This window comes from Balaenoptera musculus, chromosome 6 (genome assembly GCF_009873245.2).
Source record: "Balaenoptera musculus isolate JJ_BM4_2016_0621 chromosome 6, mBalMus1.pri.v3, whole genome shotgun sequence".
NCBI lineage: Eukaryota > Metazoa > Chordata > Mammalia > Artiodactyla > Balaenopteridae > Balaenoptera > Balaenoptera musculus.
Window position 1 is genome coordinate 112176069 of NC_045790.1, and position 287383 is coordinate 112463451.

Sequence of the window (287383 nt, forward strand, 5' to 3'; positions counted from 1 at the left end):
TGCCCAGGATTTCTGCGAGTAGTGGCCGCTCCCCGACGCGCCCACCCCGAGCGACCTGGACGCCTACCCTGCTGTCTTTTCCGTTCAGTCCTTTTTCTTCTCTTTTCGACGCCTCAGGAGTTTCAGCAGGGGGTGTTACGGGTTGCGAAGGAATTTGTTTTCTCTTTAGATTTCCTTTAAAGACCTAAAATATATGTAATCAACACGTACTTTGGGGGAAACAAATATATACTTTGTATTATAGAAAAGGGATACATTAAGTATTGGAAAGAAAAAACAGTACAGAATATAACAGTAAAACCCCCTGGGAAGCCTACCCTTTTTTTTTTTTTTTTTTTAACGCTTACTACTGACTTCGACGACGCGGCGTCACCGCTAGCTTATACTCTAATAGAGGAGACAGAAAAACGAAACAATTACTAGTTCTGATCAAGGCTCTAAAGGAAAGCAGAGGCTGAGATAGGCCCGATCCAGACAGGTCAGCCAGCGACGATCTTACCGAGCAGAATCCTAACCGAAGAATGAGAAGGGGCGAGCCAGGGAGGAAGGGGGGAAGGGTCCTGGTGAGGAACTTTCCAGAAAGAGGGCGTGGCTTATCGGAAAGCCCCGATGCCCGTTATGGAAATTTGCCCGTTATGGAAATTTAACAATCCGAGAGCGAGGCAAAGACCGTTATTCTCGTTTCTAGATTTTTCTCTGCCCAGTGGACTGTGTTGGCCAAATTCAAATCCAGTGTTTAAATACGAAAGTTACAAAACTGTGCGGAACTATATTGCACTATAAATTGTGTAGGTATCCTTTTAAAAATAATATTAATACTTTTGAAAAATAGGGATCTGGCTGGCTATTGAAAAAAAAAAAAACTTTTTTTGAAAGAGAAGATGGAAAAAAAATCACCGGAATCTCTGTTTCCCTGAGATAACCATTTTAATGTGTATCCTTGAAGAATGTATTACATACGTTTTTATTAAAGTAGCTACGAAAGGATATTTATAAAATGCTAAGCTACTCACCACGGTGTAAGAAACGGAATATTACCATGAATCCTGAACAGAGGGGCTCCTCCATTTTACAGGGTAGCTTGGGCTAGGGACACACAGAAATGTTTTAACTTCTTATAAAATCAGAAAACAAGTGGAATATTAGGTTGAAGAAAATCTTTTAATATTTACCATTTATTTGTCTTTATACCAATACAGTCATAAAATATAAATTTTGATATTTTTAAGGAGGAAAGTGCCCCTGAAGGCAAAAAGTGCCTAGGGCCACTAAAGTCATAATTTCATCCTGCTTCTGAGCCCGCTGTGGGTCTTTCCTTATAATATTACCACGTTTGTCTTTAATCTGTAAATGTATGAAGCTTAGTGTGTTTTTAAACTTCATCAAATTAGACTGAATGCGTTTTTCCATGAATTGCTTTTTACACTCAGAGATTCATTGATCCAAGGTATGCTCAGGAGTTGTAGAGCCCAAAGTTTACACAACTTGAGGAGTGTCTTTAATATTTATTTGAAATGAATAGCACAAATTTTTAAAACGGACAAACCCCACAAATATAAAAAATTCAGAAAAAAATATTTAAGCTGCAAACACAACTCTATAAAAGTTATATATTTGGGCTTCATACACTTTTATCTCAGCAATGAGGTTGAAGATCATCTTCTATACAAGAAACACAAACGTAATTCAGTCCTTTTTCTAGTAAGACTGATGAAATTTTATTGCATTTATGAAAGTTTCAAATTAATATTTCATTTGATAATATGCAAATTTTTAGGATTGTCAAGTTTAAAAAAAATTGTATCAAGCCTTTTTTCACAGATAAGCTGTAAGAATTCAGAACACAAAGTTTCTGGTGTAATGATTGAACCTAAATACTTGGAATTGATGACACATTACTACTAGGTTGTCATAGATTTTCTCATTTTTAGATACAGATTGTGAGTTTTATATGTCAGTATTTTATGTCAAAATTTCAGTACTTTTTCCAGTTTGATCATTTGACTCATTACTCATCATTATTTGGATTATCAACAATCCAAGAACATGTTACGCATTATTTCTATTTGAAATGGATCTGTTCTTAATGAATTACTAAAATATTTGTTATAATTTCTATTGATTTCATCATCATTAACCTTCACTGTAGCCTCTTATTCCATGATTTTGTCAACTTTATATAATTTATATACAATTATACACAATAAGTACACATTTTCGGTGTATGGTTGAGGGATTTTAACAACTCTGTAATTTCATGTAACCATCTCTAATCATGATATAAAACATTTTCTTCCTGCCAGAAAAGTGCCCTTGGGACACTTGGCAGTAAATCTTCTCCCCATTCACCCAATGGAAACATTGATTTGACTTCTATCAACATATCTATCATCATAGATTCATTTAGACTATTCTAGAACTCTATCAATGGAATTATACACTATGTATTCTTTTGACCATCTGCTTTCGTTCAACATGAAGTGTATGAGGTTCACAGATGTTATTGTATGTATCAGCAATTCATTTTTATTGCAGAGAAGGGTATCATTCAATGAATACACCACAATTTGGTTTTTTTCTTTTAGTCATCTACTGATGAATATTGGGTGGTTTCAAGTTTTCCACTGTTAATAGATAAAGCTGCGGGGCTTCCCTGGTGGCGCAGTGGTTGAGAGTCTGCCTGCCAATGCAGGGGACACGGGTTCGAGCCCTGGTCTGGGAGGATCCCACATGCCGCGGAGCAACTAAGCCCGTGTGCCACAACTACTGAGCCTGCGCGTCTGGAGCCTGTGCTCCGCAACAAGAGAGGCCGCGATAATGAGAGGCCCGCGCACCGCGATGAAGAGTGGTCCCCGCTCGCCGCAACTGGAGAAAGCCCTCGCACAGAAACGAAGACCCAACACAGCCAAAAATAGATAAATAAATAAATAAATAAGTGAAATTCTTTACCAAAAAAAAAAAAAGAAACAAGCCTATACCTCAATATCACAGTTATTAAAAAAAACAAAAATATAAATAAAAAAATAGATAAAGCTGTTATGAACATTACTGTACAAGTCTTTTAATGGTCATACGTTTTCATTTAACATGGATAAATATTCAGGAGTGGAATTGCTGGATTACAGGGCAGGTGTGTCTTTAACATTACAAGAATTTACAATCCATTTTCCAAAGTGATTTTACCATCTTAAATTACCATAAGCAAAGTATAAGACTTCCATTTGCTCCACAACCTTGAAAATACTATCCCTATTGTAAGTCTTGTAAATTTCAGTCATCCCAATGGGTTAAAACTGTGCCTCATTTGTATTTCCCTAATAACTAATGATGTAGAACATCTTTTCATGTGCAGATTGAGAATTAGTGTATCTTCTTTGTGAATTGACTGAGCTTTCAGGCAGAGTACAGAGGATTTTTAGGGCAGTGAAAGTACTCTGATATTAAAGGACTGATACATGTCATTATACATTTGTCCAAACCCATAGAATGTACATATCAAGAGTGAACCCTAATGAAAACTATGGACTCTGGGTGATAATGACGTGTCACCGCAGGTTCATCACTTGTAACAAATGTACTACACTGGTAGGGGATGTTGATAATGGGGGATGCTATGCATATGGGGGGGGGCAGCAGCGGGTATTTCAGAAATCTCTGTACCTTCCTCTGAATTTTACTGTGAACCTAAGACTGCTCTGAAAAACTAAAGTCCTTTTTAACCTTATGGTCAAACGGCTCAGACGTTTGAATGGAGGTGGCAGGTAGGCAGATTAATATTTTAGCCTGGAGTTTGGGGGAGAATCTGACCTATAACTACACATTTGGGAGCCATCAGCACATAGATGTTATTTCAAGGCATCGGGAGAACGTGAAGAGCCCCAAAAGCCTCGAGGAACATGAGCATTTAGAAGTTGGGGGCAGTGGGGGGAGTGTAGCAGAAAGTGGTAATTGATTCTACATGTATAGAATCAAAGATAGCTAATACCATGGCTTGTTTGTATGGTGGTAACAATGCAGAATAGGTGAGACAGGCAATTTAGAAGGATCAGCAAAGGACCAAAATCTCTGAGATAATGTGAAGGGACAGACTGCAGGGCTCAGGTGTAGGGACTCAGCTTGCAGTAGGAGGAATGAATATAGATGGAGGTAGGATTGACTGGTTGGTGCAGGAAAGAGGGATTTGATGGAGGATGGCTTCAATTTTCTCAGTGAATCATGAAAAGGGCAGAAGAGGGGTGTGGGATGGTTGAATGTAGGACATAGCTGATGTGGGTAAAAGAACAGCAAGCCTATTAGAGGGTTGCTGGCAACACTGTGTGTCCTTTTGAGGCTTACGGTCATTAAACCAGCTCAGCTGTGTGATTTTCTTCTAGGGATAGTCAGCTCTTCAGGTGCAGATAGGAGGCAGATGGAAGGGCTCATCCAGGTCTGGGGTCTTGAGCAGGGAAGTACCAGGGGGAGAGAATGAAGAGTCGAGGGTGTTCAGAAGGGAGGGATTGTAATGATGGACACTTGGGTAGGCTAGGAGTGGGTTGATGGATCGATGGATTATTTGATGAGGTCGAAGAATTATAACTATGGCATGTTATTTCAGGAGATGGACTGGGAAAGGTGTTCAGAAAGTGCTAGATTGTGTAGCCTCCAAGAAAACAGGCACCAAATCTGTATTGTTCCCTCTTGCATCTTTAGCTCCTAACAGTACCCGGCTCACTGCATGTGGTCAGTGATGCTTGTTGAACTAAAAGTAGTGTTCTGAGGAGAACAGATGCCATGGTCTGATTACACACTCATTTTTTACCTCCTGTGCACTGCAGTTCTGGACCTCTTTGTTGGACAATGAAGTCTCCAAATTAAGATAAACAGCTGAAAGGCATGCTTACTGAAGAGTGCTCAATGGCCAAGAACTGGGCCAAGAACTCAAATCATGCAGTCAAGGCTGTTTAAAAACAATTTTATTTGTTCCTCGGTCTTGTTTCTTGTGAGATGGGTCATCTTCTTCTCTTTACCTGTGTTCACTTTGAGTCTACTCCTCCTCTTCCACTCCCTGCCAAGTACACGTTTCCTCTTCTGCCTTTTTCTTGCTGTAAATGGGGTTGTCCATTTCATGGCTCCAACTCTCACCCTCAGGGAGCTAACAAACCAACCCATCTCTCTAGTGTGGTTTTTTCTTGTCTGTTCTCTCCATGCAGTAGACTGGGGTCTCCTCAAATGGGCCCTGTTGATACTTCAAAGTCTACACATTCAAACCAAACTCATGGTTTTCCCTTTTCTCTTCTCTTGGACCTGTATATGACAAATACAGTCTACCCTTCCTTTCTTTTTCTTCCAAATTCCTGGATCCTTGTATGTGAAAAGAGTGTTTGGAAAAAGTAAGATTTTTTGGGGGGGGTGGGGGAAGGGCATGGAGCTAGGGGTGAGAAAAAGTTAAAAAATTAAACTTTTACAAAGTACACAAGTTTATTGGGTAAAATTCACAGCACAGGTAATTACCCACAGTCCTGCACATGTGTGGGTCACTTCCTCAGGGTCCATTCACCTCTTCTGCTAATGGAACCATGATTTTCCACTGGGGTATTTACCCTTTCAGCCATTTAAGGCAGGGTGAGCTAAATCCCAGCTCCAGACATGAGCCCAGATGGGTTGAAGACCATCCTATTTTTGTGGCTACAGTGATGGCTCAGAGTTGGGCACAAGCTCTAATTTGGGCACTGGGAACAAAACCCAGGACTTAAGCAAGAGCTATTGTTCTCTTCTCTCAATGGCATCCTCTATTTAAATAATAATAAGAAGAAGGATGCTATAATATGGGGCTCTGTGAAGGCACCCCTCAGGACCAAGGGGCCCCCTTGTGTGGACTGAAGATGAAGTGGCCTCTGGAGAAGGGAGAGCTGAGCACCAGCAAGAAAACACATTCTGGGGACTCCGAGTAGCTGGATCCATCCTCTCCCTCTGGGTTTTCAGTCTGAGTCCCCAGATTCCTTGCATCCATCTGAGTCTGATTTTCTGGCCCTTGCAAGTCAAGACTTCTAACCTATAGACTCACAATCCCACTCCCCGGAAAGAACCACTGTCAACACTTTGGGTTTAATTCCTCCCTGACACTGTAATGCATCTCTATTTACACAATTTTTTTTTCTTTTTTGGCCGCACCACGCGGCATGTGGGATCTTAGTTCCCCCAGCAGGGATCGAACCTGTGCCCCCTGAATTGGAAGCAAGGAGTCTTAACCACTGGACCACCAGGAAGTCCCTATTTTTTTTTTTTTTTACTGCTACAAAATTAAGAAGATAATATGTACTCTTCTGAATGAAAAACAGTATGTATTTTAGTTGATGATATTGTTTACCTTGTATGTTAACCAAATCTATCATTATCATTTAAAATTTTTAAATTTATTTATCTATCTATTTATTATGGCTGTGTTGGGTCTTCGTTGCCATGCGTGGGCTTTCTCTAGTTGCTGCGAGCAGGGGCTACTCTTCGTTGTGGTGCGCGGGCTTCTCATTGCAGCGGCTTCTCTTGTTGTGGAGCACGGGCTCTAGGCACGCGGGCTTCGGTAGTTGTGGCACGCAGGCTCGGTAGTTGTGGCACGCAGGCTCAGTAGTTGTGGCCCGCGGGCTCTAGAGCGCAGGCTCAGTAGTTGTGGTGCACAGGCTTAGTTGCTCTGTGGCATGTGGGATCTTCCCAGACCGGGGATCGAACCCGTGTCCCCTGCATTGGCAGGCAGATTCTTAACCACTGCATCAACTGGGAAGTCCCTCATTATCATTTTTAATTACTGCCTAATATTCCATTCTAGGAATATACCATCATATATAGTAAATTTCCTATTAAAGAACATTCATATTTTTCTAGTTTTCATATTATAAATGTGCCATTCTTTTACACTAGTTCTATTATTTCTTTAGGTCCTAGAAGTGAAATTGCTGGATCTCAGAATATGTACATTCTCAAGGCTTTGATGTATTCTACCAGATTGTCCTCCAAAAGGAACATGTAACTTATATTCCCATCAGCCTGGAGATTGGTATGTTTGACAGATAGATGGAGGTGACTAAAGGCAAAATGCTTGTTAAAAAGAAAATATTCATTTGTTCTGGGACTTCCCTGGTGGCGCAGTGGTTAAGAATCCGCCTGCCAATGCAGGGGACACGGGTTCAACTCCTGGTCCAGGAAGATCCCACATGCTGCGGAGCAACTAAGCCCGTGCACCAAAACCAATGAGCCCACGGGCCACAACTACTGAAGCCCGCATACCTATAGCCCGTGCTCCACAATAAGAGAAGCAACCGGAGTGAGAAGCCCGCGCACTGCAATGAAGAGTAGCCCCTGCTCTCCGCAACCAGAGAAAGCCTGCGTGCAGCAACAAAGACCCAACACAGCCAAAAATAAATAAATTAATTTTTAAAAAGAAAATACTCATTTGTTCCCTGAATATTTATCGAGTGTCTATTATTTGCACAACACCATGATAGGTGCTGTGGATATACTGGTGAATGAGGACTCCTCAACTTGTTTCTCTGTATTCTTCCTTCTCTGAGGACGGCAAGCTTGGAAGAATGTCTAGCTTTATGGATGAATTAACCAACATCATACATCATGATGCTACACTCAGGAGACAGGGGTGCTGCACCTTGGCACAGAGGGTGGCCTCACTGTATGGGATATTGCTCACCCACACCTTCCTTTCTATGTTCTCCCCTGTACAGATGAGGCTAGAAGCCTGGGCACTTTATTTCCCTTGCCAGCAAGGGAAGTCTAACAGAGGCAGTTTTTCCAGAAGCAATGGAAGAGATTGCTGGTTTCTTTGTTTTTTCCAGTTAAACACCAGATGAATTCTGTGACTGGCTTTGAGAGGGCATCTTGTATGAAAAATACCTATCTTTAAACACTAGAATCACACTCAGGAAGATGAGATAGGCACACCATGACAGGCACATGGGAACCGAAACCAGTTTGCGGGAACACAAACTTCCCTGTACCACTTACCTAATACGCACACACGCTAACATATACATCTAAACAACTGAAAAACAGAAAGCAAAACGGCATGCATTATTAAAATTGTTAACGTTCTCTTTTTTGCTGAATGCACGTATAGTTGAAGCCACATCATGAAAATGTTCACTGGGGGAATTCCCTAGCGGTCCAGGGGTTAGGACTCTGTGCTTTCACTGCTGAGGGCCTGGGTTCAATCCCTGGTGGGGAACTAAGATCCCATAAACCATGTGGCGCAGCCAAAAAAAAAACAAAAAACAGTTCATTGGACATGACTAACCTCTGCTGCCATTAGAGGGACTTGGGATCCTGTTGTTGTATGAAAACCATTAGTTGTAATTATTTTCAATATAATAGCACAGAAAATATTAAATCTACTCATGCACTCGTCTTTCTTTTCACATTCAGACAAACTTGAATATGAAATGTGAGTCAATTTTTAATGTTCCACAATATGTTATTATTTTCATACCCTTCCTTTGGCTGTTGCACCTTCTTCAGTAAAATCAATAGTGAAAATAGCTTTATTGACACGTATATAAACACAACCAGACCTAGAAAAATGGACAAGAGAGAGCATCAGCCGCTTAACATTTTTCATCTCCGTCTTCTCCCTCACTGTCATCGTCACAATAAAAGATGTCTCGAAACAGGAAGACTGGCTTGGGGGTGGCCGGGGTCTGGATCTCAGTCCCTTTTTTCTCCATCTTCTTCTCTAATTTTTCTTTAAGCAACGGTAGACTAGTCTCATAAAGGTAGTCTATAATCTCTAAAGAAAAGAAATTGAATCTTGAGATGATCTGACAAAGCCTCTTCCCAAGGTCAAAGGACGGAGGGCGCGGACGACGACAACGCATTGCTACTGGCATTACTGTGTGCAAGACCTGGCTCTAACTGCTTTATTCATAGTCACTCATTCAATCCTCTCAAAAATCCTATGAGGTAGGCACTATTGTTCACCCGTTTTTCAAATGAGGCATAAAGACATTATAAAACTCATCCAAAGTCATAGAGTCAGGAGGGCGAAGCCAGGATTCAAACCCAGGAAGTGGTGTCTGCTGAACGCAAGGAGCATTTTGTCACACACTGCAGGGCGGGGTGTTACCCGAACCAGCGGTTCCCAAACAATGATGCTGGGCAGGCCACTGGCGACTCACTTGTGAGCTTGTTAGAGAAAAATCTAGCCTCTGCACCCAGACTAGAGACTAGGATCGACTGGGTCTGGGATGAGACCCAGGTATGTATCTTTTTCCCAAGTTCCCCACCCGACTGTGATAGTCCGGGTTTGGGAATTACATATGTAAACCACCTACAAATGGCTGCAGAGAAGAAACTGTATGTCCAGTTTTTTGTGGATCAGTGTGTGTGCAGGCATGTGGTGTGAGCGTGTGCATGTGAGCACGTGTGCTGTGCAATCCAGAAGCACTCGCAGCTACTCACCCAGTGCTTGCTAAACGCCCGGCGGCCTGGTGACCACCCTTTTCAAGCTCATTATCTCATTTAGTACTTTTGAAAGTCCTGTCAGGTAGGGGTTATAATTTGCCAATTTTCACCGTTTTCCATTTGAAGAATCTGAGGTTCCCAGAAGTCACTACCCAAGGTCACACTACCAGCGTGTGTCCCCATATGCTGCGTTTTTAACTATTCAGATATCGAAAATACTGACCTGGAAAAGTCTTCTTCTGCCAAAAGGGAACACAGGTAGCTTTCAGCTTATAAAATTTAGTTTGGACATAAGATGGAGGAACATCCCTTTAGAAAGGAAAAGGTGTCAAAAAGTTAGTGGCAGTTTAAAAATTAATCATTTCAGTCCTGTGTACTAAGTGCATTGATTGAGGGGTGGTCTACAGATCTAAGTAGCTTTCTTAATCCTCATGTCTATACATGTGAAAAATAAGACACATATGAAAAGCTACTGTTCATCTGGCTAAACACACACACACAAAAGGAAGAAAAACAGCAGTCCAACAAGACGGATTCTGTCTAAACTAGAATAATCTAAACTAGCAGTTGGGAAGACAAGGTGTAACACTAGCTCACAGGGGCTGATGCTAACATTGTCTTCAGCCCCACCCTGAGGGCTCTCCGCAGAACAACAAATAACCCTCACCACCACTCTGCGAGGGGGCTCCTACGCTTATCCCTCATTTTGGAGATGGGGAAACCGAGATGGCCAAGATCTTACAGTGAATAAGGGGGGAAGGGCTGGGACTTCAATTGGGTCCACTCCAAATTCTACTTTTTTCTTTTTTCTTTTGATATCAGTTTTTTTTTTTTTTAATTTATTTATTTACTTATTTATTATTTTTAGCTGTGTTGGGTCTTCGTTTCTGTGCGAGGGCTTTCTCTAGTTGCGGCGAGCGGGGGCCACTCTTCATTGCGGTGCGCGGGCCTCTCACTATCGCGGCCTCTCCTGTTGCGGAGCACGGGCTCCAGACGCGCAGGCTCAGTAGTTGTGGCTCACGGGCCCAGCCGCTCAGCGGCATGTGGGATCTTCCCAGACCAGGGCTCGAACCCGTGTGCCCTGCACCGGCAGGCAGATTCCCAACCACTGTGCCACCAGGGAAGCCCGATATCAGTTTTTTTTTTTTTAAATGGAAGTATAGTTAATTTATAACGTGTTAGTTTCAAGGGTACAGCAGAAAGATTCAGTTATACATATATATATATATTATTTTTTCAGATTTTTTTCCATTATAGATTATTACAAGATATTGAGTATAGTTCCCTGTGCTATACAGTAGGTCCATATTGTTTATGTATTTTATATACAGTAGTGTGTATATGTTAATCCAAGACTCCTAATTTATCCCCCTACCTCCCTCCCGCTAACCCTTTGGTAACCATAAGTCTGTTCTCTATGTCTGTGAGTCTATTTGTGTTTTGTAAATAAGTTCATTTGTATCAGTTTTTTAAGATTCCACATATAATTGATATCATATGATATTTGTCTTTCTCCGTGTGGCTTACTTCACTTAGTATGATCATCTCTAGGTCCATCCATGTTGCTGCCAATGGCAACATTTCACAAATCCTACACTCTTAACCACTACATTTAGGATAACTATATATTTGTCACAGTGCAAAGGCAGGGGTCTGGATTTTTTACTTTACAAAGCTAAATAAAGTGGATGCTTACGATATTCTGGAGAGTCAAATCCATTTTCCATTTACAATAAGTAGGACGGAAACAACCACATCTTAAATATTTTTTTAAAGTGAAAATCACTAACTTCACTTCCTGGGCACTCACTTCCTAAGCCATAAAAGCATGGCACATCTGTTTCAGTAATTAATTAATCTAGTTGTTATACGATTAGTGGGAATAATTGGATCTGCTACGTATGCGGAAGTACAAGACGGTCGGGCTCTTTCTACGTCTTCATGGCAGCAGCTGCCTGCTGCATGTGCACCGTGTGCCACGCACTGTCTCCTTACTGTCGTCCTCATCACCGTCCTGTTAAACCACTTCGCAGATGAGGAAACCGCGACGCAGAGGCAAGTGAGGGAATGACCTGCCCAAGGCTGGCTAAATTATGAGCAGAGTCCCAGGACTTGACGCCCGGTCCATCTGACTGCAAAGCCCAAGTTCTAGGGCATCTATGCCTTCCCTCTTCCCACAGCGCCCTGCGCCCAGGTTGTTCTGCAGATCAAAGTTCAGGCTTCAAGAAGTAACAATAACTGATCTGGACATTTTCAAACATGTCCAGATAGTAGGTGTTACATCTCATTAGGTGGAGATGCTTTCTTTAAAATCCTGCCTAAATAATTCACAAGGGAGGCTTAAAGAACCTGAAGAGACCGAACTTTTAATTTAATTATTTTCACTGTTTTAATTCATTATTAAAACTTTGAGGATGTACTATTTCTAATGGTATTTGACTGGATGCCATGATGTCTGTTTTACAGCTTTGAGATTTCTAAACCTTAACCAGAACAATCAATATTTAAGTATATAATTCTACTTAAAATCATTAAAAACCCATTTTAATTTAAGAAATGTGATCTGAGGCAATGTCACAAGATACACATTTATTGGAAAAGTCAGATTTTTCAAAAGCGGTTGGATATTACAAAGGGAGGGACCTGTCGACATGAATACTTCTTAGCATGGGAGCTGGTGGGGTACACAGCAGGATACCCTTCCTTCAAAGCCCCTAACACCCTCCCCTCTCAGGGACCCACAAACCCAAGAGCTGGTGCCCCACCCCTGAGACGAGCTAGAAGAGGAAAGGGTTTGGAACCACGGGCATGTGTCTGTGACTCCCAACAGGGCCTGCCACGAAAAGATTCCAATTCTCCAAGTTAAAAAAAAAAAAAAAAAAGGACAGATTGTTCTCTGTCCATAATCCGGAGGTGTAAATAACCAACCAGCAGAACCAGTTCACACCCTTCCTAATGGATCAGTGACAACCTCACGCCAGCAGCCACGTTTCTGAAAGGCAGCCAGGCCGCGGCAGCCCTGTTCCCCTCAGCACCCTTCCCAAACTAAAGGCCAGACAGTCCCTCAACATCCCCACCTCCCAAAGCCCACCAACCCCTGAGCCCCGCGATGCTCAACAATTCGCTTTGCTTAGAGGGACTGTGCTTTGCCAGCCAGCTCTCCCTCGCTTGGCCAGCAGTGAATTCAGGTCTTCAGAGTGGTGGCCTCTCCTCCAGTGGCAGGAACTGGTTGAAAACGCAAGGACCGTAGCGGTGAAGGCAGACAGCGACAGCTGATGAAATCTCACTCCTCGGATGAGAAATGCAAATGAACAGCACACCAAAACCACTGAGGGAAACCCGAAGAGGAACAGGAGCTTGATGTGGTCTCAAAATATCTCCCCGTGGCCATTTCTTTTCACCAAGAGAAAAACTTACTTTTCTACAGTGGGGCAGTGTGGCAGAGGCCGCCAGAGCCAGGGGATCAGAATCAGAACCACATGCCTCATGATGGGATGTGACCTGGTGACAGAGACACAGCCTCCCCCGTGACTGATTCCCACGTAAAATACAAAACCCGAATCTAATGGTGAGGAAGCATCCGACAAACTCCCCAACTGAGGCAAGTTCTCCAGAATGACTAGCCTGTATTTTCCCACAATTCCAATGTCATAGAAGACAAAGGCATTAACAGATACACACTACTGTATATAGAATAGATAAACAACAAGGACCTAGTGTATAGCACAGGGGACTATATTCAATATCTTGTAATAACCTATAATGGAGGGACTTCCCTGGTGGCGCAGTGGCTAAGAATCCGCCTGCCACTGCAGGGGACACGGGTTCAAGCCCTGGTCTGGAAAGATCCCACGTGCCACAGAGCAACTAAGCCCGTGCACCACAACTACTGAGCCTGTGCTCTAGAGCCCGCGAGCCACAACTACTGAGCCCACGCGCCCAAAGCCCGTGCTCTGCAACAAGAGAAGCCACCACAATGAGAAGCCAGCGCGCCACAACGAAGAGTAGCCCCCGCTCGCCCCAACTAGAGAAAGCCCACACGCAGCCATGAAGACCCAATGCAGCCAAAAATAAATAAATAAGATAATAAATAAATTTTAAAAAATCTATAACAGAAACGAATCTATAATGGAATCATTTTGCTGTACACCTGAAACATTGTAAATCAACTATACTCCAATCATTAAAAAAAAAAAAAAAAAGAAACAAAGACAAAGGCAGAAGAACTCTGTGGATTAGAAGACACTAAGGAGACAGATCCTGGACTGGATCTTAAATCAGGGGGAAAGTGCTATAAAGGACATGACTGGGACGATGGGTGAAATTTGCATGGGGACTGTGTTTTAGACAATAGCAGTTCATCAGTGTCAGGTGCCCTCAGTAGGATCACTGTGCTGATGCAGAATAACAGCCTTGCTGAGGACGTGTCGTCCACCACTAACACTGAAACGGTTAAGGGAAAGAATCCCATTCCCTTGTAGAAGGGAGCGGGAGAGGGAGGGAGGGAGGCATGATAAAGTCAACGTGGCAAACGGTAAAAGGCTAATTAGGGGCAAAGGGACCGTGGGTTCTTCGTCCCAGTCATAGCCGGCGTGCTCCTTGAAGCTTTTAAGAGCCTCTGCACGCATTTCATTCACTCTTCTCAGGTGTCTTGGGGTGGAGGTAGTGGTTGGAGCGGAGGGAGGGTTGGTCTGATTTACCTGGTCCGGTACTTAGACAGGGGGTTCCCAATACATACGTACACAAATACAATTTATAGATGAGTTCCATAGGCAGCAGGAATTTCAGTCCTGTTCTTCAAATCTGAGAGGCAGTCATTTATTAGAACTCCTCTCTGATTTTTTCATTAGCTTGATATTAATATTAAACAAATGGCCTTACCCTATGGTGCTAGCAAGATCTTCCCAGTCTATTTCATTAACATCTTCCACGTTTGTTTCATACAACCTATGAGAAAAAATAGAAATTAAGTTTTCAAGCCAAAAATCAACATGATGGACATCTTCATGGACTCGCAGAATATTAAGAGCTGGGAGGCCTCAGCGTGTTCAGCCCTGTTCCAGCTCCCTTGTTACACAGGCCCAGTGTCACTGGCATGCTAACCCAAGGTCAGCCCAAGGTCATGGGGTGAGCTACAGACCAAAAAATCACCGTTCTTCCTCCTGAGCCCTTTGCATCTCCCACCAAGCCTAGTAAAAAACACAACTTCACAAGGAACTATATTCAATATGCTGTGATAAACCATAATAGAAAAGAATGAAATATGAAAAAGAATATATATATGTATAACTGAGTCACTTTGCTGTACAGCAAAGGTTAAACACAACATTGTAAATCAACTATACTTCAGTTAAAAAAAAAAAACAACACAGGGACTTCCCTGGTGGCACAGTGGTTAAGACTCCACACTCCCAATGCAGGGGGCCTGGGTTCGATCCCTGGTCAGGGAACTAGATCCCACATGTATGCTGCAACTAGGAGTCTGCATGCCACAACTAAGGAGCCCGCCTGCTGCAACTAAGACATGGCGCAACCAAATAAATAAATAAAGTATTAAAAACCAACCAACTGGGCTTCCCTGGTGGCGCAGTGGTTGAATCTGCCTGCCAATGCAGGGGACATGGGTTCGAGCCCTGGTCTGGGAAGATCTCACATGCCGCGGAGCAACTAAGCCCATGAGCCACAACTACTGAGCCTGCGCGTCTGGAGCCTGTGCTCCGCAACAAGAGAGGCCACGATAGTGAGAGGCTCGCGCACCGCGATGAAGAGTGGCCCCCGCTTGCCGCAACTAGAGAGAGCCCTCACACAGAAACGAAGACCCAACACAGCCAAAAATAAAAATAAAAAAATAAAAATAAAATAAAATAAATAAATTAAAACCACACAGTCTTGTTTAAAACAAAAAACAAAAAAAAAACCAACCAACCAAACAAAAACACAACTTCACCATTCAATGTAGACACACAAGAGCAGTACACATGTGTACTCAGCACTTACTATGTGACAGACACTGGGTTAAGACCTTGATACCCACTAATCCATTTACCCTCAACACCACCTGATGAAGCTGGGGGATTATGTCCTCTCCACAGGCCAGGAATCAGGGCTGAGAGCTCGAGTCATTGGTTCAAGGTTTCATGACTCATAGGCGGTACCCACATTGGAACCCAGGCCTGCCTGACGTGAGATGCCCTCCTCGGCCCTGCTGGTCTCTGCTGTCTCTCTGGTAGAGGAGAAAGGGGAAGGCAACCGCAGCCGGGCCAGCGTGGAGAACGAGGAAGCCCGCCAGTGAAGGAGAAGCAGGCTTCCTGATAGAGCGCAAGAACGATGCAGCCGGACAGCGCGGCCAGAAGCCAAAGGTTTCTTGTGCTCTCTGCTGTTCCGCACTGGACACAAGCCCAGGTCCAGTAGACTCGTAGACTTTGTAAAACAGGTCCATGTCTCCCTGTCCATCAGGGGAGGGAGGACCCTGCACGGACCAGGAGCTCAAAGACAAAACGAAAGACCAAGCAGCAGTGACACCAACTAACGCCTGCTAGAGAGCAGCAGGGCTCGGCCTGAAGTATTTACCTCCATTTTCCAATGGACACAAGTAAGCGATGTCTATGTGAAAGCCTTAAAGACTAAAACAGCTATGTTGATTGAGGGCATGCTACGTTTTACAGGCCTTATTTCATTTCTTCTCCCAATAACACTAAGAGGCAGGTACTATTATCATCATCCTCATTTAAGATGAACAAACCAAGACCTAGAAAGGTAGGAAACACGTCCAAGGTCATGCACGTAGAAAGTGCTGGAACAGGAATATGAACCGTGGTAATCTTACTGCAGATTCTGCTGTTTAACAACTACTCTTTGGCTAGAGAGAAAAACATGTAAAATATCGTCACTTTCTATTTCTGTACCTTTCAATGAGGTTGATCTTGGCCTGTAGGGCATTAACTCCCCGGTATACGTCCCGACCATTTGTCATCCTCTTGGTTAGAATTTCCATCCTACATTGAAAGAAAGAAAAACAGTTTATTTTCAGGGGTAAAGTTTCCATTAAAATGTCCTTTGTTTGCCTCATTTAAATTGTCCTTATTCAGAACCACTTCATAACTTTCGCAACTCATCACTGCTAACATTTACCACCATCAAGAATATACCTTTTTTTTTTTTTTAAATGGGAAAGGGTAAATAAAGAGATAGAAAGTTGATGGTTATTGAAAATGAATGATGGATACAAGGAGTTCTAAGTTGGTGTGTGTTACACAATTTCCATAATAAACAGTTAAAAAAAAGGCGGCGGCGGGGGAAGAATAAGCCTGCTTGCAGGTGCTAAAGGGCGCTGTGTAAACTCAATTTATTTTTGCTTGCTTATAAAACAGAGAGACATTGCTCTTATTACCATTACAAGTGCTGAAACACCAAATTACACAGATTTAGTAAAGTGATCAATGATTCAATGATTCCTCGAAGGTCCAAAGTTCATGGCTGAGGGAAAGGGTTCCCTGAAGCTCCTAATGAGAGCAGCAGCCCAATTAAAAATATTTAAAAAGTGCTTCTCTTGAAGAGTGACATTTGTCACAATCTGATGGACAGATCATGAGCTGTGACATTTACTTTCTTGAGAAGGGAGGTGCATGACGCACTCACACAGAAACTGACACTGTTTTTACTAATAGCCGCCCACCTTCACTGGTTTGAAATGTACCCATTGATGCCATTTCAATGTTTCATGAAGTAAATCTATGTTCAGTGGTCAAGTTTCCTACTTTTTTCTTCAAATTAAAAAAGAACCCTTGCATGTTATTTAATTATGCTGATTCTGAAGCACGGCTCCGCTTCATCATTTCCCTGTTAAGACACTGACATATCATCTTCCAACTGAGGCTTTATAACCCACTCCTTTTTAAAAAATTAATTAATTAATTAATTAATTAATTATTTTTGGCTGTGTTGGGTCTTCGTTGCTGCACACGGGCTTTCTTTAGTTGTGGCGAGCGGGGGCTACTCTTCGTTGCGGTGCACGGGCTTCTCATTGCAGTGGCCTCTCTTGTTGCAGAGCACGGGCTCTAGGCACGCGCGCTTCAGTAGCTGTGGCACGCAGGCTCAGTAGTTGTGGCTCACGGGCTCTAGAGCGCAGGCTCAGTAGTTGTGGTGCACGGGCTTAGTTGCTCCGCGGCATGGGGGATTTTCCCAGACCAGGGCTTTGAACCCGTGTCCCCTGCATTGGCAGGTAGATTCTTAACCACTGCGCCACCAGGGAAGGCCCCACTCCTTCTTTTTTTAAGTCTAAGATATAGGGGTAGAAAGGGCTCTGGTTCCTCCATATTACACACTTCCCCCCCGCACCAAACATTATCTGTCCTTTGGAGCTTATTTCCTGAGGGTAGTCTTCTAGTAAAATAAATACTCTAGAGCAGAACTGTAAGGTATATAAACAATACACAGTGTAATCTAGGCGTTTGCTTTTAACGTACAACACGCCCACTCTGGATTTCATTCTTCTTTAATGGTCAAGATGATGGAGCCCCCTTTATGCAGGAGGCCTGGGTCATGGGCTGTAGAACCACTGCTTCAAGCTGTCATGTTGCAGCTGAAAGTTAGCTCGGAAACCCTCCAGGGCTGGGAAAAGCTACATCAGGCAAAGAACGTGCAGCAAGATCTGGACTGAAACTACTTCTTCGTGATGGATGTGCCTAAAGATGATCTAGGATGAAGAGTATGACTGCCCTGCTTTGGATGAAGACAGATGAACCGCTGAATTCGAAAGCTAAAGTAAAAAGGTGGAGCCATTACTGATCACTACGCTTGTGATTTCCCTCCTAAATGTTCAGACGTTAATTTTGTATTTTTTTTCATGCTATAAATAGGTAACAACCTTGTTTTATGAAGAAAGGGACAGAGTGAAGAAACCAGAAGTCAATATTCAATATTAAGAAGATTCAAGTTCTGTTTACAAAACAGAAACAGACTCACAGAGACAGAAAACAAACTTATGGTTACCAAAGGGGAAAGGGGGCAGGAATAAATTTGAAATTGCAGATTAGCAGATACAAACTACTATATATAAAATAGATGAACAACAAGGTCCTACTGCACAGCACAGGAAACTGTATTCAATATCTTGTAATAAATTATATTGGAAAAGAATAAAAACATAATATATATGCATAACTGAATCACTTTAGTACACCAGAAACTAACACAACATTGGAAATCAACTATACTTCAATTAAATAAATAAATAAATAGAATAAAAAGGTTCAAGTTCTTTGTGAAGAAGCCACACAATGAATTAGGGCTGGTTAAATGCTAACTTAAATCACCCATTAATATTGAAGTGGTCGGAGTAGCGGATTAGAGAGGATCATTCTTGACCTACTCTAAGGCTTTCCACGTGGCAGTTACAGATATTCTTAGTAACCTCAGCAGTCCACCCCTCTCCGGAAGTTGCTGAGGGAGGGCCAGGGAATGCATCTTGTTGAAATTTATGTAAGAAGCCTCAAACTTACCACTTACTTTTACACTGCATCCAATTCCTGGTTTCCACTTTAGCCTCCACTTCTACCCAGGATATGCCTTTGTAGAGTTTTTCCCTAACAATTGACAGGCGGCCTTCAGGATTCTCTTGGAGTTTAGAATCCATCTCGTTTAGCTCCTGGGGAGACATTTTCTTTAGAATCACTTCTTCAACAGCTTTGATTAGTTTCTGGGTCTCCGTCTTGCTCCAAGCACCATGATTTCTTTCTGTTGACATAAAAGGATGGTCTTGAAGTTGCTAATCTATTTGCTTTCAAACACAATATTAACAGCAAAATGATAATGATGGATATCTGTCATTGGATATCTCTGCAAACCCACAGAAGGTACAACACCAAGAGTGAACCCTAATGTGGACTGTGGACTCTGGGGGGTTAAGATGTGTCAAGGTAGCTTCATGGATTGTAACAAATGGACCACTCTGCTGGGGGGTGTTGAGAATGGGGGTGTGCTGTGCATGTGTAGTGCAGGGGCTAAGTAGGAAGTCTTTGTACCTTCCTTTCATGTTAACTGTGAACCCAAAACTGCTCTAGAAAAATAGTCTTTTTTTTTTTTAATTTATTTATTTTCTTTATTTTTTTGGCTGCGTTGGGTCTTAGTTGCGGCACATGGGATCTTTGTTGAGGCATGTGGGATCTTTTGTTGCAGCGCGGGCTCTTTGTTGTGGTGCATGGGCTTCTCTCTAGTTGTGGCGTGTGAGTTTTCTCTCTCTAGTTGTGGTGCATGGCCCCTGTAGTTTGCGGCACATGAGCTACAGGGCGCGTGAGCTCAGCAGGTGTGGAGCGCGGGCTTAGCTGCCCCGCGGTATGTGGGATCTTAGTTCCCCGACCAGTGTCCCCTGCATCAGAAGGAGGATTCTTTACCACTGGACCACCAGGGAAGTCCCAAAATAAAGTCTTTAAAAACAAAAAGATAAATCAGACACTTTTCAGAAGACAATGGGCAACATCTCAATTACACAAACATAAAACTATCAGTTATGGACTTCCCTGGTGGTGCAGTGGTTAAGAATCCGCCTGCCAATGCAGGGGACACGGGTTCGAGCCCTGGTCTAGGAAGGTCCCACATGCCGTGGAGCAACTAAGCCCATGCGCCACAACTATTAAGCCTGTGCTCTAGAGCCCGCATGTCAGAACTACTGAGCCCGTATGCCACAACTACTGAAGCCTGCGTGCCTAGAGCCCGTGCTCTGCAACAAGAGAAGCCACTGCAATGAGAAGCCCGTACACCGCAAGAGAGAGTAGCCCCCGCTTGCCACAACTAGAGAAAGCCCGCGCACAGCAATGAAGACCCAACGCAGCCAAACAAAACAAAAAAAACAAAACAAAACAAACTATCAGTTACATGCAAATCAAAATGAAACCACGAAAGTGGCCATAGATTCTTTTTAAGAACCAATCACACACATACACACACACACACACACAAAACCAACTGCAAAAAAAAAAACCTTTCTTAAAGCAATCTTTTTTTTAACTTCGAAAAAGCTGTTCTTCCTGTTTCTAAGAGTAATACCTCCTGCAGGAAATGGTGAGGCTTCCAAACATTTAGGGGGAAGAGAATAACCAAACGACTTTCATGTTATATACATAACTCTCCCCAAGAGTTTCTGGAGTGACATTAACAGCTGCAGTGATGCCACCACAGTACTTGATGAAGAAGGCACCTGTGAATTTCTTTTTTTCTTCTTTTTTTTTTTAATATTTTGCTCTCATGAAACTTTCTATTTTTTTTTTTAATTTTTAAAAATTTATTTGGCTGTGTTTGGCCTTAGCTGCAGCACGTAGGACCTTCGTTGTGGCGCGCAGGTTTCTCTCTAGTTGTGGAGCATGGGCTTAGTTGCTCTGCGGCATGTGGGATCCTAGTTCCCCGACCAGGGATCGAACTCGCGTCCCCTGAAGTGGAAGCGTGGATTCTTAACCACTGAACCACCAGGGAAGTCCTGGCACCCGTGAATTCCTAAAGCTAGTCCTTGGTGCAGGGCGTCAAAAGCTTCTAAGATTCACTCTTCTTGTCTAGATGCTCACAGTCATGCTAAGGAAGGGGCCGCAAACTGGCAGGCTACAAATATCTTTGATTTGACCTACAGAATGTTATTGTTACTATTTCCCCAGTAACAATTTGGATGAATATTTAAAAATCAAAAGAATCCCAAGAGGGGTTTCCCTAGTGGTGCAGTGGTTAAGAATCCGCCTGTCAATGCAGGGGACACGGGTTCGATCCCTGGTCCGGGAAGATCCCACATGCCGCTGAGCAACTAAGCCCATGAGCCACATCTACTGAGCCTGTGCTCTAGAGTCCGTGAGCCACAACTACTGAAGCCTGCACACCTAGAGCCCGTGCTCCGCAACAAGAGAAGCCACCGCATTGAGAAGCCTGTGCACCGCAATGAAGAGTAGCCCTTGCTCACCGCAACTAGAGAAAGCCCGCACGCAGCAACGAAGACCCAACGCAGCCATAAATAAATAAACAAATAGATTTATTTATTTAAAAAATGAGAGTCCCAAGAAAAAAAGATCTTGATTTCACACACACATGCAAATCCAGATGTTTGCTTTACTTCTTGGAAACTGGCAGAATTGGCTGCGCTGAGTCTTCACATGGCACCGGTGGCCGGAGTTGGTGGCACAAAAGGCGTGGTCTCCACCACCTCAGAGTTTACCATGTGCGGACATGCAGACACCTGCCTGGGACCCGCTGCACGGCTCTGCCTGCAGGGCCGGAGCACATGAGCCTCTGGGCTGAAGCTAACACCCACTAAGGACTGTCTTCTGAAAGCAACTGGGGACTTTTTAATGTGAAGAATATAACCAAGGGAGCTTTTTATGAAAGAGGAGAAGAGACAAGAGATGACGGACACTGGTTTTGGGAAACGTCCCTGACTAACAGGCCCTCCCTGTGATGGTTTCCCTGGCCACCTTGGGGAAGGGACCTTGGTGGCCCAGGCTCTCCTGCCCACCGGCTGAGTGGGTTTCAGTTTACCTGGCAGTTAGAGTCACACTGAAAGCTACTGAAATAAGGTGTGGCAGAAATCAGTCTGGTGAATAAAGGTTGCATCAATATGCATGAAGAAATAAATGAATCAGTAAGAGAATGGCTGAAAAAGTGATGACTCTCTCAGAAGATAGGCCTGCAGAGATGCCTGGGCCCTGGGCCGTTCTGGGCTGATTCGTTCACCCAAGTGGGCTCTAGAGACCACGACTTACGACTGCTGATCTGGGAGAACTTCAGGGCCACAGAGAGGCTACTTCGAGACACCATCTCACCAATCTTTTTCCAGTCGTTTCCATGGAGGGACTGGTATATCTTTAGCTTCTCGGTATCTCCTTTGCTATACCTTAGAGGAAGGGAAAACAGATCACAGCTGAGCATTAACCACAAGCTTAAAACCACTATTCTCACTGCAGCATGCTGCGACGCTGGGAGAAGCCGTATAGGGCGGGCTGTCAGGAAACCAGCTCAGCGCAGTCCTACCAAGGACCTGCGCCCAGATACTTCCTGTCTCGGCATCTCAACCATGAGCATCCTGTAAGTCAGTCACCGCAGTCCCTGGCTCACTTACACAGAGCCCAGGGCAAATAATCCGATCATGCTATTCCCCAGCCAAACCCATAAAGGCTTCACACAATAAAACCCAAACTTTTGACTGCCTGCAAAGCTCGGCGCTCCCTAAGTTCAGCCCCATTGGCCTTATCGGCCTTTCTCACCTTGGAGCCTCCGGACCTGTGGTGGGAATGGCCTCCCTCCACCACTGGAAAGCTCCTGCAAGCTCTTCAGAAGCAGCTTAAATGGTGCATCTTCAGAGAGGGCTTTCCTGACCACCTGGGCTGGAGGTGCCCTGCTGTCCTCTCCCACAGGACACTCTGCTGCTCTCTCACTGCCCCCGTCACCACTGGCAACTGTACACTCGTGGCTTCCCTGGTTTATCTGACTCTTCGTCTAGGCCACCACTGGCCAATGGAAATATGAGCCACAGATGTCATTTAGAATTTTCTAGTGGTCATGTGAAAATTAATTTTATTTAGTTTTTTTTAAGATAATTTATTGGCTCACGCAATTGAAAAGTCCAGATACAGGTGGGCCCTAGGGTTAGCTTAATCCAGGAGCTCAATCAAATCACCAAGGACCACTTTCCACCATTCCACTCTGCCTTCCATGTTTTTGGTTTTTCTTTTTTGGCGGCAGCATGCGGCATGTAGGATCTTAGTTCCCAAACCAAGGATTGAACCCACACCCCCTGCAGTGGAAGAACGGAGTCTTAACCACTGGACCACCAAGGAAGTCCCTAATTTTATTTAGTTTTAATGAATTAATAACATATTTTATTTAACTCAATATATTTAAAATGCAGCCATTTCAACATGTAATCAGAACTGAAAAGTATGAATGAGATACTTTACATTCTCTTCTCCACAACAAGCCTTCTAAGTCCACTGTATACTTCACTCTTCAGCACATCTCAGCTTGGACTAACCATAGTTCAAGTGCTCCATGGCCACGTGAGGCTGGTGGTCGCAAGGATGGACAGCACAGCTCTGGAGGGGAAGTCCTCGGAGGGCAGGGACCCTGTCAGTTTTCTACATTTTGGTACCCGTAACGCTTGACAGACAACAGATGCTCAATAAAGATGTGACATGGACTTCCCTGGTGGCGCGGTGGTTAATAATCCGCCTGCCAATGCAGGGGACACGGGTTCGATCCCTAGTCTGGGAAAATCCCACATGCCGCGGAGCAACTAAGCCTGTGTGCCACAACTACTGAGCCTGCGAGCCACAACTACTGAAGCCCGTGCGCCTAAAGCCCGTGCCCCGCAACAAGAGAAGCCACTGCAATGAGAAGCCCACACACTGCAATGAAGAGTAGCCCCTGCTCGCCGCAACTAGAGAGAGCCCGTGCGTAACAACGAAGACCCAACGCAGCCAAAAAAAAAAAGGACAGCTGTCATTAAGAAAAAAAGATGTGACAGATGCCTTAGCACAAATCTGTCACAGTTTAAGGAAGTAAAGATGTAGGAATCCCACATAAAAGCAAATATATTAAAAGAAAAGAACTAAAGTGCACTGTAATATATGTGGATTTTGAGATTAAACGTCTTAAATGTTTAAGGGAAGAAAAAGCCATCTTTATGACATTTTATAATTCCTTTTTGGGGGGAGGAAGAGGGGCCAGAAGTGGTAGTTTATGTTATTACTAATGCAACAGAAAAGCAGCCCTAGTAAAATACTAACCATTTCTAATGAGGGTGATCCACAACTACCGTGGGACAGTAAGATCCTAGCATTCTCAGAAATGTACCTAAAATGCAGAGCATGGTGAATAGAGACGCGAAATCCTTCACCATTAAGAATCAAGCTTTTTAGCAGTTTCCTTTACAAGGCAAGCAGGGTCTTCCTGAGATTTAAAACAAGACTTAAAGGTACCCTTGAAGCAACAAAAAAGAGGACATGAGAGAAAAACAGAGTGTACAAAAATGAGGAATCAGGTGTACTGACCTCCATGGCCCCTTGGAGCCTTACAATTCTTTGATTTTTGACTTTCTATGGTTTTTTCACTTAAGAGTTCCTTAAGTTGGAAAAATACTTTAAGAGTAAGTGGTCATCACAACACAAATAATATGGTAGCAATGAATGAACTTTATTATCAGAATGACAGACTTTCATTATTCAAAAAATGTCATTTCCCACAGTGATGTAACAGGTAGAAAAACATGTTACCTCATTCATTTACCAAAAGCACCTTTTTGGTCCCATTTAAAATGTCACCTTTAGTGAATTTCCTTAAACTACACAGCGGGGGCTTGGGAAAAAGGGAGGGCAGGTTTCAGTCTGTGTGGAGGCACCTTTCCTCTACTTCAGGTTTATTTTCTTTTGGTAAAAAGTTTTAAAAAGAAGCCAAGGTCATATCAATGTTAAGTTCTGATAGTACCTATGTCCTGATTTAAAATCACGGTGCTAAGTAGGACCCAACTGGCCCTGCCAGATTCACTCCATCTGCCTCCTGGAAGTGAGATCAGTAGTTGAGCCCTAGGTGGCTGTCTGGGCCCTCAAGGGTAGGAGCTGATGCTTTCTCCCTCATCCTTTTGTCCTTAAGCAGAGTGCTTACCCACCATTGACGCTCGGTCTACATTTGTTTTATTTGGAATGTTGGAAACAGACCATAATTGGGTATTTTATTTAGGAAAAAAGGGAGGAGAGAATGGCTACTGCCACATGAAGCTCTGCATTGATGCTACCGAATCACACTTAAATGACCTCACACAAGTGCTCACTCCCACCTTCAAATATTTACTGAAAGCCCAAAGCACTGGGCTCAGTGCTGAAGGGCACACATCACACTGAGAAGGAATGTCTGGGTTCACAAGGAGCTTACAACTTGGGAGACTGCTGAGAAAACTGCATGGGTAACGGTAAGAGGCAGTGCCTGGGGAATGCTAAAATGAAAGCATAAAGTAAAAGCCAGGGATTTAGAAATGGGAAGATGACAAAAGATTTATTCAAGAGGTGGAAACCGAAAGGGTCTTTGGAGACATACACCTGACGACACATCTGGTTTCACACACGAAACTCTTCACGATTTTGTTGTGTACGTTTTGATTTACAGTATCAGCAAAGACGAGAGAAATGCTCTGCTCAAGTTTTTTCTTACCTGCCTTTGTAATTGTTGACATCAAACATCTTCTTTGCTCGATAGTATACGAGTTTCCAGGGCCGGGCAATGCCCTTACCTAAAGTCGGAAGAGAGGTGGTCAGAGGGACAACCAGAGCGTGGCATGAAATGCGGTCGCAATTATGAAAGAAACCCAGAAGGGCCCCTTTTTACAACACGTGCTATCCTAGACCCCAGGTGGAGGTCGCGGTTTCCTATGTCCCGCAGAAAGCCGTCTTGGGGAGCAGATATACAAAATCCCCAGTTTCCTTGGCGATCTCTGAAAACTAGATGCTTAGTATGTAGAGGCTCTAGCTTCTGGTCTACTAAGTTCATGGAAAAGACCCTTATTAGGCAAAGGGATTTTAACATAATCTGAATTAGGAGGAAGGGGCGCAGAGGTGGAGGACACATGCCAGCAGTTCTCCATAAGATAAACAAAAAACCTTTCCAAATGAATAAGCTTTTTCCTGCTTTGCCACTCTAAAGATGAAAGGATCCCCCAGCAGGGGCTCATTGTTCTGTTTTCCTGTGTGCATTCCACCTAAGAAATTATCCTCTTTAAATTCAAGAGAGATTTTATTTTCCAGTCCAAACCTACATTGCTTCATGACCTTCTAACTTCCCCAGGCTACCTCCAAGAGGAGGGTTCCAGCTCAAAGCACAAATATGGCTCTACTTAAAAAACCTCAGAGACTCTGGTGTATACCAGAGTACTTTTGTGCAGTATATGCAAAAAATACACAATAGAGGACATGAAGAGAAACCAAAACCGTAATTGTTACCAAGTAGGAAAGCTGGAAGCTGATCATCTAATTTGTTAGAAAATCTGTTAAAGCACTATTCTTGGGAGACATGAACACATTCCAAATCCCTGAACGTATAGGCTGGCAATAAAAATACTATTAACGTAGCAGCAGCTAACATGCACTGCGTGTACTGGACGGGCCAGACGCTGTGCTCAATACTCACCACGGTTATCTGCGTAAGGCTGGAAGGCTATGGGTGGTCAAGGCGGCCACAGTTATAAACTTACCAATGTGCAATCTAAACGAGTATTTTCTTTTTAAGTCGGTGATTAGAGATTTCTCCTCTGGGTATCTGTCTGTATACAGCAGCTTGTCTGCATTCTCGATTCCTGTCAGAGACAGAAATTCTTGCACGTTTTTCTCTAACTGCTTATTTTCCTTCACAGAAAACTTGCCAAATTTAATAGCGACACCTAGGATTTGGGGCAGGAGAAAAAGGTACACAACTGTCAACAATGAATGAGAGCGAACCAACGTTTGGTCTTTAGCAATTACAACAGCACCTGTCAGCTCCTCCCCACCTGTCGGGGAGCAGCCCCTGCTTGTGCCCTTGACATTCGCTCTCCTGCAGAGTTCGGCCTAAGCCACAGTGTCCTCCCAAAGTCTTCCCTGGTCATCCCACTCCAATGTGACCTTTCTTGTGTCATCAATTCCTTTTTACACAGTTATTTAAAAAATAAATTAACAGTAATAGATATTTACTAAAAATTCAAACAGTATTGAAATAAAAGTTTAAAAGAAGGCCCCCCCTTCACTCTCCTCTGCTCCTCCTCCCCCCAAGGCAGTGCTGGGAGCTGGTTGGCACAAACATGAACCTGTATATTCTCTATGTATATATATTGGGGGGGGGGGTGGGGACAATGTCACTGCAACTTACGTTCTATTCCTCGTCGTAACTCAAAGCACTCAAGTCTCATTATTATTGACTGCATTACACAGTACATTTTCCTCATCTTAGACTTATTTTAAAAATCTTTTATAAAATACATACTCATAAAAATTTCAACATAGAATAAAGAAATAAAATGGGGTCCTTCTATAGATATTGCTCTATAAATTGTGTTTTTCTTGATCAATTTGTCTATTTTTTTAAAAAACTAATCTTATCAACATGATTAATTCCATAAGGCTAAGGCCCCTCTTTTTACTTTTTTCAATGACCAGTGGCACTGGGCCTTATACAGCAGATACTCATCAGTAAGTACTGCTCACTTGCAGTACACAGCCTTACATTTGTAGTTCATTCTGAAATCCAGTAAGCTTTCTGGGAGGTTCTTGTAACACAGTGAAATCAAGAAGGAGACCAAGCTGGGTGTTGCCTGAAGCCAGGCCCACTACAACCAGCTCACCCTCAAATTAATATCCTTGAAATTACACCTCATCAAAGCTGATGATGTTGATATGCGTGTTTTAATTTGATTTCACTTGTGCCCCCCTCCCAGTGCCTCAACCACTTAAGCTCCTCCCCCTCTTCTTCCAGGCTTGATCTTCCAGTCTGTGGATCACCTGGATCCGTTAGCCCCGTTTTTCCTCGCCTCCCCTACCAGAAGTTGGGCAAAGAAGAGGAAAACTAGTGCACTTCATTTTGGTAATTTTACAGTGCAGATAACGATTCTGGAAGGAGATAAAGCTGAAAGTAGCCAAGGGATGCTTTTTGTGAATCTATAAATCTGAATCGCTCACAAAAGAAAGTCAGGGTTATTTACGCATATAGAAAAGTTCAACAAATATTCAAGTTCCACAAGCTTACCCTGGGCTTTAAATTCTTTAAAGCGTCCCAAGTCATCCCGATACATTCGCTTAATTGTAGTGGCAGCCCTCTCCTTGATATCAGGGATGAACTCCTGGAGCTGCCTCACAGCGGAACCCAAATCCACGTCTGAATTATCTGAATCTCTCGAATCTTCAGATAAATATTTGGTTTCAGGATCTTTAGCCGACTCCAAATTGCTTTCTTCTTCATTTGTAGGTCCTAATCTAAGGAGAAAAACTGGATTGATTAACATTGACAGGTCACGTGCCCTAATGGCTTTCAGATTCTTTTCTTACAGTGACTCTCCCTTTGACTACAACAGCATTAAAGCTGGGATCTTGGAGTTGATTCAGTCTGTGATGTCTGAACTCTTTAATGTAGCTTTACTAACTTGGATACACCTCAGAGGCTGCCTGGAAGGTAAACATGTTGCCCTAAGCCCTATTTCCACCAGGCATTGCTTCTTATGTTACTATTTCTCAACTTTATTGTTTCAGATATTGACTTCCTAATAAGCTCAGCCCTCTTCTATGCCCATGGATACTCAAGACACCTCCCCCACCTCCATGAGTTATGTTTTATAATAATGGTTACTAATTAGTTAAGTCAATATTCAGGGTTTACATCGTTACAATTGCTTCCTTGCAGTTAACAACAGCCACATATTTTCCCCTCCGCAGTATAAAGAAAACATAGTTTTCTATGTATCTATCACTAATTCATTCCCACAAACTTTCTGCCAGATGTCCAAAGCTGCTCTTAGTCAACTGCATCAGCTAATCACCCAGACAGGAAACTGAAACAAAACAAAAACAAAACTGTATGCATTTGTCTGAGCAAAGGGTCAACAGCTTTCACAGGTCCACAGCCCCATACAAGTTAAGAACCACAGGCCGAGAACATTCCTGCCTCGTTATCAGTGATCTAAAAATGTCCCCAATGAGATGGCACAGAGGATGATGTGAGTTGGGCCCTCTGCCATTTAACTTCTACGTGAAACTACTTTAAGCCAGGACAATCTAGCAAATGTAAGAAAGTCACAGAGTAGAAATGGGGAGAAAACCTGTCCCGACTCCCAGGAACTGAAATAAAGTGCTTTAAAAAAATTCCTGCATCTATTCACCGGCCAGTATACTTAAATGATAATTATATAAGTAACGATATCTAAATTTCTTTTATTAAGGAGAACCCTAATTAATTCAAGTTTTTTTCTTGTTCCGTAACATTCTAAGTTCTCTGATCCTTTCTCCTATCTCTGTACGTACAGACAAGGTAACTGTGGGGTCTTAAAATTCTTTCTAAACTTGTGCATAGAATTTCAGGGCTAGAATAGTTCTTAGTGAAAACAGAATCTAACTGCCTTATTTTACACATGAAGAACGGAAGGTACCTGCCAAGTTACTCAGTTAAATGTGCACGACATCCTATACATTTGATGGTCTATCTCTTTATGATTTCTGCCACTTACTATGGCCGTGCCGAACAAAAAGGTAACGGGCAGACTTCACACCCAAGACGCACATCATCAGAAGGCTCAACACCCGCACGTTACCTCTGCACCTCTTCCGAACAGGCCTGGGGTTTCTCCTCTTGTGGCCTGGGTTTTGCACTTTCTTCAATCAAGGTACCATTACCTTCCGCTGAATCAAAGAGCGTGTCCTCAGAGCTCGTCCTGAGCACTGAAAAATCACCGCCAGGCGCCACGGCAGTATCAACAGATCTTCTCTTCCTTTTCTTAGACTTTTTCTTGAGGCCACTGGACTCCTGATTGCCCCCTGCAGTGTCGACCTCACCAATCACTTGCGATCCCTCTGAGTGTATGTTCTCAGCGCTCTCAGGCACAGGCAAGGCCTCGAACTCCTGGTCATGTGGACGCTTCCTCTTTCTTTTCTTAGACTTGCTTTGATCTGCAGACACTGGCAGTTGTGCAATTTCACCTTCTTGGCCCATGGGAGGCTGGGGTTTCTGCTCTTGGGGTTCTGATCCGGGCAGGGTGATGCTTGCACCCAGACTTTCCTGGACAGCAACACAGGATGCAACTTTCCTCCGATGTTTTTTATGCTTTTTCTCCCGAACTTTATCATGCAGTTCTGACTCATTTTCACGTGACTCAGTAACTAAATGAGGTTCATCTGCTTCAGGCCCTTTTGTTGACTTTTGCTCCTTGCTTACATCAACGTAAATGACATCGACATCCTTTCTAAAATTCTTTGGTGTGTTCTCAATGTTTTCTTTATCCACCAGGACGCACGCAACACCTGTTTCCTCATTGACTCCCAAAGCACCTTTTCTTCTCTTTTTTTTCTTTTTGGGTATAGAAGTGGCCTTTTCAGTCTCATCGCAAATTTCTGATTTTTCCAAAGGAGAAGAAACAAGATGCTGGGCATCCTTTCTCTTTTTTTTACCCTTAGATATGTCAGCCTGTTCATTTGCCAGGGGGGAGTCTCTGAAACTTTCACGGGGATGCCTCCCACGTCTCTCCTTATGTACAGAATGCTTAGTCTTTTTCTTGACGAAAACTGGAGTGTGGGTTTCCAATCTGCTTGATTCTCCTTCCATTTTATTCCTATAGGGAAACTGAACCACATGGTTTATTTTTGCAGAGCATTTTAAACATTAGCCTCAGGAGAAAAAAAAAATCACACAAAAACGAAACTGCAGGACAAATGACAAGCCTAGAGTCATGATTATAAATTTTCTATTATTCTAAACGTGTAGCAAGCTCACTGTAATTCACTTGTCTGGTTCCACTGCCTTTATGATATGGAAAAAAAAAAATAGTTAATTGAGAACGGTGCTCTGCCATGATGGGGCCCGTGTTCCCCCACGGCCTCATCTTCTACCTCTCCTCTCAAACTCTGTGCTCCAGTTACACGTGCCTTTTTTTTATTTGGTTCCCCAAACATGCTTCAATCCTTTCCCTGGCTTGAGGTCTTATAAATCACGACTCCCTCTCTCTGGGCCGCTCTCCGCTGTCTCCTACCCCACCCCTGCCTCCTTTCATCCTTCAGAGCTTGGCTTGAACATCGCTTCTTCCAGAAAACTTTTAAAGAATATAAACATCATGATATCATGCATACTACGTTAAGAGAATATAAATGTTATGAGGCCGTGTATATTATGTTAAGAGAATATATACATTATGATGTCATGTATACTACATTTAAAACACAAAAAAAGTTTCATGTATCTTTCCTGAATGGATACATACGTAGTAAAACTATGAATACAGCATGGGGATTATAACCGGTAAATTCAGGGATTAGGGACAAGTAGAGAGCCAGTTTCTCTTATCTCTGTAATCTTTTATTTCTTAACTGGAGTAATGAGTACAGGGGTGTTTGTTATATTTTTGTCTACTCTTATTTGTCTACTCTTTTAAAGTGAACTGAAATAGTTCACTTTTTAAAAAGCAAGGGGCAGAACAAGAATACAGACTGCTTTCACCTAAAAACAAGCATAAAGGACTTCCCTGGTGGCGCAGTGGTTAAGAATCCACCTGCCAGTGCAGGGGACACGGGTTCGAGCCCTGGTCCAGGAAGATCCCACATGCCACAGAGCAACTAAGCCCGTGCGCTACAACTACTGGGCCTGTGCTTTAGAGCCCGTGCTCCACAACAAAGAGTAGACCCCGCTCGCCACAACTAGAGAAAGCCTGCGTGCAGCAACGAAGACCCAACACAGCCATAAATAAATAAATAAATAAATAAATAAATGTATTTTAAAAAAACACAAGCGTTAAAACAAGCAACTGAAGGATGTAAACGTACTGTTTAAGTATTTACCAAAAAAAAAGAGAGAGAGAGAGAAAAGAAAGAAACCTTTCCTGACCCCTTGAGCTTGGCCCATTCCCCAAATGATATACTTTCATAGCAAACTATTTCTCTTTTGTAGCATTTAGCCCATCTGTGGTTCAGAGCGGGGACATCAAGTATCCACTGACCTCAAACTAGAAGATCGCCTCTTTGAGAAAGAGGCTGAATGGGCCTTGTTAGTGTCCAACAAAAAGTCCAAGTTCTGCAGTAAGTCGGAATGAAGTTTAATAAGGCTCCAATGTCAATTCTTATACAGAGTATGTGCATTCTGGAGTTTAAGTACAGGAATAGAAATGTACTTCGCAAAAAACATGGTTAAAAATATAATTTTACAAACACGTCTTACAACTCTCCTTGCTCCGTATTGCTTCTGGGTTTCAATTTTTAAGATTTTATTTCTCTGCGACTAAAGGTAATACGTTTACAGGGTTCAAACAGCAAAATAATCTGTCCTTATTTCCCCTCCTTTCTCACAGAGGAGGTAGCATCTGTATATTCTGATCTGCATTTTGCTATTTTCACTTAACAACAGATCCTGGAGACCTCTCTGTGTCAGTGGTCTTTCAAGTCTGAATGCTTAGGCACATTTTCTACAGAAGGTACCTACTTTCTTCTAGGTAGTCAAGAAGCTGTAAGAATTGTCTAGCTGGAAGGATGGGGAACAACAAACATATGGACCGATACCTATAAGCCAAATCTACCAGCCCCAGGATCTCACCTCCAACGGAGGCATCAAGAGCTTTGGTTAAGGCCTTCCTCCCTGGTATCACCCAGAGATGCACACAAACCCCTTCTTAACCCACCTCTTCGCAGCTTCCACCTCCAAGACTCCCCCCTGAGACTGCTCCAGTTAGAGTGCTATGACCTTCGAGCCACTAAATTCAAGAGCTACTTTCCTGGTCCATCTTTCAGGATCTCTCTCTCTCTCTCTTTGGCTGCACCGCGTGGCTTGGCGGAATCTTAGTTCCCCGACCAGGGATCGAACCCGTGCCCCCTGCAGTGGAAGCACGGAGTCCTAACCAATGGACCACCAGGGAATTCCCTCAGGATCTCTCAATAACAATGAACAGAGCAGATAATTCCTTTTAATATTTTTACCTTCCATTAGTTTCTTTCTTTCTTTTTTGTAAATACCTTGTATGCTTCTCCTTCTGGTCTCTTGAACTCAGCACAACATTTTAAATATATAGTCACTTCCCACTAAAACCTTTTTATGGCTTCTCCATTATTCTTTATAAATTTATTTATTTTATTTTATTTATTTTTGGCTGCATTGGGTCTTCGTTGCTGCGCGTGGGCTTTCTCTAGTTGCAGCAAGCGGGGGCTACTCTTCGTTGTGGTGCACGGGCTTCTCATTGCCGTGGCTTCTCTTGTTGCAGAGCACGGGCTCTAGGAGCGCAGGCTGCAGTAGTTGTGGTGCACGGGCTTAGCTACTCTGAGGCATGTGGGATCTTCCCGGGTCAGGGCTCGAACTCGTGTCCCCTGCACTGGCAGGTGGATTCTTAACCACTGGGCCACCAGGGAAGTCCCTCCATTATTCTTAAGATAAAGTCCCAAATCCTTACAGACCTACCATGCCCTTCATGATCTAGTCTAGTCCATGCCTACCTCTCCACCTCTCATTTCTCCCTGGGTTTCAGACATCCTGTCTTCTTTCCGTTCCCAGAATACACCATGATCCTTCTCGTTATCAGGGACTTTACAAAAGCATCTCATTTTCCCAGGAATGCCTTTCCTCCGTTACCTTTCTGCGCTATAACTGGTCTAAGTTTGAAACTCACTTTCTCTAATCCCTTCTGGGTCCCGCCTCCTCGTTACAATGTTTCTCAACAATCCAGCGGCTTCCCTACTGCACTTCGCTCCGTTGGGACCTAACCGGCCTCCTAAGGGCTGGGATCTTCTCGTCCGTCTGGTTCCCAAATGGTTCCCCAGCGTTCGATATATATGGATATACATTTATTCACACTTATTCGGAACATACCACTTCCCGCCCTGCAGGGACGTGCCCAAGCCTGGTCCCGATCCCCTCCCCACTTTGGGGTGCCCTGGAGACCCTGCTCTGCCCCGGGGTGGGCGTTCCGGGGCTGAGAGGGAGGAACGAACGAGAGGTTCCCGAGTGGAGGGGCTTGGAGCGGCTGCGGAGAAAACAGGCGCCACCCCCATCCCTGGGGACCTGGGCCAAAGGCGGGCCTCCGGGGAGATGAAGACAGCGGCCACACACCGCTCGCTTAAGACACGCAAACTGGGAAAAAAGCCGGAGCAACTATAAAGCGCTTTCACCTACCTTCCGAGCGCGTCGCCACCTGCCTTCCCATCCGGAAGTGCTGGGGTCGTGGAAGCGGAAGTGGCCTGCGTCACTTCCGGCCCCCCCCCCCCCCCGGCATCGCGCTGCCGTAGCAGCTCCCTGGCTGTGGGGCTGTGACGCGCGTCGTTTTCTGCCCAGTTTGTTCCCGGGCTTGTTGCGAGCCGGGTGGGACAGGGTAGAGCGTGATCCTAAAACTAAGAAAGTGGGACAGAGCCCTTCCGCCGACTTGCTTATTCATGCATGCATGCCATTTATTCAACAGTTTTTTTTTTGCTGAGGTCCGTCTGCAGTCCAGAAGTGAACAAGATGCTGAGGGCTAACCTGAGGAAGACAGAAAACAAACTAATCAACCAAGATAATTTCAGATTATCCTTTAAGGAAAATAGATCAGGGTAATGTGATGGGGAGCGACTAGGGACAGTGAGAGCTAGGTTAGATAGTAAGGAAGGCTCTTTGACGAGTGACAGTTGAGTTCTAAATGAAAAGGGTGAACAAAAATCGATGGAAGAGTGTTCCAGGCTGGGAGCAAATCCAGAGGCTCTGAACTTGGTTGCTGGAGGAACTGAAAGAAGGCCAGGGTAGCGGGAGCACCGTGAGTGACGGGGACAGAGGTAAGGGGTGAAGTCAGGGGTTGGCAGGGGCTCTGTGGTGCGGAGTCTAATGCACATTGAACTTAGGTGGAGGTTAGAGGTAGAAGAAGCCCTGAAGATCTATTCCGATTCTCCCATTTCCACTGAGTCCGAAAGAAACTTAGCTTATGATTAAAAGTAAAGCTTTAAGCAGGCCATCAAGTCGAGGCCAGTATACATGCCACTCAAACTTTTAGTCTTACTGCATAGTGAACACAGTCACACCAGCAAAGAGATTTCTCATGGAATCCTGTAACAACCCCCTGTTGTAGGAAATCTTTATTAGGTAATATCAGCCTTACTTTGTGGATGAGAAAACTAGGGCTTCATGTAACTTGTCACAGGGGAACTTGTGTGGCCCCAGCTAGGATTCAAACCTGTGATCTTTCCACTACTCCAGTATCCTGTGCCTTGCTGCACCACCTGACTTCCTCTGTGTGAGCTGCCAAGCAGCTTTGATTAAAAAGTGCACAACGTGCATTTATGTGAAAGTGAAGCAGACTAGAGAAACCATAAAGCGTACATCATACACCTGTCACCACCCAAGGGCCGCTTCAGGCCTTGGATGGACAGTTGGAGGTCTGTCTGATTTGCTCTGGAAAGGTAGTGCTGGTGTTGTCCACTGTTGCTGTGCAAGGCCTTGAAGTGCACCTTTGTTGTCTGTGCAACTTCTCTGTGGTGAACCCCTTACCCAGAGCCTTGTGGATATTTGCACATTTAATGAAGATGATAATGATGGGTGAATGACCCCACTAAAGGCTGGAACTAGAAGGCAGACTAGGGATCACCCAGGCTAGTGGTTCCCAAAACACTGCACCAATCACTCGGGAAGCTCTTAAAAAGTGCAGATTTCCAACTTAGCATACAGACTGCATATCAGGCACCATTATTGTATCACATTAAAATCCATAGACATAATAGCATTGTAGTTCTGTATGAGAATGTCCTTGTTCTTGGCAGATACATGTATTTAGGGTCAAATATGATAATGTCTGCAGATCTTTTCAAAATGGTTTAGCAATGTGTGTGTGTGTGCATGTTCACACACACACACAGAAAGTAAATGTGGCAAATACTAAGGACCAGTCAGTCTAGGTGAAGTCTATATGGGTTTTCATTGTACTCTTCTTTCACAGTTTCCATAGCTTTGAACTTAAAAAAAATCCAAAGGGGAAGAAGGATTAAAATGCAGATTCTCAGATCCCATTTCCAGAGATTCTGATTCAGTGAATCTGTATTTTTCAACTTCCCTTTATTCTGTTGCACAAAGTAGGGTACCATTGATTTCATTCAACTCTAGACTTTTCCCCCTACCCATTTCACAGAAGAAAACACTGAGGACCCAAAAGGTGACTAATTTGAGATTACCCAGTGGATTAGCAGTAATATCAGGCCTGGAATGCGGATTTCTATTTCATTCTGAAACACGTAGTAACACTCTGCCCCGGGCTGTGTGTGTGTGCCTGTGTGTGTGTCGCTGGGAGAAGTGGGAAGGGGCGGCGAGAGGGGTCGGGGTAAGTGGGGGGGGGGTGTGTGTGTGTGTGTGTCTTTGACTTGGAAGTCAAGTGTAAATGGCCTTCTAGAACCCCGTCGCTTTTAACACAGCCCAGTGGTAATTCTTGGGTTTTTCTCAGGTCTACTTAAGAAAACTCGAAACACGTCCACTTAGGTGGCCGCCAAAAAGTTTCCTGAAAGTAAATCGACCAGCCCTGTTCCAGTGCCGTTGGCGTCCTGTCGCCATGGAAACGGACGGTTCCATTCTTCCTCAAGGGGTGGTCTTGATTTTCTCTCCTTTTCGAATCCGCAGCGCGGCACCCAGAAGACGCTCTCAGGAACCAGAGGGGCTTATGTAGGTCTCAGCGCTCCTTGCAACGAGCGGGCGGCGCGAGGTGGGCGCGCCTCGCTCCGGAGGGAGCCCGGCGTCCGGTGTCCACCCCGGGGTCCGGGTGGTGCGTCCCGGGACTGGCGGAGGGCCCCTCCGAGTTCCGCACCGGCCCCCCACCTGGGAAGCGCGCTGGATCCAGCCGGCTGGCCGACTCCCCGCGACCCCCAGGATGCCAGAGGCCAGGAACTCCTGCCACGACCTCACGCGATGGAAGAAGAAGCCGCCGGTGCGCCGCACGGTCAGCCAGATCTGCCCGCCCCCGCGGCGGCCCCTGACCGTGGCCGACATCCAACCGGGCATGGAGAACGAGAGGCTGGGGGTCGTGCGGGATTCCATGTTTCAGAACCCGCTCATCGTCAAGGTGAGCCCTCCCCACGCCCATCACCCTCTTGCGCTCGTCCCCTCACTGGGCACCCACGCGGCTGGGGGTTTCCACGCGTCCTGCCCCGGCCCCACCGCCCCGCTCCGAGCGCGGCACTGGGAGCTCCAGCTCTGGTCCAGACAGACCTGGACCCCCGGGCGGTCACGGGCAGGCCGCATCGCCTCGCTGAGCCTCAGTTTCCTCATCCTCAAAGTGGGATGATAATGGCACTCATTAAAAGGAATGATTGGGAAGATTGCATAAGGTAATCCCTGCGAGACCCCTGACACGCGGTAAGCCCTCCATGTTGGCGGCTATTTGCATATGTATTCACGCAGGGTGAACCCACAGGGTGACAGACAGGTAGCAGCACCCAGACTGCGTCCTTACCACCTGCCAGCCCTCGCAGGGTGCAGGCCGCCTCTCCCGATTCCCCTGCACGCCTGGGCTGCTGTTATGTAGCAAGTGTTCTGTATGTCTCTTGAAAGCATCACTTCACACGTTAATTTCCACCCAATCATACTCTTAACCAGAATTACGACCCTAAGAGACAAAAAGCGCGAATCTCTGCCCCAGGGGTCCCACAGGCACAAACGAGCGAGGGAGCCGCGGTTTCCAACTAGGTCGCCTCCTCTTTGATCGCACGCTCCCTTACATTAGTCACGTTTCGGGACTGGTGATCACCCAACGCTGGCGTGGCATCAACGCGCCTTTCCGGGGCCCCAGGAAAGGTCAAGTTGAAGTTTGGCGCTTGGGAAGCTGGTCATGGAGCAATTTTACCATGCGCCACTGGAGGGCAGTGTGCCTTTAAAAATGCGCGCAGTTCCCCAGATTCCGGTGGTGGAAGGCGCAGGTAATAACCGTGGATTCAGTAACAATTATTTATCTGAACGCCAGGAGCTGTTTAGAGCCCAGAGGTTTTGGTTGTTGTTAGTTTTTTGTTTGTTTGTTTCGTACAGGGAACCTGGGCTTTCTTAACATCGTGGTAGAATTAGCTGAGTTAACTGGCTGAAAACACGGATTCTCTCTCTCCTCTTGCCCTACCCAAACTGTTTCCTGGGCCAGCAGCTGGGAGAAGCTGGCTTATCACACTAGGCACCCTTCCATCTAACACCTCCCCTTCCTAGGCCTCCCAAAGTGGAGCAAAGTCCTTCACTTATTTCTAGGTGAGAAGAGCCACTCTCAGAGGACAGATGGCACAGACAGATGGGGTTCACCACTCTGGGATCAAGGGGAGAATCAATTTCCCCGCCTCTGATCATTGCTTTTACTCAAGCAGTTACTGGTGGACCAACTCCTTCCTACTTAAATACAAAATGGACAGCGTAATGGAGTTATTCTCCATGGTGAATTAAGAGTGTGTAATGCCCACCCCAAGCTATGATATATCCATAGAGACACATACATACATATAGGTATATGCATAGATATATACACATTGTACATACACATACACTTTACATATATGTATGCACACATACACACATGTGTATGTACAATATACATGTGTTTAACATGTATAACATACATCTATAAGTAAAAATTTCCCCTCCCTTTTTTCCTTTTGCTCGTGCTGCATATCAAGAAGGACAGTATTTGGCCTCTGGATGGCACTAGCTGAACAGCTTCCAGATGAATTCAGTCCTAATTCCTGAACTTGAACTTTGGGTTGGAAAATGTGCAGGAGACACTGACCCACCACCGCGGGTTCTGTCTTCAGAGCATGAGACACAGAGCAGGGTTGCCCCGTCAGCGGTGACTCGGCTCAAGCAGCAGGGGGCGCCCTGGTGATCGTGCCCAGCTTGTCTCCTGTCAGGAAAGCAGGTCTTTCCTTACTTTCCTCCCTCCAGTTCTTGATGGGCCGTAAGGTAGTTTCAGTAGCAGTAAAGATTATGTCCACATTTCAATACTGACCACCGCTACCAGATTTTTCTACTAAAACCTGGCCTAAGTAAAAGCTGCAGAAACATTGAGAGCAAGAGTAACCTTGATTGTTACCTTCTCCAGACCCCTCCTTACACTGGGGACACTGAGGCTGTCTGTGGTGAGTTCTTTGTGCAAGATTCTGGCAGAGCCGGGGGTAGAAGCTACGTTCCACTGGCTCCCAGCCCAGCTTTACTTTTACCACTCCAAAAAGCTTCCTCTATTTTAAAGGAAATCTAAACTATGAAAAAAAACTTTGAGGTTTTCAGCTCTTTCAGAAAAGAAGATTGAAAGTGTCCAAGATGGTGGAGCCTTTAAAAAAATCTTTTTAAAAATAATATATTGCTGAAATTTCTGTTGCGGCATGGCTTGTGGATTTCTTGACTGTGGCATGTCAGTTTCACAATCCCAGATTTTCAGACCCTCCTTTCTGTGCGAGTTCTCATTGTGTGCAGCAGAGGTGAGTGTGCCCTCTGCCTGGGGTGTCTGCAGGAGAATGATCGGAACTGAAGTATATTTTGGTTTTGTCTCAGTCTGAATCTGAAGGTTGCATCTGTATTGGGGGAACATAGCACCTTAGAAAGAGTCATTTACTCCCCCATATTGGGGAGTTGTTGCTCAGATTGTTTTCTCCAGTGAATAGGATCGGGATTTTTTTTTTTTTTCATTTAAAATGCAGACACACTGCCTGAACAAACACGACACTGCTGTTTCACACCCATGGAATTTACCGGGACGTACACACATCAGTTATTCAAGAACATGTCTGCAAGATGCCACCGTAACCAAGTGAAAAGTGAAAACCTCAGACATCCAAGCAGATATTTTATCAGCAAGTGCTCAACAGCTCTTTGCCTCATTTAAAACCAAGCCAACTGGCTATTGAGTGGGGCTGATTGAATCAGCTCCATGTTTTAATGTGGCCACAAGAAGATGTAAATGTTTTCCATTAGAAAGGGCATCTATTCTATTGTATAAAGTGACGTGTGTTTAGCCAGTTTTCCTTCAAATGTGACTCTCTGGGAAGAATAAAATTAAATAGAGGAAGAGCCAAGCTTCTCCCTGCTTGATTCTCATTTCCCCAGAACTCTGTGACTCAACAGAGGATCCTGCTACAATAGCCTTCAAGGCTCCTTCACAGAACCTGTCAGGGTGCACCCTTCCTGCCATCGGAACTCGGCTGATATCCTGTCAATACAATTCTGGGGAGAGACTGTTTGGTTTGCTCCACTGACAGCCTTGAATCTTCTGTCGCCCTGGAGAGGCAGGCTAGGTACAGGGGTGGAATTTATTGAATTGAGCATCCTTAGAGGGTGCAAATGATCACGGCACCCGATGTTTTTCATAATTTCTCGCCGACTTTGTTTTTCTTTGGGGCTTTATGTCACAAACAAGAAGCGTGTGCATTTGTAGGATAGAGCTATAGAATCACATCATTCTGGGGTTGGAAGGAGGCTTACAGCCATCTAGTCCAATTCCTTTTTTGAGGCTATTAAGACCCAGAGAGGGGAAGAGACTCGCCCAAGGCACTACCCTGACCTGGTCACAGAAGTGGGATGAGATTTATGTCACCTGACTTCCAGACGCATGCTCTTTGGCCGCGATACACAATTAGTTAATGAATGACAACCCAGATTGGTTATATCTGTACATCAGGCAGTCGAAAAAATGTTCATTGGTGAATCCGATTCCATTATTGTTTCACTCAACATTCCTTCCAGAGTGAACTCTACTAATTTCTTGGGATTTGTTGACAGCCAAGAAATATTTATTGAATGTTTATTGAGTACTCTGCAGCATCCTAAGCTCTCTTGGGGTCATAGAAACAAGTTCAGAACTTAGCTCTTGCCCATAAGGAGTTAATTATTTAGCTGGGGAGACAGAATATCTATATATATCACTATATATATGTATTTCATATGTATGACATATATTGCTTAGCATAGCCCCTGCATCAAAGAAAGCTCTCAGGAAACATTAGCTCTTACTATTGTGCACGCACGCACACACACACACACACACAGATAATAAGACAAGCAATGTCATGGGTCACCCCCCTGTAAGTTTCAAGTTTCTGCACTCCCCGGAAAGGTTCAGATTTGGGGGGAGGAAACCCGGAGCAGGACTCAGGAGGCTTTATAAAGGAACAGTCCTGAAACTGGACCTTGAAGGGTGAAAAGGTAGATTCTGATCAGGGGTGGAGATTGGGAGAAACTCAGCCGTCCGGGGCCAGATGACTCGACCCTCCTTAGATCCTAAAGGTTCATAGATTTTCACCCCAACCCGACCTCTGTTTCCTAAGACTCAGCACCGCTGCTGGGATCCTTATCATCGTCATCACGGGGAAGCATTTATTTAGAGCCAGCGTGTCCAAACTGGATGCTCTACAAAATTAGGCAACCACACTCAACCGCACTAAGAGCCTAACATCTCTAAGAAATATTGATGCTGGTGAACATCGGCACGTAGGTAGAGACAAATGCAAAGAAGGTGGGCAGACAAACACACAGTCGGGCAAACAACCCAGCGTAGGTCAGTATTTTTATCATGTTTGAGTGAAATGGGAAAATGTTATATTCCGCTATGTATTGCAGAGAATATGCCTTTGATTGCTCAGATCCTTTTACGTTCAATTTACAATGTAACTGGAGAAAATAAAACACAAGGAAGGGGGGCTGAAACTGAGCTGCCCATCTTAAGGACCCAGTCTCGGCAGGCTGGTGGGCAGCTTTCATTTTTCTAGGGAAAGCTACGGGGTTGTTGATCCCTGCAACTCTTTCTCTCTCGGTCCTTTTTTTCTTTTTTCTTCTTTTTAAATCAAAGCTTCCAGCTTCCTGGCACCCAGGCACATCCTTCGGTGAGCAAGGGTGAGCAAGCAGGGGCTGCAGCAGTGCCCAGCCCCGTGGTCGGTTCAGAAAGGAGACCTGCTCCCTCCCAGGCTTTTTACCACTGGCCCCGGGGTGGGTGGGTGGGACAGATCTGCTGGAGGAGGGGCCCGCCTTCCTCTTTGTCCCTCTAAAAAAGGGGGGCTTTGGCTTTGAAACGTTAATGAAGACCTCAGAATGCGGGTTCCTCGGGGATGAGCTCAGCCCCCTTCTGAACACTCCTCTCAGATCAGTGGCGGGAAGGCCGTTCCTCCAGGAAGAATTCTGAGTCCTGGCTGAACAAGTCAGCAGTGGCTTCCAGAACCTTCCAGAGTCTTCCAGGCTCAAGTGCTGCTCATAGTAGAATTTAGGCCACTTTTCCTGTATTTGAAAGACAAAGTTTTCTTGATTTACGACTGGCCCTGTGGACAAAATTTCAACCCCCTATTTCTGTCTTTCTTTTTAAAAAGTTTTATTTATTTATTTATTTTTAGCTGCATTGGGTCTTTGTTGCTGCGCGCAGGCTTTCTCTAGTTGCGGCGAGTGGGGGCTACTCTTCGTTGCGGTGCTCGGGCTTCTCATTGTGGTGGCTTCTCTTGTTGCCGAGCACGGGCTCTAGGTGCGTGGGCTTCAGTAGTTGTGGCACGCGGGCTCAGTAGTTGTGGTGCACGGGCTTAGTTGCTTCGAGGCATGTGGGATCTTCCCGGACCAGGGCTCAAATCTGTGTCCCCTGCGTTGGCAGGCAGATTCTTAACCACTGCACCACCAGGGAAGCCCCAAACCCCTATTTCTAATTGCAGTGGTTTTCAAGTCATTCACCTGTCTCTAGAAGCATCAGAGTTCTCGTAAAGTGTCTGATTCAAACTGCTTGTCAAGAAAATGCATCTTTGACTGTTTAAAAAGTATAATGGGAAGGAAACGCAATTAAAAGTGTTCTATATGAAATGCTAACAGTGGAGACCACCAGCTTGTTAGCAATAATTTGAATTGGTTCATTTTGGGGCATTGGTTCTGTCTTTGTGCTGGTCCTGCAGTGAATATGTCACAGACCGAGAGGATTGGAACCAAGCTCAGACCCTGCTGGACTTGTAGGCTGGGTAAATCCATTTCTGGAGGCCAGTGTGCAGAGTGATTGCTGTGGCCCTGGGAACCGGGCTCTGTTAAACCTCAGACACATCTGCTGGGCCATCGCTCCAGGACCCTCTGGCTGGCTGGGCAACAAGAAACAAAGGCACAGTCACAATCGTACTACATTTTGGTTGGTTTTAGCACATACTGTAAGTATTGGGTGCTTCTTGTCTGACTTTTGTATTTGTTAAAAAAACAAAAACAAAAACAGGACGTGAGCATTTGTTGGTTGTTGATAACAACTCAACTTTAAATGAAATCGCCCCTTGACTCTCCTTTCAAGCTCCTGAATCCGTGTAAACGAAGACTATGAAAACAATTCCAGGCTGCAGCTGGTGTTTTCATACCATCACAAAAGATACAGCAATAAGTTGGATAGCACAGGGAACTCTACTTAATGCACTGTGGTGACCTAAATGGGAAGGAGATCCAAAAAAGAGGGGATATGTATATGTATAGCTGATTTATTTTGCTGTACAGTAGAAACTAACACAACATTGTAAAGCAACTATACTCCAATAAAAATTAATTAGAAAAAATAAGTTGGTAGCCCAGGCAGATATAAAACTGCAGCCACCACACTGGAGACAAAGGCGGTGTAGATGTCAGGCCGTGGAGCCGGGCAGATCCCAGGGCACGTTCTGTCTCAGCCGCTTTCTTGCTGTGCCACGCGTGAGGTTATTTACCTTGGAGCCTCAGTTTCCTCTCTGTAAAATGGGCTGTTACAGTTGGCACCAGCCATGGGGGAGTTGTGAGGGTTCAATGAGATGACACAGGTGTGCCAGGCCCAGGAGGGCACTTAATACGTGGGCACTTTTGTTATTTTCCATTATCCTGCTTCTAACACTTACGTTCCTCAAGACAACCTTATTCTCATGAATCGACTTTAGGTAAATGTCCTAAATCTGAACTTATAAATGTATCATGAGACAAATCCACTCAAGGGCTTACTCTTTTTCCCCTTTGTGCTCTCGTTGAAAATTACTGTTGGCCCACCCCATCTCATGCTTCCTGAAACTGTGTGCCCTGAAGCAGATGGGTTCGCCCTGGCTAAGGGTGAAAACAATTCGGTTTCTAGCTCTCTTGAGGGTTCTTGGGCAAGTGGCTTAATGTCCGAGCCTGTTTCCTCATTCGTGAAGTATGGGTGCTAATAACTACCTTGTTTACTTCTCAAGGATGTAATGAAGACTGATTTAAATGAGACACTATCTTATGGAAGAGATTGTGACATTCTGGAAGTAGACCAGTGGTCCTCAATGGGGGCGGGGGAGCAATTTTGCTCCCCAGGGAACATCTGGCCATGTCCGGAGATGCTTTTGGTTATCACAACCGGAAGGGGGCTGCTACCAGCATCTAATGGGTAGAAGTCAAGGATGCTGTCCAACAATGCACAGGATGCCCGCACCCCCCAAAAAAGGGAATCATCTCCCCAAAGGCCAATAGTGCTGAGGCTGAGAAACTCTGGACCAGAAAAACATCAACATGTGGAGAATCCATTATTAGTTCATCCACGGTCCAGGGTCTCTTGAAAATGTAATACAAAGATTATAGACATGAGATGGTTTAGTTTAATTGCTTCTCTATCCATTGTTTGCCTCTGTCCCCTGACTCCATTCATTTTATGGCCATTTTATTTTTTTAATTAAAAAAAATTTATTTATTTATTGGCGTGCCATGCGTCTTGCGGGATCTTAGTTCTTCGACCAGGGATTGAACCCAGGCCCCCTGCAGTGGAAGCGTGGAGTCCTAACCACTGGACCTTTCATGGCCATTTTAAGTTCCCCCTTTTGAATCCGTTTCCTTTTCCTTAGTTCCAGGTTCCATACATTTGCTGGTTTCTGACAGGGCTTATCTGTCTCCAGCCTCACCCACGTTGGAGTTTAAAAAAATAGAAAGCATTTCCAGCAATCCATCGAGTGAGACTCTGTAATTCATCAGATAAACTGATTAGCGTAGGGGCTGGTTTGTTGAGTAATCACTGACCACCGCGCACAAGCTTTGTTTCCCTGGCGCGTTACCTTCTGAGGGCTTGCTTTGGTTGTGTTTTTCTCAGCATGAACTCATTTAGGATTTAAAACGGAATTGATTTGGTCCAGCAAAAATTAAGCTCACAGTGGACCAGAGTCCCAGCCTAGCCCTTACACTCTCGTTGTGGAACGAAGTACAGCATTTCAGGGAAGCAAGTCAATGTGCTTTATAAAGAAAACAGCTGTATTTTTCCACCCAATAATTTAAAGGCACATCAGGGTTCGGTCAAGAAACTGACTGATGTGGGTCAATGAGCAGAAAGGTCAACATGAAGGACACACAGGGGGGAGAATAGCTCACCAAGAGCATTGTAGAAAACACATAATGAGCCAGAAAGAGGGGTCTTTTGATCTTTTATATGAACCAAACAATACATATTGGGGGGGGACCAATGAACACAGAAGCGAACAAGATAAATTTCTTTGTGTGGATCAAAATCTTTTGTGTTTGTCCAGAGGAATGAAAGTGGAGAATCAGAAGTGCTTTGATTTCAAGGTACAACATTAGTGAAAGGCCACATCACTGCCAGGTGGCTGGCCATTTGGGACCAGTGGCACAGCATCCAAGCTGCCTCACCACATCAGAGAAAAAGCCCCAGCTAGCCGAAGCTCAGAGGCCGCAGCCTCCTGCAAAGATGGGGGCGCCCCAAAAGACATGGAGAGAGGCGATCTTATGGCCATAGCATTGCAGTTGAGGGAACTGGAAAATTTGCTGGCAACTTTTTGGGTCAATTTTGCTGGACACTAGTCAGTCTGGCCATATTGCCACACTAAAATGCCATTTTAATGTTCCCGTTACGAATTCCATTCATATTTTCCCACTGTCTCCCAGAGATCTTTAAGAACAGAGACACTGACTTAAAATTCTTTTTTGATATGCATTTGAAACTATTAATGAACCCCTCAGTCAATGAGCAAATATTTATCACACACCTATAATGCACAAGGCGCTGGTGGAAACACAAGAGGTTTACGAATTTGTTTCCAAGGAGTTTATGGAAGAACCAGACTTTGCACATTAAAACCACTAATAAAAGTTATCAAAGGCAGAAGGAGAGGTGCTGAGAGGCATATTTGGGAGTGAAGGTGGGAGCAGTGTTGGAGCACCCAGGGCAGCTTTTGCACCTGGGCTGGGGCTGCAGGGTGGGTTGGATTCCAGTGGCTGGAAAGGAGAGGAGGGGCTCCAGGGGAGGGGCTGGCCTGAGCAAAGGTCTGAAATGGACAAGAACAGACAACTCTAGGATTCTATGAGGAAAGCAGTGGCAGACGCATTCACTCACTTCTTGAATTAACAGAATTAACCGCTTGTGTACCAGACACAGAGCTTGGCACCAAGGATACGGGGGTAGACCAATCTGGGTGTAGGCTTTGCCCTCAAAGAGCTTACAATCTCGTAGACAGAAACAGGCATCGAAACAAACAGCAAAGTGGTACAGATGTGGTGACGGCCGTCTGGATGGGATTTGTGCTCAGCACTTGAGGGCAGCTGTGCCTGGATGGGAGGAGGCAAGGGGAGGTCTCCTAGACTGGATGGCTAGAGCTGAATCTTGACACCAAGATGAGTCAGGTGAGGTGGGGGCAGAGGTGGAGGCAGGTATTGTGTGGCCTGTAGCTTAGGCAATTCAGGGATCTCTTTTTAAGAAACAGAGTACAGGGCATTCCCTGGTGGACCAGTGGTTAGGACTCTCACTTCTACTGCTGGGGCCCTGGTTCAATCTCTGGTCAGGGAACTAAGATCCTGCAAGCCGCATGGTGCGGCCAAAAACAAACAAACAAACAAACAAATAAAAAAAAAGAAACAGAGTACAAAATTAAAAATGATGTTGGAAATGAAGTCCAAGGCCTTGGAAGGGGCCCAGTACAAAGAGGGGCCCTGAAGCTTAAGCTTCATTAACTTCAGGGTAAATCCACTTTTGACTGGAGGAGAAAAAGCTTTCTAGGAAAAAGGATGTTCAGGGGGAGGTGGGAGGGGGAAAATGCACTGGATCGCCAGACTTGAGAGGCCTCGGTTCCTCTCTAGGCTGTGTGTCATCCATCCACCCATCCTTCCATCACCTATTCATGCATTCATTCATTCATTCATTCATTCAGCACTGCACACTTCCCCTGGACCAGACACTCGAGGCCCCATGACCACAGTCATGAGCTCCCAGTCTCCTGCACACTCTTGTTGGCTCTGAAACCTTGGGCAAGTCCCTGGAATGTCCCAAAGCCTTGGTTTCTGCGCATCTGAATGGCTTTCGTCCTGAGAACTGCTGGGAGCCTACCCTTCATTTGCTTATTCGACCCTTTGCAAAATGTTTATCGAGGGGCTATTAGGTGCCAGGCAGCGTGCTGGGCCTGGGGAGACCTCTGTGGACAAGAGAGCCTGAGTTCCTGCCTGCAGGCAGCTCAAAGCCCTGGTGAAGACAGACAATAGGGCAACTACCTCTTCCATAAGGTTAAGCACTGTGGAGGTGTCTGCGGTGCCGGGAGGCTATGCAAGTTCAAGTCCAAGGACGTGACATCTCAGCCCAACCTCCTGGGATGAGTAGAGTGGTCAGTTATGGCATGCTGGTGGGAGTGTGTGTGTGTCTGTGTTTGGAGGGGCAGTAGATAGAGACTGTTCCAGGCAAAATAAGAGGTTTTGTGCCTCCAAGGCAAGGAGGAACTTGGAATTCAGGAGGCTGCAGTGAAGCATCAGGGGAGGCAAATGCTGAGAGGAGGCTGGGCAGAGAGTGAGGCCAGATCCGGCGGGGCTCCCAGTTGGATCTGAGAGCTGCAGGGGCCAGAGCAAGTAGGATAAACGAGACAGAGAACAGAGGGCTGAGAGACAAGTCCAGGGATCAACAGTAGGTCTAAGTGCCAGCCCCTCCCTCCCAGCGTTGATGGGCACCAGGGTACCCACTCCTGGCTGCAGGATGCTGCGGGTTGACTGGAGGAATCAGCAAGAGCCCTACTGTGCTGGGACGGACACGTTCACTGCATCCTGGTCTCCTACCAGGCTGCATGTTTGGAGCACCACGGGCAGGACGAGCAGCGTGATGGTTTAGGGTTAGCGGCTGCGATTTGTTTACTTTCTGCAAGTTAAACAAGCCCCTGGTCTGTCATGCTCTGAATTTTCCCCAAGTCGTTTGAGGGAGCCTGCTGAAGTGATTCCGAGGGATCCCTTAGGACCGAGTGCCGGGCTTCGCGTCTGCCTTCAAAACCTTTATAAGTTGTCACTCAAGATGTTGCTCTCTCTCTAGGCACCCAGTGGGCATAAATTCGGAGGTTTAAGCAAGTCTTTCAGAAACTTCCCTTCTAAAAGGAAAGCGTCTGCCTGGGGCTTCTGAAAGCTCCATCTTTCCTTAGGCAGCCGTATGCTCCTGGCGGCAGATCCTCCCAGGATCGCCTGGCAGGATGCTCGCGGGCCTGACTTCTCCTGGAGTGGGAGGGTGCCTGGAGGCTGAGGCCTGGAGTCTGGGTTTCCAGGAAGCTCCTGGCTGGTGACCCATTTGGCCAGCTGACACCCCCTCTGTGCCAGCCGACAGCAGCTGCCCTTCGTGGAGCCCGCTGTGTGCCAGGCACTGTGCTGGCCCTTCTTAGGCATCATCTCCCTTAAACCTCTGCCACAATCCTAAGAGGCAGGATTGCTGTCATTCCCATTTTACAGATGGGGAAACTGAGGCTTAGAGAAGCTACACAAGTTGCCCACAGTCGTCCAGCACGTGTGTGGAGGAGCCAGGCTTCAAGCCATGTCTGGGACTCTGCAGCCTGAGGTCCTAACCACTGTGAAAATCAAAAGAACTTGGTGACACCAACAGTTCCCATTGCTGAATACCTGCTAAGTGCCAGACTTTTACATATATGATCTCAACTAGGCACGGTCGGAGCTCAGAAAGACTCATAACATGCCCAAGGTCACACAGAGGGTAAATAGCAGAGTGGGGGCTTAGACTGTGGCTTGTATGAGTCCACAGCTTGTCATGGTCCTTATACGTTATGCCCCACTGTCCATCACCCCAGAGACTCCTTTGTCCTGATGGGAGAGAAGAGTCTGGTCCATCTCCATCTCCATCTGTCTAAAGGGTTAACTTCATCCAGAGGTGTACTTTCTGTCCTCAAGGAGCTTACATAGTTGGGCACATACGCCACACCAGGCATGCACACACACACACACACACACACACACACACATACACACACCCCTAGACATTGCTGTATTTCTAAGGCTGAAACCTATAGGGCCAGTGAGACTCAGACATACAAGACATACAAAACAGTTAGGAAGAGGGTCCGTGGCCTGGAGAGGTCCAAAAAAGCCTGGTGGAGTTGCTGAACGACCAAGCAGGACTCAGCGGGCCTGAGAGGAGGAAGCAGGTCATTTTAGATGTAGAAAATGACCAGACAAGGCGAGAAACTGGATGCTGAGAGCTTGGGTGTGTTTGGAGGGAAAGTCTGAAGGCAAAGAAGCGCGGTAGGGGGGAATGCTGGCAGCGGGTCAGGGTGGCTTAAGGTAAAGCTTGCACTTTTATGTCACCACATACTGTCTCAAGAAGAGACAAGGCATACAGAGAAAAGGAGTGTGGACACTTGGCTTCCCACAGAATCCTGGAGTTTAGGTTATTCTGTACATGTGTGTCTGCCGGCCGGCCAGGAGCCAGGCTGGCTGGCTGGGGGTGAGGGGTGAAACCTCCATCCAGGCTGACCAGAATGGCCTCCCCCTTTCAAAGGGAAGGTGTCCCCTCCTCCTCTCCCACCCATCGCCCATCCCCTCCCCGCCCCACTAATCAGAGAGAGCAAATTGTTATCAGATTAGCGCCAGCAAAGAAAAGCACAGTCCTGTGCACCCCCGCAGTTCGTTAGCATTTAGATAGACTGGGACAGGGGCCCACACAATGGGCATCAAAGCCTGGCTTGGGCAGGCGGCAGGAGGGATTAATTTCTTTAACCAACAGGCCTGATCTGGCCTAACTCATTACCCTGCCTTGTCCGTGTGGATGTTAGATTCGATTGAAGATTATGCCATTTAGGCCTTTCCCTTGTTTTCTGCTGAAACCGGGGCTATTGAATTGCACATTCTCCCGTCCGCCCCCCCCCCCCCATCAATACTCAGTGGCCTGAGGTTCTAATTCTGCTTCATTTAAACTTCATCAACTTTTCCAATCAAGTGGAAGGATCCAAAATAGACTCTGTGAGCAGAAAGGCCCGCTTCCCTTTGTCAGATAATTTATTCTGTTTTCCCTTCTCCTCCCCACCTCGCTCTCTTTCTCTCTCCAGCCTCGCACCCCTCCCCCCCCCCTCCCAGGGCTTCTTTCCCCCCCTCCCCTTATCCCAATGCTGAAAATGAGATTACAGTATTTAAATGACTATGATAATCAATCTAGGGACCCAGAGCTGAGATTGAGGTTAATTTTTCTTAGCAGAACAAAGAAGCGTGATGCCTTTGGGGACATGAAGGTGCAATCTGGGTTTCTTGCTCGTGTTTTTTTTTTTCCCCCTGAAATTGCAGTTTTAGGAGTCTTTTCTTGTTACTAACTAGGAGCTGACTGTGATTTTGAATGGCAGCAGCCCCTAAGAGAGCAGAAATGTAATTTCGAGCTGATAAACAGCTAACGGCCTTCAATCAACAATTTTAATAGGAAAAAAAAGACACTTATATGATATGAGTACAGATCTAATGAAAGGGTGATCATTTACCTTATTTATTTTTAAACACACCAGGAATAATATCCCACTGCGTTAGAACTAGTAATTACAGCCGCGAGGTTCACCCATGAACTTTTGAATGAGGAGCGTTGTCACTCAGTTCGTCTTCTCCCTGGCAGTTTGTGCCACTACAAAAGTTGAGGTTTTTGTCATGTTTTGGCTAATTGGAAACAGGGTCATTATACCATTGAACATCGACATGAAAGTGACTTGTTCAATTGTTACCTGAAGCATTCAAAGCTGGCCAGTCATTCCGCCGCTGGCCGCCTCCCCCGCTACCAGCTTCTAAAACAGAGAGAATCAAAATATGTATATTTCTTTGTCTCCCTTTGCTATCTTGTCAGAGCTGTTTTACATGCTGCCACCCAATGTTATCTTTTATTTGTGTCAGGAGAAAGGATTTGACAAGTTCAGTATACAGTGTTCATTTGGCAAGGCAAATTTTTCATACCAATTTTGAGGAGGAAATGAAACTATCTTTCAACAGGATGAGAACCATCATTTTTGGCCAGACTTATTATGAGAGAGAGCATTGCAGAACTTTATTTCCTCGCACGATCCCGAAAAGTCTAATCCGTTTTTTAAAAAGTAGGATTTGGCCTCCGCGTGCAACCCTAGTTGGGGGAAATGAGCAACACCCATAATGTCTTCACACAGGTATGCCTCGTGTTATGTTTCCCTCCCTGCTCCCCGCAAGTTATTAATAGGCCGGAATAAATTGTTCCTCTTCTACATTATAATGACTTTGTTTCAGACCCTTTAAACTGTGGGTGAGCCTCTGACAGTTATCTGCATTTGCAAAGCAAAATCTTTAATAACCACCCTTGTCTGAAGGAGGAAGCAGAAACCATAAGCAACGCTGTTTGTGAAGACAAACCCCTGCATCCCCAAATCCAGTCTCCTTCACTGTTTATCTCAAGAAGACGTCTCTCTCACCCTCTGTGCTACCAAATTCATTTGGGGCAGTGGTTTATGGTGACATTTTTCTTTCTTAAAACAAATATTGACTCACCATGGGGAAATTAAAACTCCATTAGGCACTGCTGTATGGTACAGTAGGCTGCATTACAGCAGTCGAGCTACTATTAATTGGTTTCTTCCTCAGGAATAATTCAGGGAGGGCAGAGGGAAAGGGGAAAGAGAAGATGGATCTAAGCCATAATTGCTTAAAATGACATCATCTAAATCAGCCAAGGTGATCATTACATGGTTATTAAGCTAAATATAAGGAAGACGCTGCCTAGCAATATAATGAATTTATCAATACAAAAAGCCTGCAGTGGAGTTATTGCCAAGCTGGGGAGAGTTCGTTTTAAGACACACGTGGGCCAGCCTCAGCCAGGTCTGGGCGACTCAGGCCTGACTTCCTCACAGCACAAGAAGCCCTGATTCTTCCATGTGGGTGCAAGACGTTTTTCTTTCCTGAGATGAGATGAGATTCCCCTTCCAGCCTATTCACTGCTTCCTTCCCAAAGTGAAAGCTCTGCTTTTCTGACCCCTTTGCCCTTTCCTGTGGTGCCCAGCCCGGACTCCACCTGCTCCATCACAACCTCTCTGGTCATTCCTGGGTCTAGTGATCTTGCCCTCTGCTTTGCTTGGCCACGGCCGGTAGGGTAAAAAATGACCGCGACCTGGGTGGCTTAAAAGCAGAAGTTTATTGCCTCACAGTTGGGAGGCTGGAAGTCCAAGATCAAGGTGTTGGCAGGGCTGGTTCCTTCTGAGGGCCTGAGAGAAGGATCTGTTGCAGGCCTCTCCCTTTGGCTTGAAGGAGGCCATCTCCATGTCCACATGGCATTCTCCCTGGATATGTGTCTATGTCCAAATTTCCCCCCCTTTTTTTTGGCCACACCCCGTGGCTTGTGGGATCTTAGTTCCCCAACCAGGGATCGAACCCAGGCCCATGGCAGTGAAAGTGCCGAGTCTGAACCACTAGACCACCAGGGAAGTCCCCAAATTTCCCCTTTTTATAAGGGCATCAGTCATTTTGGATTAGGGGCCCACTGTAGGTTCATTATGACCTCATCTTAACAAATTACCTTTACAATGACCCTGTGGTCAAATCCGGTCACATTCTGAGGTCCTGGGGGTAGGGCTTCAATATGTGACTGCTTTGGGCTTGGGTTCTAGTCTCTGGTCCATCAGTTGTGCTAAGGCTAATACGGCCATCAGTAGAGCGGCATCCTTTGTGCTGAACTTGAGGCTGCTATCTTGGTGAGGGCTGTGAGCACGGCAAGCACTTAGAGCTCTGTGGTCTCCTCTCTGGTGTGGTGTGGCCCACTCATAGGGCAGACAATCACATAAAATCTTGTGCCATCTATGGCACTTTTGCCTTGTTATTGGTATTTAACCCTTAGGCACATCTAACGTGGATTTCTAACCATCTGTAAGAAACTCCTTACAAGGCAGACTCTACAACACACTTCTTTTTATCTTCTGCAGAGATATTCATCCATCCATCCGTCCATCCATCCATCTCTCCATTGTTTTAGTCAACAGATACTTTACTGAATTTCCACTCCATGTGCCAGGCACTGGATTAGACATTAGAGAGACATTGATGAGCAAAATTTGACACGGTCATCGCCCTTGTGGAACATTACAGTCTAATCGGGAGATGAGCGTTAATCCAAGAATCACAAATAAATGTTAAGATTGCAACTGCGATAAGAACGAAGACAAAAGTCATGGTGCATCTAACTGGGAGACTTCAAGTGGCTGGAGAGGGTCAGGGAAGACTTCTTGGAGGAAGTGAAAATTGAGCTGAGATTCTAATTAACCGGGGAAAGAATACGTGTGTGTGTGTGTGTGTGTGTGTCTGGTGGGGGGAGATGGAGGGGAAGGACAAAGGCATTCCAGGCACTGAGAAGAGCATGTGCAAAGAGCCTGTGGTGGGAGAGAGTTTGGGGGTTCAAGGCACTGAAAGAAGGCTGGCGCAGCTGGAGCATGGGGATGGGAGAGAAAGGTAAGAGGCCAAGAAGTGGGTCTGTCTGAGACTGGATCACGCAGGGCCTTGTTGGAGGCCAGTTAAAGAGTTGGACTTTTAGCCCAAGTCATGGGGAGCCAGGGAAGGCTGTTAAGCAGGGATCGGGGCTGGAGGTAGAGGGACATGTCAGATTGGCATTGGAAAGACCCTTCTGGCTACAGAGTGGAGAGTGAACTGCAGAGCACCAGGGTGGCCACAGGGAGACCCATTAAGGGGCTTGTGAAGTGATGCAGGTGAGGGAAAACCCTTGAATGAGGATGGAGGAGATGGAGACAAATGAGCAAATTGGAGGGAAATTTGGGAGGCAGATTTGGCAGGACTTGGTGATGCGGGGACGTATGAGGATATGGGGATGAGAGAGAAGGAGGTGTGAGGAGTTTGGGGGAAAGGGCATGGGTTTGCTTCTGGATACTTCTTGTGGGCAAATGTCTGTCTTTTGGTAAGTGTCTGATGGTTTGGTAAGTTTCTGCGTACCATCTGGACTTGTCTTTGATTATCCCTATCCACAGCTCCCCACGTGTCCCCATCTGCATGCTGTCTCATACCACCTTACATTTCTACGCTCTGCCTGTTCACTATACATCTGGCTTGTTCCTACACATTCTTTAAGACTTAGTTTAAGAAGTTTCTCCTGGAAAGTGCTTCTTTATCTGCCAGCACTTTGTGTGTGCCTCTATCACTTTATTGAAATTGTCCCTTTTTATGTCTCTCTATCTGCAGTGACTTGTGAGTGAATCTAGGGCAAGGACGATGTCTTTTTCATTTCTTTACTTCAAGTTCTTAGCCTGTATTTGGCACATCAGGGCACTCTACAATGTCTCTTGAATAAATGAATGAGTGAATATATGAGAGAATGAATGAATGAATATATTGGTGGTTTAGAGGTTTCTTTGGTAACAGGCTATGGGAGGCACTGCAGTAAACAAGAGTTACATGAACTGGTGGCCCCGTTTTTTTTGTTTTTTTTTTTTGCAGCATCATTAACCCAATATGTGTAATGACCCTCCATCACCTGTAGGTGGCAAAATTTTTCATGGTCTGGTCTTTCTTTGCCTAACTCATAAATTATTCTCCACTTTTATGCTCCAAAAATATTTAACTATATGTTGTTTCCCAACTATGCCATATCCTCTCATGGAAAAAAAGGCAGTCTCATCCCCAAAGTCCCAGTCCAAATACTACGTCTTCTGTGCCACTTTCCCTAATTCCCTCTACCATGCGAATACTCGCTTTGTGTTCTTTGTACACAATTTCATGGTGGCAGTCACCTTGATGTATTGAAATCCTTGGGGACGGGGATTGTTTCTTTTTATCTTTCCATTCTAAGAACCTTATACAGGGCCTGGCATATAATAGGTGCTCAATAAGTGGCTGTTAGTTGAAGGGATGAACGAATGACTAGCTGTGTGACCTTGTGTGTATTATTTCTCTTCCCCTCTCATTTCCAAGATTTCAAATTTATTCTTTGGCCATAATAGTGGTGGGTTTTTTTGTTTTTGTTTTTTTTTAGAAAAAATTGTTGTGATGTCCTCTGATATCTCTTAGGGAATGAATTATAATTTTTTAAAAGCCTTCTTCTATTTGCCTTATTAACTCTATTTCCTCAGGTGTGAGTTTTTCCCTTTGTCACTCTTTCTTGGTAATGATTTTGTTCTCAAATGTTTGGCTACTCTTGGTTGTGCAGAATATTTATATTTACCATTCCCTAAATACTTGTATGTGGATGTTTTGTCTCTTTATTGTGGCCTGTCTCTAGTGATTGTTGGGGGGAGAAGTGGGATATACTGGGAGGTGGGATGAACTGGCAGTTTTCCTTCTGGATGAGAACATGCTTTGGGGAAGAACGACCTACATGGGTCTTTTTTTTTTTTTCTCTCCTTCCCATACTCACTGCTTTAGTCTGGAAGCAAATGCCACTGTTGCTCTCTGCCTAGTGAAACCTTGGAAGGAGAGAGGCTGAGCCAACCTGACTGCTCCAAAGGCAGCTCCTCAGATAGTCCCTATTGCTCCAGAGCCACTCCTTTCCTGTATGTTTGATCTGGACTTGGCCTTCTCCTCAACACTCCCCGACTCCATAGTAATCATCTCCTACACGTATTTCTGGGGATAGTTTCCTCTGGTTTTGCTTTTCTGTATTTCTGATCCTGTCTGATTTTGATTATTTGGAAATTTCCCCAAATTTCTGGCCCACTGATAGAGTTCTTTCTTGTTTCCCTACACTATTTTGGATTTTTCCTTTTGAAAAATACTTTCTTTCTCCTTTCACAGTATTTTGGGAGAGTGGGAAGGCAGATATATATGCTCAGTCCACCATCTGGGACCAATCTCCTCATTTCTCCTTCCTAAGATTTTGCAGGCATTACATCTCATATGTTATGAAGGAGTACTCCAAAATCATATCCTAAAGATAGTTGTGTTTATCTTGGAAAAAAGGGCTTTAGAAATTACCTTAGCATCTACCCATAAGTCAAACACAACAAAGAATGTTTCCATTTTTCATCAATGATCAGATCTACCCTTTGAACTTGAAAGCCACTTCCTTGTTGTGATCTGAAGAAAAACCCTTCTGTCACAATCCTTCCTACCAGACTTCCAAGATACTAGAAAATCTCAACAGAATCCCTTCTCTCGTTTGAGGCATCTGAGATCTCAGTGAATGTGTCAGAAGGAGGGGGCAACATATTAAGTCATTTTAATTTAGTAGCAGAAGGCCTGCTCCTCTCCTGGTCATGACCAGGCAAGCTCCTATCAGACCAACCCTCCTAGACATAACATCTATAAACTCCGGATAAAATTATGAAAAAAAAAAAAACTACCTAAGGCTCTGGAAAGGGAATGAACACAGGCAGATACAGCAGGCGGATGAGGGTGTTGATGCATGAAGAAGCGAAGAGCGGAGAATGATTTTCTCATTTGAAAAATGACTCAGTCAAATGCCAGGCTATAGTCAGTGCTGCACAAGGTGTTTAGAATTTGGTTAGAAACCTGTGGTTCTAACCAACCTGTGGCCAAAGAACCAGAAGACAGAGTTTGAGGAAATGCCAGTCAATGGAAAATTAGGGAAGAATTCAGGAAAGAGAGCCAGAGAGGAGAAGTCCAAATTTAGTGTATAACCTCTGCCCAAGTCCCAGGATGATCCCTGAACCACTTGTAAGTGGGGCAGACTCAAAAAAAGTCCAACTAAGGCTAAAATAGGTGAACTTAGATTTGAGCTGCTGCCTGTGGCAGAAGAGACAGTTTAAGATTTGAGTTCAACCAAGTAAACTGCTTGCAGACAAGACAAAATAATGCTTAGCAGGACTATAACAGAATCCAGGGTCTCCACAAGGTATCAGTCACCATGTCCGGGGTACAGGTCAAAATTTCTTGACACACAAAGAAATAGAAAAATGTGACTCATTCTCAAATGAAAAGACATTTGAGACAAACCTCATAGATTGCCCATATTTGGAATTAACAATCAAAAATTTAAAATGGCTATCATTAACTATGTTTAAGATGTAAAAGAAAATATGTTCCTAATGAACGTAAAGATAGGAAAAAGAAGCAAGAAGAACCAAATGGAAATTTTAGAAGTGAAAACACAATATCTGAAATAAAAATTCACTGAATGGGCTCAACACCAGAATCTTGATAGCAGAAGAGCCAGTGAACTTGCAGATATATCAATAGAAATTATCCAATTGGGGAACAGAGAAAACTGATGGAAAAAAGCAGGTAGATCCTCAGGGACCTGCAAGACAATATCAACAGGTCTAAGGTATGTGTAATTGAAGAAAGAATGCCCCCAAATCCTTCATATTTACTTAAAGACGTAGAGATTATATAAGCTCAGTGACCTCCAAGCAAGATTAAGGAAATAATAATAACAAAACCACATCTGTGCACGTCATAGTCAAATTGCTAAGAACCAAAAAGAAAATCTTGAAATCAGATAGAGAAAAACAACACATTGCGTGCAAGAGAATAACAATTCAAATAATCACTGACTTCTTATCAGAAAGGAAGAGTCCACTAACAGAGGCCTTAGCACGGATTTATTTATCAGAGTTTCCAGTTCTTTAAGAGAACATCAGGAAGCAGGACACAATATAAGTGAGTCTGGATCTGGATGTGGGAGGGAGGAAGGGTGATGGAAGGAAGAAAAGTGTGGCTCGAGGGGCAAGGTGGAGTGGGATCCCTAAGCGACAGGTGACTAGAGAGCCTGAGAGATGTGAAGAGGTGAACGGCTCTGAACCCACATTTGAGAAACACCATCAGCTTCACGATCTTACTGGGAGCCAGTCCTATCCATGGACCCCGCCATGGGCTTTGGACTTGAACAAATCTGCTTCCTGACCCTCCTTCTGCATAGACTCAGGCAACTCACTCTACCTCCTCAATCCTCAGTTCCCTGTCTGTATAAGAGGGGTGATCATAGTACCTGCCTCACAGGGTTGTTGCGAAGATTAAATAAGATAAACATAGATAAAGAGCTAAGTGTAGAGCTTGGTAAATGGTAAGGGCCCAGTCAATGGCAAGTGCTATGATTGTTATTATTATTCTCTGGGTCAGCAGCCCCCATTTGCAGACACTTCAAGTGCTCAACAGACCTTCATCAATCATCATCCTCTGTGAGGTGTTATCTTGATGCATGGTACTTGCCTTATTACCTCCATGGGGATGGACACCCCGAGATGCCATGAACTAGTTGGTGTGCCTCGTTGCCTGCCTGTGGGCACGCTGTTCCCCCTGCCTGACATGCCTCCAGTTCTCACCTGGCTCTTCCTCACTCTGCTCTGAGGCCTTTCCCTCTGGAAGCCTTTCATGACCCTATCCCCATTGCGAGATGTTTTGTCTGCTTCCCCCGCCCTTGCCTCCATAATATCCTGTGTGTATTTCTGTCCTTGCTCTTAGCATATATTTATTTATTTGTTTATTTATTTTTTATGAATTTTTAAAAAATTTACTTAGTTTTGGCTGTGTTGGGTCTTCATTGCTGTGCATGTGCTTTCTCTAGTTGCAGCGAGCGGGGGCTGCTCTTCGTTGCGGTGCACGGGCTTCTCACTGCGGTGGCTTCTCTTGTTGCAGAGCATGGGCTCTAGGTGCACGGGCTCTAGGCGCACCGGCTTCAGTAGTTGTGGTGCACGGGCTTAGTTGCTCCACGGCATGTGGGATCTTCCCAGACCAGGGATCGTACCCGTGTCTCCTGCATTGGCAGGCAGATTCTTAACCACTGCGCCACCAGAGAAATCCAGCATATATATTTAAAATGTCTGCTTTTGTGGGTTCGTTCCTTGCGGGCAGGAACCAGGTCTCATTCATCTTTTTATCCCCAGTGCCTGCAGTGCTCAGCATAAAGTAGGTGCTCAATAAATGTTTGTCGCGTGAGTGAATAAATAAACGGTTTAATGAGTACCTGGGAGACTGTCTCCTAGTAAATAGTAACCTTGGCATTTCTATGCACGTCTAGATTTATTTTTCAATTCGATCTTAAGACACTTTCATTTTAAGAGGTAAAGACAGAGTGTTCTCCACGAAGAGACACATAGCTATGTGCACAGGTGGCTGAAAGCTAGGAATCTGCGGCCTCGAGGAGAAGCAAAATAGTGTAGAACTTTGTGTCATCGAAGCACAATTAATATCAACATGTGTGTTATCAAGCCCCCGAGTGCCTAAGAGAAGTGGGAACACATATATGAGCCTGATGGGGGTTTGGGGGGCTGTTTCTGGTCAGCCTTTTGATTTGCACATCTAACAAGTAAATCCAGTCGGGGACTTTGGAACCGTGATCCCATCTAGCATGGCCATTGTGTCAGATGTACCCTCTGTCTGGGCAGCCTGGAGCACAAAAGGGGAAAAGAGGAACACATGGCTGGTCCCCAACCAGAAAGAGCTTTTTTGTGAGAGGATATTGAGCTGTTTGATAAAGCCCAATATTACGCTTGAATTATACTTGAATGGTTTAGTGAAAGAACATTGTTCCAAGGCACTTAACACGGACTGGGGTGGATCCCCTTTCTTATGTCGCCTTCTGAGGTGGTATTGTGGGCTGTAATGATTTGTATTGTATTTATAAGCTGACAGGGTAATCCTGGGAGCAGCAGGAGGGGAGGCAACCTGAGTAAGACTTCTCAACCCTGCTAATTAAAACAATCCTTCCTCTCCCCATGAAGGCTAATGAGACAGAAAGAGAGTGGGCTAATGAAAATGTCACCACAAGATTGCCCACTTATTTTATTTATTAACTTAATGCCATAACTCCCATTTTGGGGTCCTGAGAGAGAGAGAGATTTTTCAAATTATTTGCTAGAAGACCCTTTCTGATGCATCACCGCTCTGCACGACGTGAGCTATCACCAAGCACGTCCTTAGTGGTCTGAAATTTTACCTCCGGTTGTCAAGAAATGGCACTATGCTAGGAAGAGGGGTTTGCCCATGTTCACTTTGAACCGAATAAAAATGAAAGGAATCTGAATCCTTTTTCAGCATATTTCCCCCCAAATCCAAGAGGCCAGTTTGCTTATGAAAGCCTTGACCCCCTGGGGTGGGTGGCCAGTGAAGTTAGAGGAGCCCCAGGGACACTGAGTGGCATTTAGAGAGACAAGTTCACTGTGCTCGAACAGATTTAACGTTGATCCCATCAATCACTTGGTTCCGCCAAGATGGCAGGAATTCAATTAATGTGGTATTTAACGGAGCCCAGCATGACCTGACCCATCAAAACTTTGAGGGCACCCCAGGGCCCTCCTCCTTTGTTTCAACCCCTTGCTTGGTGATTTCGGCTAATGACTTCATCAGCACCCACTGTCCACTAGACTAGTGAAAAAAAGGAAGAAAGCATTCACCTTGATATAGATTCCATCAAGTGGGATTTTTACGCTGGGGAACCTGAGTTTTTTGTTACTGGAGGGTATTTGCACAACAGGCAGACTGTGAGGCTTGGGTTCACCATCCCTCAGCAGCAGACGTTCATTCCCAGAGAGAATCCAGGGAATGAAGAGAGGACAGTCTGGTTATGGATTTGGGAGGTGTGTTCATTTCCTCTGGCCGCCATAATGAGCTATATCACACACTAGATGGCTTTAAACAACAGAAATAGATTCTCTCATAGTTCTGGAGACCAGAAGTTGGAAATTATGGTGTTGCCTTGAGAATCCTTCCTCGAATCTTCCAGCTTCTGGTGGCTGAGGTGTTCCTTGGCTTGTGACCCAATCAATCCAGTCTCTGCCTCCATGGTCACATGACCTTCTCCTCTGTGTCTGTCTTTTCCTGTTCTTTCTCGTAAGGACAGTTTTCATCGGATTTAGGGTCTGCGTCCTAAATCTCATCTCAAGAGCCTTCATGTAATTACATCTGCAAAGACTCATTTTCCAAATAAGGTCACAGTCACAAGTTCTGGGGACATATCTTTCGGGGGTGGGGGGGGCCACCATTCAATGCACTATAGTAGGGTTGGGCCAAATACAGCTGAGTTGGTCAGTTGATCCGAGTCAATTAAACGAGCATTTCCCACTCTTGCTGCAAGAAAGCATTTGTGCCTCCATTTCTTTTTTCATGGCATGAAGATATATGCAGAGTGATTTTTATAGAGAGAACATTCAGAAAAGAATAACAACTTTTTAAAGATATTGGGCCCCATCTCTTTATTTCCATCATTCTATATTTCAAGTTGGAGACTTTAATGCTATCGCAAGTAAAAGTGATAATCATGAAGAGGTCAAGCAGTGGGGAACATGTTCATGATATAATGAAAAGTTGGGGGAGAAGCAGGACACAAAATGATACCTCTGGTTTGGTTACAGTTTTGCAAAAATTATCCTTGTCCGTGAAGAGGGCCTGGAAGGGAACTCTGAAAAATGACAAGTGGTAACAATTATATGTAGGGGATGGATATTCTAGATGGTTCCCCCCACCCCTATTTTAAAATTCATGTTATGAGGATAATCCAAAAATTATACTACAGGCATACCTTGGAGATATTGCAGGTTTGGTTCCAAATTATGGCAATAAAGGGAATATCACAACAAATAGAGTCCCATGAAGTTTTTGGTTTTCCAGTGCATATTAAAGTTATGTTTACACTATACTGTAGTCTATTAAGTGTGCAATAACATTATGTCTAAAAACTGTACATACCTTCTTTTTACTATATATATATTTTTTAATTGAAGTATAGTTGATTAACAATGGTGTGTTAGTTTCAGGGTGTGTAGCAAAGTGATTCAGTTATACATGTATATACATCCTTTTTCAGATTCTTTTCCCTTATAGGTTATTACAAAATATTGAGTATAGTTCTTTGTGCTATATAGTAGGACCTTGTTGGTTATCTATTTTATATACAGTAGTGTATATATGTTAATCCCAAACTCCTAATTTATCCCTCCCCACTCTCCTTTCCCCCTTGGTAACCATAAATTTGTTTTCTATGTCTGTGGGTCTGTTGCTGTTTTGTAAATAAGTTCACTTGTATTTTTTTTTTTAAGATTCCACATATAAGTGATATCATATGATATTTGTCTTTCTCTGTCTGGCTTCCTTTATTAGTATGATAATCTCTAGGTCCGTCCATGTTGCTGCAAAAAATGTACATACCTTAATTTTAAAATACTTTATTGCAAAAAAAAATGCTAAGCGTCATCTGAGCCTTCAGCGGGTCATAATCTTTTTGCAATAGTAACATCAAAGATCACTGATCACAGATCACTGTAACAAATATAATAATAATGGAAAAGTTTGAAATATTGCAGGAATTACCAAAATGTGACACAGAGACACAAAGTAAGCAAACACTGTTGGAAAAATGGCACCGATAGACTTGCTTGATGCAAGTTTGTCACAAACCTTCAATTTATAAAAAGCCCACTATCTGTGCAGTGCAATAAAATGAGGTTTGCCTGTAGAGGTGGCCTCTTGTGGGGGTGGGGCGGGGAGAGGGAGATTCTTGGGAGACAGGAATGGGAGGAAGACTTGCTCTTCATTTTACACCCTTTGTATCTTCTGAATTTTGTGCTATGTGCCTGTAATACTTATTTAAAACACCCAATACATTTAAAAAAAGGATGAAAAATCCTGTTATCATGAAAACGTCTCTGATCAGCGTCTCCCCAGGAGCTGGACTGGCTTTCTGAGCACTCCCTTAGCTGTTTACGTACTACTCTTGTGTTTATCACACCTCTTTGCAAAGAGACGGTATGATATATTCCAGGAACAGAAAGACAGTCAGCATTTGCAGGTTGAAATTCAAGGCAGGATGTGGCAAAAGGTGGGTCTGGAGGGAGGAATCTTGGATGCCATGGTATGAGTCTGGATTTTGTCTGAGGGCAGTGGGAAGCCATTGAAAGGGATACGATCACATTTCCTTTTAGAAGGATCACCCTGAGAGTGGGAAATGAGTATACAGTATTTTCACCATACAGATGTAATAGATGTAAATAAATCTCAAGAGTATAGGTAACAGTAAAATGTAGTAAAATAATTAGGAAGTGATGAGTTTTAAGTATTTATTGCCTTTGTTTTTAATATACCTTATTTAATTGTAAGCCTATATACTTTAATTTTATTAATGGCTGTGTTTAACAAGTGGCTTGCAAAATTCCTGTATGTTTAACAGTCAGCTCTGGTGAGCTGGAACAAACTGGCTCTGAACACCATTTGGTATACAAATGTGTTTATTTTAGGAGAATGTAATTGCCACTGCACAGTAGAACCTCAGGGAAAAGAGGATCTCCAAGTTCCCCTCTGTTTTGCAGGGTCGGGGAGATATGGTCAATAATCTTTTTTTTTTTTTTTTTTTTAAACAATTATTTTTAAGGCCTTTTTAATATATTTTTCTTAACCATATTTGCTTATTTATTTATTTTTGGATGTGTTGGGTCTTCGTTTCTGTGCGAGGGCTTTCCCTAGTTGCAGCAAGTGGGGGCCACTCTTCATCGCGGTGCGCGGGCCTCTCACCATCGTGGCCTCTCCCGTTGCGGAGCACAGGCTCCAGATGCGCAGGCTCAGTAATTGTGGCTCACGGGCCCAGTTGCTCCGCGGCATGTGGGATCTTCCCAGACCAGGGCTCGAACCCGTGTCCCCTGCATTGGCAGGCAGACTCTCAACCACTGCGCCACCAGGGAAGCCCGGTCAATAATCTTAAATAAAGGCTTAGGAAAAAGCTGAATATGATGGATCAATCTGCACTGGGTCCAGCCCTAGGTCCCAAAGACCAGGAGGATGCTAAGGGACTTCCGGTGGGGGCATAAAGGATCAATGTTCCCTGTTCCTTCACCTGCTTAAATCACTGGCTTTGGCTCCCATCCTCCAGGAAGCCCCCTGATTAAGCCAACCCAGGCAGCTGAAGCATCTTCTTTCTCCCTCCACCTCTGAGCTCTGGGCTGAGAGATTCCACTCTTTGTGGTTTGATTCAGTCTCCCCGATTCATCCTCATGTAAATCAGCTTTGGTACAGTTCCAACTCTCACTCTGAGTAATATGCCCTAATCTACATGTCCAGGGCTTGCATCTCTCTTGTTCCTTGATCCTATGATGCAGTGATCTAGATCACCACTCAGGAGGAATGGGGAATATCACTATCATCATCACCATCATCACCATCATCATCATCATCATCAACACCATCAGCAGCAGCAGCAGCAGCATCATCATCAACATCATCAGCATCATCAGCATCATCATCAACATCATCATCATCAACAACACCACCATCATCAACACCATCATCAACACCATCATCAACATCATCATCATCATCATCATCATCATCATCATCAACATCATCAACACCATCATCATCAACACCATCATCAACATCATCATCAACATCATCATCATCAACAGCAACAATATCATCCTCATTGTCATCACCATCATTATCATCAGTGGGAAATATCACTATCAACAGCAGCAGCAGCAATAACAATAATAACAGCTCATTTTTCCTGGGTTCTGTCTATGGGCCAGGTAGTAGTTTTAATGTGCATTCTTGCATCAAATCCTCACAATAACCCCACAAGTGTAGGTACTACTGTTATCTCCACTTTACAGATGAGGAAACCGAGGCTCAGAGAGGTATAGAAACTTGCCTGAAGTCACAATGCTGGTGAGTGGTGGAGCCAAGATTCGAACCTCAGTTGGGCTGACGCTAAAGCCCATGCCTTGATTTCTATCCACTAAGTACTGACAATAATGATTAGCAACTAGATTGCACTTGAGGATTTAAAGTACCTTTGTATTCATCATCTCATTTGCTTCCACCCCATGAGCCATCATTATTATTGTTGTCATTTGAGAGTCTGACATCTGAGGCTTAGGGAGGTGAAGGGACTGTAAAATCCCACAATTGGCAGGTGGTAGAGTGGTTCTTGAACCTAGGTCTTGAAGCCTGCAGACTGTGTGGGCTGCCATTTTCTGGGGTCTGGGTCATTCTTCAGCAAATATCTCCCAAATCTGGCACTTTCTGATGCAACCTGTGTGTGTTCTCAAAATAGCTGTTGAGTGACAGTCCTGCCTCCTTGATTGGAAGCTGGCAAAGACCACCGTTTTCATCAGCATCACCTTTCTCTCCTTGCCCCTAACCCCCCACTCCCTCCTCTGCATCCTAAATACACAACACCAGGGTTGGTGGGACCACCTGCCTTTGTTTTCACAGTGAAGTGTTGACCATCTCACCCCATAAATCTGCTATTTGCATGTTTCTTCGGGAGCAGGGGGGAAAGGAGGCTGGGGGCCAGATATTCTCATGCAATTCTACTCATTATTTACACAGACAAGGAGATATTTCAGTAAAACTGCACTCAACTCTGAGTGACAAGGTATCTTTCTGCAGTGCAAGTTTCAGGGAAATTGTAGTGAAGTTGACAGCTTTTTAATGTACAGTTGCTATTCCACTGAAATACGGCATGTTTTTATTTTGGAAGTACAAGATGACCTGTTTATTAGCTGTGATTCCAACTGAGTTTACATGCTCAGCAACACAAAGGCAGAGGAACAGCATGTTTCTTTGCGGAGGCGGGGGGGTGGACACAGATTCTCCTCCCACCTCCCCCCGCCACACATAAGAAGACACCGAACACCGAGTGTTCCGAATTGAGGTGGAAGTATTTTCCTTGAAATGACAGCCTACCTACCATGGAATCATGGGAAAATGTTGCCAATTGCCTTAATCATCCTCCCCAGGGGTGACCAGGAAGTGCTCAGGTGCCTCTGTGCTGGGAGGCCGAGTGAGCAGTGAGGTCTGGGGAGACAAACCACCTGGGTATCTGACACGGAAACCTGCACTTTTTCTTCAGTGACAAGGCTTGCAGTCTGGCTTGCCTGGACTCTTGTTCCTCCAAGTGTGGCTGGTGGGCCAGCAGCATCCGTATGCCTGCGCACTTGTTGGCAATGCAGAATCCCAGCTCCCACCCCAGGCTGATGAATCAGAATCTGCAGTTTTAACAAGGTCCCAGATGATGGGCGTGGGCATTCCAGGTTGAGAAGAGATGGCCCAGAGTCCCCTCCACCCTTCACCCAGGCTAAGTGAAGCTCAGTTGCTGGTGTCATTCACTTATTCAGCACACATGTATTTGCCATTTACTACATGCCAGGAGCCAACTTAGCTGCTAGGAATACAGGGAATAAGACGGAAAAGGCCTCCGACCTTTCTTGGGGAGCTTGCAAGCCAGCCAAGAAGCCAGATGTGGAGCAAGAAATCACAAATGGGATGGATCATGAAACCATCCTCACCCAGACAGCATGGTATTTGCATCTTGTTGGGACTGCAACTGGCAAAATTTATCCAAACGAGGAAAAAAATCTGTGTTACAGCTTGTGTTGCATCATTTTGCATAATAAACCTTACCTTCGGTTATTTTGTACTTGGATTTTTTTCACTGACGTGAAATCCACATACATATAATTAACCATTTAAACAGGGGTCCCCAACCCCCAGGCCGTGGACAGATACCAGTCGGAGGCCTGTTAGGAACCGGGTCGCCCAGCGGGAGGTGAGCGGCGGGCAAGCGAGCGAAGCTTCATCTGCAGCGGAGAAGCTTCATCTGCAGCTCCGCATCGTTCGCGGTGCTGCCTGAACCATCCCCCCGCCCCCGTCCGTGGAAAAACCGTCTTCCACAAAACCAGTCCCTGGTGCCAAAAGGGTTGGGGACCGCTGATTTAAAGGACACAATTCACATGTTTTTCAACCACCACCTCCCTCTAGTTTCAAAACCCCTTCATCCCCCCAGAAGAACACCCTGTACCCATTAAGCACTCTCCATTGCCCTCTCCCCCCATCTCCTGGTAACCACTCATCTGCTTTCTGTCTCTATGGATTTGCCTATTCTGAGTATTTCATACAAAAGGAATCATATAATATGTGGCCTTTTCTGTCTGGCTTCTTTTTGCTTAGCATAATGTTTACATCATAGCATATATCAGTACTTTGCTTCTTTTTATGGCTGAATACTATTCCATTGTATGTATGTACCACAATTTACTTATTCACTTTTTTTTTTTTTTAATTTATTTGTGGCTGTGTTGGGTCCTCGTTGCTGCGGACGGGCTCTCTCTAGTTGCGGTGAGTGGGGGCTTCTCTTGTTGTGGTGCACGGGCTCTAGGCGCCTGGGCTTCAGTAGTTGTGGCACGTGGGCTCAGTAGTTGTGGCACATGGGCTTAGCTGCTCCACGGCATGTGGGATCTTCCTGGACCAGGGCTCGAACCCGTGTCCCCTGCATTGGCAGGCGGATTCTTAACCACTGCGCCACCAGGGAAGTCCCAACGATACACTCTTGTTCTCTCCATTTTGAAGATGGAAAAAAGGAGGTTATTTGCTCAAGGTCTGACAGCTGGTAAATGGCAAAGCCACTCCAGGAGAGCCAAAGCTTTTGTCTAAAGATTCGACATGTGCTTGATCCCCTCAACTATAATGGTGTCTAGCATACAGTAGGCGCTAATATTTGTGGAGTGATAGAATCCTGCTTTTCAGTGGTCATGACTGAGAGGCCCTTCTCACTCTCAAGGACAACATGGGGGCATTGACTTCCCCACAGCGGGGAGAGGAGGAAGGCACTGAGCCAGCAGTCGAAACTCCCCCCATCGACAGGAGCCTGAGATGAAGGCTGAATTTCTGATGGACATTCATGTTCATTAAAAAGAAGTCTTTCTATTTAAAATAGGCCCATGTCTATCTTATGTGAAACAGATCATCTTGGTGAACTTCATGAGGCAATGATGCTCATTTTGAATTATTATATTATCAAAATGCCAGTTGTTGTCACTTATGTGGGTCTGTAGGGCTCAAATCAGAGCATTATCTCATTACCTTGAGAATAGGACTGCAGGTTACATGCATGGAGCTCCTCAGCATGGTTCAGTGGTAGATACTGACACTTGAAAATCACTCACTTAGGTCTGCAAAGCATGAATTTTGCACCCATAACACTGCATGAAATCAGTGGCAGTTCTGGGCCATTTCCCCATTTTATTCAGTCAACCAGTGAATCAGCAGGCATTTATGGAGTGTCAGCTCTGCGCTGGGCCCTGGGTAGATGACAATGGCCCTCCAGGGTTTACCTGTAAAATGCTTGGACAACCCGGTGATGAGAGCTGGGAAGCCACCTGGGTGAAGGGCTCCACCGGGCCCCTCACTGGGTTCTGGATACACCCTGGCCCCTTCCCCATTCTGTTTCCTACCGAGGGGGGCTTTGCAGCTCTGAGGGAAATCGGCTTGATAATGAAAGCCCTGGGTGTAAGCACAAGCAACGGAAGAAGGTATTTGTGAGGATAAGGCGCTCAGATGAAGCTTTCCGGCCCTGTAAACGTAGAGCCACCTGCAGCATTGCCAGGGAGACAAATGCCACATCTGGAAAGATATCAGCATAATCCACAGCTTGTCATTTGGGCAGGAAGTATTCTCTCTCCTTTGAGAATCTTCCTAATTATGGGTTGGTTACGTGCCAGGAAAGAGGAACGAGAGAGAAATAAAGCGGCAGCACACACACTCAACACACCCACGCCCCAGCCCGTCCTGCTGTCCTCTGGGGTCGGGCTCTGCCCCGACCCCTCACCCCAACCCCTGACCCCAGGAAGGCTGTCCTGCCTGTGGTCTCCTGAAAAGCTGCGGGGTTTGGATCCACTAGGAGGTGTGATGCAAATCATTTGTTGCTACTGGTAAAATACTGACTTTTGCAAGTCATTGCCTTTTTGGTCCTTTAAAAAATTGTGGTGAAATACACATAACATTTACCATCTTAACCGTTTTTAAGTATGTGAAATACATTCACATTGTTGTGTAACCACTGCCATCACCATCACCATCCATTTCCAGAACTTTTTCATCTTCCCAAACTGAAACTCTGTCCCCAGTAACAAGAACTCTCCATCCTCCCCTCCCACCCTGCCTCTGGCAATGACCATTCTACTTTCTGTCTCTCTGGATTTGATTGCTCTAGGCCTCTATATAAATGGAATCATACAGTATTTGTCCTTTTGTGTCGGGCTTATTTCACTGAGCATAATGTTTTCGAGGTTCATCCATGTCGTAGCAGGCGTCAGAAATTCCTTCCTTTTTATGGCTGAATAATATTTCAGTGTACAGATAGGATACATTTTGCTTATCCATTCATTGATCAATGGACACCTGGGTTGCTTCTACCTTTTGGCTCTTGTGAATAATGCTACTAAGAACAAGAGTGCCTAAGTTATTGACTTTTAAACAACAAAATTGGTAAGAGCATTTGCCTAGCATCTCACCCTTGTGTTCTCTGAGTGCTCTTCTGGGGAGGGGGACTTCAGACTGGGCTGGGGGTCTTGGGTACCACTTTCCACCACTAGATTACAGCCTACAGTGAGAGGCAAATACTGTCAGCCCTTACACGATTACACTGATCACGAAGGATCACTTCGCGAAGGATTCTGACTTAATTGTCCTATAAATGATCATACTGGGGACTTTCCTCAAGATCTAGGTTTGTCCCCTGACACCGTGAGCACATGTGAACTTGACCTTACATGCTACGCAGTGGCCACGTGAGCAGCTGATTCGCTCATTTCTTTTGCAATCAGACGTGGAATTGTACAATAAAGATTATTCTGCAGTTGACTGAGGGCTCTGCTGTGTGTCACAAAGCATGCTGAATGACGTATGGGCATCATCTCATTCAAGCTAATCCTCCCAGCAGCCTCGTGAGAGAGGAATTATTTCTCCCATTTTACAGAGGAGAAAACTGAGGCTCGAGCAGTGTAGATGACCGGCCCCCAAAGTCTCAGAGTCGGCAAAGTAGGGGAGCCAGGATTCAAACCTGAGCCTGACTCTCCAGAATCCACACTCTGCCGCTGATTCTGCAATTTGTGTTTCTGCCCCTTAAAATCAACTAACGAGTGAAACGTGATGCGGAATGCGGCTGGAGGTCGCACCTGCCTCTTGGGGGGGATGCAGAGAGTGAACTAGGTCAAATTAGTTGATCCTTTTCTATTTCAGGGGACCCCTCCCAAGGAAAAAAAAAGCCATAGTACTCTCATTCCAGTTTCATTTCAAGCCTAATAAATAATTGAGAGCAGGCCTCAGAGCAGCGTAAAGCAGCTCACCCTGCAAAGCTGCAGAGGACTTTGTCCCCCCTGCCCATCACCCCCACCCCCCGACACAGACGGGATCCTCTCTGCTGCTCCCCAGAGCATGCAGCCTCTCCCCTGCTCCCCCCTCCCCCGAAAGCAGGGTGCAGATGAGGCTCTGGTCTGCTCAGGGCAGCGTGCCCGCTGCACCCAGCGCACCCTCCCTCTGTGTGTTCCGAACTCACACTCCCCTCAGATGCGCACTAAAGCTGCCGACAGCAGCGAACACGAGGACTTCAAACACGCTGTGCAACGTGTATGTCGAAAGAGCGGATTTCTAGAATGCTAAAAGGTAGAACACACCAGAAAATTGGGCTGATGAATCCACCTGCTACTTCCATTCTGTACCCGGCCCTAGAATATTTCTTCATAAAATCACCCAGCGTTCAAAGGATCTCTGCTGAAGGAAAAGAACTACTTAAGAGTGCAGTTTTCGAGGCCGTGGGGTTATTTGTTTTACAGCCAGACGCTGTATTATGCAGTGAGGGGCTGCCAGGGGAGGTATCCATTGTTAATGTGGTGACACTGTTATGTGCTTTGTTTGGGAGTGCGGCTTAATTAGATGACAACTTGGAGGTGCTAGCTGTTTGCAAGGTAATACTGGTCTCCTGGGCGGAGGGCTAATTTAGTTTTTCCGTTTAGTTCAGAAATGAGGAAAGAGGAAAAAGCTCAGATTTTAGTGGATCAAGAGCACACACACACAGTATACGTGCATCACAAAACTTTGTCTGCATGACCCTGGGAAGACAGAGTGGGAGAGGAATGGAAGGGCCCCGCATTCAATTAGATTCAATAAAACGTATTATTCCCGGGACTTCCCTGGTGGAACGGTGGGTAAGACTCCGAGCTCCCAATGCAGGGGGCCCAGGTTCGGTCCCTAGTCAGGGAATTAGAGCCCACATGCATGCCGCAACTAAGAATTCACGTGCCTCAACTAAGGCGCCCACGTGCCGCAACTAAGGAACCGGCGCAACCAAATAAATAAATAAATAAAAATTATAAAAAAACAAAGCAAAAAAACCCACATTATTCCTGAGGACTTTCTCTCTCGCATGCACTGCGTCGGGCAGTATAACGTAGTGTTTAAGGCATAGCCTTGACTCAGACAGACAGACAGACAGAAGTGGTTTTGAAGTCCAGCCCTAGCTCTTCTAGCTGCCCGACTTCAGGCAGGTATTTATTCAACCTCTCCGAGCCTCCGTCTTTTTGTAAAACTGGGACAGGAGTACCTACCAACTGGGGTGGCTGTGAGGCTGCCTTGAGGGCATGTAAGACAGGCAGCAAGTGGCAGAATTCTTGGCGCACCATGGTGTCTCCTGATTACGAGACGCAGCGGGGGACAGAGATGAATGAAGGACCTCAGGCCCCCACCTCTTGGCTGATCAGGAGGTAGACCCGTCTGAATAACATCAAGGTCATGGGAAAAGTCCAACAACTGGGACATGAACAAGGACAGGGCAGGTGGAGGAGGGGAATCAGAGAAGGCTTGTATGGGGGGGGGCAGTCTGGAGCTTGCTTTTAATTTTTTTCTCTCTTTATTGTGTATTAAGGTATTATTTTCATCGATAAAATTCACCCATTTTAAGCATACAGTTTGGTGAATTCTGGTAACTGTGTACAATCCCATAACCTCCGTCACGGTCAAGATGTAGAATAGTTTCCTCACCCTTAAAACTCCCTTGTGCCCCTTCACACCGCACCTCCTTTCCTCTTCCTGGCCCCAGGCAACCTCGGAATGCTTTCTGTCAATGCAGTTTTGTCTTTCCTGGAATCTTGTATAAAAGGAACTGTACAGTTCATAGACTTTTTTTTTTTTTTTTTGACTGCGCCGCGCAGCATGAGGGATCTTAGTTCCCCGACCAGGGATCGAACCCACGCCCCCTGCAGTGGCAGCGTGGAGTCCTAACCACTGGATCGCCAAGGAAGTCCCCCATAATCTTTTACGTTTGACGTCTTTCATTAGCATAATGCATTTGTGATTCATCCAAGTTGTAGCATGCGTCTGTGCTTCATCCTTTTTTTTATTGCTGAGTGGTTTTCCATTGTATGGATGTACCACAGTTTGTTTATCCCTTCACCAGCTGATGGACATTTGTGTTGCTGCCAGTTTGGGGCTACTATGAATAATTCTGTTATAAACATCTACATACATGTTTTTGTGTAGGCGTATATTTTTATTTCCCTTGGGTAAATAGGTAGGAGTGGGATCTGTGTTACATAATAAGTGCAACCTTTATAAATGTCTACCATATTGTTTCACAAAGTAGCCATACCATTTTGCATTCTCACCAGCAGTGTATGAGAGTTCCAGTTGCTCCATATTCTCACTCACACTTGCTATTGTCAGTATTTTTAACTTTGATGCCTGAGTTTTGGAGGATGATGAAGAGTTTGGTAGGCAAATGAGGTGGGGAGGATATTCCAGGTAAAGGAAACAGCACCTGGAGAAGCAGGGAAGCAAGAAGGATGCCATGTGTGAGAACTGTCACAGGTCAGTGTTGCTGGGGCAAAAAGGGTGGGGCCTGGGAGTGTGGAATTCGGGAGAGCAGGAGATGACTTCAAAAGGTGGGCATAGGCTGGATGTGGGCCAAGATTGTTAATAATAAGAGCAATGACAACACTAACTCCCATTAAATCCTAAGCTTCTATGAGTTAGGTCCTCATATTATCCCTTCTACAGATGAGGAAATGGAGGCATGAGTCATTAATATCCTGCATCCACATAGGTAACTCTGGCTGTCCAGGCCTTGTGCTAAACCATTACACCACACTGCCTACCTGGAGATCTTGGTTCTGGTCCTACAGACAGATGCTTTTAAAAGTTTTAAATAGAGAAGTGAAATGAAAGGAACTAATATTTTGCAAGATCACCTGGCTGCAGAATGTTAATGGATTGGAGGCAGGGAGACTCAGGGGAGGCTGCCGCAGTTGTGCGGGTGAGAAGTGAAGGTGGGTCTTAGGTAAGTCAGCAGCAGTGGGGAAGAAACCAAGGGATGGACTGGAGAGTTATTTAGGAGGTACCTGATTGAGGTTGGAGGGCAAGGGAAGGAAGTTGAGGGTGGATATCAGGTTTTGGCTTGGACACCCAAGTCAACGATGGTAGCTCTAACCAAGATAGAAAATTCCAGAATGGGAGCAGGTCTGCAGAAAGATCGTGAATTCGGTTTGGACTTGTGGATGTGGACCATGAGTCTGCTACAAACTATGGTCTTTTGGTGCTGGTGGTTTTAATGCTCACATGAGGGGCGAGGAGTCCTGTGATATTTGGTGATTCATAGTTTTCTGGAGGTATGAATTTGTATACCCTGCACTGTGAGGTGCATGCGTGTGTGTGTGTGTGTGTGTGTGTTTAGGAGTCATTTAAACTATTGAGTGTGCCTAGTCAGCCCCCCAACATCCACACTGCAACCCCACTCTCTAGTTCTCTCTTCCTCATTGCAGGACACTCATGAAGACCCTTTATCCCTCTGTCTTTATCCCTAAGTTAGGGTCATCATTGACTACTCCTCAGGCTACTTGCAGTTGCCTCCTATCTGGCCTCTCCCTACCTGCTTTAGCCCCATCCACCCTGTTCCCCACGTGGAGTCATGGGGATCTTCCAAAAAATATACCAATTCCTATCGCTCCCCTGCTTCAAGCCCCTTAGGGCTCCCCCTGCTATCTGCAGGGCTGGTCACCATGCGTGTGTCCCCTCCTCCAGGTTGGTGTGAGCTTGCAGGGCAGGGGCCACGGCAGAGAGAGTGCTTCTGCAGTTCATGTCTTGACGAGAGCTTGACATTGCTTTCTTGGGGACCTAAGGGGAAAATTAAGCTTGTTCCCCAGAACAGTCCTAGAGCGGCCAAGTGGTGTTGGTTTGGACATTGACATTATGAGTAGGCAATACCTGTTCAGCACCCTCTCCTCTGCTGCGGAGAGGGCCTGGGCTCCGTTCTGGCGGTGGGCATGAAGAAGAGGGGGGAAGGTGGTGAGCCATCCAGAAACTATGGGAGGACCAGTCAAAAGAGAAGAAAGGGCCAAGGTTATATTCGATAATGATTTTCAAGTCTTTGAAGAAGTGTTCCATAGAAACAGAGACAGCTTTTCTGATTTGCTCCAGAGGGAAGAACTATTTAACTGTCACCATCACTGGATCCCCACCAGGTATCAGGTCTGGGCCAGGCAACTAAGACTCAGTGGGATGGGCTGCCTAATGCACCAGGGGTGCCCCATCACGGGAACTAAACACCAGCTTGGAGAGCCATGGACTTCACAAGGAATATTTATTGGGCCTGAGTGGCAGGGTAGACCAGATGCCCTTGTGGCTCTTTCTCTCGAATTCTTTCACTCCAAGAGGCAGTTCTGTTTCTGATGAAACGATGCCTGAAAAGCACTTAGTGGCACCATGTTGGATTCACAGTATGTGCTCAGTTGACACAAACTACTTGGCTTTTTTTTAGCCAAGCATCATGGAAGGGAGGCTGGATGCACCAGGGCCTGGCGTGACACTTAGCTTAGACTCTCTCCTGTGTGTCCTCGGTGAGTCTCAGCTCCTCCTCAGTAAGAGGAAGGGAGTAACTCAGTGATTTCCAAAATCCTTCCCAAATCAAACACTCAGCTTTTTTAAAAAGCCAATATAATTCATATCTCTTAAAGAAAGAGATGTGTCTCATGTTGGTTAAAATTGAACCTGAAAGATTCATTTTTTTAAAAAACAACATAGAAACATTTCATAAAAAGGGCTTCAGTCTGGAGGTTGGGGCCAGAAACACCAGGCAATTGTCCCCAATCCTGTATCTTGCTGCCCACTGTGGTAACAATTCCTGAATTCTGGGCTAAGATCCAGAAAGTCTGGATAATAGTGGATGTTCCCCCCTTCAATTATCTTTTGGTCTCTCACGTTTAAGTACATAAGAACCATTTGCTTTTCTAATTTACAGTACTTCCTTTTGGAATGTTGTCTCTCACTGATTCAGAGAAAGGAGGATGTTTGTTTTAATAGATTTGAATTTTATCAGCCTGTGTATTTGCACCAAAGCATAATAATAATAAATTATGGTCCTAATAAGTAGGCTGCCCAGAAGCATGATGGTGGCACCCCCAATAATTGATGTACAATCTTTGGAATTTAGGGCCATCATAATTTATCGGGGTTCATTTTTCTATCCAATTTGAGGAAAGGCAGCTGTGTTTTGTAAGTAATAAACTCTGCCACTGTATTTCTTGGCTAAGCAGAGAAAAGCATTCTTATTATTTTTTGCCTATTTCCTACTTATTACTGCAGTGTCTAGTAGCTTCTTTATGGGAAAGAGTTTATCAATATTTCAATTATAAACTCCAATTTTCAGGAGGTTTGTAACTCATCTATTTAAAAATCAGATCAGGCAGAAAACACAGTGTCTTGTCATCCCAGGAACCTGAGTGTTTTCTAAAATATTAAACAACTGGTGTGAGACAGTTTGCTTTCTTTCAACTTTGAGGGTGAAAATTTGGTTTTTCTAACCAGCACAAATAAAGTAGAATTAAGCTTCTTTTTCCATCAGAAGTATTCAGATGTTACTGGGTTTTTTTCTGCCTGCAGCGGAAGGGAACAGATGCTAGAATCAGCAGCTCCACATACCCTCCTGGCAAATATGTTCTGGAGAAGCTGACCACAAATCACCTTTTTTTTTAAAACCAACTGGGTGATAATGTGATACAATACCCTTTTGAAAGGAACGGGGTGGTGAATCCTTTTCTAGAAGTGAAGAATCCTTCAGGAAAGCAAATAAGCACTCTTAATTATATGACTGGCACATTGGCTTTTAAGAAAGTGGACATGGGGCTTCCCTGGTGGCGCAGTGGTTGAGAGTCTGCCTGCCAATGCAGGGGACACGGGTTCGAGCCCTGGTCTGGGAGGATCCCACATGCCGCAGAGCAGCTGGGCCCGTGAGCCACAACTACTGAGCCTGCGCGTCTGCAGCCTGTGCTCCGCAACAAGAGAGGCCACGATGGTGAGAGGCCCGCGCACCGCGATGAAGAGTGGCCCCCGCTTGCCACAACTAGAGAAAGCCCTCACACAGAAACGAAGACCCAACACAGCCATAAATAAATAAATAAATAAATAAAATTTAAAAAAAAAACATTCTTTGTAAAAAAAAAAGAATAATATATTAAAAAAAAAAAAAAAAAAAAAAAAAAAAAAAAGAAAGTGGACATGCCCACAGGCGTAGCCAGGGCCCGCGCTACCCTCGCCATTGTGCAGACAAGGCCGGGCGAGCCATCAAGAGGTCCAGGCTGCAGGTAGACTGGCCAGGTACTCCAGGAAACAAGGACCATCTGTTGATCTCAATCAACCCCTGACTGGAGGCAGTTCTCCCCACCCAAGTCACATACCAAGGCCCTTCTTTCAAAGTCCCCTTAAATTAGAAGTGCTGGATCACTTAGAGCATCTGAGGGAGGGCCACCCAGAGTGAGGACACAAAATATCATGACACTCCATGCAAATTATCCTCTGGTTACGGCCCCATATAGATTTTGTTTTATTGGGTTGGCCCTTAAAAGAGAAGTCGATAAATTAGGCTGAAGGAAGAACTCCAGGCTGGGGCAAAGTTTGGCCACACCTCGTGCAGGAGTGGGTGGCCTTCTTAATCCACTTGCAGACCTTATCTGGACCTTTCTTAGGCCTCATTAAGGATGGTTGGAATCTGGTTCCTCGCAATGTCCTATGTCACTGCAGCAGAGCCCATTAGTACTTTGCATGGGGTTCTCACCTTAAAAACAAGAACAAACCCTCCACAATCTTTTTCCACTCAGCTCCCAACAAGACAAGATTGTCAATGTAAGGCATTAAGTCCTAACTTGAGGGTTTGGGGAGGCCACAGAATGTGGCGGCCAGCACGTGGGCTTTGGGTCCACAGAACCCAGCTCTCAACCTGCCTCAGACGCCTACTTAGCTGTGTAACCTTGAGCAAATTACATAACCACTCTTGGTTTTCCCATCTGTAAAATGGGGATAATCACACATGCCTGGGAGCCTTGCTGTGGGGATTGAATGAGAAAGTGTGAGTGCTGTGCCTAGCCTTCATTCATTCATCATACATTCATTCACTCACTGCCTTTTTTAATTTTTTAATTTTTAATTTTTAGTTTTGGCCACACCACAAAGCTTGCAGGATCTTAGTTCCCCGACCAGGGATGGAACCTGGACCCTGGCAGCAAAAGCTCCGAGTCCAAACCACTGGACCACCAGGGGATTCCCCATTCACTGCCTTTTTATGAAGCGCCTACTATGCGTCAGGAACCAGCCTAGGCTCTGGGGAGATGATGGTAGATGAGACAGACAAGGTGCTTCACTCACACTAACATTCTAATGGAGGAAAAATAGACAATAAAAGGCTAACTAAAAAACTGTGTTTCTTGTTAGAAACAGCTGGGCAGGGGCAGGGAAGGCTGCTCTGAGAAGACGACTGATGAGGGGACCCATCTACAGCAGCTGCTGTCCTTCCTTCTAGTCCCATTTCAAAGGGCACCTCCTCCAGGCAGCCTGGCCTCACCCCCGTCCTGACGTCTCCTTCCCTCAGCCCAGCACGTGTGCCTGTTCCCAGCCACGCCCCGTCCTCGGCCAGCTCCGCGTCTCTGTGTGCACGTCGATGGCCTGGAGCACAGGAGCAAAGTCTAACTGAGATTTCCAGAAGGGCGTCCCTCACAGTGGCCCTGTCGGCACACTGGGCCCCGGGTCTGTTTCCACCCGCTCTGGTCTTCATGGGACAGCAGCAGGTCAAAGAAACTGTTCAGTCTGGGCGACAGCCAACTGGGAGACAATGGGAAGAGGCTCCTGATCCAGCTGGAGGTTTTAAAAAGGTCATGCCTGGACCACATCGCACCCCTGGGCACCCCCCACCGTGAAGGTAATGAAGGGCAGTCCTCTTATTTACTCAGGAACCAGCCGAGCCCCTAGCACGGGTCTCCCCCTGGAGGTGAGGAAGGCAAGGATGCCGTCGAGGTCCGAGCACCCCCTGGGCAGAGCCGTCTGCCCTGTGCGATCCTGGGCAGCCTGTTCCCCGCACATGCCCCCCGACGGCTCAGAACCCCGGTAACTGACGGGAGGCCACATCTTACAGAGGGAAAAAAAAAAAGAGGATTAAAATCGAGATTTTGCTCTTATTTTTCTCTGATACGAGTGCAGCGAGGAATAGCTCAATGGTGTCACTGCCTAGTTTTTCATTTGTGTTTTTGTTTCATGCTTCAATATCTTCCTCCAGCTGCTCGTGTCTCCTTTTCTCTCTTCTCGCTTTGATCTATTCGTTTTCCCCAGAAATGGGGTTTATAAATCATTGTAATGCAGCCTTGGGAAAGATGGTGCTTATTGCAGGGAGAAATACATCGCCGCTAACAGCCCCGGCAGGGAGAAAAACTCTCGGCTTGTTGCTGGGTTTCTGGCGACGGGTTACTGATGGTATTTGCTTTTTATGTCTGTGTGCGTGCCATCGGGGCAGGGCCGTGGGGAGCGTTCCACACGCCACCTTAGTAATATTTCAAGCCTCCTCTGGCAGTCGAAAACAAGCTGCGCCTGCTTGCTCCCAGGGAAGCAGAGACAGGAAGGGAAGGGAAATGCAAACACAGGGAAGGAGCATAAAGGAGGGGGCATGTTTCTCTTTGGAATCCACCTCGGGTAAAACCAGCTCCAGAAGCATCCCTCTCTTCCCTCCCTTAAAGCAGTCTTCGCATGCGATGTAATGAACCTGGCATCCCGGGTTACCGGGCCCCGCCCTCCCACGCACACTTCGAAGTCTAACAGCCCCCATCCCTTCCTTCCCAAGGCCTGGGGCCTCCCTTGTCTTGTTTTATGGGTCCATTTTCTCTGCAGCTCAGAGCAGTGGAGAAGCACTGGGCTTGAGGGGTGCGTTTCCCTCCGACTCAGAGGGGCCTCGCTATGCGCGTGAGATCCAGGGCGCAGCAATGAAAGTCCTGCCAGGCCTTAAATCAGAATATCAAGAAGGATCCCATCACCCTGGAGCGAGGCACGTTCGCACCAGCCGGGCCCTCGGCTGGCCTGCATCATGCCAAGTGCGTGTTTATAGCTACAGCTGCATTCTCGAGGACTTTGATATCTTCCTCATCAACAGGCTTCTCCACCTTCTTTTACCTGGTGGGGCGCGTGGATGGCTCAGCTGATCCCGACTCACCCACCCCGCTTCCTCCATATCAGGCATCTGGGTTGAATCTTCCCATCACTGCGCTATCTATCCACTTTGTCTTACCTTTGAAGGCAAAGTATTATCGTATCAGTGATCTTGACTCAGCTAAAGAAAATGTGTATTTCCTTCGAAGGTCAGGTCTGCACAAGTCAGAGTGAAATGGAGACCATTCCCGGGTGATTTGGCACCATGTAGGCCAGCGCTGCCCCATAGAACTTTCTTCGGTGTTGGAAGCAGCCTGTCTCTGCTTCGTCCAAGGTATCACCACCGCCACAGGGACACACTGAGCACTTGAGATCTGGCTCGTGCAGCAGAAGACTAAATTTTCAATTATTTAAAAAGTCTAAATAGCACTTGTGGCTAGTGGCTGCCGTCTTTGGCGGCACAGATGTAGACAGACCCTGTGGAAAATTCAGAGAGGAAGTCTTCTCTGGGTTATGTCTTTCGTGATACCTAGCAGCTGCTTTTCCAAGTAAGGTAGCACGAAAGAAGAATGGAGAGGTGTACAAGGAGATAAAAGTATGGGGGACAATCATGAAATGATTGAACTCTTTTGAAGTCACACTCTTTCCCCTAAGCACAACCAGGGGTGAAGACACTGACGTATTTGATAACCAGACCAGATCGTGGAAGAAAACTTCCCTTGGGGGTAAAAAGGAAAAGATAATCAGGCAAACAGTGACTTGTGTTCTCGCGTAGCGGCTCAATTTACAACCCTGGAATCGTCTAATTTATCTCCGTGCATCTAATATCTAATCCAGCTTGGATGGATGGATGGATGGATGGATGAATGGATGGACGGATGGATGGATGGTGTGTGGGTGTGTGTGTGTATGTGTGTGCTTGTTGGAGACATTAAGAAACTACTCCTGATCATCCAGGTCTTAAAATATCATTCAGTGCAGTGCACAGTGTACACCGTAGGGCTTCATAAGCCATAGGGTTCCTGACCAACCCCTTTAAGTTAACTGAAGAGCTTTTCTGGATGTGCCAGATGGGATGCTGCTGCAGAAGAGTCACCACATCCCATCTCCTCCGTTGCTCTCCCTGCCATTGCCCTTGCCCCAGCTCCTCTCCTAGTTCCTGGGCAGCTCAGTGGTCACACTCCCTGGTCACACCTGGGCTCCTTCACTTTATGAGTTTTGGGACCCTAGGGAAGCGACTTGACCTTTCAAAGCCCCCATTTCCTCCTCTGTAGAATGGAAATGATAAGAGCACCCACTTTAAAAACATACAAACATCCATCAGCGCATGAATGGATACACAAAATGTAGTCTATCCAGACAATGGAATATTATACAGACATACAAATGTTGAAATCCTGACACAGGAGGTGGATGAACCTCGAAAACGTTATGCTAAGTGAGGGAAACCAGATACATAAGGCCACGTACTGTATGAGTCCATTTGTATGAAATCTCTAGAATAGGTAAATCCATAGAGACTAAAAGTAGACTAGTGGTTGCCTGGGGCTGGGAAGATGGGGGGAATGGGGAGTGAATGCTTAATGGTATCAATTTTCTTTCGAGGTGATGAAAAAAGTCTTGGCACGCCACAGAGGTAGTGGTTGTAGACCTCTGTGAATGTACTAAATGCCGCAAACTGTACACTTTAAAATGGTCAATTTTATATTATGTAATTTTCAGTAAAAAAATGTAATTAAAAAATGTATGAGATGGACATATACACACTACTATATATAAAATAGATAACTAATAAGGACCTACTGTATAGTACAGGGAACTCTACTCAGTACTCTGTAAAGAACTATATGGGAAAAGAATCTAAAGAAGAGTGGATATAGGTATATGTATAACTGATTCACTTTGCTGTACACCTGAAACTAACACAACATTGGAAATCAACTACACTCCAATAAAAATTAAAAAAAAAAAAAGGAAAAAAAAAACATATGACAGTTCTTTGACATCAAGCCCTCAGCCCTGTGCCTGGCCCGTAAAAGTGCTGAATGAAGCCTGGGTCTTTAGTAGCAGTGATAACCCAACACACGTGCTTGGATCTCTGTAGAAATCTTCACTTCTGACCATACATGTTCTTTCAGGATGAACAGGCCACACCCACTCGGTTGATGCTTAAAAAGTAACTGTGCGGGGCAGATGCTTACAGATAGCACACGTGAACAGGGACATGGGTGAAGGGCCAGCTGTCTCTGGGTCAGACAATACCCAGACGGTAGGGGAGGTGTGTGGCCCAGGACGCGCCCTGGTTCAGGGCTCATTTTTACCTGCGTCCCTCCTTAACATCGTCCATCCCAGTGGGGCCGCCGCCGTTTGGCTAACATGTTAATTGCGCCTGCCTCGGTGGCCTTCCCTCTGGCTCTCTGGGGGACCACTTCCATTTCCCTGCTCCCCTGTCCCCAGCAGCCAAGGGGGCAGGCCCTAGCAGCGGGAGCAGCTTGATTTCTCAAGCCCAAGGAAGCTATAAATCTAGAGCTTTAATCATGTCTTCATGATCATTCAGCGGAGAGCAATGGAGGATTTATTCTGCCGGGACAGCAAAGGGAAGACTGCAGGGGGCTGTCGCGGGGGATATTGGTTTAGCAAAGGCAGAACTGCTCCCCGGGGCCCTTCCCGGGACCGGCCGATGAACGATGACACCGATGGCCATAACAAGGCAATTACTGGTGGTGTAGGCAATGCTTTGTTAAAGAGGCAGGCTTCCTGCGTGGGCCCAGTGGTACCGCTTCACCCCAGTCACAGAGCGCCCGGGATTTCTGCCCATCTCTGCTCTAGAGCCGACGTCCTTGAGAAAGCAGTAAGCATTTTTTAAAAGCCGTGAGGGTCCTTTCCGGTTTTCTCTGCAAGTGTTAAGGAGAAGGAATCAGGGAAACCCAGAGAGGACTCTGTGGTCCCTGGCCCACGGGAGGCACCTGACATCTATTTATTGAACATCACCGCTCCTTCGTTTTGTGGGAGAGAAGAAAGAGGCCCAGAGAGGTAGCGATTAGTCACTGTCACACAGCCAGCGTTCCCAGTTCCCGGAGGGAGCTGACTGCTTTAGTGTGTGGCCTTGTTTAGAAACCTCAGTCTTGGAGCAGCAGGAAGGGAGTGGGTTCCCCTGGGACGGAGAGAAGAAACCCAACCTGGTTTCCTGGGAGTGATCTCCCTGGGGTATTCCTTGTGAGTTACTCCAGAAAACATTTAAGTGCACGCGAGTGTTCCTACCCTTTCTGTTGGTTTGTTTTGTTTTTCCACACATGGGTTTTTCTTTTCGTCCGTGTCAGGATTGGGACGTCTTTTCGTAGCAGTAGTATACCACTTCCTCCCTTTTCAAAGTTGCATCTCGTTCCACGTGTAACTGAAAGTGGGGTCCAGCCTCTCGCTGCTCAAAAGCCAATAAAGAGGCGCAGTTGGTGGAAAGGAAAGATGCTTTATTGCAGATGCCGGCAACAGGGTGGCAAGGGGAGGGGGGACTCCTGTCCAAAGGCTGACTCCCCCCTACTGACAGTCAGGGGGCAAGAGCTTTCATAGACGGAGGGAGGGTGCTACATGCAGAAACAGCACAGTCAGCTCTGACATTCATCTTGAAACTGGTCCTGCGGTGGTCTGACCAGCGTCGTCATCTTGATTGTTTTAGGTACAGTTAATCCTCAGTTCCAGGGTTGGTTTGTTCCCATTTCCTTGAGGCCAGTTCTCAGAATTGCGGCAGCTTATGTCCCGGCTACAGCCTGGTCATCATGTAGTTCACTTCTTCCACCTGGTGGGGCTTTCAGTATCTACGAGACGGCTCACAGGATACAGCTCAGAATATTATCCATAGCCCTTGAGGAGGAACTAAAGGTCCTTGACTATGCTTAATGACTAAACTATTATTGTTTTTTGTCCTGTTTGACTGCTTTTCTTTGTTTCTGCATTTTCTCACTTCTCTGATTAAACTTATTCTTTGGCTAAAGTTTTTCCACAGACAAAAGGCAGGCGGAGGACATGGGGGGAGGTGGGGAAGGACCACAGGGCCCTGCTCTGTTTCACATGGATGGACCATCAAATCTGCAGGTCCCACTCCCCGACACCCCGGCTGTCCTGTTGAGGTTTTCAACACTATAAAATTACACCGCAAAAACATATTTGTAAATATGTGCAAGTATTTCTGTAGGTTAAATCTTAGCTGGGCAGTTGCTGGACCAAAGGGTACTCACATTTAGAAAGGTCACAGGTGCTGAAAATTGCCCTTTTCAAGGACTGGCCAACTTGCACTTGGACACACAGCATCTGAGTGTCACCTTCCATCCCCTCCCCCACGCAGCTGCCTTTTCCGTGCATGGGCTCCTTATATGCTTCTTTTGTATTTCCCTACTTCACCACCCTTCCCTCAACCTACTAGCCGGCCCTCTGTCAGACCGGTAGACACAGGACAGGTGCTCAAAAATACGGAACACACTGTGAGTTTCTGAGCACCCATTAGGTGCCAGGCGTTGTTTCTGGTGCTGCAACAAAGACCCAAGGGCCATCTTCATGGCCGGAAGCTGGAATGGGCTGCTGGATGAGGTTGGAGGCTCAGTGTCCCCTGGGGCCACCCATCTGGATAACCTAAAGAAGGCGGGCTTTCCCAGGCACCTGCCACACGCCAGAGGTTACTCACAGGAGAAGAGCGGGCCTCGCCTCAATAGAAGAACCCTAGTGACACAGGAGAAAAGGGGGCACCAGCCTAATGACACAAAGAGAGAGGGAGGGAGGGCTTGCCGTGGCAGACAAACTGAAGTGATGCCTTCTTCTACTCAGCACACCCAGCCCGGGCCTTCCGGAAGAGTCTCATCCCACAGGCCTGGGGGGAAATGTGTGATCTCTGGAGGGAACCTTGAAATCAGGCCTGAGGATGGATGTGGGTCCCTACCATCTGCCAATGGGGCTGCCAATGGGAAGAGGCAAAAACTCACCTGGTTTGGCCTCGAAGGGCCATGAACTCAGCCTTGGATGCACAGGCATGAGTAAATGCTACTCCAAGGGGACCCTGAGCTAGGAATCCCTAATGGTGGGACTTCCTAATCTTGGAGGGGCGGGGAGGGGGGTGGAGCAGGCAGAGGGGTGGGATGGGAATCATGGAAAGAGGTAGGTTGACCTAATTCCAAATAACAGCCTGCTTACAGGGAATGTCTCCATATGGAAGACGGCTTTCTTATTCACTAACAAGAGAAACTTTCAGGTGTTTGTCAGGAAACGGTACCTAAAACCTTCACAAGCATTTAAAAATTTCACGTTTAAAGGAAATGTGCTACTTTTCCAATCATCAGATAGCACATTGATCAGGCTGCCACTAATTGAATGTGTGCCCTGGGCCAGACCCCAGCCTCAGCCTCTGCAGATATTTTCCCATGAGCCCCCTCGATGTCCCCCATTTTACAGATGAGGAAACTGAGGCTTGGAAAGGTTAAATGGCTTACACGGGCTAAGTACACAGGAAGAGGCAGAGCTGGGGTTTCAGCTGAGATGCTCCTGTCTACAAAGACCGTTTTCAGGACGCCATGTGGCTGCAGAGCGTAGGGTCTGGAGCAGCGCTGACCGACCCATAGAAAAATTACACGAGCCACCTATGCTGTTTAAAACGTTCTAGTACCTGCACTGAATAAGTAAAAAGAAACAAGTGAAGTTAATTTTAGTACTGTGTAATTTAACCCAACATATTCCAAGTGGCATCGCTTCAGTGTGTAATCAATATAAAAATTATTGACGAGCTATTTTACATTCCTTTTTTTTGGTACTATGTCTTTGAAATCTAGTCTGTGTTTTACGCTTACTGCACATCTTGGTTTGGGTCTACCACATTTCAAGTGCTTCATGGCCGCACGTGGGCTAGTGGCTGCAGTAGTGAACATCACAGCTCAAGAGAAAGAAGAGTGACCATTTAACTGATGTGAAAATGCTGGTCAGATAATTCCCTTGACTTAGGGTGGAAGCTGGGCTTTTGTGGAAAGTTGTCTCAAGGGGTCTATTAAATATCAAATTGCTAAGGGGAAGCTGGGACAAAGTGAGAGAGTAGCATTGGCATATACACACTACCAAATGTAAAACGGATGGCTAGTGGGAAGCTGCTACATAGCACAGGGAGATCAGCTCGGTGCTTTGTGACGACCTAGAGGGGTGGGATAGGGAGGGTGGGAGGGAGGGGATATGGGGATATATGTATAGTTATGGCTGATTCACTTTGTTGTACAACAGAAATGAACACAACATTGTAAAGCAATTATACTCCAATAAAGATATAAAAAAAATCAAATTGCTTAGTTCTCCAACTTTGGGGAATCTCTTTTACAGAAATCTATTAGGCATGGATATATGTACAAGGATGTTTGCTACAGCTTTATTTGCAACAGCAAAAACCAAAACCGGAAGCACCCTGACTAGTCATGGGAGTGATGTGAGGGGGAATGGCATAGCCACCGTGTGAAATATTATACAGCCATGAAAAAGCACCGGTTAGGCCTAGATACTGTGCTTGAGGGAGAGAGGATCCCACTGATGTAGGGCAAAATCCCTCTATTTGTATAAATGTTGATATGTGTGCATATGTTTAAGTGAGAAAGGCTTAGAAGGACACACCCAGCTGTTAACCCTGGAGTCTTGAGTGGGTGGAATAGGAAAAAGGAGATTGTTTACTTTGTCTTTATACACATCTGGTTGTTTGATTCCTACAACAAGCAAGAATTACTTTATAGACTACCCATAATGTTTTCTAAAAAATCCCCCAATTTTGTCAAACCCTGCCCCCGGGTCCTAGGGCAGAACAGGCAACTTCTCTACCACTATTCCCGGTGCTTCGTGGGAGCTGTTAGTTTTTTTTTTTTTTTAATTTTATTTATTTATTTATTTATTTTTGGCTGTGTTGGGTCTTCGTTTCTGTGCGAGGGCTTTCTCTAGTTGCGGCAAGTGGGGGCCACTCTTCATCGCGGTGCGCGGGCCTCTCACTATCGTGACCTCTCTTGTTGCGGAGCACAGGCTCCAGACGCGCAGGCTCAGTAGTTGTGGCTCACGGGCCTAGTTGCTCCGCGGCATGTGGGATCTTCCCAGACCAGGGCTCGAACCCGTGTCCCATGCATTGGCAGGCAGATTCTCAACCACTGCGCCACCAGGGAAGCCCGAGCTGTTAGTTTTTAGAAACATGGTGAACTGGGTGAGGACACGAGGCGACAAAACAAAAGATAAAAAACATCGGTTCAAAATGAGTCATCAAATGGACTGGGCAGGAGGAAGAGCCCTTACCAGAAACTTCAGAACATTCCTGTCTGACAAATGAACCTATCTATGAAACAGAAACAGAATCACGGACACAGAGGACAGACTGGCGGTTGCCAAGGGAGAGGGGGTTGAGGGAGGGAGGGAGTGAGAGGTGGGGATCAGCAGATGTAAGCTATCTATTATGTATAGAATGGATAAACAACAAGGTCCTACTGTACAGCGCAGAGAACTATATTCAATATCCTATGATAAACCATAATGGAAGAGAATATATATAAAAAAGAATGTTATATATATGTATAACTGAATCACTTTGCTGTACAGCAATAATTAACACACCATTGTAAATCAACTATACTTCAATAAAAAAAAATTCCGTAGAATCGGCTTTTACGTTAAAAAAAAAAGAACATTCCCATCTGGCTCGATCTGTGGATATCTGATGTGAACGCCATTTGAATTTGCAAAACCCACAAGTAAGGGGGTTGTAACTTAGTTTACAAAGGGTTCTTGATTGCAGAATATCTAGGGGTGGGACCCAAATGTTAGCATTTTTTAATTGAAGTATAGTTGATTTACAGTTGCTTTACAGTGTTTCAGGTGTACAGCAAAGTGATTCAGCTATACATACATACATATACATATTATTTTTCAGATTCTTTTCCATTATAGGTTACTATAAGATACTGAATATAGTTCCCTATGCTATACGTAGGTCCTTGATTATCTATTTTATATATAGTAGTGTGTATCTGTTAAGCCCCAATTCCCAATTTATCCCTCCCCACCACTTTCCCCTTTGGTAACCATAAGTTTGTTTTCTACGTCTGCGAGACTATAACTGTTTTGTAAATAAGTTCATTTGTATCATTTTAAAGATTCCCCATGTAAGTGACATAATATGGTGTTTGTCTTTCTCTGGCTGACTTACTCCACTTAGTATGATCATCTCTACATATTCCAGGTCACACCTCCCTGGGACTGGGAACGCTGGGGACACTGGGACTCCACATCCCCTTCCCTGCCATCCGTGCCCTTGCTCAGCTCATTCTCGCCCGGCTATTCCTCGCCCTTCAGGTCCCAACTCCAATGTCTTTCCCTCAGGAAGCCTTCCCTGACCACCCCAGACCTGGGCACCACCCCCCAACACCACACTTTTTAAACTCTCACCACAGGGGTAACCAAACGCTTCATCCTGACATACCTGCCTTTCTGGTTAGAATGTAAACATCACGCGACCAGGGACTCTGATGTCTCTCTTGCTCATTGCTCTACCCCCAGTGCCTTTCACATAGTAGGTGCTCACTAAAATCTTTGGAAAGAATTAAGTGAAGGAAGACACCTGCACACACAGTGCCCCTCTGTTCCAGTTGAACTCTCAGCCAATGTGCACAAACCCAGGCAGCCCTTTTCAAAATGGAAGAACTGAAATAATTATGAAAAGCATCCTATTTTATTTTAATTTTCCCCTTCCCCAAATTTCCTCTCTTTCTCCAATCAGGTATAATGCCTAATAAGTACCAGTCCGTGCCACTTGCATCTCTGTAATGGAGCTGAGAAGCTTTCGAAGGAAAAAAAACACTCCCTTGTTAGAAAAAGGGCGGTGGGGAAAATCCACCACTTGCCTGGGTAGAAGGAGGTCTCTGTAAGCAGCCTGAGCGCGGGCCAGGGCAGGGACACCAGCCACAAGAGGGGCTGGGGGACCAGCATGTGCAATCACGGAGGTATTTTTCCTCCAAGTGCCTCCCAAAAGAAGACAAAAACAAGATAAAAATATCTTCCATTTCTCCCCTAATTTGTAGTTTTCTGGTGTTAGCAAGGCTTATAAGACACATGCTCCCAATTAGCTGCTCTTCTTAATTTAAATGCTTCATAAATTATCTCCTGCGCGTGTGGATTATCACTTCATAATGCGAGTTAGCATTTAAATAAATAGCTGTGGTGTAGAAAATTAGAGAGGTTTACTTCTGAGGCGCTGGCATAATGAAGGAAAATACCATGGTGACTGAACGGGGGCAGGGAGAGGACGTGAGAGGACATATAGGCGTATTCGTGTTTCCCAGAAAATGAGAGTTATTTGCAAAGTCCGTTCACCCGTTGTTGGCGTCGACATTCTCTTTTATGATGGTATTTCATTGGCTCCATCCATTTTTTTAAACTTTTGATTTTGAAATAATTATAGACTCATACAAAGTTGCAAAAACAGTACAGAGATGTCCCTAGTGCCCTTCACCCAGCTTCCCCCAATGGTGACATCTTAAATAACTAATGAAATATCACCACTGGGAAATTGACGCTGGTTCCATCCGCAGGCCTTATTCAAATTCCACCAGTTGCTCCGTCTTTTTTTTTTTTTCTTTTTTTTTGTCCGTGCTGTGCAGCATGTGGGATCTTAGTTCCCCAACCAGGGATTGAACTTGTGCCCCCTGCAGTTGGAAGCGCAGAATCTTAACCACTGGACCGCCGAGTCCCAGCCATCATTTTTTTAAAAGCGGGCATTTCAAAGACAGCTCAATGTGCAGTGATTACGGTGATAACCTCTATCCTTTGGCGAGCACTTGCTAAGTGCTAAGCCTAATTCTGAGGCTTTGCAGTCAGTATCTTACCCAGTCATTACAGCAGCCCTAGGAGGTAAGGTCTTTTGTTATCCCCATTTTACAGATGAGGGAGCTGAGGTTCAGTGAGGATGCCCCTTATTCCAGGCCCCAAGCCGGTTAGCAATGGAGGTGGGATTAGAACCCAGGTCAAAATGATTTCAGAGCCCAAATGCCGACCCTCCCTTGGCACCAGGGTGGTGGCCGCGGTGATGGGAGCGGGTGGATTCCAGTTCCTTCCACCTCCGTGTTCTCTCTGCTTGATGTGTGCTGCCTCCCAGACAGCAATACCCTGACATCTGGCTGCTTATTCCTTCTTGAGAGAGAAATTTGGGCCATTTCCCAAGCGACTCAAATGCTTTGAGTGTTCGGTGAATGACCGTGGACATACAAGCAGGGTCGTAGGTGGTCTAATGGTCATGGGCTCTGGGCACTTTTGGCTTCATGAGCCCATTTTTTAAAAATCAAAAATTATATTTTACAAACAGATATGTTTACTTTTTTCTTCTGCTTGGAAAAGAAATCAAAGCCCCATGAGCCCTGATCACTGTACCCCAGGACCTGATGGATGAGTCAGCCTTGCATGTAAGACTCAGAGTTTCCAGGAAGCAGTTAGAGCACCTTCATGGGTTAGGAAAGTCATGGGCCTTGAAGGATTTGGCCTTGGTGACTGTCACCCAAAACCCACGAGGAAATAATGCTGGACAACAGGCAGAAGTTGGGAAGGTCCCACGAAATAATCTGGAGGGTATGGCTACAAACCCAGCCCCCTGGAACTCTGGGGCAGGTAACAGAGCCCCAGAGCAGAACCACCAGTGTCATTGGGAGTGTTCTGCCCGCCCAAAGTGTTCTCTGCCCCCTGAAGTGAGGCCCACTCTCTTCTTTCTATAATTTTATGGGCCCCAAGTCAACGGCCATGCCCTCAAGTCCTGCACAGATTTTTAATTTTTTTGGCCATACTGCGAAGCTTGCAGGATCTTAGTTCCCCATCCAGGGATTGAACCCAGGCCCTCGGCAGTGAAAGCACAGAGTCCTAACCGCTGGACCCCCAGGGAATTCCCAAGTCCTGCACAGACTTCTTTTTTATTTTTTTTTTGCTTTGTTTTTTAACTCTTTATTATTTGACCATATCTTATTTTTTTTAACATCTTTGTTGGAGTATAATTGCTTTACAATGGTGTGTTAGTTTCTGCTTTATGACAAAGTGAATCAGCTATACATATACATATATCCCCATATCTCCTCCCTCTTGCGTCTCCCTCCCACCCTCCCTATCCCACCCCTCTAGGTGGTCACAAAGCACCGAGCTGATCTCCCTGCCTGCACAGACTTCTAAAGTCACTTCTTGGAGTCTCATGTTTCTTCCACTTTGGGATATTTTTACATTGTGCTATAAACATAATCAGGAAGGTTGGTGATGGGGGACCCAGCCAGCCCCAGATTAGAGCTAACACAGCTATAAGGGGCTTTTTTTTTTTTTTTTTTTGCAGGGGCATTCTGTTTTAAGGGAGTATAATTTTTACTTGAAAGATATGTTGCAATGGACTGAATGTTTATGCCCCCCTCCCCAACTCATATGTTGAAACCTAATCCCCAAGGTGATGGTATTAGGAGGTGGGGCCTTTGGGAGGTGATTAGGTCGTGAGGGAGGAGCCCTCATGAATGGGATTAGTGCCCTTGTACAAGGGACCCCAGAGAGCTCCCTCGTCCCTCGTCCCTTCTGTCATATGAGGACACAGAAAGAAGTTGGCCTTCTGAAACCAGAAACGGGTTCTCACCAGACATGGAATCTGCCAGTGCCTTGATCTTGGACTTCCCAGCCTCCAAAACTGTGAGAAATAGATGTCTGTTGTTTAAGCCACACAAGCGATGGCATTCTGTCATAGCAGCCCAAACGGACTATGACATATGTGGACCCCAGTCACTTGATAATGTGCCAGGGGGTCATTGCTCAAGTCAGAATGATTTCTGATGAGGATGACAACAGCCTTTGGCCCTCCTCTGAGGATGAACTGGAATTCCTACCTGGCTAGGGCCACCAGATTAGAAAATAAGATGTCCAGTTAAATTTGAATTTCAGGTAACCAACGAATAATAAGAATGCCCTGTGCAATAATAAGTATGCCCCATGAAATATTTGGGATATACGTATACTAAAAAAGTTACTCATTGTTTATCTGAAATTTGAATTTAACTGGGTATCCTGTGTTTTTTATTTGCTAAATCTGGCAGTGGAGCCCAGCACCTGAGCAGACCCCTTTCATGGCGCCTATGACCTGTCGCAGACCACCTGTTCCCTTCTTTCTGTCCCTCAGGAAATTACAAGTTTTCTTTTTGGTGGGGGGAGGGCAAGAATTTTGTGTCTTATTTAGCATCACCGGCACTGAACACAATGCCTGGCACTCACCTGGCACTACATACTGTCTGCAAATATATGTTGAGTGATAACACTCACCCAGGGAGGTTTCTGTGATGAGATGGACCAGTTACTTAGAAAGTTATTTGCAATACTCTTTACTGTAGAATGAAACCACCAAGCTGCAGCGTGGGTACCAAAGTGACCAGCCCTGGGCACCAATGTGACCAGCCCTGGGCGTCCTTATACCTGTTAAGTATGTAACAAAAATGGCCCCTTTTACTGAGTGTTTGGGAATCACAGGCACTGGGCAAAGTATTGGATGGAACCACATCAATATGCCAGTGTTCTTCTGGTTTGGACCCACAAAGCTGGCCATTTTGGGGGGTTCATGCTTGATGGGCATCATCTTCTCTGATTCTCATAACAACCCTTGGAGGCAGTTACTATTTGGCATCTCCTTTTTACAACTGGGGAGACTGAGGCAGACGGGGATGAAGTCACTTGTTCGAGGTCGTTCCGCTGGTAACAGAGCTTGGGTTTCAGCCCAGGCAGCTAATCATGGCTCCCAAACCTGCCCATTGAACCACCAAACTGTACACCCATGGGGATAAGTTCCTGTATCCAGAGAGGGCTGCTCCAGGCTAAACTAGATGTGTGAAAACCAAACAATCCATGGACGTGTCCCAGGAGCCTTCCCTGGCACTGGTGCACGGGCCCTAGTCGTGACGGGAGCTGGCACTGACCCTCTCGGATCTCTGGATCTGGACATCCTATTGATCACATCCACTCCTTCTCTGACAAACCCTAGTCTCTATCTCCTGCTCTGGAGACATGGCCGGGGTGCCCTGCATGTGTCAAAAACTCTGTTATAGAATTGGCATTTGTCTCTTGTAAGGATCTGCATTTATAAAAATCTTGCTTGCTTCAAAACAAAGTTTAACGTGCATTTTAAGATCGGTATCTTTTATTTAAGTAGGGGGTACGTGTGGTCCAGTGGAAGCTTTCCCCTGGACGACTGTGCTTTTCCTGGTCCCTGTTCTGTGTGGCTTTCTGTTGGACAGTCATACACTTGGGAAGGCCTTGTGCATTCATTCATTCATTCATTCACCCATTCTTCCATTCACTTAGACATGAAAATTACTGAACTGTGACCCTGACTCCATTCATCCCAGGATGGAGCTTGACTCCAGTGGCATGGGATAAGTGTGGTGGTTCACAGTGCATGAGGACACTGCTGGTTCCTATCACTCAAGGATGCCAGGGATCAAAGACCACCCTTGGAATGTTCTAAGCCCTTCGAAGCTCTTAACAAAGGGGTTTCTGAGAAGGTTCTGCCATTAGGACCAGAGGGAGGCTCACAGAGGCAACTGCCAGGGATGCGTTGCAGGGGAAACACGAGTAGGGTTGCGGCAGCAGTCTTCTGTGCAGACAACCTGTAGGGAATCACCAAGTTAGTGAAGCATGGGCGTGCAGGGATAAAGGATGGAAGCAGACAAAATGCATCCCCATCCCAGGGCAGGTTGGTAGGGGTATTCGAAATGCCCAGGGAAGTTTTCTCTGAAATAGTCAAAATTACATCTGACTACTTAAGTCTTTCCAACCGATCTGCTAATCATATTTCTTCAAATTTTATATCCCTGACCCTTGTAAAAGGATTGCATTGAAGACATGTTTTAAGCTGCATTTTAATAAGTCAATAAGAAAGCTCAAAATTATTTAAAGCTTCTTAAAGAGGATTATATTTGATTTCTAAGGGGAATTCTGGGGTGTAGAATGGTAAAGATGCTCCATCCTTCTGAGATGGTTTTACGTTAAGAAAGCACATCATTTTAGACAAAAACTTTTAACTATTTTATAGTTGGAAAGGGGGTGATTCAGTACAAGAAGACTTTTGCTACTGGCTGGCAGCATTAAGTGAGCTTGAGGTCTTCGGCAGGGGAAGGAATTGCATTTTGAGCTTTCAAGAAAATATTGGGATTCTCCTTTGCAGTTTATTCCCTGGCCTTTAAAAATCAGAGTTTTCTGGGAATTCTCTGGTGGTCCAGTGGTTAGGACTCCATGCTTCCACTGTGGGGGGCCCAGGTTCAATCCCTGGTCGGGGAACTAAGATCACTAGAAAGTCTCGTGGCGTGGCCACAAAAAAAAAAAAAAAAAAAAAAAAAAAAATCAGACTTTTCTGATGTTCTGAAAAGGAAAGTCAGATTCTCCAGGTATCTGGGAGAGCCCAGCCTGGCCGTCATGTGTCGTGGGGAATAGAAAATTCTAGGCCAGGGCGTATAGTTAATTTTTGTTCTAAGGTTGGTCTACAGTGGGAACATCACGGGACCCCAGGCTGGTTTCAGTCTCCCTGCTGAGGGGATGCTGGCGGGGGTGGGGGAGGCCCACTTGGGGGCTGAGCAGATAATCCTCTTTTAACTTCCTCAGTACTTGCTGGTCACGGGGGAAATTCAGGGGAGTTGGGCAAGGAGAAAAATAGTTTAGGGGCAGGAAAAATACAGAAGCCATGTGAAATTCGGCTGGCAGCTTCCTCTGCATTGACTCACCTTTGGAGATACTTGAGAGGGAAGAGCTCAAATGTCTCACCTTGGCACTGAGTCAGGAGGGTCCTGACAGCTGCCCTCTTGGTTCAGATCTTGTCACTTCCACGTGGAGTGCAGAGCCAGACTCCTGGGGACCCCCACCAGCTGCTCTCCCTTGCGGTCTCTGCTGTACTCACCACCTGTCGGACTTTCCTAAACCGTGGTACTTATCATCCCACCACCCTTGACTCACAACCATCCATTACTCCCTAAGAAGACAGCGTGGCCCCCATACTCATCTTTCCCCTGGGTGGCTGGACCATTTTCTGCTGACCTTGTTTCTTTTTTTTTTTTTCAATTAATTTTTATTGGAGTATAGTTGATTTCCAATGTTGTGTTAGTTTCAGGTGTACAGCAATGTGAATCAGTTATACATATACATATATCCACTCTTTTTTAGATTCTTTTCCCATATAGGTCATTAGAGAGTATTGAGTAGAGTTCCCTGTGCTATACAGTAGGTCCTTATTAGTTATCTATTTTATATATAATAGTGTGTATATGTCAATCCCAAACTCCCAATTTATCCCTCCCCCTCCCCTTCCCCCCTGGTAACCATAAGTTTGTTTTCTACATCTGTGACTCTATTTCTGTTTTGTAAATAAGTTCATTTGTACCATTTTTTTAAGATTCCCCATACAAGTGATTACTGAGTGAAGTAAGTCAGACAAAGGCCAATATCGTATATCACTTATACGTGCTCTTGTTTCTGTTCGTGCTTTTGTGCCGTCTTGGCACACGTTGTGAAAAGCTGCCCCGTATCTCTCTGTCCAACGTTCCAAGTCCTTCTCCAACGCCACCTTTTCCGGGAGGTCTGCCCCGAGCCTGGCGGTCAGAGAAGCCTGCTCCCTCCTGGGAATCCCCATGGCTCTTATACTTCCCTTACGACACTCCTGCCAATCTCCTCTGTGCCCAGGGATTCTGCATGTGTCTTCTCCTCTGCTTGGTCCCAGGGGTCACCAGGAATGCCACTCACGTGTCACTGCCAGAAAAATCCAACTCACCCCTCACTTGCTACGTCACAGACCAAGTGATCTGAGAAATCTTCCCCAAACGACCTCCCCTGGGGGAGAGGGTGGTGAGCATCTTTCAGCTTCTGGGCCCCCAGAACTTGGCTTATCTATCTGGTCAAGCGCTGATCTCTGATCTCCCGTCTCCTCCTGGGCTGTAGTCAGGAACTCATACATGAGGTCAATCCCATGAGATGCGGTCCGGCTCATCTTTTTTTAGTTTTTTAATTGAAGTATAGTTGATTCACAATGTTGTGTTAATTTCTGCTGTACAACAAAGTGATTCATATATATATATATTTTTTTAAAATATTCTTTTCCATTATGGTTTATCATAAGATATTGAATATAGTTCCTTGTGCTCTACAGTAAGACCTTGTTGTTTATCCATTCTATATATAAAAAGCTTACATCTGCTGACCCCAACCTCCCACTTCATCCCTCCCCAAAGCCCCCCAACCCCTCTCTCTTGGCAACCACAAGTCTGTTCTCTATGTCTGTGAGTCTGTTTCTGTTTTGTAGATAGGTTCATTTGTGTCATATTTTAGATTCCACATATAACTGATGTCATATGGCATTTGTCTTTCTCTTTCTGACTTCACTTAGTATGATAATCTCTAGGTCCATTCATGTTGCTGCAAATGGCATTATTTCGTTCTTTTTTATGGCTGAGTAGTATTCCATTGTATATACATACCACATCTTCTTTATCCATTCATCTGTTGATGAACATTTAGGTTGTTTCCACGTCTTGGCTATTGTGAATAGTGCTGCTATGAACACTGGGGTGCATGTATCTTTTCAAATTATAGTTTTGTCTGGATATATGCCCAGGAGTGGGATTGCTGGATCATATGGTAATTTTATTTTTAGTTTTCTGAGGAACCTCCGTACTGTTCTCCATAGTGGCTGCACCAACTTACATTCCCACCAACAGTGTAGGAAGTTTCCCTTTTCTCCACACCCTCTCCAGCATTTGTTATTTGTAGACTTTTTAATGATGGCCATTCTGACCGGTATGAGGTGGTACCTCATTGTATCAATAGTTTTGTTTTGCATTGGGTCTGGCTCATCTTGACACCAAGGTGATTCCCATGACATGCAGTTTGCTCAAGGCTGGGCAATGACAGTGTCCCCACTGTGCTAGTCAGCATGGATGGCTGGATGGCATTGCTGTGTCATGTCATTAACAGGATATGTCCCCAAACGATATGTCCAAGTCCTAACCCCCGGTGCGGGTGAATGTGACCTTATTTAGAAATAGGGTTTTTGCAGATGTAATCAAGTTAAGGATCCCAAGATGATACCCTAGTGGATTTAGGGTGAACCCCAAATCCAATAACTGGTGTCCTTATAAGAAAAAGAAGAGAGAGATTTGAGACACAGACATAGGGGTAAGAGGCCAGGTGAAAATTGATGCAGAGAGTAGAGTGATACACCCACAAGCCAAGGAATGCAAGGATTGCCAACAGCCCCCTGAAGCTGGGAGAAGGCATGGAACACATCCTCCCTGAGAGCCTCCAGAAGGAACCAACCCTGCTGATGTCTTGATTTTGGACTTCTGGCTTCCAGGACTGAGCAAAAGCAAACTTTTGCTGTTTTTAAGTCACCAAGTTTGTGGCTGTTTGTTGCAGCAGCCACAGGAAACTTGGCAACCACAAGGAGATACAGAGGAGATGTTCAGCTCAAGAGAGTGGACTTCCTGACCCGTCTGTGCTGTGACACTGACTTCCTCAGGCCTCGGGCAGCTGGAGCCATGAAGAGGCTCTTCCATTTACCTCGGTGCCTCCTATCAAGCTGATGATTTTCTCTGTGCTCTAGGATAGTAAGAAGGCTGTAGGAGATCATACAGGCACCAGCCGGGGGGCCCAGAGTCAGGTACCCCTGGTCTCCCAGCCCTGCCTCTGGCAATTAGCTGGGTGACCCTGGACATGCAGGTAGCCTTGCTGAGCATTAATCTGTAAAACTGGGATAAGAGGAGCCCTGCTTCATAGGTTACAATGAGAATTCATTCATTCATTCACCATTCAATGAAGATTTATTGAATACCTACTATGTGCTAAGAATTATTCCAGGCACTGGAGACAGAGCAGTGAACAACAATAACAAAAAAACGATCCCTGCCCCACGAAGCTCACATGTTAGGGAGGAGGGAAAGATGATGATCAAAATTCATCAGAAAAACACAGAGTTGGTGATAAGTGCTTTGGAGAAGCACAGAGCAAGCGAAGGGATGAGGAGAGGCTGGGTGCAGTTTAAATTAAAGGTCAGGTCAGGAAGAGTCAAGGGGTCAGCGGGTGTCAAACACCGAGCCCTGACTAAGACAGCAGGCACATAGGAATTGCTCAACACATAGTAGCTGTTTGTACTTGTCCTATAAGCTCGGGCTGCTATAACAAATTGTCGCAGACTGGGAGGCTTAAACAACATTTATTTTTCGCAGTTCTGGGGCCCTGCAGGGTTGGGTTCTTGGTTTACAGACAGCCAACTCTCTGGCTTCTTCTTATAAGGGCACTAATACCATTCGTGAGGGCTCCACCCTCATGACCTCATCACCTTCCAAAGGCCCCACCTCCTAACACCATCACACTGCGGATTAGGTTTCAACTTAACGGATTTGTGGGAGAGAACATAAATATTCAGCCCATAATGATACTCAGGACCGGAAGGAGTTCCTGCTCCCCCTTTGCTATTTCTAGCTGCAGGATGCTCTGTGCACCCTTCTGCCCCTCAGTCAGTTCAGGACCCTCCTCCTGGCCCCGCCTCTTGAGCATTCTGAAGGCCAAGGCAGGCATGGGGTGGGGTGAGGAGAGGACAGCTGAACTCACCAGGCTGCAGACTCAGACGGGCTGCCTGGGAGCGGGCACGCTGGGTCAGAGCCAGTGGGCGTAAAGGAGGGGTCGCTGTGATGGCTGAGCTGGGGGTGGGGGGCGGGGTTGGGGGGGAGCTGCCGCAGCCACCTGCTCCCTCACGCATCCAGTTGTTCCCGCTGGGAATATGAAAAAGCCCCAAAATTTGCAATTTCTTTGAAAACAAAGAGAGCTAAGCGGGGAGGCTGTAGTGTTAGTGTGAGGAAAGGGGATTTGTTTTCTCCCTTCTCATCTACCCAACTTAACCAGTCTCACAGCTTTGCTGCTTCCACTGGGGCAGCTGGGAAGATGGGTATCAGCCAATGTACAGTAAAGGGTTAACTCAGCAGGCCTGGGTTGTCCACACGCTGCACATTCTGAGAAAGGACTGGCCTTGGCCTCTGGGAGGTAAACCTCTGACCTCTAAGCCTTAGGAATGTCCTGTCTGATTAGAGTGTCTAGTTTCCCTGGGGGTCTGGGCCATGCCAGTTGGTCCATCCTAACAATGTGATTGATGGCCGGGGTGTGGGAGAGCAGGTGTGGGTTGGGCCACATAGTATCACCTCAGCCTCTGGAGGGGCTGGAGACTAAGGTCAACCACCTGAGGGATTGGCCACATCTATGCGACCAACTCCCAGTAAAACCGGGGACATCAGGCTCGGGTGAGTTTCCCTGGTTGGCAATATCCTGTGCATATTGTCACACGTCACTGACATCAGAAGTAAACACTCTCCACTGGGAGAGGACAGCTGGTCTCTCCTGGACCCTGCCTCATACACCTCTTCCCTTTACTGATTTTAGTCTAGATCCTTCTGCTGTAATAAACCACAGCCATGAGTATAGTGGCTTTTCTGAATTCTGTGGGTCCTTCTGGTGAATTGTTGAACCTGAAGATGACCTTGTGAACCCATGAACGGCACCCAAGCATTTGGCCTCTGCTTATCCCTGAAGTCTCTGTATGAGACTGAGGGGCTTGTGCCAGCATCTCTGTGTGGGGCAAGATGTGTGTTGCAATCCTCTGTGGGCCAAAGAGAACCCACCCGGTCAGATGATTGAGCCTGTGATTGGTTGAAGAGGTGGGCACTCCAGCCTCAAGCCTTCAAACCAACAGCAGCCAGGGAAACTCAGGCGGATATCTGGTCTACCTCACAGATTGCGATGCAGGGTCAGTTTTCCCCCAGTTGCTCTGTCAGTGCCGCTGGCATTGGGTGTGTGTTCAACCCTCCAGACTTCAGAAGGTGCACCCTCAGAGAACAGCAGTGGATTCCTCTAATAAGCAAAACCCCATTGGCTTTTATTACTTTGGGCAAAATAAAATTTGCTCCTGAATAAGCAAGAGCTCCCTGACAGCTCTGTCGATGCGAGGTGTCCTATTTGAAAAGATATGAGAGGCAAGGGACAAGAAATGTGAGGCTCCTCCAAGGCAGGTGGGGCCTGGCACGGGCTTGAGGTGACAACAAGAGGACTAATAATCTAATGAAGAAGAGGGCTGGGCGTGAAGACGTTCATCTCAGCCTAGCCCTTTAAAACCAAAATGATGGAGTTCATTTGCATTTAGATCTCCTTGGCTCCCTCTTTCCATCTAAAGACAAATCCTCACAAAAGGCTGCTTAATTAGACCAAATTAGATTTCCGGTCAGCAGCTTGTCATTCATTACAAAATGCTGTTCTTTTTCCATTTTGGTAATTATGGGCTAGTCTATACCAGTTTGTAAGCATTCACTCCAGCCGTTGAGTATGGCTAGCATTCCTGATTTTGTGCAGAGAAGAGGAAAATTATTCAGTTGCACCAAATCTGTCTATTTTATAAGTTGGATCAAGACCATCATCACTGGAGTCTTTTACAGTAGTGGGTATTCTCACTGTTAATTCTTCAATGATTAATTGGAGGAGCAGCACAGAGCTTGTTAATTTCCAAGACTAAAAGCTAAGTACAAACAGACTTCACATGTAGCAATTACGCCATATATTTAAAATCTTTACCTAAGTTATGCAGCCCTATTCCATCTGAGAAGCCTCCCATTAAATCATTTATAGCACAGCCCCTCTCCTGAGCGGTTAAAATTGCTCAGCTGTCTTTTGCACTGAACGTCTCTGGGGGAGCTCAGACCTTCTCTCCCATGGTTCGTTCCCCCCTGCCAACCACGGAGCCTTGGTATTTCCCGTTTTCAGTTGTATGTAGACAAGGGTGGGTGGGTGTACGGGAGGGCCTTGGAGGACAGGGCTTGGTTTGGCTGATCCAAGGTCTTCATCATCCCATTCTCCAAATCCTTTCCATCTATTGTACATGGTGCAGCTCAGCATCTAGAGGATTTCCTACAAACCTGGGGAGCGGCCTCAAAGTGGCTGGTGGGTTGTGCCTGAGAAGCCATGGATGGAGTTCCATCCCAGGGCAGCACAGTTGGCTTTGCTTTGGTCATTCTGGTTGAGTGCAGGTGGGCGGGTCACCAGGCTCAGATGCTGCTGATGGAGGTGGCACAGGTAGCATCAACTCTCTCTAATAATAATTGCCACCCAATCCTACCACAGATATTTCGTGAGGCCTATTACACGTGGGACACTGAATGGTCTCTCCTCTCACCAGGCCTGTGAATTGGCTGGTGTTGACGGATGAGCTAACAAATGGGAGAGTTGACACTGACACCCAGACCAGGCCCACCATGACCCTAAAGCTTTCCCACTGTGCTGCTCTGCCTCCTTGAACCAAAGACTCAGATGACATGGATCCAACTGACGTGGATCCAGACATGCTCCAGAAAAAGAATGGCAGAGCCGGAGGGGCCCAGAGATCAACTAGCTCTGCTCCCTCATTTTACAGACGGGAACACCGAGGCCAGAGAAGGGGAGAGGGAGCCTCCTCCAGGCTGCCCTCCCAGATTGGTCCTCCCCTTTAGCCTCCCATCTCCCAACCCTCCTGGTTGCTGCCCACCTGTCATAGTCACAAGGCAGGAAACTGCCGGTTCTGCTGCTCCCACTGAATCCAGAAACTCCTACCTTCCTGTGGGCTCAGAGCAGACCAGGCTGGCCTTTTCCACTTTTTGCCCTCGTAGCTCAACTTCCCGGAGAGTTTAGCCCAAACAAGCAGATTTTTAGCCCATTTTGCATACCCCTTAATATTACACTGGCATCTGGCCATCGATAAGATACAGCCTCGTGGTCGTAAGACCCTCAGGCCACTGCTGACCTTTGAGATCTCAGACGCAGAGACTCTCTGGCTTGCTCTGGGCAACATCACCTGGACGCCTGAGCCCCTCTCTGGTCCCCCCCTCCCCCAGAGTTCCCCTGCCCTCCTCCCCTTCTGGATGGTGGCCCCCTCGCCCATAAGCCCCTGGACAGTCTCACAAGCCCTCTTCCCTCTTACACTCCGTCCAAGTGCCACCAACAAAGCTCGTGGTTAATGCCTCCCACGGTCGTGTCTTTTTCCTCCCTCCGCAGCTAGACTATCATCCATCTCTGAAAGCTCCAAGGTACCAATCACAGCGTACTATGCCCCGTACTTGACTGCCGCCACCTCTGCCATATAAAAGAAGCATGGCTTAAGGCCCGGCCTCACTGTCCTATAAAACGGCAACCCAGAACCCACCAGGACACAACCCCGAGGCTGCAGAGACAGGGGAGAGGTAGGACCTTGCTCTCCAGCTGCCCAGCTTTGTGCTGGAATCCACAGCCGTCCTTATCAACCGGCTTCATTTTAGAGCCCCTTCCTCCCCTCCTGCGATCTGCTGTGCTAACAGGTCAGCTGCCACTTTGTGTTAAACTCCTTCTCACTTATTACAATACCAGTTTTTTATTGACATGGAAATAAAACTTACAATCAATGAGATATTATGAAATATACATCAAAACAAAAGTCACTAGAGCTGGCGTTTTCATCTGTTCTCGGGAAGGAACAAGGGTTTATCGGGGTGAAAAAACACTGAACATTTTTCTTCCCTATTACATGATGCGATTTTCAATGAATCTATAAAGAAAATGAAAACATAAATAGAGTAACCAAACAGAATGAACCCTGCAGCTGTCAAAACTTAAAACAGTTCCATTTTCCTTTGATTTCTGTTTTAAGTTTTGAAAAGTACATAGATCATTCGCTGATTTTTCTTTTTCTTTTTCTTTCTTTCTTTTTTTTTTTTTTTCTTTTTGGTAGGGAGCCTCTTTCTTAAATCTGATTCCTCTATGGCCCACTGGCTTTGAGCCTTGGCAGCTGAACAGACCAAATGACCAAATGAATACGCCATTTATTTCTTATGCCGTCAGCCCTACCTCGGTAGAGGGGACCTCTTATTCTATTCCTTCTCCACGGTCTGGAAACGTACCCCTTCCCTTGTTGGTGCCACATCAAAGTGGACTTAACAGCGTTTCTTCCTTTACTAAACTACTGGCACACGGGAGAAGGAGGGCAAAGGAGGAGCCCTTCCCAGCTGGTGGGCACCTGCTGCGTGCCCGGCACCTCACGTCGGTCATCTCTTCTAAATCTTGTCATTACACCCTGGGGTGGGGGTGGTTATCCCCGATTCATGAATCATGAGGAACTGAGACTCAGAGAGGTGAGGAAGGATCAGAGCCTGGATTCCGTTCCCATCTGTCTACACCAGGTGGAAGCGGCGAGGACCTCTGAGACGGCCTACTTGAGTGATCTCATAGTTTTCTTAAAATCGAAGAACACTTTCTTCCAAAGAAGTCTGACATGGAGACCCCCATAAATAAAGGGTGTCTCCCAGCGGCCGTCTGGCCGACTCAGGATGCGGGCTTTGTGTTCCGGGAGGCTCTCCTTTGCATCCACCTGAGGTTCTCTGAGCTCCACTCTGATCTCCTCCACAGTCCCGGGGACGGGCAAGGCAGGGCCTCGGGGGAAGAGAAGGAGCCAGGCACAAGCATCCAGGTCTCTGGACCCGCAGTCCAGAGCTCCTTCTCCCCCTTCCCCCAACAGCGGCCTTCCAGAAGCGAGGCCACGCCACACAGAGGAGGGGCAGAATGTGAAACGGAGTCCATCCGGCTTCACTGGTCCTCGGGTTTCAAACAAATATTCGTGAAGCTCTAAGACGCCTCTAAAAGACATGCCTGCGCCAGCTTCTGCCGTACGGACCATCAGAGCAACATGATCTGGGTGGGAAATGGTCCCCCAGCCCCCGAATCCACCTCCGCCAGTCTCACCTCCTTGAAGCTGAGCAATGTCTTCCAACCACGTTGTCCCACAGCGAGACAGCAGCCACTTCATTTGCATTTCTTTCCTCTCCCATCCCGAAGAGAGACAGAGAGGAGTTTCCTAAATTGCCCGGATGGGAGGCATGGCATACCTTTCCTGTGGACGTATTAATTTTTCTTTTTATTGAGACAAAATTTACATAAAGTTAACTATTAACCATTTTTTCAATGTATGATTCGGTGGCATTTAGCACCTTTACAATGCTGCACACTCACCCACTCTATTTAATTCCAAGACGTGATCATCACCCCAAAAGGAAATCCCGCAGCCACTAAGCAGTCACTGCCATTCTCCCCTCCCCCCATTCCTTGGCAATCACTTATCTGCTTTCTGTCTCTGTGGATTTACCTATTCTGGACATTTCATGTAAATGGAATCACACATTATGTGGCCTCTGTCATCTGTCTTCTCTCCCTTAGCATATGTTTTCAAGGTTCATGCATGTGTGAGGACTTCATTCCTTTTCACGGCTGACTAATATTCTACTGTATATGGATAGACCACAATTTTTCCATTAACCAGTTGCTGGACATCTGGGTGCTTTCCATCTTTTGGCCCTTGTGAATAATGCTGCTGTAAACATGCATGTACACATGTTAGTTTGAACACCAGTTTTCAGTTCCTTTGGGTCTATATCTAGGAGCAGAATTTCTGGGTCACACGGTAATTTGACGTTTAATTTTTTGAGGAGCCATCAGTTTTATAGCTAGTTCTCTGTTCACACAAATGGAGACAGAGTCGCTGATAATTCCACCCAGTGGACAGGCTAATGACATCCACCGGCTAGTATGACGGTTTCTTATTGAGAACTTTCCAGGCCCTCTGCTGAGAACTCCCCCTGCATCACGAAATCCTCCAACAACCCTCCGAGCTGGGTACCCCCATTATACCTATTTTATAGGTGAGGAAACTGGGGCTCAGAGGTTCAGCAACTTGTTCAAGGCCACACAGAGTTGAGAAGCCAGAATTCCAACCTGGGCATTTGGCCCCAAACTTGTGTTTTTACGCATCAAACTGTAAAGTCCCAGTAAGCTGCCAAATGATTTCTGTTTGGAGCTGGAATGGGATGGGCCGTAGGCAGGCAGCAGCCAATCTGCAACTAGCCAATAACGCTGCTAATTATGCCCGGCTCAGACTGTTAGGAAACTGAGTCTACCTTCTTTAAGCATGCCCCAGCTGTGCGTTCCCAGAGCTGGGGGCTGGGGGCTGGGATTAAACCCCACGCAGTGGATAACCCACAAAACAGGCGAGTGACACTTAGCAAAGCATTACCCCGGTGACTTCTCTCCATCAGGGCGTTTAGCTTTATCCCTTGTGTGTTCAGAAAATGGCCAGTCTTACCCATAACAGCTCCATTTACTGGGCACCCTCTCCGCATCCACTGTGGTGCCGAGATCATCTTGTTTACTCCTCTCAGCCACAGACCTAAGGTGGCGTGCTGTTTCCCCCATTTTACAGATCGGGAACTTGGGGCGCAGATAGGTTGAGTGACTGTTTCAAGACCACGTAGGTGTAATTGACAGAGCCCATGTTGATCCTGACGTTCCAATTCGAGAGCCCTGCGTGTAAGAAGGAGTCCATCCTCACCACCTCCCAACCGTGGAGGTACCGTCTCTTTTAGGGGCTTCTGACGTTACCCAGGAGGAAGTTTCTGGGAGTTCATTTCCCAGGACAATGAGCTACCTCTTGAGAGTGGCTTGGGTCTGTTCATAATCAGGTGATCCCTAGCCACTTTTCATTGCTTTAAAAAAAAAAAAAAATCCAAATCATGGTGTTTGTTCCTTCCAACCTCTCATGTTTGCCTTTTTCGAAAGGCTGTGCGTTTCCCCTCATCCACCTAAACCTGCTGTTGAGTTACTGGCCCCCCGAGGCCGCGGGCTCAGAGCGAGGCATCCGTGCACTTTGCTGCTTGCTGCCTTCTCGGAGTGTAATCAAACATCAAGCTAAGTAGCAAATAAATCTCTCGATCTCATAAGCTGCACAGCGAGATCATGTAAATGCAAATGAAGGAGCTGGTTTCAAGCTGTCGAGGGGGAGGGGAGAGAACGCCGGGGCCCTGTCACCGTGACTGCCTCACGCGGCAAGGGCCATGCATCAGCTGCAGTAACGGTTCTGGCAGCACCCAGGGAGCCAGGGCTGCCCCGGGGAGGACGGAAAAGCCAGGCAGGTGGCAAAACACAGGCAGCCCTGGGTCGTGGGAACCAGGCAGGGGCCGGCCGAGTGGGGTGGCCAGGCAGGCGCAGTGGGGCCTGGAGAGGTGTCCGCACTGCCTGGGGCTCCCCTTGTCCTGAGCTGGTGAACTGCTCTAGTAATAGCAACAATGACAGCAGTAACAGAGGCCACTGGATATTGGGCTCCAATCCTCGGCCTGGGGAGGTTTTACAGGTGAGGAAAGGGGACCAGACAATTCACGTGACTTGCCCAAGGTCACACAGGAAGTGGCAGAGCGAGGTCTCAGCTCTGTGACATTAACCTGCTGGTTTCCGGTATCCTCCTGCTGGACCTGCGGCTCTCCCCTCCCCTCCCTTTCCTCCCCGACCCAGCGGCGGCCAGCTCAGCCCCCATTATAAACTTGATGACATAGGAGAAGAACCTTAACTTTGACCCTTGGCAGGAGTATAGAAAATAGAAACTTTGGCTTTAACTCTGCCTTTTGACTTTTTAATTATAAAAGTAAAATCTCAGTACCCATCACCCCCACCCCCACCCCGCCCCCGCACCCTGCCCCTGCCCAAAGGCTGCACCTCTAAGGACATATCCTCACACAATCACTTACGTTGTTATGTTTCCTTCCAGTATTTTTTCAATGAATTTTTTCTACATGTTGTAACAATTGTGTATGTAAATTTTTGAATCCTGCTGATTTTTTTTCACTTAACGTTATTTTATATGCCTTTGATCATATATGGATGTGGTCTTCTGGTGTGTGGTTTTTCAGTATCATTATGCGATGTTCAACTGCCACTCACACAATGCACATCGTTCAAAGAATCCGGCTTCTGAGACGACGCCGGAGCCCTTTGATGCATAATGCACCTTATTTCACATGATTGTTTATCTGACGTTCTCATTATGGAAATAAATAAATATCCTCTATGCTAATCATGATCACAATTTGCATTTATATTGTGCTTTTCATTCGAGGATCTTAAGTTGTTTTATAATAATGAACTCCCCCTCCATGAGCGAGATGGGACATGTGTGCATGTGCGTGTGTGGGCAGAGCCGTATACAGATATTTATTTAATAACTACCAGGCAATAACTGTGGGATTTCATGGAACTACGCTTTAATAGGATGTGGGAAAGTGAGTGGAGACTTCTCAACTGTCGAGCAAACATACATTTAGTTCAGACTCTGGACGAGAGTGTTAATGAGCTACACTGTTCTGTGGCTGCTGGGAGGTGGGAGTGGTGCCTTTAGGGGGCTTAGTCCTCATACATGAACACCTAAGATTGGTCTAGAACCCAGGCATCAAGCTCCCAGACAGATCTAAAACCCATCTTGGAAATGACCACCAGCTCGTTTGTCCGGAGTGAGGTCCAGTTCAGACCGTCCAAGAAACGAAGCCAGTTAATTTCACCCATTTTCACCTCTTTGGTGGGAAATGGGGGCAAGTTAAGACTTTTTAAAAGTATGTGAGGTGGGAAATCATTAGATTGGAGTTGCAAGTTTGGGTCACTTGTTTTGAAGTTGTCCCAGGAAAATGGGCTCTGGCACAGCTCTGGGGATAGGGGTCCTCCTTCCTGGGTCTCAGGTGACTTTAGTAGCCTGTGGGAAACGCCACTGGTACTTGCCTCTGGAAAGCCCCAGCGGTCCTGATGCTGGTGACGGGTTGCTCCAAGAGGACTTCCGGGCCAGGGGCTGCCTGCCCGGCCCAGTTCCCACTGCAGGTTTCCAAGGCTTGGTCCTCGATGTCGGGGAGCGGAGGGAGCTGCCGTGCAGAAGGAGCCCAGAGAATCCCAGGACCCCCTGGGACAGGGAGCGAGATGGTTTTAATTAGAGCTGAGAGATGGGAAGTAAGGCAACGAGGGATGACATCTTAATGAGGTTTAATGAAGCTGTCTGCTGATGGGGACAGCTGTCACCCAGAGCTGTATTCTAGCCAAGCCACGTTGTGACAGAGGAAGCTCAGAAAAAGGCACAGTCTGAAAGCAGCTGAGAAGGGCTGGGTGGCCAGACTCAGAGCTGGGGTTTTTCTCCTGCATTGGCCTCTTGATTCTAACACCTCAACAACCAGGGATTCCAGCTAGTAGGCCAGATTTGAATAGCTTCCAATATTTCACAATTCCCCTTTGTGCAAAGCTAAGGTATGCCTCCGAAAAGACCTTGAGGATCGTGCGCGAGATGTCTTAGAATTCAGCCATAAGAAACGAGAAATACAGGGAGGGCTTGCATTTGGGGGCTGAAAGGGATCCACCATCCCATCCCTTTCTGAGACTCAATTTCCCCATCTGTCTCGTGGTGACCACGTGGCCTCCGTTATAGAGATGTTGTGAGGGGCCACTGTAGGTGAGCACAGAGTTATGATGTCAGAGGGCTGGGTTTAACGCCAGCTCTTCCATTTACTACCTGGGTGCCTTTGGGCAAGTGTGAACCTCTTTAAGTTTCAGTTTTCCCAACCGTCAAATGGGAAAACAACCTCCCAGTGAGTTTGGCAGAGTTCAGGGTGAAGCACGAAAAGCTCTCAGGACACAGTAAGTGCTCAATAAAAGTGTTTGCTAAATGAGGTCACGGGGCATAACATGAGCCTTGCACGTAGGAGGTGCCCAATCAATGTTCACTCTCTTCCTCATTTCTTTCTTTACTTCTGTAGTAAAGAGAACAAGGTGGTTCCCAGGGATCCCTGGGCAGGGAGGGTGCTCTCAGCCTTCACATGGCCCCGCAACTGTGCCATCTGCCCCAGGACCTTTGGACATTCCAGCTGAGAGCCATCTCTCATCCTATTCTGGGCTGGAGGGGCAGGCTGCCTGGGGGACTCGGGTGGCCAATCAAAGCTGAGATTTGTGGTCACATCTCATCCGTTTCACGACCAGTTTGCCTGCATCTAGAAGTTCAGGGTCAGGAGCTCCTCTGAGCACCTGTTTATCAGTCCTTAGCTGATCCCCTGAGGTGCCCAGAGACCTGTAGTTTCCTCTGTCAGGAAGCTATTCTCTGTAGGCTTCTAGAAAGCCCCTCTGGACAAGTTGGGGAGGGAAGCCCAGGGTCGGTGCCGGGCCCTCCCACCTCTGGCTGGGTCCTCTTTGCTGCTTCCAGGGAGCCCCTCGGAGAACCCTCGGCACTCCTGTTCTCACTGGCTGTCCCACTGGAATCTTCTTCAGGTTGGCTCTCTCCCAAAATGCCAATCCAAGATCTGGATCTTCTCTCCTTTCCAGCCCTGACCCAGGCATGACTCAGCTGTCCCGTGTCCAGGTCACTGAAATGACGGCTCTTCCCATAACGCACAGTCTATACATCAAATGGCAGCCTGTAGCTGGGGCTCTCCTGGACAGAAGGCTACTTATGTCCTCTGTGTGTATGGAGGGCGCCGTGCAAACAAGTCAGATGCACCTGTTCTGCGTGAGCAAAATCCAGTCTGCAGAGCTAAGGTCCGTGCACAGGACAAAACAATGGAGAGTCCCAGGCAGTTGCTGCTAAGTGCCAAGAGGCGGCAAAAATTGCGTGGAGTCAGATGTGGGTTCAAATCCACCCTTGGCCACTCATTAGCTGGGAGGCTTTGGGCAAACAAGCCCCTACAGCTGTCTGGACCTCCCTTTCCCACCCGAAAACCCGTGTAGTTTCCAGGGCTGCTTTACGCGTTAGTGGTACCCTGGGGGGCAGTGAAGCACCCCCGTGGACCCTGCCCCACGGTCGCCATGATTACGGTGTTGCCGTGGTCGGTGGTGGTGGCACCAGGGCAGGGCCAGTCGGCGCATCTCGTTGGGCAGCTGAGCTGGTAATGGGTGAATACACTGCTCCTCCAGGGCATTCACATGTTAACGCAGGGACTCTGAGACACACGGCCGGAACCTAAAGGATCAAACTGCCAAGGGTGGAATTTCAAGCATGACGGTAATATCAGGACCCCACCGCTCTTGCGACATGTGGCCACCTTGCAGACGGATGCGCTCTGAGGGAGGGCGGTGGGGGCAGGACCGCGGGGTGTGAGGTGCACCCACATCAGGTCGGGAAACAGGACCAGTGCCCCTGAAGACTCCTTGTGCTGCTTGCAGCCACCATCCCCACCCCCATGGCACCCACCCTCCCGACTTCTGAAACCAGACGTTAGTCATGCTGTGTTTGAACTTCATTTGCATGGAGCAGTGCCTGCCTTGTGTGTCCAGCTCCTTCTGTCCCACGTTTGTGTGAGACCCGCCCAGGTGGTTGTGTAGAGCTGTTCTCTCGTTCCCGGTGCCATCGAGCAGTTCCTAACCTATTGGCATTTGGGGCCAGATGACTCTTTGTTGTTGGCAGTGGGGCCTGTCTTGCGCACTGTGGGATGTTTCACAGCATCCCTGGCCCCCACCCACTGGAGGGCGGGTAGTACTGCCTCCTAGCTGTGACAACCAAAAACGTCTCCAGACGCGGGCAAATGTCCTCAGGGGGTGGGGGCACAATTGCCCCCAGTTGAGAACCACTGCTATAGAGTGTTCTATTGAATGAATATGTCACCATTTTTTTTTTTTATCCACCTGGGATGGCCATTTGGGTAGTTTCCGGTGCTTGGCTATCACAAACTGAGCTGCTACGAGCATTCTCAGACATCTCTTTGAGTGGACTTGGGCACTCATTTCTGTTGGGTGTCCAGGAGGGAATTGCTGGGTTATCAGTAAGTGTATGTTTAGCTTTCATAGATACTGCCAAACAGTTTTCCGCAGTGGTTGTACCAATTTACATCCCCACCAAGAGCATGAGTGTTCTGGTTCATGTCTTTACCAATATCACCGAGTTTTTTATTTTGCACTTCTCAGAGGTTGAGCACCTTGACATATAGGTCCTGGCCACTTGGACATCCCCTTAATAAAGTGCCTATTCAAGTCTTTTGCTCGTCTTTCTATAGGATCGGCTGCCTTTTTCTTATTGATTTGTAGCAGCTCTTTATATATGATGAATAACAGCCCTTTGTCAGATATATGTATTGCAAATACCTTCTCTCACTCTATAGACTCACACATTTTTAGAGCTAGGGGCAGTCTGTGCTCCCCTATCAAACCCTCTGGTGGCCTTGGTTGTCATTACTTGTTCAGTTTGTCCTTTTAGCAAGATAAGGAATTTCATAAGGGCAGGGGGCAGTATGTGTCTGCTTTGTTCACCTTAGAACTCCTGGCACAGAGCTCGGTGCAGAGGAGATACAAAATAAATATTTGTGCAGCGAACGAATGAGCGACTGTCCCATTGGGATGACCTTTGCAGCCCAAGGCTTCAGTATTTCTGGCCGTCGTTGATTCCTAGGCAACCCTCACTAAAAAGCGTGGAGATTGAGGCACCCGCCTGCTTCCGTGCCTCCTTCACCGCCAGGCCCCGCCCAGTGGCAGCCTCTGAGTCTGTCTGTCGTTCCTCTGCCAGTTGGACTTCTGCCCACCTGCACCTGCCAGAGGGAGGCGGGGCCTCTCCCGGAGAAGTCACATTTTAATTAACTTCCCTTGCCGTCACCTCACCGGAGAGGCCAGATCATTTTCATAAACAAATGAGGAGCCAGGGCTTTGTCTGCAGCTCAGAGTGAATCACACGGAAGGAAATCCAAACAAACCACCCAGCCAGGGCCCCCACCTGAAACTCAGAACTCTCAGCTCTCGAGGGAGGTAAAGGCCTGGGATTTGAGATGAGAAGGAAGAGGGAGAAAAAGGATGAGGCAGTGTGTAGGAAAGAACTGCCAGAGTCTCCAAGGAGGCAGTTGATTCATTCATTCACTCACTCAGCCCCTCTTTACTAGCATCTGTTCTCTGCTGATCTCTTTGAAAAAGAGGGGTGAGAATAAAAACTACGTGGCATGTGGGGAATCTCTGTACTTTCTGCTCAATTTTGCAGTGAACTTTACATTGCTCTAAAAATAAAGTCTATTTTAAAAATAATTAACCTTAAAAGGAAGGAAGGAAGCAAGGAAGGGAAAAAGGAAGGAAGGGAGAAAGAAAGAAAGAAAGAAAGAGAGGAAGGAAAGGAAGGAAGGGAAAAAGGAAGGAAGGAAGAAGAAGAAAGGAAGGAAGAAATGCAGAAGGAAAGAAAGACTTAGCAGACAGTCTACCGAGGGAGACAGACATTAAACTGATCATCACACAATTAATGACTTAATTACACTACTTTGTAATCTTTAATGGCTTTACTGAGATATAACTCACATACTATACAATTCACCCATTTAAAGTATATGATCCAATGGCTTTCAGCATATACACAGGATTGTGCAACCAGCACCACAATCAATTTTAGAACATTTTCATTATCCCCCAAAGAAGCCTTATACCCCTTAACCATCACCCCTCAATCATTCCATTCCCCTCTCCATCTCAGCCATGGGCAACCACTAATCCACTTTCTGTTTCTATGGATTTGCCTGTTCGGGACATTTCTTGTAAATGAAATCATACAACATGTGGTCCTTTGTGACTGGCTTCTTCACTGAGCACCATTTTGTAATGGCCAGTCTATGCTGAAGCAGGTTCTACTGCGTAATTTTGAAGTGCCCTAAAGGTGGAGCTCAGGGCCCTATGGTGCCATAGACAAGGAAGTTTGTCTGCACTGAGGGCAACGCCGGAGGGCTTCCCAAAGGAAGTGGTTTTTAATCTCAGGCATTTATAGAACACCTGTTATGTGCCACCAGGAAAAAGAAGTCAATAGAAGCCAATAGAAGGTTGTGTAGGATATTATATTCCAGGCAGGCTGGCCCGGCATGTGCATTCCTGGAAACTGAGAAGGTCATTTCAGTTCTAAACCCCAAATGAATAGAATGGATAGTAAGTGTTACCAGACCCAGATGAGGGAGAGGCCACAGTGAGCCCGAGGAGTCCAGAGAGCTTGAAGAATAAGAACCAGAAAGGGGAGGGCAGGCCAGGAGCAAAAGAGGCTGGGACTCTGAGAAACCCTTCAGGGGTGGGGAGTGGTCTATTGTGCCTAAATCTCAGGACCACGTGGAGTATCCAGGAAGGCAAAGCTGCAGAGGTGGATGGGGTTGGAGGGTGCAGGGCCCAGACTGCCAGCCCAAGGGAGGGGTTTCTTCCGAGACAGTGATGAGCCATTATGGGTGGTCCCACATCATCCACCTCTATGCGCCCAGGTCTCCGGTAGCCAGAGAAAAGGGGAGAGAGATTGATGGGGAAAGGAGAAAGGGTGAGCCCGGAGCCACCAGACTATCTGGACAGGCTTTGGTGAGGCCAGAGCCAAGGATGTCCTGGGAGAAGTAACACCCTGCAACTGGGAGCCCACTGCCTGGGGCCCGTGGGGGTGGGAAGAGCAGCTGCACCCACCCAGCTCAGTAAGGTCCATGGTCCCCGGGGCCTGATGGCACCGGGAGCGTCACACACCTGGTTGGTATCTCTTTAGCAGGTGGATTTGAATGTGGGCTGGAGACACAGCCTGGGTTCAAATCTCAGCTCTGCCACTTCTTCCCGTGTGGCCTTGTGCAACCTGTCTTGACTTCTCTGTGCCTCAGCTTCCCCATCTGAGACGTGGGGACAGTGGTGGGCTGCCCCACAGGGCAGCTGTGAGGAGTAAGTAAGAGAGGCATGTGAAGAACCCAGTGCTGTCTGGAACACAGACCTCTGCAGGTGTCCATTGATGGAGAGCAACGATCTAAGCACCGTACAGGACAGGACCTCTGAGCTCAGGGAGCTGCTAGTCTAAAGAGAGGCAGTGCAGCATCATGCCTAAGCACTTCACCCCGAAGCCAAACACAAGTGCATCTGACATCCAGCCCCATCCTTTAGGAGCCGTGGGTCGTGACCCCGCCACTCTGGGTCTCAGCTTCCCCACCTGTGCAATGGGGGAAATGATGTGGTTGATAATAGAGCAATTTCATCCCTACAAACCCCTTCTGGGGGGTTAAGGAGTTGACCAGAGACCCAAAGACTGAGAATGGCGGTCCAGCCGCCAGGAGGGTGACAGTGGGCCTTGTCACCGTATCCCCACCCTCAGGTGACATCCAAGGAGGCAGCTCCAGTGACAATGATTTGAGCCGTCCCCAGTAAGAATGAAGGGTTAGGGAGGAAAGATGCCCCCTCCCTCAAGGGTGGCCCCAGGTGAGTCTCCGTGAACCGGGTCTTTTCGTCCATCTGCAAGACACATCACTTCCAGCTCTAGGTTGCCAGATGTGGGCTGGACCCCAAATACGGCTGCTCAGTGCGGGGACTGTGCCGCCCCTCTCTCCCGCCGCACAAATGCACGTCCTCCCTCAAGGCCTCGGTCCCGACCGCCCCCCCCCCCACACGAGGGTCCTCCTGACTCTGCTCGCCTCACATGTCCCTGAGCAGGAATACAGCAGGCAGGCTTCCCCAAGGTGTGTCTCAACGCCCAACAGCAGTCAGCGCTTATCTCAGGGAGGGCTTCCACACCCTAGTAGCCCTGAGGTCGCCCACAGGGCCTGGGGTAAAGCAAGCACCCGATGACTCCCTGCCACTGCATTTAGTATAATACCGTTGGTCTGAGGTTCCACTCCTCACCTTTGCTCTCTGTCCTTCCCCCAACAGGCTGAACTTGGGAAGCCCCGGGAAAGAAGCTGCAGTCTGCCTGGAATTAATTTTAATTATGGACTCTACATCCAGGGGCAGGATGGAGGTGTCCCTGAAGGTGAGCAAGCTTCCTTTGGAGCCCAAAGGGACTTGAACTCTCTACCTAGGCTACTTCCTCCAGGAAAAGAGTCAAGGGGCCTGCCGTGCAGCGCAATTCTGGCGGAAACCACAGTTTGGGCTTAGCCGAGAAGGACAGGACCACGAAGGGTCCAGGTCTAAGGTGTCAGGGAAATAGCAAGGGCCCCAGACAGTGTGGGGCAAGACTGTCCCCAGGCAAGACTGTCCCCAGGCAAAGCTTGTCCCCAGGCAAGACTGTCTGTGCTCTGCACCTTTTGAGCTGCAAGCATAGACAGGCTCATGACCAACCCTCTGATCTCCCAAACGAGGTCAAGGCCAGGCAAACCCAGCTCCATGAAGGATGCTCAGGCACCGTCTAGAATCTCTGGGAATCCTGACTCCACCCTTTCAGGGGGCCAAGCAGGGCTGTCACCCAGCGGGCTGCAGGTTAATGAGAAGGTATTCGTGCCCCAATTTCTTCTCCGTCAGATACCACAGATTGCTTTACTTCCCAGACTGATCTCCATGCCATGGCTCTGTCTCTCCCTGCCCTCAGCCATTGGACACTGGAATGTATTTAAACAGCAGCCTACCTGCCCCCATGAGCTGAGCCGGGATTACATCGCCATGAACCGTGGGGCAGTAAAAGCTGGCCTGGTAACTGCCCGGGAGAATTTCCATTACCGTCAGCTCAATGACATCCGCATCAGTGACCAGGATGACCGGCGCCTCAAGAAGGAACCGCCCTCTCTCCCTCCAAATATGACGTTTGGGATCCGGGCACGGTAAGATGGCTGGCATCCAAGGCTGGCACCTGTGATGGTGAGGGGGGTGCTCAGTGGCGACTGAAATAGGGAACAATGTGGGAGGAGCATGACTCTGGACTCCAGGGAGGGGCGAGTGATCCAGGCCTGGCCAATCAGCATATCTCACAAACCACGGCCAAAGTGATTGGTTCAGAGGCAGACATGTGACCCATGTCCCAACTCTGGAATGCATGACATTCTATAAAAGTAGATTGTGGTTGCATGTAATCAAGTCTCAACTCAAACGACTTTGATTTTTTTTTAAAGGGAATTTATTGGCTCACATGATTGAAAAGGTAGAGCTTCAGGCATAGCTGGATCTAGGCAATCAGGCAATGTCACCAGCATTGGGTATGTCTCTCCATGACTTGGCTGTGCTTCCCGGTTTTGGCTCCATTCTCCAACAGGCTTCTTCCTCATGTGGCAAAATGGCCAGAATCAGTTCCATTCTTACGTCCTATTCTTTTAGTGACCCCAGTGGGAGTGGTGTAGGAACTACAAAAGCCTTGAGATTAAGATTCTTTGGTCCAACTTCAGTATCATGCTTATCCCTGAACCAACCACAGGGGTGAGTAGAAATTGTGACATACACTGATTGGCCAGGCCTGGGTCACACTTTTGCCTCTGCACCAATTACTGAGGCCGGGGGATTCTGGTGCTCTGATTGGCCAGGCCTGATCCCTTGCCCCTCCTTGAAGGGGGCGTGGTTGGAAGCAGTCCCCACGATCTACAGGGGCTGATGGTGGAAAAGATGCAGAAATAGGGGTTCTGATCCAGAAGGAGGAGAACAGAACACAATAGCAGGCAAAAACAGCAAATGTCCAGTACAACAGGGCTTCCCAACCCATATTATGTCACAACACAAGCATTACAAAAGTCACTGATATTTGTACATTGCATTGCACAAATAATAGTGGTGCTCTCAGCCAGCAGTGAATGGCCTGGGGCCTCCAGTTGCCCCAAGTCCCATCTGTGACACCTGAGACTAAGCCTGTATCTTGGTCCATCTATGTGGCACTGCCCTGCTCTGCCCACGTGCAAGGCCACTGACAGTCTATCTCCAGTCCTTTCCCACCACAACCCACTGTTCTGGGACGGGTGCCTTCCTTTGGCTGTGCTACTCAACTTTTTTGGGGGGAGGTGGGGCTTCCTTTATTTCTTATTTTATTTTTTCTAATCACTTTTTACTGTGCTTAAATATGCACAAGATTTACCATTTTTAGGTGTACAGTTCAAGGGCATTAAGTACATTCAGATTGTTGTACAACCATCACCACCATCCATCGCTAGAACTTTTTCTTCATCCTAAACTGAAACCGTGTACCCATTAAACAGTAACCCTCTATTTCGCGCCCCCTCAGCTCTCGGTAACCACCCTCTACTTTCTTTCTGTATTAATTCGACTACTCTGGGGACCTCATATAAGTGGAATTATACAATATTTGTCCTTTTATATCTGGCTTATTTCACTTAGCATAATGTACTCAAGATACATCCATGTCGTACTGATAGTATGCATCAAAATTCCCTTCCTTTTTAAGGCTGAATAATAGTCCATGGTGTGTATATATCACATTTTGTTTATCCATTCATCCCTTGATGGACACTTGGATTATTTCCACTTTTTGGCTACTGTGAATAATGCTGCTATGAACATGGGTGTACACTATCTGCCTGAGTCCCTGCTTTCAATTCTTTTGGGTATAGACCCACAAGGGTGATTGCTGGATTGCATGGGAATCCTATGTTTATTTTTTTGAGGAACTGCCACGGTGTTTCCCACAGTGTATGCCACCATACCTTTGTATGCTTTTCCCTCTGCCTTTCTCACCATCCTACCTGGTAAAATCTACTTGCTCATCAAAGCTCAGCTCAACATCCTCTCTTTGGTAAGCTTTCCCACCTCCCTGGCCTCAAACTCTATGCACGTCTCTCTCACCAGAAATGCTGTTTGTTCATTGCTGTTCATCCGCCCTCAAAACCTGAAAGGTGGCACTAGAGACACATTGGAAAGTCACTTCTGGACCAGATTAACCAATCATCTGTATACTGTCCTTCTCCCACCTTTGAAATAATGCCCAGGTCGATCTTTCAAGGCAAGGCAAGGTTCTCCAGGACTGCCTGGAGTGCAGAGGGACAGAGTCCCTGCTGTGTGATCACTAGACTGGTCCATAGTGGTCACCAGTGTCTTGAAGACAGCATGGTGTCCAGGAGGAGTCGCCCGGGCTTTTAGTCCCACCTTTGTTCCCAACTCTCTTTCCCTCCAGGGCTTCTGTTTCCTCATCTGTAAATAGGATATTACGGCAGTCACTGGCATTCTGGGATTCTCAGGGTATGTTCTGTCTCTACGTCAATTTCACTTCATTGTCACTAAAACCCTGTGCAGCCCAATGTTCACAGCAGCACTGTCTACCATAACCAAGACATGGAATCAACCGAATTGTCCATGGACAGACGAATGGATAAAGAAGATGTGGTACATATATACAATGGAATATTACTCAGCCGTAAAAAGGAACGAAATTGGGTCATTTGTAGAGATGTGGATGGATCTAGAGACTCATACAGAGTGAAGTAAGTCAGAAAGAGAAAAACAAATATCGTATATTAATGCATATATGTGGAATCTAGAAATATGGTACAGATGAACTGGTTTGCAGGGCAGAAATAGAGACATAGATGTAGAGAACAAATGTATGGACACCAAGGGGGGAAAGCGGGGTTTGGGGGGGTGTGATGAATTAGGAGATTGGGATTGACATATATACACTAATATGTATAAAATAGATAACTAATAAGAACGTGATGTATAAATAAATAAAATAAAATTCAAAAAAAAGAAATAAAAATGAGAGAAATTCAGAAAAAAAAAGATGTGGTATATGTATACAAAGGAATACAGTACTACTCAACCATCAAAAAGAATGAAATAATGCAAATGCAGTGACATGGATGAACCTAGAGATGATCATACTAGTGAAGCAAGTCAGACAGAGAAAGACAAATATCATATGATATCACTTATATGTGGAATCTATAATGGGATACAAATGAACTTATTTACAAAACAGAAACAGACTCACACACATAGAAAACAAACTTACGGTTACCAAAGGGGAAAGGGAATAGGGGAGGGATAAATTAGGAGTTTGGGATTAGCAGATACAAACTACTATATATAAAATAGGTAAACAACAAGGTCCTACTGTATACAGGGAACTATATTCAATATCCTGTAATAAACCATAGTGGAAAAGAATATGAAAAATAATATACATATGTATATATGTACAACTGAATCACTTTGCCATGAACCAGAAAGTAACACAACATTGTAAATCAACTATATTTCAATAAAAAAATTAAAAAGATTTTTTTTAATTAAAAAAAAAAACCTGTGCAGGAAGTGGGCAGGGTTACTTATCCAGCTGAGTCATGGAGAGATTAATTGACCTCCACAAGTTCACACAACTTTTTCACAGCACAGCTTGGCCTGGATTCTTAATCTAGTGTACTTAGATTTAAAAATATGAGATATTAGAACACATAGCACATTAACAATCACTTGGTTTGAAGCCCCTCTTTAAAACAGGAAAACAGAAGTTCAGAGAGGCGAAGAGATTTTCACAAGGTCACACAGCAAGTTGTGACCAGACAAAAGCCAGATCTCAAGCTAGGCTGGTGGACTCCCTGTCCCGTGCTCTTTCTTCCATATCTTGCCTCCTTGGGGCTGAGGTACAGCGTGATGCCCCAGAGTTTCTGGTCCTGGGGCTGCATTATTCTACATACAATGGAAAAGCTTAAGTCAGCTGGGCTCAAAAAGGACATCCATTATCATCTAGCTTTCAATATAAAATCTTAAATTGGTATAAAACCGGGTGGCTGCAATTTCAGGGAAAGGACGTGATGAAGTGCCGGCTATATCTTCTGTGATGGTAAATGGGCTTTGCATATGCAAATTGAATGGATTTTAAAATGGTATTTAATGACAATTTTCGTAGCAGACGTTAACATTAATTGCACAAAAATGAAAATGCTGCATTAGGTTGCTGTTAGCAGCAAATATCGTGGCCATAAAGCTTTATCTTTATCAACAGCAGCCCTTTCTGATGTGACAGGGCAGCTCAGCAAATTGCAAGCAAAAGGGCTTTTATGGAACAAAAATATCCCCCAAAGCAGGCCCAAATCAGCATCAATTTCGCTTTATTTCTTCGTAAATGGAGGTTAAATGGCTGCTGGAAAAGCTTTTACTGAAATGCCCAACCTGCCCGCAAAGCCCCTCTACCTTACAACATCAATGCAAGGAACAGTTAAAAAATCATCACCCCCGCCTCTCCATAATGGGGCTATTACTTTAAAGTTATGGGACCGAGGCCCATCCTCTAATGATCACCTTTTACAAGCCTCGATTGTATTTATTTCCTTACTTTAAAAGCATGTTAAAAACCAAATCCGATTACACCTGACTACCCGAGGACTTGTTGGGGTGATTTGGTCCAATAACTAAAGAAGCCAAGAAACAAATGACTACCATTTACTCACAGCTACAGAAGATATGTTAAAAAATAAAGTTCCACTTCAGACTAAATACGCGAGAAGCTTACTCTGAGCTAGGGATGCTGAGTGAGGGTCTGTAACTGCTGTGTGAGAGAACATTCTGGCTACAGCTCTTCCCCCGGCCCCCCACCATCCAATCCCCTTGCCCTTTACATATTTTACGACGGACAAAATAGCTAGATGAGAGGGGCAGCGCACGCCTCCGTCCGCCTGCCCACGCAAGCCCTCAACGCCAGGTAGGGTCAAAACCTGAATCTGGGATTATTCAGTTACTTCCTTTCCAGTTAGCTGATTTGGTTTCCAATCCACACCAATTCGTTACAGATTGTCACTAAATCAGAAAGGTACATTTCGATCCACGAGGCTCTGGCTAAAAGGAAGTGGACACCTATGCAATTACCTGGAAAAGGATGCCCGTGTAGACATGTGATCACAAGTAGGGGCTGAGGCCGAGTCAACCCACAGAGATGTTTGTTTGGCCCAGGCAGTAATTAAAAAAGTCAAAAGTTTGAACGAGGGGGCTTCCCTGGTGGCACAGTGGTTGAGAATCTGCCTGCTAATGCAGGGGACACGGGTTCGAGCCCTGGTCTGGGAAGATCCCACATGCCGCGGAGCAACTAGGCCCGTGAGCCACAGCTACTGAGCCTGCGCGTCTGGAGCCTGTGCTCCGCAACAAGAGAGGCCGCGATAGTGAGAGGCCCACGCACCGCGATGAAGAGTGGCCCCCACTTGCCACAACTAGAGAAGCCCCTCGCACAGAAATGAAGACCCAACACAGCCAAAAATAAATTAAATAAATAAATAAATTAAAAAAAAAAAAGTAAAATCTTTCTCCTTTAAAAAAAAAAAGTTTGAACGAGTTGCCACATTTAAAAAAAAAAAAAATCAGGAGATCTCATATAAAAACCCAGATTTCCTAATTCTCTTAAAAAGTCAGAAGCCCAGGCAACCTGGGTCTGCACTCCTGCCTGGCACCAGGGGATGGGGCTGAGCAGCGTCCGCTTTGGATAGATTCCACGCGTGCCCTTCTGTCTATCCCAGTCTCCACTCTCATTTTCTTGACCCGTCTGGTCCCAGTAGGCACTGAGTTTGCAACTGCTGGTGTAGGCTGGTCATGCTGACCCTTCAGCTACCTGCTGCCTCTTTTTTTGTCCTCTGATGATGGTAGGGCCCACCACTAACAGAAGCTGCTGTGAATTGAACTTACACGTGGCAGGCATTTGCACATATAATTGCTAATGAATCCTATGAGGCAGGTATCATTCTGCTCACTTCACAGGCCAGGAAAGGGAGGGTGTGTACACTCCCCGAGGCTGCACGATGGCAGAGCCTGGATTTGTACCCTGGCTAGCTGGCCGGCTTTGAAGACCGAACCTCTAGGATCAGGTAGCTGGAAAGAGCTGGCACGTTCTCACTCTGCCGTTTCACTGTCAAATCTCAGAATCCAAGTCAGGGAAGAATTTTAAATTCTCATTAGCAACGTGTAAGACCATAACACAGATCTCAAAGCGTGCTGTGACACCCGGTCCATAAACAGATATGTCTGGGGGCCAGAAATGTAACTATTAAAGAAGCGCTTAATTATTGATGCATTTTAATAAGTGTTTGCAAATGTTCACATGCCCTCGGCACATCTTAATTGTTACTGCTCCTAACTGGTCCAACATTGTCGAAGATGATGAGACAGGGATGGTGGGGGACGGGGGAGCTGGGCAGTAGCTGGCGCTCCTGGCAGATTCTGGGTGTCCAGGGCTCTACCTCCACGCTGCCTGGGAACATCATGCCACAAGCAGGGCAAGGATGCTAGTAGGGGGATTCATCATTCAGTCAATGAGCAAACAGCTCCCTGCATGTCAGTATCTGACATGGGCCAGATGGAAGATGGGTAGACCCCGTTTTGAACTAATAACGGCAACTATTATTATTGTTATTATTACGTGTCAGACATTGTGCCAAGTACCTCAGAAGCATCCTCTCCTTAAATAACTGAACAGCTCAGTGAGTACAACGCTTACGTCCCCATCTTACAGAAGAAGAGACAGAGGGTCAGAGAGGCGAAGTCATTTGCCCCTGGCTGCTCTATAGTGGGATGGCGATTAGTCTGGCCGAACCACCTGTGTTGGTGACCTTGGCACTGAGCTGCCTTCCTAACAAACACAAGGATGGAGGTGACACAGGTAGAGATGCTACCCAAATTTTTCCTGCACTAGATGGGGGCTGAGACACAACATATATGGTGAAGGCCATCCTGTCTGGATTTTTCTTAAAGCTTTAAACTTAACCTGAACGCATCAAAAGGGCTCAATGAACTTCCCTTTTGATATGTCGCTTCCCTTCACCTTCACCTACCTCCCGATAAACAAGCTCTTTGATGGGGCAACCGGAACTTTCACTACACTGGATGCTCCAGGCCTGCTTTGGCTCAACCCCAGTATCCCTGGTGCCAACCACAGTGCCTTTGCTCAAAGAGGCCTCAGTAAATATCCGCTGCATGAATGCATGAGCAAATGGCCACGTTGAAGTCTGAATATGAAGCCAGTAGCAACTCGGGTAGAACACGACTCATCCACCAATTAGTCTATTCCAGACCCCCTCCAATCCTGGTACTGAAGGCGTTCAGACCACGGAAAAATAAGAAACACAAGAAAACTAGGGAACACTGCCAGCCCACCCTCCCCGCTGCTGCTCGCCCGGCTATCAGATGCATCATCAGCCTGACGTTGACAAATGTGAAGGATGGAGGAAATTTTACAGGCTGTTAAAAAAATATTTGCTGCCTGACAGGCTTTCTGAATCTCTCTGCCAAGCTGATTTATTTTACAAATTTACAATGGGCCCATCAATCACTCTGGGTTATTTTGTTTCTCCTGGAGCCGACGGCCAAAATCCAAGCCACCCACCCAAACTCCTATAAAATAACAATAAACCCCTTCCCAGACACCTGTCCCAGGTATCCAAGACAGTTTCTGAACGGGGAGACCCATTCCCGGTTTATTGCGGGCCTGAAACTCAGCTGAGTGAAACCGGGCTGACCACAAGGGGGAGCACGTGGGTCTCGCAAAGACCCCTGAGCCTGCGTGCTGGCCTGCAAGGTACATCCTGCCAGGCAACCAGACGCCCAGCCCCACCGATCTGCTCCCCAGCGCTGACTGCAACTGTAGTTAAATAGTTCTCTGCTTCTTCACCGGGTACGCAGGTCCTGGAGGGCACGGACAACGTCAGTTTTGTCCACCGCTATATCATCAGAGCCTGGAACATAGTAGGCACTCAATAAATATTTGTTGGAGAAATGTGGTCCAGGGCCTTTTAAGGCTTTGAGACATTATTGAAAGGGAAGAGAAAGTTGATTTGAGACCCAGAGATGAGATGGGAAAGCCAGAGGTTCCTGTGTCATTTAGCAGACTCTCCTGGGCTCCCCTGTGATTGAGGTTATGACTCAGCATTGCCAGGATGATTCCTCAGAGACTGAATGTGTTCCTCGGCCACATTAACAGAGGGTAGTAGCAGGTCCAGGCGAGGGAGGTGACCTACCTATTCTATTCTGCCACCCAGGTCACACTTGTAGCATCATTAAAAAATGCGGGCCATCATAGATTCAGGGGAAGGCCCATAAACAGGAGAGTGTCCAGAGGGGAGACATCAGGTTGGTGGGTGGGACAAGGGGAGGGAGATCACTGTGTACAAAGAACGTGGCAAGAAATGAGGTTTTCCCTGCTGGAGAGAAGATGCAGATGGTCCTCAACTCTCTGAGGCCCTGCAATGAGGACAGTGGCGGAGCTTTGCTCTCAGAGGCTTCAGAAAACAAAACAAGGACCAGCGTATGTGTGTTTGGGGGTCAGTCCCAGTGGCTAACGTTTGCAGAGCCCTCACTAAGCGGCCGACGGATGTAACGCCGAGCAATTTAGACGCATCATCTCATTAAATCCTCACGATTTTGCCAAGTAGGGACGGTTATCCCCATTTTATAGATGGAGAAACTGAGGCTCAGAGACTCACTTGTCCAAGACCACACGGCCAGTCAGTGGCCGCAGCAGGATTTGAGCCACATTTCCTTCCAGAGCCGGTGTCCCTATCCAGGAGGCAGAGGCAGGATGCCTGGAGTGGACGGGAGTCCTCACGGCAGGATGGCCTCTGTCAACAGCAGCCACTCACTGGGGGCCGGCTTTCCACAGAATAACTCAGTTAATCCTCGCCAAAGCCCGGCACCTCCATTCAGCCACTAGGAGCTGAGGCATGGAGAGAGAGGTCGTGTCCCTTAGTGGGTGGTGAGTGGAGGCGTGTTTACTCCAGGACCAGAAAAGATTCTTGCAGGAGGTGGAAGTGTTGGCTGGCACATCACAGCCTGGCTGGGGCCTGGGACACCCCACACTGGACCCGACAGGGGACAGGGGTCCCTCCTCCTCAGAGCCAGCCTGCTTCCATGGGCCTGACCTGGACGGAGTTCTGTTAAGAGGGGCCCAGGCGGGCAGGTGTAGCTGAGGAAGGTGGAGACCTGAGGGCCCTACCCTCTCCCTCCTACCTTCCCGGAAGTCCAGCCTCTCTGGGACCCGCTGCCCGACTTCTCCTGCTCCGTCCCCTCCCATCTCCCCCAACTCCTGCGCAAGCTCCATCCTGCAAGGCAGCTTTGTTGCCAGAGCCCGGAAGGAGGCATTTTTCATGCTTTGCCTTTTTCCTTCTCTGCTCTCCTGCGGCCCAGACAGAGATTTATTCCCAGCCCGAGGCTGGTGGCATTTGGAGCAGGGAGGAGCTGATGGGCCCATAATGGATAGGGCCGCCGCTACCCCGGGGCCTGTCCCGCCCGGACCCCATCCATCAGGAGCGGCTCAGTGCCAGGGTCAGCGCTAACGAGGCCGGGCCACTCCCCCTCGGGGCCTCCCCAGTTGCATCTCACAGGCTCCGGCTCCCGCTTCTGATTTTTCCAGAGCTGGGCCTCACCCTCCCATGTCTGTGGGCGAAGCATGGGGAGTGGGCGTGGTGCCCGGCCCGGCTGAGGGCCCCTTGTCCTCACCTCCGCAGCCTCCGGCCTCGACACACTTAGAGGGGTTGCTGGGGTGCAGCTGGTCTTCCCCTCCCGTGACACGGTGTCCCCGTGACGCAGGCATGGAGAAGCTGGCACTGCGGGAAGCCAGCAGCACCCCTGGGGCCGCGTGAAGAGCCGGGCCTCAAGCCCAGCACATCATTCCTGTCCTTGCAGGAGCCGCAGGCCAAAGAATTCATAGGATGTGCGTGTCGTGCCGAGGACCAGTTCAGGGCCTGGCTCAGCCCTGTCCCCTTTGGAAGCCACATGGAAAGAGCCAGCTATTTATGCCGAAATCCCTGGTGCCCTGCACTAATTCTGATGAATAATAATACCAGCGTCTGTTTCTCCAGCTCCTATGGGCCCAGGCACAGCCTCTCATGTGACCCTCAGAGCGACACTTTAGGTAGCGACTCTCTTCTTTTCTTGGACGCGCCGCACAGCCTGCAGGATCTTAGTTCCCCGACCAGGGATCGAACCCGGGCCCTGGCAATGAGCGCACCAGGTCCTAACCACTGGACCTCCAGGGAATTCCCAGGTAGTGACTTTCTTATCCCCATTTTACAGCTGGGGAAACCGAGGCCCAGACATGCTTGTCCATGATCACGTGGCCAGAAGGTGGTTATGCTGGGGTTTGATCTCAAAGGCCACATCGTTATCTCCATCCTATGCTGTGTGTTCATTTAGTGCCCACCCGTGCTGGGCATTACGCTGGGTGTTTGGGATACAGAGAGGAAGTAAGACACAAAATAAAGCAGGCAACAAATGGGTAAAATAGCAACTCAGTCGGTGTATGTCATATCCCGGTGGGCAGAGGAGGGTGGGACAGAGGGCCCAGGGAGACTTTGGGTCACGCCTGGTTTTGCTCACTGCTGCCCCCAGTACCTGGAATGTAGGAGGTGCTCGATAAATGCTTGTTGACTGACTGCATAAGAAAGAATAGGCAGCTTGATGGCGATCCATCCCCGATGCTGGGAACGGCCAATATTCCAAGGCTGAAGACCACCAGTCTCCTGGGTGCAGAATTATCGGGCGCTGAGCTTCAGCTATCATTATTCCCGGCCTTCTGTAACAAATTATCACAAACTTGGTGGCTTAAAACAGCAGAAATTTATTCTCTATAATGTGGAGCCCAGAAGTCCAAAATCGAGGTGTCACAGGGCCATACCCCCTCCAATGGCTTTAGAGTAGAATCCTTCCTCACCTCTTCCAGCTTCTGGTGGCCCCCGGGGTTGCTTGGCTTGTGGTCACATCACACCAATCTCTGCCTCTTGGTCATGTGGCCTCCTTCTCTGTGTGTCCGTGTCTTCTTCTCTTTTGTCTCAAATAGAGATACTTGTCATTGAAGTTAGGCTTCACCCAAGGAATGCAGGATGATCTGATCTCAAGGTCCTTAATTTAATGACCTCTGTAAAGACTCCTTTTCCAAGTAAATTCACATTCCTGGGTTCTGGGGCTTAGAACCAGGACCTATCTTTTGGGAGGTCACCCACCACTCACCCCACTACAGTCACCAAAGCATCTTAACACAAAGTCAGAAAGTCCTGCATTTTAGATATTGGCTTTTGAGAAAACCACCTTTAGCATTATTATTTATAATGGCTGCCCCTGGAGTCTTGTTACACATTATGTTTCTATGAAAAATATAAAAGGGCTTTGTAATCAGTCAAGAATTGTAATCAGCCAAAATGTGATGGGTGTAAATGCTTTCCTGAGAAGCAGATGTTTCTGCCAACCCTTTCTTTTGTGTTTATGAGGAACCTCTCCAAAAAAAAAAGACAAAAAAATAGAAAAGTTCAGAAGCTACATAACTAACTGCCATGAACCCGCCACTCGAAGTTAACAAATGTCACCACTTGGCCATTTTTGCTTCTCATCCTTTTTTTACTATTATTAAAGAAATAAAATATAGCAAACACAGGTTGAAGCCCCTTCTCACCTCTCCCTAACCCCACACCCTTCCCTCTGTTCCCTGAGGACCATCCTAAGGTTGGAACGGGCATGCTTTCCACCTACATGTTCACATTTTTGCTCTACCCTTAGATGTCCTTAAATAATGCATATTATTTAGTGTGGTTTCATACCATTTAAGTCGCTTTGTGTGGTGACTTGCTTTTTCACTCTGCATGTTTGCAGAAGTCACTGGGTCCGCTGTCCAAATCACCCACCTCGGGCACGTCCATCTCCCATCACTGAACACCCACCTTGCTTCTCGTTTCCCCCATGATGACGAGGCGCCCGGCGCACCTCACACACGTGTGCGGGATTCCTTGGGGTCATGGTCCACACGCAGAGTTTCCGGGCTGAAGAGGGACCTCCTCAGTTTAGGCTGGCGCCCCGATGGATGTGGATCTTTCTCCCAATGCTCTTGCTACCACCCTCATACGCCCTGGCGGGGATGCCCCATCTGGTACTCACCTGTTTCCCCAGATGCCAGGATCCCCCTGCACACAGATTCCCAAGGGGTCTGGAGGATAGTTCCTCCTGAGTCACATCCATTCAGCTCGGTTGAGCCTTTTCTCTCCAGAGGGGCTCAAGTCACAGCCAGCCGTGCTGGGGGCGGGACATGCATCAGGGGGTGCAGGGAGAGCTCCCAAGTTTCGGGCTCAGGCACTCAAGGTTGGGAGAAGCTCCCTGAAAGCCCGTCCAGCTCCACTTCCCGTCCTGTCGCTCTCCGCTGGGCGCCAGTGCGGGGGGACTGCTAATTGAATTCACCCTTGTGAAAAATGTTAACAAATTGCAAATGACCTCTTAGACAAATTTAGAAGTCAGGAGTGCACTGCTAACTAAGCCTCCCTCCTCTGTCATTAGCTTTTATGTTGGATCCACAAACAATTAAAAAGTAACCACCAGCCCAGAGGTCCTCTCCTCTAATTAGCTCTAAGAGTCCTGCCAGGGAGAGAGGCTGCACCTCAATTACCGCCCCTTCCTCCAGGCTAGTTAGAAAAGACAAGCTCTCAGGCCAAGGGGGGACAATTAAGAAAAAGGCGGTGGGGGTGAGAGAGGACGAAGGGGCTGCAGGGGTCCCTTGGGACCAGAGCTGATGGCCAGCCCACTCTATAAAGAGGTGCTGGTGGCCGCCAGGCTGGAGGGGCCTCTGCAAGGAAGAGGCTCAGAGCTGTAACCCCCAAAGGGTGGCAGGGACCACGTGGCCAGGATCCCCTAGGGGGCGGGCCATGCACCCTCGGAACAAGGCAGATGCCTGGAACCCCAGCCCAGGCCTGGCAAGTCGGACCCTCTGATAGTGGGACCCAGGCAGCTCTACTTTCAATAAGGTTTCTGGGTGATTCTTATTCACCCACAAGATTGAGAATCTCTGGCCTCAACAGGATGAGGGCAGGAGAGACAGTATGAACTGCAACTTCTGATCTGGGCTGAGGCCTGTGACTTCCGGCTCTAGGGCAGGACTTCCGTGGGTCCCGGTCACTCTTGCCTTCATGAGCCCCTTCCTCCATAAGAAAAAATAATAATAATTTAAAATATTTTATGGCTGTGCTGGTATAAAGATGAATATAATCCAGGCTGGATTATTTTTTCTTTTTTTCTTCTGATTTTAAAAGGAATTAGAGCATTTTCATGGGTCCCTAGGAGTGTCCTGGGGCCCAGGCACCAAGCCTCCTGGGCCCAATGGGCAAGTTAGCCCTAGTTTTCCCCTTCAGGCCTTATCGCCCCTTCCCTCCTCCAAGGGATTTTCCTCTCTTCTCCCACCCCTCTCCGCCCCTCCCAACTCCCCCTTTCTGGGGGGAGCATAGACGAAGGCAGAGAGCGGATGAACAACTGGCCTTGAAGCCTGAAGACTCCAGACTCAACATAATGCTCTCCTGCTCCTGTGTTGACCTTGAGCTCATATGTACCGTCTCCATAGGCCTCCACTTCTCCATCTGTAAGTGGGACCAATACTACCTCCTGCTATGTCAGAAACAAATGGTCAGTAAGGAGTTCTTTGAGCTTTTGGGAAGGAAGAGAGATACCAAGCATTTTGTTATTTAAGTGCTGTGGAGCTGGGGTTACAACATCACATGTCTGCAGAGGCCTGGCAGGTCAAAGGGCGAAGCCAGCCTGTGCGAGGCAATAGGGAGCAGTGGGGACTGTGTCAAACTCAAGGTCGAAGGGTGGCAGCTCCAGCCAGTTATTGACGGTTGGGAATGTGGGCCCAGTGTTACCAGGTGATCTAATGCCTCATTAAGGAAAGCCAGCCACTGGGATTTTTATGTGAGTTCTTCTGATTTAAAAATGTATATATTGTGTACAAGAATTTTTAAATGCTACAGACCAAACTAAGCATGTCTTCTATTTGCAACCCCATTAGTGCAGTATTGCCAGATATGGACCCTGAGCAAGTTATTTTGTCTCATTGAACTCTTTATCAGTAGTTTAATAGCAATATCAGTAGTTCTTTATCAATCAGTTTCTTTATCAATAAGATGGGGGACGGCATAATAATAGTTCCTATCCGGTAGAGTTATTTTAAGGATGAAAGCAAAGTATCCCAGGCCCATGGGTGCAGAGTAGGAGGGAGGTAGGTGAGGTTAGGAAGCATCCTTGAGGTGATGGAGCTGTTTTGTATCTTGACTGTGGTGGTGAGTCTTTAGACCTACACATGGGATGAAATTGCATAAAAGCAAATACACCAGTGAGTATGAGTCACTTTGGTGGCATCTAAAAATGGGTGGATTATTCAATATCAATATCCTGGTTTTGGTTTTGTTCTTTAGTTTTACCAGATGTTACCACTGGGGGAAACGGGGTAAGGGGTACACGGGGGTCTCTCTGTATTTCTTCTTTTTTCCCCCTCCCTCTCTCTGTATTATTCCTTACAACTGCATGTGAATCTCCAGTGACCTGAATAAAAATTTCAATTGCAAAAAAAAAAAAAGAAAGAAAGAAAAAAGGCTTTAGCTGTGGCTTTGGTAGCCTGTGGGCAATGTTAGCCAGAATCACCTATTACGAGAAACAGTGGTGCCACTTTAGGCACAAGCAAAGTGCTCGGTCATGGTCACTAAGGTCACCTGCCCACAGATGGGCCTGCTCGGGAAGCCTCAGGTGGAGCGGAGAAAGGAGGATCCTGGGACCCTGGGGCTCACTGCTCGGTGCCGTCCGAGCACGCATCTGACTTGGAGAAACACCTCCAGCAGATGGAAGAGAAGGTGGGTCTCCTTAGATGGTGCCACTGTCGGGTGTCCCTTGTGGGTTGGGTTCTGATTTAGAGCAGCCCAGAGAAGCCCAGCCCTCCAACCTCTCCCCTCCTCCAAAATCAGACCCCCCAAAGGTCCACAGCGTGTTCTGAACTTCACACCCAACCGAGGACGTGCGGCCCGTCCCGGAGGCCACCATCCACCCCTGAGCCCTCGAGGCTGTGCCGGCGTTGGGACCAGGGACTCTTCCAACCCCCTGGGAGCAGCAGACCGCTGGCACATTAGAGATGGATTTTAATTTTATTTTAACAAAATAGCTGTCTCCACTGGAAGAAGCATCAAGCGCCAAATAAGGACCCGTCTTGAGCGGAATCACGTTGAACAGACCTCCGTGCTGTCATTGATTTTCCAGGAAGAAAAAAATTGCCTCTGGCTACTAAACCGAATTAGTAGTCACTGATGACCAATTATTTTAGCCCGCTGTGAACGGAGAGCCGCACTAAAATCCGGTTTGTCAGACCCAAGGCTCCCTTCTCAAACACCTTTCAACAAATGTGTACCTAATGTCCCTCAGAAGCTTCCTCCAGCTCCCTCTCTTCCGCCAAGTTCTCCAGCTCCACAAAGTTTTAATGAGCAGCCAAGATGAAGGTGGGTTTGCCATGAAAGGGGCCCCCTCTAATCCACAGAGCCCTCCTTGGCAGAGAGGAGCCCATTCTGCAAATCAGAGCTGTCAGCCCTCGCCCCCCCGCCGCACGCACAAAGTGTCAGCCTAATGTTTGCAAATGATAATTTCCATTTCCCTTGCTTGTCCCCAGCTACCTTCATCGGAGATCAACCCCTGGTCTGGGGTTATCAATCGCAAAGCAGCAGAAGATAGATTGGATGGAACTAATTTGAAGTTTCTTGCAGGCCAACCCCGAGTAGGAGCTGTTCTCATTTCATTTTACTCCGCATTTTCCGCTCTATCAGACTGAGTTTTGACACGGTTGTCAGTGGGAACGTTAGGGTGGTGAGGAACTTTTCCGACAGGTTCCTGCCAGGGTATCAGCAAAGAATTTGTCGAAGCCCTCGGCGGTGGCCTCGCCGGCCCAGGTCACTCAGAGCTGCCGTGGGGGTCACTGAGTGCACAGCCTGTTGGGACCTGGCATCTTTAGAGCCGGGGAAGCTGGATGGGGACCCTGGCTCTGTTGCCTGGCCAGTTGCTTGATTGCTCTGCGTGTCAGTTTCCACATCTGAAGGCAGGGATGTTCACCCTCACTTTCAAGGTTATGGAAGCATCAGGGAGACGGCAGTTGGAGTGCTGCCAGCAGGCTTGGTGTAGTAAGTGCTCATTTAAAAATTGGGAGGCATTTTTGAATGGCTCTTATTCTCCGATGTCCATCAGGCGGGTCTAGGGCTGCGAAGCGTGGTGCTCAGAGGGGACTTTCCTTGTTCCACGCCCTTGTTCAATTCACTTGCTCTCTCCTCTGAGTTCCAATGGTCGCGTCTACACTGACAATTAGTCCTCTGCTCTGCAGGGGGGCAGGGCTGCAGGATGGATACGCTCAAGGGCTTCCCAGGCAAATGCAATATGTCACCCAATGGCTGTGTGGTCTTGGGCAAGACAGTGAACTTTTCTGGGCCTCAGATTTTTCATCTGTGGAAAGAGGGTATTATTATCTGTCTCTAGGTTAGTGTCCTCAGGATACAGGGAGCAGGCAGAAGTGTGAGCTGTGATGATTATCGGTGTTTCTGCTGCATGCCCTGTGAGCCCAGGGTGCAGAGAGCACGTCCCCGTGAGCATGTCCCCACATCTCATAAAACCTGGCCCATCACGGGGAGCTGGTTATTGCTCCTGGGTGGGCCAGATGGATGGATGGACAAATGAGTAAGTGAGCACAGAGTTGAGATCCCATTCACAAGACGTGTAGCTCCTCTGCTGTGTCTTTCCTCCCCCTGGAGTGGCCTTGGATCCTCAAATCCTGTTCCCTTCCTTTCTGCTAATTTACGCCACCACCGCCAGCAACAGTTCCAAAGTGTGGCTGTCATCACGCCCTCCCCCCTTGCTCAGGAACCATCCATGGCTCCCTAGTACCTTCGTGAAGACCTTCCTCTGTGATGACTCCTGCCTGGGCTATTTTGACCTCAATCTGTCTTCTTAGTTCTTTCTTTTAAAACAACTTTATTGAGGTATAATTTATAGATAATGAAATGGTCCATGTAAAAATTTTTTTTAATAAATATATTTATTTTATTTATTTATTTTTGGCTGCGTTAGGTCTTCGTTGCTGCGCGTGGGCTTTCTCTAGTTGCGGCGAGCGGGGGCTACTCTTCGTTGCGGTGCGCGGGCTTCTCACTGCGGTGGCTTCTCTTGTTGCAGAGCACGGGCTCCAGGTGCGTGGGCTTCAGTAGTTGTGGCGTGTGGGCTCAGTAGTTGTGGCACACGGGCTTAGTTGCTCCGCGGCACGTGGGATGTGCCCACACTAGGGCTCGAACCTGTGTCCCCTGCATTGGCAGGCGGATTCTTAACCACTGTGCCACCAGGGAAGTCCCGGTCCATGTAAAATTTGATGAGTCTTGACAAATTTATACACCTGGGTATCCATTGAAGAACTCTTGTCTAGCCTTCTCTGCTGCACAACTCCCCTAATTCATCTTTGGGAAGGCGCCACTGCCCCTGCATCACCTGTCCTGACTGTGCCCTTTGTTTCCGGGGGGGTGGGTGGGTTGCGGGGTGAGGAATTGCGCCCGGTGCTCCTTTCGGGATCCAGGATCCTCTCTGACACACCTGCTTCAACAACTGAGCCCCCATGATGGAGAGAGGAATCAAGCAGTCCATGGCTTGACCTCAGTGCCTGGACCCTTTCTGCAGGACTCAGGGCCACCCCTGCCCCATCACTGGGCTCCCCAAGGAAAAGCTCGTTTCTGCCAAAGACCCTCTCTTGGGCGTTGCAGTTGAGGAGGTCAGTTTCCTCAGGAAAGGGGTCTTTAAAGGTTTCCGGGGCCACTCAGCATTTTTACAAAGCGCAGACTGTCCAGGCCGGGCTGCACGGTGAACAGTCCAGCCACAATCCCGGTCCCATGGAGCTCAGAGCCTAATGGGAAAGGCAGACACTGAATTGATCAGTTGATCACTGTAAATATTTTAAAAAATACCTTCCCAAGTGCAAAGAGCAGCCGGGAAGGCGAAGTCGACGGAGCTAAGGGAGGTCTCAGGGAGGGACCGCAGGATGGGGAGGGGGCATCTCCTTTAGGCCAACACCCGAAGCATGGGACGGAGTGACCGGGGAAGCTGAGGAGGCTCCTGGGAGGACACGGGTGCAAAGACGGCACCCCAAAGCCAGGGCCTTTGAAAATTGTGCTGGCACCCCAGGGGCAAGGAGAAGCCACCAGTGGGCGTTGAGGAAGACAGCATCGGATTGGCACCGTTGAAAAGGCCTCAGTTCCTATATGGAGGGGAGGGTCCGGTGAGGGAGAACAGTGTCTGGGAAGGTCTGGGGTCCTACATGACAGTAGCCAGACCCCCGGGTTTGGTCTCTGTCTGAGTTGGTTAGCTGGCAGCCCCTTGAGCCCTTTTGGAAATGAATTCACATTCTCTTGGCTGCAGACAGTGTCACCTGAGGGGTGGGGGTGGGGGTCCAGGCTGGGCTACTGAGTGTGCTGTGTGACCCTGGGCCAGCCGTTTGACCTCTCTGGGCTTCAGCCTCCCCACTCCCACTTTTCCCATCTCATTTAGTGAGGATAAATAATTCAGATCTTCTGAGTGAACCCCCTCCAGCTCCTCCAAAGAAAGCTGCAGGTCAGACGGCTGTAATTGTGACCACAGGGGCTTTCAGCCTGTGGCAAAACTCATTCATTTTAGGGTGGAAAAAAATACCTTTTTTTTATTATAAAGAACTACATTTTCTTGAAAAAAAAAAACAAACAATAAAAAAACCCTGGACATGTTTTAAGGTAGCAGCAAAAACTAGTTGCAGAAGAAAACAAGAAAAATGGCTCCTAAGGATGCAAGGGTCTTTAGGACCCCCGAAGGGTTGAGTGTACGGAAAATGCTGAAATTCCCCAGCTTGGGCCAGTGGGGCCCAGAAGGCCTGGCCACCCTCGGCTGCTTGTGGTGAAGAGGACGAAAAACAAAGAGCCCGGCCAGTTCTGCTGTGAGGTCGGCAGAGCTGTGCGAGGGGGGGTGGCGCGGGGGGTGGAGGGGGTGAGCTGGCATCCTGACACTCATTCAGACCCAGATCCACCACCACCACCACTGACGGTGGCCCTGGCCGGGTCATGTGACCTCTCAGGTGTGGGTTTCTTGTTTTGCTCTATTTGCTGCGAAAGAGTCACATAAAACCAGTAAGTAGACTGGAGGGGGCGGGGCCCCTCACCCCACCTACCGTGTCTGCCCCCCTCCCCCCAGCACCATCCTCTGAGGGCTTCACTCCGGTCATTTTTCCATCCTTCACACCTGTGTCCATGCACTTACGCAGGCGTGGCTGTTTCTCCCCACCTTCCTTTTTTTCATACTTGACCTACGTCTTGAAGATGTTTCTGGGTTCTTACACATATGGCCGCTTCATTCTTTCTGGTAGCTATATAATATTTCCTGATAAACGTGAACAAGTGGGAGGGGCGGGGGGATCGGGAACGTGAGTGTCCTTGCCTTGTTCAAACCTGCTCTGAGGCTCTCAGCTGCTTTCCCAGCCCCTTTCCCGGGTGAAGCCTCAGGCATCCACGGCTTCCCTGCTCACTTCCAGTTACAAAAGGCCATCTGTGTGCACTAGTTAATATGTCCAGTCTAGTGTAATCATCAAAAGTTCCAGCTTCACCGGGGGGACAGTTCCTTTCCTTCCTACCTTGGAAGCTCTGTGGGAAGGGGCACGGGGGGAGTTGCTCCCTGGGGTCCTTCCCTCAGCTCCCACACCCCTCGGCTCGAGGGTGGGTGGAGGGCATTACGATAGGCCCTTCCGATATTAGTACGTTGCCCAGTGTGATCTGGTAATATTTCACTTAGTATTTTTTCATTTGCTCTTCTTTTTTTTATAAATTTATTTTTATTTTTGGCTGCGTTGGGTCTCTGTTGCTGCACGCAGGCTTTCTTTCTCTAGTTGCAGTGAGCGGGGGCTACTCTTTGTTGTGGTGCACGGGCTTCTCATTGCGGTGGCTTCTCTTGTTGCAGAGCACGGGCTCTAGGCACGCGGGCTTCAGTAGTTGTGGCACGCAGGCTCGGTAGTTGTGGTGCACGGGCTCGGTAGTTGTGGCACACGGACTTTGTTGCTCCGCGGCATGTGGGATCTTCCCAGACCAGGGCTTGAACCCATGTCTCCTGCATTGGCAGACAGATTCTTAACCACTGCGCCACCAGGGAAGCCCTTCATTTGCTCTTCTAAGTGAGACTGACCGAGACATTCTCCTTATCTCAGTTTGGGATCATAACATGATGTGGGAAGCTTATTTTTCTTTTTTTTTTTTTAACTTTTTATTTTGTATTGGAGTGTAGTTGATTAACAATGTTGTGATAGTTTCAGGTGTACAGCAAAGTGATTCAGTTATACATGTAACTATTCTTTTTCAAATCCTTTTCTCATTTCGGTTGTTACATAATATTGAGCAGAGTTCCCTATGCTATACAGTAGGTCCTTGTTGGTTATCTATTTTAAGTGGGAAGCTTTTTTACAAAAAGTTCTGGAAAGTCCTGGAATACTGTTTTCAGCAAGGTTGGGAGGGTGCATGTGTGAACATACCCGAGCCTGGTACCTGTGGCTCTATTAACATTTTTTTTTTAATTTATTTATTTATTTTATTTATTTTTGGCTGTGTTGGGTCTTTGTTTCTGTGCGAGGGCTTTCTCTAGTTGTGGCAAGCGGGGGCCACTCTTCATCGCGGTGCGTGGGCCTTTCACTGTCGCAGCCTCTCTTGTTGCGGGGCACAGGCTCCAGACGCGCAGGCTCAGTAGTTCTGGCTCATGGGCTTAGTTGCTCCGCGGCATGTGGGATCCTCCCAGACTAGGGCTCGAACCCGCGTCCCCTGCATTGGCAGGCAGATTCTCAACCACTGTGCCACCAGGGAAGCCCTCTATTAACATTTTGCATAAGCACTTCAGTCAACTTTGATCGTTTATATTTTCCTGGACAAATCACCCATTTTGTTTTGGTTTCACATTATTAGCATAAAGTTATACCTAATACTCTCTTATGATTAAAAGAAACATCTTACCTGCTCTCAAGGGCAGCTCCACGTTTCGTGGGACCGGGAGCTTATTCACGTTTGGGGGTTCCCTTTAAGAAAAACAAGTTCAAAATCATGAATACAAATTTAGGCATAAAACGGAATACTTAAGTAGAATGAGAAAAGAAATCAGAACAAATTAAAATTTTAAATTAGCTGACAAATATCATAAACCACAAAATCCAGAAAAATAACACATTTTAAAAAGATTAATTGCCTGTCACACCCCATATTCATTTTTTCCCTACATTTTTTGGCTCCATACTCTTTGATCACCTCTTTGTATGACAGTAATTTTGTAATATTTTTTCTATAAAGTAGAAAGACAGTTTAGGCTTTCCTCTAGCATGCTTGATTGCATTTTGAAAAAATATTTTACTTTGAAATAATTACAGATTCACAGGAAGTTGTAAAAATAGTACAGAGAGATCCTGTTTACTCTTCACCCATTATTCCCAATGATAAAATCTTACATAACTATAGTGCAGTATCAAAACTGAAAGATTGACGTTGGTACAATACACAGACTATATTCAGATTTCACCAGTTGTTTTTTGTTATGTTTTGTTTTGTTTTTGGTAGCGCCACGTGGCTTGAGGGATCTTAGTTCCCTGACCAGGGACTGAACCCGTGCCTTGGGCAGTGAAAGTGCTGAGTCCTAACCACTGGACCGCTAGGAAATTCCCCAGATTTCACCAGTTTTACGTGCACTCCTTTGTGTATTTAGTTCCCACGCATTTTATCACGTGTATATTTGTGTAACAATCATGATACAGAACTGTTCTATCACCTCAAAGACCCCCCCATCCCATACACTCACATAGTGACCCTTCTCCCTATTCCCTGGAACATTCCAAGAATGGTATATACATGGAATCATACAGTATGTGACCTTGTGAAACTGGTCTTTTTCACTCAGCATAATGGTCTTGACATCATCCAAGTCTTGGCTGTATCAATAGTCCATTCCTTTTTACTATTGAATAGTATTCCATAGTACGGATGGACCATAGTTTAACTACTCACCCATTGAAAGACATTTTGGCTGTTCCCACTTTGGAAATATTACAAATATTCCAGCTACGAATATTGGTGTATAGGTGTCTGTGTAGACATAAGTTCCCATGTCTCTGGAATAAATAAATGCCCAGGAGTGCAATTGCTGGGCCCATGTGGTAGGTGTATGTTTGGTTTTCTAGGAAACTGACAAACCATTTTCCAGAGCAGCTACACCATTTTACACTCCCACCAGCAATGTATAAGAGGTTTAGTTTCTCTGCATCCTTACTCTGGCATTGTCACTAGGTATTTCTTATTTTAGCTGTGCTAAGAGGTGTGTAGTGACATGACACTATGCTCTTAATTTTCATTTCTCCAGTGGCGAGGGATGTTGACTATTTTTTCATGTACTTATTTGCCATCCATATACCTTCTTTGATGAAATGTCTCTTCATGTTTTGCCCCTTTTCTAATACAATTGTTTGTTTGTTTGTGTTTATTTCTTTTACTGTTGAGCTTTGAGGGTTCTTTACATAGTCTAGATAGGAGTTCTTTGCCAGATACATGGTTTGCAAATATTTCCTCCTAGTCATGGTTTATCTTTTCATCTTCTCAAGAGACTCTTTCACAGAGCAAGAGTCCTTAATTTCCAGGAAGTTCAATTTATCTTTTTTTTTTTTCTCTCCTTGATCATGCTTTTGGTGTCAAGTCTAGGAACTCATCACCTAGCCTAGCCCTAGGTCCCAGAGATTTTCTCCTATGTTTTCTTCTAAAAGTTTCACAGTTTTACATTTAAATCTATGCTCCATTTTGAGTTAATTCTTTTATAAAGTATGAGACTTGGGTCAAGAGGTTTTTGTTTGTTTTTGGTTTTGTCCATGATGTCCAATTGTTCCAGCACCATTTGTTGAAAAGGCTATCCTTCCTCTCCACTGGATTACAATTTCCATCAATTTACTCTCTTAAATTTCTTACAACTCATATATAGCCTGATTTATAATACCCTGAATTATGAAAAGTGTATTTCCTAAAATTTTGCCTGATCTTTCTTTCTCTGGCTCCTTCCCTCCCTCTCTTCCTCTCTGTTTCAACAAAGCATAATTACTGAGCGCAGCACCATGCCAGTTCACATCACACAGAAACCATGCCTGCTGGCATTGGTATTCAATGACCAAGACCAGTTATAAACCCATGACAAATGAACAAGAGAGCTTCTGCTTATGAGGGCACCTGGCAAGGGCCGTTTGAGGATGGACTGGTCAGGGAAAAGCCCTCTGAGGAGGTGACCAAACAGCTGAGACCTGAAGGCAAAGGAGGTGCTGAGTGTCAGGGAGGAGTTTGTGGGAGGGAAGGGCTTTGCCGGCCGTAGCTCGGCATCTAGGTTAAGTCTAAGAAATGGGAGGCTGTCAAGGGCATTTTAAGCAAGGGATGATGTGATACAATTTACGTCCTGGGTTTTCCCCACGTCAGACAAGCCTCTCCACCTTTTTATCTGATTTAATGAGCCTGAGCAGAAATGGGCAAAACGTGCTGGACCTCCGTCAGCCAGGCAGGGCTAGGCTGTTGTAACTTCCAAGGTTTGTCAGCTCTTCTCCTGCTCTGAGCGCCACCCGCCCCTGACCCCGCCCGCCTCTTCCCAGTAATAAGAACCGCTGGCTGGAGCAGGACACAAAGATGGTCAGCGAGGCTGCAGTAGGGCTGCGAGGGTGGGTTCGCGGTGATGTGGGCAGTGGGGGCTGCTGGGAAAATAGCTTTTCTGTTGTGAATGGCCTCTTGGGGTAGATCTTGCAAGATTACGCATCTCGTGTCATTAGAAAGCATGGCTATAAATTAGGCTGCTCAGAAGCATGGGGCGTGTAATAATTAAGTAATAAAAGTCACCACAGGGGTAAAGGAACAGGAAAACAAAGAGCCACTGTTTGTAGATGCACTGCAGGCTGCCCTGTAAAGAGACCTCTGAGCTCAAGTGGCATTTCAAAGCCACTGAAGCTCCACTCAAACGGAGTCCTGGGTCAGTCTAGTCCCAAAGAGGTCCCCATGGAAGGGAGGTGAACTGTCCTGGGTGCGCAGACAGGGCGGGAGAACGGGAGGGGGCTGGAAGGAGGATGTTTAGGGTCCAGTCCAGCTCTTTGTGGCTGGCTCTGGAGCCACAAAATCCAACCCTTGGACCGGCCCAGCAGGCAGTGGAGGACAATAGGGAAGGGAGAGGACTTGGGCTAAATGACACTTGATACTCAGCTCAAGCCAATTGTTGCCATGTAGGAATGCAGACCCACTTGGCCAGAATGTATACATCTTCAAGACAATCTGGAAAGCTGGGTTTCTTTAACGTAAAATTTCCCAGTTTTTAAGTGTTGACAACAATTTCAAAGACTTTAAAGACCACCGTGCAGACTGTATAAAACACAAAGCCAGAAGCCCCAGGTTTGCAGTCTCGGGTCCTTACTGTATGGGCTTTGGGAGTAACCTCACTGCTCAGTCCCTCGTTCTCTCGTCTGTGAAATAAGGTCACAGGGGAAGAACAGAGGCTCTGAACTTTTCTGGGGGCATTTGCACCTTTGAAAATGTGATGAAAGCTGTGGGCCCTCTCCGCAGACACGGTGTCTGTACACTCCTGTTCAGAGATGGTGGTCTGCGACTCTGTGGGACTTCCGGGGGGTAAGAGCCCCAGGCCTGGATGATTGATGAGGCCTTAAGCCCTGAAGGGTGGGTCCTGGGCACAGCCTCTCCAGACACCCCAGACCCTTCGAACCAGAACATGCCTCGAACAAGATCCCCCCGTGACCCACGCTCACGTGACGGTCTGCAAAACGCTGCTGGAAGGCTCCTTCTGCTGTAAAAGACCCGGTGATGTCTGGTTTCAGGAACTTGTCTGGAGAGCATGCGTCTGCACCGCAGTTTCTCTTGGTGTTTCCCAAAGTGTGGGCTGAGGAACCGCCATGTGTTCATTTCCTGGGGCCGCTGTAACAAATGACCACAAACCTGGCGGCTTCAAACAACAGAAATGTATTTTTCTTGCATCTGGCCGTTCTGGGGACCAGAAGTCTGAAACTGAGGTGCTGGCAGGGCGGTGCTCCCTCCAGAGGCTCTAGTGGAGAATCTTGCCTGGACTCTTCCAACTTGCGGGGGCCCCAGGCGTTCTCTGGCTTTTCTCTGCCTCTGTCTTCGCCTCACCCTCTCCTCTTCCCAGTATCTCCGATTCTGTGTATATTTTATGAGGACACTTGTCATTAGATTGAAGGCCTACCCCCCAAAGCGATTTACATACTGTTAATCCCATCTCGAGATCCTTAACTTGACTACATCTGCAAAAGCCCCTTTTCCAAATAAAGTCATATTCACAGGTTCCGGAAGTTAAGATGGAAACATTTGTGAGGGCACCATTCAACCCACTCAACCTGTATCAGAACTACTTCCTATATTTGCTAAAAATATTCTTTCTTGGGCCTCACCCCCAGGCTTCCTGGATCAGAACTTCTGGGGAGGGGGCCCCGGTGATTTTTATGCATAGTAAAATGTGAGACCCTCTGGTCCAGAAATATGAGGAGGCAGTCACCTTGGACCTGAGCTGAGTGATGGAGGAGGTGATAAAGACCATTTGTGATCACAAGGAAGATGAGAAAGAAGTGAGCAGGGAAAACAATGAGCTTTATTCCCTGGATTTTTCCTCTTTGTCTTTTTACTTCCTATTATGAAAAATTTCAAACATGCACAAAAGTGTAGCAAATAGGATAATACACAGCCATGATCAACCCTCATCACACAGCTTCAACCACTCTCAATTTATTCTGTCACTCTTGTTTCATTTTTTTACTTTGTTATTTTATTTTACTGTGCTTTATTTTTTGCTGGAGGTTTTTTTTAAAGCAAATTCTAAACTACACAGAATTTTACCCCCAAACCCTTCAGTAGGTATTTCTAACATTAAGACATAAAGCAACCACAATATCATTATCACACTCAACACAATTAGCACTATTTCCTCATGGCTTCTGAAACTCAGCTAGTGTTCACTTTTCCCTCAAAAAATACCTTTCCTCTGTTGGTTTGTTTGAACCAGGATCTGAACAAAGTCCACATGTTGCCTTTGGTTGATGTATTTCTTAAGCCACTTTTGATCGATATCACTTCCTCATCCTCCCCTTTCTTCAATGTCCTTTGTTGAAGTGACTGAGTCATTTGTCCTGTAGAATGTCCCACACTCCAGATGTGGCAAACAGCATCCTCATGGTGGTGTTTACCATGCTCCTTTTCCCCCTGCATTTCCTGTAAATCATGGTAGTTGGGCTGAGAGCTGTGTGTCCAAAACGGCACACTAGTCCTCATGGCTATTGAGCACTTGGCATGTGGCTGGTGGCACTAAGGAACTGAATTTTCCATTTTATTTAAACTAATTTAAATTCAAATTTTCAAACAACCTTTTAAATACCCCATTCCTATCTTTAATCACATGTTGACATGATAATATTTTGGATATATTGGGTTAATAAAATACATTAGTAAAATTAATTCCACCTGTTTCTTTTTACTCTTTTTAACATGGCTACTAGAAGAATTTTAGTTACATGGCGGCCCACATAATATCTCTATTTGACAGTTCTGGTCTAGAAGTTTGATTACCTTTGGGCTCACTTTGGGGTTTGTTTCCCCCAAAGTATTTGGTGGGTGGTGCTACATACCTCCTATTAATCACTCCCAGCCCCACATCTGTCACTTTCAGTGATGGTAAGATTGATCACTTGGGTAAATTTTATGTTATGCATATTTATCACAACAATAAAAACAAATTGATCCTTTGGTTCAGCTGCTGTAGCCTGACCCATCCATTGCAAAGTTCCCCATCAGCCTTCCACCTAATCATTGATTATTACCTAAATCCATTATTTCATTAGGCGTTGCAAAGTAATGATTCTCTTCCCCCAATTCTGTCCTTCCTCCTGCATTTTATTAGCTTTGGTTCTTCTATAAAGAACTTTTCCTCATCACCTATTAGGTTCCCTTGAGAGGGTCTCACACACAGTGCTGCCCCACTGCTCTGGGACCTTAGGATGCATATGATAAAAGTACCCACTTTACAGTGCTGTGAGGAGTGGGGCATGCAAAATGCTCTACACAGGGTAAGTTCTCCTTGGCTGGAGACCCTTGTCAAAGAGAACTAGAGCGGAGGCTAAAGGCAGTAAAGACGGATTTTATTCAGTACTATTGCAAAGGGGAAAGTGACCTCACTCAATTCTGAATACAACACAAGTGGGGATTTATAGCCGAGGAGCAGAGTGGATGGAAAATTACTATGAGGAGACTTCAAGGGTAGGGAGATTCTTACTAAACTGACTTAATAGGGCTCTTGGTAAAGGCAGGCCAAGGTGATCAGATATCAAGGGTGGGGGGATTGACTTAGCAGGGTTCTTTGCTAAGGCTGACTTAATCCGGCCAAAGATAGGTCCCAAGAACGAGGCCTAATCAAAAAGAGGGCTCTGAGAAGCCTGCCTAAAATCTGGTCAAGGAGAGAGTCTGTCACCATGCCAGGCCCAGCACTTGGTTGGTGGACAGTAAATGTTTGTTGAACAACTCACACGAGGCAGTGTTTCTTCCACGGCTGCAGAAGGGCCAGAGAGAGACTCTCACAGCCTTGGGGAGAACACTTTGCCCTGTAGCCCTGATGGTCAGGTGGGCAGCCTCTGGGGAGGGGGGGCCTTCCCCGACCTCAAGCCCATCTGACTTCTTCCCCACAGGCCTTCCACCCCCTTCTTTGATCTGCTGCAGCATCGGTACCAGCAGCTATGGGTGCAGGAACAAAAGGCCAACCAGAAAGCCATTAAACTGGAGAAAAAGCATAAGGTAAATGCAGTGCTCACTCCAGAGTGGATGACTGATGGGGTGGGAGGGAAGAGAAGGGAGGGGCTGGGAGAGGCAAAGCCAAAGCTCAAAAGGATGCCGCCTGCGCATGTTTATTGCTGGGGTGTGGGCAGGGCTGGGGAAACAAGTTGCTTGTTGCTTTGCTGAAAGGGTCTCGGTGATGGTCAGGTTCAACCCCGACTTAAGCCCTGCCGGCATCACCAGTAAACTGGCCCTGTGTGCCTCTGGGGCAGGATCGGGACCCCATCTCCCGATTCCCGTCTGGGGATGGTCCCACCAAACTCCGCGTGACCCCACACATCTGGAAACCAGATTGTCCACGGATCTGACCTGGCCCGGACAGAAATGTGCCCCGGTCTATCTATAAAGAAAAGGTTAGGAGGGCAAAGTCCAAAGAGAAAACCCACTTCTGGGAGGGTTCCATAAAGAACACATTTTATGAAACGTTAGGATACATTTTGTTTCAAGTGGGTGACTAAGCCCCATGCTAACCGCTCCACGTACATCACACACATCATCTTATTTGCGCTGGATGCAAGCCTGTGAGCTGGGTGTCGCCCTAGTTCCCAGGCATGGAAATCGGGGCCCAGAGTGGTGGTGCCCACACTGGGAAATTTGAGCTGAGGACAGAATGACACTCAAGCACCAGCAATTGTTAATAGTGTGCGTTGTGAGATTTTTACCTGGAAAAATATCTTTAGCTGTGAATTTGCATTGTCACTTGCATTTGAAGATACTAAACGTGGTACTCCCTTTAAAATAGTCTGAGAGGGCTTCCCTGGTGGCACAGGGGTTAAGAATCCGCCTGCCAATGCAGGGGACATGGGTTCGAGCCCTGGTTCGGGAAGATCCCACATGTCGCGGAGCAACTAAGCCTGTTCGCCACAACTACTGAGCCTGTGCTCTAGAGCCTACGAGCCACAACAACTGAGCCCGCGTGCCACAACTACTGAGCCCACAGGCCTAGAGCCCGTGCTCCGCAACAAGAGAAGCCACCGCAATGAGAAGCCCGCGCACCGCAGCGAAGAGTAGCCCCCGCTCACCGCAACTGGTGAAAGCCCGCGTGCAGCAACGAAGACCCAACGCAGCCAAAAATAAATAAATAAATTTATTTTAAAAAGTTTAAAAAGTAAAAAAGTGTTTAAAAAAAAATAGTCTGAGGTTTGGACTTTTGGAGCACTCAGGTTGGTCTCTTCTCCAGTAGATCCGGATCAATCACGGTAAAATCAGAATTGCTTTATGCTCACAGAGTGCTGTATAGATTTCATTAGAAGCACAGCTTTAGTGTCTTTGGTTGTTGCAACGATCTCACCAATGCCGTCCCTCCTCCAGACTCCGTGCAGAGAACTGGATCCAGCACGCACCCTGTGTTCATGCCTTTTGTCCTCCCGGACACCCCATGAGGTCCGAGTGTCATCAGAGCATTCAGTTTGTTTCATTTTCAGATGGAGGAACTCAGTCTCAGAGAGGTTAAGTGACTGGCCAAAGGTCCCAGCCAAGTCAGGACCCAGGTGTGTCCCGCCCCAAAGTCCAGGCTTTTCCTGATGGTGAGGTCCCACTCTTGCTGATTACGGGAAAGCTTAGGATTCAGCAACGGTGCCTGTGATGTTCTAGGGACAAACTGGGGAGTGGAAAAGTCTTATCAGGGATCCCGGCACCCTTGGGACCGGCCAGGAAAAGCTGCTGGGTGGAGGGGCCCAGGGCTCCCCAGGCGCAGCCAGGAGCCAAGGCCCCTCCTGGCTGTTGTCAGCGGCAGGTGGAGTCCGAGACAACCACTCATTTAGGAGCAGAGCGTTGTAATAATACTTTAAAGCAGCCCATGACTAGCTTATTTGTTAATGGCTCCAGAAGGAGTCAGCTCACTATGGTAACGACCAGTTTCCGAGGGAGCGTTGCCGTTACACGCTGCTGCTTTATAGCTCCAATCCAGAGTCCTGTTTTTAATTAGCAGCTATTTCACGACAGCTCAGAGTGTCACAGGTCCTCGGAATCCCGAGCCTCCGAAGACACGTCTTCTGAGTCTAGAGACAATCTCACAGCCAGTGCCCCTCCGTTTTCAGCAGAGCACCCCTTAAGCAGCCACTGGCTGGGGACTGGTGCCAGCCTGGGGGTGTGTGAATTTGAGTGAGTCACTGCTTTGCTGGGGTCTCAGTGACCTCACTGGGCCAAAAAGGGGGTCAGATTAAATGGGGGCCTGCAGAGCTGGGCCCAGCACATAGTGGGCACTCAGAAAATATTTGTGCAAACCATCCCCCGAGTTCTCTTCCTGTTCCATGATTCTCTGTGACTATCAAACGGCTACAAACACCCAGACCCACCAATGGCTGAGGTTCTGATAAACAATTTACTAGGGTTGATAAGACCTTTGATTTACAAGGTCAAATTGCCCCCATCTTAGGAGAAGCTTGTCTCTTCAGCATCTCAGGATGTCCTGGATTTTGGAAGATGATGACCTCAAATGAAATTTTTGGAAACAGCTTCCATTTAGTGAGCAATCATCTTGGACCAGACACTCTGCTCAAAGCTAACAACTCCGCAAATCCTACAAGCACCTGTTTGTTAGGCATCGGTACCCCCATTGCCTGCAGAGGAAACTGAGGTTTGGAAAGGTGACAAGACTTGCCTTCATCCCTCCAATTCTGAAGGCCAGCTCATTAACCCCTGGCTGGACAGCCTCTTGGCTTTGGTTCGAAGATGAAGTTTCAAAGCTGTTCTAGAAAACGGAGAGGAGAGCTGATCCAAACGGCTTGTAAGTTATCCACAGACGCATTCAACAAAATTAATATAATTGATTAACAAAATAAATCAATAAAAGGGGTTCGATGGGGTGGTGGCATCTTCAGTTAAGCTCAGGTCAGCTTTTATTTGTCGGTTGCACTGTCTGCCCTGCGTCCTCTCTCACACCCCCTTCTGCAGTGGCCCATCCGTCCTCTCTGGGTCACTTGGGTACCAGTGGATCGTCCAGCTCATCCGCTCTGCGTGTGAGGCTCCAACTCGTTACACTGAGGCTGTAGTTATAAACAAGAAGCCCCTGTTTACCTGTTAACTCCCCTAGAGGGGGTTGAATCTTGACAAGGATCACAGCCGTGGGCTAAGGTCTGACTGTGTATGGAATTCCCCAGGGCACACATTGAAAATGCAGACTCCAGGGCCCCTCCCCCTCTGATTCTGTGTTCGTCTGCTGGGGTGACCATAACGAAATACAGTGGACTGGGTGGCTTAAACAACAGAAATCTTGGAGGCTGGAGTCCAAGATCAAGGTGCCGGCAGAGTTGCTTCCTCTGGAGGCTTCTCTCCTTGGCCTGAAGATGGCCGCCTCCTCGCCATGTCCTCACAGGGCCTTTCCTGGGTGGACAAGCCTGGTGTCTCTCCTCTTCTTAGAAGGACACCTGTCCTATTGGATCACAGCCCCACCCGATGACCTCCCTGAACCTTAATCATCTCCTTAAAGGCCCATCTCCAAATACGGTCACAACTGGGGGTTAGGGCTTCAACATATGAATTTGGAGGGGAACGCAGTTCAGTCCACAGCAGACCCCATGAGCTACAGGACCCGAATTAGGGGCTTGCCGACCTCTGTTCGTGGGCACGGGGCGTGCAGTTAAGGAGGCTCGGGACCGCCTCTCTGTGCCTCTGAAATCCCACCCACAGAGACCTCGAAGGCCCTGACCCAAGCCCCCAGATTCCTCCCCCGGAAAGGAGTCCTCCGTCCCCTTCCACGAGCAGACCGTGCTGAGGACCTGCTCCACAGAATGGCAAGAAACCATCGAATCACTCGTCCTCCATTCAGACACTGTGGCGCCCGTGGTGACCCCCAGGGCTGTGTTAGCCACTGAGCGAAGTACAAGGGTGTCTGGGACACACCCCTGCCCTCAAGATGGCTGCATGTCAGGACCCGGAGAGTTCTAGGGCCGAACCTGAAACCAAAATAACACGCTCTCAGCGTCCCATGGTCCCACCCCCAAGTCCACTGTGGTCACAGGCAGGGCCAGGGGTGCAGGTGCACTGAAATCAGACAGGGAGAAGGGCCAGAGCCAGGAGGAAAGTGACGCATGGGTCTGCCACACCAGGAATCCCAACTCTTCGTGGTGGCTCGGGTTTCTCCAGGGAGCCGGTGACCATCTCTCCTTGGCATTTCTCTGGCCTGCAGGTGATCCTCGGGAAACTGTATGAGACCCGGAGCAGTCAGCTGAGGAAGTACAAGCCGCCTGTGAAGCTGGACGCCCTCTGGCACATGCCTCACTTCCAGAAGGTCAGTCTCGCCTCCACCTGCCCCTTCCTGCACCCAGCGGGGGATGCCCCTCACCTTGACTGGTCTTTACCTGTCCTCTAGACCGTAGAGTTCTGTGGGCTTCTACCCATCGACTGGCATAACAACAACAATAATAATAATAGCAACAGCAACAACTAACATTTTGGAGCCCTTCCTAAGTGCCAGGCACTGAGCTCCACTTCATTGACTCTTCCCGCACATGGAAGTGGGGAGCTGCTGCAATCACCCCCATTTCACAGACAGGAAACGTGGAGAACACTGGTGAGGGCAGCCTCGGGCCGAAGCTGGGCCATCTGACCTCGGAGTCTGGGTGTCTGTCCACTGGGGCGGACACTGTCTGGACCAAAACCCCCTCTACTGATGGGGTCATTGCACCACATCCTACACCGGGGACCTGGGGGTGCAAGACAGCCCGATGCCATCAGCACTAAACCTCCCGTAGGGGGGCATCCCTGGGGAGATGGAGCAGATGTCTCCTGTGGGCTGTCATGCACCCAGAAAGATCTCGCACCCACCGTGCTCTGGCCTCAGGACTGACCCAGTGTCCATTCGGCCACGTAGGCCTGTCACACGGTGACGGGGCTTCTTCTTCAGCAGCTTTTAGCAAAAGAAGAAGGAGGAAGAGCTGGGGCCATTGTCAGAGGAGGGGAACCGGGAGACTTGGGGACAGTGCCACGGGATGGTGGGGGCTGTGCGTGCCCAGCTCGGGCACAGGGAGCCTTTCTAGGGACCACCAGGGCCACGCCTGGTCCCGGGAAGACAGCCGCACGAAGCCGCATTCCCAGCCAGCCCAGGCCCGGCCGCTGTGTAGAGTTAAACTGCAGTTTAGACAGTGAAGGGGCCCATGCCTTCCTGAACCTAATGCAATCGAGCAGGCTGCCAGAGAAGGCCGCTAGCCCCCCTTGGTGTTGCTCTCATGTCCTGCCCAAGTGGCCTCCATCAGCCTGTGTCAGTGGCCAACCGCCCCGCCGCTCATCAACCCGCGCCGTCCCTGCGCACGCAGGCGGAACTGGGCACCAAGCGGGCAGAGCCGGGAGCCACTGAGCTGCCGCCCCGTTATCACTCCTCCGCCCCGGCCTGGGCGGCGCCCCTCGCCTTTGGTTCCTCCGCCTCCCCCAATTTCCTGCCTTTTTATCCACACCCCTCCTCCCCTTTCTCTGCCTCTCACACTCGGGGGTTTCGCCTACAGCCTCCTTCCTGGCCCGTCCTTCTGTTGCCTTTCCTCTTCTGCTCTTTTCTCTCTGATTTTCCTGATGTTTGACGTCCACTGGGGACGCAGGCATCCTGGGGACCCTGCCCAGGAAGGGATGGGACCCATGGCTCCCCGGGCACGAGATGCCCTGCCAGCAGTCCGCTCTGCAGCACTGACCCCCAGCCCCTCTCAGCCCCCTTGTCTCCTGTTTAGAATCTACAATTAGCTCCCAACCCAATGGACCCAGGAGGGCTCAGGTGGTCTCCCCCCAGCCCATCGGACTCAAGGAAAGGCCCCCCTCCCACCTCCACCACCCCCACCCCAGGTAACACGGATTCTGCTCTGTCAGGAGCCCTTGTCTCACCCGCAGGTAACCCCGCAGCCTGGCCCGGAGCAGATTGGAAATCCAGATATAAATGAGTTTCTATTTCTAAAAGAGGGGATTTGACTCAGCTGAGCTCAGGTCTCTTCCAGTCTTTAGACTGTTGTTACAAATTACCGTTAGGAACACGGTGGCCCACCTGTGATGCCACCCCTCTGTTTGTGCTAAGTCGTTATTTCACACACGCATCCTAACCCGAGTTGTACTGAGGACAGGCGGAGGTGGTTTTCATTTTCCTCGCCCAGCAAGTGGCTTGGCCTGGAACCCAGGTTCCTCTGACTGCAGGGCCCGAGCTCAAAGGCACTATCCATTGTGTCATAGAAATAACGAGAAACAGAATAAAAATGCAAGCCCTGGGATTTATCGGGTGATTTTTCATCTTTCCTGGGGATGTTCACGGGCTTCTGGAAGTTCAGCTGCAGGAATCTCAGAGCAGGGCTGGTCCCTGGGTGCCACGCAGTACAGCCCAGCAGAGGCGCTTAGAGCCCCAGGGTGCTGCCGCCACCGCCGCGACCCTCGGTGCCCTCCCCGTTGGGAAATACCACCCAGGAACAGTATTTATTGAGCTCTTACTGTGTGCCAAGTGCTGGACATGCATTATCTCCTAGATATAATATTCTCATTCTACTGACTCGGAGACTGAGGCTCAGAGAGGGGAAGGAACTTGCCCTGTGAGAAGGGAGTGCCGGCCTGATCCGGGGTCTCTTCTCTGTCCTCCTGAGGACACCATCCCTCACCTCCTGGGCCCCAGCAAAGGGCTCCTTTACCCCTTTGAGGCACATTGCCACATTGCAATTCATTACTTAACCGGACCATTCATTGTTCAATGTCCATCTTCCCCCGTAAAGTGGGAGCCCACAAGGACATGTCTGTTGTGTCTCCACTGTGTCCCCGGAGCCCAGCCCAGGGCCTGGCACCCAGCAGGTGGCCAGTAAATGTCTGTGGGAAGGATGAATGAAGGAGCGCATGAACGAATGAATCACCAGTGCAGCCCAGGACGACAGACGAATTTAAAAGCCTTTCACAGACCCGATGAAACCCCCTTCCCAACCTAAAGGTCCCAGTGCCCACAAGCCGCAGCAGCCACCAAAGGGGTCTGGACTCGGAAGGGGCGTGGCCAGAGCTGCTCCTCCCGCAGGGGGATTACTGCTGTTGCGGCCCCGGGAGGGTCTTTGTGTCTCGTGTCCGTGCCGATCCGCCCGGCCCCCCTTCCCCACCCGGCCCCATTATGAAAGGAAAAAGCGCTTCCAAAAAAGTGGAATCTGTCACGGTGATGGATAACCTAAATGGACTCTCCCAGCTCGCGAACAGATGTCTACGCTGAACTCTGTCAGAAATAATTAAACACCTTTCACACGGAAAAGCAGCAGGCAGGGCGCGGGTGCTCCCGGGCTGGGTGAGCGCTCAGCGAGCTGGCTTTCCATCCGTCCCCACCCGGCACCGCACGGGGCACCTCCGGATCTGGGCCCAGAGGGACCAAGGAAAGGAGCAGAAACACCCCTCGGTGGGGTTCCCCGTCCGGCCACACGGGGTCCGGCGCTATCTCCCAGTCTGTGCGACCAGCAATTGCCACGCGAGGGCCAGTGCCCAGAGGGAGGGTTAGCCGACAGCTGGCGAGTGGCCTTTCTGCCAGGATGTACATAACAGGCCGCCAGCCAGCCCCCAGGCCTGGGCCAGCGGCTGGACCTCCCTGGGGCTCAGTTTCCCCACCTGAAAATGAGGGGGGAGCACTTGTTCTTGAGGGTCTCTTCCAACCCAAGGTTCCATGACCAAGGAGCCACGTGGCATGAGGCACGGGGTCTCGTGGAGGCCGCAGACCCCCTACCCAGAGTGAACTGGGACAGGTTCTCATTTTGGGGACAGGACATGAACTCATTGCCTCGTTTCTGAGTGGGGGGACCCCTGGGCTTGGGGCCGCACCCTCTGTGCCTGGTGACCGGGCTTTCTCTGTGCCCCCCCTCCGCAAGGCATGCTGGGGGCCAGCCGGGAGGGAGGAGGGGGCGGCGCTGTATGTCTGTGTTCGCGTGACTCCAGGGTCAGCCAGACCTGGGCCATGTGGTGACCCTGCCATTCCTGACCTGTCACGTGGCTTGACCTGTCCAAGGCCCCATTTCCTCTTTGGTCAAGTGGACCAGTGAGGCTCCCCTGGCAGGACTGTTTGATGAGAACACGTGTACAGTGTTTAGCAGAGCGCCGGACCCTTATCAAGCCACCAATAAATGACAGCTGCCATGATGGTGGTCCTGGTGATCACTCATTCATTCACTCACTCATTCATTCATTCACAAATCTTATCTCGGAGCACCTTTGCGTCAGACCCTGTTCTCAGCACTGATCATATACTACTTACTGTAGGGCTGCTGGCGACAGGCAAGGAGTGAGGTGCACAGACGGACGGGCGGACAGATAACTGAGCAGGTGGACCGCTAGACGGGGAAGTCTGGAGAAGCGCCAGCCCTAGGCGTCCAGTTCTCACGCCCGAAATGCTGGGGAGATGTCCACCTGAGCTGGCAGCCCCGAGTTTGGGGGTGGGGATGACCTCCCACAACGATAACCCCATCAGCACAATGCTGACTCGGGTTGGCCCACCCTGTTCTGCCTTTTGTGTCCCCGGGCAGGGTTGGGGGGGGGACCAGGCATCCCAGCTCACCCAGGACAGCCCTCCTTGGGTCTGGTTGGGAGGCAGACTAAGTAACAGCGCCCCCTCTGCTCTCAAAAGTGACCCAATCGGAACCATATAGTCTATGGTCTCCTGGTCTGAAATCAAGAAAAACAGACGGTTTATCCCCCTTTACAAAAAGACTGCCAGTGATAACGGCCCAAAGACAGAGGGGCGGGTGCCCCCAAATATTTATAGCAGCACTGACAGTGGTGAAAGGCTGGACGTCGCCGGCAAGTAATGGCTTAGGTACGTGTTGGGAGATATTACACAGATATCGCAGAGATAATATACGACATCATGAAATATTATACAGCCACTGAGAATATTGACTTCAGCCTGTACTTATTGACACTTCAATCATCTTTTCCCACTTTAATAATAATTTCCCCACATACTACTGGGGGGAAGAACCTGTGCTGCGTGACCCCGTCTGGATGGAAGCACCCACACACCACGCGGGGGTCTGTGCTCCAGGACAGACGTCCGGAAGGAGGGGCCCCGAGTAGCAGCAGCTGGGATCCCTGGGGTGAGCTGGAGGCTGTTTTCCTTTCTCTGATGCTCTTTTCTGCATTGTTTCCATTTTTATAATGAGTACCTGTAACTTTTACGAAACCAGTAAGGTTTATTTATTTTTTCAATGTTTTTCAAGGATGGGGGCTCTACATCCTTCCCCGGGGTCCCTGTCCCTGTGCTCAAGCCCCTTTCAGCCCTGCTCCTCCCTACGGCTCACCGAGCACTCCCCGTGCTGCCGGCCAAGCCTGCTTTCTCCTGTTCAGTTTCCATCAGGCATGAAGGTCAGAGGCTGGCCCTCAGCCCCAGTCGTGAAAGCGGCTGACTTGCGGAGTCTGGATCTCTGTGGCCAGGTCCGTGTTATAATTGGAGATCCAAGATCCATTTTAGAGGGGGGTTTGCCCAAGCATCTCGGGGTCTCCGCTTCAACCCGAACACTCCGCCTCTCCCCGCAAGCCCTCATCCTTCCTCTACAGCCCCGATACCCACCGACATTACATAGTCATTCAGTCACTAAAGTATGAACAAATTGACTATATTTTCATTTGGCTTTTGGGTTCAGCCCCACTGCTTTAGAATAATGGCCCAAGCTATTAAGCTAACAGTTTGATTTACAAGCTCTTGTGCTCTGAACGCTGGGATCAGACTTCTCTCTTTGTGGAAGACTAACCCTGCCTCGGGTCTCCTGGGCCCCTGACTCACTAATAGAACAGGAGACGGTAGGGGAAAAAAAATTAGCAGTCAACCAAGCAGTGACGCCCAGAGATGCAGCTGATTAGTGAAAGCTGCTGAATCTAAGAAAAGGATTTTCTTGCCCACCTTTAAGCTCTCTTACAAATCATAGCTGGCTGGAAAGTTAGCTCTCTGTTAAAGCCCCAGGGCGGGCTCTCAGCCCGTCACCCTGCTGCCGCCACCTTTTCAAAGGGCCCGCACGGTTCAAATAAAAATGGACCGTTCTCTGCACGGGTGTCTCAAGCCCCAAAGTCACTCCTTCCAGACCCAGGAAGGGCAGATTCCAGATGGACTGCCCCTCCCTGAGGTCCCTGCACCAGTGATGTATTTTAAGAATCCTGTCGGTCTGTTGCCGCAGAATAAGAATCATCCCAGGTTGCCGCGTAGGGCACTGAGAGCACGGATGGAATATGTCACACGCAGAACGGGGCAATAGGAAGAATGATTCAGAGGCTCTGATGCTCTTGAAATTTCTTCCCTAAATACAGATTCCCCCCTCCCGTTATAAATCAGATCAGTATGCAGAAGGGCTGACTCACCGAAGGAATAAAAGCAGGGGCTTAATTGGTTTTACATAATCCGGCACCTCGGAGAGACAGAATTTTTAGGCACCTGCTCACGAGGTGACATTGCTGCTCAAATCCCGGTGAGCTGAAGCTCTGGGGGTTGGGGACAAGACGAAAAGGGGCCGGGGCCGGGGGTCGGGGGGAGAGGAGATAGCGGCAAAGTTTCTGGTGCAGCTGGAGAAATCTTGAAGTCTGAGGGAACCTGGGTCATGGAGGGAGGTGGCAGGCATCGTGCGGGATGTGGGAGCTGGCACTTGTAACGAAACAGCCCTGCAACCTGGGGACCCCCAGCCTGGCTGTCCCCTTAATCTGTCGGGCACCCCTGGGAATTTTCAGTTTAATCCAGAAAGCACTTCACCCCCCAACTGGGTGTGAAAATATTTCCAATTTCGTGTTGAAAATCAACCAGAAAATAGACTAAGACGGCTTGTTTTGACATCAGGCATCTATTTCTAATCTCTGGAGATAGCTAGAATCTCATGTTGAGTTTTGGGAGTTGATAGGACTTTCCAGGTCCCCAATTGCTTCTTCCAGCTTATCCCCAAGAGAATAAATCCCCCATGATCTAAAGAGAATCTCCCGGGCTTAAGAAGGAGTTCGGGTTAACGTCTGCCACCTCTGGAATGACTTCCTCCATGTCTCCCTCGTTTCCACATGTCCCCACTTGTCAACCTCTGTCACCAGGCACCAAGGCTGCGGGAGTGATGGGGGTCCAAGCCGCCTGGCACGTGGCCAGCAGGAGGGTCCCGCAGATAAACAACATTCGATGATCTACTTGGATAAAGTCAAGGTTCATTCAAACTGAGGTTTGTCAAAAGTGCAGGCGAGATGAATCCAGAGGCCGGTATCCTCATATCTACAAGCCGCGTGCAACACACAGCCTCCCTGGTTTCCCTCAGAGATGCAAAGTTCATGGGCATCAGAGAACATGACACGTCGGGGAGGAAGGAAGATGACGGGGATGTTTTCTTGGCTTCTTCCCTTCCTCTCCTCGAAGAGAGCCTGGGAAATGATGCCTTAGCAGTGCAAACAATGTGGGTAGTTGGACCAAAGTCCACTGGTTGGAGGTGCAGAGGGAAGGGCGTCCAAGAAGACGGCGCCCCCAGATGACAGCACAAAAACCACACCCGACAGCTCGCACATCCCAAGCGCCTCTTAGAGGCCGGGCTGGGTGCCTCGATGGATGGTCTCGTTTGGTGTCCATGCTCACAGAAACCAAAGCTTGGAGGCTTCAAGTCACGTGCCCCAAGGGTCACAGTTAACAAGTGGCGGGTGGTGTCTGAGCCCTCTGGCTGGCTGCCTCCAGGCCTCAGGCCCTGGAAGAGTCGATAAATACCAAGGACCTGCAACTGAGGTCAGGGGCCAGTGGGGGCTAAATGCAGGACCTGGGAAGGAAAGTGAAGGGCGGTCAGGAACTCGGGTGTTTATAGGTGTCCAGAGGGTCGTGGCCAGCCCTGCTCTGGCTGACTTAAGCCCTCACAATAAATGAAACTTCCCACTGCCCTGATAGCCTTTAGACCTTGACAAAACCCCGTAGCATCTTTTAAATGGCAGCTTGGCCCCAAGGCTAAAGAGGAAAGAGGCCACTGATGGAGGTGGGGGGGGGCGGGAGTCAGGCTTGCTGTATCAAAAGGCCTGAGGCAGAGACGGAGCCCAGCAGGAGGGCCTAGCCTGTGGGCTCGGAAACCACACAGATGCTCCAGGTCCCATCCTGCCTCGGGCCTGCCTCTGCATCTGCATCTGTAAAGTGGGGATCATGATAGCATCAAGTGAACCGTGCATGTAAAACACTTGGCACGGGCCTGGCCAGGGGAAGGTCACGGAGCAGTAACATCTCTGGGTTGGACGGGGCTTTGCCATCTGCTTCTCTAGATGAATGGTTCTCAGACTTGGCTGTGCCTGGGGTCCTCTGAGGAGAGGTTTAAAATGCAGATTCCAGGGCTCCACCCAGGACCCCGATCCAGTGGGTCTGGGGTAGCCACCAAGCCTGCGTTTTCAACAAGCAGCTCCTCAGCTCCCTGGGTCAATGTCAATTCCTCTTACACAGATATGTTTAAAGCACACATTCCCCAAGGCAGGCTGCGCCCTTTCATACATTTGCCATAAGGCAGGTTGGGGCTTCAGAAAGAAACGTCCTGTTGGAGGCAAGCTGTCGTCTGTTAAACAGCCCTAAGGATTATGAACGTCTGTCTCAATCTGCTCAGACTACTCTCACAAAATACCATAGGCTGGGTGGCTTAAACAACGGATATTTATTTCTGGAGGCTGGAAGTTGGAAATCAAGGTGCCAGCATGGTCAGGATCTGATGAGGCTCTCTTCCTGGCTTACAGATGGCCACCTTCTCACTGTGACCTCACCTGTCAGAGAGAGAGAAAGCAAGCTCTCTGGTGTCTCTTCCTAAAACGGCGCTAATCCCATCATGGGGGTCCCACCCTCATGACCTCATCCAAGCCTAACTACTCTCAAAGGCCCCACCTCCAAATACCACCACACTGGGGGGTAGGGCTTCACATATGCATTTTAGAGGGACATGATTTAGTCCACAGCAGCTTCTTTCTCAACTTCAGTCCAAGTCTGCCTCCTCTATCTCCTTCTACCTGCCGCCTCAGGGTTGTGTTTCTCCCTCTGGAGCCCCATGGAACCACATGCTTCCCCTTCTAAGTGACAGCCCTGCAAATACATGAGGTCAGACGCTGTTTTGTCATCGATGTCCAGGTTCTGGATGGTTCCTTGGGGCAGCGTCCTGGATGTCGATAGGTGGGACCCTGTGTTGCAGGGACAGTGGATTGCCCAGATGCTGTGACCTCTGCCACCCAGTATGCATTCTCTACCTTTGTCCACAGTCACAGAAGATTTGTCAACTTGAACTGCCTTTCTGCATATTTTTGAACGAAATTGTGGGTACAAATAGTGCAGAAAATAAAACCCCTCTTCTATTGATACTTAGAGGTTTAGCTGAGCAAAGGAGATGGAGAGGATCCTCAAGGATGCTTGAATCTCAGAGGCGTTTCTAAGGGCTCTGTTGCCTTATCCCAGGTTCCTAAACCATCCATCCATCCATCCACCTGGGATTTGTTGAATGTCCACAGGGCGCCCCCTAACAGTCGAGTAAGGTCCCCTGTCTGTTGGCATTTCCCTGGAACAGTGTCTGGAATATGGCATCAGCATCTTTGCTGTCTAGTTGAGGACACCTAACTCTAATATTCCTATCTGTGACTTGACAGGCTCAGCCTCGTCAACCACAGAAAGAGTCTCCTCCTCCTTAAGAGATACTGGAAAAAAAAAAAATCTTCCCGCTCATTATTCTAATAAGAGAAAAGGGGAAAGACAACACCAAGCCCCACCACAGTGTACCCCACCCCAATGGGCCATGGGCACGGCACAGCCGAGTACGTCCCCGGCTTCCCTGGAAGCAACACAGGAGTTGTTCAACGGCCAAAATGAATAAGCGATAAGGCACTGACGGGCACTGCACGGACGGCTCAGCAAAGGACTTAATTTGCAACCGAGCACAAAATCAAAGACTCTGTCAGCCGAGGCACCGTGCGCATGGACAACCACCTTGTGCTACCTGGGAAAGCATTGTCAGGTAAATTTCCAGAGAAAGTAATTAAGGAATCCCCATTGTCTAAATGCAGCAGCAAAATCTGAAGCTCTGGAATTTGATGCTCGCCAGGGATCTGGTGTCTCCTCCCAGCTTGATCCTTCATCACAATGAACAGTCGAAGCTTATGAAGAGATCGGCTGGTGCGTCTCCCCCTTGCTCTGCCGAAGATACTCTCCAGCACCGCGTGCTCCCGCAGGCATTGCCTTGACGGGGAAGCGGTAAGCAGCAAATGAGATCGCCGCTTGTGGGACGGGGGTGAGATTAATATACAAATATATAGCCCTCTCTGAGATCTGGCAGGCGCCAATGAATATTTATCAAGTACCCACAGCTAGCACGATACTGCGTGTCAACGCGGAGAACATATAGTCCGCGGCGTCGGGGAGTCTACCCTCTGGCTCAAAAGCTACAGGCAGATAGATGCTCCGTGCGCTCGGAGGCCCCGCCCGGCTCGGGAGTTTGGGTTCATATTTTTTTTTTTTCTTTTTTTTTCTTTTTTTTTAATTTTATAGCTACTTTATTTATTTATTTATTTATTTTTGGCTGTGTTGGGTCTTTGGTTCCTGCGAGGGCTTTCTCCAGTTGCGGCAAGCGGGGGCCACTCTTCATCGCGGTGCAGGGACCGCTCTTCATCGCGGTGCGCGGGCCTTTCACTATCGCGGCCCTTCCCGTTGCGGGGCACAGGCTCCAGACGCGCAGGCTCAGTAGTTGTGGCTCACGGGCCCAGCTACTCCGTGGCATGTGGGATCTTCCCAGACCAGGGCTCGAACCCGTGTCCCCTGCATTAGCAGGCAGATTCTCAACCACTGCGCCACCAGGGAAGCCCTGGGTTCATATTTACAGCCAGCGGCCTCCTCTTTCTGAGACGATGCGGAATTCTCAAGCAGGCATCATCATTACCGCGGCCTCCACGGGGCGGGTACCCAAGCCTCTGGGGCCCACCCCATTCACAAAGGTTCTCCATCAACACATCTCCTTCCCTAACCCCCTCCTTAGCGCTTCCTTGAGTTTAAAATAAAAGAAGTCCATTAAAGTAAAAGAAGTCCTGCTGTCCATAGAGGCTTAGAGCCCATCGTGACGTGACCATCCATATCCTGATATTTCTAAGCGGGGTGAGCGGGCGAAGCGTCCCGCTGGAATCGCCCACTGCCCCCCTCGCAGGCTGAGCCCCTCCAGCCGAAAGCCTCTGGGCCACCTCCCGGAAGAATAGTGCCAGCCGGTGCCCATCTTCTGGGCTCTGAAAAGGAAAGGCGAGACCTCCCACCCCCATCCCTGGCAGCTCCGCTTGTCACGGTGCTTGCTGACAACCCCATTGAAAACAGCCCTCGCTGCCGCTGTGAAGCCTCTTCCTGTCTCCCATTCACTCCTTCCTCAGACGGTTTTTGAAAGCCGAAAAGTCTGGAAAAACACACACTCCCCCCAGCCCACCCCCCGGGCCCATCACCGAGGGAGAAGGGGCGGCAGGCTGGGTGAGCGGGCCTGCCTATCGTCCTCACCTGGCCCCATGGTGCACCGCCTCCAATTAAATCAAAATGGTTTGTTTTTAATGGTCTTTTACACTGACAAGTGGGCGATCATTTTGGGCCCACGAGCTGTCAGGGAACTGAGGCAAATCCTCCGTTGATAATGCCCAATGCTTCCAATTAGGAGCTGAGGCCGCTCCTGGCGCACTAACGATTCCCCAGCCGCCCCCCAGGCCCCTTTGGCGCTGGCTGTTTCTTCTTCCTTCTCCACTGCAAATTACTGACACAAAACGGAAGGCCCCGCGTCTCCTCCGCCACGCCAGGCCTGGGCCCTGTTGGGCTTAATGAGCCGATGGAAGTTTCGTGGCTCCGGCGCTAAATTCTTTTCTTGTTTGACAGCTGCTCGGCTAAGGCGAGTGTTGACCTTATAAAAGATTTAGTGTTTCTCATTATTTTCTGTCAAGCTTCACAAGTGATGGCTGTGCGGTTATCATTTGCATCCTGGGGTGCGTGTGCGTGTGTGTGTGGGCGCGTGTGCGCGTGTGTGTGTGTGTGTGTGTGTGTGTGTGTGTGTTGGACGGGGCTCCGAAGTGGAGACGGGGAAGCGGGAAGGGGTCTTTCTCTCCCCTAGTTGCATTTGGGTCCCGCACACCAGCTACTGGCTTGACATCCTTCTCGGGCTGAGGTGTTTCAAAGAGAAGGCAGGATGCAAAGCCGGGAGGACGGATGGTCCGATGGCTTCGGGGCCTCCCAGATGGAGCTTTGGTGGAGGCACCTCGAGGCTGGTGGACTCCCAGAACCTGGGGGCGACAGCCCAGCCAGGGACGGACGTGCTGGGCAAAAGGATGGGCTGAGGTAGACGCGGTCCTGAGGACAGTTTTAGGGCTACACTCAAGACTTCATCACGGGGAACTCACTCTTTTCTTACAGGCCCCGTTGAAAGCCATCACCGGCAAGGTTTTTCTCTCTGCTCTGCATCCTAAATGAGGATTTAATGTTTTTAAAAAAGCAGAACCGATTTTTTTTAAGTGGCACGTATTATTGTCCCCTGTGGGATGACTATGGGAGCATGTGTTAGTCTTTACTTGGCTCCTGCACCCACGCCAAATGGGGGCCGCTCTATAAATAACAAGACTCCAGGGAGTCCACGCTGGCTGCCCCACCTCCCCTCTTTCATTCCCTGCGTTCTCCCCTCACTCTAACCTACCCACTGGTCTTCCCAGGTGAGGGTGCCCCGAGGCTGCCTGAAGAGGGAGAGAGACAGTTAAGGGCAGGTGAACGCATGGATGTCTTCTCCCAGGGGTTCTGAGTCTTTGTTCCTCCTTGTTACCGTGGGAGACTCGGTCTTGATCCTCTTAGAGCAAATACATGGCACCCTCTCCCTTCCACGCCCATGGCAGATCTTGCTAATCAATCACCGCACACTTTTTCATGGGCCTAGATTCAGCCTGAGAATATTTTATGACAGAACATGGGCGTCAGCCGCCATCACGGGAAGTGCAGCCTCCTTGCCATCTCTGCCTTAGAGGGGCCATTTAAATCAACTGCTAAGGATCCTAAAAGTCCTTGCCTTTTTATGCTACATCAAGATGACTTTTATATAAAAGGAAATAAAATATAGCCCACCAAAGGAAAATAGATACATTGGACTTCATCAGAATGAAAACCTTCGGTGCTTCAAGTGATGCTATCAAGAAAGTGAAAAGACAACCCCCAGAAGAGGAGAAAATATTTGCAAATCAAATATCCTATAAGGGACTTGCATCTATGAATATAAATATTACTCTTACAACTCAGTAATGAAAAGATAACCCAAATTTTTAAATGGTCAAAGGACATGAATAGATATTTCTCCAAAGAAGATATACACAAATCACCAATACACACATGGAAGATGCCCAAAGTCATCAGTCATTAGGGGGATGCAAATCAAAACCTCAGTGAGACACTGCTTCGTACCCAAGAACTAGGATGGCTGTAATAAAAAAAGACAATAACAAGTGTTTGCAAGGACACAGAAATCAGAACACTAATACATTGCTGGTGAGAATTAAAAAATTGTGCGGCCACTTTGGAAAACACTGTGACAGTTCCCCAAAAGGCTAAACTCAGAGTTTCCATGTGACCCAGCAATTCTGCTCGCAGGTGTATACTCAAGAGAAATGAAAACACACATCCATGCAAAAACCTGTACATGAATGTCCCTAGCATCATTATTCATAAGAGCCAAAAAGGGGAAATAACCCAAATGTCCATCAACTGATGAATGGATAAACAAAATGCGGTAGATCGTACAATAGACTATCACTCAGCAATAAAAAGGAATTAAGTAGTGAAACATGCTACAGCATGGATGGACCTTGAGGATGTGTTATGTTGAGTGAAAGAAGCCAGTCACCAAAGACCATGCACTGTATGATTTCATCATTAGGAAATGTCCAGAATAGGCAAATCCATAGAGATAAAAAGTAGAATAATTGTTGCCAGGGGCCAGGAGGAGGGAAATGGGGAGTGATTCCAAAGGGTACAAGGTTTCTTTGGGGGATTATGAAAATATTCTAAACTTAGATTATGCGGGTGGTTACACAACCCTATGAATATACTAAAAATCATTGATTTATGCACTTTTCTTTTTGGAAGAAAAATTTTTTCTTTTTCTTTTTTTTAAATTTTAACTTAATTTTTATTTTATATTGGAGTATACTTGATTTACAATGTTCTGTTAGTTTCGGATGTACAGCAAAGATTTATACACTTTAAAAGGGTGAATTTCATCTCAGCAGAGCTGTTTAAAAAAAAAAACTTGAAAAAAACATAGCCCACCTGAGTCAGACAAGTACTCATCGCCCAGATTCTGTCTTTGGAGCCTTGAACAGGGTGATAATTGGGCACCGAGAAATAGCCTCAGATGGTGAGGGAGGGTCTCGTGTGTCCCCAGCCTCCCCAATGAGCTATTATGACTCTCGCTTAACCTGCAGCCTATTAAACTTAGACACTGAAGAAGCAGAGGTGGGCACCAACCTGGAGTTTTTTGGAAAATTCAGACACCCCGCCTTGGTATTACCCTATTATTTATCTACCAGCACCTGGCAAGCAGATTCATTGTTCAATTTTGATCTCAACTGCTGCTGACTAGCCTTAGCTAATCCTTGGGAATGATCTAGAGATATTGTTTGGCTTCTGGAAATAGCAAAACGATTCTTATGTTCAAAGACATGCATGACTCTCTTTTCTTCTGCCGCAGTAAGCCTCAAGAACTCCACAGTCAGTGGAGGAGAAACCTGGTTCCCAGGTCTGGCTTTGCCACTTGGTAGCTGGGTCTCCTTGAGCCAGTGTCTTAATCATCCTGAGAATCAGTTTCCTCTCTTGTCAAGTGAGGGTGGTACCCCCAGCCCTCACCTGGGGGCCGTCGCTCTCCCCCTTCACCTCACACGGTCCCCTGAGGTCCCACGTTAGACCCTGTGGGCCGGCAGGATGTTTGTTTTTCTAAGCCCGGCTTTGGATGTTCTTTGAAAACACAGCATGTGTCAGCAGGGCGGGTCAGGCCCTGTGTCCTTGCTCCATCTATTTTTGGACCACAGAGAAATTAGAGCCGGTAGCAGAATTACAATTTAGGGGACCAGATGTCTCAGGAGAGACTGCCACCCTCGTTAATTACTTACACTACAGACCTGCTACATCAGAGCCTAGGACCCACCGTGCCCGCCGACATCCTGCATGGATTTGTGTTCTGCGGGGCCTCTGACCTCCAGCTGCCCGAGCTTGGCAGAAATTACTGACCTGGGACTGATCCATAATTTTCAAGTACCTCTCATTAGAGGAGACAGCCCCTCAATCTTTTAAAGCAAAATCTCTCCCAGTCACCTGAGCGGTTGTCACTTAAAAAAAACTAAACTAAAATCTCTATAGCTGTCTTTTTTTTTTTTTTTTAGCTCTTTGGGAGATTTTTTTTTTTTTTTAATCTGGCTATTTTTTCCTCAGATCCTACCTTTTTGCCTTCTCGACCAAAAGACTTGGCCCTGGAGGGCTTGGTGCCCATTTGGGGGACCACTGTGAGGCTCATGAGAGGGGCCTGGATAGCAGCTGGCCCGGCTGCCCCTTTTAGGAGGTTGTGTCGGGAGGATCGTGGGAAAGCTGCTCAGTTTGTGAACCTGACTGGTGGGTGGGTTCCTCCCGCTGGGGGGCACAAGCCAAAGTCACACACCACTGGTGGTGACACTCCTTTTGGCAGCAAAACTCTGGATTCAGATGGAATCAAACACAAATCTCCAACAAACAGCTCTCGTAAAACAGAGGAACTGTTCCTAAATTGCAGGTGTGTGGAGGGAGAGACCTCTGGCCCTGTGTCACTTCTCCAAAACGCAGTTTGAAAATCACCTCTTGTGTTTTCATCTTAAAAAGACAGAAAGGCAATACTCCCTTACAGATAAAACCGAAGCACCCTCTGCTTCCCCGTTCTCACCCCCTCCCTCCCAGAGGCAATGCCAGGCATGACTTCCGGGCACGTTCTTTCCTCCCATTTCTTTCCGTTTAACTAGACTCATGCACAGGCTTGAACAACACAGGCGATCGTTTTGTAGGTTTTACGTTTTTCATGTAAATGGCATCATACTTAACGTTCCATCTGTAAATGAAACTTTTTTCCATGCAACGCTGTGTTTTTGGTTCAGCTGGACCTGGAGCAGCCCTGTTCACCAGAACTTTCTGAGATGATGGACGTGCTCTGCAGCTGTCCTGCTCAGTGCAGTAGCCCACGTGGGCACACGGGCTTATGGAGCCCCTGGAATGCGGTTTGCGGGACAGAGCGACTGAATTTTTCATTTTATTTCATTTTCGTCGGACAGGCCCTCTCTGGAGCGGTCATTTTAACTGATGCCGATTATTCCACTGCGTGAATTCACCACCTTCGGTATATCCAGTCCCCACTGATGGGCAGGCGGTTGTTTCCAGGATTTTGTATCATGTTGTAATGAGGATTCTTGTACACATCGCTTGGTGGACCTTTTTGAAGGTCTCTCCAGGGTATGTACCTAAACATGGACTCGTGGGGTCATAGGCTCCAGCCTTTCTAGCTGAAGCCAAATCCCTCTCCAAGTGGTCGTACCGATGAGCACCGTCTCTAGCAGTGTATGAAAGTTCCCATTTCTACTGTCGGACTTGTGACCATTATTACCAATCTGATGGGCGAGAAATGGTATTTCTTGCTTTGTTCCCTGATGACATACTTTAGGTTGAGCCCCTTTCCCCGTGTCTGCTGGCCTTCAGATTTCCCCTCCGTGACCTGCCCTGTTCATCCCTTCTGTCTGTTTTTATTTTTTTGTCGCCGTGGGACTGCAGCACCACTTTCACCCTCACCTCATCCCCACCTTATCCTTCAAGTCTCTGCTTGTATGTTATTTCCTCGGGAAGTCTCCTCTGGCCCCAAAGTCTGAGTTTTTAATTCTCTGTATTATAAGCTCTTACAGAATCTGGTACTTCTTTTAATAGTTTGCACAACTGGACTTCCCTGGTGGTCTAGTGGTTATGACTTAGTGCTTCCACTGCAGGGGGTGCAGGTTCAATCCCTGGTCGGGGAACTAAGATCCCACGCAGCCAAAAAAATAAAAAATAAACAGCACAACTATAAGCGAATAATTAGTTGTGTGATCATATTTTTATTACTAGTTTCCTGGCTCTATGACAGTAGAGGCTTTCTAAATTCTCCCTGAATCATGGTACCTAGTGTAGAGTCTGGCACACAGTGGGTACTCAATAAGTATTCAATAAGTGAAATAATGAGCACATAGATGAAAGGGCAACGGTCACACCTTATCCCCTAACCCAGATCACATGGGCACCTTCCCTATAACGGCACCAGTTTATTCCACGTAGCGATTTTCTGTCAAAAGTGGATCAGACTTTTCAAACGAGCATAAAAACTCAACAAATACCAAAAGGTCTGATTCACGCAGATCACTTTGGCACCAAAGAAATAAAATTAGAAATCGGTCACAAACGTAACTAACAAAATTGCCTGGAAATTTAAAACCATATTTATAAATAACTTCAGGACCAAAGAAGAAATCCAAACAGAAATTTGATAGAGATTAGATGAAAAGAGAACCGAACAGAAATAAAGGTAACTCAAAACTTGTGAGATGAGATAAAAGAACATGTAGAGGGAAACACAGTTGCCAATGCTATGTTGTATAAATGTTAATACTAGAAAAAAAAAGAAAGATTAAAAGGTAATTATAGCTAAGCAGACAACTCTAGATGCTAGAAAAAGAACAACAGAGAAACTTCAAAGAAGGAAACGATGAAGTCAAGAGCAAAATTAATGAAATGTCAAAGGCACAATTAAGGGTATCAATCAGACGAAAAGTTGGCTCGTTTTAAGTAGATCAGAAAAGCACAGATGCTTTCAAATGAATTGGGAAATGGGATCCAGGAATCTAGATCCCCAGGGGCGGAGTGGGGCCCACAGTGGGCAGGGCGTGGACCTCAGGAAAAGGCGATGGAAGTGTCTGCTAGTGTCAGCTCTGCCCAGGACCACGGAGACCCTGGGAGAATCGCTTCCCACTTTTGGGTCTCGGGTTTTCCATCTGTATCATGGGAGAGTTGGATTCAATGATCTCCGAGGTCTCTTCCAACCCCAGATTTCTGGGAATCTTTTATTCCAGTCTGGTTGCAGAGAGGCAAAGGGTGTTATCCAGGGAGGGGATTACGATCCTAGGACCAGTGTTGAATGCAAATCTTTTTGAAGATCTGCCAGTTGCCCACCTCCTCCCTTTCCTCATCTCTGTCCCTCAGTCACACTGATTGGCTTTCACTCCCTCCCATTTGCCCAAATTTGCTCAGGGTTTGGGCTGTTCCCTCCCATCTAGGACATTTTTGCCTTCCTCTTCCCCGGGATAGCTCTCTCATCCTCTCTGGAAAGAACTTCCTGCCCCCCAGATGGAGTTAGAATTCCCCAGTCCACAGTCCTATTAAATTGCCACTAAACAATTACACATCTAGTGTGTCTAGCGGCCACCTCCCAGGCCATCTTGCAGGGTCCATGTGGGTCTGCCTTATTCACCAGCGTATCCCCAGGGTGTACTGTGCCGTGCGGGCACCCGGTCTGCGCTTATTTGGGCGATGTATTGAGATGCTCCCCCTTCAAATAGGACCAGCGCCTTCGCCAGCCCGCCCATCCTGCTCCCAGGGCTGCTGGTGGGCCAGTGGCACTCGCCTCTTATTTACCTGCATTGACCTAAGCGCGACTCGGCTGCATTCAGCAGAGCTGTCTCCTGCCAAAGCCGGTACAATTTCTTAGCTCCAGGCGGAGACAGACTGCAGATGGCTTAATTTAGAAGCATCTCAGAAGGAATTCTTGCTCCACACCTCTTCATCCTTTGACTCCGGGGGTCCACAGGGTCGTGACCACAAGCGCTTGAGGCCTGACTTGTAATTAGGACCCTCATCTCTGGCTGAGCCGCTATTTTAGGAGGAGAGAGCGTGCGTGCGTGCGTGCAGGATGGGAGCCACACCGTTCCCAGCAGTGCCTTTCACTTGTCTCATTTCCTGAGCATTTATTAAGAGAGTGGAGATTATTGATAAAGATCTGGGGCCAGGAATCCCATGGCTCTGGGTCTCTGAGACCTGGGGCAAGTGACTTAACCTTTTGGGACCCCTGTTTCCCCATCTGTAAAATGGAGACAACGTCTGGATACTCTGAGGCTTGTGTGAAATAAGTGCACTGCACCTGACAAACGGCAGGTCTGTTTCTGTAACAGCCTGAGGGTCCCAGTCACCAGTCTCCAGGACAAATGCTGCAGAGGGGCGCCTGCTTCTTGGCACTCTGAAAGCTGGAACGCCCCTCTCCGTGGACTCCCATGTTCTGCTTGGGGCTCTGGGGATTTCATGGGTACAGAATAGGCCCCCTTTCCCTTCTCTTTCTAAAGCACAATCTCATGAGGGCAGGGGGTAAGCTTTTGCTTGAGTTAGCTCTCGGGAGAGTCGACCAGCCCCAGCAATTAAGCATCTCCTTCGGTTTTCACCTCCAGACTCACACACGACCCCTCTTCTCCCTCTGCTGTCACCATTTCCCCTGCCGTACCTCCCTTCCACCTCCCTCGTCCCAATCCTTCCAGGCCCACCTGGCCTGAGAAGCCTTCCTTGACCACCTGAGGCCAGGTGAATTCTGCCCTCTTCCTTCCTTCACTCTCTCGTTCATTCATTCACTCATTTGTTCACTCTTCCAACTTTGTTTCAAGACTCCCTGAATGCCAGGCCCCATGTCAGGCACTGGGCGTCCTCAGGGAACAGGGCAGATGCAGACCCCACCTCTTAGGGCTCTGGGACTGGACACTCACCTAAGCTCCCCTGGATCCACCCCAGGGATGACTTAACTCCAAGAGTCCAGCAGGAATGGGGCTCCAGTGACATCGGGGACCACATACGACACGCCGGCCTCCCCCACGTCAGCCCAGTGCTGCTGAGAACATAGTAGGTGTCAGGATGTGTGTGGTCAGCCCCTGGGGTGAACCTCCTATGCCCAAAGCACCCCTTTGGAAAATCAGGGGAAAATGGAACTGGGAATGCCAAAGTACAAAGGGTGTGGCGCTTCGCCATCCCTGGCACATAGGTGCTTAATAAATACTTTTTCAGATGGATGGTTGCATGAATATTTCTTCCTTGACAAAGTTCCTAAGTAAAAGGAGATTGCAAAAGAGAAAATATTTCCTAGGGTTCTCTTTTATTTTAACTAGTTTTAACCTGATTACCTCTAAGCTGAGCAGGCCCTATGGCCTGGATCCTCCACCTACTCAGGAGATGAGAGTGAGTTCTGAGCCTGCTGCCATCAGCACCACCCACCATCAGCACCAAATCAACACCACCCACCACCCACCATCAGCATCACCCACCATCAGCATCACCCACCATCAGCACCAAATCACACCACCCACATCCACCATCAGCATCACCCACCATCAGCACCAAATCAATACCATCCACCACCCACCATCAGCACCAAATCAATACCATCCACCACCCACCATCAGCATCACCCACCATCAGCATCACCCACCATCAGCACCAAATCAGCACCACCCACCATTAATACCACCCAACATCAACACCACCCAGCACTCCTGCATGCTGAACTACTCAGGGAATGGCTTGAGGGCTGCATTTGTTTCCCGAGGCTGCCATAACAAACTACCAAACACGTAGTGGTTTAAAGAATAGAAATTTATTCTCCAACAGTTCTGGAGGCCGGAACTCCAAAATCAAGGTGTCAGCAGGGTCACGCTGCCACTGAAGGTCCTAGGGGAGAAGGCGTTCTTGCCTTTTGCGGCTACTGGTGGGTCCTGGCGTTCCCAAGCTCTGGCTGTATCACCCCAGTCTACGGCTCTGTCTTCACGTGGGCTTCTCCTCTGTCTGTGTCTTCTGTCTCTTACAAGGATGCTTGTCATTGGATTTAGAGCCCACCTGAATATTCGGGATATTCTCATCACAAGATCCTTAATTACATCTACAGAGACCCTTTTTACAAATAAGGTCCCATTCACAGGTTCTGGGGTTAGAATGTGGATGTATCTTTTGCGGGGAGGTCACCATTCAACCCTTTACAAGAGCCACAGAGGGACGTGTAGAGTTGCAGAGAGGTGGACTTGCAGAGCTCTGCTTCCCTGTTAAGAAAGACTGGTGACCGGGCCCTAGGGACAGAACTATTGCCACTCTGAATGCTACAGATGACCATGGAGGTCTAAGAGGCCCAGGCGGCTGGGCAACCAAATCAGCCGGGGTACCCAGGAGGCCTTACTGAGCATCTCTAGCTGCCTTCTGGGAAGCACGGGTGTCAGGAAAATCATGTCACTGTGTAAAAATTCCCATCCCTTGCTGGAGGGGATACAAGATGTACCTTGGAAAGGCCTTTTGTTTATGACTACTTTCCTCCTGCACAGTGTATTGGAACTTCTCTCTTCTCAATAACTTCTGTGAGGCCACTTGGCAATTTTTCTGAAACTGGAGATTGAGCTGAGAACAAGATCGTGGTGTGATTGATTGAAATGAGCTGACACCAGGCATTGAGCCTGGGTCTGGGTGGGGCTTCGGTGACTGTAGGAAGGGCCTGCCCGGGTGCACTCAGAGCTTTGGGATTGGGCTCAGTCCCTGCCCGGGTGACAAGAGCCCTGGACGATCCTGAGATCCTGACGTATATCCCAGAAACCCGAAACCTGAGGCCAGAGCTGGGATGGCTCCCAGAAATGCCGCCACACTTGCAAAGGGTCCATGAATCTCCTGCACCGTTTGTACGTTAGGACTTGTGGGTACTTATTTTCCCAGAGGAGAGGGTCATGGCTTTCTGCAGGGTCTCCAGAGTCTCCACACCCCCCAGAGAGTGAAGGATGCAGTTTTATGTCCCGGAATGACTAACCCAATCTACTTATCACCATTTGATTTTTTTTATGGGTTTCTAATAAGCATTTGCAGCCCCCAACCCCCTTTTCACCCCATGAGTGAGGTGCAGGGAGTCACCCCACTCCCCTGACACAGCATGAGTGGCAGCCAAGGCAGAATATTCTAGAAGGAATCTAGAACTTAGTGCCCAGGGGTTAGTGAGTGGGGGGTGAGTGCTAAAGCAGATTTTCTCTGCTACTGATTCCCTCTGGGGCCAACCCTGGACCAAACTCTGCTCTGGGCCTCAGTTTCCTCACCTGTAAAATAAACATGGTCAAGTTGGATCCTGTTGTGCCCTCCCGTGACCTGACGTGCCTGCTCTCCCCTGACAGCAAGCATGGTCCCCTGGACCTGAGGTTTGGGTCTCACTGACCCTAAGCCATGGCCCAGACCTTGGACTGGGGGGGTCTGACGGGGCCCGGAGGGAGGCAGCAGATGCAGGACCCAGGGAACCAGGAGGCCACGTCAGCTCTGCACCTGCGTTTTCTGCTGTCAGGAAACTGCTTTGGGCCACGAGCTCTGGCTAAGGGTCATGACTTCCCCCCGGGTCCCTGTGGTCCCCCCATGGGGGCCAGAGTGTGGGACACCGAGCACAGAGACGTTCCCTACAAGTTCCTCCTGGCCTTCCCTCTACTTCCTTTTAATACCTTATCCTCTCCCAGTTTTTCTTTTCTCTCACCTTTCGTCACGGGAAGGCTGCCTGCAGCTCTGTGGTCTCGGCTAACCCCGTACCCCGTGGTGGTGAGGGCACCCCCGGCCTGGTCCTTCGCCAGAGCCTGTGGCCATCCTTATCCTGAAGTCACGGCAGAGCCTTCGGCTGCTCCTGCCGACGCTCATCCGGGCCACCATGTCGCCTTGTGGACTTGAGCTGCGGGGCGCCCCAAGGCCAGCACGCATGTGGCCCCCTTAGCCTGGGAAAGCCCTGCTCATCCTACGAGCCTCCCCTTGTCCCCCAGAGAGGCCCCTGACTCCGGGGAGGCTTAAACCCACATACCTGTGCTCACTGACGCCCCCATCACTGCACCGATTCTCATGAAACAGATGCATAACCATTGCCCACGTCTGCTCCCCCCGCCCCTGGGAAGAGTGAGTCCCTCGCATTCATTGTGGTACCCCAGTGCCTGGCACAGAGCTGTGCTCAGTTAATATGTGTGGCCTGAACGAGTGAGTGAATGAATGAATGAATGAATGAACGGATGCATAAATAAACAAGCAAGCCCGAACTCTTTCTACCCCGTGCCTCCCTTAGTTATCCTAAAAGAGAAATGCCATTTTACGGGAATTCTCTGGCATTTGGAGGTGGTGTAACAGACCCAGGAGACAGGAGCGGTTTCCACTCACCACCATTTCTTGAGAGGCAAGCGCAGGCCAAAATACTGATTGCATAAAATTTTAACGACAGGGGCCCCCCACTCCTTGGATCTGGCTCCGGTTCTGGCGCAACTGAGTGTTGGCCCCTGGAGTGCGGGGTGGCCTCAGATGGTCCTGCGGTGACGGAGCGCCAACCGTGCCAGGAAGCCCCCCTTGGAGAGGGCGGCTTGTTTGGGGTTTTCATGGTGGAGAATCAGCATGTGAAGGATAATGCTGGCTGTGAGGTCCCGCTGCACGGTGACCCCGGTCCTCGGCAGGTGATATTTATCATGTACACGTCGTCCCGGCAATGAGCTGGACAAAAGGAAAAACAAGGGCACCGGGCAGCCCTGCTCTCGCACCCCTGTCCCATGTCACCCCTCACTTTACCCCGCAGCACCAGGACAGCACTTCCCCTTCACTTCTTTCCCTCTGACAGCGATTTTTATTATTACTCTAAGATGGAAGTAGGGGGCGGGCCAGGGAAGGAAGGGGAGCCCCCAGGCCGAGCCCCCGAGCACTCATGCCCACTGACCCGCTCTCCCTCTGTCCACAGGTGGGCCCCCATCTCGATACCTTCCCCACCGAGGCCCATCGCCAGAGAGCCTTCAAAGCCCACCGGGAAGAGTGTGCGGTGCGCCAGGGAACCCTGCGGATGGGCAACTACACCCACCCCTAAAGCCTTCTTGACACAGTAGAAAATTCTCTGAAGGACTCACCTTTCTTGCCCAACTAACATAAGACAGTCCCCCATCGTTCTGCAGGTTCTGCCTTGGCCAGGACCTCAGATTCAGGTCTTAGTTTGATCGTTTTTGGTAAGAGCCCCCTTTTTAGAGTTAGCTACACTCGCTTCCCTTAGCCCCAGTGACCCTCCAGTTAGGGACCGCCCTCCTCCTGCAGGCCCCCCACCCTCTCTTCTCAAGCCCTCACCTGGTAAGAGAAACCCAAAATCCAAGGCAGATTTTAGACTCCAGACTGAGGGGCGATTCTGAGGCTCTGCCCTCAAGTGTTAAGAACAACCCATGTATTTGCTGCAGAAAGTGTGACAGTACCATGCTTTGAAAGCCCTCATTTTATATTCCAAACATGAGTTTTAATTGCTCCTTTTGGGATTCCTGATATCTCTCCATGGCACTACCATCTCTCTGGGACCTGTGAGGGCAGGAAGAGCCCACGTTCCTTACTCAGAGCGGCCCTCACCTCCTCAGTGCTGGGCCCAGATGGGCTCCTCCACCGGCACTGACCTTGGAAGGTCACCCCTCCCTCTCCCGAAAGAGAGAGACTTCCGGGGCTGGAAGCGCCCAGGCTGGGACACTTTGCACCTCAATCTTTCTGCAGGTCCGTTGGCTTCTCCCCACAAATTAGATACTGATCTATTTTAAATTAAAAGTGCTATTTGTCATCCTGCTCCTGTGCCTTTATTTGAAAGCTAGTAAACCTACGAGCAGGGTGAGAACAAACCTCAGACTCTTTAAGGGAGATGACCTCCAAGACCTCTCGACAGCACCCGTGCAAAGTCCATCGCCGACCTTCACCCCGGATCTCTCCCGAGAATGCCACACTCATGTATCCAGCTGCTCCCCGGATGTCTCCACTCAAGCATCCGGCATTCATCTCAAACCAGCACAGCCAAGACAGAACTCTGGATTTTTTTCCGCCAGACTCGCTTCTCCCTCCATTTTTCCCATCTCATACTTGAGATCACCCAGATGCTGAAGACGAAAAGCTTCACGACTCTGTTTCCTTCACGCTCTCATCCAATCCATCAACAAGCCCATCGATGTTACTTCCCAAAACACCCTGATTCATCCCGTCTCTCCGAGCCGCCATCATCTCTCCGGAGAACTGCAGTAGGTTCCTGAACCACCTTCCTGCTTCTACCCACAATCCCTTCTCCACAGCTTGTCACCAGCCCACCCCTTCTTGTCATTTAGATCTTAGCTCAAAAGCCAAATCCCCCACTCAGGGAGTTCCCTGGTGGCCTAGTGGTTTGGATTCCAGGCTTTCACTGCCATGGCCTGGGTTCAATCCCTGGTCGGGGAACTGAGACCTCGCAAGCCGTGCGGTGTGGTCGAAAAAGAAAAAGATATGAACAAGTCCCCCACTCAAAGGGCCTTCCCTGGAGTAACCCTCAGGTAAACCCACACCAGCCTGTTTTATTCTCGGCAAAGCAATGAGCCCTTGTTTATTGCCTGTCTCCTCTTCTAGAAGGGAAGTGGCATGGGACCAGGGGTCTAAGGGCCCAGGGCCCAGACCTAAGGGCCTGTGGAATGACCCGCTGCCTGAACATCTGCTGTGGCTCCTGAGAGCCTGGCGGGGACCATCCATCAGCCTAGGCCGGGAGACACACCGAGTCTGGTGACTACAGATCTGAGTGCGTTTCTTAAGCAGCCTCCCCACTCCCAACACACACACTCACTGCAGCTCCTTAGAAGCTAATTCCATAAGAATGCCACACACACTACCAACTCCCTCAGGAATCTAGTTCAGTGGGGGGCCTTGACAGACCCCACCGCATCCTAAGGGCCTAGAATTCCCCTCCCACCCCACGAGCCAGACAAGCATCCCTACTGGTCTTTGCTAAAGCCACCCTGCAGCCTTCTGACCCCCGGGGGGAGCGACCCCGGTGAGGGAGCAAGGCCAAGCCTGAGGGGCCTGGCCACTGAGCAGGCAGCCATGCAAGGCCATGAAACCCAGCTCCACTAAGTAATTTCTGTGTGACCCCGAGAAAGTGTCCTAACCACTCTTTGCCTCATCTGTGAGACAGGACCCTGACACACCACAGGAGTTTTCATCAAGTGAAATTAGATAATGAATACATTCAAGAATGTATATAATGTGATTAGCACAGGATCTGGCACTTTTAAGCAATAGATGAATGCAAATTATTATTTTCTTCTCATTAATAAATCACACTGCAAAGGGACAACCGGAACTCTGTGAGGGATCAAGGGCAGAGGGCAGGATGCTCAAAGCCTTTGTGTCCAGATGCATCAAGGAGGTCAAGATATTTGGAATTGAACCCACTCTTTTGTTCTGAAATCCCCAGTGGAAAGGGCGGGGGGGGTTACACATCAGGACACAGAATTTCCTGAAGGACCTGAAGTTAGGCTCTATCCACAGAAGAGTGAGTGATTCTGCTATGGCAATGAGCAAGATGCCCCACTGCTCAGTGGTCCCTCCAGGCCTGCTTTTCCAAGGATTGGGCCAAGGGGGAGAATACGGACTTGGCCAGAAAAAGCTCCGGGAAATCTCTTTTGTCTATCCAATTACTTCTTGCCTCAGAAGCAGGCAGACCGCGTGCTGTGGGACTCGAGGGGGCTGTGACAGATGCCCTGGGAACACACCTCCATCCTCTCCTGGAGTCTCCCCGGCCTCTGTGCACTCCCGGGCCACGCTGGGGTGGCTCGCGCAGATTTCCTCAGCTCCTTGTCCTACAGCGCCACCCTCTGGCAAGTCTGAGTATGAGGCCAAGGAGGTGCCTGGCCCTTCCCTCCCTGCCTCCTTCCCTCCCCCAGCTGGGTCCTTCCCTCCTCATTAATTATTTGTGCCTCCACAAAGCCCCAGGTCCGATTCTGGTCTGATTCCGCCTTCTCGGGTATCCTGTCACATCAGCCAAACGCCTGTCCTGGCTCACGCTGACCCTGGCTGGGGGGTCTCTCAGCACAACTGGAGTCCCTGACTATCCTTCCTGACCCAGGGTAGAGTCCCCAAAGGTTCCAGCCTGCAGGGGCCTTAGGGACCATCTGCTAACCTCCCTCCACCACCATCGTCCCCACTTCACAGATGGAAAAGAGATGTCAAAGGAGGCCTGAGTTCACTCAATAAGCGGGCCCCAGGCCAGTGCTGGTCCACTATGCATTCCAGAGCCTGTCCCCCCAAACCACTCCTCAATTAAAGATGGGCGGAAATGGGGGGGGCTTAGCTTTCCATCCCAAGTCGTCCTAATCACGTGCCGACAAATGCCATGTGAGCATGGCTGTCGCCAGAGGTACGGCCTTGAGCCCCTGTTTTTGTTCATCTCCCTGCTGGTTGGCATTTGGGAACATTCTACCTCCTGGTTGGGTTTCTTGGCCAAACCCCACCAGAGATTTAACCAAACAAAGAGGCCCATGTGTACTGTCCTCACGAACCACAAGGAGGCAGCTGGTCTGGCCCCTCAGCCGGTCAGCTTGAAATGCTCAGAAGTTCCCTTGGAGGTGGAGGAAGGCAGTGCCCGTGTTGCCGCGCACTTGGCAGGAGTGGGGAGCGACCGCGGGCCTGGGGTGTTGAGACGGAGCCTTTGGAAACAGGACTCACGAAGCTGGGAGGGGCTTGTGGACACGTCTAGTCCTTCCAGAGAAGACAGAGGGATGCAGTTACTTAGCAGCCAAACTAGGACAAGAGCAGACCTCTTGGCTGGTAGGTCCAGCTTTCTTTTCATGCTGAATGCCCACTGACTTCAGTCTATTTCCAGTCTCTTTTTTCTTTTCTTTCTTTCTTTTGTTTCTTTTGGCCACAAGCCGGGATCTTAGTTCCCCGGCCAGAGATTGAAGCCGGGCCACGGCGGTGAAAGCACCGACTCCTAATCACTAAACAACCAGGGAACTCCCAATTTCCAGATTTTTAAACTAGAGCCCAAACCTCATTGGTTCTCTCATTGCCACACACTCCCACTCTGATATAACCAGATAACTAACCATTTTCTCAGCCCGAAGAAAGGAGAGGGGGTTCTGGAGTCTGACATCATGCAGGGTTTTTATCAGGGATGGTAGCAATGAGCCAATGGCGATTGATGTCTGATCTCTGCCTGGCAGGGGGCTTCTAGAAAACAGAAGAGAAAGCACTGCTCACAGGCCACAAATCCAAATCCAGTCCTGGGAGGTCCCTGGATCCAGTTAGAGATGGCTTGGCTTTTTGGCTCACTCATCCAAGCCCCCCAACTAGCAATGGTTTCGAATCACAGATTTGGGGGTCTAGAGCAAGTACACACGCATGACAGCAAGCAGACCAGAAGCTCAGGCGCCAACGTGAGCCTGCACGACAGTCACACAGGTCTGTGTTCCCAATCAAAAACGTTCTCTTGCATTTATCCTTCTTGACCAAAACAGTCTTTCTGCTGCATTTCTTTTTACTTGGGGAAGGCTTTGATGCTTGAAATCATCATTAAAAGAAAAAAAAAAGGTGTGTTTCATGTTTGGTAATTGCAATCATTGTTGCTTTTGTTGTGGTCATCCATGTACAATGCTTGGTGTCAGTCTATTTATGTCTTGTAAAAATAAAATACAGTGTGTGTGTGTGTGTGAATAAAAAAAAAAAAAAAAAAAAAAAAAAAAGAAAAAAAAAAAAAACTAGGTTGGCTTTTTATACAGGCTCCTAGAACTGAATGAAGGCAAATATAAACTTGAATTCACAAATGGGAAATAATCTCTGAAGGGGAATTGAGGTTGACGGACACTGCTGCACTCTGTGAGAGCCATGCGTGCAGGTCCGTCCTGTCATACCCCCCGTGACATCACCAGCATCTAGCACGGGGCACACTGTGCAGGACAGACTGCGTGTTTACAGGGGAGGAAGGAAGGAAGGGAGGGAGGGAGGGAAGAATAGAGGAAAAGAAAGAATATCTTCTCTCTGGTTTCAGGAGGTCCATGGGGTTTTGAGCTAAACCAACAAAAATGACTGAGAACAGCATGACCTTGAAACCCACAAATTGTCCAAATCCTTGTCTGGCCCATCTGTTTGCATTAGCACCCAAGCTTGGCCCGCATCAGCCAAATCCCTTGTCCCTTCCATGTCACAGACCGGTTTTGCAGGAAGGCCCAGAGCAAAGCCCAGGGCGGGGGGCCTGACTTCTCCAGTGGGGGCCCTAACCTGCCAGAGGAAAAGCTCTGGCTATTGTTCTCCGTAGTCGTGATTTGAAATGCATACTTGGTATTCTCCAGGACCCCAGCCAAGTGCAGAGTCCTCCCAACGACCATGTGAAGCAGGCGACATCACCCCCATCTTACAGCTGAAGAACACATGGCCCAGACAGCGTCTGCTCAAGGTCACAGAGCAGGGCTGGGACTAAGGTGAGGCAGACAAGGCCCTGGCCTAAGGTACACACCTTCTGACTTTCCCCCCAACTCAGTAACCAAGACAAACAATATTTTAATGTAATATTTTAAAATCAAAATTGAAAAATCCCTGATGGACAAAACAGCAACAGGTTCAATACGGACTTGTATGACTCACCTCACTTGCCTCACCTTAGCCCCAGCCCTGGATTCTAGAGCCAGGAGTCGACTTCAAGACTAGCAGATTCTGGAGTCCATATCCTCAGCCACCCCACTCCACCGGCGTTACACTGCCCCTGGCCCCAGCTACTCAGAATCGTGATGACAGCATTCAAGCTACAATCCTTCAGGAGCAGAGAAGAAGACCTCAGGACCATTCTCGAAAAGCTTTGAGCACATCTCCTCATGTGGCTCTGTCTGCTAAGCCAGTGAGCAAAACCGGCCAAAATAAGGCCTTTTCCACGCTCAGGGCAGTGGGGTAAGAAAGTTGCTAAGAACCATGGCTCAGCCACTGGCCCAGGCACTGATCCAAAGTCAAACCCAAGCCAAGAGCCCCAGATGAAGCAGAAGGACGTGGATTCTATAGGGCTATAGGCAGGCCACATCATAGCCGGCATGGGCCTCCCCTATCCTCGCCTCTCACGACAAACCTCTGATGTTAATGTCTTTGGACCAAAGGGAAAGCTGAGGTCCAGGCAAGAGAGATGAGCTGCCCAGCGTGGAAGCAGGTCCAGAGCCCAGGCCTTCTGAGGGCCAGTCCGGGCAGCTGCTTCCCCGCCCTGGAGAAGAGCAAAGGTTCCTCCTTCGTTGCTGTCGCTCTGTGAATGCTTGGTTTGAGCCCTTCTAGGGCTCTGGGTTCATTGAGAGACTGAAGGTTTAAAGGAAAGCAATTTCAAAGGACTGGATGGGCAGGGGCTGGCACTGGAAGCTAGAGAACCCAAGAGAAGTGGGAGGCTGGGGGGGAGGTGTTGGAGCCCAGAACAGGGGTCTGGGTGCTGGTGTCCTGGGAGCCTGGGCCTGGACGGGACCTCATCTCACTCATTCCCTTTCCCTCCCCTGAGTCCTCCAAGCCTCTTCTCTCCCCGGGTGGAGGGGGGTGGGCAAGACCACTAAGGTAGAGGGCTGGGGCTCAGCGGGGACAGAGGGGGAGAGAGGTCTGTCTCCTGCCGTGTCAATGGAGTTCTCAGAGGTTAAGTAACTTGCCGTGGTTCACACCCTGCTTTGTTGAAACTTCTACCCCTCCAGGACCCACCAGACTCCTTTCTCAAAGGGAGGGGTGGATCACCCACCCAGGATCCCTGGACGCTTAGTAAAAGGCCAATTCCTGGGCATCCTCCCAGCTAAACGAGAGCCCAGGTGAGTGCACACAGACCTCTCAGGCTGTGGACACGCTGAGGTGCAAGAACCACCCCTGTGATGGAGAAAAGAGAAAAGGAGGAGGAACAATAGTGGAGTTGGAAACCCCCAGACAGGAATAAAACAATGCTAGCGAGAGAGGGCTGGATCCAAATTCCAAATGGAATAAATGGCACAGCATGTTTTATCTCACAGTAGACTATGATAATTCAATACTAATGATAGTATACTAACAACCTGTTAAATATTCTCCGGCTCTAAGAAGCGCCGAGAAGCCGGCTAGGGCTGCAGGAGGTTGGGGTTCTTGGCTTTTTTTTTTTTTTTCCACCGTAGAAGGTTCCCTCCCCAGCCCTTACTCGTTGCCCACACCGCACCCGCTCCAGCTCTGATACCCGCGCAGTGCCCTGCGCCGCCAGAGGCCTTGTCTTCGCTGGGCCCGGGATCCAAACCCCCGCCTAAGACCCCGAGGCCAGAAAAAGCCCGTGCTTCGACAGATGCAAGTCCGCGCAGGGCAGGGGCGGCTCGGACCGCCGGCGGGCAGAGCAGGACCAGACTTGCTCGAGGCTTAGCCGATTCCGCGGATCCTGACCCCGGGGCGTCAGGATCTCTAACAGGCCCAGGATGACAGGCCCGTTGACCCAAGTTGGGACCTTTTGGGGTCTGGGGGAGCTGAGGTTCTTCCTGAGATGCGGGCGCAGGCCGGGAGCGGGGGGTGGTGGTGAGAGAGTGGAGAGGGGAGCGGAGTCTCCAGAGGCGCCCAGAGCAGAAACGAGGCCCAAGTTGAGGGCCGGCCGGGAAGGGCGAGGGCAGCCCAGGGTCCTCGTGATTTATGCTCTCCTCCCCATCAACCAAACGAAAAGGAACGGACCGGCCGGCTCGGCCCCGCCACGGGAGGCGCCCACTGACGCGGCCGCCGGGCCAGGACGGGGGCCCCTCGGCGCCCGCCCTCCCGCCTCCCCGACAGCTTGCAGCCGAGCCGGGCCCGCCGTCCCCGGGGAGCCGCCCGTCCTCGGCCCCAGCCCGGCGAGGCCGCTTCCAATCTGCCGGGAGGCTCAGGGGGAGCGGGCGGGGAGCCGGGCCGGAGGCCACCGCCGACCTCGCCCGAGGGAGAAGTCTGTGCTCCGCCCGGCTGTGCGGGGCTTCCCGGGCCGGGGCTCGGGCTTGGGGGGTTCTGGCGCCTCACTGTTCCGCTGAGATCTCAGAGCTGAGCCCGACACGGGGCCGGGGTATTTTCCGGGGGCCCCTGGGGAGGGGGCCCGGAGCGCGCGGGCCGCCCGGAAAGGCCTGGGCTCCGGGCGCTGGGCGAGCGAAGGGCGCCTTGGGCCCACGGGGCCCGGCTGCAGGTGCGCGGGCTCGGCTCCCTCCGCCCTTTGACCGCAGACCCGCGTCGCCATCCCTGGGGTAGTGTCGAGAGGATCCAGGCCCCGGACGCGCTTCAGACCTGCCTGCCGCCCTGCGCCCCGGCACCGGAGGCCGAACCCTGAAAGGCACAGAACTAGAGCGTCGTGGAGGAGCCGGGGAGGGTGCGGGGAGAGTTATTCACAGTGAAAAGACCGTGTTTCCAGCGCTGCTTTGAAAATAAATCCTCGGGCGAGCTCCGGCTCCGTGCGAAATGAGAAGCCGTTTGCAGATGTCTACACTCGCGCTCAGAAGCTCTCGCGTGTTGCTGTTCAGAGGTACAAAAACACCCGATCCCGGGACACGCGCCACAGGAGAGGCTATCGGCTGGGCTGGGGTCCGTTGCGCTGCCTCTCTCGGGCCACGGGGATTTCTCAGGGTCCCCCTAACGTCCCAGACACGACATGCCCACGTTTTCCACCCTCGCCCCACAGTGAAGCCCTCGTTCTGGCTCCTTCTAGGTGCAGACACCGAGCTTTCCCCACCCCTACCAGGCCCGCGGGGTCCAAAGAGGTCAGAGAGAGGGCTGCAAATTTTCCTGCACGGAAAACATGTAGACCCCGACGGAAACGCCCTAAAACAACATAACAAATTAAAATATCTTCTCCACACACACAGTTCTTTTTCTGCTGGATTTAGTCCCTTTCTGTTGCTGAAGGAAGAGAAAACGGCGGGGTGGCGGGGTGGGTGGAGGTAGAAAAGGGATCTTTGACAGCCTGGCGGACGAATAATTTGAATAACTGTGGGAAAGTGTAGGGGGAAACTTAAGAAACCTCACATTCCAACCCAACTGGCAGCGGCAGCCGGGCTCTGGATCCCTCCCCGCCAGCCTGTACCCCCCTTGAGCTAATCACCCTCATTAGGAGCCACATCACCGACCTAATGAAAGCAAACCGTGTGGAAATCGCCGGTAAACAGTTGGGTCCGTGCTGTAATTAATTCAGTGTCTCTTTTAATCAAACCGAAAGGAATCGGGCAGCGGCTTGCGGAGCCGTGACATCACCCCCAAAATCGGCCGGAGCCAATCAGCGTCATCACTCCGGGGACACGTGGGCGAGTCCCCTTTTAAAAAAAAAAAAAACAACGAAAAAAAAGAAACCAAAAAAAAAAAAAAAAACCCTAGCCCCAAAGTAAAAGTGACACAAGTTCATTTTTTAAAGGAAGGGGGGGAGGCGAAGGCGCGCGCGGAGGACGGGCTGCGAGCTGCAACAGCTGAGCCGGGAGGTGCTGTCCACGGTGCTGACGGGCCCCAGGAGCTGTGGGAGCGCGGAGAGAGGACCTCCCCGGCCAGGTGGGGAGCGTCATGCGCCGAGGGCCGCCGTCGCCGCTATCCGCGGTGCTGACGCCGCCAGGTGCGCTCCGTTCCCCCGGCTGGTAGCGCGGCTCGGGCCCGCTGCTATCCGCGGTGCTGACCCCGCTGCCCTCGGCCACCGCTCGCCTGGAGGAAGCGTCCAGTTTGGATTTTTCAAAAGCCCTTCTTTATTTAGATTCCAACGTCCTCGCATCTCTTCTGTGCCAAAGGGGAGCTCAGGCCGTCCGTCTCCCCCTTTGCTCTCCCCAACTTGGCGCACCCTCCCTCCCATTTCTCCCTGACACTCCCACCACCCCCCTCGGCTCGGCGGCTCGGCGCGATGCTGCAGAAGACGCGCTGAGCCCTTTTGGATCTAATGCGCAGAGGAGGTTGGCCCAGAGCTCCCGGGCTCCCCTAAGGCTGAACTCCATCCAAGGTGCCCGCAGGCTCCCTGCCCGCCTTCCCCATGCCAGCCCGCAGCTAGGGGCAGGGGCAGCGGCGGCTGGGGTTGGGGGGGGGTGGGGAGCTTTTGGGGAGGACAGGTCGCAGCGTGGCTATGGAAGGCTCCAATGGCTTTGGGATCGACTCCATTCTCTCCCACCGAGCGGGCAGCCCCGCCCTTCCCAAGGGGGACCCCTTGCTCGGGGACTGCCGCTCGCCCCTGGAGCTGAGTCCGCGCTCGGAGAGCGACTGCTCTTCACCAGCCTCGCCAGGAAGGGACTGTCTGCAGACGGGCGCCCCGCGGCCTGGCGGGGCTTCGGGCCCAGGTTTGGACTCCCACCTGCAGCCTGGGCAGCTCTCAGCCCCAGCCCAGTCTCGCACCGTGAGCTCCTCCTTTCTGATCAGGGACATCCTTGCTGACTGCAAACCACTCGCGGCCTGTGCACCCTACTCTAGCAGCGGGCAGCCAGCCGCTCCTGAGCCTGGGGGCCGTCTTGCGGCCAAGGCCGGGGAGGACTTTAGAGAAAAGCTGGACAAAAGTAGCAGCAATGCCTCATCGGACTCTGAGTATAAAGGTAAGAAAATGCGAGCTGAAAACTTGGGGGTGGGGGGGATGCTATATTTCTGAACACTGTTACTAAAACAGGCATGCACACACGTGGGGACGTACACATATTCACTCGGAGCTCCCCCCAGGGCCCAGGCTCAGCAGTCGGTCTTGTCTGAGCCTTTCAGTCGGCCCTGTGGTTATGTTTCCGAGCAACAAAGAGTCCAGCGGAGAGAGTGAGGAGAGGGACGCTGTGTGCCCCAGGAGAGATTCCCCAAAACGCACAAAGCAAACTTTCCAAACTTCGGTGGACTCTCCAACCCACTGGTGGGCAGAAGCAAGTTCTTATCAGGCCAGTGGCTCTCTGGGAAAAGACCTTGCAGAAGCAACGGAAGACCCAAAGGTTTCTGCTTGAACCCCCTTTTATAAGGGTGAAAACCTAGCAGGAAATTTCAGCTGGAGCCCTGAGAACAGTCAGAATTTTCCACCCTTTAATTTGAATTTCCAGGGGGGGAGGAGAACTGAGCTTTCCCTCCCGTTGGCCCCGGTGTGATCTGGGCCTGGGGAATCACGCAAAAGCACGGAGCGGGTTCAGAGGTCTCTTCGAGAGGGGAGGTCTCTGCACCCGCCCAGCTGTTCCCACTGGATTTGATTTTAAGTGCATTGAGCTATCAACTTCAGGTTCTGTGTGTGGGACCCAGAGATTCCCCGGCACCCAGCCTATCCTGGGGTTGCTTCCCCTTGACTTGCGTTTTCACCTCCATGAATCTGTCCATTGTTGTGGTTTCCTTTCCATCCCGTCTTAACCAGGGAGCTGAGATCAGGATTAAGATGAAAGGGGAAAGGAAGAAGGAAGAAAGGAAAAAAGGAAGAGAAGGAGAGAAAGAATTCCCTAATTTTGTTTCTCTCCCCTGCCCACTGCCTTGACTTTAGGTCTTTGGCGAGGCCAGAGGCGCAAAGTTCTTTCTTAGGAAGAAGTCAGGAGGCAGGAAGGGAAGGAGTGTCAGGGCTGCAAGGGAGAGAGCCCTGTGTCCCCATCCAGCAGAAAATGAGGGGCTGGCAGAGGCTGTTCAGAGCTCTTTCAGCCTTATAATTAATTCCCAGAACCCTTTCCATGAGCTAAAACTTCCCTATAAAGGCTACTTCTTTATTGTCTTGGGGGCCCTACACCTCCCGGTCTATACTCGCACTACGTCTTCGCAAAAATTTCGGAATGTTCATTTAACACTCTCTTCCCAACAGAGAATTCGTTTGTGGACACGCCCTGACCTCAGACCAAAACCCATTTTGGGGCCCCACTCCGTATCTCACTCCCTCCACTTCCCCACACAACTGGTGGAGCCTCCGTCAGCCTCACTGGGCAACTCGTGCCTAGAAGACGGGCAGGTTGGGCTAGAGCACCCAGGACGGAGGTCCAGACGCATGTGGCCCAGCGACCCTTCCTCCTCCCCCCACGGCCTGTTTAGAGAGGCAAGGAAAACTTGCCCGGGAGAAAGACAGGTGCGTGGTGGGGAGGAGGGGTAAGCAAGGGAGGCAACGTAAATATACATGTATAACATCATATCTTATTCTTTATAATTCTCAGCCACAACACTCCAGTTTTATGTCTAGGGTAAGAGGCGAGACCCCCCCCACCCCCACCAGCCCTGCATGCTTGTGTCTGGTGCTGGTGCTGTGAAAGGGTTCGGCTCTTGTCTCCTTTTATTTTCTTGCCCGTAGGTGGGATTTTGAGGAGAGGTTTCGTTTAAGATAATTGGAATATCAATTTTCTTCTCTTGTCCCTGATGATATCTGATCAGGGAGGTGATGAGGGCCAGCTGTCCACATACGGCTTAAATAGGTTTGGAGCTGAGGAGGGAGGAAGGTCTCCCCCACCCCTAGGCACCGCTGCCTTTGCACCGCCAAAACCCCGGGGTGAAGAGGCAGCAGAATATCCACCACCGAGACAGTGTCTGGAGCATTTCTCAAAGGTGGAAGCGACTTTTTCAGGACCCACGTTAGGAAATCTTGCCGAGAGACAGACACATGGGGTGGGCATCTAAGCGATTCCCCTGTCCACCTAACAAGCTAACAGTCGTTTCCTCCAAAGAGGGCACAGAGGGAAGCTCAGTCCCATCCCGAGTTTCTGGTACAAAGCTTCCTCGGCATAACGTTTAAAGAAGCTGGGCTTTGAAGTAAGGCGGTCTGCCGCGCGCGCAGTCTTCCTGCCAGAGCTGATATCCGTGGAGAAATGAAACCGGCGCTTTGCTCCCAGCAGGCAGGGTCGGTGGGCCTGGAACTCTGAGGCGTTGAGATCTGGGCTGAGCCTATTTCGGAGGCTGAGGCTGGACAGCGGCGAGTGCATATCTGAAGGCTCCAGCCTGTGCCGGAGAGGGATTCGAGAAAAAGCCCAAACTCAACCCTCACCCCACCCCCGACCTCGGAGCTCAGTCCTGAGAAATGGGGGATTTTCCAAAATAGTCAGTCCAGACAATCAGGTCAAAAAGTAAGTTTTCCACAATACCAAGTTTGAGGTTTGGATAATTGTTTCCTTGAACTTGTTTAAACTTTACCTGCCTGGCATAATAGACAGAACTCAAGTCCCTCTCCCCCCATCCCAACACACCCCCAGCTCCTGAGGCAGCCGTGCCCCAATGCGGCCGGAGCCTAGGAGGGCAGGGAGAGGCCTGCGCACTGGCCTGGACGAGGCAGGAGGCAGGCACGGGCCCCGGTTTCTCACAAGCCCAGCGAGCACTCCACCGGCTCACGCGCCTGGGTGCACCCGGCGCCCGGCACCCTCCCGGCCTCCAAACGCTGCCTTTCCGGTTGAAAAGGCTTGCTCCCTAGTGGCTCAATTAACCGGATTATTGTTTCCTACAGAGAGAAATCAACTCACATTCAGCTGAACCCTGTCACTGCAAACGCCACGCTCAATGAAACTCAGCATAAAGGAAAATATAGAGAGGAAGGGAAGCCCCAAACCCCACTGCCAATTCTGGGGAGGTGGTCTCTGGTCGCATCATCGCTTTAGGGGGAGGAGGAGGGAGGTCAGTGAGCTTGTTTGATCAAGTGTGCATTTGCAGTGCCGTCAACCCCAAAGGAAAGTGTTGGGGAAGAAAGAAACCACATTGTTCGGTCCCATCCTTGCGACTCAGGAGCAGGGACCCTGCTGGGGTGTTCTGACCGACTCGGCGGGGCAGGGGGAAACACAAGACAGCCACAGTAGGCATCGTATTGACAAGGAAACACGGACCTCTGCGATGTGCCCATCCGAGGGGCAAACGTGCCGCTTATTTTTCCAAGCGCTTCATGCTTCCAGATCTGGGCGCCCGGGCGATTCGCCTTCCGTGCTGTGCGCTGTTTGTAGTTTAAGAAACAGGGGGACCATCTCTATAGATTCACACCCGTGCAGGGGCCAGGCGAGATGTGGGTGCAATTATTTGTTCTCCAGGACCACGGTCCGCTCCAGGGTGAACGGGTTTTTGTCCCTCCACGAGGGTTTTTCTCCCCCAGATTCCGGCCCTCAGCGTCCTCCCTTCCTGGCCTGGATGCAGCCAGAGAATTGGGGCACAGTCCTGCACCCCTGAGCACGCATCCGCACAGCCCACCGGGCTGGAACCCCTGGGTCCCCTCCCCTCCTCTCCACTCCCCTGTCAGGTCCACTTGGTGGATCCCGTTAATCCCTCCAGGGAGCGCCGGTGCAACGCGGGAGCGGGGTTGAGTTCTCTCTCGGCTTTGGGTTACTTCTCCCCGGAGGTGTCAGTCTTCCTCGGCCTGGGGGCTGGGAGGTCCCAGCTCTGAGCTGCTCTGCCGCGGCTCCATGGGACTGGGAGCCACATTTACACGACCGACTGTGACGGGCCGCCGGCTGGGGTGGCAAGGTGGCGGCGAGGCCGGGCCCTGACGCGCGGCTGTGTCTCCACAGTGAAGGAGGAGGGCGACCGGGAGATCTCCAGCTCGAGGGACAGTCCCCCGGTGCGCCTGAAAAAGCCACGCAAGGCACGCACGGCCTTCACCGACCATCAGCTGGCGCAGCTGGAGCGCAGCTTTGAGCGGCAGAAGTACCTGAGCGTGCAGGACCGCATGGAGCTCGCAGCCTCGCTCAACCTCACCGACACGCAGGTCAAGACCTGGTACCAGAACCGCAGGTGAGGCCCGGCTGCGGGGGACAGGGTCGAAAGGGTCCCCTCCGCTCTCCTCCCTGCCCCTCCAGGGGACCCACCAGTACATGATCTGATGTGCCGAGGGAGGGCCCCTGAGCTTTCCCCGTTCTGTAAAACTGGGGAAACTGAGGACTCAGAGAGCGAAGGACTTGCCCGAAGTCCACGGTGAGGGAGAGAGACAGGACTAGAGTCGATCAGGTGGACAGACAGACATGTGGGCCACTGGAGGGCCAAGCCTGCCCACCCTAGCCACGTCCTACCACCCCCATCCAGCCCGGGCAGCTGCTGGGGGGCAGGGGGTGGCTCTGAGCTCTCCCGGGGGGATTCTTCTGGCCTCCTCAGCCTTTCTAGCCCTGAAACGCAAGGAGGGAAGGGGCCCAGCCCTAGCTTCCTGGGGACTGGGGATCCGGGAAATCGGTGTTGGGCACTGGTCTTGAACCTGGTATTTCCTAATCTCCCTCCCCAACACATTCACAGGATGAAGAGAAACACAAACAGGTACAAAGCACACACATACAGCCACACACTCAACCCACAGTCACACACTCACATCGACGCAACTCAGTAATACAAACACACATACACCACAGTCACCCACACACGCTTAGCGGAGGCCGGAACGGTGCTTTCCATAAACAAGCCTCAGAACACGCTGCCCCATTAATAATAAATACCTGATTACTGCTCCGGGCATCAATAATTAAGGCCCGTTACAGTAATTACACAATTATGATGATGCTGAATAATTCAGGCAGGGAAACGGGGCCGGTGCGGCTGAGTCCGACTCAGTGGGACCGCCTCGCCGGCCAGGTGCGCACAGGAGTCCGGCCGCAGCCCTGGCAGCCAGTGTGGCCTCGGCTTTCTTGCCTTCCCCTAACCCCAGCCGGCCCTCTGCTGGTAGCCTCCCGGCTTCGGGACCAGACAGACTGCAGGGCTCGCCCGAAGCCTCGGATCTGCGTGCGGACTGCCGCGGACGCGGCCGCGCGGCGGAGAGAGCCGTGCGCACATCCTCTCCCGTCGCTGTCTCCGGCCCGCGAGCTTCCAACTGGGGTACCGCGGCTGTGCTGGCCTCCGCCGGGCCGGCTGTGCCGCTGGGAGGATCAACTGAGTCCCCCCCAACAGCTGGCGACCCGACCCCCGCGCCCCCGCCGTCCTGTCCGGGGCGATCTCGCCTTCCTCCGGCCTCCCCAGGAGACCGATGCCCAGCGGGAGCACCCACACCCCGCCCCAAGCGCCCAGTCTGCGATCCCCTGAGCAAAGGGTGGCGAGGGCAGACCCCGGGCTGTGGGGTAAGACAGCCTAGCTTAGAACCCGGGGTCTCCTCTTCCTAGACCATCTTGAAAACTGGCCCGCGCCTCAGTTCTCTTATCTGTAAGTGGGGTTAACAGCCACGGAAGGCCGGTGGAAGATTAAAGGAGCCGATGCATGTAACCCGCTAGACGGGGCCTGGCAGCCCGCTATTTATTAACGAATTATAGTGTGACCCCTTTGGTGCCCCTGCAGGCGCTCTGGGGCAAGCACTCGTGAGGGGCAGGGGTCTCCGGGCGCCACAGTTCTGACCCCGCCTTACGCGTTTACTTCGGTCCCTAGGACTAAATGGAAGCGACAGACGGCCGTGGGGTTGGAGCTGCTGGCGGAGGCAGGCAATTACTCAGCGCTCCAGCGGATGTTCCCGTCGCCTTATTTCTACCCGCAGAGTCTAGTTTCCAACCTGGATCCCGGCGCCGCGCTGTATCTGTACCGCGGGCCCAGCGCGCCGCCGCCCGCCCTGCAGAGACCTCTGGTGCCCCGCATCCTCATCCACGGACTCCAGGGCGCCAGCGAGCCGCCCCCGCCGCTGCCCCCGCTGGCCGGCGTCCTCCCGAGGGCCGCACAGCCTCGGTGAAGCGCCCGCCCGCCGGCCCGCGGCGCACCCGGCCCCCGCTCCGGGGCTCCGCCGTGGCCCCTTCCGCCTGCCTCTGGGAGGGCGCGGGGCTTCAACGCCCCTTCCCAGGGGCCCCCGGTCCGGCCCTCCCTGGCGTCCAGCCCAGTGTCCCCAGAAGGGCCAAATGCCAAGTCTTCTGAGTCCCGGACCCCCGGACTGAGTCTCCCTAACCATCCTCGGCGTCCTCACTCCCAGCCACTCCATCAGGGAGCCACTTCCACCGCCGGGGGTACATACATCCCCACGCCCCGCCCCCGTCACTCCCCACCCGCGCCCCCTTGCCCCTCCCCGGTGCAGGTGGGCGACCCCCATGCTGCCCTTTCGCACTCCCCCTCCACGCTCCAGCGGTGCACCAAGCCCTCTCCCCGCAGCCCTGACACGCGGAGGCGAAGGGGAGTGTGGAGCCTCGCCCCGCCCCTCCCCCCAGCTCCAGGGCCGACGGCAGAGCTGTACATACCGTGTGCAAAGTGTATATGAAGTTATTTATTCGTGACCCATGAGCCCGTGACTGTGTCCGTGAATCAGTGAGTTTGTGGCCTGTGCCCACCCTCCTCCCAGGCGGGGCAGGAAGGGGTCAGGGGACTTGCCCACCTACCCCGACCCCCAGTCCCCATCTCCAGCCTCCGTCCGGGGGGCAGCCAGGCCCCTCGGATTCCCTCTCTTTTTTAAATGTCGAAATAAACTTCTTACAAATGACCAGGCGCCTGTCCGCGCTCCGTCGGTGGGTCCGCGCTCGGCCCTTCTTCCCCGTCCCTCCTTGAGATTCATTTTCCCCTTCTGGGACTCGGGCTCCTTCCGCCCTCAGTAAGGAAGCATTTTCGTCTCCCTCTCTTCCTTGGTGCTGTGGTCGTGGGCAGGGGTCTCCCCTCCTCCCTGGCCTCAGTCTTCCCATCTCTACGGTGAGGAGAGCACGCTGCCCCCCACCTGCCCCTGCCTCCCCATCTGGTTGCTGGACGCTCAGCCGGTCCCGGGGGCCGGGGTGGGGGTCAGCGCCCGGGCTGGCTGGGCTGCGGGCCGGGCTGCGGTGCCCTCGCTGAGGCGGCTCATCTGGCCACGACAAGGGCGCCGGCAGCTGGTGACCGGCCCGCCGGGCGCGGGGGCGACAGATGGACTCCGAGGCTACTCCCCCCCCCCCCCCCCCCCCCCCCGGCCGCCCCGCGCCCCGGCCGCTCGCACTCGCCGACGGGGCTCTCGGCCCCCCGCACCGGGTAAGACCCGACGAGCCTTCGCTGGGAACCTGACGTCGCCGGGTCACCCCCGACTCCCGCATCTTCTCGCTCCCCCCTTCACGCGGGGACTGTGCGGGGGATGCGACCCAGAGGGAAGCCAGATCCCAGCGTCAGCCGCCGGGCCCCAGCCTGCGACTCCAAGGGTCTCAGGAGAGGGCTTTAAGTTCTGAGCCAGACTCCAGACCTCCGGTTCACGTTCAAAGGGCCAAGGTCACCTCCACAGGCAGTTCCTCTCTGGGGAGGTGGGCTCAGGTGCTCCCCCTCCCACACACCACCTGCAGCTCAGACTCCCAGGATCAGCCCAGGGCTGGCAAGTTTGGGGGCCGGCACGCCGAGTTCTCCCCAGTTTTGCGGCAGGATTGCTCTCGGAGAGGACTGCCTGGCCAGGAGGGGTGGGGTTCTCCTTAAACGCTGACCGCCCCCCCCAACCCCAGCCGGACCCTGCTACTGTTTCCTCCCCACCGCCCAACACCCTCACACCACCGCTCTTCTTTCCCGGGATGGTGAGGGTATTATTCTAATTTTGCAAAATGCACAGCAGCTAATTAAGTCAAGGAGCCCCTTGGCTTTCAAGTTCTTTTGCATGTGAATGGGGGTTGGTAAATCCCCAGCTCTGGCTGGGGTGGGGGGTGACGGGGGACCGTCCCCAACTCAGGGTTAATGAAGTGGGAAAGGAGTCTCTCACAGTCTCCTGCAAACAAAACCCCCCATGCAACAAACCCTGCCCAAATCCTACATGGATTGACTTAAACCCAGGGGATAAGTGCTTTAAATTAATCTCATTGAATAAGAATGAGACCAAACAAAACTCTTTAAAATCATATTAAAAATCTATCAAAGGACAACTTGCACTGGTGTGCTTTTCATTTTGTGTAAGTGAAGGACATAGACTGGAGCAACCACCCTTACATTTACACAGCGGCCGTGTAAATCACAGACACATTCCCAACTATGTAATTGTCCTTGTACCGCCGAGGTGATTTCATATCTTACATTAATGAAGAACAAGTCTTCCCTACAAGTTTATAATTACAATATTTTAAATTGTCCTGCACTTCCCATCTGTGATAATAACTTTACAGCCTCTGCAGTGAGGTGGGCTTCGGCCTTCATCCATTTAGAAGGCTAAATTGGTTTCTCGGTTCCCAACCCTGGGGCTGGGTGAACTCTCATTTAAAATGGGGGGGGGGAAGAATTGTGTGAGACCCCCAGCAGGCAAGACAACAGGAGAGGCACTGAGAGGGTAGTGTCTCTGCTCCTCCACTGACACCTCCCCCCAGCTTATAAACGTAGACTCCACGGGGTCAGGGGCAAAAAAGTGGAGAAGTTGAGATTCCCCAACCAGCCTTGCTGCAAGGCTTCTGGGCATTTTCGAGAAGTCGAGCTGATTTTAGGGGTGCCCAGCCGCCAGCACGCTGAAAGGCTTTGCTACGAACTTTTCTTCTCGTGGAGCAGATTAAGAGGTAAGGCGTCATGGTCATGCAGGCAATTTAACGAGACCAGTGGAGCGCCCTTTGCAAGCAGGGCAACTTCTCCAGTGGAAAGAAAGCCTTAAATTTCTGTCTCTTGGAAGCGATGGTTGGATTTTAACGGCTTCTGCTGACTTTACGTTGAGGGGCTCAAGTGCTAAACACCGAGGGCGCTAGCCGTTTGGATCCACCTGCCTTAAGGGGCTCTCATTTACTCCCCTTTCTTCCCTAAATCTCTCCTCCCCTCACCACAGGGGGGAAAAAATCAAAGGAATCCACTGGGCTTTGTCAAAATGTCCTTTGCCGAGATTTGGTTGGCTCTGCTTCTCTGAGAGTGGAAAATGCCGTTTGCATTGCATCAGCGCTGCCTTAATCACTCACCAAGGGCTCTTTGCCCTTCAGTGCGTGAGAATGGGGGGCCCCCTCTGAAGATGTGCAGCCGCTAAGGGTTGCAAACATGAAGATGTCTAGGATTCAAAAAAAAAAGCATTTTACAAGCCCATGAGGGGAAAAAGCTTTAGGCTGCAACATTCCATGAAATGTCCAGATTCTCTGACTTTTAAATATGGGGATCAGGCTTATGACACAGAGAAAGAGGTAAGTTTGAGAAATTAGAAAAAGAGGCACGATTGGAAATACACACAAAATTAGAATAGGTACAGTGGAATTAGGCTAAAGCTTTGCCTAATTGATGCCTGAAATGTATAATCTGTCAAGAGCCATAATAAGAAAGAGATTTATTTTAAGGTTATTTAAATTTAGATAATATTAACCCTAAATCTGCTAAATCCATGTTTCTTTATTAACTGGGGGTAATACCTTGATTCTACTTAGAAACAGGCCCACATAGCACCTATGGCAAGAAACCCTCACCTAAGTGTCAGCGAAGTAAGAGTGAGTTTCCATCTCAGAATTACAGTCACTTACATGCTTTGCACAGTTCTGGCACTTCTCCCCCACCAGGAGTGCAGAACTCTGCAGACTCACCCTTTAATGGAATGAATACTATGGGGAAAAAAAAAATTAAAGAGTAGGGTTCCTCTTTGATCATCCTAGATCACTGGCATTAATCCTGTTTCTCACACAGCTGGGTTTTGTTTATAAAGTTTGATCCCTCCTTTTCTCATCCAAATCACGTGGACCATTACACACGGAAATAAAAGAAAGGTGGCAGATTTGTCCAAAGTCAGTGTGACTTGTGCTGCAGGTTGACTTATTTATTATCATTGTTACAGATTTCACCAACCGTTCCTTTTAATTCCTATGTGACAGCCAGGTCTGCGAGGTCACATTTTCCTTCCTGCAGAGGACCAGGGCTTACTAGGCTCACAGTCACCCTTACGATGAGTCCCTTCTGGTGTGGTGCCAGCCAAAGTTCACCTTACACCCGAGGGATGGATGCAGGGACGCCGACCCCGATCCCCAAGATCCCCATAGACAGCCCACCTTGTAACTCTCACGGTCCTCCCTTGGCCCTTGAGTTCATGTGATCTGGAGGGTCTACAGAAGTGGGGCCTCGACACCCATGCCAGTAACTTCAGGGTGCGGGGGTGGACTGAGGACAGGAGGCAAAGTGGAGAGGACACTGCCCAGCGCACAGAGAGGTGCCGAGGCTTCCCCCCTTCTCCTTCGGACCCCTCTGGAGTTACCCGTGTCCAAATCTTACATTTATTGGGAAATCAATATGCCCCAGGGGTCCTTTCAAACCTCCCAGGAAACACAATGGGGGAGGGGCAGCTGTGGCCTGGGCCACAATACAGACCCCAGGACCTTTCTGGAAGACAAGAGGGGACTCGATGGGAGGAAAAGCTCAGGACACTGGTGCCCTTTGACTTCAAACGCAAATAATAAAAAGGCAACAGTAAATCAATTAGTCCTGAGAAAGTACAATTTCCCTGGACAAGGAGGAGAGAGCACTGCACGCGACTGCGACGTGGTGCTTAGAGCCCCCTGCGCACGGGAAAGAAGACCCCTGGAGGCGGTCGGGACCCACACCAAATGCTCCTTTGGTCCGTTTTAATAAAGCATCTATACACCAAGAAGATGATTTGATAAATAGTTTTTTTCTCTTCTTTTAGCGGTTCAATCCAGCTTTTAAAATCTCATTTTACAAAATTCAGGCCAATATATGCATTGAGAGGGCAGCTTGAAGTAAACTGTGAAACTTCTTCAGAATGTCATCGCCAGGCGGGATCAAATCCCTTCCCGGCTGCAGCGAAGGACATTAGTCTTTTACACGAAGTCGTGGTGGCACCACGTGGTCTACGGGCACTGATGGAATAAATCCGAGAGAGAGACCTACAAGGCAGGTTAGCGGCTAATCCATCCCGTGCTGACCCCCGCCCCCCTGACCCCTCAGGCTGCGGCGTGTCTCGGCACCGCACCGGGTCACCGGGTCACCAGGTCACCGGGTCTGCAGGGGGGGCGGCACCCTTCGTCCTCACAAGGCTCCTCGGAAGAGAACAGGACGCCCCCTCCGGGATCCACGGAGGCCCAGTCCCGCGGGGGCAGAGCTTAAAACTACTTTCTGGGAAGTCTCGCTGTCCCTCCGTGAGGCTTTCGGTTTTAGTTTGTTCCCACGGCCAAGGCTGGGCGCTGGTTTCGGACGGCGCCGCGAGGCTGGCTGCTGGGCCCTGCGTGTTTGTTTTGCTCTCTGACCTTGGTGACGCTGGCCTCCATCCCGCTGGAGTATTCGGAACGCAAGATTTCAGCAAGGCGCTGTTTACTCTGGGTCTTCCTATGAAGGTCAGGCCTGAAGAACAGTAACAAGCAGAGGGGGAAAGGAAACTTTATTACTTTTTCTTTTCCATTTGGAAAGAGGCTGATGGCAGCTGGTTCCAAGACTGTAGAACTGACATTTTTGTATTAACAGAAGTACAATCCCTTCAATGGCGCTTGTTTTGATATTCTATGCACCAGAAGATTAGATACGGCGCTGACAGATTTTCATAACGGTGGCAAAATATCATGGCATTTTTAAAAGTGAGGCTTTGTTCTGTGTTGTTTTCATGGGGAAAAAAAGAGCGGAAACACACTCCCACTCTGATGGCAAATGAGGTGCCTGATACAGCGGTTTGCCAAAAGAAGGGGAAAAACCCGCCTTGAAACTCGGCAACACTCAGCCGTCAGCGCCGGCTAGCAGCTCCTGGGAACGCCCCCCTCGGCCCCCACCTCCGTGCAGTTCAAAGCAACTGGCCTCCTCCTGGGGACCCGGCTTGGCGGCCAAACAGTGAGGGCTGGGGTGTCCGCCACAGACACCTCTTCACCCACCGAAGAGACTCTTGTAAATTATTTCTGACCCCAAAAACCCCAAACCCAGGTGTGCTTTGGCAGACCGGTCAGTGTCCGCACCAGCAATGGACCGCAGCAGCCCCAGGAATGGGAGGGAGGTCCTCACCTGCCCCAACCGGCAGGGAAAATGCCCAAGGCTGAAAATCAATGTCAGATGGTGAATCCCGCTAACGGTTTTCAAAGGACAGCGGCCTCATCATTTATTTGATTAGAAAAGCAGAGGGGTAAATTTGTAGAAGTTCAGTCGTACACAGAAAAAATGATTATGAAAATTGAAGAGTAAAATAATGTTTCTTAAGACAGGATCTTAACCAAAACAACAGAGCCGTTACCAGAGAATCCATCTTGCTCTGCCTGCAATTCCTTCAACACTGACGTGGCAGTGTCTTGGGTTCTTACAAAAGGCAGATGTTACCCTCTGCTACTTATATTTACAGCACTTCCCTTTGCTGTAAAAATCAGAAGATAAATCAGACTAAAAATAAATATAACAGAACTCCTTTAAAGCCCAGGAATTTACAACAGGACTAATACCGTGGTAGTAAACTGATTAAGAAAGGGACACCATTGTAACTAGGCTAAAGCAACCATATCTCTTTACACTCACGCTGCAGAAGGCAGGGTGCAAGCAACCGTGGGGCTAAATCCGTGTCAGTCATACAACAGTTTCTACCATGACAAACGGGGAGAAATGCAAAGTCAACCTGTGTTGGGAAAAAGGTCTGAGGCAAGGGGATAACAGGACCCCGTATTTAAGGGCTAGGCATCTGTGGTAACAAGAGTACGTGCAAGGGCAGGGATGGGACTTGGTGAAAGGAGGAGAGATACACAGGGAAGGACTCTCTGGGCTCTACGTCACCACATCTGAGCTTCACTCCGAGAGGCAGGTATGGCTACCATCTCACTTTACAGACAAGGAAACCGAGACTGGAGGAGGTAAGTAACCTCCCCAAGACCATCCAGCTCCAGGAGCAGAAGCCCAGATGCAAACACAGCGCCGATGGGCTCAAAGCCTGAGCTCTTCGCACCAGGCAGCCGGTCCCGATGGAACAACTGGGCAGGACAGGAAAGTCCAGTGGGGTCGAGGGGGACAAATGACCGCAATCTGACACAGAGGAGGCCTTCGCGGTCTCACGTGAACGTGTCAGTGGGACCATGCGGGCAGAGGCCAGAGGACAGAGGGAGGAGTGAGGGGAGAGCTGAAGGGTGAAGGAGATGCCTGGGCTGGACCCGGGCTCTGTCGCTCATTAGCTGAATGGCGTGAACGGGTGACGCGGGCTTCTTCATCTGAAAAATGGGGATGATACTTGGAACAAAGTTCATCGGCTGTGTAAAGATTAAAGAGAGCAAGACGTACGGAGTGCTGGCTAGTGGCTGGCATGTGGGTTGCAGACAATCACAGTTAAAAACGGGGCAGCTGAAGCCCAGAGATGCCAAGCGGACCTCTGCCTCCCTGTCCCCCGCCCCAGGCCACACAGGAGCCAGGACTGACCCTGGGGCCTGACGGTGGGGCTGGGGCTCCGGTGACCGCGTCACCCTTCTGTGCACAGCAGCGGTTCTAGCCCCCCGGACCCTGCCCGTGTGGACCATGTGCCCTGGTGTCCGGGGGAGGTCCGTCCACATGTTGGGTCTCACGCGCGGCTGGGAAGCGGCAAGAGACGGGCCTGCAGCGGAACGCGCTAAACTCGTTCCAAACGGAAGGCTGTCGGTTCCCGTGCTTGCAGTTTATTTTTAGCCAGGTGACACGACAGCCAGAGGGAACAGGCTCTGACGGGAAGGAACGCTTTCTCTCCCCCCTTGTTTGAAGGCAGGTACTCACCTCGTGTATAATTTTAAATGTAACAACCTGAGTTTCAAAATATGCAAAATTTCAGTCAAAATATCCGCCCCAGCCTAAGCCCTACCACTTCAACGACAGCTCCTGCCACTGCTAACGCAAGATGAATAACCAGACTCTTATTTGGGGGACTGATACACGAACTGCCGGCGGCGCAAGCAGACCGGGGATGTGCCCCGCTTCCGGCCGAAGGTGCTGGGCCGCGCGCCTGGGCTCAGGCCGCTGGGCCTCCAGACCCGGCAGCAAGGGCCACACCGAGGCATGAGACACACCGGTGTGTGCACACACGCCCACACCACTCTCGTCTGCTTCTGAGTCACGTGAGATCTGTCCCTTCCCAGGCAAACTCAGCCAGCCCTGGGGCTGTGGAAGGTAACCTCTGGTGCATGTGTCATGCCACGGATCAGGAATATTTATCAAGGGGCTTTGAGTCCACATCGACTGAGGCAGAGGATGCCGTTAGAAAGCGGAGCTTGGAGACGGTCCTGCTTGCCTTGAGGTTATGATCTCAAAATTTCCTAGCTACGTTATGATTTTATTCTAGTCAATGGACTTCCAACTTGGAACCCGAACCCGAACTCAGAGTGGTGGTCCAGACAGCAAACAGGGGTTCCTGCCTTCCAGACCCAGACCTCTTCCTCGGGAGGAAGAACCTTGGGGTCAACCCTGCAGGGATTTCCCCTGCTGTCAGCTGCCACCCCAACGGGACCCACCTTTCCCTTGGCCAGCTCGCTGCCTGCGTTTCCTTTGTTCTGAGGCCCAGTGCCGAGAAGGCAAAGTACAGACGGGAAGATGAAACGTTCTAAACCCAAGCCCACGATGGGCTTCTCCTGCCAAGCTGCAGTTCTCCCAGAAACTTGCCAACGTTCTTGCCCTCTTTGCCCTCCAAACACCCAAACCCCTCTCAAATGGGCGTCTTGAGCATCCACCAGAGTAATCCTGTAGTTACCAAGCAACAGATCAGTTTATCTAACCACAGGGAACTCCCTTGTAGTGAAGGCTGGATAACCCCCCCCCCCCTTGGTTACCAGGCTGGATTACCCAGCAGGATAGGCAGATGCCACTTTCACTGCCAATGAGGTGAAATCACAGCCTAATTAGTAAATCAATACGCCTGCTAGGATGGCCACTGGAGAAGAGAGATCTCAGGACCTTCTCCCAACTTTATCAATAAATTCATAGACGATCATCCTAGGTAAAAAGCCATTCTAACGCAGGCTTTTGCTAATGGCATTCTTTTGCAGGACAGAATTTTAAATTTTATCAGAAGATAAAATATGCATTTTTATGTATTGTCAAGTCTCTCAATATTTTCTTTTATGTTTTATGGCTTTAGGATCATGCTTAGAAAAGTCTTCCTCACCCTAGCATTTTAAAATATTCAAAGATATTTTCTTTTAGCCTGCTATTGCTTTAATTCTATCTAGATTTTGTTTTGGCTTATGGTAGGATGTGGCGAATTTAACTATTTCTTCCCAAGAGTCATCCAGTTATCCGAGACAGTCATTGAACAAGAAATCTTTTCCCCAAGGTCTTGAAATGTACCTCTAGTACATTCCTTCAGACTTTTGGAACACTCCCTGCAGGCCATATTTAAAGAGTAGATGTTGATGATGATGATGACGTTAGTGGGGTCCACCACACACATTAACATATAAGCAAATAACAATTACAGGGGTTGTTAACGGATTTAAATATAAAGCACGTCAAATCATAGCCATTGACACCGGCTCTGTGACTTTAATAATAACTGTATTATTAGCACGTGCATGACACCTACTTACGTCAGGTGCTGTTGTAAGCACTTGAGAGGCAACTAATTCGTTTACTTCAACAATCCTGTGAAAGAGGCACCACAGGCACAGCAACCGAGGTGCAGGGAGGTTAAACAGCACGTCCAGGGAGAGATGGGATTGGGGCCCAGGACTTTCCGACTCCGCGACGTACACACTTAACCGCTGTGCCTTAAGTTTTTACCAAAATAAGGAGCAAGTTCCTCACACGAAATATTTCCAGTACAAAAGCAACGTTCACATTATAGCAGATCTCGAAGACTTTTGGAACCCCTGATAAAGTGCATCGTAAGAGTAACAGCTGGGTAACAAGTGAAAAAAGCAGTTTAAAAAATCATGATTTGCTCAATCTCATTATAGATATAAAAAAATCCTACATGTATACCTTCAGAGAAAGTATGAACCAGAAAAAATGTGAATTAAGATTAACTTGGATTGTGGGCTTTTATTGGATGATTTTTAAGCTTTTCTCTATTTCCCGAATTTTTACAATAAACACATTATTATTTTTGTAATCAGGAAAAACAGTACATTCACTTTAGGGGAAAAAAAATCAAGTGGTACAATTTTACCCTGGGCTGAAATATCAAAGTATTTTAATTTTTACTTATCAAAAACCTCTTTGCCTCTGGCTTTCAGTTTGTTTGATTTTGTGAGGGATTTTTCTCTTGTGGTATAATTAAAACAGACAAACAGAAGACCAGTAAAGTGTATTTCTTTCTCTAATCTGAAAAATTCTGCTTGTAAGCAAATGACCCAGGGCCACACTGAGGCCCCAAGGACCCTGCAGCAGAAGCAAGCCCCCAGACTGGAAGAAAAGCCTGGGTTCTGAGAGATCGTGGAAGGAGACAGTGAAGGCTTCAGAGGCTTGAGGCTGACTCCAAGCTTCTACCCTCCTGCCTCGCCCTTACAGATGAAGCAAAGGCACAGAACCTGAGGGGGTTTAGGGGGCTCTCAGATGACAGTGAGAGTGACCAACAACTCCAGGGAGAAGGTGACAAGCAGTCCCCCTGGGGCAACAAAGTAGTTCAGGTGCAGAACCCGCCAGTGTGGGACGATAATTTAGCCTACTGAAGGGAAACAAGCTATCAGACCTTTTACGGCCATCGAAGGAAAAGGAAGTGCATCAGGGCTCTTTAACCTCTGGATTCTGTTTCGGCAGAGATGCACGCTGATGGGCTGCCCATTTTAGGGATGCCTTCTTTGCGACTTCTTAGGACCATACCGACTCTAGCGTTTGTAAAACTCCCAGGGCCCCAGAAGACACTCCATTCCAGGGGAGCCCTGCTGAGGCAGTGGATATTATTCCAGAAAATTCCTGAGTGGCTCTGTGGACGCAGAGATGGAGAAAAAGTGGGTCTCTGCCTCACACCTAACAACCAGACCCAGTGAAGAGCTGGTGGCGGGCGGATGCCAGGCCGTGCAGGTCACAGGCGATCAGTATGTAGATGCCATGACCGACCTGCTGCCCGGAACGGCGCCCACAACGGGAAGGGGGACAGAGACAAGGCTTAGAGATGGCCGAGGTCTGAAAGCGACACCCTCAGTCAGAATCCCAGAAGTGCATGGAGCTTTGGGATTACCTGTCCAAGTGCCAGAGACCTTTACGGAAGTTCTGTCAGGACCCAGGCCTGGACGCCACACCGCACGGGCGGTGTTGGGGAAGAGGCGTAGCAGCAGGACTCTGATGGCGCTGGTTGGAATCCCAGCCCGGCCCTCGCCTAGCTGACGACCCTGCAGAGTCAGAAGCTTCCTCTAAGCTGAGATTCCTCACACGTCAGAAAGGGCCTCCACGTGGGTGCAGGCATAGCGTGAAGGTAAAACGAAGGGTGCTTTATAAAATCTAATTCTCTGTGAAAATGTTAAGATGGAGAAATACAGGGTGCACATGGAAACAATTAAGTGCTTCTGTAACTGGCAGGACTGTGTCCTACAAACACTGAGATTGATAAGCCTGGGCAGACTCCCAGCTCCAAACCCTCTGGGCTTGCCCTGCTTGACACCGTTACCGATGACTCGAATGACATCATGAGGCACATTTATCACATCTGCAGATGAGACGAAGCCCGCAGGGACAGCCAGCGCACTGGACGGCAGAGCACCCCAACGGGCCAGAAGGATGGGCTCGGCCAGAAGGTGACCCTGAACTGGGGCCCATGCTCTTGCGTCAGAGAAGGCGGGTGGTTTGGCTCGTCACATGCGCACACAGGCAGGGGCTCAGCTGCCGAGTTTCCACCTGAGCCACAGGCTGACCCGATGCCAAGGATGGGAGAAGCCGCACAGGGTCGAGCCAGGAGGCCAGGGTGCGAGTCCTGGCCCCGCCCCGGGAGAGGGACAGCACGTGAGGACATGGAGGACCAGGGGAGGAAACCCACGGCTCTGACGGGAGCCCAGCCGGCGCTGAGCCCCACATGGGTGGCAGCCGTGGTCTCTGCTGTCACCACTGGCTGCAGTGACAGATGTGACTGTCCTCCTCTCTGGGCCGGCCGGTCTCTACTGCATGTTTGGGTAGTTGGACAAGCCAGATTCTGACAAGAACCTGGGCGGAGAGAAAAGCCACCCAGACGACGGGCTGGGACGTGGGTCAGCTGGAGGCGCTGGGGCAGGGCGGCGGGGGGCAGTGTGGCTGGTGCCTGGCCCGCCGGGGCGGAGCTGGCCCTCGGAGGGGAGGATCCCGGCACCGTCCTGCAGAGGCTGTGGAACTTACTGTCTGAGTTTGGCCAAGGTGCTACTTCTCTCAGTGCCAGGCTGCTCACTCTCAAAAGGATTAAACGAACTAATGAATCAAAGCCCGTATCAGAGCGCCTGTCGTGAAGGCACCGGGAAAATGTTGACTATAATTATCATTAACAATCCGGAAAGAGGAAAGGCAGAGGAGATGAGCAGCTGTCATCAGATACCGGACGCCTTGTCATGTGGACCAGGGACTGCTTTGATCAATAACAACACCTTGTATCGTTAGGTTTGTAGATCACGCACATTCAGCATTTGAATCCCAGAGACCAAAGGGTGGAAAGTGAAAGTGGTCAATTTGGGCTCATTTCAGGAGCTCTAACTAGTTAGCTCTAACTAACTCCACCCTGGAGGTGGTGAGTCCCCCCTACCCTGCTGCTGGGAGCCCTGAAGCGGAGGTCTTACAACCAAGGAGTAATGTGACCGATGGCACAAGGTTCCCGGTGGGCGAGAGTGTTCAGGGAAGAGTCTATAAAGCTTCCACTTGTTTTTTTCTTTTTGGCCACACCGCGAGGCTTGTGGGATCTTAGTTCCCCGACCAGGGATTGAACCCGGACCCTCGGCAGTGAGAGCGCCAAGTCCTAACCACTGGACCGCCAGGGAATTCCCGTGAAGCTTCCACTTTTTATTCACAGACTCAGAGACAAGCGGGCCGGGGTAGAGGAGTCAGCATTTACTGGACGACGACTCTAAGCCCCGGCCGGTGCCGCGTGCCGCGTGTCCGTCATGCCTCCCCACGCCCCACACGACCTGACAGGCCCCGCGGCAACGCGCAGCTGCTGCTGAGCGCCTGACTCCAAGCCCGGGCCTCTCCCACTGCACCCTCTGCCTCTAGACTCAGAAGGAAGCTAGAGAAAAAGCCGGATCCACATCTTGCCTGCAGCTGTCTGTTCTCAGAGATCCGCCCCATGAGCAGAAAGCTGCTCCCACCCACTCCAGGGTTTGCCATTCTGATGGCTTCAAATCAAATCCTTCCATACATGCACCAAAATATCTCCTGCTTAAAGTCCATTTCTCCCAGTACACAAAGAATTATCTGTTCACGGGCAAAAAACACCCTTAACAGAATTCATCTACTTGTTACTTAGCCTAATACTAATCGTAGAAACCAGAAGCTTCCAAAGGGGTGCATGCAAGGAAGGAGACGAGTGCCAGGAATGGGGGCTCCGGAGTCTCTCAGACTCGGTGCCACATGACCGGGCATGCCCACTTTCTCACCAGTTACTGGGAACTCGGCCGTGGTCAGAGGGACCCGGTGAGGCTCAATGAGACAACGCATGTGGGTTCGGCACAGCCAGGGGCACACGTACTCCCTCAAGAGACGTGCTGGCACACAGCCAGATGCCATCACTCCGGGATGTCGGTTCTCTCAAACCACATCCCTCTTCTGGACTATTTATTGGTTAAGACGTCACTCCACGTCTCAGCCTGCTGCTGGAACGTCAGGACCAGAATGGAGAGAACATCTGGAAAAGACCTGAAGTCATTTCCTACGGGTCCTAACCAGACGGAAAGCCTCTGTGGCATAAGAGCAGAGAGTATGTGGAGGGGCTGGGGATGTGAAGGAGCCCAGGGAACATGGGGACAGGTGAGAGGAGGGGAGTAGTCAGCCTGAACTAAGCTGTATGTAGCAAGGGGAGAGCTGGGGGACCATCGTGCTCCTTCCTGATTTCTCGAATGGTCTGAACTAGAAGAGCCCGGAGCAAGGACAAGGCAATGCAGAGTCGGGTCTTCTCCTGCTGCACGAGGCCTCGTGGGTCTGGCATCTGCCAACACGTGCTGGGCTGGGCACATCTTCAGACTCCAGGGCCGGGAAGGCTCCAACGGGAATGTGCCGTCTCCAGCATCCTCCCGGGAGAGGCTGGCTGGGTTCCTGTTCTTTGTTGTGAGCCCTGACTGCTTGCCTGAAAGCACGCCCCGTGGCTCCCGCTGTCTGCAGGTGACCCAGGTGTGGAGGCAGCGCAGGGTCACTGTGAAATCCCTCTGACTGCCTCATTAGCCGGGGGTGGGCACGGACCGGTGGCGGGGTGTTTCATGAGGAGGCTGGTAATTGCATGGTGTCAGGAGGAACAAACAGTGGTAGAAGCAAGGGCCAGATGTAAAGAGGCGCGTGTGCAGGGTTGGCGCCTGGCGGCGGGCAGGGAGCGACCTGGAGCTGCGCCGGGGGTGCTGAGGTCGGGAGGGCCGGCCCTCCGAGGAGCCCTGCCCACGCAGCTCAACCCAGGGCTGCGTGTGAATGCAACGGGGGGACCTCAATAATCACATCACCCCCAAATGACCCCTCTGTGCCGGTGTTCCTCACCCAGAAGAGACCCAGCCACCACCCACAGCACTCGTCCTGCCCCTTGTCCCAGTCTGGACACTTCTTGTCGGTACAGATGTCCCAGAGAGGCAAGCCAGCGTGGGCTTTGAAGTCACCCATCTCATCACCCTTGACACAGAGGCCAGCAGAATATGGTCTCGGCTACAGTCCATACAACTCACCCAGGTTCTATGTGAAAATCCTCTTCCTTAACCCTAACTCATCTTTAAAGCACAGGCCCTCCTGTATTTTCACACGGCCCCCCAGCAGACTGTGAGAGGAGATTCCGCTGCCCTGCTCCACGGGACACGCACATCTGTCCTGACAGTCACTGCCGGCGGTCCTAGCTATTTCCCTCTGGTCTTCAGGCTGAGGTCGAGTGAACTGACCCTCCGTGGGCATCTGCCCTGGCCCTGCCCAGGCTGGTGGAGACCCCGATCCCGAACCCACTCATCTCCACGTTCTGTGGGTTCCTCCACTGTGACGTCGGGGAAACGGGGCCCGAGGCTCAGTCCTTCTTGGGGACTATTTCATGCCAAGAGGAAAGTGACCCCATGCTTGTTCTCTCAGGACAGACTAAGGAGTGGACGGGGCGCTCCAAAAGGCAGGATTTGCTGTTCGCTGGGCTAATGAAACAATTCAGAGGCATTTACCTGGTTCCCGTCAGAACAATTCCTCTTTTCTCTTTCCCTTCATGCTCTTCCTCTCAGGATTACAGAAGACTTTCAGGTTCCGTTCATCTATTCAAAACTACTTCCCGAGCACCTATCGCGTGCCAGGTAGGTGCTGGGGATGCGATGAGAAAAACCAGACAGGGTTTCTACCCTGAGCTACACGGAGAGGAGGAGAGAGACAGGAGCCACACATCACAGACACGTGCAGGGCTCCTGTGACGGCGGTGAGCAGGTGGGGTGGGGGGTGGAATGGGGGCGTGCGGTGTCCACCCAGGCAGGCGGGCCAGAGAAGACTTCCTCGAAGAAGGGACGGAGGCCCAAAGACGAAGAGGGGTGAGGAGAGGCCCAGGCCCGCAGCACGCTGGACAAAGGCCCCGGGAGAGAATGAGAAAGCAGGGGTGCCAGCTGAGGCCGTGGGGAGAGGGAAGAGGGGGTGTGTCCTAATCATCAGAGTAACGAGACATCATCGAAAGGCTGGAAGAAGCGAGGGCACGACGGGCGAGGGGAGCACCAGTCAGCGGGACCAGAAGGGCCGCAGGAGACTCAGTAGTGGACTGTTGTAAAATGAAGTTGAGGGGATTCATGGGGACGGGGTGGGGAAGCTGAAGGGAGAGACCAGGAGGCCAGAGGGATGAGGGGAGGGGTCAGCGGTGCAGGACGCCGCTCCAAGATCGCGTGCGCAGAGGATCCCCCATGTTTCCAAACGGGGCTTAGTCCAGCCTCTGACCTCACGTTTGGCCACTCTGTCTTCCTACAGAACGACGACTGGCTCAAGGAAATCGAGAGAATTTTCCCAGTGGGCAAGATTCCAGGTTTGCCTTCAGCTAATTAAGTGATATTAGGGAGGCTGTAAATGCCACATAAAAATTGGCAGGCAAGCTGCTCCTAATGATGAGAATATTGCTTTGCAGGGAGATGCAGCTGCAGCATCTTCATGCTCGTCTTGGAGGGGACCAGCTCTGTGTTTTCAAGGTGGCTCCTGATAAGAGAACTGGGAGGTGCTAAAAGGTTAATGACAGGTTCACTCTCTCCGTTCCAGGGACGCTTCTAAGTGTGATGAAGGCCGGCGGGAAGAACCAACGCTCCTGTCTGGGTCACCACCTCCACAAATGCTCCCCCGTGTTCATGTCCCAGACACTGTGTCGATGCTTTGTACTCGTCACCTGCTTGATCCCCAGACAACACTGCGAGGCTCCGTGCCACTATCTGAGAGGTGAGGGGACTGAGGAACAGAAGCGGTAAGTGATCCAACCCAGATGCCTGTGTGGGTAAAACCCAGACTCTTAATCACTGCGTGACACTCCCACAGTCAGCATTTAAGAAACAAGTGGAGGGGCAGGGAGATGGCTGATGGGGGTATGAACTTCTCAAACTAGAGTCTATTCAACACAGTAACTCTCACAAGTCATTTAATAATTACTGAAAAAGTGAGAGTGAGAATCACAGAGAGGGACACAGCAAAGGCCTTCAAAGATGAAAAATGGGAGAAAACTGTAATTTGAAAAGATACATGCCTCCCTATGTTCACAGCAGCACTGTTCACAATAGCCAAGACATGGAAGCAACCTAAGTGCCCATTGACAGAGGAATGGATAAAGAAGACGTGGTACATATGTATACGATGGAATACTACTCAGCCATAAAAAAAATGAAATAATGTCATTTGCAGTAACATGGATGGACCTAGAGATGATCATATTAAGTGAAGTAAGTCAGACAAAGACTAATATCACATAACACCACTTATCACTTATATGTGGAATCTAAAAAAATGATACAAATGAGCTTATTTACAAAACAGAAATAGACTCATAGACATAGAAAACAAACTTGTGGTTACCAAAGGGGATGGGGGGGTGGGAGATAAATTAAGAGTTTGGGATTAACATATATACACTACTATACAACAGGTAAACAACAAGGTCCTACTGTAGAGCACAGGGAACTATACTCAGTATCTTTTAATAACCTATAATGGAAAAGAATCTGAAAAAGAATATATAAATACATATGTATAACTGAGTCAGTTTGCTGTACACCTGAAACTAACACAACATTGTAAATTAACTATACTTCATTGAAAAAAGAGAAACATAAATAAATAAAAAGCAAAAAAAAAAAAAAAGAGGTGAAAAATGACCCTGAAGTGGAGGTCTACAAAATCTCTGATTTGAACTTCAGTGATAAAGCATTTCACAGATGAGAAAAGTCTGGCAAGAATGACCTCCCTAAGGATGTTTCCTTATTTTAACAAGTACACTAAACGTAGAACTTTGAAGTAACAGAGGTGAAGGACATGCTCTGTCGTGCTGGGTATGGTGGCTAGGATGTGAGGCCAGGCCCCAGGGGACCAGCCCCATGTCCCCTTCCACGATGGATCCCAGCCTGCTGAGCCCTGACCAAGCACACCCGGACCCAGTAAGCACTAAGGGATCACACAGCCCTACTTTTTGATCAAATGAGAACTACCAGGTAACACTTAGCTGGGCTGGTTTGAGAAAATTTATACAAAGAAATCTTCTACGCACGAAGAAGAACTTCAGAAAGACCCAGACAGTAGAAGCCAGTGGTGAGACCAGCCTTAGGTAGCTGCAAACTAAACTGTTTGGGGGAAAGTAAACTTACAATTATAGCATATAGTCCAAACGAGATAGGGTGGTTTAAACCCAACAGACTCGCCCTTTCACATTGCCACCGTAACACTAAGACTTTAAGGCTCATTACTTTCTATATCCTTGAACCAGTGACCACAGAGTGTCAAACGGATGAGGAAGTTGTCTGCTCACTGGTCCTGGACAGGTTCTACTCACATGTGTGACTGCCTAGACAGACAGACAGACACCCTGGCGAACAACCCAGCTCTGCCCTCCCAGAGCAGACAGCGCTGGGTCTCAGCGTCTCCTGGGAAGATGGAAATTTTGGAAGGTATGTTACCTTTGCTTCTCAGGGACTGCTGAATCTACCTAGCTTCAAAATAAGAACTGCATTTCACGGGAGGAAAATGCTGTGTTCGTGATGGATGTTGCTAAGGGGCCATTCAAAATTTTACCAACAGCACCGACTCCCTGTGTGCGTGGATATGTAGGTATCTGGGGTGGGGGGCTGTTCTGACAGGCTTGTTTGTCAGTGGCAGAAGAGTGCTCGTGACTCTGTGCTTCTGTGCGCAGGGGGAAGACACTTACTGTTCCCCTTCAGAACTGAGGACTCAAAAAGGAGACAGAGAGAGACCTGCTGATTAAGACCTTATTTGGGGACATTAACTCTTTTCTTCCTTTTTCTGAAAAGTGGTCCAGTAAAGGAATAAAGGCATATAGACGAGATAAAAGTTCCCTCTGTCACTGCATAGAAATGCCCGGTAGTCTCCAAGCCTAACCTGCCCTGGCCTCATCCGCTAATACCCGGGTGAACTCCTTGCTTGGGGATGGCAGGCGAGACAGGATTTTGCTTACGGTCTCATAAATTTGGTTTGCAGATATCAGAGGTTTGCACATAACATAATTATTCTAGGCAGTAAACACCATAAAATGGAATGCAGAATAATTTGGAGAATTTAGCGCTATTATTTTACCCACCCATACAAAACCCAAGGAACCCATTCTCTTCCTTGACAGATGGATTTCAGAGGAGACGCCTCGGCTCAGGACAATCATTGTGGCCACAGCATAACTCTCCACACTTGTGTGGGGTTTAATGGACTTTTTTTTCCTGTTCCTTAAAAAGTGGCGACTGGCATTGGCTCGAGCCCTGACTGAGGTGCGGAGAATCTGTCAAGTTTCTCTGCCGCTTCCCCGACCACAGTGATACGGTCCATGTGCAGATTAGCTGCAAAGCCATTCTTCCTCCAGGAGTGACAAGATCTCCCCCAATAAGAAAGGTACCTACTGTATCCTTGAGTGCCCGTCTGCATTAGCAAGGCAGGGGTGGGGCGGGAGGGTGTACGAAGTGTGGGGAGAAATGCCTTCAAAAGAAGGGCGTGACAACGGAAAAAGTAGCTGTAACAGAGTGGTGACATGGCAAGAACAGAGAGCGGCACTGTCACGGGCGGAGTAATCGCGTGACACGCTGCTGTCACTCACCACCCGGCTCCCTGCCGCGCCAGCCAGACATCAAAGGCTGCCCCATACCATCTTACATGCTCTTTATCGGCTAATCAGCCCATTCTTCCCTAAATAAAGCCCTGTTAAATCCCCTGCTCACAGGGGTATCGTCGTCCTGGTGCCCATCTGCCAGCGCGGGTCAGCTGAAGTGGGAGGCGGCGGCTTGCTCTCTCCCTGGCGGCTTCGCAAGGGAAGGACAATGCTGGCTCCGAGTCCCCCCCCCCACCCCCAGCGCCTCGAGCCTCCGCCTCTGCCTTCCCTGGGTGAGGGCTGGGCATACCCAGTCTGAAGAGCTGCTATTAACGCTTGCAAAGGTAGATCAGCTGCTGACAATAAAATACTGGGGTCACATTTACTTGCAGGAAGAAGAATAAACAAAATACGTGTTTCTTACCAGGGATCATGTGGCAGATGGATCCCCACCTCCTGCAGGTGTCAGCGTTTTAGAGACGATGGGACAGGACGGCCAGGCTTCCAGATCACTAGGAGGTCGTTCCAGACCTGACTGCGAGCCTCACAGTTTTGTCACATACTTAAAACCAGTTACTGTGTACAGATGTCAGCTACCCCAAACCTAAAGGCAGGAACCTAACTCTGGTGCATGGCAGTCCCAAATCTGGAGTGGAGCCGAGGCACCTTCTCCCTCTGGGAGGACCCGGCTCGAGCAGAGGGGTCTCTGGCTGCAGTCCTGCCCAGGACAGGTAGAGTGTGGCAGCAGGCAACGCTCTGCACCTCAAAACCGCCTGGAAGAAACCAGAGCCGGACGTGTCTCAGTCTTGTCCGGGCATCGGAGGACAGCGTGTGGGGAGATGCCTGCCTCACAGAATCACTGGAGTGTTGCCCTATATGAGAGGGATTACTATAAGAAAAAAGACCAAGCATCTTAAAAATTCCAAAATGGGAAGTAGAATTAGGCAACCTTTTATCCATTATAAAGAGCCTTCTAAGTGCCAAGTCCCTGGACAGATCCAGTTGGATGTTCTGGAATCTTAACTCAGCTGGTCTCCAGCTCTCTGTCCTAAGGTGTTTCACCTGGATGGCCCTTCACGGTTCAAAAGGCACAGTCACATGTATCACCTAATTCTGATTCTTCTGAAGTGGCTAAAAACGTGGATTTCCTTTTCCCTTTTGTAGCTGAAGAAAACGAGGCTCTGAGAAATTAAGCAGACACGGCCCAAAGCTCACGTCAGGCTGGAGCTGGAACCGAAGGCCAAGCCCCCTAACTCCAACAGCCGCCTCCCTGCGCTGGGCGGGCGTCTCCCTCTGTCATTTCAACCAGAGAACCTGGGCCCTGATGAGGCCGATGACGTGACCGGCTCTTCTCGGTGAACATGCGAGACAGACACTGTGCTGGGACACCTAGGAGAGTGTGGTACTGCCCACAGGTGCTCAGTGGCAGGGCAAGGATATACTGGCATTTGTAATTAGCAAGCAGAAACAATGATCTGCCCCAAATCCCCCATAAAAGCAGCTCCTGGTATCTAAGAAACTCTAGTTCCCGCGAAGGGCTGGGGCTGGTACTAAAAGGACACCGTGTGTTTTTTTTGGCTGCACCATGTGGTTTGCGGGATCTTAGTTCCCTGACCAGGGACTGAACCCAGGGCCGTGGCAGTGAAAGGGCCGAGTCCTAACCACTGGACTGCCAGGGAATTCCCATGAATACCCTGCCTTTGGGGAGAGGAAGAAGACCTTTTACAACTGCGTTTTGTGGAGGGAAATCATCTCAGGACCTCTTGAAACTGTGAAGATGGACTTGGAGCCCAGTGCCCTACCTGCAGGGCAACACTTCTCACTCTGACTCTGGACGGTTCCTCACGTGTTTTTTTGGGGGGGAGGGTGGGGTGGGGAGCAGGGGGCGGAGGGAGAAGAGGCCACTGCACTTGCCCTACACGTGCTCAACGCTGGAGGTGAGTGTCAGCACCAAGGAGAGCGGCACGCGGCGCTGGGAGCCCCAGGCCTGGCCCCCACGCCCAGCCAGCCTGCGGGAGCCCTGCGGCCGCAGCAGAGTTTCACGGAACACACCACAGTCTTCCTTCAAGTCCCCGAAGCTTTCCAGGGTGGACCACAGCGCATCTGGAGCTCCGAGTGTGAACAGCCCCTGAGTTACTCTATGCGTGGGCACTCTTGCTGTTCCAATAACCCCCACTACTCTGGACCCACCAGGAGACATCACCGAATTTCTGCAAGTGCCTTAAAAGCATTCAGATTAGGTATTTTTCCAGCTGTTCCAAGCACTCACCATACTGAGAGAAGGGCAGATACTGGTGATAATTTACCACAAAAGCCCAAGTTGGCACACAGCAGCCCCCCACGCCATCTCATGGCTGCCAATCTGGACAGAGTTCTCCATACCCACCTGACCCTCAGCCACTTGTCACAGGACAAATTCAGCCCACTTACCTTTTCAGGTTTGCTTTCTTCTTCTTTGTGGCCAAGGCACTGAGATTTTTAGGGGCATCTCTTAGCCCGAAGCTCTTAGCCACATGCCCGAGGTGGAGCGATCGGACGTGGAAGATGTGCTTCAGCTCCCGGGGGTAGGTCGCGTAGGCCCGGATGAAGGACTGCAGGGCTGAAAGACAGCGAGAGGGCGGGAGGCGGTCAGGACGGGTCTCAGCTGCCCCGGCCTAAGGGCTGCCCTGCGCAGTTCACCCTGCCGGGCCACGATGGACACACAACCAGGACAGCACAACAAACGTCAACAACCTAAAGCTATACTTGTGTATTTTTTTTAATCTTCTAAAAATAAGTAAGTCTACCAGCCACAATGAATAAACCCAATAAAATTTCACATTTTACTGTGTAGCTTGTAATAAACCTAGAGGGGAGGGTCCTGTTTCCTTCTTCATTATAGTCTTGGGGTCTAGCACAGTACCTGGCACACAGCAGGTTTTTGTTGTATAAATGAATGAATGAGAGAATGAGTGAAGAAACTAAGACAGGATCAATGTATACCATCTTCTTATGAAAAATGAAATCATTAGACCTTTATATTGGGAAAATTTTTCCCTAATCGAATTATTATTTTTTCGAATAGGTAATACATGCAAATGTCACAAAATTTAAAAGGCTCACAAGGCTTTATTATGATTGCCCTTATGTTTATTATTACCGTACATTACCATTACTGTAAACACTCTCTCCGGCCAGAGTGCCACCTCCAGCTGCCCATCTGGAGGAATCACTGACATCAGCTCTCCATATACTCATGGGATTTTAAAACCGAATTTGTGCTAACGCATCCAGAATTGATCGATACGGGGTTTCTTACCCTTTCAAAGAATGTGTAAAAACGGAAGCAAAAACAGAATTTTAAAGAGAAAGAAAAGTATTAAATTTCTAAAACAGCCCACAAGACAGTTCATCTGTTGAGGACTGCCAGCGGTGTAGAGCTGTCCCTCAGACAGTCCGTCACGAAAGTTTCGGTCCTGTTTTAAAGTTATGAAAGAGGCCCTTGTCCTCAACCCGGCACTGGGCACAGCCAGTTCCCAGGAGGGTGGCGCTCTGGCTACCCCCGGACTGGGCACTCCTTTTTTAAAAAATTTATTTTTATTTTAATTAATTAATTTAATTTTTTGGCCACGCCACGCGGCCTGTGGGATCTTAGTTCCCCGAGCAGGGATCGAACCTGTGCGTCTGCCCTGGAAGCGCGGAGTCGTAACCACTGGGCCGCCAGGGAAGCCCCTGGGCGCTCCTCTGAGGAATCACCTTCCTATAGCTCGTTCCCCTTAAATGTCTCCCGGTAACAGTGACACTCACGTGTCTGCCCTTTTCTCACTCCAACAGGGCAGGCGGGGACCCTTGGGACTGTTCCCCATCTCCATCCCCACTGACTTTACTTCCCCCGGAGCCCCGCCCTACAGTGTTTCTGATGGAAGCAGGCACTAAACACCAGCCTCTCTCGCCCTCGCTTGTTGAGCCACTGGACTGGCAAGTTTGCCCACAGCTTAAACGTAATATCCCAGCAGCACCTGGAGATTGGCGTTTATGAACAGTAATAAAAAGTGTCATTTTAGCAGATCAGCTCCTGGAAGGATCCTGGGAACCTGTCAAAGCTCTATTTACCGAGCAAAGTGAACTCCTTTTCCCAATCGATGAGAAATAATAACCAAGGCAACTCCACTGTACCCCTCTCTTAAATCTGTGCTTACTCCCCTTTTTAATGACTGGGGACGAGGTTTTTCAAGGAAAATCTTTAACACTTCAAATGGTCCGTGCTGTTTGGAGGGTTCTGACACATATTCAAGTCCTCAGAGGGGAAAGCTCTACAACTATCGCGACCCTGGAGACGCCAGCCTCTTCTCCAGCTCCCTCTCTTTCCCAACCCCCAACATTTACTCTAGACAGAAAAAGCAGACTGGAACCACGCCAGGCCAAAGCAAAGAGTCTGCACCTCTAAAATCTCATTTACCCCGATACTGGCCCAGGCCTCCTCACTCATCTCACTCTTGTGCTTGAGCAGATTAGCAGGTCAGAGAAGATTCCTCTTCTCTACACCAATCCTGAGAGCTGAGGCTGGAGAGCCTCTGTCCTGGGAGAGGGAGGTGCTCAACTAACAGCTGTACGGGGATAATGAGTTCGCCAAGAAACGGCAGGAGAGTCCTCTCCCTCGACAACTCGTCAGGCAGCATCTCCCACTGCCTGCTTGCACTAAGCCTCCCCGTCCTCAAGGCTCCTGTCTCGCTGGGGACAGCGACAGCTGGTCGTCCTCACATACACGCACGGACTCCCGGGTTGGGCCAATTCAGAGAAGCAGGAACCTCAGACGGAGCGCAGCTGCCTGTAGGACCTTCCAAGGGGCGGGAAGTGGCCCTGCTGGCCGCACCAGGAACGCGTGGAAGGAAGAGGGCTGTGGGCCCGAGGCGAGCGGAAAGGCGGGAAGTCCTGAAAGGAGGCGTTTACTTGGGAAGACGGGTGATGCTCTAGCCAATCAGAGCAGGCACTGGCACGCCACCAAGTCCCACTTCAGAGCCAGAGGATGACAGAATTAAGGGAAATCTATTTCAAACTACCTTCCAAGGACATTCTGTCCTTTTGAGCAATAAAACCAAATGTACCCTTGGACATCTGACCAGGAAGAGTGGCATCCTGCAGATGAGGCTTAGGGTCAAGGAGGCAGAACAGAGCAAAACTCCAGCCTGGAAGGTGCAGCTCATCCGCGCTCCTCCCGACCCCACCGCTGCCCGAGAAGAGCACGCGTCCGTACAGAGAAGGCGCGCTGCACCTTCCTACGCGGCACATCAACAGCGACGACCACCCAAAGAAAGGGGGAAAGGAGGCTGCTTGCTCTAATTCTCTTAAAGACAAAGCATTTGGCCAAGAAGCCAACCTCCCTCTGATCACACTGAGGGGAGAGGGATGATTTCAGTAGTTTGCATTTTCTTGACTTCGAGAAGCATCCCTTCGGAGCCAGGCACAAGCCCTACATGTGTAGCCCTTGCTCTTCAGGGCAGAGCGGCTCGAACCGCAGGGCAAGTGGCGCTGTGCAGGTAAAGGACTCCGCTTTCTGAAATTTTTGTTCAGGACTCTGGAGTTCAAACTTAGGTTACCACAATTTTTACCACCTGAAGCTCTAGCTACAAGATGCAAGACATGAGGGGAAAAAGGGGTAACTGCTTCTGGAAACTGACCACGATAAAGTTCAGGTCATTAGCAATGACTGGGTCAGAAAATACAAAAGGAAAACAAATGCATACTTGGCCCAGTTTCCAACTAGGTTTCTGCCGTGAAGGCAAAACCCAGCTGCTTTGTTAATTATTCATGAGGTGGGTTCTGAAATGGCATAAAAGGGAAGCAAGTCAGTAGTGGGGAATTTGCATATGCAGATTGAAATGCAAAAGACAGTATCAACTCCTGGGGTGTGGCAATTATGTGTATATTCTTCCCAAACCTCCAGAACTCAATCCTAAGTAAGAGGAGAGAGAAGAATAGGGGAGAACCTAATGTCTGCTGTGGGGTGACCGAGATCTTCTACAGGCAGTTTCCTTAACAGATGATACACTTATTTCCTTCTTGGGACATAAACACTGGGGACTGGCCCCACTCCTACATCCTTTAAAAAGAAGGCAAGTAACTCTGTCTGTTTCTTGGTATAAAGTTCAATGGTAACGATAATGAGAGAAAACACAAAACCGCATTCTCTAAGGACTATTTACTGTAATTTTTACTCTGATGACCCAGTCACGTTGAAACAGTTGTAGGCTCGCTAGAATATCCAAATTACCTCTGACACCGACATCGTAATGATGGTGTTCTTTCTCTTCACTGCAACTCTGCTATTAACCCTGAAATCCTGCTGCAAACACTTGATTATGCATCGTACAGAAAGCTGACGTTGCCTAACTTTCAACAAATGACCAAACTCTAAAGTTCCACTGAGACAAACATTCTATTCCTCTTGACAGAATGTTCCAGTACATCTTTAAGGGCAGGTTCTCAGGAGGAGCCTTAGGAGTTGCTGAATTCACTTTAGGGAAACGCTAGGACAGGATATTATCAGAAACCAGACTGGAATACACGCTAATTATTTATCAGCAGTTATGGGGCAATTACTGGGACTTCATCTCTCATCTTGGGTAGTTCTGATTAAGGACTGCCTAACTAAGGACTGCCTTTATGACGTGCTAAGGTATGTAACAGGCACTTGCAAATACTTGCTGACTAACTTATTTCTGTCATCTATTTCCAGATGACCATAAGTGCCTGGCAGCCAGTCTCCCAGCCTCCACCCTTGCCCCCAGAGTTTGTTCTCACTCAGCAGCAAGTGACCTTTTCAGACCTGTCAGACCACACCTCTGCCCCAAGCCCTCCAATGGTTCCCCTTCCACTTGTGGTAACCGGGTCCCCTGGATGGCCTCCACGCCCTTCCTCTGCCACCCCTCCCCTCCTTCCAGCCACACTGCCGTCCTGGAGTTCCCGTGCACTCTGACCCCCACGCCCCAACCTGCCTGGACGCCCTCTGTCAGAGCCACGGGGTGGCCCCTCTTGACCTTCAGGACAGGGCTCACTCTGCCCTCACCCCTTCGTCTCCCTCACTTGCTCTGTTCTCTCCATCGTTCTCATCACCTTTCCCTAGACTATCTAATTTATGCGTCATTTACTTATTGTGTTTATTACATTCATCTTCTGCTCCCCCACTAGAATGTTCTAAGGGTGACAATTTTTGTCTGTTCTGATCCCTGGTGTATCCCAAGCACCTGGAACGGCGCCCAATTCAATAAATATTTGTTAAAGGAATGTTGTTGTTTTTTTTTTAAAGGTTCAATTCATAAAAAGAAGAAAAGAAAGGATTCTATAGTGTTTATCTATTGGTAAGCCAGCCTGGCATTCTTCTCAAAATAGTAGGTAACTATCAAAAAGAACTCTGGATCCCCCAACATGGGGGTAAGTCACTAGCCAAGACACACACATTCCGGCATGAAAGACACGCAGCTGTTCTAAGCTCCCTTCTCCCGTGCTCTGTTCAGCGCTCACAGTGAACTGTTGAGTCCACCCTTAATGCCTGGTGATCCCAGGGGCCAACTTATCCTATAAAGGCACTGAATATTAAATTAATACCTAACTCTTTTGTGAATTTCCCAGGAATTGGGTTCATGGCCTATGGCCCTTCCTCAGCACTGTTCTTTCTCATTTTTCTTTGTACTTTCAAATAGGAACTGCTTTGCTCTAATAACTCCAGCCCTTGCCTTCATCTCTAACTTCCATCTCTACAACTATTTCTACTGACGTGTCGTATCTCTTCTATCTGGTTTTCAAAGAAAGAGAAAAATGGATCCCTGAGATCCAAGCTGTTGGGTCAAAGCTCTAGTCCTGATGTAAGCCAAGATAAAGCCTCATTTGTGCAAAACACGGGGAAGGATGAAATTAACATTTAATATCACTTTAAAGCCTTCCGTGCCTGGTTCCAAGCCCTGCAGAATTAGGGAGATTGAAGGCTTTTGCTGGTGAACAAAGACGCCTGGTTGGCCTCTCGACCTGTCTGGGGGGCGTGCAGGTGGAGGTGGGGACGATGCCCTGCTGCGTTATCCATCCACAATCACCTAAGAAATCGACCAACCTTTCTTGGCCCCGGAGACCGTCCTCTCACTGGAGTGCACGTAATCTTCAAATACTGTCTGCAAGACCGTGGCTCGCTCTCGGATTTCCTGGGGGCCAACGGAGCGGGGTTTCTAGGAGGGTGACGGAAGGATTAAAGGAGAGACAGTCAGAGTCAGGAATAATGAAGCAGTTTATAACAGATTTAATAACAGTAAAATCACACAGTAACCACAGAGGGGCCAACAAGGGTAATCCTTTCAATATTACTAGGGAAAAAAAGGGAGCGATAAAGATGCTAAAGTCAAGCAAAGATGAAGATGGCTTTGTGAGGGAGCAGATCATGTCTCTTCTTTATTTACTTATTTACTTTTCTTCCTGGCCTCTTATGACTCATGTTCAAAATCAAAGTCTATTGGAGACACTTTGGAATTTTCCAAGTCCAATTCAGGCATTTAAAACATCACTGGACACAAGCAGTTTTTAAAGGAATCTTGTATGGCCCGCTTACGCCTTCAATCTCCTCGCCTGCCTTATACTCATCGGTGGAAGCCTGGCCATTCCTGTCTAAGAGCATCCCACAGTCACCTGACCACAGGTTACTCTGTCCTTGAATCGTAGAGCATGCGTCCTCATTCCTACGAGGTTCAGACTCTGAGTGTTTCGGATTCACTCTTTCAGCCCAGACCTCTGTGCTGAGTTCCCAGGAACCCACTGAGGAGTGGGTTGCTCCAGCAAGCCACATTCAAGAGGATGGCAGGGACCTTCGCAGCCAACAGTCCCTCTGTAAGAACTCACATCTGTCTGCATAGAAGACCTTACAGATGGAAAATATGAGGAAAATAAAAACTTCTTTTCTTTTCAGCCTTTAGCAACCCCAGAGAAAAGATTTCCTTTCTTTATATCCCCCTAAAAACAAGTGGCTTTTGTTTCCTGTATCTTAACACGAATGCTTTCTATTGAACGTGAAACCAAGATCCAAAAGAACCGGATTTGGCTAATGTGCCTCTCTAAAGATGTTGATTCTTTGGATGGTGCTAATTAAGCTCTACCCACACTCACCCCCCAGTGTGGGTCTCACCAGTGTGAGACCCAGCTCATGCTCCTTTTAACTCCTGTAGAGGACAGGGTGCGAGCCCCTGGGTCTGGCTGACCGACCCTAACCCCGTCACCCCGGTCTTTTTCACATTTAAAGCTGCCAGAGAAAGAATAAAGGGAGGAGAAGATAAAAGCCTCCTTCTTCGGAGAGGCATTCGTCTCTGTGTTAATAGAGACTTAACAACCTGAAAATGTTTTTAGTTTAGTCAAATCATTCCTGCTACCTGTTTGGTTGATGACAGTCTAGCTGATTTCATGGTACATGGTCCCCCTAAGGGTTTTATCCACTCAAATGTCAAGAGAAAAGTCACTCAGGAGCTGTGTTACGAAAGTGGACATTTGCTGTTGTCATTAACAAGGATTTTTTTTTTTTTACCCTCTTAACTGATGTGAAATGCAAACTTTTTTTTTTTTTGCTGCCCTCCTTTCGTTAAGCCACCTCAGCAGCGAAACTGTCACCTTCCTTGCGTTTTTTTTTTTTTTTAATATGAATGTGAAATTAGCAAGGATGCCCTTTCCCCTGGCGGACAGAATCCTCTGTTATTAAAAAGTAAAGCGCTTTAATAATGAAAACTTTTTCCTCTTTTTCCTGTGTTTTAACTGTTTAAAATTAATGAGAAGGGCAGAATGGTTGTCAAAGCGATATTGAAAGCCGGGCAGCCAGGACCGAATAAGCACGAAAACCCTCTAGAGTGTTAAATAAACAGAGCTACAGCCCTCTCCAATCCCTCTGTTGGTTACTGTATACACTCTGTAACAGCTCTCAGAATAGATCTGAGAGCCAGGGAGGCAGAGAGGTTTCAGAATTCCAATAAAGGCCTCAAATTAAAGACAGCCTGGTGCGAATTCCAGGAGAAAATTAAAGAGACCTCAAGCTTAAGTGACAGGTGACTTGCTTCTGTGTCACAACTGTCAGGGGATTTAGTGATAATATGGCAATATATTACAAAGGGCTCTTCTTATTTCCCCCTTTAGGTTTCAAAATGAGGTATCTTTTCTTCCCAACCAAAAAAAAAAAAAAAATTACATATATACACACGTATAATGTGAGTGTGTATACTAGTGAAATATGTAGAAAAAAACGCAATAAAACTAGGTTCACATGTTTGAAATGATGAGGTCACTTTAGTAGAATATAAGAAAAAGTTAATGGCAGAAAACATAATATACTTAGGAGAAAGCAGGTCTTACCCCGCCACTTCCAGAAATACTTTATTTTAAAATTGCCCCTCTTGAGAATGAGTATTTTTCAGCTGTCTTCTTGGGAGGACAGTCTGAATTTAAACTGAAGACACAGGGAGCAGAGTCATGCAGTGCTGGCTCAGCCGCAGACAGGTAAAAGCTCCCATAATGAGAGGGGGTCAGACCCCGGAGGGCACATCCCGCAGGACCGGCTCTCCCACCCTCAAAGATGCAGACTTAGTCCTGCTTAATGAAGCAGCTTGCAACTAGCAGACTGTGGGTCGTTTAGAAAAATAACATTTCCAAAGGTCTAGACGCATTCAATACCCTTTTTCTGTAAAGACCCCACTGATCTTGGAGAGAAGAGACAATCCACAAAAACTAGGCTAGGGGCTTGTGATCTTATTTTAATCTCTCACCATGCCAGTGAGCTTTTTGTTAGGATGAGTTTACAGATGTATTTCATAGGACAAAAAACTTTTAGGAAAAACACGTTGGGGTTTGTGTTTATACCGTGAAGATGAAAATTCATGCCTATCAAGAGGCAACAGATGAGCCTTAGACAGCTGGGCTGGATTATTTTTGTTGTACAAAGTTTTAGGTGGTAGCAGCTGGGCGCGGGCGGGGTGGCGGGGGCTGGTTATTTGAAGCATGTGTCTTGAAATCGCCAACTTCTAAGGCATTTTTAAACTAAATGGAAGGATTTTGTTTTAATCATTTTATTGCCAAGCTGAGTTTTACCCCCACGGTCCCTAGAACCTTCTGAGCACTTCCCAGTCAAGTTGAAAGATCACATTTATTCTCTTTGTAGGCGGCTGAACATTCGCGCACCCAGACGTAGCCATATATATTTTATATACCTAAATATGAAATATACATTTTACAGATGCTTCACTCGCTTGCGTTCTGTTCACAGAAGCCCCAAAATGTATATGCCAAAGGACATTTACAATGGCCTTCAACCAAGCTGGGTGAAGACGGGCATTATGATGAGGTGTCTGGCTCGGTGTGTAGAAGGCCCAGCTACTGAGCCCACATTCACCTGCCCGGCCCCGGCCTGTGTGCCAGAGAGAACTGCCCACATTGAGGATACCAGTTAAGACATACTGTATTTAAAACAGAATTAAGGGAGTTCTCTGGTGGCGCAGTGGTTAAGAATCCGCCTGCCGATGCAGGGGACACGGGTTCGAGCCCTGGTCTGGTAAGATCCCACATGCTGCGGAGCAACTAAGTCCATGCGCCACAGCTACTGAGCCTGCGCTCTAGAGCCCACAAGCCACAACTACTGAGCCCACGTGTCACAACTACTGAAGCCCGCACGCCTAGAGCCCGTGCTCCGCAACGAGAAGCCACCACGATGAGAAGCCCGCGCACCGCAACCAAGAGTAGCCCCTGCTCACTGCAACTAGAGAAAGCCCGCGTGCAGCAACAAAGACCCAACACAGACAAAAATAAATAAATTAATTCATTAAAAAAACCAAAAAAACAGAATTAAGGGCTTCCGTGGTGGCACAGTGGTTAAGAATCCGCCTGCCAATGCAGGGGACACAGGTTCGAGCCCTGGTCCAGGAATGTCCCACATGCCACGGGACATGAGCAACTAAGCCCATGAGCCACAGCTACTGGGCCTGCGCTCTGGAGACCGCGAGCCACAACTACTGAAGCCCATGTGCCACAACTACTGAAGCCTGCGCGCCTAGAGCCCGTGCTCCGCAATAAGAGAAGCCACCGCAATGAGAAGCCCACACACTGCAACGAAGAGTAGCCCCACTTGTCGCAACTAGAGAAAGCCCATGTGCAGCAACGAAGACCCAATGCAGCCAAAAATAAATAAATAAATAAATTTTTTTAAAAAGAAAAAAAAAGCTGTAAAAAACCCCCCAGAATTAAAAGTTGTAGCCAGCATTTACTTTATTCTCTTTACTATTCACATGAGTCATGCACATAATATACTCTTTCAGGCTGTATATCCATGAGATAATTAGTAATGAAGTCAATTTAGTTTCGTTTTTCTTTGTCCTCTGACTTAAAGGTAAATTTGGTCAAACAAGTGGTGTTTATGGACGTAACATCTAGAACCTGGCATGATTAGTTGAGTTTTCTAAGTTAACCAGTTATTTTGGTGTCGGTGAAAGCCCAACCTTGATTAGCACTTTTTCTTTTTAAAACCAAAGGCCACCAGACCTTAAAAATATCAAAACATCCTGTCCATCTGAGCAGCAACTCAGGATTGCGGTGACCTCACATGGCCCAGGGTGTGCAGAGCATGCTGGGCCTCGTCTTATTTCAACCTCACAGCAACCCTCCGGGATGGGTACTCGTGCTGTCCTCATTCTACAGGTGGGAAAATTGAGGCTGGGGAGGAGGAGGTAATCTGCTCAAGGTTGCAGAACGGCTGGCTATAAAGCAAGGACTCGAACCCAGGTCTGTCCGACTCTGGGCCCCGGCTCTCACCCACGACCTTATGAAGGCTCCTCAAGCCCCAGCCAGTCTTCAAGGCTGGCCTCAGGCCACAGAAAAGGCTTAAGGAGAGGAACTGGGGCTGCCAGGCCACAGAAGGGCAGATGTTAACAGAATGGCTGTGGCTTGTCCCCCGAAAGAGCAGAGGAACGTTCTCTTGCTCTGGGGAAGCGTCCTGCCGGAGGGGCCCCGAACCCGTCCACAGCTTCCCCAGGGACGCGCAGGGGCACACGACCATTGGCGCCCGGGAGAGAACTGGGCTGTGTTCTGGGGGTAAATACTGACACCAAAGCCGGTCCTGGAAACAGTGTAAGACTAGATTATTCAAACCTTTACCATCTCATTTTGTAATTTTGCGGCTTGCTCTTATTTCTGGAGAGCAGGCAGATGCCAATTTTCCACTTAGTGTGAAACAGCAAAAAAAGGCGCTGGGCTTCATGTCAATGAGTCTGGACTTTAATTCCACATCTGTTACTAACTGATGTAACAAAATAATAATAATAATAGTAATAATAATGAATACCCTTTGGTACCTGTGTTGGGACTTTCAGGTTATTTCCTACTCAACCCTCCAATCTCCTTCTGAGAATACTAATATTATCTCAGTTGTACACATGGAGAAATGTACTCATGAGCCTTAGGAAGGCCCAGGACTGGCCCAAAGCCACACAGCTGGTGAGATGAGGAACTGGGCCCTCAGGCCATGCCCCTGACCTCCCTGCTGCTACATGCCTCCGCAGACAGCTCCGCTCCCCAGGTGCCCCTGCTTCGCCCACGTAGCTGTCCCGGGGCTATAATTAAATAGCCGTGGGAACATTTGAAAAAAAAAACCCCAAAAAAAAAACCAAAAAAAAAAACCCCAGAAAACCACCGCCCCCCCACCCCACCTTTCCACCCCCCCGCCAACTAGAACTTGCAATAGTTTCCAAAGGACAGAGAAGTGTGCCGAGACCAATGAGTGTCTCATTTCTGGTCAGTTCCCTTGACAACAGACTATCGATAATATGGGATGGCCCAAAGTCTCGGGTGCCCCGGTTGTTCTATAATATCACTTAAAATATCACTTAAAATAACGTGTTGATCAACTGAGTCCTTAATCACTTTCTTGCTCACAGGGATCTTTGCTGTGGTACCATTTACTGACCAAATCTCACCTTTATGAAAATGGCTAACGTCACCCAATTTAACAAGCACTTTAGTTCCAATTTCTTGGCTTAACTAATACTAACAGAGGCTTATTGGTACATGGTGAAGCACAGGTGCTTTGAAGTTAGATGGCCTGCTTTCACACCAGGAGAATCAATGATTATTGTGCCCTCGTGCATGTTCCTTCAGCTCTCTAAGCCTCGGTTTCCTCACCTATAAAGTGGGACAGTAACATCTGCCTTATAGGGCTGCTGAGAGGATGAAACGGGACCAAGCGTGTAAAGAGCTTAGCACAGTCCCAGGTCTGGAACACACGCTGCGGTAACAGACACTTGATTATTTCCTCTCCTTTTCTTAGATACATTTCCGGAGGTACTCTCTGGAACAGAACTTAAGTCGGGGTCAGCCAGATGGAGTCCTTGCCTCAGGGAGAATATCGATCCAAATAAAGACACATGCTAATGCATAAAAGAAACTCTTAAACTTGATCTATTTGGCTCTGACTTTCCAGTCTATCCTCAGGCATCAGAAAAGAAATGTAAAATATCCAAATAATTAAAATTTCATGGACAAAATTACACACAGCAACATCATTACACACACACTGACAAGTACATGTGATACACTGAGTAACGCGGTAGAGTGGGGGGCGGAGGCGGGGGAGTGATTCCGAGCAGGGGGGATGCCTCGGAAAAGAAGCAGGAAAGGATGTCCCGGGCTGTCCGCAACTGCTCAGGATCTCCATATGGAACTGCACGGATAATAAAAATTTTTCTTCTCAATGATCTCAACTTCACTCTTCCTCTGTGTATAGCGAATGTTAAAAAATGGATGAACTGAGTGTGTCTGAACGGAGATTCCGAGCTATTTATTTTTTCCACGCTGTCCTGGGTGGACGGGTCTAGCCAGGTGTCCTTGCTGATAATCTGGAGGGGGACCACCAGCGCTCAGTGTGTAACGCTGCCTCCAGACTCATTCTGGCCTGGGATGAGCCCTCCTTTCCGGGGAGCTGGCTGCAGCCAGGCAGACGCCCAGGACGGACTGGAGCCCATTAACTGGATGAGCCCAGCAAACATGTCCAGGAGCAAAGACAGAAAAAACACCATCAAGATGAGGTCTCACCTAATGTTCATGGTCCTTAAAATACACGTTTTACTCGACAGAGGCAGTAACTTCCCCATACTCAGAATCACTGCTTCCCCAAATCAGGAAATGCGTCACGTCTGTTAGTGGCAAACACGATAAATAATAAAACTCACCTGGCTTCCCCATCGTCTCCCTTTAAAACAATCATCCCGTGTCAGAACAGACAAAATATCTTCCATCTTTATCTCAGAAACACTGTAAAAGGAAGGGCATATCGAGGTAAACCTTTTGTTCTTTCAAAAACATTTGGAATCTTGATTCCTAAAACTGGCCTCTCCTCAGGCTAATTTGATATAAAGGAGAAGCAACACTTGGTCAGGGAAAGGGAATGTTTTCCTAAACCTTTAGGAATTTGGAAGGAAGGGGCCCTCTATGATATTAAAGGGACAGACAGGGTAATATTCCCAACAATTTCCTTCCTGCCTGATACATTTACATAAGCTACATTTAGAATTTCCTCTATAGGGATCATGTCGTTATTTCTTAGTAAATCTGGAACACTAAATAAATAGGCCTGCTTATTGATAGATGACCTTGACTTGAATAGAAGACAAACTAAAAAAACATTTCCGACAGTCCCTTTAGTTTCATACTTAAAGAAAGGAGGTGGCTGAAGACCCTTAACTGTGGGGCGTAACCAAACACCTGAGTGAAGGTAAACAGGTGACCAACGCCCATCGCCCATCAGGACACCAGAACTCTCTCCTAATCTACCCTGAGGGATCTTTGCTGCTCTTGTCTCTTAATTATTCAGGGGTGAGGACCAAACGATCTCTGGCGAATCTAGAGCAACATGCGAATGGCTGAAACCAGAACTCAGGCTTCCCTTGTGAACAGAAGCCGTCAGCAGCCAGAATAAGACACTCCAAGCTGCCCAGCAGGGGAGTCAAGACAGCCCACCGTCCCCCACGGCTCTGGAAGGCCCCAGCCTTCGCCCCAGGAAGGGCGCGCGGCGGAGTCCTGTGTCAGAGGCGAGGAGGGAAACAAATTCCCCAGGGAGAGAGGAGGAGGGGAGGAGGAGCTCTGGGGGAGAAAAGCAGATCATAGAAAGAGAAATGATTTCCTTGTATGTTGTTGTTGTTGTTGTTTTTTCCTAAATGTAACAGCAAATTAAAACGTGAATGGCAGCCTCTTCCGTGGGAGAAGACAAAGGTGACTTTCCCCTAAAGGTGACTCTGACAAAGCTATGAATGAACATGTCATGTCTGTGACATGATCTGCCTGAGCTGTGTCACCGCTTCCCCGTACACCCCCAGCCCCCAGCCCTCACCGTTCATTCTTCACTGCCAGCTCACAGCCACGTGGCTTCGGAAAATATTTTTACAGAGTCAACCGGAGAATGCGGAGTACGTACCAAGAGTGTAGGAGTTGGGGGGGAAATGTTCGTGGTTTCCTGGAAAATCTGTTTTTCATACGGGAGAGAAATGTTACGGCTACTGAATTTGCATCTCATTTATGCCTGGAAAGCTGAAGGAAGGTAAAAATCAGAGCCCAGCCCTGCCTTTTCCTTTTTCTAGCTGACCTGCCTCTATTCATCACTTTTTTTCTTGAGGAAAAATAAAAAAGAAGAAATACAAAAGTAAAAGCAACATAAGAGCCTGGGGTCAGATCTTTAAGTGGGGAGAAAGAAAATAAGTATAATGGCATTCGCAGTCAGGGATACAAAGAACTAAATATGCCACAGAAAGGCACAGTTTTCTCAAATGTTCACCTTCAGCCAGGGCATGGCTCGTATGCTGTATGTGTCCATATGACAATGTTGGGGGACCATTTACCCTAAGTGAACAGGAGCTGGGACTGCACTGGAGTGATTTATAGTTTAAAAGGGCCTTTTCCTCCTAGTCTAAGAAATCTTGCTTCTGAGGAACAAAGCACATCTACTCTGCTTATTTATGGTTCTATCAACAAACCTGAATCATCCCACCACACTATGAAGAGAGACAGCTAAATAAATTCAAGGAACTGTCTTATGCCTGATCTAAGAAATAACACATTTCGAGGAAGCATTTACATTTTAATAAACCAATGATGACTTTCATTAGAAACAAATTTAATGGAGAAGTGGGAAAAAGTGAAGAAGTTGGCAAATACCAAGAAGTCAGAAGGCTGCAGAGACAAAGTTCTGAGCATTCAGACAGAGGTGAAGCGGCTTGGGGCACCTGTCTCTTGCCCTGCTAAATTAAACTGTCAGGGCGAGTTCCACGCACTGGGGGTATGGGGGCGGGCGGTGATTTCTTGCGATGGCCCTTGCTGCTGAGAGCCTCCGCCTGCCTTCCTGAATCTTCTCTGTAATTCATCAGCCGTCCCAGCACTGCACCGCCTGGCTCTCAGGTTCTTAGGCACCAAACAGGCACACATGTCTTCCTCCTTTTTTTGATATTTTAGACATGTACCTTTTGTATTCCAAGAATCTTCAAGTCTGCCTCTTTCCATGGCATACTTTGTAATTAGTTCTTATTAGATTTAGTTTTCTGTATTAAGTCAAAGAAACAGTTTATATATAGATCCCCAACATACAGCCCTTCCTCAAACAGAAATCAGCAAGTGTAACGCACGTCAGTATCGTAGCGACAGATCTGATCATCACTCGGGTTGACTACATCTCACCGGTGAAGCAGCCAGTGGTTCAGGACCAGGCACTTCAATAGGTGAATTTTCAGGGCAGAAACCAGTGAGGCTGGACTCCTACAGAACTCTCTGCCCCTTAAATGAATGTTCTTACACCCCCCGTAAGAACATTCTTACAGCACATGAGACCCAAATCTCTTCCTCGCGGTATTTCCCAGTCTTCGTCCTTCTGAACTTCCTTCCGAGTCTCTGGCATCACTGAGTTCTCTCCTGAATGTGAACCTTATGCTGAATTTCCCATGAATGCTGCAGGCTCTTTTTCCAGACAAGATCATCAAAAGGGAGGACTGCCTTTTTAAAAAAATTATTTATTTATTTATATTTATTTTTGGCTGCGTTGGGTCTTCGCTGCTGCGGGCAGGCTTTCTCTAGCTGTGGCGAGCGGGGTCTACTCTTCGTTGCGGTGTGCGGGCTTCTCACTGAGGTGGCTTCTCTTGTTGCGGAGCACGGGCTCTAGGTATGTGGGCTTCAGTAGTTGTGGCACGCGGACTCGGTAGTTGTGGCTCGTGGGCTCTAGAGCGCAGGCTCAGTCGTTGTGGCACATGGGCTTAGTTGCTCCGCAGCATGTGGGATCTTCCCGGACCAGGGCTCGAACCCATGTCCCCTGCACTGGCAGGCGGATTCTTAACCACTGCGCCACTGGGGAAGTCCCAAGGGCTGTCCTTTTTATACCTTTAAAATATACCCAGCTCACCAATGATTCATGTTGGTGCTAATTATTATTTTCCCTCTTTCAATTTCAGGCTTACATTTGAACCTTCCATAGCAATCAACTGGAAGGCATTTATTCGAGAACAAGGACGAGAGGAGAGAGAGGCAGAGGCATCTAAGCTGACAACTCTGTGCTGGACCATCACCCTCTGACTGCGGAACTGTGTGCACCCGTTTCTCCAAGGAGATCATATCACAGTGAACGAGCACAGGAGGCCAAGCAGAGAGAGCGGCTGACGGGGAGGAAGGGGAGAACGTGAACTTGGGTCTAGAACGGAAGGAGGAGGGAACCGTGGAGGCAGAGAGAGGCTGCCAAGGTGCAGCGAGTCCCTCCTCTTGTGGGACAACACACCTCTGAGAACACCTTCCACATGTACACGAATCGCCGGGACAGAGGGAAAAAGCTACGGCGCTGGGACGGGTTTTCATTTCGACCCCCCTGTATTTCTGGAGTGGAACTGCCTGATCAGGTGCCGTCTAGACTCTGAAAGGGCCGCAGAGAGAAGTCCGAAGCGGCCTCCAGCCCCCGGGAACTCAGAATCCAGCTGGAGATGGAGCTCCTGGTGAAACGTGACTGACTGATCTACATGAGATTTTCTCTCACAAGTAAGAGAAGAGATGCACGTCTTCCTGAAACAAACAAAAACCACTCCTTCAGCTGACAAGCTGTATCAAGATGAGAGAATTACGTAAGAGGAAAACCCACACCATCTTCATTTTTGCCCTCTTGAATTCATCGGGTGCGGGTCCTCGCCTCCCCCGACACTGAGGGGTGTGAAGCACATTTTCTGAGAAAGCTTCATTCCACGAACGGTCACACCAGCAACCTCAAAAGAGTGTTGAGAGTGTTGAAGTCTGACTGGGGACGGGGGAAGTCACCGAGTGGCTTCTGAGCAGCTGGGCCACTCCCGTGCCCGGCGTGTACCCTGCCACCACCTTGGGCATCACACGGCTCTTCCTGTGCCTCCAAAAACATTCTATGCATCACTGTACTTTCTCTGAGCAGAAGAAATTCGTGAAAGTAGATCAGTGTGAAAAACCGCATGCCTTTAGAAGCCCAGTTTTAGAGCCTGTTACTTTAGGTTTTATGGAAAACATGACTGAACAAACTCATTTCCGTGGCCCAGGCGGATGCTCTCTGCTTTCATCACAATCACCCCTGGCCAGCTCGAGCCGCTGTCCTCTGTCTTTGCTTTCTTTGTCTCTCCTCGGGGAGATCGGGGTTCGACGGAAGCCCCTGGCGAAGGTTCCATGCTGCTGAGCCCTGTGGAGTCCCCGACCCAGGGCTGGAACTGGGGGCTTGACGCTGGGGGATGTGAGAGGCTGCCATCTGACTGGATGCGTACGAGACAGCAGCTGGACAACCTTGGCCACAGACATGGGGTACATAATTCACCTGCCCCTAATGGTTTCTTCCCTCGTTTTCCTTTCCTGGGGGAGGGGGAGTTGTGTAAAGAATCAAAGGCGTTATTTTTTTCCAACTTTAAAGGTCCTAAGCGTTAATTAATTGCAAGAAACAAAAATGGTGACTAAGAGAGATCTTTGAGAAGCTGGCTGGGCGGGCGGTGCACGCTGATTGCGCAGCAGGAGCAACGCAACGCAGACCTCTACCTGAAAGAAAGAGCGCAGCAGATCGTTCTGCGCCTTGGAATGGCAATGCAATGAAAACTGTCATGTGCTGATGGCGTTAAGGGTTTTAGTCTTTGCCACTGGCTATTCTGGGACTCATTGAGGGATCACAAGGGTTAATGGCTCCTCGGCAGCTTACAAGGCCCATCCACCGTAAGAAGCGACAGAAAGTTAATTAGGTGAGATCAGCCGAAGCCCCGTGTTTCTGACTCACTTGATTTTGTGAGAAGCCAACGAGTTGACATATTCTGCCTCCGAAGGAGCCAAAATGAGCAGGCAGCTCCCATGGCAGCCAATCCGGGCGGTTCTCCCAATCCGGTGGATGTATTCAGCAGGTGAAGACGGAGCGTTGTACTAAAAAGGGTAACAAAAATGAAGGCATTCACAGATCAAGGGACTGCCATTAATTGGAAGTGCAATACCCCTCACCTGCCTCCAGGTATCCCAAGAATTAAATCCTGGTGCTATGGTTACCCTACCACAATCACAAGGAGAAGTCACTCAACCCTGAAACTCCTGGCTTCATTGGAAATAACAAGGCTCCGACACGCCAACGGGAACAGTGGCCAAGTTTCAGATAAACGAGACGTCTTCTCGTCCCAATATCTCCTATTTAATTTCACTTCTCCACAGGTCTCTTCATTTTCCTATTTGCATCTTTTCACTGAGGTGACTGGGCAAGGTGAGAATGCAGGCAGGTGGGCGCAAACTTGCGCAGGATGGCCGCACGACCTTGGCCTACTTCCTCAGTAGACAGAGCAGTGGGGCTGAGGCCACGAAAGACGCTGCACAGGGCACAGAGAATCAGGTCTCCCCCGCCTCGCTGCAGGCCACCCAGTTCCAACGGAGCAGAGCTGCAGGCCAGCTGAGAGGCAGGTTCCCCTTCCTGCAGGGAAACGCCTCCGCTCCCATGGACAGTGTTCCTGACCCGGCAAAAGGGCCAACGCTCTAACTCAGCAGAACGGACGCTCTCTACGGCAGTAACGTCATCGTCGTTAACACCAACTGTCCCTGTACTCATTCTGCCCTTTTCTTCTTTGCTGCTACACGAATCAAAGACCAGAGGGCCAAGAATATGATGGGAGGCCAGGCATGTTAAACTAATCAATACCCACAATTATAAGAAGGTTCTCAATGATCAATTACATGTGTCTGGCCTCCTGCACATTAAAATCATCCTCGCCTTCCTATTTCAAATCTGCTCCATGGACAGCAGGAAAGAAGACACAATGCCTCTAGTCGCAAAGTCATCATGTGCGGTGAGCAGAGATTTCCTAGCTAGTGACAGGCATGCAATTCCACTAAAATGTGAATAAACCATGACTCACGTAAACAGGGCCCATGTCCCCTGGCCCCCGTACAGAAGGGCTTAAAAATACCACTCTGCAGACTAAGGAAAAGAAAAAACAAAACTAAAACCACTAGACTAGTGCTAACACCTGTACCCTCTGGCAAAGCGTCTAAGGCTAGAGGTATGTGTAAGATGCTGTCAGGGCCTTAATTGCCCCCTGCAGGTCAATGTGCATGGACACAGCTCTCAGGACAGCTGAGCCATCGCCTCCTGGACACAATGAGGCCTCCCAGGGGCCCAGGTAATTCCTGTTATTTTCAGATTGCTGAAAACTCTGTGTGTGACACACATTAGTCTGTGAGCAGGGGAGCCTGCCCCTCCCTCCCACGGCAGTACAGTCTGCAGCCTGTGCTGCAGTGGTACAGTCTGCAGCCTGTGCTGCAGTGGTCAGGTGGCTGGGTTAAGGAAAGATGTCAGGAGAATTGTGCAGGTCGGGCTGGTTGCTGCCTGGAGACCAGGGCAACACCCAAGAGGGTGATAATAATTATTCTACTTAAAGCCAATGCACCTACTCATGATCACACATTCCGGCCTCAAGCTCGCACCTTAACAACTTAAATACATTACCTGGACAATCCACGTGACTTGAGGGAGATCTAAGCCCCGAGCCGCAACATCCTTCAAAACAGAAAAGAATATGGCTTAGGACAGAGTTTCTCAACCTTTTGGGGGTCATGGATCCATTTGATGATCCAATGCAAACTCTGAGGGCTCACCCCCCAGCAATGTGCACAACTTCAGGAACCCACTGACGTCCACCTGTGGGTAAAATTCCAATTCAGAGGCTAGTTCTACAGAACCCGCAGGTGAGGCAGCCAGAGCCCACTTCACTAAAAGAACATCATCTGCATGTAGGCCTGAGAACTGAAATAAGTCATGATCAGACAGTCATCAACCAGACAGACAAAAAGTATAAAAGCAATGGAGATTTTTTTTTCTTTTCTTTTCAGCTGGTCGCCATCTCAAGAGCAAAGACTCTGCTCTCTGGTTTCTGGCCATTCTGGCAGAGAGACTAGAAAATGGGAATCTTCCAGGCTTTGGCAATAAAGGTACACCTGGCATTCACCTCCAAGCACAAGTCACACCAAGAGTAGCCCCAGCCAACAGGTACTGAGCGCTCACTACACACCAGACACGGTGGAGAGCATTTTACCTGCGTTATCTTGACTCATTGTCAAAATAACGCCTCAGACAACTATTACTCCCATTTGATAGAGAGGAAACCAAGATTCAGAGAGATTAAGGAACTTGTCCAGGGACACACAGCTAAGAAGCAGAGGTAGCCCTCAAACCCAGGTCGGCTTTACTCTTCCAAGACCATATTACAGTATACGGTTCCACTATCAAAAAGATGCTGTGTCCCTCATATGCTGCCGGTGGGAATGCAAAATAATACAAACCCCTAAGGTGGGGAATTTGGTAATATCCAGCAAAATTACATATGCACTTGCCCTCTGACCCTGAGCGATCTCCCTTCTTGACCCTGAGCAATCTCCCAGCAATCCATCCCTGGCAAAAATTTAAAATGATCTATGCACAAGGCTATTCATTTCAGCACTATTTATTTATTTATTTATTTATTTTTTAAACATCTTTATTGGAGTATAATTGCTTTACAATGGCATGTTAGTTTCTGCTTTATAACAAAGTGAATCAGTTGTACATATACATATGTTCCCATATCTCTTCCCTCTTGCGTCTCCCTCCCTCCCACCCTCCCCAGCCCACCCATCTAGGTGGTCACAAACCACCGAGTTCAGCACTATTTATAATTGCAGGTCTGGTAATAACCCCAATGTCTAGCAGGAGACGGGTTGAATAAAACACGGCAATACCTACTCCATAGAACGGAGTTTTACACAGCTACAAAAGGAATGGAGGTTCCTATGTACTGATGTGGAGAATATCTAGGCTATATTTTGAGTGTGAATAGTATGCGTTTGTGTAAGAAATGGGGGAAATACAAATATATTTGCTCATATTTGAAAAAGAAATAATGGAGGGAAAACCCCCAAAGCTTATAAAAAGTAGTGACCTATACGGGAAGGAAGAGAATGGGGGGAGGGGATGAGGATGGAAGCTGGACTTCCTTTAATGGGCCCTTATAATTCTCACCCTGAGACCACGTTTCAACATAATTAAAAATTAAAAAGATAACCAGCTGTCATGCAATAGGAAGGACAGAGTATCACCTATGACATATTCTTGCCAAAACAAAAACAAAACCCTAGAAATGGAATCTAAACAAGTGCCTAGAGCTACTGCAGGGAGACAGGAACAAGGTAAACAGCACCACAAGGACACAATGTGGAGCATTCTAAAGGACAAATGGTCTTTCTTCCACCAAAAAATCCAGGAAAAAGGGGAGGGTAACAAAAACAGAAGACATTAAGTAGACAGATGGATAAATGGATAAATGGATAAATGGACAGATGGATCGAGAAGAAGAGAACCAACACCTGGAAGGGGGTTCACCAAAACTGTCAACTGTGGTTACCTCGAGGTAGAGGGATTTGGGGCAATTTTTACTTTTCCCTTCACAGTTTCCTGCGTTGTTTGCTCTGTTTTTCTTTTGACGACGAATGCATATTATTCCCCCCCCACCAACCCCGCATTTTTATTTAGAAAAATTTAAACCTACAGAAAAGCTGGAAGAACAGTACAACGAGCACTTGTCAGTCCTTCATCTTGATTCACCAATTGCTAAACATTGGCACAGCTGCTTTTTTCCTCTCTGTACTCACGTGTTTTTCTGAACCATCTGGAAGGAAGTTGCAAGTATCATGACATTTTGCCCCTAAATACTTCAGCACATGTCTCCTAAGTAAAAGGACATTCTTCTACATAAATCACAATACCATTACCACACCTAAGAAACTTCACACTAAATAAGTTTATTTTATAATAATCAGTTCACATTCAAATTTCACCACTTGTACCTAAGACGATTTTTATAGTTGTTTTCCTTTCTTAACCCAGGACTGAAGCCTAGATCATTGCATTCTATTTTTATTATAGCCCTCTAGACTTCCTTAACATAGAACTGTATCCCTACCCTTAACATTTACTTCTTTTTATTTTTTGGATAACAATCATTTTTTGAAGAGTCCAGGTGTCTTGAGGAACATCCCAGAATCTGGACTTTTCTGTCTCCTCATAGTAAGATTCAGGGGGAGTGCTCTGGCAGAACGACATCAGGGTGGGGTGTACCGCCCAGCACGTGACCTCAGGATACAGGCAGGGTGTCTGTCCTGTGCTGGGGACGCCGTGCTCGCTCACTGGAGCAGGTGGCATCCACCATCTCACTCCCTTGTGACGGTACCTTTCTCCTTTGCGATGGGTGAGTAACCTCAGGAGGGAAACTTTGAGACTGTTTCCCAGAACATTTTGTCCAGTGGTTTTAGCATCATTTGATGCTACTTGTCGGTATCAGTTGTTACCCTGATGTCTACAAAATGATGGCTTTCTAAGCCTATCGTTCCTTCCATTTTTATAACTGGCATTCTTCTGTAAAGGACGGCTCTTCCTCCTCTTGCCTCGCTTTTCAGTATCACTAAGAATTTATAGGTATATAAGGTTTTCTAAAAAATAATAATCTTATGCAAAGTTCTGTAAGAAGCACATTAAAACAATCGCACCCTTATCCTCCAGGGTCAGAGGCAGGACCCAAGGAAGACACTGTCCCACCATCATCTAAGTCACCCAGAAGGACCACTGCAGGCAAGTCAGGGCTGGTCTGCCTTCGCTCTGATTAAATCCCACCTGGGATTTGTGGGTCTCCTTTGAACGGTGGCCAGAGGCTGCATTTATAAGTGTTAAGTAGACATTTCATGTATTAGAAGTGTGTCAACCACCCAGGAAGTGTTTTCTGACAGCTCCCAGGTGCCCTGAAAGCTGAAGGCGGATGTTCCAGAGCCGATGCCCTTGAGAACGCAATTTAGAGCGTTCTCTACACTAACCACAGTCAGTGTCTGTAGAAAAACTGACGGGTTCTTAAATCTGCGAAGCTCTTGTTAAGAAATGATTTACTTCATTTAAGTGTTCTGCACTGGGAGAGGTACGTAGACAATGGGCTGTCTGAGCTTTACAGATAAGCTTTGTAAAAAATGTAATGCTCGTCGGTTTAGTAAATCCAACTAAGAAACACAGATGAATCTCTAAACTAGCATATGATGTTAGGAAAGCCACTCCGGGTACAAACACGCTTAGACAGTGAGCTAGGAGGCACGGCAGCCACCGCCATCAGGACTGTTCACGGTTCTTTCCCACTCGGGCTGGGCAATCGGCTCAGGACACCAGGCTGACAACCTTCCCGCCGCCCACTACTTCTGGTGTTGGGGTCGGGGCACCTCACAGCCAGCCACTGCTCGACTTCACCAGCCATTTCCTTAAGCACTTCTTTCCAGTCTCAGCCGAGGCTACTCTGAGGGTGGGAGAGTGGATCAATCTTGCCGGTGCAGGAACAGGGAGAACCGGACTCTAGGACCACTTTAGCAGCCACCAATCGGGGCAAGTCACCTCTGCTCTCCGAGCCTCAGTTTACCCACCTATAAAATGGCTACAATTTACTTATCTCCCGAGGTTGCTGTGAAGATCCAATGAGACAGTGGGTGTGCAAAGTGTCCTGAGAATTGTAAATCTGAGTGTTCCAGTTCGTGATGAAATAAGAGCTGGACGGAGGCAATGAGGTGGGGATTTAAAAGCCTCTCGGCTCTCTTCCCCCCTCACACCCCATCCACCCGACCCGGGCAGAGGACCACGGAGGAAGGGGACACGGCTCCATCTTCCTGGACGCTGTCAGCCAGCAGCACCAGAGCCGCGGGAAACTGACCTGCACAAGACTCAGCAAAGGCTTCGGTTCTCCGCCCACCCTTAGAACTTAGATCCAACCCAACTGTATTCCTTTAACCTAATTAGGGCGAAAGAATCGCTAAAGTCAATTCTGAAAGACACTCACCAGTCAGGCCTTGAAGTCCGTGGGCCTGACAATTGGCCGCCTCCATGAGACCAAGGGGTACAGATGGAAGGCAGCTTGCTCAGGTGCCAGCCTGTCAGTTGGATTAAAATGACTCATTTATTTACCCGAGAACCTCACAAAGTGCTTTTACTAACAGGGAGAGGGGGCCTGCGGCTCTCTGAGCAAGGGACGCAGCAAATTCGCCTCTGCTGCCTTCCCGTCCTGCCAAAGTCATTACTGCGGCGTGTGGAAAGCCATCAGCGGGGCACAGGCCCCCGTCGTCCGGGTGACAGATTGGGCTGCGTAATCAGAGGGGGAAGGAGAGAGCGCAGAAGCTGTCAGAGGCGCGAGATCTTGGCTGGAGCCGCCAAAAAGCTGGCAACATGAGTTAGCGTAACTGAGTCAATAGCCAACCATCTCCAAATGATCTTGCCATTAACACGAATGAAATATGAGCGGAAAAGATAAACTTCGCCTAAAAAGCATACCCCAGAGAAAACCGAGAAAGTCTCCATTTCTTCAGGGGTGCTGAAGGGACATTCTTGGGATGCTTACAGCCCCCCTCCTTTGTCTCCTGGCCGCCTGGCACAGCGAAATTTCCCAGGAGGAGAGGAAATTAAGAACCGCGCAGACCTAATGGTGTGTTTCGAGCAAAAAAAAAAAAAAGAGAGAGAGAGAGAGAGAAGGGGGAGGAGAGCAGCACAGGTGCTTTAGGTATCTTCTGAAAAAGGAGGCATGTGTGGACAAGCACAAAACATTCCAAGGCATACTCAGCCAGCGGATGCAGGTGGAGCCGGAAGTGCCTCTCCTTGCTGGGAAAAGGCCAAGGCACTGGGTACATACATCCAGGGACAACCAGGGAGGGCCACGCATCAGCCCTAAAACTAGAGGGGGCTTGGAAACGCCACATTTTAGTCACTCGGTGGGGTTTCTCCTTCCCAACCCCTCAACTTAACAGTGGTATTAAAAAAACCTCTGGCTTAGGGTGAGTGCTTCACTGTAAGCCGGAGGAAATATTCTGCTTCTTTTGATTTCTTAACTCCATTGAGGAAAGTGGGCTTTGAACTTCCAAATGACTCCTTCCTGCTAATACCTGCTCCCTCCTTAACTTGGGTTCTTCTTAGATCCAGTTTTCTAGAGGACACAAACTTACATTTCAAATATGTAAGGACTTCTCTTTCCCAGACTGGTCTCTCCTCCCTGACCATCTTTTCACCTCTGCCCAGACTCATCGGGGTCACACGTGTACTGAGAACCCACATTATACAGCCATGTACCAGGTCCCGCAAGATTGCGTGAAGTTAAGAAGATCCTTGCTTTTAAAATGTTTAAGATGAAAGGAAACACAGACACACACACACACACAGACACACACACAGACACACCTTTAACTTTCTTCACAATAGAAAAGATATAAGGGAGGAAAATGGGGTCGAGGGAGGGATTTTCTAGAAGTAAAGGAAACAGCAGAATTGTGAGCTTTTGTGTGGTTACACCACAATTCCCAACTTCTCACACAAGACAGTCAGTCTTCTGGCCTCATTAAAACGATCTCGGGTCGATAAATCAAAATGGCAAAAGATACGGTGCAAAGGGGGAAAGTCCCCACGCAACCATTAACAAGTGGTTCCCTTTATCCAGAGAAGCGAGTCCTCCATCTGCCTTGTCCTGCTGTGGCCCCGTTGCTCATTAACACCCAGGAGGCTCCCGAGAGCTTTCAGAGCCCGGCAAGTAACAGGCTGCTGAAAAGGACGCAGTGACAACATCTCCCCAACCCAGGCCCCACCTATCACAGCCAAAGCATCTCAGACACCCCAAGTTTCCGCCTATAGCAAACAAACACGGCAGAAGTAGAAGGAAGACTGGGCAGGAAAGAAGAACTTCTCACCACTGGGGACTCTGGGCTTGTACCCTGGCTTAGAAATGGAGAGGAATGAGCTCCCACCCAGCTCCTTTCCAGTAATTTCCTAAAGCAGAATAAAGAAAAGATGAGACTGGCAGAGGCTCTGCATGCTGGACGTGACCTGGGCCAGAAAGGGAACACGCACCAAGGGACTTACAGAAATCAGATTGTGGCAAGCGAGAGCTTGCTTTTCACGTGGCACCCGGGACTGGCAGGGGGCAGAGGTGCCAAGTCAGTGGTGCTCCTCATCTAGCTGACGTCACCTGCCTGCAGGCAGCAGCCAACAGGACAAGGAAGTCATCATATGCTTTTGACCCCATCGAGAATCACATTTCAGAAAATGATCGTTTCTTCCAGAGAGCTACTAAAAAAAACCCCAAAAACAAAACAAAAAACGGAACTTCAAATACCTGGAGTTTTCTTTGAGACTTAGAGCTCACCCATGTCTGTAAAGAACATGGCAGCATTTGCACACTAGGAGACTCAATAATTTCCCACCAGGGACAAATCCAGCATCTTAAGGGTCAAAGATAAAGCATTTCGTTCTGGTCCTAACCCAAATTCCAACACACAGGTTCCTACTGCCTTCTGTTTTAATATAGATGATCTGTAACATTCACTCTTCAGATAACACCATATATATGAAAAAGTAAACTTATTCCCAGTGAGCACTTTTTTTTTCATGTCACAAACAATTCTTTATTGGAATGTTTGAGAGAATCCCATAGGTAAAACTAAATTCTTTATTTTATTGATTTTTTTAACAAAGAAGTTTATTTTATTTATTCATTTTCTTTAAAGATTTATTTATTATTATTATTTTTTTAAATTTATTTTTGGCTGCATCGGGTCTTAGCTGCGGCACACGGGCTCTTCATTGTGGTGGGCAGGCTTCTCTCTAGTTGTGGCGCGAGGATTTTCTCTTCTCTAGTTGTGCTGCGTGGGCTCCAGGGCACGTAGGCTCTGCATTTTGCAGCACGCGGGCTGTCGTCCAGGCGCACGAGCTCAGTAGTTGTGGCACGTGGGCTTAGCTGCCCCGCGGCATGTGGGATCTTAGTTCCCTGACCAGGGATCGAACCTGCGTCCCCTGCATTGTAAGGCGGATTCTTTACTACTGGACCACCAGGGAATTCCTATTTTATTTATTTTTTATTTTTTTATTTCTTATGGAAGTATAGTTGATTTACAATGTTGTGTTAGTTTCTGGTGTACAGCAAAGTGATTCAGTTTATATATGTATATATATATACATGTGTATCTATACATACACACACATATTCTTTTTTTTTTTGGCTGTGTTGAGTCTTTGTTGCTGCTTGCAGGCTTTCACTAGTTGCGGCGAGCGGGGGCTACTCTTTGTTGCGGTTCGCGGGCTTCTCATTGAGGTGGCTTCTCTTGTTGCGGAGCATGGGCTCTAGGCATGCGGGCTTCAGTAGTTGTGGCACACGGGCTCAGTAGTTGTGGCGCACGGGCTTAGTTGCTCCACGGCATGTGGGATCTTCCAGGACCAGGGCTCGAGCCCATGTCCCCTGCATTGGCAGGCGGATTCTTAACCACTGCACCACCAGGGAAGTCCCATATTCTTTTTCATATTCTTTTCCATTTTGGTTTATTACAGGAAACTGAATATAGTTCCCTGTGCTATACAGTAGGACCTTGTTGTTTACCTATTTTATATATAGTAGTTTGTATCTGCTAATCCCAAACTCCTAATTTATCCCTCCCCCATTCCCTTTCCCCTTTGGTAACCGTAAGTTTGTTTTAAATGTCTGTGAGTCTGTTTCTGTTTTGTAAACAAGTTCATTTGTATCACATTTTAGATTCCACACATAGGTGATATCATATATTTGTCTTTCTCTGTCTGACTTACTTCACTTAGTATGATCACCTCTAGGTCCATCCACGTCACGGCAAATGGCATTATTTCATTCTTTGTTATGGCTGAGTAGTATTCCCCAATGATCAAGTATATTAATCTCAGCCTCAGTCTTTAGAAAAAGACATGTATCAGTGATTCTCAGCACGGAGTTTCCTGAGCCCCAGCTGTCCTCCCACTTAACCCACGAACACCGGGTGCCTGCCGCTCTGTGCCAGGCGCTGGGATGGGAAACACAGCCCCCGTCCTCGTGAGCCTGCGCTCTGGTGGGAAGACACCTAGACCAGTTGTGAGGAGCGTCATAAAGAAATGCAGGGCCCGCTGGGAGTGCCTCGTGGGGAAGAACTGGGGCTTCTGTTTCCTGAAAAACTGCCACTGAAGCTGAGACCTACGAAGGGGTTAGTCTAAGTCAGCATGGTGTGTCCCAGGCCGAGGGAGCTCATGTACCAGGGCCCCAAGGCCAGAAAAAGTAAGAATGACACATTCAAGGAGTTGAAAGAGGGCCCTGTTTGGCTGAAGGACAGGCAGCAAGAGGGAAAGTGGAGACAGAGGAAACAGGAAGGGGTCAGGCTCCAGAAGTGTCAACAGACAAGAGGATTTTTGACAAATTTCTTTATCAAGTAGATTACTTGGACTCATCTTCGCTTTAGACCAGGCATGTGAAGACAGTTTTAGAGCAAACACAAACATCTGACTTGATGGGCTTCATAAAGAGAAGGGCTACTTGTTCAGACTCAGATCTCCTCGAGGCAAGCATTCCAGGAGCAACTGCTCTCAGATCTGAAGGACCAGAGCCGGCGGAACCACTATTTGCCACACACACGAGAATCCGCAGGTCACCGGGCAGGCCGTCTTGTAGATGATCATGCATATATACACACACGAGAAACAAAGCTGCACTCGCTCACAAACTCTCAATTTAGAAAGAAAACAATCTCTATTACCTTTGAAACTAAATAGAGAACAGGAGTTCCTTAAAAAGCAATTGTATTAAACGAGGCCTAGACAGGCATTCAAGTAGCTAAATGTCTTTGCTTCTACCTAGCCCTTGTTCACAGGATTACTAAGTTGACGGTGCAATTTCATTACTGTATATATAGGGATTTCTCAAATAACCAGTTGGGGATTAAGTTACATCTTCCAAGATGGCACAAACAGGGAAGGCATTTTAATCTTGGGAGCCAGCAGCAACTTTGGTGAAGTGAGTCCCCAGAGAAGCAGGGACGTTGAAGGTGTGAGTTTTCAATCTCAAAAGATCACAAGAGGCGTGCACGAAAAAGGTCACTGCGGTGCTGGAGGAGGCGGCTACCCACGACTGCAAAGACGGAGGCCGAGTGAGCTGGCCCTGAAAACTGTGGGGCAAATGACAGCTCTGGACAACAGCACATAAAATCTGTCCAAGCGCATCTATTTTCCGTTAAGAAAAGGTGAGCAGAGGCAAGTAGAGTGATTTTGTTGTGAAAAGACGTTCTCAGCTCTAATTACTCCCGATAGCTGTAATTTACAAGTTCTTGGTGGAGAGAAATCGCCGAGATTCACACGTTTTCAGACAAACAGCTGCCACTATTAGTGAGCAAACTGCCAAGTCTTCCGCGCGGTGGCAGCCCGCTATCTGTGGCAGTAAGGTGACAAACCAGGAGTGCAAAGAGACCGGCCACACCAAGCGACCCCCGGAATTCCTGTTCCCTGTGGGGCCGGTGACCCCAAGGCAAATCGTCAGGGGACGAAAACCTGCCACCGCCATCACAACAATTGTGAACCCTCCGCGGAGCGCAGGATGATACATACCGTGCAGAGAAGAACCCCTGTTTTGGAATGTGAGAACTCTTGGAACACTGCCGTTCTCTCCTACAAAACAAGGAAAAACAGGGCCTTCATAACTCTGAGATCGAGCCCAGCAAGGTAGGCTTAGAGTCTCATAACTCTCCCAATTTTCTACTGCTATAACTATTTTTAGGCACAGAGGGAGAAGTTTTGCCAAGAAAGAGGAAGAAGTGGATTCTTCACATCTTCCAACAAGACCCTATACCTACACGACCAGGCTTCTTGGACTGCGGCAGAGTAACAAGCTTTGAGGGCAGCACGTTTCATTAAGACAATGCCGGGGTGGGGGGGGTTGGGGGGGGGGGTCGGTGGCCAACACCCAGAGCAAGGAGGGCCAAAGGCCACGAGTTCCTGCACTCAGGGTTCCCAACTCAGAATTTACTCTAACACCTTTTCTACAGGTGGTCTAGAGGCTGAACAACAACCAACGTTTCCTATGGGGCAATTTTCTTAAAAACTGATTTTTAAAAAGATTTTCAAATTATAAAAGCCATATATTTTAACTGTAGAAAAATTATACTTCAAGTCAAAGGAAGGAAATTAAATCATCCTACCACTCAAAACAAACCACCACCGCTGGCAACACCTTGAGGTTTCCTGAGCCCCTTTCTAGGCGAAACATAACCAAATATGTGGCTTTTTAAAAACTGGCATCATGGTTCTTACACTCCTAACATGCTCTTATTATATATCAACTGAATGTGGACATCTTTTCATGCCAATAAATAGCCCCAAACCGCCTCGTCTCCCGTGACTATACCACACGCAGCTGAATGGGAGCCCCGCCACCACGTGACCAACGCCCCACTCCTGACAACTGAGGTTGTCTGCACTGCTTACCATCACAGACAACGCTGCGATAAACAGGTCTGTAGGCAAGTCACCGTGCTCGTGCTTAACTATTCCCTTGGGGTAAATTCCTAAAGGCAGACTTGCTGGACCAAAAGGCCTTGGGCGTGAACTTGCAGGGGCCACACTGGGGTGTGTTTAAGTCACAGTGCTGCCAGCAGTTAAGACTTGGCCATGTCCCTCTGTCAGCAGCAACAACAAAAAGGAAATATACCCAAATCACTGAAGATTTGGAAAAAAGAAAGAAGTGAAGTCTCTCTTTCCGCTCTGACACCAAGGTGTACCTCGTTCTGGCCTTTCGCGGGTACACGTCCCATCACGTGACTGGACCCCAGGCTGCACCTCACTGAGCGCAGTGGACAGTGACGACCGGCACGTAGGGAGTGCACCAGGTACCAGAGGCTGGCCTGCACTTTACGTGTCTGAATGTATCCGATCCTCAAAGCAACCCAATGAGCAGCTACTGTCACCACCCTCACTTCCAGAGGAAGAAACCGAGGCACAGAGAGGTTGAGTAACTTGCCCAAGGCACGTGCATACACTGTTAATACAGGACTGAACTGAGATCTGAACCCAGGGAATTTATGGCTGCACTGTAGTCAAAATCAGAAAAAATCAGGAAAGTTCATAAAAGCCCGTGAAACTAATCTTAAAGACCAGACATACTGTACTCAGGTTTGGGGTAAGGAACACAGCCACCAAAGCCCTGAGCATCCATCGCAGCTATCATGCAGCAACTTCTTCAAACAGCAGCTCCTCTCTGACGCTCTAATACTTGGTTAGGGTCACGTCAGTCACTTAGGGAGACCACACTAAGGTCATGTGGAGCAGGGGGCAGGGTGACAAGCCAGGAAGACACGATGGGGGCAGTTTTTAGCTTAGTCCCCTGGGACAAGACACTGCACCAATATTTAGAAAACGAAATACAGAGATCCTCCCTGCCACCTTCTACCCATCTCATAGGGAGGGTGTGAAGGCTAAACACTTAATAAACAAGACAAGTAGAATACTAACAATTATTAAACGATGAAAAAACCGCACTTTTCCTGAAAGAGAAATAACAGCAATAATGGCACGTGACATTACCCAATGCTCACTCTGCACCAGGCCACGTACTAAGGACTTGATCTGCATTCACTCAGTGAGTCGCCACAACAACCCCAGGAAGTACGTACTACTGTTCCCTCCACCTCACAGGCACGGACATTGAGGCACAGAGAGGTTAAATGCTTTCCTGAGGTCACACAGCCAGTGAATGGCAGAGTCAGCACCAGAACACAAGCAGTCTGCCCCCAGAGCACACGGCTGTAAACACCCTACCCAGTTACCACCCTGTTACAATGACAGATGCACAGTCTGAAATAATCTAACTGCAGAATCTTCTGTTGACACATTCAAACCCCTAGATCCTTGAGTCCACATCCAGCTCCTTCATCATCCTCACACCTACCCTGCAGGATGGCTCTGCAGAAAACAGACCTACAGTATTGATAAAATCAGTTAAAAATAAAAGCAAACCCATAAATGGCATTACATTATGAAATCAACAAACTTGATTGAACTGGGGATCCTGAAGGTAAAAATTAAGAGTTTACAAAACTAAAGCTGGAATATTCAGGAAATTCTGTATAGTCTTGTGTTAAATAAGAAGCTGTGGGCTTCCCTGGTGGCGCAGTGGTTAAGAATCCACCTCCCAATGCAGGGGACACAGGTTCGAGCCCTGGTCCGGGAAGATCCCACATGCTGCAGAGCAACTAAGCCCGTGCGCCACAACTACTGAGCCTGCGCTCTAGAGCCCTCGAGCCACAACTACTAAGCCGGCACACCTATAGCCCGCGCTCCGCAACAAGACAAGCCACTGCAATGAGAAGCCCGCGCACCGCAACGAAGAGTAGCCCCCACTCGCCGCAACTAGAGAAAGCCCGCGCGCAGCAACGAAGACCCAACACAGCCAAAACTAAATAAAATAAATTTATATAAAAAAAAAGAAGCTGTGTCCTTGAGTAACCTTGAGCAACTTCACTTTTCTAAACCTCCGTTTCCTTAATTATTAAAACAAAAAGAGGGGCTGGACTTGATGACCTTTAATGTCTCCTTTAGCTCTAAAAATGTTCTGATTTTTAAAAGGTGGTTCTAGTCAAACCTTATTCCAATTTCTGGCTTTCTTTCAAGCTTTCTAATTTTCTAAGCTGCCTGGTAACCTCTGCTCTAGGACAAGATGGCTCCCGTTTCCAAGCCCTGCTTGTCCTTCCTGCCACAATTCCAGAGAGTTCATCTCATTCTACACCCCGCTCGACTCCCTAAATGGATGGCCTGCCTACCAGTAGTGGAATGAGAGTGAACGTAGCTAAGTACCTAAGATGAGGAAAATGTTCCACTCTTCTTCCTGATCAAAAATATTCGCCAGCGCTGAGCCCCCGCAGCCCCTCTGGAACCCAGCGTCCTCTCCCAACCCAAGTGTTCCGAGTGAAAGCGCTGCATCTTGTTGACAATGACAGCAGTCACGCTCAGCAGTACCATATGGGAGCCACAATTTAGCTCCATTAATGCTCTTAATTTGAAGACATCAAGCCCTAATTACACACTGGGTACTAAAAAGGCAAAACCCTTCCCTGGTGCCAGCTACTTAGTGGTACTCTGTTGCCTTAACAGCTGGTTGGGGTACAGTCAGGCCAAGCTGGGCCTGCGAGCTCTCTCGGGTGGAAGAGACCAGCTCCCGGAGCAAAAGCAAACGGGAACAATAGGCTTCCCCTTGCCCCATCGACACAGCCGTGTCACCCGCTTTGGCCTCTGGTGGGTCGCCCACTCTAGCCACGTTCTTTCCTGGCCCAGCGGGGCCCCTAGGGAAGCCAGGGCCAACCCGGGAGGACAGGCTCACCTCCTGCTCCAGGTTGCCGTGCAGCCGCAGAAATTTTAACCGCGTGGAGGCACATGGCAACCCACCTGGGGCCAGGGCCCCTGAGCCGCTCAGCAGGGTCTGGAGGAAGAGGTTGTAGTGGAAGTCCACCAGCTCGCAACTCGAGAAAAAGATGATCATCTTCTGGTCTCTCTCAAACTACATCGATACAAAGGGGGAAAAACCACCACGTGTTTTTAAGATCAGGTGACACTTAAAATGAATCTCTTTCTAAAACACATGGGCAGGCTAGCCCCGATCTGGAAACAGAGGTGACAGATGGCTTTGAATTATTTTTAAAAATAACAGATCCTCCACACTACAAAGAATGTAGGACAGGAAAATGACATAGCTGCAAACTTGAACAGGCCTCCTGCATCTGAGAAAAACAATTATGCTTCAGAGCGAAGTTGCCCTTAGCTGTGTCCCTCTCACTCACTCGGTCCCGCCACACACGGCACTCCCCGGCAGGGACTCTGCACACGCAGTCAGTCTTGAAGCTGCACCCTCAAGCCCTTCCACCTACTATCTACCCATACACCAGAGAAAGTTATCACGTGAATCTAGTAAATATACAAATACAATGATTCTTTAAAAAAACACGAGCACAGGCCCCTGTATTGCCTCACATCCAGCATGTGTGTACCACCTGTGACATTCCCGGTATCAGTCCCAGGAAAGGTATTTGAGGCAGATCTTCAGTTGAACATAATGGCCACCAGTGACCTCTGAGTCTTCACCGCAATCCTAGAACCACTGACTGAAAAGATCTCTGCTAAGGTCTGCGCTTGCACCACAGCTCAGTTTGGAAACTTCTGTGTGTGTCTCAGCTCACTGCCTCAATGCCCGACGTGAACAGAACCGTGGTCTTTCCCCGGATCAGGCTGGACCCAGTCCCCAGACCTACCTTGCATTTCTGCAGGATGAAGCCCGCTAGGGAGACGAGCCTCAGTTTGCTGGGAACCACCGTCACGTACTGCTCGAGGCTCGCTGGTATGGCAAAGCTGTCCAGCTCATCGCTAGCTCGTGGGGGAGAAGCTTCAGGAATGGCTTTGCTCTTTGGGTTCGACTGGTCATGGCTTTCATCCAGGACAGAAATACTGACTGGGTCGTGTAAACTGATATCAGCTAGCCACGTTACACCTTGGAGAAAAGGCGAAAAGGACAAAACAACTGACAGGCACATGCTGTAGAACTGGTCACACCTGCACAGCCCCCAACACCACACATCCAGGCTTATTAAGAAACTCCTGATGGGTATCCCCAAATGCCAGCACTGATCTGCCCCACTGTCAGTCCAGCGGAGACCCATCTATTTCTTCCCAGGGCCCAAAAGCCCATCCACACCACCGGTGTCTCTAAACTCTGACCTGTGGAAGACCACTGAAACAGATGTCTGCCCACCACCCCCCAGAAAGGGTTCTGTGGTCAAGTAAGTTATGAAAACCCTGATGAAAAGCCTTCCTGGGATTCTTTCCCAGGGTTTCCCGGGTTTACAGGTCTTCTCAGGACCTTTATTGTATAAATGTGCACATGAATCTCCAAGAGGAGGAGGTAACGTGTGGCATTTCCCCAACTTTTTGAGCACAGAACCCCCTTTCCATGGATTATCTCTCTCTTTCTTTCTTTAATATTTATTTATTTATTTTATTTTTGGCTGCGTTGGGTCTTAGTTGCAGCACGCGGGCTCTCTAGTTGTGGCGCGCAGACTCCGTAGTTGTGGTGCTTGGGCTCCAGAGCATGTGGGCTCTGTAGCTTGCGGGCAGGTGCAGGCTCTCTAGTTGAGGCACCTGGGCTCAGTAGTTGAGGCATGCGGGCTTAGCTTCCCCGCGGCACGTGGGATCTTGGTTCCCCGACCAGGGATCGAACCCGCATTCCCTGCGTTGGAAGGAGGATTCTTAACCACTGGACCACCAGGGAAGTCCCATGGATTATCTCTTAAAGTCACTGTTAGTTAGGATACACTCTGAGAACTGCTGGTGGGTCACGTGGATGGCATGTGGTACGTGTGCACCAGAGCAGGCTAGTAAACCGAGTAAAGTGACATAAGAACATGAGAGCTGAGTTGTCGCTCAGACAGGGAGTCACGTGCGGGGGGTCCTGGTGGAGAGTGATACAACTTTTCCAAGCCTAGGTGTTCCCATCAACAAAAGAGAGCTAAGAAATTCCATCTTACGATGATGGAAAGACAGAAATGAGCTTACAGAATATATTCTTTAGGACAGATTTCTCTTTAGGAGAAAGGCAGGGTGATTACACCAAAAAATGAGCTGGGATAGAGGTCACCACCTTCAGGACAAGAGCCCTGCTCTCAGCGGGCAGCAATCGCGATCAGAGCCTCACGAGACCACCAGGTGGGCGGCAGGCAGCCTCCTCCCCCCCTCCACACCCTGACGGAGCACAGCAGCCTCTCCCTCCTGTGAGGGCTCTGGGCCTGGGACCTGCCCCCTCTCCCTTTCCCCACGTGCTGGGGACCAGAGAGTCAGGATGATGGGAGAGGGAGGCCGGGAGCACACGACACATGGTTTGAAGAGCAGTCCTCTCGGGACACTGTCCTCCTCGCCCGCTCCCCACCGAGGCTGAGAATCGCTGCTGGGAAACAACGCAGCTCGCATCTAGGCCCTTCCTCTCCATTGAGAACAAACAGCACTTCTTCCCAACTCACCTTCCGTGAGTGTTGCCGACAGCAAGACGTTCTGTCGTTCCTGGCACTCGGCATTTATAGCGTTGAGTATCACCGTGATGTCCTTTTCAAAACCCAAATCCAGGATTCTGTGGTGTCAAGGGAGGAGTTTTAATCTACGTGAATACAGGGAACACTAAGGGGTTCCAGAAGTTTCGGCAAAGACCACAGAAACAGCCCTTTCCCGCTTCCTGGGAGGGCTCACCTGTCTGCTTCATCCAAAATCAGCCACTGGATCCGACGAAAATGAATGTTCTTTGTGGATTTAATATGATCCACGAGGCGTCCGGGAGTTGAGATGAGGATATTTATTCCTTTCCGGAGTCTGTTTAAAATTATATATCATAAAAGAAAGTAAATCAGATGGAGCCATAGCAATAGAAAACACAGGGAAAAGGCTAAGGAGGAGACATTCATGGCCAGCGCCAACATGCCACAGCTTGAAATCATGACAAGCGTAACGACAAGTGGATACAAAGATATATTTAAGTTCTAATTTTTCTCTGAAGTTTCTCTGTCTTACAAAACATAACTGTAAGATCTGAAATCCTATTAAAATTGTCTCAGAGGAATCTTTACTATATAACCCAATGCCCTTTATCTGATCCATAGATGCTTCCTAGAATATTCCAGATAGATGGTCCCCTAATCTGTTCTTGAAGGCATCTGTGCCAGGGAGCCTCCCACCTGAATGCATTATCCCATGCCAACGTGCTTTAATGGTTAGAATGCTTTTTTCTTACATTGGATCCTTGTTGTAACTTCCATGCAATAGGCCTAGCCTTGCCCCATGGACCAGGTGGAATAAATCTAACTTCTTACTCCACAACCATCCTTCATCCCATTAGTCCATAGTAATAAAAGCCTACAACTTTTAGCTGAGTACATTTTCCAGCTGCCCTTGTAATTAAGTGGGCACGTGCCTATGTTATGGCAATAAGATAAATGGATAAAGGGAGCATGCAAATCCCACCAGTACCTTTAAAAAGAGGAGGTATGATTATCTTTGTTCCTACTGGCAGGAAATCAGATACAATGGCTGGAGCTCCAACAACTATCTAACGCTATGAGGAAAGCCTGAAAATGGAAGCTTCACTTAGTGGCACAAAAAGCCAGAATGAGCCAGGGTCCTCACGCTGGCGCATGCACCATGCCAGCCCCGAAGGCTACCGTCACGCTTCTTAAATGTGAAAGAAAAAGAAAAAACTTCCATATTGTTTGCGCCACTGCTGTTGTTAGTTACAGCGGAATCTTACCCTAACCAATACCTGAAGGTTTCAAGTTGAATATTTGCTCCTCAGTTACAGACTACACACATAGTTGAGCATAACTACTAAGCATTAAGCTATAATAAAATAAAAACGTTTTTAAAAGAATGCACACAATTTGGAATTTACTTCTTGCAACAATTTTCTACTGACACCCATTACCAATTCTAACACAGAATTAGGAATCAATGTATTTGGGTGTAGAAAGCAAGATGCAAAGCATTATGTAGGTTTATAATCTTGTTTCTGTAAAATCAAAGAACAAAATTCCCAAACTCCCAATATCCACAAAAGGGAGTCAAGGGGGACGCATCCTTAACAAGGGGGGACCGTGGGTCTCGGGGGCGGGGTGGGGGTTGAGATTTAAGAAGGTAACGATCTGTTACTGACCACATCAAAAGGGAGCCCCTGGTAGGTTCACCAATATTTAAAAAAACAGCACCGTTTAGAGTGACCACTCCCTGGGGACTCAATCTGTCCCCACACACTGGGACTAGGAACCATCATCTGAGACAAGGCTCTCCCAGGCTGAGAAGGGTCAGAGTCTTACTGAAGAGGAAGACAGGACAGCCTTTAAAAGGAATTAACAACAAACAAACCTCCCCCTACCTGGCTTTTTCTGATTTTCTCTTCTCTCCTCCCATTAACACTCCAGGCACAATCCAGGTAAATGGCTACAGAAAGACATCAGACCAAAATCAATGCAAAGCCCCATTTACTGCAGAGGCTGATTCCAAATTCCCTTTCCTTAAGGAGGTCGTGAGGGAGGACTCGGCTTTTCATTGCAGGAGGTATTACTGTGCAGACACAATTCCTAGGCCTTGCCATGCCCATGGATATTAGCAGTAACTTAAATTATACCTATGCGACTAGCTTCCGACACTGTAGAGAGAAATGTGGGCTTTTTAAGTGATTCAAGTAGCTTCTCTGCCTTTCCCTGTAGAGCCTGAATTGAAAACACAATTCAGTAAGTCTATTGCCTTTTTTTTTTTCCTTTTTGGTTAAGATCAAACCCAAGTACAACGGTTCCTTACTCCCACTCGTGATAAAAGAAAGGAAAGATCAATTCTCAGTCTAATTCGGTGGGCTGGCAGCCTTTGGCTTGGAAGCTTTCTCTCCCTTCTTTCTTAAACAAACCCTACTTGCAGCTTGTTAAGTTGCTTTCACTGGATCACCTTAAGGTTGTACCTGTGAGTCTCTGTAGGTGGCTTGCTAGTGACTATGATGAACAGATTACAGGACCCGAAGTACCAGGAAACACTAATAATCTCACTAAGCTAGAAATTGGTGATTCGTAAGGTTCAGATCAATAAAAACCTACAAACTGTATCTGGGGTGAGCAGAGACATCCAGGGAATACAAGGAAAACTGCAGTAATTCCTAGTTCTTTGAAAATAAAGAAAACACTGTGGTATCTTTCTCTTTCCTCAAAAAGTCAAGAAAAAAAGACAAAACTGAACTCATGGCTTGCCTTACCTTAAGCAGTTTCTGGACAGTATCAAAGCTTTGTAGGGCCAGCTGTAAATATTAAAAAGTTAGAGTTAATGAGCAAGGTCCCTTCTTACCATTTTATTTATTTTTAAAAATTTAGACAGTGTAAAGTGATAAGGATCCAACCTTGGACCTCAAGTTAGGATTTTTTTAAAAAAGCCCTATACACAGAATCTACTTGGGAAATACACCTTGTTCTTAGACTGATTCTGAAAACTGTCCGTCTGGAGAATGTGGCTAGAGACATCACATCTATTTCTCGGACATACACAAACACAGTGTTCTGTGCTCCCTCTGCTGGCTCAAATTCCCAGAGTACCACACAGAAAAGTAGTCTATGGTACACAAGGATGGAAGAAAATGAAACAGAGTCAACCTGAGCCTGGCTCCCTTTGGAAAGAGAGAGAATGTAATATGTGTGAAGGGGTAAACCACACAGTAACGCAACAGGCTAGCCTTGGGAACGTTCCTTTACAAGTGACATGACTATATCCTAAGGCTATGCTGGGGCAGAGCAGTAGCTAAAGACAGAGATGGTCATTTCCCAAGTTTATTAAAGGGGGAAAAAAAGAAAAAACCAACAAGCCCAGTGGAAACCAGAGAAAGAGAAAATTAATGTACTGAATAGTTTATAACCATTAACAACCATCAACAAAGCCTCTACATAATCCCTTTATCCAAGGATATATATACAGTTTCCACACGTTTTGTATTCAGGAAGCATCCCAGGGAAGTAGCGAGGAGTTTGCTGCTGTAAAAATTTAAATAGCTCCGTGCCCGCTCCTTCAATGGATGGAGCTGAGACAGGATGCTGCAGGCTGTACAGAAACCTCCATCGCCATGATTGATTCTCTGCAAGGAAGTGATTAGCATTTGATATAGGAAACAGATACCCTAATCTGAAATTGCCTCTGAAGGCAAATAAAATAAATCGGATAGAAGAGATTTCCACCACGAAAGAAGAAAAACATCAAGAAGCTTAACGTTCAGAAACGAGTAAAATTTTTGGTAGCTTCTTAAAAAAATAAAAGTTCATTTGTAGGGTCAACTGCTTTTATTTTTTAATTAAGTTGTAAAAGAAAAAAACAACGTACAAAAATGTGATTATTCCTTTTATGAGGACAGAAATTTATAGTGTCATTAGTTTTTAGATAACAGAGAAACACTTTTCCAAAACCAAAAAACTTCTGGTTTTCAAAGAGTACTTGAACTTTTCTTCTTGTCAGGAGCCAGAAGGATGGTTCCTGGGCAAAGGAAAGGGTGTAGTGATTTGTGCAGCAGGGGAAAAAATGGTAAAAACCACTTTTAAATTCAACAATATCACTGAAAGTACTTGCTTAGCACTCCGAAAGTGGGACTGCTTACCTCTCTTGTTGGCACTAGTATCAGAGCATAGGGGCCGTCACCACGCTGTTGACACAGAAGGAAAGAAATGCCATTAGTTGAATGAACGCAGGTCACAGAGGTCCAGACGGGGAGATTAAGGGTGGCCACTTGTAAACATCAGAAGCAGTTCATTAAAAAGCTAAGCCTGCCCACGACCCTCATGATTATGCAATATTAATCTAGAAGTTCTGGCCCATGCAATCAGAAAAGACAAAGAAATATGTATAAATCTGGAAAGTAGGAAGTAAAGTTGTCATTATTAGCAGATGATATTTTATCCTAAAAAAACCCAAAAACCAACAAAAACAAAAACAACTTAAGAAATCAGGACTTGAGGACTTCCCTGGTGGTGCAGTGGTTAAGAATCCGCCTGCCAATGCAGGGGACACGGGTTTGATCCCTGGTCCAGAAGATCCCACATGCCATGGAGCAACTAAGCTCGTGTGCCACAACTACTGAGCCTGCGTTCTAGAGCCTGTGAGCCACAACTACTGAGCCCACGTGCCACAACTACTGAGCCCGCATCCTACAGCCCGTGCTCCGCAACAAGAGAAGGCACGACAACAAGAAGCCCATGCACAGCGATGAAGAGTAGCCCCTGCTTGCCGCAACTAGAGAAAGCCTGTGCGCAGCAACAAGGACCCAATGCAGACAAAAATAAATTAATTAAATAAATTTTAAAAAAAAAGACATCACTTGAAATTCTACTACAAAAAAGACAAGTCAACTAGCTGAATACAAAATTAATACAGAAAAATCAACAGCCTTCCAACACAGAAAGTTAGATGGAATCACACTTAGAATAACAAAAAAACAAAAAAGGTGAAAAAAAATAAGCTTCACAAAAAATGTACACAATCTATACAATAAAACATTTTAAATACCTCTGAGGCACATAAAATAAAATTTGAATAAATGGAACAATGTATCCTATTCTTGGATAAGAAGACTCAATATTATAAATAAGCTAATTCCCCCTAAATCAATCCATAAATGTTATGTAATTCTAATAAAAATGCCATGAACATGCATATTTATGCATATATAAAATATTTTAAAAATGCCCCAAGTATACATACATATGACTATAAAAAATAATATATATAACCAGACAAGCTGATTTCAAAGTTCATATGGAAAAATAAATGTGCAAGAATAATCAAGACATTTCTGAACAACATCAGATGATAAGACAATTTCAATCTACAATAGTTTTAAAAAACTGATGCTAGCACATAGAGATTACAATAACAAATACAGCCTAGAATAGAATCAAATACATATAGAAAGTCAGGAAATATGATAAGAGGCAATTTATATCAGCAGTGAAAAGATGGAAAATTCAAATGTCCTTTTAGAAAAAAAATTAAGTTAGAAAAATAAAGTTGGAATTAAGTTGGCCTTTTTACAGATGACATAAAACTCAGAAACTATAAAACTCTGATAAATTTTATTACATAACAATTTTAAAATTTCAGAATGGAAAAGTAATACCTAAAGAAAATTGAGTCAAATGACAACGTGGGGAAAAAAATATGCCACATATAAGAGAAAGGGCCAATTTCTTAGTTTATAAAGAAGGTTTGTAATTCAATTAAAAATAAAAATAAAAAAGACCAACAACTCAAATAGAAAAATGGAGAGGGATATAACAGCTAATTTATGGAAATAAGAATTCAAAATATGGCTTTTAAATGTAAGAAAAGATGCTCAACTTTACTCCTAAGAGAAATTCAAATCAAAACTATGATACAATATTTTTCCCCTGTCAAATGAGCAAAAATAAAACAGCCGATAGTGTTGATAAAGGCACAGGCACACAGGAACTCTTATACACTGTTGGTGGGAATCCCAGTTGGTATAACTCCTTTAAAGATCAATTTTGGTATTATCTACCAAATAAAAATGCAAATTCCACTTATAGGAATTTCTCAAAAAGAGAGACTCATACGTGTGTATAAAGAAGTTGTTTGGGCTTCCCTGGTGGTGCAGTGGTTGAGAATCCGCCTGCCAATGCAGGGGACATGGGTTTGAGCCCTGGTCTGGGAAGATCCCACATGCCGCGGAGCAACTGGGCCCGTGAGCCACAGCTATTGAGCCTGCGCGTCTGGAGCCTGTGCTCCGCAACAAGAGAGGCCGCGACAGCGAGAGGCCCACGCAACCCCGATGAAGAGTGGCCCCAGCTTGCCGCAACTAGAGAAAGCCCTCGCACAGAAACGAAGACCCAACACAGCCAAAAATAAATAAATAAATTTATTTAAAAAAAAAAAAAAGAAGTTGTTTAATTGCTTTGTTTGTAGCAAAATGTTGAACACATGTAAATTCCACCAATGAGGGAATGACTCAATAATTTATGGTACATACTTATAGTGGAAGACTAGGCAGCCATTAAAAAAACAAGGCGGGTCAACACGGTATTGATAAGAAACCATCCCCAAAACGTATTAAGTGAACAAAAGCAAGGCACAGACAATCACGCACAGCAAGCAACCATTTGCGTATCAAACAAACAAAAACTTCAACAAAAGGGGGAGGGGAACTATGTATAGTCAGATTTGCTTTATATGCAAAGAATATCCTTGGAAGGATTAAACAAGAGACTGGTGATAAGGACCATCCCATCCTGAGAGAAGAACTGTGCCACTCAGGGCAAGGGGCAGTAGAATGACTTACTTGTCACTGCATATTTTTTGGTGCTCTTCAAATTTTTTTAACATGTACATTATACCTACAAATAACAGTAACAATAATAGAAGAAAACAAAGTAATCTGATAATAAGGGCCAGGAAGTCAGAAGTGCCTTGCACCTCCAAAGTGCTCACAGACACTTAGGGAATGAATCGAATACGTTAGTGTAGAAGCTAAGCACAGATTTAGCAGCAAACTAAGTTACAAATATGGTTTTCATATTTTCCATAGGAAACATTTACCCACAAGGAGAAAAGGATTTGGAATTCAAACTACAGCCATCTGTACTCAACATCGACTTTGCGAGACTGCGCTGAAGCCAGGCGAGGAACAGTAAACATGTTAGTACAACGGTATCAACACAGCAGTGTTAGAGATTCTGACATTTCAAAAGGTGTTACTACACAGAGAAGAAGAAAGACCAATCAATTCCTCGAAGGGCAGAAGTGAGTGAGGAAGGATGGATGGGATGTTAAACAAAATCAGAGCCCAAAGAGCTGAAAGTGTGAAAACACAGAAAAGCAGTCCGTTTTCATTCCGTACTAAAGTAACTGAAGACTCTGCCGGTGCCTTGAATTTGCTGCTCCCTCAAGATAGGTTTTTTTCACAGGTCAAATCTGTTTACAATGAACTCCAAGGGCCTGTACTGAGCATCACTTGAAATAAGTGAATTAAATTTGGGCTTGTTAAATCATCTCTACAGAATATTCCAATCTTTAATAGAACAAGCTGTTATTGATATTAAAAAAATACTTGAGTAAATAAGAACGACATGGCTGGTTAATGCTCTGAATCTAAGCAATTCAGAACACTGCCCTTGGGCTTCCCTGGTGGCGCAGTGGTTGGGAATCTGCCTGCCAATGCAGGGGACACGGGTTCGAGCCCTGGTCTGGGAAGATCCCACATGCCGCGGAGCGACTAGGCCCGTGAGCCACAATTGCTGAGCCTGCGCGTCTGGAGCCTGTGCTCCGCAACAAGAGAGGCCGCGATAGTGAGAGGCCTGCGCACCGCGATGAAGAGTGGCCCCCACTTGCCGCAACTGGAGAGGGCCCTCGCACAGAGACGAAGACCCAACACAGCCATAAATAAATAAAATTAAAAAACAAAACAAAACAAAACAGAACACTGCCCTTCAAACCAGCCACACGTCCCTGTTGCTGACAGTGATAGTGGAGACTCAGTGAGCGGGTACTATCACCACCAGGCGCTTGGAAGCAGGTCTCAACTCTCCCCGTGTGCTGACCCCCTGAATCCTCCTGGCAACCCCAGGACACAGGCACCGCCGTGATCCCCCACGAGGCACACAAGGATGAGGGGATGCGCTCACGTCACACTCAGACCCAGAATCTGAGCAGAGCCCCCAAAATGCTGTCCACCTGGGGAAGGTAATCGCAGGTCTCCCGTCCTCCGTTCACGGATCCAGCAAATGAGACAGCTGGGCCAGAACTGTAGGACCCACGCCAGATCAAATAGACGCCCAAACTCTGCAACTTTCCAGGAAGAAAAAACCCTCTACTAGAAGCTCTCCTGGAGTATCTAAACGGATGAGACTTTACCACACTGGTCTAATAATTCACATTTCTTCTCTAACCTACACCGGGTACGATGCTAAGGCCCTTGTATGAACCACCGCACTGCAAAGTGCCCAATGGAAGAAAACATCACTCACCTGCAGGAAACAGAATTCCGACTCACCCACCTCAGAGAAAACCAGCATTAGACTGAAAAGTTATCTTTCTCATCTTTGTGTGTGTACACATATATATATATATATGTGTGTATATATATATATATATATACATATATATATATATGTATATATATATATAATTATTAGTTATGAAATTGGAGTCATATTATACATACTGCTTTATAACCTGTCTTTTTAACATAGCAAGAATGCCTGTCAAGTGCACAAATAGTAATTGAAGAAAACAGCACTTTTAATAACTGTACAAGGTTCCACCATTTGGATGATTGTGTAGCATTTATTGATTTAAAAATCATTTAAATAAAGTTTAAATAACATTTAAACGTATTTGTTCTGAAATAATTTCAGGCTTACAAAAAATTGCACAAATAGTTCAAAGAACTCCCTTACACCCTTCTCCCAGCTTCCTTATATGATATTGAGTCTCAAAATCACAATACAATGATCAAATAGGAAATTAACATTGATTCACTACTATCAGTTAATCTATAGACCTTATTCAAAGTTCGTTAACTGACCTATTAACATGCTTTTTCCAGACTAAGACCCAATTCAGGACCACGCAGCATTTAGTTGTCATGACTCCTTCGTCTCTTTTACCCTGGGGTAGCTCTTTAGTATTTCTTTGTCTTTTGTGACCTTAATACTTTTGAAGAGTACTGGCCAGTCACTCTGTAGAATGTCCTTTGATTCGGCTTTGTCTGATGTTTATGATTAAATTAGAGTTGTGCATTTTTGGCACGAAAACCAGAGAAGTACTGTTTCATCCTTCGTGCGCCTATCAGGAGACACATTAGGCCAACACATCCCGGCACGGGTGAGGCCCCATCCAACCACCTGGTTAAGGTGGCGTCAGCCAGCCTTCCCCACTGTAAATTACCATTTTTTCCTGTATCTTCTGGATACATACTTTGAGACTGTGTAAATATCCCATTTTCGTCACACTTTAATCCACTCATTTTAGCATCTCTGATGATTCCTGTGTCATTTGCCAAATGATGATGTCCTACAAGTGTTCACTGGAATTCTAGTATAAGGAAGGGCTTCCCCTCGTCCCACCTACTTATTCAATAATTCATTTATATCAGCTTGGACTCAATAGGTATTTGTTTTAGACTGTGGGCTGTAATCCAAGACCATCATTATTTATTTTGTCATTCAAGTAACAGGCAGGCTCAATACACATCTAATTCTGCATGTCCCAACTGAGGAAAAAGTAACCAACTAGCTCGTCATCTGTTTGTGAACCCATCTCTCTTCCTATTTCTGATCTCACTGTCTCCTCTCAACTGAGAACAACCAGGGTGTATCTGTGAGATTCTGGGCTGGGTTTTGAGATGACACCTATGCCTACAGAACATGGCAGTCACACGGCCTCCTAGGGGACCATTCCAAGGAACCCAGTTCTGGCCCCTCTGGCCCAGGCACTAAGTGTGTTTCACAACTAAAGATAAGTTCTAGAAAATACTAAATACAAGGAGGCCCAACTGTCACACCCGCTAATTGGGTACTTATTTTCACTTCTACTATTCATGAGAAACCACGGTTTTCAACACAATGTTCACGTTTCTCAGTCAGAAGAGCTTGGCCTCTGGAGCCAAAGAGAATGGAGGTGGAAACCCAGCTCCACAATCACTCCCCGCACGGCCTTAGGAAGTTATTTAACTTCCTCAAGCCTCCTTTTTTTTAAATCGAGATAATAGTACCTTCCAACTCAGTGGGACTGGGGTAGTTAGAGAGTCAAGAAGACAACACAAGCAAAGCATTCGGCACGATGTCTGACACAGGGGGAGCATCTTACAAACATTCCCTATTAGACCTACTAAGATGATGGTTACATTTGTTTATATTTATTCTATTCCACTCTGGGCACGGTCTTCAGATGCAACATGCTTATGTAATAAATGAACTAAAAAGAGGTGGGAAAACAAAGCTAAGCGAAAAGATTCTCTTGGTCCCAACATTCCTGCTTTGGTTCAGTTTGACGGCTTCTTACGCACTGTGAACGGTAACAGAAGAACACACTTTCTTTTCTTTTTTTTTTTCTTTTTTTTGGCCACGCCGCGTGGCTTGCAGGATATTGGTTCCCCGATCAGGGATTGAGCCCAGGCCCTCGGCAGTGACAGTGCCGTGTCCTAATCACTGGACTGCCAGGGAATTCCCAGAAAAACACACTTTCTACTCACCTGTATTTTGGATTTCATTGCTTGAAGAGACTGGACCACAGGGATGCAATAGGCAAGAGTTTTACCTTTTAAAAAAGTACAAGAGCAATCAAAATCACAGAGCCTGTAGATGTCAGAAAACCAAAGACAGTAAACGAACCGGCGCTGCTACCTCTGGGCCGTCCTAAAGTCTGGGGACAGGAAAAGTGCACTCACATCCAGGTGGAAACGGAAGTCACCTGTCTGCCACAACTCCTAGCGCTGCTTTGTAAATTCAGTACTTCTAATAAACTTGCACCTTCAGCTCCTTTGACGTCTAACAAGGTAGACAATGATACATTTCCGAGGTCACACGGAAGCTCAACTCAATGACTGTCCCTAGAAACTAGAAAACTCCCCCTCTGGGGTCACCTCAACCTCTCAAAGGGGCTTCCGTGGTCAAGTAAGTGTCTTCCGTGGTGCTTTCGTGGTGAGGAGCCAGCCAGTCTGAAACCCCAGAGCTGGCCTCTAAAGACCAAGGAGAAACCAAGGATGGCAAAAACTTTGGGCTTCCACCCACCTGAAAGGTGGCTGAGCTGGGGGAGCAGAGAACAGCTGACCTGCCACTAAGAGCACACGAGGGTCAGAAGAGCAAGTCCAGACTGTTCTGGAATGCGCCAGAACGGTGTTCCGTGTTCTAGCAAAACAACTAGCATCCAATCAGTGTGTGCTCACAGCAGGACTGTTTTAATACCAGAAGGAAAGAGTCATCGCCCACTGGAGTGAAGGCAGGCAGCTCTGGCCACAGGTGGTGGGACCAGGCAAAGCCCTGAGATGGGCTCTGAGAAATGACAGCGGACTTGACTCCTTCCTGATCATTCCTGATCACGGGCCCCATTGATCATCCCCTTCCTTTCAGGGCTCTAATCAGAAGCAAGCGTGGCCGCCCCTCCCCCAAACCAAACAAAGCAGCCACCACCACGACAGACACCTCACTACACAACCCACCACACGAGGAAGGGCAGAGGAAGGGAGGAAGGAAGGGCAGAAGGAAGGGCAGAAATCAAATGACAACTGACCTGAGCCAGTCTGGGATCTCACGAGAGCATCTCTGCCTTCCAGCAACACAGGGATACTTTGCTTCTGAACGCTTGGGCCGCCCAAAAGAAAAAGCACATGATTATCTATAAACTACCACCTGCCCATGTTTACACGCAGAGATGCAAGATACACAAAATGCAATGACCCCAGGTTCTATCACCTGCCGCCTCAGAGGTTACCTAAACAGTCATGGGAAGGGCTGAGAAACCTTTGACGGTTAGAAGAATAAAACCTCAGTTAAATTTTTGGAACTTTTGGGGCTGCAAATGTTGAGGCAAGCCAGAGACTGGCCGTTCTATTACAGTACTTAAAGAGAAAAATGGGACAGGCTTGATGACAAGCTGGAGCCACCACAAAAGCACATCACACACTCTCCTGCCTTCTGAACCAGGGAATAGGAAACAATAAAACATTATGCAAAGATTGCCAAGCAGAAGAATGAAAGGACGCTTGTGAGCCTCGCAGACAGCCAGGAACTGCTGTCTGTTCTCTAGAAAACCAAATGACTGTTGCAGACACAGTAAGATGTGTGTCCACGTGTGTCTTCAAAAACAAACAACTAAAACAACAAAGTCCTACTGTACAGCACAGGGAACTATATTCAATATCCCATGACAACCCACAATGGAAAAGAATATGAAAAAGAATATATATGTATAACTGAATCACTCCGCTGTGCAGCAGAAATTAACACAACATTGTAAATCAACTATAATTCAATAAAATAAAATAAAAAACCAAAAGGGTATGGAAATCACTTAAATTTGGTTGATAAAACTGAACAAAAAAATAATAAAGGGGTTCCTTATTTTATTCTTTGATACTCTTATTAATGTTTACTTCTAAGTGAAAGGTGACTTATTAAAATGTACAGAATCATACATACTCAAAGAGAGGGGTCATCTCTGCCCCACACCTGTCACCACTCTATTTCTGTTTTCCAGGAGTTGTCACTAACATTTAAGAACTTTTTTCAGCATCCCATTATATCCAACTAAGTATTTACTCCTATCTTGTAGCTGACTCTAATTCTTACTACTAAGAAATGACAAGATAAATTCTGTATTCTAGACAAGTGATTTTCAGGAAGCACAGACAACAGTGGGATCTTATGCAGACCATCTTCTGGAGCAGAGATCTCTTACAGTTTAGAGCTGAGGGCAGAAGGGGACGGAGACCCAGTCCCTCCATCTCCCAGGTGGGGAAGCTGAGCGGCTACCAAGCCCTCGAGGGTCAATAATCTGGCCTGTTCTCTAATGCCAAGACACGAGTTTGCTGTCCTTCACAGACAATTCAGATTTCATCTGTTTATACCCACTTAAATCCTGAGAAAATCAAGACTGACCCGGAGCTCTTACCTGGTCATACTAGACATTTTTAAGACCGTATTTATTGTGGAAATCTAAGAGAAAAGACAAAAACAAAAACAAAAAAACTTTTCTTTAACAAATTTTTTGGTACAAATATATTTAATGCAAATAAGGATGCAAAAAAGGGGAAAATACTGGGGTAAAAATGGATGACCACGATCAAATCAAGTTCCTCTAACCCAGTGGTTCTCAGCTGGGGGTGGTTCTGAGCACTGCCTCCCCCGGACCTCCCAATGCCTGGAGAAATCGCTGGTTGTTACAACTGGGGGTGGAGGTGCTACTGGCATTAAGTGAGTAGCAGCACAGGACGCCGCCATACATCCTGCGACGCACGGGGCAGCCCCCGTCACACAGGGTCCCCATCCCCAGACGTGCACGGTACCCAGGCTGGGAAACCCCACTCCAACCTGTAGGTGAGAAAGCAAGTAGAGGTAACCCACCTGAAAGAAGGAGTAGGTAAGCCATGACCATATGAGCCAAGGAAATCCAGACTCCCTAAAAGTGAATGTATGTTTCTCACCTCGTTCATAAATAAGGCTGGAACACTCATTCACAGTTTTTTTTTTGTTTTTTTTTTTTTGAGTGTCCATTTGTTTGTAGCAAATGCATGTTTAAAGAGCCCCTTCTTCCTTCAATTCTTTATAACTCCCTTAACAGCAAGATGCCGGTTCAGTTCCCTCTCCTAAGGTCTCTGTGACATCAGCCACCCAGAATAGCCCTGATGTCGTTATCTACCCAGTAATATGAGGTGGATTTCAAGTTCGATATGTGGAGTCTCAGTCCTAAAATGAATTAGGTGAGGCAAGTCTTCAGAGTTCTTTAAAAAAAAGGGGGAGTGGGGTGGGAACAGTGAACAGACTCGTAAGTTCACGTGAACGGTCCTGGAAGAGCATCTTATCAATCTGAGTTCATCCAGGTAACTTGACGCAAAAATAACCATTCTTTGATTTTTTTTCTTCCTAGAACTGTCATTTCACAGACATTCTGAATGAACAAACAGACCCAAAAAATCGACAGACCAATAAAACACGGAGGGATACTTACTAGATGTGGGTGGAGGTCCAGGGCTTGAAAAGCATCTGAAGTGAACACTTTCTCTTGCACCTGCTTTACTACAGGTCTGCAAATGACGAACAAGACACGGGCATCAGTTCCAAGAAACAAAGAAAAAGGCAGAAGACACTTAATTCCTTTTATTCTCGAAGGGCGTCTACACGTGGACATACCTGTGGAGTTCTGGAATCTCAGGGTTGTTTTTAAAAAGGGATGAAGTCTTAATGCCCGGTTTCCGTTCCTGGTTTCCATCACTCGCACCAGCTGAAGACCTCTTGGGAGAAAACGTCTTCTGTGCCTTCCCCTTAGAAGTCCTTGGAGTTTCTTTAGCAGCGGTTTTCTTGGCCGGGAGAAATGATGTTTCACTCCTCCGTTTCGCTGGGGGAGCCTCACTGGACGCTCGGTATTTTCTTTTGGTCGCTGCTTGCTGCATCGTTCCCAAAAGGAAAGAGTGACAAGAGATGCATTAGTCCATGAAAACAGACCTCAGAGTGAAGCCTGACTGCCCACAGAATTGCATCTCTCCCTGCAGAGACCATCACGCCCCATCTGTCAAGCAACAGTTTAGGGTCTGCAATCAGATTCTTTGACTCAGCCCTTTTTTTTCCCCCAAAAAGGGAAAAAAAAACACCCACAAACCTCAGCTAATCCATCTACTAGACCTCACCAATCACCTTAACCTTCAACTCCACCAAGATAATCAAGAAGGGAGAAACATTTTTCAGGCTGAATTTTAACAAATGGAGTCTGTTTGCGGGGAGGAGAGGACCCACCTTGCGAAGTGTGCAAGCTGAGTCAATCCAAATCTCTAGGAATCCATGCACATGACAAGGACGAGGAAGAGGGGAAATGAATCTTTTCTGTTGCCGCCAACAAAGCCCATCGGTGACGACATGTGGGATGCTGCATCCCAGCTTATGCCCAGGAAGCGGAAACCTTTATTACCGCTCCACCCCAGAGCGCTTGGATCGCCGTCATTCTCTGCCCTCAAGCTGCTCCCCCAGATTCAGATGGCTTGGAGACGATTCCTCCTCCCCGTTTCCATTCCAAATGAGAATTCAGCTCCATCCATCACCTCTACTGCAATTACTTCCAACTCTCCTCGCCTTTCCATTCCCTGTCTGATCGCCGATTACAGGCTACAATACGGGACATTTTCTTGCCTGTTGCTTCTCGTTTCCATAACATGAATGTTGTTAAATGTATGATGTCCAAACTTCCCCTAGGAGAAGTTCATCCAATTCCTCTATTTTCCTTGGCCTTCTCTTCCAATTTACATTACACATGAATATAAAAACATCCTGTGAGTAGCTAGGAATTGTTACTGTGGAGTTCTGGTTTCTCTTGGAATATGTTATTTTCCTCTTGGCTTGAAATCATGACTTCTGTGTACACATCAGCTTGCTTTAGCCATGACTGTCAGCTTTTGACTAACCTAGCAATAACAATAGTTCTTTGTTCCTGGCGACCCTAAGGGCTCCTATAGATAAGTAATTCGATACATACAACTTCAAATATTTAGTATTAATATTTAGTATTAATGAAGTAGGTACTGACCTGCTTCATTTTACAAATTTTACAAATTTATTTTTACGAAGTCCCAAATTTTCAGACTAAAAAGAGATGAAGTCAAGTTTCAGGTCTCTTGAATCATTTGTAAGACGGAATGAAATGTGCAGATCTTACCTGGTTTACAGACCCACAGGCTCTTGGAGCACGAAAAGGCCCAAAGGCCTCTCCCCCCTACGCATGTGTGGACTTCCCATCACCAGACCCCCTGACAGGTGGCCCTGCAGCTCCTGCCTGCACCTCCTCCTACTGTTCTCCATCCCATGAGGCAGCCCATTCTGTCCCCAACCAAGTTCTAGGGGCTGGGAAGCTGTTTCTGACATCCAGGCAAGACCTGTCTCCTGGAAGACCCATCTACTAGTTTGCAGTTTGCTTTCTGCAGCAACTCTTGTATGTAACATTCCTTCATTCATCACAGAACTCCTCTTTTTCCTCCTTCTTTGGACTAAATATCCCAAACAGGACACAAACTTTAGATCCCTTACCATCCCGGTCACTCTTTATTCCCATGTCAACTTCTCTCTAACAGGCAAGTGTTCCGAGTTAAGCACAGTATCAGGCAGGCTTTCCATTGCTCGGCTAAAATTGAAAATGTGTAATGCGAGCTACAAAGCCCTTTAGAATCTAACCTCTGCCCATCTCACCAGTCTCAGCTTTACCCTCTGCCGTCCTGGACTTCCTTAAATTCCTAGAATGTACCAAGCTCCTTCTCTCCTCAGGGCCTTTGCACATGTTACTCCTACACCCATGTCCCCAGCCCTCCCCTCATACTCATCCTTCAGATCTAGGGCTACCTGCTGCGTCCTCAGAAGAGGCTTTCCTGACCTCCTCTCTCCACCTGTCAAACCAGGGTGCCTGTTCTTGGCTCTCCTGGCACCCTTATTCTCCTTTGCAGCACTCAGTAAAATAATAAATACAGCACGTAATTCATTGTGTGATGTCTGTCTTCCCCATTAGATTGGAAGAAATGGACAAGCCTGTCCCAGATAGCACTGAATCCCCTGCACAGGACCACGTCTGGCACAAAGTAAGTGCTCAATAAATAACTGTAAGATTAATGAATAACACGTGATGGAATTATCCTTTTCCGTGATCTGGATCTATTCTACTTGTTAGTTCCCCTGCACCCCACCAGCATCCACAACACATTCATTTAAAAAACTGACCACCGTCAAGTAGCTTGGTTCTGAAGATACAAAGATTAGACAAGCCCTTGAAGAAGTCACAGACTAGTGGAAGAGACAAAAGTGTAAAATCGCAAATCCAAACCTATATTTGTACTACAGAAGAGGTATGGACAAAGGGTTATTTGGGCACAAAACATGAAGTAAGACTACCATGGCCCACAGCGAGGGGAAGGGAGGCAAAGATACAGGAATGCTTCATGAGGTGGCATTTGAGCAGAGAAGAGCAGGGACACATCTGGATCTTCTAAAAATAAGCAAGTCCCTGAGTCTGCTCCCACACCTGCATAATGAGGGGATTATGGCAGGTGACCTCTAGGGTCCATCCTGCCCTAACAGTCTACATGCCATGTCTTTGATATTAATAAACGTATTCAGTAGTTACTATACACCAGAGAGTATGCTAAATACTTACATGAATGATGTCATCTATCCATAGGGTACTGGCATCATCCCATTTTAAGATGAGAACACAGAGGCAGAGAAGTGAGGTAATCTGCCCCAGGATCACTGAAGGATCAAGGCTTTGCCCAGACACTAGTTCTACGCCCTGGGTTCCTAACAATAATGCTACAATACCATCTAGTAAATGTATCCTGTTTGGTTAGAAAATGTATCCTGTTTGGTTAGAAAACATCATGTATAGTTTGATCCCAATTTTGTTCTGCTTGTTTTCCAGAAGGATATATACCACAACGTTACCCAGAGTTATCTCTGAGTATGACAATCATGGGTGGGTTTTGGTTTTTTTTTTCATCTACTTTCTAAATTTCTTACAATAAATTTGTATTTTTTTCTTTTCTTTTTTTTTTTTAGAAAAAACATTCTGCATAGCATTAGATAGAGAATAATTTAAGCTGTCAAGGTCTTTCCAAGTCCAGTATATGAGCTACTCAACCCAAATTCAGGCTACTAGCAAATTTGATCAGCATATACATAATTCTCATTCAAGACATAAACAAAAATGTAGGCGCAGACAAGGCCACTGCAGACAGTGATCATCACCTGATTAATATCTTTTTGACACAGTGGTTCAAGCAATCATAAAACCAGATAGCTTACATTTATTTATTCAACTCACTCCACAAAGTGTTACTAAGTGCTTTCTATGTGTTAGTTACTAGGCATGTACATGGCACAAGCACCCTACTGACCTCCTGATGTAGCAATTCTATTACCCAAAATGGAGCCAATATGACTTTTTTTAAAAATAATTGACATGTATTAAGTGCTCCTATGGGCCAGAAAACATATGGAGTCTTTATGTATATTATCTCATTTAATCTTCATAATAGCCTTATATGAAGTAGAAATTATTGTTCTCATTTTATGGATAGGAAAAGTGAGGATCAGAGAGGTGAAGTAATTTCTTCAAGGTCACAGAGCTAGCATGTTGCAAGGTCAAATCCCAGGTCTACCCCACTCCAAATTCCACGTTCCCAATTGGCTCTTTGGTACTGATACTTCCCCGCCCCCTCGGCATAGACACAGCTACAACATCACCCAGCTGAAAAGTCCTTACAAGCCTTTAAATCCTGAAGTTGATTATCACTAAAAAAATCTAGACAATAATCCAGACAGTGGGTATGAGCTGATGTAAGCTTATATGAACTCAAGGAGTTTCAGCGTCACCACATTGGTTGAAAGGAACTGAACCGACCTTTGGCAATTTTTCAAAGGCATTAAGTGATGCTTGTTCGAGAACCGCCCCCCCGCCACACACACACACACACACACACACACACACACACACACACACACTTTCCATGGCACCAAACTGTAACCTTCCGGGTCATTAAGGCAACATGATTTTCCAACAGATTTCTGCCCTGCACCCCTCCTCTTTCCTAGGAGCTAAGCCAACCATCCTAAACCAATTTTCAGCTCTGGCTTGGGTTAAATTTAAGGCATCATTTTCTCACGTAATGAGGGGATTATATTGATGAGTTGTATTTTCTTTTCCCCCTTCACTACACGTGGATGAAAATACACCCCAGTTTTGAAAACTCTTCAAAGAAATTTCTAGTCTCCAGTCCTCATTCCCGAAACAAACGACCCTTAGAGTCGAGGAAAGGGCGGCTGAAAGTTTAGAGATGCGCTTGGTAAGTGACAAGCTGGGCCTCTCGCGCGAGCGTCAGTTCCTAACTTCTCCGAGTGACAGTCTCAGATCCCTGCCTCCAATTAGCAGCCCGCGCCAGCTCCCGCCCGTCTACGCCCGCTCCGCTCCCTCCAAGAACGTCTCCGCAGAATGGTGTCCCGGTCTCAGACACGTGTTGCTCAGCGACTCCAGGAGCTGCCCGATATCTGACTTTCCCCTCTTAACTCCGCAAGTAATTCGAACCCCGACCGAGAGGCAAGGCGGTAGGTCCCGGCGCGCCGCGGCCCCGGGTGCGAACGAATCCGAAACCGGGTCAGAACTCACCCGCCTCGACTGGGCTGGGCGGGGTCTGGAGGACGTCGTGGGGACGGCGGCCCGGGACTCGGGAACGTGGGGAAGCACTCCGTCGGCTGCTGCCATGCCGGCGGAGAGGCAAGTCGAGACCTCACGAACCGGGACCTCCACTCCGCTCGGACCCACGTGAGACGTGCGCGAGGACCCCGCGTAGCTGCCCCGCCGGGTCCTGCGCCCGCGCGCCTTCCGGGTCCCAAAGAGCCCGCGAACACACGGCCCCGCGCTACTAGAGACCGAAGCCGCGGCCCCGGGGCCCCAGGGCGAGGCGGCCGCCCCGTTTGGCGTCCCTCGTGGCTTGGCCTATGGCAGGGGGGTGTCAAGTCACACTCAACCCCACAGTTCATGCCGTGCAGTTCTTTGAATTCCTTTGAGAAACAAGAAGAGACGTGCCCCATCGAACCAATGTTTCCTTCCTTTGCCGCCGGGTTACTGTTCTCTCAGCACCTTAGTTGCCCCAGGAGGTCCCTAAAAGGGCTTGGGGATTGATCACGCCGCGGCGGGGGTGGAGGGGGGGATGGTCCCTGCCCCTCGCCCACCCGCTGTCCAGCCCGGGCGCTTCTGTCCGGCCAGCAGAGGAGTAGCGTTTTTTACAGGCAGCGCCTTGGCCACCTGGCAGGGCTGGGTCGCCTAGCAACGACGGGGTCCTTCCTGGCTCGGCGGCGCTCCGGGCCTGAGGGGACGCTGGGGGCCGGCGGCCGCGGTGCGGGAGGCGGCAACGGGACGGCGACGCGCGGTTGGCGCGCCCGGGGTTCGGCTTCTGCATCCGAGGAGAGATGAATACGGCCAAGGCCCGGGTGGGGCCCGCGGCCGACCGGCCTGCGCCACCCGAGGAGAAGGAGGGCGAGGCGGGCGGGAAGGAGCCGGGGGCGGACGCGGCCCCCGGGCCCAGCGCCGCGTTCCGCCTCCTGGTGACTCGGCGGGAACCGGCGGTGAAGCTGCAGTATGCGGTGAGCGGCCTGGAGCCGCTGGTGTGGTCCGATGACCACCGCGTGTCGGTGTCCACGGCCCGCAGCATCGCTGTGCTGGAGCTCATCTGCGACGTGCACAACCCGGGCCAGGACCTGGTTATCCACCGCACCTCGGTGCCTGCGCCTCTCAACAGCTGCTTCCTCAAAGTAAGTCATCCCCGGGCCGCAGCCCTGGGGTCTCTTCCTGCTCCCTTCCCGCGGCCGCGTCACGGGTCCCCGGGGAATCCCGGCCCGCGCCTAGTCCGGGGATTCCCCTCCTCGCCTCCAGCGCTTAGGGTCACGGTAGCTTAAAAAACAAACAAAAAACCGTCCAGACGTTTACGCCCGATTTCCCGGGTCACCCATCCACTCCCGACACACGCACACGCACACGCACACATCTCGGGAGGTCCCTCTCGGAGCCAGGCTTCCCCTTTGCCCCAGCGTCTGGCCGGCTGCTGGCGCCGATTTCTTTCCTCGGTGCTGTCTGAGGCTCCACCCCCTGTTGACCCAACCCCACACCTGCCTCTACCGTGGCTCCTATTGTCTGGGGCTTGCTCCCCGAGGCCTTTGGCTGGCTTTGTTTACTGTGTTGTGCCCTCCCCTTGCGCCTCTTTTGCTTTGGAGGAGAAAAACTGGTTCTTTCCATTGTCTTAACTGTTTCAGTGACTTTATTATGAATGGTCCTTGCTTCTCATCGTGCGCAGATGCATAAATACTGGATGTCGGGGTTAGTACTCCAGTTTTTCTTCAATAACTAAGAGGCTTTGGGATGTAGAACGAAAAATAAAGCCTCTGGAAAATAAGTGCAGTTCTTAAACTTAAAGCCCGAGATCTCCGTGTAAATTTAGTGCTTTCGGCTTCATATTAACTAAGTTTGCCTTCAGAACTTTAGGGCTCCTGAAGTTTTATTGTTCTATCATCACCATTTGCAAGTTTTTTGTTTTGTTTTTTTTTTTAAGTAGGAAGTCGTATTGTTGATTTTAGTGGTTTAAAAGTACTAAAACTTTTGCTGTTTCTTTTATAGATCTGTATGCATATATGTGACAAAGTGTATATTCATTCTTTCAACACATTTTTGAATACCACTGTGTATCAGCTGGGCACCAATCTAGGTTCTGGAAGTAAAGCATTGTACAAAACAAAGTCCCTGTCCTCATGGAGCTTACCTTCTTTTCGCAAGTCGTGAACAAATAACAATGTAATAATGGGTAGTGATAAACGTTTTAAGGGTATGTATCTATATAAAGAGAACGTATTTTTGTGAACTTGAAGTTTTTTTAAAAAAACTCTTAGCCTGCACAGCCATTTAAAATAGGAATCACTAACTGGGTAGGGTGCAGGGAACCCACACCACTTTTTAGGATACTTAATCCAAGTTTGAAACTGATAATTTGATGTTGAATTGGATCATTGGTAAACCTGTATGACTAAGCCTTCTAAGATCTGGGACAAGATGTGAACAAATTGATTCAAGTATAACCAATCGGGTGGATAGATGTTCGTAATGCTGCTGAACTGAGAAACACTCAAGGAGGGAGGCAGAACAAAGGGGTTTTAAAAGGTGTATGCTCTGCTGAAAAGAAACTTACTGTTGCTAAGGATGTTCATATGCACATCAGCTAGAGAAAATGTTAAGTGTGTGTCTCAATATGGTAGAGATTTAATACTTTAGCAGAGAGAATTTAAAGAAAGGAAGGAATAGTGAAGCGAGATGCTTTTATCAGGGAAAGTTATTTGGTGGTGAATCTGCAGCAGACCTTAAAAAAGGTAGGGTTTGGGTTGTAAGAAGTCCTCCGGAGGAAAGGGTCATCCAGATGGCAGGAATGAGGTGCCCATCTCACGCACATACATGTAAATCATGAGCATAACTTGCTGCTGTTTGTGTAAATAATGATGGGTCAACAGTTGAGTTCAAGTAACTTTCCTAGAGAGTCAGAGGAAGTAAAGTGAGGCCAATTTGGGAATTTTGAAGGTCAGTCTGAGATGGTTGACTTCAATCTAGGAAGGCCTAAAGTGCTGTTACAGTATCATAGACGTGGACTGACCTGGTGTGGTTCAGGAATATGAATCTGGCTGGCCTAGAGGCAAGTAGATGATTGTTGGGGTCAGTATAAAACAGCGGTTAAGAGATTGCACTTTGGCACCAGATAGCAAGATAGGCCTATCTATAAAAGGAGGGTAATAAAACCTACCTTGTTTAGAATATTTGGAAGATTCAGTTAAATATATATTTATATACGTACATACATGTACATACATACACATGTGTAATTACTTAGCACAGTTCCTGGCACACTGTAAATGCTCAATTTAAAAAATAGTCATACAAGTATGAAGGAAGGAGTCTGGGTTAATGCTATGGCTGTGGATATGAAGTTATTTATAGTACTGTATTCTGATAAAAATTTGACTCTGTCGTTGGTTCCACACCTGAAAAATGAGTAACAGGAAATCTTTATATATCCCTCTGGTAATTGATTGCTTTCCTGAAATTAATTAGTGGCATCTTCCCCTTCTGCACTGTTCTTCGGTATGCACATCACAGAAACCACCAATCAATTAGCAGTCTTACTAGCCTAGCACTGCCTGGTGAATGAATGCTGAGTTGTCCTGCAATTCTAAAAGAGGCTTCTGTGGGATAAAACTGGAGTAATGGTAGGAATGTAAAGAAGTCTCTATCTGTACTTTGATTGCACGACCCGTTGACAGTCCCTGTGGATTTAAATCTACTTGGTTCTGTCCAGCTCGCTCTAACATGAAAGACGGACATTCTGCAACCTAGATTTCAGTATGTAGCACTGCTAGAAGGTAGATACTAAACCTCTTTGAAGCTTTTGTCTGATCGTTATTTAGATTATGAATTTTTTCAGGAAAATATGCAGTTAAATAATAGTTGACATATTATCTGCTATTTGCAAGTTAGTGTCCTGGGCACTGAGGTTACGTGATATAAAGGTGAATGATATAAATCTGAAAAGCAATAAAATAGTGACTTAAGAATAAGTTTGCGGGGGCTTCCCTGGTGGCGCAGTGGTTGAGAATCTGCCTGCCAATGCAGGGGACACGGGTTCGAGCCCTGGTCTGGGAAGATCCCCCATGCCGCAGAGCAACTAGGCCCGTGAGCCACAACTACTGAGCCTGCGCGTCTGGAGCCTGTGCTCCGCAAGAAGAGAGGCCGCGATAGTGAGAGGCCCGCGCACCGCGATGAAGAGTGGCCCCCACTTGCCGCAACTAGAGAAAGCCCTCGCGCAGAAACGAAGACCCAACACAGCCATAAATAAATAAATAAATAAATTTTAAAAAAAGAATAAGTTGCGGACTTCCCTGGTGGTGCAGTGGTTAAGAGTCCGCCTGCCGGTGCAGGGGACATGGGTTCGAGCCCTGGTCCAGGAAGATCCCACATGCTGTGGAGCATCTGAGCCCATGCACCACAACTACTGAGCCTGTACTCTAGAGCCCGCGAGCCACAACTACTGAGCCCGCGTGCCACAACTACTGAAGCCTGCGTGCCCAGAGCCTGTGCTCCGCAACAAGAGAAGCCACCGCAGTGACAAGCCCACACCCCACAACAAAGACCCAACGCAGCCAAAGATAAATAAATTAATTTAAAAAAAAAGAATAAATTGCAATTTCTTTTCCCATTGGACTGCTGATTTAATGAATCATCTAGTTGTACACGGTTCCAAATTCTAATAATATGTGCATAACTAATTTGTATCAGTTGTTAAGAACGTTAGTAATATTAACTCCATCTACTACATTAAGTTAAATAACTATTTCCTGTCTTTGGAATTCTATTCCTGCCCTCAAGAAGTTTTCTGTCTAATAGCTTCAAATGAGTTTTTATTTGTTAGGTGCTTACAAAGTACGTAGCTATTAGTTGTAATAGTGGCCAACTAGGAACAGGATAGTGATAGTCAAATGATTGGCTGGGGGTCAGCCTCTGGGAGCTGGACTCTTAACTGGTATGCTCCTAGGGCATCTGAGTACTTGTTTTGATTTGTTAACTAGTTTTGTGATATGGAGAGTTGAGGGGAGGTGCAGTAGGCTAATTCAAACTACCTAACATATTAGAAATTACTGTACAAAAAACCCTAAGGATTTTCCCTACTGGCTGACATCCACACTGCTCTCCATTCCGTCAAGGATTCTTCCTGCAGTGAGTAGGACCAAGCTTGAGCTTCCTTTATTTCATTCTGTGCTGCTGTTTGGGGTTATACATTCTGTAAGTTTACTTTCAGTTCCATAGTAGCTTTTACTGTAATAGTAAATTGTCCTAGTCTGAGGATTATTGCTTAGTTTACAGGATTATGGGATTTGGTGAACAATTTTATATCTACCCTTCATTTGGTGGACAACTTAATACCTACCTACCCTGCATTTTACACACTTTTATTAGGTCTCATTAACATTTACTTAATCCTCAGAGAGTATTAATAATTGTCATCATAGATAACATTTATTGAGTATTTATTAGTATGTGCTTTACATACATTGACTTAATTAACCTTCCAAACTCTATGAGAACATGTATTATTATACTCTTTATAGACGAGGAAATTAAAGCCAGAAGGTTTAAACAGTTTGCTCAGGGTCACAGAGCTAGTGTATGATAGAGCCAGGATTTGAATCCAGGCAGTCTGGCATCACAGGACAGATTTTTACTCAAATTTTATATACCCATCCAAAGCTCTGGGCTTTGATTAGCATTGTTTTATTAACAGGTTAGCCAGTGACACCTGTATTTAATTGGAATTTCCAGTCTGTATTTCTCCAGCATGTCTGTAGGTATAGCCAAGAGACTACCCTAAAATCAAGATACACTGCCCAAGACACAATTTCCAGAGATGACAGCCCCCCGAAAGGTTCTATTGTTTAAAAAAAAAAAAGTTTGGACGTATGGACACCAAGGGGGGAAGGGTGGGGGTGGGATGAACTGGGAAGATTGGGACTGACATATATACACTAATATGTATAAAATAGGTAACTAATGAGAACCTTCTGTATAGCACAAGGAACTCTACTCGATGCTCTCTGGTGACCTAAATGGGAAGGAAATCCAAAAAAGAGAGGATATGTGTGTACGTATAGCTGATTCACTTCGCCATACAGCAGAAATTAACACAACATTGTAAAGCAACTATACCCCAATTTTTTTTAAATGGTAAAAAAAATAAATAAGTAAATAAAAAATAAAAGTTTGGATAACTCTGGTTAAATAAGTCTCTTCAGTAGCTCCCTGGCTGTAACTCTTGAAGGGGGAATAATGTATAATATATAACATTTTCAAAACTTATTTGGTTATAGACCTCTTTTTCAAGGGGCAATTTAGGGGAGTGATGTTCTGTTTAACACACTTTAGGAAAAGTTAGTCTTCTAATTCATTTGTTGGACTTTACCTTTCATTTTATATGCTTATTTATTATGCAGTTTAGCAGTTAACTATTTGTTGCATTATGGTTTTCTGACACATCTCTGGTTGTCCAAGCTTTATCGAGGAATGTAATGGTTCTGAGTTCATCTTCCAAGGTCTTTCTGTATTCTGGAGTGTAATTCCTCTGGGCTTGGGGGTTTAAAGTGAGTTTTGTTATATCCATGTATATTTAGGCTTGAGTTCCTTTTTAATCATGTTTAATCTACCCTTTCCCGTTTAAAGATCAGCCTCTATGTAAAAGAAGATTGACACTAAAAAGGAATCGAAAGATTCTGCTTTCTCTGTTATTCATTTCTCTAAAGACAGTGGTTCAAGTCCTTTTCTTCTTCCTGCTTCTGACATAACGGAAACCATATTTTAATTGACCTGTGTTCTTTTTTGGCTTTAGCCTTTCTGACTATTTTCTTATAGCTCTGGACCACTTTCTTTTGGTCATTTATCTCTCCTCTGTCTTTAATGTCCCTTTAAAATCTTTCTAAAGAGCTCACCATTGTACACCTAGACATTAAATAAATAGCACTGCTCATGTATGTTACAGACTTGGAGGAGGGAGAGATGAATGAAAGCTAGAATGATCTCAGAAGGCTTCATAGAGTTTGACCTGGTAGGAGGGATGGGATTCAGATAGGAGGAACGAGAGCATTCTACACAAGGGAGCCAGGGAAGGCAGAGTGGGAGTGTTCAGGGAACGGCAAATAGTCTTAACGGCAGTGGACATTATTCTATAGAAACAGTGGACAGGGACTTCCCTGGTGGCGCAGTGGTTAAGAATCCGCCTGCCAGGGGCTTCCCTGGTGGCGCAGTGGTTGAGAGTCTGCCTGCCAATGCGGGGGACGCGGGTTCGAGCCCTGGTCTGGGAGGATCCCACATGCCGCAGAGCGGCTGGGCCCGTGAGCCACAACTGCTGAGCCTGAGCGTCTGGAGCCTCTGCTCCGCAACGGGAGAGGCCGCGATAGTGAGAGGCCCGCGCACCGCGATGGAGAGTGGCCCCCTCTCGCCGCGGCTGGAGAAAGCCCTCGCACAGAAACGAAGACCCAACACAGCCAAAAATAAACATAATAAATAAATAATAAATAAAAATTAAAAAAAAAAAAAAAAAGAATCCGCCTGCCAATGCAGGGGACACGAGTTTGAGCCCTGGTCCGGGAAGATCCCACATGCCACGGAGCAACTAAGCCCGTGCACCAAAACTACTGAGCCTGCGCTCTAGAGCCCGTGAGCCACAACTACTGAGCCCACGTGCCACAACTACAAAAGCCCATGGGCCTGGAGTCTGTGCTCCACAACAAGAGAAGCCACCGCAGTGAGAAGCCTGTGCACTGCAACGAAGAGTAGCCCCCGCTCACCGCAACTAGAGAAAGCCCGCACAGAGCAACGAAGACCCAATGCAGCCAAAAATAAATAAATAAAAATAAATTAATTAATTTAAAAAAAAAAAGAAAGAAACAGTGGACAGAACTGTTGGAGTTGGCTCTCAGCGTAATTTGTAAATGAAATTTTAGGTAGAAAACTTAAGAGCTGACATTTGTATTACAAAAATATTGTTAAAAAAATATTGTTAAAAATGCAAACATCTAATTGTATCAAAGATGTATATAGATAGATGTTTTTTCATGACTTTCTCCTTTATTGTTTTGTGACTAGTTCAGCAGAATGCTTAGCTGACTCTTTAGAATCAAGTACATCTCTGTCATTGCTACTGCATATGTCAATTCTGAGAACAATGTGGGAACGAGGCTATGAATAATGACAGCACTTATTCTGACCCTTAAAAAACAATTGCCATTTCCTGAGTGAATGCTCATTTAGTCTTAGACATGTGCTTGATCTTTTAAATGCATGTCATGCCAAAATTAACAGAACTGATATCAAATTACTGTTTTACATATTTATAATATGTAAACATGTAACTGATTTATGTATTTATGTGAATCAGTTAATTCACCCTAAGCAATGTACATATAGTCCTCTTAGAGTGAAATATTTATCTGATAGTTTTTATATCTCTTATTTTCAGGTTGGCTCAAAAACGGAAGTTGCTGAGTGTAAGGAGAAATTTGCCACCTCTGAAGACCCCACAGTCAGTCAGACTTTCATGTTGGACAGGGTGTTCAACCCTGAGGGGAAGGCTTTGCCACCATTGAGAGGATTCAAGTACACTAGCTGGTCCCCCATGGGCTGTGATGCTAATGGCAGGTGCCTCCTGGCAGCACTGACCATGGACAATCGCCTGACCATCCAGGCTAACCTCAACAGACTGCAGTGGGTCCAGCTGGTCGATCTGACGGAGATTTATGGAGAACGTCTTTATGAGACCAGTTACAGGTTCTCTAAAAGTGAGGCCCCAGAAGGGAATCTCAGGGATTTTGCTGAGTTTCAGAGGAGACACAGCATGCAGACACCAGTCAGGATGGAGTGGTCAGGCATCTGTACCACTCAGCAGGTCAAGCATAACAACGAGTGCCGCGACGTGGGCAGTGTGCTCCTGGCCGTCCTCTTTGAAAACGGTAACATTGCTGTGTGGCAGTTTCAGCTACCGTTTGTAGGAAAGGAATCTATCTCTTCATGCAACACGATTGAGTCAGGAATCAACTCTCCTAGTGTTTTGTTTTGGTGGGAATATGAGCACAATAATCGGAAAATGAGCGGCCTTATTGTGGGGAGTGCTTTTGGACCTGTAAAAATTCTTCCTGTCAATCTCAAAGCAGTTAAAGGCTATTTCACGTTAAGGCAGCCTGTCGTCTTGTGGAAAGAAATGGACCAGTTACCAGTACAGAGCATCAAGTGTGTACCGCTGTATCACCCTTACCAGAAGTGTAGTTGTAGCTTAGTGGTGGCCGCAAGAGGACCCTATGTGTTTTGGTGTCTTCTTCTGATCTCCAAAGCAGGTCTGAATGTTCACAATTCTCACGTCACAGGCCTGCACTCACTGCCGATTGTCTCCATGACTGCAGACAAGCAGAATGGGACGGTATATACTTGTTCCAGTGATGGGAAGGTGAGGCAGCTGATTCCCATTTTCACAGATGTTGCACTGAAGTTTGAACACCAGTTGATTAAACTCTCGGATGTGTTTGGCTCAGTGAGGACACACGGGATAGCCGTGAGCCCCTTTGGTGCGTACCTGGCCGTCATTACCACTGAGGGCATGGTCAACGGCCTCCATCCCGTTAACAAAAACTACCAGGTTCAGTTCGTTACTCTCAAAAGCTTTGAAGAGGCAGCTGCTCAGCTTCTGGAATCTTCAGTTCAAAATCTCTTTAAGCAGGTAGATCTAATAGACCTAGTACGTTGGAAGATTTTAAAAGATAAACATATCCCTCAGTTTTTACAAGAAGCTTTGGAAAAAAAGATTGAAAGCAGTGGGGCCACCTATTATTGGCGTTTCAAACTCTTCCTCCTGAGGATTTTATACCAGTCGATGCAGAAAACCGCTTCAGAAGCCTTATGCAGACCCATCCTTGAGGACTCAAAAATCTTACTGGTTGACTCACCTGGGACGGGCAGTGCTGAGGGTGAGCAGCCGGAAGAAGGCACTTCCTCCGAACAGACGAATAAGCAAGGCCTTCAGGAGAGGAGCAAAGAAGGTGGTCCGGAGGGCCCCACAGATGACTCGCTCGCTCAGTCTGGAGACATTGGAGGCCGAGAGCCAATGGAAGAGAAACTCCTTGAAATCCAAGGGAAAATTGAAGCTGTGGAAATGCACTTGACCCGGGAGCACATGAAGCGAGTCTTAGGCGAAGTATACCTGCACACCTGGATCACAGAAAACACTAGCATCCCCACCCGGGGACTCTGTAACTTTTTAATGTCCGATGAAGAGTATGATGACAGAACCGCACGGGTAGGTGTTGATTAAAAAAGCACTGAAACGGAAAAGTCTGCTTTCTTTGTGAGAAAGAAATGACCTAAACTTAATTCGTAAAGCTCAACTTCTGCTTTGACATTTTGTAGGTAATTGATTGGCATGAGGTGCAGGAGAATAAATAAGAAACAGATGAATGCAGAGGGCATATTCATATCACACAAAGAATATTTCAGTTCTTACTCTCACTGTGGCCTTGATTGATACGCAAGGTTTGGGAGATTTCCAGGCTGTGGATGAGCTCCAGAAGCAGACTGCGTTGTGATTGGGCAGACCCAGCAGGGGAAGTGTGGCACACCCTCCTTTCCCTTCCCATTTGCAGAAGGTTTGGGGAGGACTGTGGCTGGGATTGTTTCCGTTTGATAGTACTCGAGGGGTCTTCTGATTTAGTCTAGAAGGGCATAAGAGGTAAACAAATGATTACTTATACATTGTTGTTTTGTTTTGTTACAGAAACTGGGTTATAATCTTTATTTTGATGGTAGAACAATCTTGCAGTATTATCCAAAATGTATTTCACAGAATTCAAGTTCCCTGACAGAACAGTAGGGTTCCAAGCTTGGGGAGCTACTGCATGCTCTGTACTCCTCTTAAAGGTTCCCAGTGTACATCGTCCTTCTAAGGGTTCTGGGAATTCCTATAGGAAAGAAATCATTTAACTTTGTGTAGCTCAGTGTTATATAGACTTATTAATCAGGAATCCTGACCTAACAGCTTCTAAAATCCTGAAGAATTGGGTTTTAAGGAACATACTGAATACTAAAATATTCAGGACCACAGATGTCTGTGGTTCTTTTTACTTTGAAGATTGATATTTATTCTCACTGCCTAGAGTCTTATCTAAAATATTAATTGCAGGTAATAAATTCAGATATCTTCATGCCTAATGTTAAACCATTCGCGAATCACTTCTTGCATTTTCTTGTTGGAAAGGTGTGTGTGTGTGTGTGTGTGTGTGTGTGTGTGTGTACCCGTACACCCCTAAAATTATTTCTTAAGGATGTTTGCAACAATCTGATGTTGACTGAAAAACAATACACAACCTAAAGGTTCAGAGTTACATTTTATTCAGCAGACAAAACTGAGGACTTAAGCCTGGGACACAGCATCTCAGATAGCTCTGAGGGGCTGCTCCCAAGGGGCAAGGGGGTGGAGCCAGGATATATTGGAGTTGTTGCAACAAAGACCAGGGTAGTTGGAGCATTAAAGGTTACTGTTAATTAAGGAAAACCAGATATCTGAAGTTAAGAAATTTAGCGCTTTTCTACGTATGGGAAGATGCAAAGTCTGGGCTCACTGAAATCATTCCTTTGATGTGCACCTCAGCTACATGGGGCCAGTATCGCCATGTGCTTCTCATCCCGAGTCTCCTTGGTGCACCGTCGGGGGTGGCTGTAGCGGCTGACTGCTAGGGGCGGGGGTGGGGGGGGGTGCATCCTGCCTCCATCCTGAGCTCCCTCAGGGCTCCCCGACGGGCAGCTGTAATGTGATGGCTGGATGGCTGCAACGTCCTTTGTTTACTGATATGGCAGCAGTACTTTCATTCACACTCGAGTAGTTAAGATGTACTGTTCATGTAATGGACTTTTCATCTTTGAAAGTCAACTTTTAAGAATTGTTTCATTGTGGTCTAAATTGTGTGGAAGAGTTTTCTGGTATCACTGGTTCATAGGACCTAGCAGGGATGTTATAAGCGTAAAATATGAACAAAAACATTTTAGGGAATTTGTAATGGAAGCTGGTTGGCAATGATTCAGAATAATTGACCAGATGCTGCATGAGCATGGAAAGCTACATTTAGCATAGTTACTTGGTTCCAACAGAGCCAATTTAAAGAAGGGAAGATTATACTTCTGCCCATCTACAGCAACTGAGTTTTGATTGAAAACAATACATTTCATGTTTTAAAATCCTACTGCGTAAAACAAATGTTTTTTGTTTTGGAGTTTACTAGGTAAAGGCTAAGGAGAGCACTTAACTTGTAACTTGGAATTTATAACTTTCTTTATCCCCTGCTTTGAAGCTTGCTTGTGAAATCTGACAGTAAACCATTGGACAGTTTTCTTAATAAATGCATATATTTTGAAAGACAGGGAATAAATTTTGTTTTCAACATCTAAAAAATAAAGTAAAATCCTACTGTGTGCATAAAAATGAATCTTTTCAAACCTAGTACATTGGTTGTCCCTGCTGTAAGGGACCATAAATTAGAATTTTCAAGGCCATAAAGGCCAAAAGTTAATGGGCTTTAAATTTGTAAATTATATGTAGAGTAGGTAAGACACCCTTTTGAGCTATTAAGATACCGTTCAGAACTTCAGTGAACTAATTTTAGTGAATCGCAGACTAAGAAGTTCTTACACAAGAGCTTAAGTGTCAATGGATTAAAACTTTGAAAGACATTATCTGCTAGTAAGACAAGGTGGTTCTTAAGGATTGGTGTATCCCATGCCTCCCAGTAATATAGCTGGTAAAGGTGTTCTTCCAACAAAATAATGAAGTAGATCAGTGTTTTTCAGACTTTCATTTTTGGAGTGATGCAATTCTAATAAACAAAGCAGAGAAACAAGCAAAGCTGAAGTAGGGCCAAGGCCTAGAGCCTGCCCCGTCCATCTCTCCCACTCCCACGGTGGGTCCCGCCATGCCTCTGCTGTGAGGTCGGTTGGTCTCCAATTGCAGGCTGACTAGATTGGTCATGGGTCTTTGGGCCATCAGAAGGGGAAATTATTATTTTTTTATCTTGATTATCTTTTTACTTTGTAAGCTTTTCTTAAAGAATAGACATTTGTATAGTTCTACAGAGTTAGTGTTTCACATGATATTTTGCCTATAGAGATTATGTTTTTCTTTCTTAAAGTCAAAACATTGTAAGTGTAGCTGAATACTTTGTCTTCTAACAGAACTCTGAAGTCCTTGTTTCAGAAGCAACTAAAGGCAAGTAATAAGATTTGCGTTTTCAGAACAGTTTTTCCTTTAGTGGGTAAAGTTCACTCTGTCGTCACAGGGTGCCTGAATGAATTTATTTTATTGTACTCAGCCAGTTGACACAAGTTGAAGGTCCAGCTTTTTTACTTTTCAGAGAGCGTGATGGGCCTACGTGGAGATGCAGAGCTCCTGTCTTACGTAAGATACCGTGTAGTTTTCCATTTCTCCTTTGTGTCGGGAAGCCCTGCACTCACCACAAAACACTGCTGACTGCTTTGTCTTACTAGGTGCTGATCGGACACATCTCAAAGAAGATGAACAAGCAGACTTTCCCTGAGCACTGTAGTTTGTGTAAAGAGATTTTGCCGTTCACAGATCGCAAACAGGCAGTCTGTTCCAATGGCCACATTTGGCTCCGGTAAGCGGCTTTTGCTCATTTTCCAGTTTTGTGTCACACAAACCACTGTAAAGTGTTTATCCAAAGTATATGTTGCCCATGCCATTAGGTTGGAGAAAAGCTGCTACTGTAAAACCTGGTGTGGGCTTTGTACCATCCGTTTGACTCAAGCAAGACACCCTTTAATGATGGGGTTTTTTCTGCTTCTTGTATATAGGGGTTTATTTATTTTGGTAATATTATTTTGCTTTGAAGTAGCATTAAATTTTTAAAAATCAGTATGACAAAAGCAATACCTGCTGACGTTTATAGAATATGAAGTGCTTCTGTACTCTGGTTTAACTCTAACAAAAGGTAGAGGTCTTCTCAGTCTCGCTCTAAGAGGGAACCTTGGCGTGTCCTCATCTTACGGCCCCACGGGCTGCATGTGACGCAGTTGATCACTCCCTCTTCCTCCTCCTTAAAGCGCTTTGTTATCACCTGGCCCTCTGGACACAGTGTCTCCTTGATGTCCGTCTTTGGACCTGTCTTTCTTCTGTCAGCACTCTCCCTGGGCTGTCGCCTATCATCTGTACACTGGTGACTTAAACATATTGCTTTAGTCTGAATTGCTCCCCTTCAGTCCAGACTTCATATCTAAGCACCTACTCAGTTGCTCTGTTTGGAAGTTATAAAGGCATTTCAAATTTGAATCCAGCCTTTTCTTGCTACCTCCACCTCTACATCCCTGGTCCAAGACACCATCATCTCTTGCCCAGATTATTATAGTTATCTCCCAGCCCATCTTCCGTGTCTTTCCTTGCCCCCTCCAGGCTGTTCTAAGTAGAGCTGAGGTTGTGATCCTATTACGACCTCATCAGCTCATGTCACCCCCTCTGCTCAAAACTCTCTAGTGGCTGCCCATTTCTGATGAGTAAAAGCTAAAATCCAGTCAGTGGTCAAGACTCCATGGCCTGGCCCCCATCCCTTCTCTGATCTCGTCTACATTTTCTCCGGCTTGCTGACTTCACTCGAGGTCCACTGGCCTCCTTGTTCCTCAGGTACACGCAGCACCCCTCCCACCCTGGACGTCTGCACTGGCTGTCCTCTCTGCCCGGGGTGCTCTTCCAGCAGGTGTCCACAGGGCTTCCTTCCCGGCCACACTGCCTAAAATCGTGACACCTGATGACATCCCTCTCCCCTCTCAGTATGTAGTCTTCATCCCTCTTCCTTGCTTTATTTTCCTCCTTAGCAGTTATCACCACTTTATATATATATATATATATATATTTTTTTTTTTTTAATGAAGAACCTTTTCTTTCATTTTTATAAATTTATTTTATTTATTTTTGGCTGCGTTGGGTCTTCGTTACTATGCATAGGCTTTCTCTAGTTGCCGCGAGCGGGGGCTACTGTTCGTTGCGCGACGCGGGCTTCTTATTGCGGTGGCTTCTCTTGTTGCGGAGCACGGGCTGTAGGCACGTGGGCTTCAGTAGTTGTGGCACGCGGGCTCTAGAGCACAGGCTCAGTAGTTGTGGTGCACAGGCTTAGTTGCTCCGCAGCATGTGGGATCTTCCCGGACCAGGGCTCGAACCCATGTCCCCTGCATTGGCAGGCAGATTCTTAACCACTGCACCACCGGGGAAGTCCCACTTAATATATTTTTTTACTTTATGTTTTTCTCCTTTCTATGGAATAGAAAGTTCATGAAGAGAGGCAATTTGGTTGTTTTGTTCATGGCTGTTTCTAGAACAATGCCTGGTGTGTGGTAGGCACTCAGTAGGTTTTTAAAGTTTATTTCCAATCGAAACAGGATTGTGCTACATATAACTACCGTAACAACTTGCGTGTTCTCTTAGCAAGATGTTGTGGGCGTTTTCCACATCAGTACATAGATCCCGTTCTCAACAGCTGCAGACTTTTCCACCGTGTGGATGGCTCCATTACTCCCTCTCTTACTGATGGATGTCTGGATTTCCCGGCCGTTGCTGTGTCCCTAGACTTCTTCTGATCTGACTGTTCCGCCTTATGTTTGGGGAGAAGAGGAAACAAGCTTGTAATAGCAGTGGCCTTGTAACAGTAGCCACTTGCGCCTGGCGCTGCCAGCGTGCCAGGCACGACTCTTAAGCAGTACACGCATCCTGAGCCACACGAGGGGCACCGCCACTGTTCCCATTTTTACAGATGAGGAAACTGGGGCCTGGGGAAGTTTGAATTTGTCCAGAGGCACACAGGTGGTTAGCGGCAGAGCTGAGAACTTGGCCTTCTGGCTCCAGAGTTTCCATGTGTAACCACTATACATTGTTGTCTCTCAGATGGCTTCTTCCACAAAAATTATTTTCATTTTTGCTGATTGAAGTTAGTGCCAGAATACCTGGGTGTAATTTCTCCCGGTGAGAATGGGTGCTTGCTCCCACTCAGGTATAATCTTTCTTCCTGTACACCCAAGTCTTTACTCAAGGTAAACCTATTTGGAATTCCTTCCCCCAACCTCCCTTCCTCTTTGTATTTTTTACTGCTTAGTTGCTCATCCTAAACACTGTTATCCTGCAGAAAACCTTCCACGCAGAGCCCAAGTGCTCGCTCTGATATCCCATTGCTGCCCACCTTCCCTTACTTGCCTGGTCCTGGTAGATGCTCAGTGAATGGTCATTGGATGGAATTGAACCTCTGAGCTTTTGTTCATGGCCCTTCTTTTTTTGCACCATTAATTTTGTCTTCAATATCTTTCAGGTTTTCCCCACTGTGCTGTCAGATTCTTAAAGACAGTGCTTATACCTAATCTTAAAAATCACTAACAAGAATAGTTTCCAGTATAATACATAATTGATTTTTTTAACATATGAAAAATTCACAGTGCAATCAGGTGTAAGCAGACTACATTCTTTCTCAGTGCTGCAAACATGGCAAAAACAAGAAGCTGCAGTGACTGTCTGGATTAGAAGCTTTGTACCTCTTGGCTTAGCCTGACCGACACTTCCCCTTTACTAAGTGTGGGGTGGGGTAGGTCTGGCCTGTGCGGAGGGATACGTTGTCGCCATGCATTTGTGAACTGTTTCTGCCCTTTACTCAGTTAACTTGTGGTTTTAGAATAACTGTATGTGGTGAGTCACCTCCAACACTGCTGCTTTCCACCCTTAGTAGAGCTGGTGGTGCAACCTGTCTGCTTTCAGGTGCTTCTTGACCTACCAGTCCTGCCAGAGTTTGATATACAGGAGGTGTTTGCTCCATGACAGCATTGCCCGCCATCCAGCCCCAGAAGGTGAGTGCTTTCCCAGCTTGCGGGAGGGTGAGCTGGAGCACGCTGGCACTGCGCCAGCACCCGCAAGTCCTGCATCCCGCTTAGTCTCGTGCCATCAGGGGTGGCGAGCAGGCTCCTTGTGCTCTGTACGGTATTATCATGAGCCACAACTAATTAAAAGATGATCACTGGAATATGCACGTTAACATACCTGTTGCATTTTAGTATGTGAGTAAGTAGGGCTGCAGTTTACTGTTCTGTCACTGCAAGCAAATCATTTATTCAGAAAAGCTTGTTTTAGATGGCATGTATAGACTATACAGTATTTGAAGGAAAACTCTGCAACTGATAACATATACAAAGACAGCATTGCTGAAACAGGGACGTGCACTTGCAGTCATCCTTCTAGTAGCCATGGTGGGATTCTTTTTCGGGTTGGTCAGTACTCTCTTTCCTGATAGCCCCGGTGACAAAGCCCACATTTATGACATAACTAGTTGGAAATAAGATCGTAGATGTGAGTCAGGAATTAGTGATGTAAACAGTCCCATGAATGTCAGTTTATGACCTGAGGCTCATTAACATCACACTAACCAAATGAGCTAACTAGACACCATTATACACCTGTGTACACTTTGTGGGTAATTTGTGGTCTCAAGTAAAACAAAATGTTCTGTGTAAAACTACACCCTTATTGATTTTTGCTCTCACCTGGCTGAAGCTCTCTAATTCTGAGAAGTTGGTGTGTTGGCAGCTTGTGTTCTGTATTAACTCTTTGTTATGGAAAATGCAATCATAAAAGTAGAGAAAAAGAGTATAAGAAACTCTGATGTACCCATCATTCAACTTCAAAAATTGCCAGCTCATGACCTTTTATGTTCATCTGTAGTCCTCCCCCTCTTCCCTCCTCTTATTGGATTATTTTGAAGCAAATTTGGGGGGACTTTCAAACACTCATTGCAATTGAGAATTGGTGTACTATTTAGACAGGAAATCAGGAAAAGATGGAAACAAATTAAAAAAACACACCTGCCAGTTGATTTTGTGTTGCGCCACATACAGCTCTTAGGAAGAGTGTGAATCGCTGAGATCTGGAGAGTACTAACCAGTAGAGCACAGTATTTCACAGACCAGGGAAGTTTTTAAAAGGGGGAGAAAGTGTTGACACAGTGTTGGCATGTTTTTATTTTTCCAAGTAATGTATTTTTTAAAGTTACTGTCATTTTATAAGAGTATTTTAACATTATCCATGTATGAAGGAAATACTCTCAGAACAAAGTATAGTCCTTTCTTTAAACAGAATAAATTTAGCTTTATGAAAACACTCATTCATTACCCTTATTTTCCTATTTCATTACACACTTAGCTTTGGGAACCACAGATTTAGTCCAGCCTTGTCTAGAATGTTGTAGTGAGGGGCTCTGTCCAGGGACACAGAGCTGGGACCAGAATGCCCGTCCCTTAAGACTGTGGTCCATCCAGGGCTCATCCCATTTGATTATTTGATTGCCTTTTCTGAAATTTACGCTCAATACTGCTTGTCTTACTCTTGCAGATCCTGACTGGATTAAGAGGTTACTGCAAAGCCCCTGCCCTTTCTGTGATTCTCCTGTCTTCTGAATGTCCACGATGGGAAGATGGAAAGGGCACGTACTCTGCTGTGGAAAGTGCCGTCCAGCCCCGAGAGCTAGGACGTGCAAGAGGAGAGGCGCCCTTCATGACTGTACATAGGGCGTGGGGACTCACTGCTGAACTGCGTTCTCTGTCTCCAGGGACTAAAGGATGTCTTTAAAGTGACTGAGTGCAGAGATTTTAAGTCCTTTTGAGATGAACGTTATCCCCCAACTCCTTGCCAATGAGGAACACTTATTTTTCAAGTGTCTTGACTGAAGCAGTTTGAACAAAACGCATGCCCTGTCATTTCTCAGAACAGAATGGTCCCTTCTAGCGAGTATGGATAAGGGCCTTGCTGGGCCAAGTTAGGCTTTTTAATCCTGGCCTTGGTCTGGAACTGCCTTGTGGTTCCAGGGAGCCTTAGTTACCTGCTACGTGGTATGCAGTGTCCCAACAGATATTAAAGTGTCTGAAGCAACCTGTGGGCCTGATATTTTGTTCTCAACAAATAGCTGCAGATCTGCATCCTGCCCGTTGTTTTTCATGCATATTGAAAACATTTTCTTAAAACTACATATTTGAAAGAGGTTGAAGCCAAGACTAAAGTTGGTTTTAATGTGTCAAAAGATCAGGTGACTCTTGTAAGTTAATAATTGTGACTTATTTTTAATGATCTCTCTCCCATGTCATCAGTTTCCTGCTCTGACTCCTTCACAGGTATAAGGATGTCAAGTATTCCTGTTCACATGCGTCACAACCCTCTTCAGACTTACCTGTGACAACTTGGTGAGATATTTGTACATGGAGGAAAAGTAATATTTTCTCCTTTTAGTATTAAAACATTTAATATTTTTAATGTTGATATTTCCAGACGTATCATTTATATCCCGAGTCTGTCTAGAGACTTCCAGAAAGAGACAGGCAGCTCAGAAGTGTGGACCCTTGAGCTCTGGTGCTATCGTGTGTGTAGCTCAGTCGACCAGAGGCTGGGAATTCCTTCTCTCTGCAAAGGTCCTCGATATTTATAATACAGGCATTTTCCTGTGGACTGTTAAGAAGAGATGTTAGACATTAATTGGTCTTAAAACCTAAAATTAAAAATAGACATTCTAGAACTACAGTGTTCTTGGATTTTTAAAATAAGTATCCTAGGGATTGGTGCTAATTAACAGGACTGTAATGCACTCACCTTGAAATGGTGCATATTTCTGGAAAGTTGGATGGGAAATACAGAATGTGAAATTTAAGTGATTTTAAATGCTATCTAATTTGCCTTTATTCTAACACTTATTCTTGCTTTTATTTTTGTATCCTTAGTGAGAGACATTTTGTCCTCACTGAGAAACACTCGCTGTTTGGAGAGCGTGTAACAGACACCCCGCTCCCACCTGTAGCCTCTCTCCCCCTAGTGTCTTCCCTGCTCTGTCCGTAGGTATTGGAGACAAGAGCCCTTAAGAGGCACTTCCAGACAGTCTGCTTTGAAATGTCTTTTGTTTCCCATTCAAGTTTTCGTTTCTGTCTCCTGTGTTGAATTCTGTATTTCTGCTGCTGTTCAATTCTGCTGGCATCGTCTGCTTATCTTTCTCATTTTGGTGGTAATTTCAAGAGGAGCGTTTATCCAGACTTTAGGGTCCAGCATGTTCAAATGATTGTCAGGGAAGAGAACCAGGGAGCATTAAAATCAGGAAGAACACAGCTCAGAAAGTTGTATAGTTGCGGTCGTTTGTGCCTAGAGCTGTTTCACTTTACAGTAAATACGACAGTAAAAATTGAGATCCTGTCAAGGAATTATTGCAGTTTTTATAATCATAGCATGCTTAGTTTCACTTATTTTTTTTTTTTCCTAATCAGAGTTAGTAGTTGATTTGTTCTTATTGGGGAATTTTGTGCTGCTGCCATTTAAAACTTAACGTTAAGTTTTTATTTAAAGCAGTTATGCGTTTGGGGGGAAAATTTGACTCTTAGGAATAAACTAAAAAGGGTCCCCTGAGTTATTTTGTATGTCTGGGTAGCAGTAAACATGGCAACTCTTTTAACTAGAACGTGACTTCTCTCTGGGGGGGCTCTGCCCAATGGCATTCTTAAGGCTGAAATCCAGCCAGCACCTGCCTCAAATTTCTGCACGCCGAGCTGGGAGCCCTCCGCCCCCTCTCCCCACCCCTCCCCTCTTCTGTGGAGGTTACTCCATTGACCTGTGAGAACGAGAGGAGATTTGCAGTTAATGGCAGCATCACAAACACACTGCACTTCTGAACGTCCTAAGGGTCAGCATACTTGGTGACAGAGTGCTGAGCAGTGAAGCCCTGGAAGAGCGGGAGGGACACCGGGAAATTGTCTCTCCTGGTTTACACTTACCATGCCCTCTATACCTCCCTAAAACTTACCTGATCTGTGTAGTGGATTTCAAGTTAATTTCAGCTGTCACTCCTCCACGGCGTGGATGAGACGGCGGTGATGCCACTGCTTTGCATGAAGGTGCAGGAGCAAAGGTCCTGTGCAGTTAGACCTTCTAAGCCACGACAGCGTTGCATTTGGGGAGTCTGATATCCACACCTGTGTCACACTTTCTCTGCTGAGGGTTAATCTGTTCCTATTATTCTAGATAAGAAATTGATAGTTTGTTAGGCTTGATATTCATTCTGAAATCCTCATATGTCCACTACCCAGACTTCAAGCCATCTCTGCCTACTATTGTATCTGCCAAAACTACCAATTATTTTTCAATGTCAGGAGTTATTAGAACCACTGGCGAAGCTCATGGTCGAGGGTGACATTTTTCTGCTTCTCCCTCTAGGAAGTTTTTGAGAATGTTAACGTTGGGGCGTGTGGGCTAGACCTATGAGCAGCCTTCACCAGTTAATTAGGTTAAAAGAATGTCCAAGGGTAATAATTGAATATTAAATTATATTCTGTTGTAACTATAATGGTGTCAGATAATATGCAGAAGAAATCAAGGCTCATTGGTCTTGTCTGGAGGAACGCAGAGCTGCTTTTTCAGAGCACCCGCTCTCCTGGCAGCACTGAACTGTGTCGGGGTTTGGTGAATTGCCGCGGCTCCTGGAATGAAAGCAGGAATTACTGTCACTGTCCGATTTCCACAGGTCCGTCCGTCCTCTCTGCTCCTGACCTCCCTCTCCCTCGCTTTTCCTTCCAGGAGAGGTCCTCTCCGTTTCCTTCCCTTTAGTTCTCTCAGCTTTAGGACACCTTCTGAGCTACCAGATTTGAAAGAAAAATAGGTTTGTGATAAAATTTCTAAAAACTAAATCACATAGCAGGTCTCCCTTCCTAGAAGAAACTATTAAACAGTAGTTTTTCTTTCTAAGGGTAATAGTGTTAGTTGTTAACAACTTGATAAACTGTATCTGGTTTTCTTCAAAACTCTGAATTACAATTTCCCTGTTGGAAAGTTCCCACACCTCCAGGCTGGACTTGGGGCAGAGTGGGCTGGACTTCAGCTCACTGCCGCCACCCGCTCTGATCCCCCCCAGCTATTCCTGACAAGCCAAAAAATTCTGGCTATATTCAAAGTCAGCAGGCCTAAATTTTTTTAAGGGAAAGATAGGTTCTGCCCTCTTTTCTTTTTAGAGTTGGGACAGCACAAACAGCAAATAGCCACACAAATAAAAGCATCTCTTTCCGGCTAGCCCTGCACGGACTGCTGGGGTCTGCAGGCTTCCATGACTGAGTGTGAACACATCCCTGTGCTCTCACGCTGCCCCGTGTGCGCGGGGCTCAGCAGCGCTGTTGACGGCAGAGCGGCTCGGGCATCTAGCCTCTCCCCTCACCATCATCGGATTGTAAAAATGCCTCTATAGCAGATCTAACTGAAGTGAAGTGGTTGCACTTTAGCTATTAGTGGAAGTATCAGCTGGCAGTTTCCAGCAGAGTTTTAGACCATGTCTCAAGTCTCATAGGTATTAAGCTTTGAACTGCTCTTTCTTGATGCTAAAAGAAGTTTTTGGAGCTAGGATCTTCATGTGATGATAACCTGGTATCTGCAGTTCAAGCTGACGTTAGAGCACGTGAGATTTGACTGTCCTCATACTGAATTAAGTCAGCTTTGCAGACTTGCTTCTAATGATCACTCTCACCACAGCATCGCTATCCTGGTGTACAGCAGGGTTTTCAGAAGATGCAGACTTGTTTCCCTGGCACAGATACACATCAGTATCAGGACTGGCTGGCCGGCCTGAGTCTGGTAAATAGGGTGCAGCCTCCTATCTGCATGTATGGTTTGTTTTAAGATGGCTGTTTCTGAAAACTTGCTGTAGAAATCAGTAAATTTAACAGGGGAGAGACTGTTTATATAAAGAAGTCCTGTAAAGAAGTTAATCTTTTTGTTATATACATATGTATGCCCCCAACCTCTTAATCAGATTAGGTGATTCAGCTTTTATCTTGCATTTTAACTTATAACTATACTCCAGGGGGGGGAGACTTAATATACGATATGAGGTCCTAGACAGTGAGTTTATTTACCACAGTATTATATGGTTAACCAACATGGTGTTCATTCATTCATTCATTCATTCATCCCAGGCTTGGGAGGAGCTGCAAAGGGGGAATGATGATACTTTCATACTGATGTGATAAAGCAAAGGTGCAGGCTGTCTAGTTGAAATATCGTAAATGGGTTGGTGGAATTGAATTTCAGAACTCTAAATCTTATAGTTATTTCTAAGGTAAAAACTTGCTTACCTCACTATTATGAAGTCCTGTTAGTTTCATAGAAAGGTCCTGTGAAATGGTCTCATTGGATGGTGTAAGAGGTGGTGGCTTTGAAGCATTTCATGTGTTATCAGTTTGACGCTTGGCTAACAGACTGGTGAGGTCTAGGGTGTTTTGTTTTGTTTTTGGTACTAATGCAA

At 47.8% G+C, this 287383-nt stretch overlaps 5 protein-coding genes across 13 annotated transcripts; 3 read left to right on the forward strand and 2 right to left on the reverse strand.

Annotated features, from left to right (window-relative positions):
• Positions 1-8189: 8189 nt before the first annotated feature.
• TTF1 (transcription termination factor 1) lies at positions 8190-34319 on the reverse strand. Of its 5 annotated transcripts, none has more exons than XM_036856607.1 (11): positions 34276-34307; positions 29729-30753; positions 28174-28400; positions 26651-26836; positions 25615-25693; positions 22176-22306; positions 18942-19176; positions 16347-16436; positions 14323-14388; positions 9665-9750; positions 8190-8552 (listed from the first exon to the last, which is right to left on the reverse strand). In XM_036856607.1, the coding sequence occupies exons 2-11, from the start codon at positions 30733-30735 to the stop codon at positions 8431-8433; spliced, it is 2229 nt and encodes a 742-aa protein (XP_036712502.1). In that variant the 5' UTR covers positions 30736-30753; positions 34276-34307; the 3' UTR covers positions 8190-8430. The 5 variants fall into 5 exon arrangements, 4 of the variants coding, with proteins under 4 accessions (XP_036712502.1, XP_036712501.1, XP_036712504.1 ...); XM_036856606.1 differs by having other exon boundaries at positions 8421-8767; positions 34276-34319; XM_036856609.1 differs by lacking the exons at positions 8190-8552; positions 9665-9750 and adding an exon at positions 12018-12730 and having other exon boundaries at positions 34276-34308.
• Positions 34320-36979: 2660 nt separating this feature from the next.
• On the forward strand, positions 36980-171091 carry CFAP77 (cilia and flagella associated protein 77). The gene is made up of 6 exons (XM_036856062.1): positions 36980-37171; positions 113935-114034; positions 114590-114818; positions 142475-142580; positions 146749-146850; positions 170321-171091. Exons 1-6 carry the CDS (start codon positions 36980-36982, stop codon positions 170441-170443), a joined length of 852 nt encoding a protein of 283 aa, XP_036711957.1. The 3' UTR covers positions 170444-171091.
• Positions 171092-179730: 8639 nt separating this feature from the next.
• BARHL1 (BarH like homeobox 1) lies at positions 179731-187157 on the forward strand. The gene is made up of 3 exons (XM_036855872.1): positions 179731-180860; positions 184737-184959; positions 186565-187157. Exons 1-3 carry the CDS (start codon positions 180401-180403, stop codon positions 186857-186859), a joined length of 978 nt encoding a protein of 325 aa, XP_036711767.1. The 5' UTR covers positions 179731-180400; the 3' UTR covers positions 186860-187157.
• Positions 187158-191581: 4424 nt separating this feature from the next.
• DDX31 (DEAD-box helicase 31) lies at positions 191582-264288 on the reverse strand. 3 transcript variants are annotated; one of them, XM_036854864.1, is made up of 20 exons: positions 264081-264256; positions 259079-259332; positions 258897-258972; positions 257841-257884; positions 256461-256531; positions 255424-255488; positions 248818-248862; positions 247438-247479; positions 246571-246635; positions 244899-245018; positions 244676-244782; positions 242918-243153; positions 241993-242169; positions 238230-238289; positions 228273-228323; positions 226569-226708; positions 221500-221581; positions 214377-214488; positions 208724-208892; positions 191582-192348 (listed from the first exon to the last, which is right to left on the reverse strand). In XM_036854864.1, the coding sequence occupies exons 1-20, from the start codon at positions 264174-264176 to the stop codon at positions 192162-192164; spliced, it is 2199 nt and encodes a 732-aa protein (XP_036710759.1). In that variant the 5' UTR covers positions 264177-264256; the 3' UTR covers positions 191582-192161. The 3 variants fall into 3 exon arrangements, with proteins under 3 accessions (XP_036710759.1, XP_036710760.1, XP_036710761.1); XM_036854865.1 differs by lacking the exon at positions 241993-242169 and having other exon boundaries at positions 264081-264288; XM_036854866.1 differs by lacking the exons at positions 238230-238289; positions 241993-242169 and having other exon boundaries at positions 264081-264222.
• Positions 264289-264846: 558 nt separating this feature from the next.
• Positions 264847-284190, forward strand: GTF3C4 (general transcription factor IIIC subunit 4). 3 transcript variants are annotated; one of them, XR_005020246.1, is made up of 6 exons: positions 264847-265225; positions 272512-274338; positions 277572-277702; positions 280834-280922; positions 282457-283301; positions 283387-284190. XR_005020246.1 is itself a non-coding variant. In XM_036854861.1 (5 exons), the coding sequence occupies exons 1-5, from the start codon at positions 264884-264886 to the stop codon at positions 282519-282521; spliced, it is 2454 nt and encodes an 817-aa protein (XP_036710756.1). In that variant the 5' UTR covers positions 264847-264883; the 3' UTR covers positions 282522-284190. The 3 variants fall into 3 exon arrangements, 2 of the variants coding, with proteins under 2 accessions (XP_036710756.1, XP_036710757.1); XM_036854861.1 differs by having other exon boundaries at positions 282457-284190; XM_036854862.1 differs by lacking the exons at positions 280834-280922; positions 282457-283301; positions 283387-284190 and adding an exon at positions 277439-277482 and having other exon boundaries at positions 277572-277704.
• Positions 284191-287383: the final 3193 nt, after the last annotated feature.

Excerpts from the sequence above, each read along its gene's own strand:
- TTF1 (XM_036856606.1), bottom strand. The coding sequence starts at position 30,735 with ATGGAAGGAGAATCAAGCAGATTGGAAACCCACACTCCAGTTTTCGTC. Across the intron at positions 25,694-26,650 it reads CTCGTTTAGATTGCACATTG|GTAAGGGCATTGCCCGGCCC; the intron begins GTAAGTTTATAA and ends TTCCGACTTTAG. Across the intron at positions 22,307-25,614 it reads GTCAACAATTACAAAGGCAG|GTATAGCAAAGGAGATACCG; the intron begins GTAAGAAAAAAC and ends CCTTCCTCTAAG.
- CFAP77 (XM_036856062.1), top strand. The coding sequence starts at position 36,980 with ATGCCAGAGGCCAGGAACTCCTGCCACGACCTCACGCGATGGAAGAAG. Across the intron at positions 142,581-146,748 it reads AACTGGAGAAAAAGCATAAG|GTGATCCTCGGGAAACTGTA; the intron begins GTAAATGCAGTG and ends TCTGGCCTGCAG. Across the intron at positions 146,851-170,320 it reads ACATGCCTCACTTCCAGAAG|GTGGGCCCCCATCTCGATAC; the intron begins GTCAGTCTCGCC and ends CTCTGTCCACAG.
- BARHL1 (XM_036855872.1), top strand. The coding sequence starts at position 180,401 with ATGGAAGGCTCCAATGGCTTTGGGATCGACTCCATTCTCTCCCACCGA. Across the intron at positions 180,861-184,736 it reads ATCGGACTCTGAGTATAAAG|TGAAGGAGGAGGGCGACCGG; the intron begins GTAAGAAAATGC and ends GTGTCTCCACAG. Across the intron at positions 184,960-186,564 it reads ACCTGGTACCAGAACCGCAG|GACTAAATGGAAGCGACAGA; the intron begins GTGAGGCCCGGC and ends TTCGGTCCCTAG.
- DDX31 (XM_036854864.1), bottom strand. The coding sequence starts at position 264,176 with ATGGCAGCAGCCGACGGAGTGCTTCCCCACGTTCCCGAGTCCCGGGCC. Across the intron at positions 259,333-264,080 it reads GCCCAGCCCAGTCGAGGCGG|CAAGCAGCGACCAAAAGAAA; the intron begins GTGAGTTCTGAC and ends GGAACGATGCAG. Across the intron at positions 243,154-244,675 it reads GTCGGCAACACTCACGGAAG|GTGTAACGTGGCTAGCTGAT; the intron begins GTGAGTTGGGAA and ends CTTTTCTCCAAG.
- GTF3C4 (XM_036854861.1), top strand. The coding sequence starts at position 264,884 with ATGAATACGGCCAAGGCCCGGGTGGGGCCCGCGGCCGACCGGCCTGCG. Across the intron at positions 277,703-280,833 it reads AATGGCCACATTTGGCTCCG|GTGCTTCTTGACCTACCAGT; the intron begins GTAAGCGGCTTT and ends GTCTGCTTTCAG. Across the intron at positions 280,923-282,456 it reads CCGCCATCCAGCCCCAGAAG|ATCCTGACTGGATTAAGAGG; the intron begins GTGAGTGCTTTC and ends TTACTCTTGCAG.